Source organism: Chlorocebus sabaeus, chromosome 11 (assembly GCF_047675955.1).
Source record: "Chlorocebus sabaeus isolate Y175 chromosome 11, mChlSab1.0.hap1, whole genome shotgun sequence".
Taxonomy (NCBI): domain Eukaryota; kingdom Metazoa; phylum Chordata; class Mammalia; order Primates; family Cercopithecidae; genus Chlorocebus; species Chlorocebus sabaeus.
Window position 1 is genome coordinate 55,251,617 of NC_132914.1, and position 280,684 is coordinate 55,532,300.

Genomic DNA, 280,684 nt, shown 5'->3' on the forward strand with positions numbered 1-280,684 from the left:
ACTGCTGAATCTACCTTTCCTGGGTCACGCCCCATGCTGGGTGGTCACAGACTAAGGCCCTACAGAGCTGCAGCCTCCATGTGAACTGCATTCAGGTCTGGTGCCGTGTCCTCAGTTCAGTGGCACACTTGCACCTGAACATCTTGGGGCTGGTGGGCACCAAAGGTCAGAAGCAATTCTACCCAAAGATGCTGGTGCTACCAACTAACTCCTCAAAGTAGATAACAACATATGGCTATGCCCAACCTGCACTGGCTGCTGACCCAACCCTACCCTGTCCAGCCCCTCTACCTGAGTAAACACTTTCAGCTGCCCTCGAGAAATGTAGGATTGGCTATGTGCTGAGCCTAGCGGCACTGCAGCTCACGAGGCAGCACCGGCTTCAGGCCACTGTGGCCTTGGTGGTCCCTTTGATGGCACGGAGGTGGATAAATGCCTGCATCAGCTGACACTGAGTTTGTGGACACCAGGGACCTCTGCAGCCAGCTGGGAAATCTTTCCGAGGTCTCCCACCCCTTCCCTCTGGAGCACCCCCTGATGGGGCCAGGGGAGAAACCCCTACTCTATGTTCTACTCTGGTACCTAGTGCTCACGGTGAGCAGGCTGGCCCGGGGCAGCCCTCCTCAGAGCTGGAGCACCTTTCAGGTGCCCTCTGAACAGATATTGTTCAGAATACAGATAAACAGATGCCACCAAGGTCATCTAGCTGTGAAGCGGAGGGGCAGGTTTCAAAATCAGATCTGTCTCCAAAGTTCCTGCTCTTAACCAAAGCTGTCCCATCTTCTCACCCCTCTCCATGGCCTCTAAGTACCATATCCCAACTCTCCCAGGACTGGCATCATCTTAAGAGTCAGTGCCTTCTCTGCTCCCAGGGTCCCCACTGACTCCAACCTGCCATGTCCTCCACTACATGAACCCGGATCTGTTGTACATAATGGAACTACCTCCATGCCCATAGGTACTGTCCTGCCACCAGCCCCAGTGGGAGGCACCTCTGCCTGTCCCTGTCCCACCCCAGTACCCCACCTTGACCAAGGCCATGCCCTGACCTGCCTCCAAGAACAGACCAGCAGCTCACCCCCTAGACAAAATCACTTCCTCTTTAATTGCTGTTGAAGAAGATTCACACCACTGCCTCCAAGGAGATGGGGGGGGCATTCCCCCCTTGCCCCCACTTCTCTCCCCTTCCCGATTACCTGGTCCTTTGCAAACTATTTTAGCCAGAAAAAAAAAAAAAAAAAAAAAAAAGACCGGAAACCACTGACACAGACAGCCCAAGGGCTGGGTTGGCTGAGGGAGGCAGGGCTGGGCCAGGCAAGTCCGCCCTACCACCCACTTTGTGGGGATGGGGCAGGGGGCCTGGAAACCCTCCCAGCCACCTCGAATCCTCTCAGCCCTGGCTGGGAGAGGTCACGGGGGTGAGGAATGGCTCTGGAGCTGCTCCAGTGGGAGGGAGGGGCTGGACAGAAAGAATAATGGGGGAGGGGTCCCACTGTAGGGGTGCCCCCTACCCCAGATCACCACGGGCGCTGCACAGTCACAGGTACGCAGTCACGGTCACAGACACTCACAACCCGAGAGCACCCCCACCCCACCCCACCCCCTGCCCACCCCGGGCTTCCCCTACCCCAAAACGCCCTCCCCACGCCCCTGCCCGCCCCCACCCCCATGTTGGGGAACAAAGCAATAAATTACAAGGCCCCCTTAGCCCGCTCCTGCTACATCCCTTCTCCCTCCCAAGATAGTAGTGGGAGGGACCCAGACTCTTGGCTTCCCCCGGACTCTTTAGCTTCCACCCATGGGTATGTGTAAGGGGACGTCCTGGTTTCCACTACTCACGGTCCCTTTCACGGAAAGGGTTGGGAACCCCCCACCCCCATGAGCAGCAGGGGTCCTGCCCCTCGCTGCCCTTGCCCCCTTCACTGGGCAGTGAGATGAGTATGGAAGGGGTAGGGTCTCCATATTGGCCCCAAGTCCCAGGGCTAGCCCTCCCACGTACTAAACCCTCCCTCTGGCGTGGCGTCGCCCCAGGAGCCAGCCTGGGTATGGGCTCCCGCCCTGGGATTGTTGAGTTCGGGCAGGACAGGGTCTTCTTCCCTCCCCTAGGGGGCACAAGCGGGCATGTCCAAGCGCCTAGGAGCCCGTACCGCGGGAAACGTCCCCTTCCGCGAAACCCGAGCGGGTAGACCCAGAGCAATCCGAGTGTGGAAACAGTGGAGAGGGGGCGTGTTGAGCTGGGGTCTCCATGCCTCGTTGGGGAGAGGGAGGTGAGTTTGTGTCTTCTGGGAGGCGTGGGGGCTGTGCCCTCGTGGGGGTAGGAAGTGCTCCCGTGGGGCTGGGTGCGGATCGGAGAGGTGAGTGGGTGCGTCTGTCCAGCGGTCCGCCCGGTGTGGTCGTGCCCGGCCCGCGTGGTGGTGGGGGTGTCTCTCCCACTGGGCAACTTATACCAGCGCAACCGGGGCGTCGGCGCGGCCCACGCTAGCGGCGCTGCTCCGGCGGCGGGGGCTCGGCGTGGCTGTGATGCTGGGCGTGGTGGCCGCGCTGGGCGTGGTGGCCGCGCTGCCGCCCTCACCCGGGCAACCGTGCTGGAGAAGGATGTCGGCGCACAGCTGGCTTCCAGCCTGGCGGGCGTAGAACAGCGCCGTGCGGCCCTGGGCGTCACGGGCCGCCACGTCCGCGCCGTACTGGAGGGCGGAAACGGCCGCGTGACCGCGCGTCCCCAGGGCGCCCACACCCGGCACCGCCTCCCCCACACGGCCAAGCCTACTTCCGGGGTCCCTCTGGGAAGATTGGGCTTTCCCGCGCCAGGCGTTTTCCGAGATGAGGCCTCAAAGACTCCCTTTCCTCCCCCCAGCTGACGTACCCACAGCAGCAGTTGCGTGATGACGACGTGGGCGAGCTCGGCAGCCAGGTGGAGTGGGGAGCGGAGTTGTGGGTCCTCTACGCTGGTGTCGAGCGGCCCGTGTCGCGCATGGGCCAAAAGCAGAAGAACGGTAGCCACGTCCTGGGCCTGCACGGCGGCCCACAGCTGGCGGCCCAGCGGCTCCTCCGTGGTGCTCAGCGGCGCCAGGAACAGCAGCTGCTCGTACTTGGCGCGAATCCACGACTCGCGCTCCTCCCTGCAAGACCAGGGATCAACTGAAAAGGCTCTAGGGACCCCCAGCCAGGACCTCTGCCCCTACCCAAGGGACCGTCTCAGGCTCGCACACCCTCAGCAACCCTCCCCCCGCTCTGTTCCCTCACCCTTACCGCGAAGAATCCCGCGTGGGCTTGACACGGCCTCGCGTGTCGCTTTCCCACACGCGGTTGGCCGTGTCGTTGCCAATAGCCGTCAGCACCAGGGTCAGCTCCCGTGGCCAGTCGTCCAAGTCCAGCGAGCGGACGCGGGACAGGTGAGTGCCCAGGTTGCGGTGGATGCCAGAACACTCGATGCAAATGAGGGCGCCCAGGTTCAAGCTGGCCCATGTGGGGTCTGCGGACAGAGCGCAGAGGTCGGCTTCCAGCGGGGCAGCACAGTCACCCCGGCATTCACCGCCTCCAGTGAACCACACTCCCTAGCCCCTCTGCTGCCTCCTGGCACTCACTGGGGGCCCCGCAGTCCACGCAGATTGAATTCCCCTTGGCGTTCCGGATCGCCTGGATGGCCACGGCCTCGCTTTGGCTGTCTGTGCGCAGCTGCAGAGAGGGTTTGGGTTGGTACTGATTCTGCCTCCAAGCCCCACCCCCTTCTCCTCAGACACCTCTGCTCTCCTCCCACACGACTTCGGCAGTGTAGTTGCCAATGGCCGTCAGCACCAGGGTTAGCTCCTGCGGTCAGTCCTCCACCCCACCTCAAACTCTTACCTTGACCTTGCTGCTCTCACAGCATTGTAGACTGGCTAGGATCTGACTCTCGATGGCCTGGACCCAGGCATCCCGCTCCTCAAAACTGGCTGCCTCAAAGTGCCACGTCTGACCCGTGCTGGACACGATCAGGAACTCAAAGTTTTCCTCTGAGTGGGGGATGGGATGGGGTCATTAAGGGACAGAGTTCAAGCAGGGGCTGCCTTCCCCAAGCCCGTCCTCCCTGACGCCCATCCCGAACCCCTGGGAGTGGGGCAGTGGGGGTAGGGGAAGCAGAGGGTGTGGGGCAGCAGGAAGCCCAAGCACATGCAGGGGAAGGCGGGGGCACCCCCACCCTTCTGCACCCCAGCTGAGCGCCCCTCCCGGCTCCCCACTTGTTACCTGCTTTATAAATATTTCTTAAACTACCAAAGGATTTTAGTTTCCACATTTTGCGCTTGGCTGGTTTCCCGAAGCGAAGGAGATAGAGATAGAATGGAGAGCAGAACAGAGAAAGAGAGACCAAGAAAGAAGGAAAAAAGAGAGGTAGATGGAGAGATGGAGAGAGAGAGTGACAGAGTGCCAGAGACAAAGCAGGACAGACAGATGGGGAGAGAAAGCAGAACTAAAGTCAGTGGCCCCGGAGCAGAGTGGAGCAGAAGCCAAGAGCCATGAGAGTAGGCAGATCTGGAACCTGGGTCTGAGCACCCGGCAGAGAGCAGGGGCAGCAGGGATGGGTTATCAAGACCAGCCAGGAGCTGGGCCTCTGGGAGGAGAAGGGAGGGTCAGGATCTGAGTGAACACGGGGGAAGGGGGCAGAAGCTGGGGCACAGGGCTGAGATGAGAGGGCCCTGGGGCTGCTGGCGGTGGGGGTGCGGTGAATCACTGAGGGACAAGAATGGGCATCACTATGGTCGAGGGCTGTTGGGGAGCACTTGGCAATAGAAAGTTATCCAGAGAAGACTGTGTGTGGTGGCTCACGCCTGTAATCCCCACCACCTGTAATCCCAGGACTTTGGGAGGCCGAGGCGGGCGGATCACGAGGTCAGGAGATCAAGACCATCCTGGCTAACACAGTGAAACCCCATTTCTACTAAAAAATACAAAAAATTAGCCAGGCGTGGTGGTGAGCACCTGTAGTCCCAGCTACTTGGAAGGCTGAGGCAGGGGAATGGCGTGAACCCCGGAGACGGAGCTTGCAGTGAGCCGAGATCACGCCACTGTACTCCAGCCTGGGTGACAGAGCGAGACTCCGTCTCAAAAAAAAAAAAAAAAAAAAAAAAAAAAAAAAAAAAGAAAAGAAAAAAGAAAAAATAAAGAAAGAAAGTAAGTTATCGGGAGAAGGGACTGGGTGGTCACAGAATCCAGGATTTGGGAAATCAGTGGGAGACGCAGAGATCAGGGGCTGTGTCACTGGGGATGGGTGGGGGGCATCTGGGTGCAGGGGCTGGGGTGGTAAGTGGAGTTGAGGGAAGGAAAAGGAACTAGAACATCCTTAGGAGAGGGAGCAGGAGCTATAGACATGGACGTCATTGAGAATAGGGGCTGGGGAAAGGAATTGGCTGGGGAACAAGGAAAGAAGGACGGGGCTGGGGGATGTCCACACACTCTTTCACTAAGTTGTGTGCAGTGGTAATGGTCGTCAAGCACTCAGCTCAGGCACTTCCTCCTGTTGCAGGAGTTAGCCCGGGGAGCTGATGTTGGGGATGAGGGTTCTTGGTGGGAGTGGAAGTGCCTGCCAGAGCCTCACCTTCAGCCTGCCCAGTCGAACCTTCAGTCTTGGATGGTGTTGTCAATTTTTTCCTCCTCTGTTTCTTCACCATGGGAGAAGGAGGGGGTTCTCGACTCAGGGGGCTCAGGTCTCCAGATGGGGTACAGTCTTAGGGAGGAAGACACAGCTGCCTCAATAGCCTCCTCCACATATTTCCTGATTTCTTGATAGCCTGTCTCATTCCCTGAACTACTTTGGCATTTTAGGGCACCCCTCCTCAACTGTCCCTCTCCAAGAGTACCCCCTTGATCATTCCTGGGGAGGCAGGCAGATGAGAGGTTTAAAGTCAGACCTGCACTCAGATCCTGGTTCTACCACTTACTTACTGGCCTTAAGACCTTGAGCAAGGCACTTAATCTTCTGAGCCTCAGTTTCTTTATCTCTGAAATAAGAATAATAATCTTGACCTGACAAAACTGTTGTGAGGATCATCTGTTTACAATGTGTCATTTGCATACTATATATGTATTTTTTTCAAACATGTCAAACATGGCTGACTATGTACTAGACCATATTCTCAGTTTGTTTAAACCTCAAAGAAACCCTCTGAGGTAGAAACTATTATTTCCACATTACAGATGAGGAAACTGAGGCATGGAGAGGTCAAGTAACTTGCCCATGTGGCAAGCCAGGATTCAAGCTCAGGCAGTTGACGTTAGAGTCCACTTGTCTTAACCATTATGATAGACATGGTATGACTGAGCTTGGTGTTCATGTGTGGGGCTCCATGTGTTCACTCATGCATTTATTCCAACCTCCAAGCCTTCACCCCAAATTCATTTCCCACACCTACCCTATTTGGGTGTGGAAGACAGTGGATGGAATTTCATCCCCACTGACCTGTGCTGAGGGCTCGGGCCAAATTCCGGTCTGGCTTCAGCAGGTGCTTGGATGTCTGATCTGGTGGTGGCTGCAGGGAACTAGGGCTGGGGCTGGGGCTTGGCATGGGAGTAGTGACTTCTGTCGGAAAAAGAAGATGAAACCTCAGTGAGCCTCTCTTTCTTCTGGCCCCACTCCTTACATGGTTCCTCTTTATCACCCACCTTCCTACTTGCCCAGTGCCAGCCCCCACTTCCCTCTTACTCCTCCTTTTCCCCAGCCCTGGCCCCTCTCCTGCTCCTATGTCATAAGCCCTACTCACCGGGGCCTTCGCCCATCTGGACAGCGCTCATGTCCTTGACGAGTCCGTTGATGCTGGCTGAGGGGCCAAACGCAGAGATGGCCCTTGGGGGCCGCTTGCCCGGGACTTTGACTGTTGTTCGCAGCAAGTCCATCTCCTTGCCGTGAGTACTGTGGATGTAATCCTGGAGGGGTACGGGGCCGAGAGCGTAGGGAAGGTTGGGGTCCTTGGTATGCTGGGAAGCGGTTAATATGTTACAGAATAAAGAGGGATTGGAGAGGGGGCCTTGGGGGCCAAATGGGTTGTGATGAGCATCTAGGGGATGGGCCCATCAGACTTGATCCAGCATTGTCTCCACCAGGAAGCATTCCCTTCCTGGGTGCTCTCCCACTAGACTGCAAGTTCCTGGGGCAATGCATTTACCTTTACATTCCTGGCATGGGCACATGGCAGGCTCTTAACACATGCCTGCTAAACTTAAGTGAACAGGACTAGCACTTCCTAGAAATGACATTAGTGCTTTGTCAGAGGCACAGACAGGTAGAGCTTGAGGGAAATCCAAAGTGGCCAGTGTGGCCCAGTTTCTGCCACTCACGTTAATGCTGGGGTGGTAGAGTAGAAAGCCATTACTGGACAGGGTTACATATTTCTTCTTCCATTCTTTGTTCAAGGAATTGCCACTTCGTTTTAGTAGGAAGCTCTGGAGAAAGTGAAAAGACACATGGGAGAAAAAAGCCAACTAAGACCAGCTGCCCCTAGCCTTCCCCAGCCCCTGGACCACTCACCTGTTTGATGGGGATGGCTCGTCCACTCCCTGTTGTCTCTCCCCGACTATCCAAGCTCCGTTTCTCAGAGTCACTACCCCGACGATTCTGGAATGGTTATTGGAATCAGTTTAAGGAGGGATAGAGGGATACACTGATGTGAGGATAGGGAAGACAGATGAAGAAGGGCCCAACAGAGGAGTCTAGGAACTAGGGAAGATGGGCAGGTCATGGGGGACAGGAGGATGGGGGTCAGCATGTCCATGTCCAATACCGCAAAAAGGCTGGTCCTACGCTTGGCTGCCCGGTGCAGGGACCCTGGGGTGCTCAATCCAGCCACTGCAGCTGCCTCGGCTCGGAGCTCCCGGTGACCAACATTTGGTGAGGATGGGAGGGAAGAAGAGTAGTCGCTAGTGTGGCCCCCGTTACTAGCCTGGGAGCATATGGAAGAGTCAGCAGAGCTGAGATGCCCCCTACCCCACCAAGCTACACTCATATCTAGTTACGGGGAATTTGAGACATTCCTTGATCACCTCACCATTTATTTATATTGTCATTAATAATTTTTAAAATCCTCACTAACATTGTGACAGTGCTTTTTATAAATGTTGCAAAGGTTGAATCACAAGTATTATGTCATACAATCTTCCTGATAGCCTTGGGAGGTTAGGTGAGTTGCTTAAGGACACTGCAAATGATGTCTCAAATCACTGGAAGTCTGGTTGACTTCCAGTCCAATGCACTTTCTCCAATAGTTTCACTGCCATTTCCATCTGTTTCCCCACTCCCTGAACCTCCTTGGGTACTCTGTACCTGTTCTAGGATCCCCAGCCCTTCTGCATCTTACCAGCCCCTCTGCAGACTCTGAAACCCCAACTCACCTGGCCAGCTACCGGAGTGGATGCAGCTGAGTGGCTTGGGGAGCTGGGCAGGGACTTGCAGGCAGCCAGAAGCTGTTGCTGCTTGCGCAAGGTCACCACCTTCTGGGCCACTGAGGGGAGTTGAGGGAAGGAGGTGTGAGCAGGCCAGATACCCAAGACCACCCCTCCATGCCCAGCTTTGATAAATCCCCAGTAGACAACACAGGACCCAACTTCCTTGTCACTGTGGCCTCTATGCCACCTGTGACCTTGCCAGTTCCTCCAACCCAGAAAGACCTTGTGACTATTAAGCAAACCTCTGGCCTCCCCGATCTCTCCTCCTTCCCACAAAGGCCAATTTCCTGTCACTCACAGAGAGAGGCCTGGATGCCAGGTCCCTTGCTCTGGCTTCCCACATATACTGGAGATCACCACACTCACCCTCCTGGAAGACCCGATCCACATTAAGCCCATAGGTTGCACAGGTCTCATAGTAGCTGCAGCGTTTCATGTCTGCGCACAGAGCTCTGGCACGAGCATCTCCCACCACCCGAGGGGAGGAAGCACTGATCCTGTCTGATGAGATAGGAAAGGGGCAGGATTGAAGAAGGAGCCTCGCCTTGTTCGATTTTTCACGATTCCCTTATCCCTGTGCTGGGCCCTCAGGCTGGGCCCACTGGGGGTGGGGTGTGAGAGATCATCTTTTCTGTGACCAGGTGGAATGAGAGTACATAAGCCCTTTCTGAGTACTGGGCCCAGTTCACACAACTAGCTGTGTATGAATAGGATGGGTGAGCTGTGTGTGTGTGTATGTGTGTGTGTGTATGTGTGTGTGTGTGTGTGTCCTCAAAGAATACTGAGTGGTGCTTCCTGACAAGGGCTACATAGCTGAGACCCAGGTGCGAGCAATAATCACCCTGCCCTGCAAATCCATCGAAACCTGAACTGGTGCGAGGACACCAGCTTGTGAACTAGGAAAAGGTTGGGTACCCATGGGTCATGGCTGGACTGCCCACTCTGCAGCAAGAAACCAGGAGGCAAGCAACAGGTGGAGGCAGGCACCAGCAGAACAGGCATCCAGACCAAGTCCCACCAGTTCGACACAAGGGAGTGCTGGAAAAGCATTTCCTGGCCCTGGCAGAGTCTGGGAGCCTCTGAGTCACTTCTTTGAGAACTAAAAGGTTTTCTGCTCTCTTCTTTTCATCATTTCCTTTGTGTTTTCGCTTTGTTTTTGGATAAGTTCCTTTAAAAGGTGTCAGTCTGACCCAGCTGTTGCAAAAAGGAAGACGGAAAAGGTTTCCTATCCACACTAGGACTTGAGATTTTCTGTGTCCTGTGATGGTGGCACCGGGAAATGGCAATGTGAGAACACAAGGTAGGTGACATTTCAGGAGAGGCAAGGAGATGGCTACTATAGCTGTCCTTTCCTCCCTGGAGATCCCCTTTTCTCTGCTCAGACCTTGGGAAGTTATTGTTTGGTTTCATGACTCCCTTATTTGGAGACCAGGCTCCCTCCAGAAGGGTACTGTAATCCAAGTGGCCGTTTCCACACCTTACCAAGTTCTCACCCATGTTGGGCAATATCCCAGTAGCCTCCTCAGGGCCTCCCTTGAAAGCAGTGCTTTCCTAACCCCTCCTTACCTTGTGTCCCCACTAGTGCCAAGGCCAGGCCTCCTCTTCCCTCCCCACGAAGGGAACTCAGCTGCCCATGGAGACAGCTCACAGCCTGGAAACTGTTCTCATCCTCCAGGCTGAAGACGAAGATCACAGCATCTGCCCAGCCTGAGAACTTGCGGGGAGTGAGGGAGCAAATGGAAAGTCAGACAGGTCTACTCCTCTGGACCCAATCCAGATGGAGACCTGGGAAACCAGAGCCCTCTCCCTTGGCCAGTGCTGACCCCAGCCAGCCTGTCCCCCACCACCTCCACCCTCACCTTGGCATCAGGTGCCCCAGCTTCCTCTCGGATTAGCACCAGATGTGTCTGCCCATCCACCAACATCTCTTTCTTGTACTGCTCACCTGTCCAGAAGAGTTGGAAAGGGTAATAGGTCAGAGGTGACAGGTCACCAAACCTCCCCATGCTCCCAGTGCTTTTGCTATTATGGCCTCATCCTTCCCCTCCTGGTGTCCATACCTGCCTAATCATTGATCTCACTCCTGGATCCCTAACCCCAATCGTTAGTTTACTATGGCTCTTGAGAACTCACTCTCTGTCTTCTCCAGCACCTGGTATGAACCGGTCAGGAATCGGTGGATGAGTGATGACTTCCCACTCCTGGCGTCGCCCAGCACACCCTGAGGGCAAGGATGTGGAGCAGAAATTGTGGGATGTAAGAGAAGGCAGGATGTGTGGGTCTGGACACTCCAGAAAACCCAGAGAGATAAATCATCCAAGCAGGCCCTACAGCGCCTGGATGACAGTCATTCCAGAAAGAGCAGCTGGGAGGATCAGAGCAGCTGGGGGGGATCGGAGCAGCTGGGAGGATCAGAGCAGCTGGAGGGATCGGAGCATTTGGGAGGATCAGAGCAGCTGGGGGGATCGGAGCAGTTGGGAGGATCAGGGCATGAGTGTGGTAAGAAATGATCCCAAGCTCAAAGTGGAGCACAAGCTGAAGAATGTCAGCAATTCAGTAGTTTTTTCATGTGTGTTGGGTTGTTTAGAAAACAAACTAGACGTGTGTGTGTGTCTGTGTGTGTGTGTTTGTAGCATGTCACAGCTCTAGGCACTAGTTGGAAAACTTTACCCAATTCTAGGCAACACAACATGAAGGCCAAAGGGTAGATGCCAGAAGTGAGAAGCCTGGAGGAGGACCATGAACGAACAGGAAAAAGGGGATGGCTGCATAAAGACTAGAGAGGAAAAACTTGTGAGGAAGATGTAGCAAATTCCCAGGTTGGTGCTATGAAGGTAGACTCTCAGAAGAACTGGAAAACGATTCCCTATTCTCAGAGAGAGAGAGACAGAGAGAAAAGGAGAGGTGAAAGGAGAGAGCTGAGAGTGCAGTGGGTGGGAGGTCAGCCTTCCCTATAGGCTAGGGGACTGGGATACCTACCAGGCGCAGTTCAGGAATGGAGCGGCTCAAAGTCCATTCCTGGCTATTGATCACAGCCTCTGTAATGGGAGAAGGGCAGTAAAAGGGGAGGCTCCTGGCTCAGGAGGACCCCCAACACTGAGCCACCCCTCCTCCCTCTGCAGCTTTCCAAACCCCCTGAACCCTGCCTGCACTGGAGAGGTGTGTGGTACAGACAGGTTTGAGGGTGGTCCCCAGACCTCCCATCCCAGCCGCTCTCCCCCAGCTGTTGCTGCCGCTCAGTGGTTGCTTAGCAACGGAGCTAGCAAGACAAAAATACTTCAGTTGGCATCTCCCTTAAAGCACATCCCCAAACGCGGGTCCTGGCCCCAGACAGGGAGACCAGGGCTCTGACACTGGCAGGTTCTTCCCTCTGGAAAAAGAATAGAAGAGGAGCTCCTCCCTAACCCACTGGTTCCGAGGGCAGACCCTGAGAGGAGGTGCTGAAACATAGAAGAGAGTGTGTCTTCCCCAACCTCCATTCCACAGGACAGAAACTGAGTTGAGGGGTTTCCCTCCCTTTCTTCAAGGTCAACGGCACCGTGGCCCTGTACCCCTCCCCACAACCCAAGGGAAAGAGCTAGGATTTTCCTATGCCTCCATCTCCCACACCCTCCCCACAAACGTCCTCCAAAAGAACTGTGGTGAAGGGCTCCATCGCCTGGCCAAGAGAAGCCACAGGCCTGGGGGAAAGGATGCTCCTTCCGCCCGCCGGGTCCAGCCCCCGCGCCTGACACCGGCCGGACGTTCCCGGGGCGCCGCAGCTGCGGCGGGAACTCTGGGATCCGGAGCCATCTGCTCCCACCCGCTCTGGAGCCAAACCCCGGGGGCCGCCTCCGCTCCCGGACCCGCCTCCTCTCCCGGGAGTGTGAGCCGAACCAAGAGTCTCCTGCTTACCTCCTCCAGTAAGAAAATAGTAATAATAATAGACACCCTGCCCCCGTAAAAAACACTACCTTCCCCGTACCGCCTCCCAAGTCTCCCAGGGTACGGATTGCCTTTGCAGCAGTTCCGCTCCCACTGACTCACTCCGGGGTCAGCCCCGGGTGGGTTTCAGTGCGGCTCTTGGGAGGGGGCTGGCAATGGGGGAAGTGAGGCTTCCTATCCGCCCCCCTCACTTCACATTTAAATATTCTGCACGTTCCAGCCCCCGCACACTCGCGTACTGCCCAATCCGCCTTCACCGCACGGAAAACATCACTAGCCTGCTCTCAGCCCAGGGGACGACTGGTCCCTGGCGAGAAGCTGCCTGCAAGGTCACTGTCATGCCACCTGCCCTAAGTGCTCAGGGGAAACTGAGGCTTCCTCATTCTCTTCACCTTCAACGTCCCTCTAAATACGGCAAATCCCCGTTTCCATGCTTCCAGAGTTCAGCTGAGGCTGGAAGTGGGGTCCTGGGCTTCTCTGGGAGCAATTTTCTAGTCACTCTGACCAAGGGCATTATTTTCCCAGAAAGCTCTGAGGCTCTCTTAGTCCCTCTGAAATCAAGTCATTTCTCATGTCGCACAATGTAGCTACTCACCCCGCTTCAGGACTCCTATTCTTTGCCCCAATCCTTGGCAGAGGAGTGAGCTTGGTTCATCCGCCCACCCCAGAGAAAAGCTTCCCTAGTCTCCTGCACCTCGCTCCTCCACCCCAAGCTGAGCATTCCAGGTACCCTTCCCTTCGTGTTCTCAAGCCCTGATTCAACTCACTAGGGGAAGCGCGGAGCTCGGCGCCCAGCAGCTCCCTGGACCCGCTGCCAGAAGACAGGCTGGGGGGTCCGGGAAGGGGCCCGGAGCCAGGAGGCCCTCCTGTGCTCTTGGTGAAGATGCCGCTGATAAACTTGAGCATCTTGCGATCACGAGTGGACGCTCGGCCCCCCTCCCGGCCCCGTTTCAGCCCTGGAGCTGGAGGCTCCAGAGTGATTGGAGGTGCAGGCCCAGGGGGCTGCGCGGAAGCGGCGGTGACAGCAGCGCCTGGAGTCGGAGTTGGTGGGAGGGTTAGCGGAGGAGGAGAACCGGCAGGCTGTCCCGGATGCAAGTCACTGTTGTCCAAGGTCTTACTCTTGCCTTTCCGAGGAGACAACTTCCCTCGGGCTCCGGCCCCAGCCCCGACCCCACCAGAGGTCGCAGCTGTAGCGCCCCCTCCCTCGGCGGCGGCGGCGGTGACTGCTGCAGAGGCAGAAACTCCAGTCCCGGCGCTGCTCTTTGACCCCTTGACCCTGGGCTTGCCCTCGCTTTCGGGCCATGACAGGCGGCTACCCGCGCCCTTGCCCCCGCCGGCTTTGGCTCCACTCGTGGTCACGGTTTTGCAAGGCTTGGGAGCCGGCGGAGGAGGCGCCACCTTGAGCCTCCGGCTGCCGGTGCCAGGATGCGGAGAGGATGAGCCAGGGACGCCACCGCCCGCCCGGCCTTCGGGCTCCGGGCCGCCCCAGCTCGGGCTGCTGAGTAGGGGGCGCCGGGAGGAGGTGGGGGCGCCCCCAGGCTTGGGGTCGGGGCTCAGCCCCCCGGAGAGCGGGGGTCCCGGAGGGGCGGCCCAGAGGGAGAGGCGGCGGCCGGGAGCGGGGGAGACTGGGCGGGCCGGACTGGCCGGAGCCGGGGACAGGGCTGGGGGCTCCGCGCCCCCGGTGCCCGCGCTGCTGGTGCTGATCCACAGCGCATCCTGCCGGTGGAAGAGACGTTCGTGCCGCTTCTTGCCTGGCTCCTCCGCGCCTCGGGGGCTACCAGGATCCCCAGTCTCGGAGCCTCTGGCACCGGCGGCGCCGACCGCGGCCGCAGACGGAGAAGGCGGCGGCGGAGGCACCGACTCGAGCTTAACCAGGGTCAGCGAGATGAGGTAGGTCGTTGTCCGGCGCTGAAGCGCGCCCGCGCCCCGGCTCATGGGGCCCGGAGACCCCCGAGCTGGGGAGGGGAGGGGACTCCCCCGGACTGCCTCAGGGGGGCCCGGCCATGGGGCCGCCCTGCTCGCTGCCCCCAGCCCCTGGACCCCTCTGAGCCCCCGGCCCGGCTCCGCTGTCGCCGCCGCCTCCGCCGCCTCCGCTTGCGCCCCCCTCCCATCACATGGGGCGCCCCCTCCCCATGCTCCCCGCCCTGCGCCCCCACCCTCTTGGAGCCCCGGGACCTTGGTGCTGCTCCAGGGAGGCGCGCCGGACCGTCCACCCCGGCCTGGGTGGGGGCGCTGAGATGGGTGGGGGAGGGCGGGGAGGACAGTAGTGGGGGCAAATGGGGGAGAGAGAGGAAAAGGGGGCAGAAAAGGGGACCGGAGGCTAGGGGAAAAGAACCAGTGCGGGGGAGGCAGGGGCGGGGAATTGGGGCTCAAGGGACAGGGTCGCGGATGCGGTCGGAGAGAGGGTCTTGAGGAGGGTGGGGAGCTAATGGGGCTGGCCGTGCGGGGGATTCGCAGGGGCGCGGGGAGGATGCTGGGGATGGAGATACAGGAGACGGCGGGGGAGGAAAGAGGGAACGGGAGGTGGGTGGGAACCCACGGGTCTGGGGTCTGGGAGGGGAGGGCCGTGAGATCCGGGCGAAGAGTCCGGGGGCCTCGCCCGGGCTCGGCTCGGTCCGGATGCGCGCTGTGTCCGGGCGCTCCCCTCACATTGAGGAGGAGGCGGCCCCCAGGCCCCCCCACCCTATCTCCCCCCCACCTTTTCTCCACCAGCACCGATGTCTGCGAGGGCGGTGCAAAATCCAGGACTGGATTTCTCTCCCAAATCCTGGGCTGGATTTCCTGGGACTTGGACTCACCTCCTCCAACAACCTAGCCCCCTCCTATCGCACACCAAGGTTAGGAAGCTCGCGACTGCGAGGTATGGCTTTTAGAGATAAGGGTGAAAATCGATCTATTGGGTGAACAGGCCGCGGTGAACAGAGCAAATCCAGGGTCACTGTCAATTCTGGGGAAGCTGAAGTGGGAAAGCGGGGGCCCTGAAATCCCTTCCCCCAGGATCTCGTCTCCCCCAGGTGGTACCTGGACGCCTTCCCTTTCTCATGACCCAACTCCCTTTCCCACTCACACCCCCACACTTAATACTTTGATGGGGCCAAGACTTGAGCTCGACTGTCCCAAAGTGAACTTGGAAAATGTTCCCCAGGGATGGGGACAAACTTAGCAGGGTAGGAGAGAGGGGAGAGATCTGAGTGCTGGAGAAGCCCAGGCCACAGGGTAAGTCAAAGGCTCCAGCTCTAGGAGGAGGGAGAAGGATGTGTCTTAGACTGATACCCCCCCCCATGCCAAAATGCATCCAGTCTCCATAGCAACCGTAGCTCCAAGAGTGCCTCAGAAACAGCGGGCAGAAGCAGAGAGGGATCCGTGTGTATGGTGGGTGGGAGACCAACCGGGGGATGATGAATTAGTGGAGGCACTGCCCGCAAACCTGGTTACTCAAAGGTGGGGGATTTCACTCCCCAAGTATAAGGACCCTTCAGTTGAGGCAGTGAGAGCCAGCCTCTTCAGAGTTCCCTTTCAGTCTCCTGAGGTTTGCTGAGTGGGATTCTTAGGGAAGGTTAAAGAGGAGGCAGATGAGTGAATGCAAACCGTCTGCTCCTTGTCCCCCACACCTCTAGGGGTCTTGGAGTTCAAGCTATCCTCCAGCCAGGTGAGAATCCTGAAGTGGTTAAGCCAAAGTGGAAAAGAGGTTGAGACCCCTTGGGGGTGGGGTAAGATGGGCGAAGGAAGTTCTCTCTGCAGCCTTGGAGACCCCTTCCCAGGACTTGGGGAGTCACAGCGGTCCCCTGATTTGGCATCCCACCCTCCTGACGCAGCTGAGACTATAATAAGTGCTGCCGTGGGCGGCTCTTGGAGGCAGGAGCCCGCAGCGTGCTCGGCCTGGTGGGGGGCTGAGGGTGCGGGGGGTGGGGGGCGCTGAGCCAGGATGCCACGAGCCCTTTGTTCTCCTAGAGGCCTGTACCCAATCCCTCCAGTGTTCTGTCCTGGGGCTCAGCAGCTTCTCCCTCCCTCCCTACAGAACCAGGATGACACCATCCCCAGGACAGGAGACCCTTCAGTAATGTTTTTTGATGGAGATGGTGAAGGAGAATTGTTGGCTCTAGTTTAAACTTCCCTCCTTTGATGGCCTCAGTTTTCCTTTATGTTCAATGGGAACAGAATACTAATTCTTAGAGAAGGAGTAAAACAAATCACTTATGAGGAGTGGAGCCTTCTCAGGGATTTCAGCCTCCACCCCTCCTCACCCCCCTCCCTCTCCAGAGGGAGCACAGCTTTTCTCCCTGGCCTAAACCACTCTTCTCCTTTATTATTATTATCATTATTATTTTTGACAGGGGTGGGGCATAGAGTTCCTCCCTAGGAGGCCCCATGGGCCACTCCCCCCTGGTCTGCCTTTCCAAACACTAAGGCTGTCAGGGGAGTTCCTGGCAAAGGGTGTGGGACAGGAGGTGAGAAGGGCACTAGCCTCCGAAGAGCAATAGGAAGGGGATCATCAGCTGGTCCCACTAGGGATCCAAAGCAAACCGTTCCTTCCCCAAGTTATACTCTGGTGTACCAGCAGAGAGGTCTGGCAGGAAGTGTCCTTGAGGGAAAGAATTATCTGTTGATCCCCCCCAGGTAGGCAGGTAACAATGGAGAGGGCTGAAATGGCTGGAAGAGATCAGGATATTATGGAGGAAGTGCTTCCACCAGATAACTTTCATGAGCAAAGAAGGCTGCTTTTGTTAGCTCTTTGCCACATCAGAGGTGAATGAAATGAGAGCGAGCTGGAAACAACCTCCAGTTCCACCAGTTCGTCAGTGGTAGGGCCTTGTGGATGGAGAGAAGCTGTTCCTGCCAGGGCTCCACCACAGGATTGAAGACTGGGGTGGGCAGGAGGATGTGGCGGATGGTGTTGCCATGGCAGCACTTCCTCCCTGTGTTGTCATCACTTGCTCTAATGGCACTAAGGAGGTAGAGCGGAAGGTGTGTGGGGGGAAGACAGGAACAGGAGCAAGGGGAGGAGAGGGGACCAAGAAGAGTTCGGGGGACCTATCTGCACTCTGGCTCTGCAGAGCATGGTGTGTTAGAGTTAGTATGTGCTTGGGAGCCTAAGATTCTCTGCATGGTGTACTTCAATGTGCATGCGTGTGTGTGTGTACGTGTGTGCATGTGTCTCTCTACAGCTGGAGAACAAGAGGTCACTGATCCTTAATGGGTCCTGGGAATGAAATCATTATCCCATCCCAGAACCTGCTGCTCCAGACTGCTTCCTGTTCTGGACTCCCCAGGCAGGGACCAAGTCTACCATGAGTCTGTCACAGCCTATCTTCCTCATGCTCACACATTTCTTCATTGCCAAGAAGGTCAGCTCAACAGGGACCTGTATTTTGATCTCCTGGGAGAAGGATCAGAGCAGGGAAAGAGACAGAATGATACCTTCCGTGTCTTTTTCCATCCTCCCTAAATATATTCTTCCCCAGAGTCCCAGCTCCATCTTGGGGACTAGGAAGTAACTGACTGGGAAGTGATATATGATACAGCTAACCCTTCTATGCACTTGCTAGTCCCCGATACACCCAAGTTGAGGGCTGACCTTTCTCTTACCTTGAATGCTGTCTAATGAGGCCTGGATGCTGTCCTGAAGTTCAGGGTCGTCCACTCTCTCTGCCAGCTTCCTGAGGCGTTTTAGAGCCTGCTTGGCCACCTCATGTCGTTTGACTTCTGCTCTCACTGCAGCTACAACGAACTGCCTCTGGGCATGCATGTTGCCCAGACCTGTCTTTCCAGGCTAACAACTACCTCTGGTCCTGAGGCCCATGGCCCTACAGCCCCCAAACCTCAGAAGGCCCCTTCTGCTGTGCCCAGAACTCCCCGCCCCTGCCCGCCCTTCCGTCTATAGACCTCACTTCCTGACTGGTGAGTTTCAAACCCACAGCCTGGGACAGCACTACCTCCTGCACCTCCCACCCCCTCTAGTGTTGGCTCATCAGCCCTGCCAGCCAGCCCCTGCTACGATTTCCCAGCCAGGTGGATGGAGAGATCTTAACGGTGTCCCAGGGCCTCCTGTGGGAGGTGGTTAATTAAAATGGGTGTTGGTTCTGGGAGAATATGGCAAGCTAGGTCCCAGGTGCAATCCTAAACTCTTGATGACTTGCAGATTTCGAACTCTCACAGGAATTCATGCACACTTGGTCTGTTACCTTCAGAGCCCTGCATTCTAGTGTACACTTGTACCCATCGCCCTCTCTACATATCTCAATGAGCTCTGTATCCTTACGTCTTACAACGTAACCCTTTTTCAGTCAGCTACCCACTGAGGCCACCTCCTGTTTAAAAGGGCCAAGTGAGGCCAGGCGTGGTGGCTCATGCCTGTTATTCCAGCACCTTGGGAGGCTGAGGCAGGAGAATCACTTGAACCCAGGAGGTGGAGGTTGCAGTGCATTGCACTGCAGCCTGGGTGACTTAGTGAGACTCCATGTCAAAAATAAATAAATAAATAAATAAATAAATAAATAGGCCAAGTGATTACGGGGAAAATGAGTTATGAAGGAGAAAAGTAACCTATAAAAAGACAAAAACTACCATGTTCCATGTTCAATCAGTTTCATAATAATTAACATGTCTGTAACACTTAATAGTTTACAACCTACTTTCATATATATTATCCTCATGACAGCCCTGAGGGGTAAGATTATTTATACCTATTCTGAATAAAAGGAAACTAAGGCTCAGAGAAGCCATTAAGAGGTGAAACAAAGACATGGATTTAGGTCTTCTGATTTTATTTTTACTTTTTTATTTTTATTTTTTACCAAGCACATAAAGCCCAGATTGATTATAATTTTGATACCCCTTTCACTACACCACACAACCAAAATGTTTGTCAGCCAGTTCCCCTTCTAATACCATTGTCTTGCCCTTGATTTAGGACCTGAAAGAAAAGAAGGTAGATGAGGAATTGAAGGAGACAATGAAGATGGGAGTTGGGGTAGGAAGGGGATGTAGGTGGGGAGTGAGGGGGTGGGAGGTGGGAGGTAGTGGGTAGTTTGACTTAATTACTTTGTTTACACTGGACGCCTGTAATCCTAGCACTTTGGGAGGCCCAGGCAGGCAGATCACCTACGGTCAGGAGTTTGCCACCATCCTGGCCAACATGGCAAAGCCCTGTCTCTACTAAAAATACAAAAAAATAGCTGGGTGTGGTGGTGGGCAGCTGTAATTCCAGGTACTCGGGAGGCTGAGCCAGGCAGAATTGTGTGAACCCGGGAGGTGGAGGTTGCAGTGAACTGAGATCGCGCCACTGCACTCCATCCTGGACTACAAAGGAAGACTCTGTCTCAAAATAATAATAATAATAATAATACATTACCTTGTTTCAAGACCCAAACACCTCTCTGGCCCTGTCAAATATCTCTTCTGCATACCTTTTTTATATTAATTTCTGAAAGTTAATATCAATACCGTGTAGTTACAGATAAGGGAATTAAGGTTGGAATTGCCCACAGGAACCTGTAAAATGACCTGAAAAGTAATAATTAATATTGAGTGTTTACTATGTGCCAGGTACTCTTCTAAGTATTCTACATATATTAACTCATTTAATTCTCACAACCCAAGAGGTAGGTGTGTTGTTATTTATCCCCATTTTACAGATGAGGAAACAGGCACAGTTTCTAAGTGCCTGGCCAAAGGTTACACAGCTAGAAGTGGCAATCCAAGTAGCAATCTGACTGTGGCAGTAGACTATAGAATCTAAGTACACACAAACATAAATCATTCTGTTCAGTTGATTAGAGGGTTTTCTTTTTTGTTCCTACTGTTTCTTTCTCCTGGGGAGAGAAGGATTATGCCTTTCCCCACCCCCGTGAAAAGGACGGTTTGTCGAAGCACTTACTAGATAATAAAGTTACTGATCAGTCCACCGGTAAGTGAAAAGGTGGAGACTCCTTCCCCTTATATTTATTTATATCCAAGACTCTTCCTCTTGCCTGTCATTTTTTGCAAGCCCTGGATCAGGCGTGTACTCTGAAAATGCTGAGCACACCCGTGTGTGCACCTGTGGCAATGCCACACACAGGAATGCGCTGGCCTGAGGCCGCTATTTCCACACTGAATTTCTGGTATATTCACACCCCTTTTAGGAGGGTATATGGTACAGGACATGGGTACTGGCAGACACACAAACGTATGATGATTTGCTGGGTGTTGCTGTGTCCAACCCGCGGACTCTGTGGCCGGGCTAAATAAGCTCAATACGTGGCTCCTTTGGGTGTTCCCGAGCGTGACGCATTAACAAAACAATGGCGTCATCATGAAGTCACTACAGCACAGGGGGAAGGGAGGGCGGAAGGGCCCTCCTTCTACCGGTGAAGCCCTTTCTGTCCAGCTCTCGGAGCGGCCCCCACCTGCCCCTCCCGCCGTGTCCCCTTCACCTAAATTCCTCCAGAGCCGTCTCCCTCAAATTAGCCCTCTCCTAACTCCGACCACAGAAAGCTCAGCTTTCAACTCAAGCTTTTGGAGTTTAGACTGTTGTCCCTGAGAGGATCTCTAGAAGCCCTGCCCCTAGTTTTCAGTTTTGCCCAATGAAAAAAACAAGAGGAGGAGGACAGAAGGCGGGTCAGTGACGTAATGCGGGCTGATTGGCATGCAGGCCTTGGACGTCCAGGATTAGCCACGCATTTCGCCAATCCAGAGGCAGGGGAGGGACGGTGCAGGCGCAGAGAATTGGGTTTGGCTGGCCTCGATTTAAAGAGACAGAAGCTGTCGGGGTCCTGGAAGACGGTCCCCAATACCCTCCCCCCAAGTCCTTGGGACCACTTGGGTCCCCAGAGCTGGGGAGATGGTTTGCGGCGGCTTTGCCTGCTCCAAGAATGCGCTTTGCGCTCTCAACGTGGTCTACATGGTGAGGTTTTGGAGGTGGGGGAAGCTTTAGGGCGGAAAGGCCCCGTGGGGAGAATCTCCAGGGTACTTTCGGTGGGGAGAGGGGTGTATAGGGGTTCCGGGAAGATTCCCAGGAACTTCCGGCGAAGAGGGAATTCCTGGGGACTTCCGTGGGAGAGGGAAGACTACCGGTTGATGAAGGGGTTTGTCTGGGGGTGGGGGAATGAACTTAAGGCCGTGGGCATAAGTTCCATCCCTCCCTCGAACCTCAGTTTCTCCCAAAGTAGAAGTGATAGGATGATCCTGAGGGTTCAGCTTTTGTATTCATAGCACTATCCCTGCCACCCCCTATACCCCATCCCAGCCATTCTAACCTTTGGGAATGCCTAGGGATGCTCCTGGTGGCGATAGCACCACCCCCGCCCCGCCCACCCCCCTCCCTCCCATTCACACACCATTCCATTATTCCTTCCCCACCCCCGCCCCCAAGTCCTCTTGTAATGGCCTTGGGCCGTGCTCATCCTAGAATTTTTGAGATGTATCCTGCTTTCTTTGTAGCTGGTGAGCTTGTTGCTCATTGGAGTGGCTGCTTGGGGCAAGGGCCTGGGTCTGGTGTCCAGCATCCACATCATTGGCGGAGTCATTGCTGTGGGAGTCTTCCTTCTCCTTATCGCAGTGGCTGGACTGGTGGGTGCTGTCAACCACCACCAAGTCCTGCTGTTCTTTGTATCCTGACCTGAAGTGATGGGGGCAACTGGGCTCTTGGGAGGGCTGTCATCTATGGAAGATGTTAAAAGGGTAGGGGACCTCAGGGATCTTGGACATGTCTCCTTGCCCTCCCCTGTCCCATAATCTACGAAACAAGAGCTGATTTTATTGCTTTCAATTTGACATGGTGGTATAAGTTCTATGAACAGATGAGACCAGTTATAGATGGAACATAAAGGAATCTAGGACTTTTTTCCATAACCTTTCCTCTCAGTACATGATCATCCTTGGTTTGGTCTTCATCTTCCAATTTGTAATCTCTTGCTCATGTCTGGCTATTAACCGAAGCAAACAGGTAAGACAGTACCCTTTCAAGTACTTACTTGCTTTTTAAAATTTTCCTCTTAACCTCAAACTCCTTCCTTAGTCTGGCCCCAGCTACCCAAAGATCATCCTTAGGTGCACTGCTTCTGGCCCCTTGGGCTATTTGCTTCCTCTGGAATGTCTGGTTAATTTTTCATGAGGATGATCTAGAGAACCTGAAAAGGTAGATATTTATCGTGTCTATAATTGTGGCACACCGTTAAGCTTCTGGTTGACTTCCTTTGCTGGACTAGGGAAATTGAGGCACTTGAACTGATACTGGGATGTAGGGAGACTTAATTTCTCTCTGCCCATATCCTCCAGACAGATGTCATCAATGCTTCTTGGTGGGTCATGAGCAACAAGACTCGGGATGAACTCGAAAGAAGTTTTGATTGTTGTGGCTTATTCAACCTCACAACCCTGTATCAACAAGATTATGATTTCTGCACTGCAGTGAGTGTGTTGGGGGTGGTGCAGCAGCCAGGGGAGGTAGGAAACTGGGTAAGGACAATGCCCAAGTTGGCAAATTTAGTTCGAATGTCATTGTTTCTCTCTCTAGAAGCCCTCTTGTATTGGGGCTGTGTATTAGTGGGGGGTGGGGGTGGATAAAGAGGCTGGGGAATTAGCCAAGTCAGATTTTAGTTTGTAGGACGCTGGTCAGATAACAGTAAAGTTTCTAGAGACGTTCAGCATAGGTATTGGTGACTAGCAACTTTACATTAGCAACTTTGCATTCTTCACACACACGTTTTATCCTCAGATCTGCAAGAGCCAGAGCCCCACATGCCAGATGTGTGGAGAAAAGTTTCTTAAGCATTCAGATGAAGCCCTGAAAATCCTAGGGGGTGTTGGACTCTTCTTTAGCTTTACAGAGGTACATTCTCCAGTTTCCTCACGCACATCCTTTTCAACTTGAGACTGAGAACTGATTGATGCTTCTCTCTCCCTTTGTTCCTACAGATCCTTGGTGTTTGGCTAGCAATGAGATTTCGGAATCAGAAGGATCCTAGAGCCAACCCCAGTGCCTTTCTATGAGATTTTGGATCCTTCTGACTTCTCTTCTGCTTTAAGCTTTCTCTTCCTCCCTTAGGGAATATCTAGGGTCTGTAACCATTTTGGTTTGAGAAAAAGGAAAGGCCCCTTGTCAAATCCTCTAAAATTGATGGAATAGCAAGATTTTATGCCTTGACATATTTTAGTGGGAGCCAGACTATAAGGAATAAAAGGAAAAACTTTCTCCCTCTCTCTCCAAGAGGATATGGGAAGCTTCTGAGGGTACATAGGATGGGCTGGAGTCACTCTTAGCTGTTTCCCCTCCTCCGTCCATATGCTGGATCACCTCAACATACCCTGGGGTGTGGCTCTAAGGGTAAATCAGGGACAGAGCCAAGGAGAAAACCACCAAGAGCTCTTTCCTGTAATAAGCAGGACCCAGTCTGAGAAAGTTCAGTGAATATAAAAAAGCCATTTAAAAATCTCTATATATAGATAGATTTTTTTTGACATTGAGTCTTGCTCTGTCGCCCAGGCTGGAGTGCAATGGCATGATCTCAGCTCACTGCAACCTCTGCCTCCCGGGTTCAAGCGATTCTCCTCCCTCAATCTCCCAAGTAGCTGGGATTACAGGTGTGCGCCACCACGCCCAGCTAATTTTGTATTTTTAGTAGAGACAGGGTTTCACCATGTTAGGCTGGTCTCGAACTCCTGACCTCAGGTGATCCACCCACGTTGGCATCCCAAAGTGCTGAGATTATAGGTGTGAGCCACCGTGCCCCGCCCTAAAATCCATATTCAAAGAAGCAATTTCAGTTCCTTTCTAAGCTTTGTCAGTCAAGGGGCTCCACAGACTTGCTAGGCCCTGTAACTTAACCAGTCTTTAAGGTTTTGCAGGAAAGTCCCTTCTTCCAAGTGGTTATTCCAAATCGCACAATGGCAAAGCCAAACAGAGGAAGAAACATTAAAAAAAAAAAAAAGACCATTATTTCTTTGTTTTGTTTTTCCTGTATAAAAAAGGACCCCAAATATAAAGGTAGGGAGAGGGACAAGTGGGAACATACCCCTTAGTGTAGAGAAATAGTGGGGCAGGAGAAGGAGACGCCTCAAAAGGAGAGGTAGGAGGGAAATGTTAAGGCAGCAAAGTAATCTCTGTAGAAAGATGGAGGAGGAGCCTCCACAGCCTCAGAGATAAAGGCAAAGATTGCCCTCTCAGTGTCCAGAAGGGAAATGGCAGCTTTTCTTCCTTCCATGGCAGCCACTCCATTGCTCACTCCGGATTACCTTCATCCTTATGTAGATAAGAGTGCTGCAGAGCTCGAAAGGCAGAGATTCGCTTGTGTGGGTTAAAAGTCAGCATTTCCTGAGGGGAGAGGTAAAGGTCAGAAAACCATGAAGAAAACTGAGAGAGACTTCTACCCACCCATGACAATACCTGGGATGAGCTCTCTTCTTTTCTTTTTTTTTTTTTTTTTTTTTGAGACGGAGTCTCGCTCTGTTGCCCAGGCTGGAGTGCAATGGTATGATCTCAGCTCACTGCAACCTCTGCCTCCTGAGTTCAAGTGATTCTCCTGCCTCAGCCTCCCAAGTAGCTGGGATTACAGGTGTGCACCACCACGCCCGGCTTATTTTTGTATTTTTAGTAGAGACAAGGTTTCAACACGTTGGCCAGGCTGGTCTCCAACTTCTGACTTCAGGTGATCTGCCCACCTTGGCCTCCCAAAGTGCTGGGATTGCAGGCGTGAGCCACCACGCCCAGCCAGGATGGGTTCTCTTCCACATCCCTCTCTGTGGGTGGCCATCTGCAGCTGTAATAAAAACTACAGCCCATCTACCAACCAAGTTTAATTAACCACAGTGGCCAGGGCCCTGCACACTGCTCTATTTCTTTCCCCAGTCTCTCCTTATGCCCACAGCCATCTCCAGTACCAGCAGCAGCTGTGCTCCCGACTCCTCCATCTCAGGTACCACCGACTGCACTGGGCGGGGCCCTCTGGGGGGAAAGGCTCCACGGGGCAGGGATACATCTCGAGGCCAGTCATCCTCTGGAGGCAGCCCAATCAGGCTGTGGGGGACAGGAGAACTCTGGTCAGGAGGGTCCTCCAGGTCCCATCCCCATGGGCAGAGCCAGCTGCCATCCTGGGCTTAGCAGAAAGAGGACTCAGAATAGAAAATCTTTTTCTCCCACGTTGGTCACTTACTCAAAGATTTTGCCCAACTGGTCAGCTTCAGAGTTTCCACAGAAGAGAGGCCTAAGGTGAGAAGGGACATAAGGTAGCAGTCATTTTCAAAGATATCTTAGTTGAATGGTTACTGCTTAGTGGCCCAAAATAGAAAGTACAGGGAATAAAGGTCAATAATTCCAGCACTTTGGGATGCTGAGGTGAGAGGACTGCTTGAGCCCAGGAGTTCCAGATCAGCCTGGGCAAGCAAGACCTTGTCTCTTAAAAAAAAAAAAAAAAAAGAAAAAAAAAATTGCTGGGCACAGTGGCTTACGCCTGTAATCCCAGCACGTTGGGAGGCTGAGGCAGGCGGATCATGAGGTCAAAAGATCGAGACCATCCTGGCCAACATGGTGAAACCCCGTCTCTACTAAAAATACAAAAATTAGCTGGACGTGGTGGCACGCACCTGTAGTCCCAGCTACTTGGGAGGCTGAGTCAGAAGAATCACTTGAACCTGGGAGGCGGAGGTTGCAGTGAGCTAAGATCGCACCACTGCACTCCAGCCTGGCGACAAGGCGAGACTCCGTCCCAAAAAAAAAAAAAAAAAAAAAAAGCCAGTCATGGTGGCGTGCACCTATAGTTTCTGCTACTCAGGAGGCTGAGACAGGAGAATTGCTTGAGCCCAGGAGATAGAGGCTACAGTGAGCTGCAATTGGGCCATTGCACTCCAGCCTGGGTGACAGAGTGAAACCTTATTGCAAAAATAAATAAATAAATAAAAGAGAATAAAGGGATATGAAGTTCCTAATTCTAGAACATTTCAGGGCCGGGCGCGGTGGCTCAAGCCTGTAATCCCAGCACTTTGGGAGGCCGAGGCGGGTGGATCACGAGGTCAGGAGATCGAGACCATCCTGGCTAACACCGTGAAACCCCGTCTCTACTAAAAATACAAAAAACTAGCCGGGCGTGGTGGCGGGCGCCTGTAGTCCCAGCTACTCGGAGGCTGAGGCAGGAGAATGGCGTAAACCCGGGAGGCGGAGCTTGCAGTGAGCCGAGATCGCGCCACTGCACTCCTGCCTGGGCGACACAGCGAGACTCCGTCTCAAAAAAAAAAAAAAAAAAAAAGAACATTTCAGAGCTTTCTGCTATGGGCAAAGTAGTCAGTAGTATGCACGTAAAAGAATGGGGCCAGGTCCAGTAGTTCACGCTTGTAATCCCAGCACTTTGGGAGGTAGCGGTGGGAGGACTGCTTGAGTACAAGAGTTCAAGACCAGCCTGGGCAATATACTAGACCCCCTCTCTACAGAAATATTAAAAAACTAGCTGGGCATGGAGTGTCAGCTACTTGGGAGGCTGAGATGGGAGGATCACTTGAGCCCAGGAGGTTGAAGCTGCAGTGAGCTGTGATCATGCCATTGCAATCCAGCCTGAGCAACAAAGCAAGCCCTGGTCTCAAAAAAAAAAAAAAAAAAGAAAAGAAAAAGAAAAAGAAAGAATGGGCAGGGTGTGGACGTGGTTTATGAACAAGCAATTTGGGGAGTTCAAGGTGGTCCAGGGTATGTGGGTCCCATACTTTCGACGAAACATCTCTGCAAAGATACAGCCAACACTCCACATGTCCACAGGTGTTGCATATGTGGACTGCAGAAGAACTTCGGGAGCTCGGTACCAGAGAGTAACAACCTAAAGAGAATAGGAAGAATGGATGGGGACTCCATGGGTTACCACAAAACACAACTTGCTTGACTGAACACATGAAGCACATGACTTCTCAATTGCTACAGGCAATCACTCTCCTACTCCCAACCAGAACCCATTTTGGTACCATCTTTCTACTGACCACGGGTGTAAGTGCCATCTGGTAGCTGTAGATTCTGGCCAGGCCAAAGTCAGCCAGCTTGACTGTTCCACCACTCGTCACCAGAATGTTCTCTGGCTTCAGATCTCGGTGAACGATGCAATTTGCATGAAGGAAATCTAGGCCTCTTAGAAACTGGCGCATCAAATCCTAGTTTAGAAGGGGGAGGTACAGATGCACTGGAAACTAGGCACCATACCTGAAATCCCAGGAGGAGGTTCTACTACAAAGGTCCCAATCCACCTCTCAATGCCTACCAACCCCACTCACCTTGATGGTCTCAGCTGGCAAGCCTGGTGGGGGTGCCTTGTCCAGATACGTCCTTAGGTCTTGGTCTACATGCTCAAACACCAGGGTTACCTTGATCTCCCGGTCAGTTCGGGATGTGGCACAGACGTCCATCAGCCTGGCCAGAGTAAATGCTCACTTTTCAATCCCCTTTAACCCAACATGGCCTCTCATTATTTCCTCAGAGTCCCCACTTCTCTACAGATCACCACACCCCACCTATAGGCTGTCTTTTCCCTTTACTCCCCACTCCCCACTTCACCACCTTCTCACCGGACTACATTGGGATGTTCAAAAGCCTCCAGTCGCCTCAGTAAGGCCACCTCCCGAACTGTGCTGATGGGAAGGCCTCCTCCAGCTCCTCCTCCATTGGGGACTCTCACACTCTTGAGGGCCACAAAGTGGCCACTGTGGGGATCACGGGCCTTGTATACTGTCCCATAGGCACCGACACCAATTTCAGCCACTGGCTCATATCGAGAGGTAGCCATTCTCAGATCAAGGGCGACCCTACAATCACAGATTCCTATTACCAAAAGTCCCTTACAGAATTAGGATGGTATGAGCCTGCAGCAACAAAAGGACTCCCAAAAAAAAGCACAAAGAGCAACACTAGCATCCCATCCCCCGCTCGCAGTCTTCCTTGGGGCCGGCCTTAGAGATAACACAATGACTCAATACCAACCCCTCCAGCCACGTGAGGCCCTGCAATAAAAAACGCATTTTCCTTTGGGACAATCGCGCCCTGCACAAAGATCACACATGACACATGCCTTGCATCGAAGATCCTACACCTCAGTCCCTAAAATTATACTTTCCCATGACCACAAAGGCCTCACTTCCCGCCCTTGAGCGACCCCTCCATAACCAGCTCGAGAAACGAACGCGTGGAAAACTGTGAGGGGGGCGGGCACTGGTTCTCATTCCTGGGAAGGGACTGCACTTACCTCACGCCAGGCCGGGGTGCTGCGGGGGCGGCCCGTTATCGGGGCCCCGGAGCTGGTTCCTACGGCCCCATACACCCGAGCTCGGTCCGGGGCAGCTGGACGCAGAGGGCCCGACCATAGACACAGGCCGCAAGCTAGAGAGGCCCCCTCACCCCCACCCTCACCATGTGACCAGCTGCCAAAGAGGCGCGCGGAAACTGGGAGGGCGGGGCGAACGCCGGACGTTCTGGGCACGTGACCGCCACCCATGCGCGGAGGGGTGGCCAGGAACCGCTTTGACGGGGAGGAGGGCGAAGAGTGTAAGGGGGCGGAGGGGCGATGGTAGCCACGTGATCTGTTGCTATCACACGTGACCGCTTGACATTGCTCTAAGGAGCAGAGGTGTGGTTACGCGGCGGGCACGTGACTGGCTGCCACAACCCCCGCCGCGGGGGGGCGCGGTAGGGGGACAAGAGAGGGTGGAGCCCGAGGCGGTGCCATGGCAACCCAGGCCACCCAGAGCCCAACTCCTGGCTGAAGGATTGTCCCACTACCGGTCTGAAGGCTGAACTCCAGTCTCACTACCGGTCTTTCAGCCTGTCTACATTGGGGAGGGAATGGGAGTTGGGGTACCAGAGGTGATGCTGTCACCTTTTCGCTCCACCATGATAAAACATACTCTCATTTGTGTCATTCATTCATTCATTAATTCTACATTTTACTGAGTGCTTGCTTCCAGTGTGTATGTGGGTTTTTATTTTGTTTTGTTTCTGGTGTCTGTCACTGGCCCTTTAAAGTAGTGGTACGACTATCTAGAAAGATGTAGCCAACAATGGGATCTTCTAAAATAGGGAGTAAACAACGCCCATTTGAGGGCAAAACTATATTAAAGGACGGAAAGAAGGCAGATTAATACAGTAATCCAACAGGTTCAGTGACAAGGTAATGCCTCCTCTTTTCTCAACTTCCAAATCTCCCTGGGAGTGTTAATGCAAAGACCTGAGGCCATCTGGCAGAGAAGTTATTGATGAGCAGGAGACAGGAATACTTGACCTTTAAGTTTTTTTTTTCCCAGTAGGACGGTTCTATGATTATGTGATATTTATATATGTGTGTATATACTTCTATGTATATATGTATGTATATATTATTCATTACATGTAATATATAAGATGGATACAGGAGTGTACATGTGCAAGAAAGTTACCACCACACCCCCTGCACCCTCCAGACCACCACAATGAATGAAAATGACATGTCTCCTTCTGTAAACCTTGTGACTGCTCATTTGGAGTCATTGTGCTTCCCTCTTTTTCCCTAGTGCCTCTTTCTTAGCACTTAGCGGTGTCCAGAACACACTTTTTCCCAAATGGCCTCTGCCCACAGACACCGAGGTAGAGGTAGGTAGATTTCTCCTACTTTCTTTGTTTTATTGGCTCCAAGGTCTTCATGTCCCAGCCCTTTGAGGGTATGGGAGTAAAGGAGGAAAGTGGTTAGTGTCTCATTTGTGAGAATTTGTGTAAAATCTAAAGCCATTTTATTACCCTATTTGCCACTCCTTCCACTCTAACTTGTTTTCCTTAACCATCTGGCTGAGAATATAAGAGTTCAAACTAGAAGATGAATATAAACCATGATTTAGAGCAAAATGGAATACATGTTAATACAGATGCCTCCTCTTTCCATCCTGATACTTGTAGCCCTGGGCCCCTCCTGGCAAGGACAGCTGGAACACTAGTAAGAAAAATCTCAAGGACTGAACTGACTAAGGGGCTCAAGAGGTGAATGTTTTATTGGCTACCTTGCTGGGGGTGGGTGCTTTGTAAGCTTTCTGGAGGTGAAGATAAGTGTCTAAGTTTTTCAAACTCCCTTCCCACACCAGCATTCCCCACTTCAGCCTCACCTTCCACATAAGCCCTTCGAAGCTTACTCTCTTTACAACAGAAGCCGTCTTCTCTGTCTGCTTGGGTCCCAGCCCCTTCTTCTGATTCATTCATTAGTCCATCCAAAACATTTGAATACTTCATGGGAACATTACTGTCTCTCCATCACTTTCTACTGAGGAACCTTAATTTGGCAGTCTGTCCCAGGCTCTGTCCCCTCCCTTCTTCTGTTAATTACTCTTTCACTAATTAATTTTTTTCCCAGTGCGTTTGACCCAATGAGCTCCCCTGGAATCCCTTTTCCCTCAGCTTTGCAAAGGGAAGGAGAGGGAGAATGTAAGTGTAAGGCAGAAAAAAATGTGATGGGGGTAGAGCTTTTTCTCAGAGTGAAGCCTCCATAAGAGCAAAGGGCTAAGTGTGTGCGTTGTTCACTTCAATGTAGTGGAGGTGAGGGCAGGAGAGTACCAGGAAAGACACTCCCATCCCTTTAGCACTTCTACCTCCCCTGCTCACTCACCTCCTTCATACATTACAATCACAGGCTTCTGTTTCTCAGACAACGCGACTCCATTCCTTACACACCGCTCTTTCCCAGTCCCCATCGAGCACACTTTTCAGCCCTTTGGGTAAAGTGTATATTGCTTGAGTCCCACCCTTGCCCATGTACCTCCTTCACACCTCCGACGCTTTAACAGCTCTTTCTTTGCACATTCCCATTTTGCACAAGCATCTCCCTCCCCGGTACACCTGCGTCCTTTGACCACTCACCTTCCATGGTCACCCGTTCATCTCCCACTCCGACACACACCTAGTCTATTCGTGTGCACACTCCCCTTCCTTGGCCACTCCCCTTCCTCCACCCTCTTCGGGATCCCACACTTGCCCCCGCCCCTGGGGACACCTGCTCGTGCGGGGCAGGGCGGGGATGCGCAGCCGCGGCCCCTTCTCCTCTCCCCCTCCCCGCCCCGCCCCTCCCTCCATCCTTCACCCGCTCCCCGGCGCCCGCCCCGCCCGCCCCGCCCGCCCGCCGCTCCGGGGGGGTCTCCGCCGCCGCCGCCGCCGGAAGGAGCCGCCATTTGCCACCGCCGAGCGCACGGGCCGAGCCAAGCCTGATCCCGGAGCCGGAGGGGGACTGGGACCGGGAGGACGGCGATGGGGGGCGGCCCCGCCGCAGGAGGACCCGGGCGCGTAACCCCGGGGGCCCGGCCCGCTCCGGACCCAGACCCGCGGGGTGCGGCACCCTGAGCCCCCCTCCCCGCCTCCTGCCCTGGCCATGGCCGCCCACCCCGCCGCCCCCGGGCCGCCAGCCCGCTCGGCCCCGTAAGCACCGGAGCCCCGGCTGTGGCAGCAGTGAACGGCGGTCGCAGGCCCGGAAGACCCCAGCCCGGCTCGGCTCGCCAGCGCGCGCCCCCTTCCCGGCCTTGTCCTCTCCCCTCCCCCCGCCGCCAGCGAGCCCCCCTTGCACGCCGCCCCCCGCCCCAGCGCCCGGACGATGCTCAAGTCTCGGCTCCGCATGTTTCTGAACGAGCTGAAGCTGCTGGTTCTGACAGGCGGGGGGCGGCCCCGGGCCGAGCCGCAGCCCCGGGGGGGCGGGGGAGGCGGCTGCGGCTGGGCGCCCTTCGCTGGCTGCTCCACCCGGGACGGCGACGGCGACGAGGAGGAGTACTACGGGTCGGAGCCGCGGACTCGGGGCCTGGCCGGCGACAAGGAGCCGCGGGCCGGACCCCTGCCGCCGCCCGCGCCGCCGCTGCCGCCCCCGGGCGCACTGGACGCCCTGTCGCTCAGCAGCAGCCTGGACAGCGGACTCCGAACCCCTCAGTGCCGGATCTGCTTCCAGGGCCCGGAGCAGGTCAGGCCTGGGCACCTGGTCGGGCGCGGAGGGGTGGGGGCGCGCACCTGGGGTGTCAGCGGAGACTGCGAGCAGAGGCGGTGCCTAAGGAGGCTGGGCGGGCCCCAGGACCCGGAGTGGGAATGGGGTGAGGCGGAGTGGGAATGGGGCGAGGCCGAGGGGCTGGCAGGGGACTCCTGGAGCGCTTGTTTGTGTTGGAGGGTCAAGGGTCCCCAGGAGGGGGTGGGGCTTTCTCCCCGGAGAGCACAAAATCCATCTCACCCATTAACAGGGACTGCTGTTCTTTCCTATTTGCCTCGCCCCAGGGTCTCCGTAAGCTGAGGGGACCTGTTCTCTTGCAGGTGGGCAGAAAAGAGTGCTTCTGTGCCCACCTAGAAGGGAGGGGCCCAGCCAGCGCCCTTGCTTAGCTCAGTATTTCTCCCTATGGGGTACTTTTATTCACTTCCCATCCTGCAACTTTCTATCTCATTCTAAAGAGTATTCTTTGTTAAAATTTTATGGGCAAAGTTGTCCCAGAATAGTGCTAGGAAGGTGTCTCTGTAGTGAGAATTGATTCCTTGATTAAAGGGAAACACCCTTCACTCCCACCTCCGGGATTTCTCCCTTTTAATACGTAGAAACCGAGGACCGTAACCCATCCCAGTTTGCACCAGATCTGTGAAGTAACTTTACAGTGATGGGGTGGGGGAAGGAAAACATGGCTCAGAAGCTCTAACCCTCTCCTCCCTCCAGATCCTAAGAAGAAGCCTTTCCTTTGAGAAGTCTTAAAGACCACCCATCCCAAATTCTAGGAAAAGAGAAGATCCAGTCCTTCTCCCCTCTAATCCCCCCATCCCTTTCCATCCCTCATCTCTTTGGTATGGGAAATTTCCCTTGATCTCCAAGGGAAACTTATTTTCTGTTGCAGCCTTACTTAGCCTCTTGCCCTGTCTTGGGTGAAAGGCCTGAGTTTTTTAACGTGGGCAAGTGACCTGAAGAGGTTTCCCTGTCTGGGAGCGCGGCCGAGTGGGGTCGGGGTGGTGATGGCTGACAGGGTCCCTCCTCACTCTTCCTCCAGGGGGAGCTCTTGAGCCCCTGCCGCTGCGACGGCTCAGTGCGCTGCACGCACCAGCCCTGCCTCATCCGCTGGATCAGCGAGAGGGGCTCCTGGAGCTGTGAGCTCTGCTACTTCAAGTACCAGGTCCTGGCGATCAGCACCAAGAACCCACTGCAGGTGAGGTGCAAGGAGAGGACTCAGAGACTGGGCGGGGACTTTTTAGCTATTGGAATCAGGAACCTTCCAGGAGGCCTATTTCATTTACTCTTTTCCCAAAGCCACCCTTCCCCACCAATTACTGCAGTCGCCGGTGTGTCTGTATATCCTTCCTCCCTTAATTTATTCACAAAAACATTTACAGGGTGCCACTTATATTCCAGGCACTGTTCTAGGCACTGGAATAACCACCACTCCCCACCCGACACACACACACAGACACAGAAAAGAAAAAGGAAACAGAAAAAATGCCGGGCGCGATGGCTCACGCCTGTAATCCCAGCACTTTGGGAGGCCGAGGCGGGCGGATCACAAGGTCAAGAGTTTGAGACAAGCCTGGCCAACATGGTGAAACCCTGTCTCTACTAAGAATACAAAAATTAGCCGGGTGTGGTGGCGCTTGCCTGTAATCCCAGCTGCTCGTGAGGCTGAGGCAGGAGAATCCTTGAGCTCGGGAGGCAGAGGTTGCAGTGAGCCGAGATGACAGCCACTGCACTCCAGCCTGGGCAACAGAGCAAGACTCCATCTCGAAGGAAAAAAAAAAAGAAAAAGAAAAGAAAAAATGATGTTGATGATGATAGCAAACGTGTAGTGTTTTCTGTGTCAAGTTTTGGTGTGTATTAACTCTTTTAATCTTCACAATGATCTTATTAGTTAGATACTCTTATTATCCCCTTTTACAAATGAGGATACTGATGCACAAGGATTTGAAAACTTACCCAAGGTTACTTAGCCAGTAAGTGATGGAGTCAAGATTTGGGATTCAAATCTAGATGTTTTGGTTTCAGAGCACTTGCCTAATCCTGCCTTTTTAAAATAAGACAGACAAATGGTGTCAGACAAGTGCCACGTTCTAGATTTAATGAAGGCACAGAGAAGACAGATGTTGATCCTGCCTGAAGGTTTTAGGGAAGGTTACTGGAGCTTTTCAGGGCCACCCATCACCTGGCCCTCCATCCCTTTCTGGGACTCTTTGGAGCCCTTTCTCCCACACAGTGGCAGGCCATCTCCCTGACGGTCATCGAGAAGGTCCAGATTGCTGCCATAGTCCTGGGCTCGCTCTTCCTGGTTGCCAGCATCTCCTGGCTCATCTGGTCCTCACTCAGCCCTTCAGCCAAGTGGCAACGACAGGATCTGCTCTTTCAGATCTGCTACGGCATGTATGGCTTCATGGATGTCGTCTGCATAGGTGAGGGCACCTCTCTCCTTTACCTGCTCTGTATCTTCCTCTTACACACCTGACTCCCCTGCCCATCCCCTCAGTTTCATGGCCTTATTTTCTGCCACTGGGGGCCTTTAGGGCTATCCTGGTGCCCCCTCAACCCACTTTCCTGCTTCTCCAGGGCCCTTTGCAACTGTATCTTCTCACTCTGAAGAAATGCTTGCTTAAGTACCTCTGGCCTAGATCTAGGCCACAGTTAACCCTGGATTTCTTATCCCTATTACTCAGGCCTCATCATCCATGAAGGCTCCTCTGTCTACCGCATCTTCAAGCGCTGGCAGGCAGTGAACCAGCAGTGGAAGGTCCTAAATTATGACAAGACCAAGGACATAGGAGGAGATGCAGGGGGAGGGACGGCAGGGAAGCCGGGCCCCAGGACCTCACGGACGGGCCCCACCTCTGGGGCCACCAGCCGCCCCCCAGCTGCCCAGCGCATGCGGACGCTCTTGCCTCAGCGCTGTGGTTATACAATCTTGCACCTCCTTGGGCAGCTGCGGCCACCAGATACCCGTTCCAGCTCCCATTCTGGCCGAGAGGTTGTCATGAGGGTCACTACAGTCTGAACTGGACTCCAGGAGCAGGGATCTTGAGTCAACGCATCAGTCAGAGAAGAGCTCTCATGACTGCTGGAGGTACCAGCTCGACAAGGTGTTTGGGGCATGCTGCCCCCGTCACCTAGGATCTCTGTGGGCAGCCTCAAGCTGGAGACATTGTCTGGCCTCACTGCCCACTGGGTAGAGACACCTGGATGACATTTCAGTACCCACTGGCAGCTCCTCACACTCATCCAGAGATGGCCGGTGGGCAGGCGGGGAGAGCAGCTTTCCTTCCCTGGAGAGAACCGTCTTTACCTCAGCTCCTAGGGCCTCCAGCCCCCCAGCTCCACCATGGCGACTTGGTGAAGGGGGACCAATGCCAGAAGAAAGGGGCTGTAGACCCCTATTCCCCACCCCATGGCCACAGGGCATCTGGCAATAAGACTAGTATACATTGACCTCCCGTTCCCTGCATGAGGGCGGGGGACTTCCCCCTGCTCCATCCCCCATTGCATGGGGGAAGGGCATAAAGAATCATTTATATGCACGTGGAGACTCCTTTCTCATCTGGGGCTTTTCTGGAGGGTTGGGAGGTGTGGGGAGGTTTCTCTGCACAGGTTGCAAATCCCAAATGCAGCAGTGGGTTCCGAGTTGTAGGTGTGACTCCCACTTGCTGGTGAATAATTCATGTTGGCTGCTAGGTGGCAGTGCTCAGAGGTATCTAAGGGGTAGACCTGAACCTGCCACCTATGGGTTGTATGATTTAGAAAAAAATCTCTTAGCTATGGTTTTCCTGTCTACCTCATGGGGTTGGAATAAGGATAAATGAGGGACAGGTTGGATGTCGTTGCAAAGAAAATCAGCAATGACATAAAGAGATTTCTAGAATAGTTGATGGTTCATTTATTTCAAATAGTAGCTGGTATAACAAATTCTAAAATGTGTTTTTCATCTGAAGTTGCACAGAATCTTGGAATTTTATGTTGAGTGACATAATAGGTATGGAAATATGAGGGAAAATAGACATTGCAAATGTGAAGCATGGTGATTATTTGTAAGAATGAGAACTCCTCTGACTAAATATTTGGGCCTATGGGCTGGGGAAGGCTGGAGCCATCCGCCTTGTTCTGGAGATCATCTGGGTTCTTTTAGCCCTTCTTAAGTACTGTGCTCACCCAGAAAAGCAGTGTAGAGTGAATTTGGACTCATTTGGAGTGAGATGGAGGGAACCCCCCCTCAGTTATGAGTCTCCAACTCCAGTTTAAGCTATTTCTATGGCAGTTTAGGGTCACAGGTTTGATCCCGGTGTGCCCAGCTAGTGGTATTAATGGATGGCATTATGTTTGGAGGCAGCAGCATAGAGGACTGTTGTTTATAGAGAAAAGATTTGGGAAAGACTGGTTAAAATGTGGGTCAGCCTGAAGGCTGGGCACTTTCTTCTGTGACTTTGAGGTTGTGTATTATATGAATGATGCTGTTTTTTTAAGTAAACCATTCATCAGCAATTAAATAATTCCTTCATTCACAGCTAAAGTTAGATCTGGAGGCCTTTCTTATTATTGATCCTTCTCTCAGGGAAGGTTCTGCTCTGCCTCCTTCCTCCCTGGGGATGTTTTGGAGAAAATGATTCTCTTGTAAAGGCCCACACATATACTTGCCCAGGAAACCTTGATCCCCTCGCCTCTCCCAAAAGGGGTCTTTGTCGCTGTCCATGGTGCTGGCATCCAGACTAACCTAGGGAAGTAGGAACTAAAGCTGGACTGGGGTTCAAGTAATTTCAAAGTGTGGAAGTATATAGCTTCCAATTTCTGAAGGAGTAGAGTGGATAGGGAGCTGAGACTAAGTCCTCCATCTGCTCAGTAGAAAACTGTTTCCCCAGAGAGAGAACCCTCTATACCCCCCAAGTTGAGAGACAGAAAGGCCAGACTTTCCTGAGTTGCCATTCACAGAAGAGCTGGTGGGGACCAAATGGGGAATTGCAAATCAGTGACTACTATTATCTATACTGGCAGGTAGGGCTCAGGCATATAGGACACATGTGGAGCTTCCTGTGCCAAGCCTGAGCTGTCCTCTGTGATGGATCTGCAGGGGTTAGACATACCAAAGAAAATAGACATACTCACACACAAACACACTGTATCCATTTACACTCTGGGTCCTAAAATGAGGCGAAGTGGGACACTTTCCCCTCTCCTTCAGCACTAATGGAAGTATTGGTATGGGGGTTGGGGCCAGCAATCAGCATGGTCTCTTCTTCCCTTTTTCCAACTTAAAAAGATCATTGTCCAGGAAAGGGGTCATGGGAACTACTGCCCTCCTCAAGTGGGCATTCCTACTTGCCCACTGGAAAATAGAGAGTACGAGCGGGCAGAATTCTCATCACTGATTCCAGCCCACAAGCTGGGCTTTATCTCCCTCAAAGCTCAAATCTGTTAAAAATTTGGTCATTTACGTTCAAATTGAGTTCAGTGATAGAGGGATGGGGTGGAGACTGAGTATACAGTAGGGAAGGAGTTGAGAAGGTCAGAAAATTGCACAGAAACCTTGATCTTTGTACGAGCCTTTGGGTCCTCCCTGCCCCTCTGTAGATCTTGCATAATTAGATGCCCCCGCAGAAGGCCTGGTGGCTAAATGGAGTTTCTGTGGTCAGGGAGCCATGTCTAGGCCAGGAGACCAAGGTGTGGAGGAGGAAGAAGTGTGAAGTGAAATCTCCATTTACACCCAGCTAATTGGAATAGGGTGAGGGGTAGGGGAAGTGGGGCAAGTCTTGACATGGGAGGGTAATCTGGGATGCAGAAGGAACTGTGCAGTGTGCTGAGAGATTTATTTGGATGGAAGATGAGTTAATCTGTATACATCACAAGAGGAGAGCTGTGCCCAGCCTCTGGGGGGCCAGAGAATGCTGACTCAGGGAAACAGGCTCCCTCTGCCCACTGCCCTTATCCTGCTTCAGTGCCCCAGGGCTTCTGGCCACCCCCACACTCAGCTTTCATTCTGTCGGTCTGATTCCACTTCTCTGCTTGTATCCCTTCCTCTGAAGGAAATTATCTTGGAAGAACTATTCCAGAGAGGGCAGTGACCAATCTAGGACTTCCTTCAATCCTGGCAGTCCAAAAGCACTTTGCTTACCAAAGTCAGTAATCTCTGCAAATCCCTAGCTCCTGGCCGATTTTACAGCTTAGCCCCTGCAGTTACTTTTTACCCCCCACCCCTTAATCTCTTACAGGAAGCCAGACTAGACTTGGCCGTTCCCACTACAGACAGAAACATGTCTGGGTTTGTGTTACAAACCAGTCTTCTAGGCATCCAGACCTCCCATTGTTATGGGGGTCACCCCCAGGACCTGAGAAACCAAGGTGGGAGATGGGAGGGTTAGGGTCTTGCCTCCAGGTCTTGTAGGAAGTGATAATATGAGAGAAATATGTCAAAGTCAAGAATGGAATATTTGATTTTTTATTTATTTACTTATTTATTTTGAGACGGAGTCTCGCTGTATCACCCAGGCTGGAGTGCAGTGGCTGGATCTCAGCTCACTGCAAGCTCTGCCTCCCGGGTTTATGCCATTCTCCTGCCTCAGCCTCTGGAGTAGCTGGGACTATAGGCGCCTGCTACCTCGCCCAGCTAGTTTTTTGTATTTTTTAGTAGAGATGGGGTTTCACCGTGTTAGCCAGGATGGTCTTGATCTCCTGACCTTGTGATCCGCCCACCTCGGCCTCCCAAAGTGCTGGGATTATAGGCTTGAGCCACGGCGCCCGGCCTTGACTTTTTATTCTAAAATTTATGAATATTTAAAACTTTTCAATGTAAAAAAGAAGCCAGAGGCCTGGGCAGGGACAAACCGAAAGATGTCTCTGCCTGAGAACTAAGTGATGGGGCAAACCCACTTAATAGTGGCCAGACAAAGGAGAGTTGTAAGAAATTGTAAACCAGGCTAGGACAGATTCACCTTCCTATGGGCAAGACAAAGAAGGAAGTGGGTAGACAGAGCCTACTAAGCTGCTTATCCCTTCCACCACATGGTTCAGATTCAATCTAAGAATGTGTATGGTGTCACCCAGTCAGAGATGGGCCCTGGCAGGGGACATAAAAAACAAATAAGGCTTCATCCTTCCTCTCAAAGAGCTTACATGCAAAGAGGAAGGACCAACCAGGTACAGAGCAGATGCACAGTTACTGAGCTTATGCTTTGATAAATGCTTAGCCAGCAGCATCAATGAACACTATGAAAGCCCAAAAACAGCGGCAGGTGAATCTTTCCTCAGGCCATCCAGCATTATTAGTTAAAATCTGATTTCATCCTTGGGGGATGCATACATGATCAGAAGGGCCGAGCACGGAGAGAGACAATGGTTTTCTCACTTGGCCTACTGAGTCAGGCCAAGTGCATACTTCACACATTGGTCAGGGCTGCCTCACACTTCACTATGGTCATTCTATCCAGTTTGGTCAGATAGGCCTTAGAGGCAGATGTATCTCTTGGTCTTGTGCCTACAAAAAATATTATCCCTACGATGAATGAAAGGGTGATGATGACAGCCTCTTTCCACAGGACTATCTGTCCAAAAACTGTAGGTTGATGCTCCTCTCAGGTACCAGGACAGTCCGGGTCATGGGTCTGATTGGGGCTGCACCTGGCTCAGGCTGCACCTCAAAATGTATCAGGATCTGGAAAGGGAAGAAGGTGAGCACTACTGTGAAAGATATCTATAGTGGGGGGATTGATTGGTAAAGGGCATGCACTATTAGTGTTAGAATGGTAATGATTGGGTGGCACCTGTGGCCAGTAGGGGACTTCTTGGTTAATAAGGGTGAGGGATTGTGGAAGAGAAAAAACAGTTTGAATACCCTCACTTATACTCCAGGCCTATAATGGGCTTATCATATTTTAGAAGATTCATTCTACCAGGTCTTACATGATTTCCTATGCTTGTCAGGGGAAAGATCTCACAACTTTAGAGGGTTAGGGTCTCTCCAGCCTGGGGAAGGTATAAAATCTAGAGCACTTACCTGGGCCAAAGCCATTTGCAATTCAAGCTCTGCCAGGCGTCTCCCCATGCAGCTGCGCTTGCCAAAGCCAAAGGGAAGAGATGCAAACGGGTGGGGGGTGGGACCCTCCCCCAGCCAGCGAGCTGGACGAAAAGAATTTGGCTCTGGGAACTGGGCAGGGTCCCTTGAAGTGGCATAGTGACACAGAGTGACCAGCGTCTGGTGGGAAGAAAAACAAACTTGTCAGTTTGTGCTCAGAATGGGGGCAGGCATGAATAGGATATTCAGACAGGGACAAAGGCAGGTCCTGGTAGGTGATGGGGAAGTTTTCTGGGGCTACTTTTGGAAGGATCTCTCCACTATCCCATTATATCCCAGAAAGGCATATCCTAGAGAGGGGTCAAGGGGAGTGTTTGAAGGGCTTTTAGGAGAGTGCTTGAGAACAGGGCTGGGGCCTAAGATAGTGAGGAATGGCTCAGTGGAAAGGGTGCATAGGCTCTACTCACATTTTTGGGGATAATATAATCACCCACATGAATGTCTTTGTCTGGGACACGAGAATTTCCAGGTACCACAGGGTACAGTCTAGGTTGCAAAGCACAAAATGGAGACAGCAAGGTGAGGCTAGGGGCTGCAGCCTTCTTCTCATTGTTTCCAACTTCCAAACCCTTTTTGACCAGTAGTAGAGTGCCATTTTTCTCTGCTGTCTCCCTGCTTCCATCCACTATTTGCTTCCGCAGCCTTCCTTGGCATTTCCTCTTGTTCCTCCTCTCCTTTCCCCTCACCTTAGCACTTCCTTGACCACTGCCTTCAGCAGGGGCAGCTGGGACAGAACAGTGGCTGGGGGGTGGGCACTGGAGCCAGGGCCCAGGGCAGCTGTGATCTCGGAGTGGAGTGCTGTCTGGACTTCAGGGTGCCGGGAGAGCTCATACAGAGCCCAGGAGAGCGTGTTGGACACCTGAGAAACGTGAAAGCAAGAGAGGTGTTGGGTGTGGGAACCCAGCAGAGGGTGCAGATTATGGAACAGTCTGGAGCTACGGGGTGTTAAGCCAAGCTGGTCTACATGGCCATAATGGATCCCCTGCAACAGAAAAATGGTCCCGGAGTCTGGGGAGGCTAAGCCCTGGAACAGGTTCACAGCACGGAGGGAGAACCTAACTGTGTCCACTCCCGCCAGTAGCAACTCTGTCACATTCCCCAGGATGGACTGGGCAGGCAACTCTTCCTGGAACAGAAAGTGGGTCAGGTGCGCCCCAGATTCCAGGTCCTCATCGGGCTGTCCTCGGTTCCTCATGGCTGCCTCGGCCTCTCGCCGCTCCACGTGCCTCTGAGCTGCGTAGGTAGAAGGCACGTGAATACCTCGCTACCAGCTTTACATTCCCCCATTCCCACCTCATCCTGTGCCTTACCAAATGCAAACATCTGGTCCCAGTCTCGGCAGAGGCGGCCCCAGGGCCCAGGCACGAGGCGGCGCAGCCAGTGGGGCATTGCCATGGTCAACAGCGTGGACACAAACACCGAGCCCACCGCGCGGATGAAGGTCTCCGTGTCAGGCGGCACTTGAGCCTCCAGGCAGCCCAAGCGTGAGCCAAGCAGAACCGCGGCGATGCCTTGTCGGGAGGGGGCGCCGTCAGGGCTCAGGGAGGCTCCGGTAGGGCGCCCCCGACGCCTGCCCAGCTCTGTCCTGGGACTCACCTTCCAGTCCGAACTTGTAAAATTCCCCCGCTACGTCCCGAACCAGGGCAGGCGGCCCCGTGCCACGTCCGCGCTGGCACCTCAGACGCCGCACAAGGTCGCGGACTACGTTGTCCAGAGTTCCGGCGTAGCGGGCGGCCGCTTGAGGCCGGAGGAGGAGTGGGGCCAGGAGACTGCGGAGCCTTTGCCATTCTTCGCCTTCCCTGCAGGGTTGAGGAGAGAGTGCGCATTGGGGAGGTGGGGACGGTTCGACGGGACTGGTTGTAGTGAAGAAGCGCATTCGGCTGCGGTGGCCAGGAAAGGGATTGTGTCTGCCCCCTTGGGGTACAGAAACCTACACCGGCCCGCGCCTGTCTTCCAACCCCCTTCCTCTTTACTCATTTCCTGCCCGCAGGGGCTGGGGTTCCCGGGTAACTTGAATCACAGAACCTTACATTCATTCCATCCAGATCCTGGTACCCTAACCCAATTCCTCTGGCTCCCCCAGTTCCCAGGATTCTGGTCTCAAATGATAAGGAGGTAGGCGGGGAGTGAGGTTGGGGCTCAACCCGAGTGTGGGTGAAGTAGACTGGGATGGGAACCCCAAGATGACCAAAGATAGAGTAGGACAGCCAACCTCCCACCATGCCCCTAAATCCGATAGTTTTGGGATCCGCAGCAGGAGAGGGCTGCTGCAGGGTGTTTGGCTTTCTAGGGGCAGAGAAGACTCACGCGGTGAGAAGTCCGCAAGCCCGCTGGCGGCGGCGGCGGTGCTCAGTCCAGGGCGAGAAGCTGCAGCGCTCGGGCCGGGGTCCCTCCTGTCGCAGTAGCTCCTCGACGAGTGCAGGAGCAGCCACGTACACGGTGCGCACTGTCCCGAAGCTGGCTAGCCACACCGGCCCGAAGCGCGCGGCGCCCTGCACCTGGGGGAGGGGGTGCAGCGGACACTTGGATACCTGGGCGGGGACTTTCAGCTTGACCTGTGCCCACGCCAAGGGTGTTGACTGGGCTTGGGAAGAGGGAGCTTCTGCTCCTTCAAAGGTGCCCAGCTATTGCATGCCTTTGATACTGCAAACTCCTCCTCTCTCACTTCCCATCCCTAGAAAGTTTGAGTGCGATGGGCAAAACAGGAACTTTGCGCAAGGCAGACATTCAGGACCTCTCTGATCACCTTGGTCGAGGAAAAATCTCTAAAAGTTCCATGTCTAGATTGTCCATCTCAGGACGAGTTCTCAGTAAATGAAAACGAGCCCATGTAGCTTTAAGCCCCACGCAGGCGGAGGGTACCGCGTGCTCCCGCCTCCCGCGCACTTGCACTGTATCTGCAGGATCTGCACACCTCAGGACAGCGAGAAAGTGCTTTCCCAGCGCCCTCTGCTAAGAGTCGGGACGGACTCTATGCGGGTCGAGCCACACCGTCCCCAGCCTCAACTCGCCTTTTCCTTAATTCATGGGTATCCGTTCTCTCTGGCTCTCCCACATTTGCTCTGCACTAGTCAGTCCTTTTTGACGCTGTCAAAGCCAGTTTCCCCAGCACTCAGTCTCGGGAAAGGCGTCCCTTCCTACCTGCAGCTCGTGTAGCCTCGACAGCCCCCCCTTGCAGAAAAGTTCAGCCAGAAAGCTGGGCGTAGAGGGGCCTGGGATGTCTGCCAAGCTCCTGCGTGCTGAGTCGTACTCTCGGTAGCCTAGGGAGGCGCCCAACTCGGGAGCCCAGCGGACGCGATGGAACACCCTGGAGGCATACTTGAGGGTCTGGGTCATGGTCTGGTTCCAGGTGCCCGCGATAGAAAGCGCTTCTCCTGAGCACCTAGTCTGAACCCCTATTTAACCTTTGGGTGAGGTGATGACGCCCCCTCTCCAAGCTCCTCAGCCAATCCCTCCTCCTGAGTGGTCTGTGCTGGGGATTAGCACCCAGGAATAGTAGGCGGGGCTGGGGCTGACTTCACGACTCCCGTGGGTCTCGTGTTGCAATGACCCTCATGGGAGGGAGGGCCTAAGATTTTCCTCCTAGGGGAGTGCCCTAGTCTAGGAGCCTAAAAGTCTCATCCTAGGAAAGGTTATAAGGATTTTTAGTACAGACTAAGTGACCAAGTTACACTAGTCAGTCTCTGATATTCCCACCACTTCCACCAGGGAGCCCAGCCCCTTTAGGCCCATCCTCAGGAATTCCCCATCTTTCAGCTCCTCCGGGAAGGGAAGCAGGGGAGGCACAGCTGCAACTGTCCCCACATTCTTGGCTCAGTGGGTTGTCTCTTCTCTGCATTATTTTCCTGCACTAGCCACATCTCCCCCTCCTCCTGTACCTAACATACTAGGCAGATGGCAGGTGGGTTAATGGGCTAAAATGGCTCCTAGAACCTCCATTTTTCTTTCTTGAAGATAAGGGGGCCTCTTGGGTGTACAAGCCCACTCCTGCCAGACATGGAAATCTGGGGCTTGAGAAGCAGAAATGAAGAAACTTTTTGTACATTAATTAAGTTCTAAGATTGTCTCTGGGCTGTTAGAGGAGCTACATGGATGTGGATGTTCTAATTCCCCAGCTGACTCGGTCTCCTCTGGGGGGCTTTCTGGTTAGCAGCCCCTTTCCACTTTCAGCATCAGAATCCTCCACAGAGCCAGGCATGGTGGCTTATGCCTATAATCCCAGCACTTTGGGAGGCTGAGGCGGGAGGATGGCATGAGGCCAGGAGGTTGAGACAAGCTTGAGCAACACAGCAAGACTCTGTCTCTACAAAAGAAGTTTAAAAATTAGGCTGGGCACGGCAGTTCATCACTATAATTCCAACACTTTGGGAGGCTAAGGTGGGCAGACTGCTTGAGCTCAGGAGTCTGAGACCAGCCTGGGCAACATAGTGAAACTCTGTCTCTACAAAAAATACAAAAATTAGCCAGGCATGGTGGTGCGTGCCTATAGTCCCAGCTACTTGAGAGGCTGAGGTGGATTACAGGAGCCCGGGAGGTCAAGGCTGCAGTGATTTATGACTGTGCTACTGCACTCCAGCCTAGTCAACAGATAGAGGGCCTGTCTCTAAAAAAAATTAAAATAAAAGAATCCCTTACAGTTACCTCTCTGCTCCTTACTCCCTCATTCCCTACTCCAACCCTGTCAGGCTCTGAGCCAGTCAGTCAGATCTGAAGTTCTGAATTGAAGGTCAACACGAAAAAGGAGAGGGTCTCCACCCCCACACCTTCCCAAGGACTCTCCAGAGACAACATTTAGGGAATAGATTCCCCAGCTCGAGTCTTACGCAGGGAGAGGACAGGAGGATGGTAGAAGGCATATGATACATACTCCACCATTTCCTGAGAAATAGCAGAATGGGCATGTATACACATATACATGTTATCCCAGGATCCACAAAGCAAACAGAAGTGGTAATTGAGCCTAGCAAGCAGTTTAGATAGACTACATTCCTCATTCTAGCTGAGGAGAGATCTCACAAGGAGAAGGGAGAGCAAGACCCCATAGCCTTCCAAAGATTCCCTATGGTCCAAAGTCCTTTGACCATCTCAGTCAGCTGCTTTGTTTTCTGTTGGCAGTGGAGGGACAAGGTGAGAAGAGCCAGGGGTAGTCATGAACACCAGTGGGTTCTGCCCTGGGCAGCTCCCCACCTTCTTTGAGAGAGTACTGTGTCTCAGCTCCAGCAGTCTCAACTGGGAAGACCCAGGACTCCTGCTCTTTTCTCTAGTCCCTGGGAGACGAGGTCCAGCTAAGGTAGAGTAAGCAGTCAGTGACCAGGCAGGCTGGTTTGGGGGGTCACTGCCTGGAGGACGGGATCTTGTATTCTTCGGAAGATGGCTGGGAAATTCTTCCCTCCATTACGTAGAACTTTCTTCCCCTCCTCAGTTGAGGTGCCTAGATGTCCCACAATGGGGTCTTCACTCTGGGAGAAGGAAGGGTCCAATAAGTGCCCACTGTTCAGACTGCCCCTGGCCCTTAGACACCCATCCCATCCTCCTGGCACTGAGCTAAGTTCAAATATAGAACCACTCTGGAAAGGGCCTCCATATCCTGTAGATTCCCTACTCACCAGGTCCTCCAGAGGCACACGCTCAAACAGCGGGTGCTCTTCGAAATGAGTGCACATCCAGTCGTGTAGCTCCAGCACATCGGTTATGGTATATACCAGCCCCTGCATAGGCAAAATCACCCTAGACAGGAGGCTGCATGCAACATCATTAGCAGCCAGATGATGGGAGTGGTGGTGTGAGTCCCTGAATTCAGCACCACCACTGAATTCTTAGTGAAGGGCCCCTGAATAGGCTACTCATCCCATCCTCCCTCCCATCCCAACTCACCCCAATTCTCAGCACGTAGGCATATTCTGCTAGCAGGGTGGGACTGATGATTCGCCACTTGTGCTTTGTCCGCTTGAAATGTGGGTCGGGGAAGAGGAAGAACATCTTTGTCAGCTGTGAGACAGACACGCACCAACAGGGTTGTGAGAGCCTGGCCTCCATGCCCCCACCTGCCTACCAGCCTAACCCACCAGGGCCCCTCCCCACCTGGCCCTTGTAGAAGAAGTTAGGAAGGTGCTTCATGGCATTGCTGCGGAGACAGGCGATGTTCTGGAAGCCACCTCCGGGAGCTGCGCGTAGGGCCCGAATCCGGTCTTGTACATAGTCTGAGACCTTCACCCGGATCTCTAGACCCAGAATCAGTGTATCTGGGAACAGCGGTGACAGTTCCACTGGACACAGAAATAGCAATGGAATCATCAACCATATACTTGTAGGAAGTGCAAAGGGGTCAACACAGGAAAGGAAGCCTCAATCTGCAACTACCAAAGTCCAGAATGGCAAGAGAGGACAGAGATACATATATGGATAGTATTATGCTGAAGAGGCTGGGGGAGAAATGAAAATTGTCATCAGGACCAGAATGGGAGGGCTGAGAATACATGTATATTTGCCATTGCTATAGAGTTTCCACAGTGTTTTCACACATTGTATTATTTCATCCTTATAACACTCTGTGGTAAATTGTGAAGATGAGGAAACTGAGAACTGGAACTTATTTATTTGAGATAGAGTCTTGCTCTGTCACCCAGGCTGGAGTGCAGTGGCACAATCTCAGCTCACTGCAATCCCTGCCTCTCAAGTTCATGCAATTCTTGTGTCTCAGCCTCCTGAGTAGCTGGTCTTTAACTCCTGGCCTCAAGTGGTTCACCTGCCTCAGCCTCCCGAAGTGTTGGGATTACAGGTGTGAGCCACTGTGCCCAGGCAGAACTGGACCTTAAACCAAGGTTTTCTGCCTCTATGTACCATGCTCTTCCTCTCTATCAGAATGTTATCTGTTTGGGAAGATCTAAAAATAGGGAGTGGCTTGGCATGCATGGGTGCGACAATATAGACAATACAAGAGGAACCCAAAAAAACAGGAGTGTGGGGCAGAAGGAATGAGATCTGGCGAGGGAGGGGCAAAGGGGAGGGGAGATGGTAGAATCCCTGAGAAAGACAGTTCAGGATCACTGGCCACAATGGCTAATCTCTGATGCTTGTGCTGACCAGCTCACTGACCCGGTACCTGGCAGGTGAAATGGCTCATGTAGGGATTGACACCATAAAGGACAACCCGGGTTTTAAGAAGCATTTGAGGCAGCCCCCTCCACTCTCCAGGGCAAAGGTCACAGACCCAGAGTAGAGGGAAGGTGGAGCCTCTCCATGCTGATGTCACCAGTGTCTGGACGAAAGGGGAAAGGCCGATTATGACCCCCCACAAAAGCCGCTGAGGCAGCAGAAACTACTAGGCCTCTTCTCACCCCAGAGAGAGGGCCTAAGTGTTACCTAACAGGCCACCATAGCCACAGCCTATGTCTGCAAACTCCACTTGGGCCTGAGCTCTCTTTTCTTTCTTATCCTTTGGGTCTTCGTGGCTCTGATTTTGAGTGAGTGGAGCGAAGAACTCTGGGTATAGCTCAGACCAGTCCATCTCCTCTGGCTTCACAGGGCTATTGGAAAGAAGACATAAGAAGCATGAGGTGGTTGGTCACACTATTGCAGAAGTGGTACTGTGAAAGTGTGTGGGTGGGTGAGGGTGGGAGGTAAATGGGAGGAGGGTTTCTCAAAAATTCTGTAACACTGGGCCCTGTGGCCTCTAAGAGGGACAATGGAAACCACCCTTAACTCCCAGTGTGAATCATAGGCCCATCATGAGGCCCATAAACGCTGACCTGCTCAACTCCACTTCTGGCGGTTTATGTGACCCTGGCCGGGTAGCTGCCCTTTCTGGGGCACAAGTTCCCCTTATCCTGAGACTGGCTGCCTAATGCACTGGGATCCTACTTTGTGTTTGTGCTCTGCGGGGAGGGAAGGGAAGGTGCGGGCAGGATTGTGTATATGTTTGCCTTTTTATTAAATCCAACAAACAAAAGCAAAAGATGGAAACGACATTCTGCCTCTATCACTTCAGTCTCAGTAACAATTTATTCCTCTTCCCAAACTTAGCACTGCTACCCAGTCTTAGGCCCGAACGCCACGCCCACTCCCAACCCGCCAACTCCACTCTGGGTCGAATCTCCCGGTCCCACCCCTAAAACTGACGTCACCCATCTGATCCTCCCGGGTCTATCCCAAATCCTCCCAGCAGTCGCAGCACAACTGCTCTCCCGGCTGCTTTGAGAATCCCTCCCTCCTATCTGTCCCTCTGCCCACTCCTCACTAGCGCAGCGTGTGGTCCGCCATGGGGTTGGAGTGAGCACGTTGCCGGTAGTAGCGCTTCTGGGGCGGCGGGGCCTCTGCTCCGGCCACGTTCCAAGTCTCGGCTGCCATGATCCCAGTCCGGGGTTTCTCTACCAAATCCACGTGGAGGCACAGGCCAGAGGCGCAGGTTAATGACGCAGCCATGCGCGTTAGGGGCAGTTCCCGCCCCTTAAAGACCCAAGAGCAAATTCGGCTGGGCTGGGCAGGGCTGGGTCGCGAGGGCTGTAAGGAGCGAGTGCTGGAGGGAACCTCCGCACCGTTAGCCTCCAACTGGGAGGGTGAGGCCAGGCCCAGGGACCCAACATTTTCTCTTAGCTTGCTTCTGCCTCGTCTGGGTTACCATCCTGGTTGCAGGCACCTGTGTACCCCACAGGTGAAAGGGGTCTAGACACCTCACCTCCTACAGTAGCATCAGTCCTCGCTCCTCCCCCCTCACTCCTGGTCTCCGACCAGTCCGCCGGGTCTGTCTCGTGTGGTCCTGTGTGGGTTTCGTCGCGTGTGCGCTCGGGGCCGGGGCGGGAGGGGCAGCTCCTCATTCCACCTCCAGGAAGTCGAACTGGAGGAAGGAGGGCAAACACAGGGAGGCGGGGCTCGTGCCACAGGGGCACCAAGACGGCTCGCGGCCCCCAACCTCTACCCCGCTCCGGAGCCGGGATCTGAGCGCTGGCCGTGGTGCCCGGGCACTCCCTTGGCGGGCCGGATGGCGGACCCCGGCCCAGATCCCGAATCTGAGTCGGAATCGGTGTTCCCACGGGAGGTCGGGCTCTTTGCGGACTCTTACTCGGAGAAGAGCCAGTTCTGTTTCTGTGGGCATGTGCTGACCATCACGCAGAACTTTGGGTCCCGTCTCGGGGTGGCGGCGCGCGTGTGGGACGCGGTGAGGAGTGGGCTGCGCCGGGTGAGGGTCCGTGGGAGGTCCAGATCCCGGACTCCGCCTCTCCCATATGGAGCCATCCTCACAACTGTCTTTTTCTCTCTCTTTTCTCCCGTAGGCCCTGAGCCTGTGCAATTATTTCGAGAGTCAAAATGTGGATTTCCGAGGCAAGAAGGTGATCGAACTGGGTGCGGGGACAGGCATCGTGGGGATCTTGGCAGCGCTGCAGGGTGCGTGAGCTGGCTTTGTGGCGGGAAAGAGTGGGGACCCAGGGGCGCGGAGAAATGGTCACTTCGTGGATCACTGGGGGAGAGGGGAGTACTTTGGGCCCAGTCCAACCCCTTCTTTTTAACAAACTTTTTTTTATTTGTTTTTGTTTTGGCGCCTACTTCTGTATGCCAGACAGCGGGAATTGCCTGTTAAAGCACCTAGGGTGGGTGATTGGGGAGGGCAGGAAATAAAACTCAGGCAGGCCTATAAGAAGGAGTTGTTTCTATCGTGTGGCTCTTTTTTTTTTTTGGTTTTTATTTTTTTGAGACGGAGTCTCACTCTGTCGCCCAGGCTGGACTGCAGTGGCGCTATCCCCACTCGCTGCAACCGCCGCCTCCCGGGTTCAAGCAATTCTCATGCCTCAGCCTCCCAAGTAGTTGGGATTACAGGCTTGTGCTACCATACCCGGCTAAGTTTTGTATTTTTAGTAGAAGACAGAGTTTCACCATGTTGGCCAGGCTGGTCTCGAGCTCCTGACCTCAGGTGATCCAACTGCCTTGAGAAGCACCTGGGATTACAGGCGTGAGCCAAGACACCCAGCCTTGTGTTGCTCTTTGTGATTTTATGGAGAATGCTATCACTTAAAAGCGCCTTGGTTTTGAAGATGGTTTTCTGTCAAGATGCACATGTGGGGGTACTCTGTAGGGAGACTTGCAGACATTAAACTTCGTGAGTGCTTTATAACTTTACTATGAATATGTTTCAGATTCCTTAGTTTTTTATTGCTAAGAGAAACAAGCTTATGAGTTTCCAAGGGTTAGGATGTGTTTTGTAGGAAGTGGGGTTAGAATTAGACACTGCAGACTTGGAAAAGGAAAAGGTAAGGAAAAATTTGCTTCTCTTTTGTCAAGAACCAAAAACTACAGAGGAAACAGTTTCACAAATTATAATCTAATCGGCAGACAAAACCTCAAACTGAAAGCACTCATTTAAAAATTCTTACAATGTCATCTCTCTAGGAATGTAAATTAACATGTATTTGTTCATAGGGACAGAACTAGGTCATATTAAGGGAAGTCTAGCTGGGCGCAGTGGCTCATGCCTATAATCCCAGCACTTTGGGAGGCCAAGGTGGGTGGATCACCTGAGGTCAGGAGTTTGAGACCAGCCTGACCAACATGGTGAAACCCCGTCTCTACTAAAAACACAAAATTAGCCGGGTGTGATGGCATATGCCTGTAATCCCAGCTACTTGGGCGGCTGACGCAGGAGAATCGCTTGAACCCGGGAGGTGTAGGTTGCAGTGAGCTGAGATCACACCATTGTACTCTAGCCTGGGCAACAAGAGCGAAACTCTGTCTCAAAAATAAAAAAAGGGAAATCTTTCCAGAGGCAGGCATTCATTCTTCTATTAATTCAACCAAAATGTATTTCAAGTCCCCTATGTACCAAGAATCATGCTAGGTATTGGGGATTCAACAATGAGTAAGATAGATTTTCTCTCCCCAAGGAGCTTATGGTCTAGTGAGGGAGACAGAGGACGATGTCATGTAACAAGAACTCTGGTGAGGTATGCGTGGAGCCTGTGGACATGCTCTATCCATGTCTACCATGACTCCCTGGGAATCCATCAAGGAAAGCTCTGTCAGGTGAGGAGGAGGTGAACAGTGTGAACACAGCAGGCTCAGAAACAGTGGAGGGTGCCAACAGCAGTTTTTGCATGAAGCATGGGTGGATGCAGGCAGCTATGCTAAAAGGGGGAGAAAAGTCATGCAGTATGGATGGGAACACCTAGCTTCACTTGCTCCCAGATTGGCTTCTCCTTCTTTGCCTCCTATTTAGCTGTCAAATCAGAAAGCTGGATGTCATCTTGTGCCTCACTTTCTCTCCTCACATTCCAGCAATCATCCAGTCCTATGAGTTAAATGTTCTCTTTCTTTCTTTTTTTTTTCTTTTTGAAGCAGAGTCTCACTCTGCCACCCAAGCTGCAATGCAGTGGCATGATCTCGGCTCACCACAACATCCGCCTCCTGGTTCAAGCGATTCTCCTGCCTCAGCCTCCCGAGTAGCTGGGATTATAGTCATGTGCCACCATTCCTCACTAATTTTTGTATTTTTAGTAGAGACGGAGTTTCGCCATGTTGGCCAGGCTGGTCATGAACTCCTGGCCTCAAGTGATCTGGCCACCTCAGCATCCCAAAGTGTTGGGATTACAGGTGTGAGCCACTGCACTGAGCCAAGTTATATGCTTTTAATACTTCCCCAGTTGTCTGCTCCTCTTTTCATCATCTCTAGTTCAGGCCACTGGCATCTCTTGCCTGAATTTTCACAAGAGTCTTCAAGCTTCTTCTGGGAAAGTGTGACATACCCAACTAGATCTTGTGACCTTCCCCCACCAAACCCATTTCTCCCTCAGACTTCCCTATGTCAGTGAATCAAACCACCGTGCCCCCAGTGGGAAACCTAGAAATCACGTTTGACACAACCCTCTTTCTCACCTACATGTCCATTTTTCAATTTATCTCCTAAAAATCTCTTAAATCTTCTCATGTTTTTCCATCTCCACTGACAGCTCCCCAGTCCAAACCACCACGATCACTTGCCTGGACTACTACAACAGCCACACTGGTCTTCCTGCTTTGACTCCTTGTCCTCACCTAGACCTCTGTTCTTCCACCCAGTGGTCAGAGTGATATTTTCAAAATAAAACTGTAATCGTGTATTCCCGCCCCAAACTTTCAGTGGCTTCATGTTGCTTTCAGGATAGAACCAACACCTATGGCATGGCCTCCAAGGTACTGCCTCCTTCTTTCTGTGCCTCTTTCTCTCTTGTTTTTCTTGGGCTGCCTGTTGCCCGTCCATCAGTTCCTCAAACCTACTCTGATGTTCCCTTCTTTGGGGACTTCACCCAGGCTTACTTTCTGTCTGAAACTTTTCACCATTTGCTTAATGCATATGCATCCCTCCTTCCTTAGCTCAAACATCACTTCGAAGGGAAGGCGTCCTTGGCACTCCCACTCCTAGGCTAATTCAGACCCTCCTAGTACATACACAACTGTGCTAACTGGGCTAATTTTAACTTTGTTACCATTGACCTTAGTTGGGTCCTAAGTGCTTCCCAGCTAGCCTGGTACATTCTCTTGTTCACTTTTTCTGCCACTCTCCTGAACAACTGTTTCTTACCTTCTTATTCCTCAAACCTCCAAATGCCTCCTCTGCCATCTTCACCCACACCTGATGACTTTGCTTCCTATCCTTTTATTTTATTTTATTTTTTGAGATGGAGTCTCACTCTGTTGCCCAGGCTAGAGTGCAGTAGTGCAGTCTTGATTCACTGCAACCTCTGCCTCCCAGGTTCAAGCTCTTTTCCTGTCTAAGCCTCCCAAGTAGCTGGGATTACAGGCACACACCACCATGCCTGGCTAATTTTTGTATTTTTAGTAGAGATGGGGTTTCACCATGTTGGCCAGGCTGGTCACGAACTCCTAACCTCAGGTGATCCACCTGCCTTGGCCTCCCAAAGTGCTGGGATTACAAATGTGAGCCACTGTGCCTAGGTGTTTCCTATCTCTAATGATTGCTTCTGTTTTCTCTGAAAATGTCCACATATTCCTATCACAACATCTACTTATGTAACTGCATCTGCATCTGTGTGCAGTGCCTTCTCTCCTGTTACCATGGATGAACATACTATGCTAGCTAAGGTCAAGACCCCCACTTGTCACAAGACCCCAAACCTTTCTGCCTACTCAAAGACGTTGTTCCAGTAACACCCACTCCCATTTCTCCTGCATTCTCAGTTTTTCCTTTTCTTTGGATCATTCGATATGTAGCAATATGTGGAATACAAAATGCATATAAATATGATATGATTTCTCCTATTTCAGAAAAAAACTCGATCCTACATCTCTCTCCAGCTATCACTCCATTTCTATGCTCCGTTTTAAAAAAAACTCCTCAAAAAAGTTAATATTTAGTGTCTAGTTCCTCTCCTCCTATTCTTTCCTTAAACCATTATGATCAGATTTTCACTCCACTGTGCCCCCTTCAATCCAGTTGTTCTAGTTAAAGTCATGAGCTTCATTTCCAACTCCAGGTTGTTAAACGCAGGAGTCAGTTATCAGCCTACCTTTGTTGACTTTGTATTTGATGCTGACACTCCCTCCTCCTTGGAACAATTCCTTTGGTTTCCAGGGGACCACACTTCTGGTTTCTGCTTACCTGGCAGGCACTCCCTTTCCATGCTCTCTTGTTGGTTCTTTTTCATCTTCACAACTGAAAATGTGAGTGCCCCAGGGCTCAGGGGCAGTCCTTTGATCCCCTCATTTTCTTGTTTACCTCGCTCCTGAGCAGCCCATCACCTCATGCCTTTAAATGTCCTGTTGAAGCCGGGCACGATGGCTCACGCCTGTAATCCCAGCACTTTGGGAGGCTAAGGTGGGTGGATCACCTGAGGTCAGGAGTTCGAGACTAGCCTGACCAACATGGTGAAACCCTATCTCTACTAAAAATACAAAATTAACTGGGCGTGGTGGCAGGCACCTGTAATCCCAGCTACTTGCGTGACTGAGGTCGGAGAATCGCTTAAACCTGGGAGGCGGAGACGGCAGTGAGCCGAGATCGTTCCACTGCACTCCAGCCTGGGCAACAAGAGTGAGACTCCGTCTCGGGGAAAAAAAAAAAAAATGCCCTGTTGGTGATCATGACTCTAAGACTATCCCATTTCTATCTCCAGACTTGCTTGCATAACCTAGTGCCTACTCAGTATCTTCATGTGGTTGTCTGATGTGATATAGATGTCTATGTCAAACTTAATGTGCTCAGAAAATGAACTCATGATCTTCCTGTCCAAATTGCTCCTCCTGCAACCTTCCTCATCTAAATGAGTGGCAATTTGGTCTTCTAGTTGGTCAGGCCAAACACCCAGAAACCATCCTGAGCTTTTTTTTTTTTTTGAAACAGGGTCTCGCTCTGTTGCCCAGGCTGGAGTGAAAGTGGTGCAATCATGGCTCACTAAAGCCCTGACATTTCAACCTCCCAAGGCTCAAGCGATCCTCCCACCTCAGCCTCCCAAGTAGCAGGGACTATAGGCACGTGCCACCACACCCAGCTAATTTTTGTATTTTTTGTAGAGACGAGGTTTTGCCCTGTTGCCCAGGCTGGTCTCAAACTCCTGGACTCAAGCAATCATCCCGTATTGGCCTCCCAAAGTGTAATCCAAAGGGATTACAGGTGTGAGCCACCGTGCCTGGCCCATCCCAAGCTTCTCTCTCTCTCTGATATTTCATATCCAATCTGTTGGCAAATCCTGTTGACTCTACCTTCAAAATATATTCAGGATCTGACCATTTCTTAGCCATTGCTGCTGCCCTGGTTTAAACCATCATCATCTCTCACCTGGGTCGTTGCCGTCACCTCCTAACTGGTCTCCTAGCTTCTGACCTTGCCCTCCTTTACTCTTCTCATCACAGCAGCCAGTGTGCTCCTCCTAAAGCATGCCAGCCAGCACGTGCCATTCTTTTTTTTTTTTTTTTTTGAGATAGAGTCTCGCTGTTATCGCCCAGGCTGGAGTGCAATGGCGTGATCCCTGCTCACTGCAACCTCTGCCTCCCGGGTTCAAGCGATTCTCCTGCCAGCCTCCCGAGTAGCTGGGATTACAGGCGCCCGCCACCACACCTGGCTAATTTTTTGTATTTTCAGTAGAGACGAGGTTTTGCCATTTTGGTCAGGCTGGTCTGACCACTCAATTTAAAATTACATTCAGGTTGCTAAGACTTTGTCCTCTATGCCCTGAGGTCTCTGGACCTTCCAGGTAGGAGCTGAGAACGCTTGGTTGGTCCACTCTAACTTGCATTTCTCCCCATCCCTCAAGCAATTCTTATCCCCCTTCCCTGCTTGGGACTTCACCATGGCATATATGATCATCTGATGTACAGTGTATTTTATTTTATTTATTTTGGTTGTTGTTATCTGTTTCTTGCCACTGGACCATAAGCTCTGTGAGGGGGTATTCTTATCTTCTTGGTTCATCATTATGTTCTCAGCACTTGGCATATAGGCACATAATAAATATGAATACATGAATGAATGAATGGATGGATTCCTAGTACTTCTTGCTTCTCTTTCTATCATAGTCATCATGATTATGATGCAGTACCTAGCGTGTCTTTACCTCTAGAATGAAACAAAGAAAGCTGCGTTATTGTCTTGCTCACCTTATACACCCAGCACTTAGTAGGTGCTCCAAATTATATGTACTGCATGAATGAAGGTTTCTGAGATGCTAATCTGACCATCTTCACCCCTGTTTCTGCCCTTAAAGCCTATTGCCCTCAGTACCAAACCTGAATCTCCTTAGCATATCATAATCACTTTCCCCTTATCTCATGTCTTGACACTTTTCTCCCCCTTCCATATCCTCTAAGATCCAGCCTTTCTTGAATATGCCATGCTCTCTCACTCCCAGGCCTTCGTACTCACTGTTCTCTTCTTGGAAAGCTCCACCTGACTAACTCCTACTTGTCCTTTAGGACTCAGCTGAGGTCACATTTTCTGGGAAGTTTTCCAGACCCTTAAGGCAAGCTTGTGTCAGTGGGGGTGGGTGCAGAACCCATCTCCAGCTTAGTCCTGCCCAGGCTTCTGCTGACATCTGATTGTTGTGTGTTGGCCAGAGAGGTTGAAGATTAGCTCAGAGAGAATGTTGATGTTGTAGAATGTAGGGTAATGAGAATAGCAGTGGGTGAAATGGAGGTTGAAGCAACTAAAAGCCAGAGTGGGCTCCGGGCTGTCAAGACATTGTCCTCTATGTTCTGAGGTCTCTGGACCTTCCAGGCAGGAGCCAAGAACCCTTGGTTGGTCCCTCTGACTTGCATTTTTCCTCCTTCCTCTCTCTCAGGGGGGGATGTTACCATCACTGACCTACCCCTGGCCCTAGAACAGATCCAGGGCAACGTCCAGGCCAATGTGCCAGCTGGAGGCCAGGCCCAGGTGCGTGCCTTGTCCTGGGGGATTGACCATCATGTCTTCCCTGGAGACTATGACCTGGTGCTGGGGGCTGATATCGTGTACCTGGAACCCACCTTCCCTCTGCTGCTGGGGACCCTCCAACACCTGTGCAGGCCCCATGGCACCATCTATCTGGCCTCCAAGATGAGAGAGGAGCACGGGACAGAGAGCTTCTTTCAGCACCTCCTGCCCCAGCATTTCCAACTGGAGCTGGCTCAGCGGGATGAGGATGAAAATGTCAACATCTATAGGGCCAAGCACAGGGAACCAAGACCTGCTTGACATCACCCCTGCTGTTCTTCTCAGTCTCTTGCCCTAATGAAGGAACTGGGTATCTCAAAAATCATGTTTCCAGAGCCACAAACATGAAGACCAAAAAGGATGGATTTCCCTGGCCTCTCTCACTTTCTTCCTTCCCTCTTTGTTACCCCAGATACTCTTGGGCAGGTGCAGTGAGGGGCCTGCTTACCAGGAATCCCAGAGCTCTGGCAGCACTAGTGTTAGAACACCAAGGAGGTTCCTGGCTCCTGTTCTCAGAGGAGGAGGATGGTAAGGTATCTAAGATTTTTAGGGGCTAAGGCAGGTATATGGGATATGAGAGCAGTGGTTGTAGAGAGACTGTCACTGATCACTTCCATTCAGTGCTGTTTATACACCATGGACTTAAAAGAAAATTCTATGGGATATTTTTTTTCTTTTGTTTGAGACAGGGTCTCACTCTGTCACCCAGGCTGGAGTGCAGATGCATGATCACAGCTCATTACAGCCTCAACCTCTCAAGGCCCAGATGATCTTCCTGCGTCAGCTCCCCAAGTAGCTGGGACTAGAAGCATGAGCCATCACACCCAGCTAATTTTTGTGTTTTCAGTAGAGAAGGGTTTTGCCATGTTGCCCAGGGTGGTGTCAAACTCCTGGGCTCAAGTGATCCACCTGCCTTGCCTCCCAAAGTGCTGGGATTACAGGTATGGGCCACTGCGCTAGCCCAGGATTTTTTTTGTTTTTGTTTTTTATTTTTTAAGAAAGAATTAAGCCTTAAAAATCTGTTGTGCAAGAACTCAGCTTTTGCTCAGGAGCTGAGAAGGAAGAAGCCTCAAACCACCTGTTTCCTGCTTTTTAGAGATAGAATCTGGTGGAACCATGGCTCTAACTAAGTCAAGTCCTCCCAGCTCCGAAGCTGAGGCTGCAGAGCTGTCCTTTGGACTGTAGTTTCTTCGTGCTTTCCGGAGTTAGAGCCTTGATCACAGAACATCATGCTGTGCAGAACACTGGACTCAGTACTAAGTTTTCATCTTTGATTTTTCTTTAGCTTCATCAGTCCTTCCTTCCTAATCTGTAATCCCCTGAAGCCTAACACAGTTCCTAATGTGTTTTGCCTTCACCTCTTTTCTCTTCCCACATTGGTACTTCTGGTTGGGGCTCTCTTTACTTACTGCTTAGGCACATAGTCACTTTCTTTGGACTCCCTGCCTCCATGCTTTCTCCTTCAGTCCATTCTGCAAACTCTTGGGATCTTCCAAAATTAGCTCTGATTAGCTTTCACTGCCTATAGAAGCAAGAACAAGCTCCTCTGCTTGGTACTTAGTCTGTGTCCATGTTATCCCAAATTACCTTCCTATTGCATTTCCTACTCCTTTGCTACATGTATTGGACCTCTGGCCAAATTACAAAAAATGTACTCTTTGTTCTCTAAAACCACACTAAAGTTTCCTGACTTCTTTCTCACTCTTTATGATAATCCTCTGCCTGAAAGGCTCTTGCCACCTGTCAAAATCTTCATTATTCTTTGCCTCTTTCCTGAGCCCCTTGCTTGAATGTGATTTCTTTCTCCCTGAGACCCTTTAACTGTTTGTTCTTCTTATGGGACCTTAATTTGTCTTGCATGGACATTTTTGATTTTCATTTTCTCACCATTAAATTACCGTGGAGGGTAGGGCTGTGATTTACTCATGTCTAGTCCCCAGAAGCCTAACACAGTTCCTGGCACACACAGATATTGTGCTCATTCAATAAATATTTATTCGCTTTGTTCAATGGATTCCACCCCTGCCTTTCTAGGTGACCTTGGACAAATTCCAGAACCCATTCACCAACTACACAAGTTTGTTGTGAGTCATAAATGGATAATGAATATAAACACACATTGAAAATAAACATAAAATGTTACCCACATTTCTTGTGTTGTTGTTTTGTGACAACTTTATTTCTTGGTTTCTGTTATTTTACCTGGGGTGGGAGGTAGGGGGTAATTCCCGTATGAAATGTGTAGTCTCAGGCTGCGCGCGGTGGCTCACGCCTGTAATCCCAGCGTGAGCTGGGATTTGGGAGGCCGAGGTGGGCGGAGCATGAGGTCAGGAGATCAAGACCATCCTGGCTAACACGGTGAAACCCCGTCTCTACTAAAAATACAAAAAGTTAGCTGGGTGTGGTGGCGGGCGCCTGTAGTGCCAGCTACTCGGGAGGCTGAGGCAGGAGAATGGCGTGAACCCGGGAGGCGGAGCTTGCAGTGAGCCAAGATCGGGCCACGGCATTCCAGCCTGGGCGACAGAGGGAGACTCAAAAAAAAAAAAAAACCGAAAAACAAATGTGTAGTCTCAAGAAATCAAGTAGAGGAGAGGACTGTGTTCCTCCGGCCAGCAGGTGGCACCATCCTCGTTTGGTGCGTTCCGCTGGAGAATTCTGGCCCTTCCGCCGCGCCGTAGGTTTGTCGCCTCACCTTTGCGCCCGCGGGAGGGAGTTTACTGCGCCGGCGGGAGGGAGTTTACTGCGGCTAGGGAGATGTTGCTGCTACGGTCACTGCGTGTGTTCCTGGTTGCGCGGACCGGGAGCCACCCGGTGAGAAGTCCTGGTCCTGGTACCGACCTGCTTTCCCTGCAGCTCTCCTGTGCGCCTGTACCTTTCCCTTCCTCCCAACCCCGTTTGACTCCATCCCACCTTCCCGGACAGCATTTCCTCTGCCCAGTCCAGTCCCGGTGCACCCCCGTTGGCACACCGTCCACTCCCTGCCAGTGTACCTTCCACCCTCTGGAGTTTGCTGCTTCCTGCCTCTCATCCCTTTCTTACCCCATCCAGGCTGGGTCTCTTCTGCGTCAGTCGCCCCAGCCACGGCACACACTTCATGCTGGGCCCCGTCTGTCTGCCTCGGCCTCCAGCAAGGAGCTCCTCATGAAACTGCGGCGGAATACAGGCTACTCTTTTGTAAATTGCAAGAAAGCTCTGGAGACTTGTGGCGGGGACCTCAAACAGGTGTGTGTGGAGGGGTGCAGGGCGGAGTACTAGAGCTCGACCTCAGACTCTTGGAGCGGTCACGCTGGGGAGCGTGAAGTTAGACCTGCTCTCCAGTGACCATAATGGCACAGCCCTAAGTGGAAATCTGGCTTAAATGACAACCTTGGCCTTCACTTTGTCTTATTTGGAAGCAATTGAGTATCCCAGGATTAACAAACCAGACTGTTATGGTGTTTCTTGTTGCCTGGAGCTGGAAGGGTTTGTGCGAGCTTTACAGTCAGATCGATCAGGAGTCACGTTGTGGTGCCCCACCAGTCTGACTTTAGGTATATATATATATGTTTTTTTTTTTTTTTTTTTTTTTTTTTTTGAGACGGAGTCTTGCCTTTGTGGCCCAGGCTGGAGCGCAATGGCGCGATTTCGGCTCACTATAACCTCCGCCTCCCGGGTTCAAGCGATTCTCCTGCCCCAGCCTCCCTAGTAGTTGGGATTACAGGCGTGTGTCACCAGACCCGGCAATTTTTTGTTGTTGTTGTTGTATTTTTAGTAGAGATGAGGTTTCGCCGTGTTGGTCAGGCTGGTCTCGAACTGCTGGCCGCAGGTGGTCTGCCCGCCTCGGCCTCCCGGAGTGATGGGATTACAGGAGTGAGCCACCGCGCCTGGCTGACTTTAGACATCTTAATTTTTCAGGGTTGTGTAATTTTTGTCTGTGCAGCCATGCATCTCTTAACCAGGAAGATGCATTCTGAGAAATGGCGTCGTTAGGAGATTTTGGCTTACGCACGTCATAGAGTACTTACACAAACCTAGATAGTGTATTGTACTACAGCCTGGGTTATATGGAATAGCCAGCTGCTCCTAGGCTGCAAACCTTTACAGAATGTTACTGGATTGAATACTGTAGGCAATCGTAACACAGTGATAAGTATTGTGTATCTAAACATGGAAAAAGTACAGTAAATAGGCATAAAACATAAAAAACGATACATCTCTATAGGGAACTTATGTATGGAGCTTACAGGACTGGAAGTTGCTCTGGGTAAGTCAGTGAGTGGTTAGTGAATAAGAAGGCCTGCCTTAGGACACTATGGTACACTACAGTGAACATTAAAACAGTACACGTATGCTACGTTAAATTTGTAAGAAATTTTTTCTTCGATAATAAGTTAACCTTAGTTTAAGGTAACATTTTTATTTTATAAACTTTTAACATGTTTTAAACTTTTGGACTCTTTTGTAATAACAGTGTAAAACACATATTGTACAGCTGTGCCAAAATATTTTTCTTTATGTGCTTATTCTGTGAGCTTTTTTCTGTTTTTAAAATTTTGAACTTTTTTTGACTGGGCGTGGTGGCTCATGCCTGTAATCTCAGCACTTTGAGAGGCCAAGGCGAGCAGATCACCTGAGGTTGGGAGTTCGAGACTAGCCTGATCAACATGGAGAAACCCCGTCTCTACTAAAAAAGTATAAAATTAGCCGGGTGTGGTGGCGAGGGCCTATAATCCCAGCTACTCGGGAGGCTGAGGCAGGAGAATTACTTGAACCTGGGAAGTGGAGGTTGTGGTGAGCTGAGATCACGCCATTGCACTCTAGCCTGGGCAGCAAGAATGAAACTCTGTCTCAAAAAAAAAATTCAAACTTTTTTTTATTGAAAAAAAATTTTTTTTTTCTTTTTTTTTTTTTTTTTTTTTTTGAGACAGAGTCTCGCTCTGTCGCCCGGGCTAGAGTGCAGTGGCCGGATCTCAGCTCACTGCAAGCTCCGCCTCCCGGGTTTACGCCATTCTCCTGCCTCAGCCTCCCGAATTAGCTGGGACTACAGGCGCCCGCCACCTCGCCCGGCTAGTTTTTTGTATTTTTTAGTAGAGACGGGGTTTCACCGTGTTCGCCAGGATGGTCTCGATCTCCTGACCTCGTGATCCGCCCGCCTCGGCCTCCCAGAGTGCTGGGATTACAGGCTTGAGCCACCGCGCCCGACCTTTTTTTTTTTTTCTTTTTTTTGAGACGAGTCTTACTCTCTCCCCCAGGCTGGAGTGCAGTGGCACGATCTCGGCTTACTGCAAGCTCTGCCTCCCAGGTTCACATCATTCTCCTGCCTCAGCCTCCCGAGTAGCTGGGACTACAGATGCCTGCCACCATTCCTGGCTATTATTTTGTATTTTTAGTAGAGACGGGGTTTCACCATGTTAGCCAGGATGGTCTCTATCTCCTGACCTCGTGATCTGCCCACCTCGGCCTCCCAAGGTTCTGGGATTACAGGCATGAACCACCGCGCCTGGCCAAAATTTTTTTTACCTTAAAAAATTGTTTTGTTACGGGCGCCTGTAGTCCCAGCTACTTGGGAAGCTGAGGCAGGAGAATGGCGTGAACCCGAGAGGCGGAGCTTGCAGTGAGCTGAGATCTGGCCACTGCACTCCAGCCTGGGCGACAGAGCGAGACTCCGTCTCAAAAAAAAAAAAAAAAAAATTGTTTTGTTAAAAACTGAGACACAAACACATACATTAGCCTAGGCCTACACAGGAGTGGGATCATCATTAACACTGTGTTCCACTTCCACATCTTGTCTTGCTGGAAGGTCTTCAGGGGCAGTAACGGGCATGGACCTGTTGTCTCCTATGATAACAATGTTTTTTTCTGGAATACCTCTTAAAGGACCTGCCTGAAGCTGTTTTACTGTTAAATTTTTTCAATTTTTATTTTTTTGAGACGGAGTCTCACTTTGTCACCCAGGTTGGAGTGCAGTGGCGTGATTGATCTTGGTTCACTGCAACCTCTGACTCCTGGGTTCAAGAGATTGAACCTCCTGAGTAGTTTAATCAGTTGGAGTACACTCTAAAATAACAATAAAGTATATATATTATAGGAAATACATAAACCGGTAACATAGTTGTTCATCATTGTTTCAGGTATCATGTACTGTGTATAATTGTACCTGCTATATTTTAATACGACTGGCAGCACAGAAGTTTTCTTTACACTAGCATTGCCACAAACATGTAGGTAATATGTTGCCCTACAATGTTAGGAGGGCTACAGTGTCACTAGACAATAGAAATTTTTGAGCTCCATTATAATCTTAGGGACCATCATCGTATGTGGAGTCCGTCATTGTTCGAAATATTGTTATGTGCTGCATAACTGTATAAAGAAAATACAACTGTGTGCCCCATAGGGTTGTTGTGAAGATTAAATTCATCCAAGGCACCAGTTGTAATAATACCTGGTGCTTGGCATTTAGTGGTAGACTGCCAGTAAATGATAGATTACTTCAGTTTCTGTTAGAGAATTTAGAGAATCAGGAAACCAGAGCGTATCTTAGAATTACATTTAGTTCTAAATTCTGTGACTTTGTTGTCTGCTCTTTTTCTTCTCAATTTATAGGCAGAGATCTGGCTCCACAAGCAGGCCCAGAAGGAGGGCTGGAGCAAAGCTGCCAAGCTCCAAGGGAGAAAGACCAAAGAAGGCCTGATTGGGCTGTTGCAGGAAGGAAACACAACTGTATTAGTAGAGGTGAGTTGTTGGAAATTCCAGATACCAAGAATAGCTGTCCCTTGGGTATAAAGCTTGTAGTAGGCCCTTTATCTTCTTGAGGAAGAGATCTGTTTAAGAAACATAAAGGGTAGTTGAAGTTAAACTCATGAAACCTTGGGTATTAGTTATGAATTCATTTAAGTATAGAAATGTACTGGTGTGTTGATGAGAAATGGCCTAGCAGTCTAGAATATTACTCCTGAATGTGAGTCTGGTGCAGCCTTACCCCTTGTCACTGATTGTTTCCTGGAACAGTTAGATTACAAAGTTAATTATATTAATTGTTGTTGAATAGAATGTAGCTATTTTAGAGGAGGTTTGGGGGCCATAATTGGTGAAGAATCAGGTGTGGATTAGTTTAGAATGAGAGGTGGGAATAAACAAGATAATAGCATAAGTGGTTTGGAGTTGGGATGGCTGGAGAATGAGGTGATGATGGTTTGCAGACACAGGTAAGTGGTGAACTTGTGGTAAGTCCTTCAGGACATTATTGAACCGTCGTCTGAATATACAGGCTATTGCTAACTCACTGGCCCAACGTGAATCACTTCATTCTGTTTCGGGCTAGGAGAGGAACTGTAGCTTTAAAATTTTGGAGTCATTTTTTTTCTGTTGAGTCTGTAGCTTGTTCTGTCAGTATCTTGATTTACTCTCCAGCCTTAAGGCACTTTTGGAAATTATTAAACAGCTTATACAGCTATATCAATTTGTTCCCACAGGTAAACTGTGAGACAGATTTTGTTTCTAGAAATTTAAAATTTCAACAGTTGGTCCAGCAGGTAGCCCTTGGAACCATGATGCATTGTCAGAGCCTAAAGGATCAACTCTCTACATACAGTAAAGTAAGTTTGGGGTTTGTCTTCAGTGTGCTGAATTTGCTCTCCTCATTGGGTCTTTGCTATTCCTGTTTTAGACATTCTCATGTCTCATTCCCTTACTTCACATCTCTGCTTAAATGCTATCTCTTTGCATAGGATTACCCTTCCCGCATTACTATATCCCCATGTCGTGCTTCATTTAACATTTTTTATTGTGGTGTTTATATATTACATTTTAATTTAGCTGTATGTTGTCTGTCTCCCCCAATAGAATGTAAGCTTTATGAGGCAGGGAATTTGTCTTTTCACTGTTGTATCTCTGGTGAAAGAGAATTGGGCCCACTACTTAGTTGGAGTTCAATAAATCTTTGTCAGATGAATGAATGAATGAATGCATGCATGCCAGTGAAATGGAGTTAGCCAGATCAAGTGAAGCCATTTTAGGCTTTGTGTTCAGAAATTTGGAATGGTCTTAGGAAAGAATTTCTAAATAAAGAGATTGGAGCCGGATGTGGTGGCTCAGGCCTGTAATCCCAGCACTTTGGGAGGCCGAGGCAGGCGGATCACCTGAGGTCAGGAGTTCAAGACCAGCCTGACCAACATGGAGAAACCCGTCTCTACTAAAAATACAAAATTAGCTGAGCGTGGTGGCGCATGCCTGTAATCCCAGCTACTCGGGCAGTTGAAGCAGGAGAATCGCTTGAACCTGGGAGGTGGAGGTTTCAGTGAGCCGTTGAGCTTCATCCTGGGCAACAAGAGCAAAACTCCGTCTCAGAAAAAAAAAAAAAAAAAAGAGATTGGAAAAGACACAGTTTAGGAAAATAAGCATATTCTTATCCATAGAGGGATCAGGGAAAGGAATTATGTCATTCTGCCTTTGACTTAGCTTTATTGCCAAGGCAAAAATGAACCAACCACTCAAACAGTAATTTTTTGGAATTTATTACTAACTTTTTTATCTTCTTTATCCTTCTCTTGAGATATCTTGGTAAATGTTAATTATTACTGGCATTACATAGTCATATTATATGGAAAACAATGTTGACATTATTTTTTTAAATTGTATTGAGTAGATAAGTCACTTGAACCAGAAATTTTAGCTCTGATTTTGCCAGTAAACACCAGTGTACTCTTTTTTTTTGTTTGTTTTCGTTTTTGTTTTTTGAGATGAAGTCTTGCTCTGTCGCTCAGGCTGCAGTGCAGTGGCTCAATCTTGGCTCACTGCAACCTCCACCTCCTGGGTTCAAGCAATTCTCCTGCCTCAGACTCCCGAGTAGCTGGGACTACAGGCACGTGCCACCACACACGCCTAGTATTTGTATATTTTATAGAGACAGAGTTTCACCATGTTGGCCAGGCTGGTCTTGAACTCCTAACCTCAAGTGATCTGCCTGCCTCCGCCTCCCAAAGTGCTGTGATTACGGGCGTGAGCCACCATGCCTGGCCTCAGTGTACTCTTTATCCAGATTCATCATTTGTTAACATTTTACTGTATTTGCTTTATCACTTCTTTTTTTCTTTTGAATAGAGACAGATCTGGCTTTCTTGCCTAGCCTGGAGTGCAGTGGCACAATCATTGTTCACTGATGGCTCAAATTCCTGGGCTCAAGTGGTCTTCCCACCTCAGACTCCTGAGTAGCTGGGACTATGTGTGCACATCACCATGCTAGGCTCTTTTTTAAGTTTTTTGTAGAGACAGTCTTGCCATCTTGCCCAGGCTGGTCTCGAACCTCTGGGCTCAAGAAATCCACCTGCTTTGGCCTCCCAAAGTGTTGGGATTACAGGCTTGGGTCACTACAGCTGGCCCTGTCACTTTTTATGTACATGTTATCATCGCTTTTTTTTTTTTTTTTTCTTTGAGATGGAGTCTCTCTGTCACCCAGGCTGGAGTGCAATGGTGCCATCTCACTCACTGCAGCCTTTCCCTTCCGGTTCAAGGGACTCTTCCACTTCAGCCTTCCAAGTAGCTGGGATTACAGGTGCCTGCCACCACACCCGGCTAATTTTTTTGTATTTTTAGTAGAGACGGGGGTTTCACCATATTGGCCAGGCTGGTCTTGAACTCCTGACCTCAGGTGATCCGCCCACCTGGGCCTCCCAAAGTGCTAGGTTTACAGGCATGAGCCACCGCGCCCAGCCCTTTTTTTGTTTATTCTTATCTTTTGGGTTTATGTCATACTTTCCTTTCCTCAACTATGGAATGGGCCACTTCTTCAAGGAATCCTGGTCCTTTTTAGCTGGGGAATGGTTTTTAGAAACCAAGATTTGAGTATTAGGTGTGATGATTTCTTTTTTTGTTTTGAGATAGTGTCTTTCTGTAGCCCAGGCTGGTGTGCAGTGGCGCGGTCTTGGCTCACTGCTACCTCTGCCTCCCGGGTCCCGGTTCAAGCAATTCTCCTGCCTCAGCCTCCCGAGTAACTGGGATTACAGGCACGTGCCACCATACCCATCTAATTTTTGTATTTTCGGTAGAGATGGGGTTTCACCATGTTGGCCAGGCTGGTCTTGAACTCGTGACCTCGTGATCCACCCACCTCAGCCTCCCAAAGTGCTGGGATCACAGGCATGAGCCGCTGCGCCCAGCCAAGTGTGCTGATTTCTACTGAGATGTCATTTGTTCTTTCAGCAGACAGTGCAGGTGTATGTGCTGTGTGTATGTGGTTCCTTTTTCATAGCAACTTCAATATGTTTACTGTTTTTACCTATGTACTCATATGTACTCAGTGTTACAACATATATACAAAATTGTTTCAGAATTGCTACCCCTGACCACTGCAAATAACAAAACTACTAAGGAGTTCAAGATTTATTTGTAGTTCGTTTTGTCTTTACATTGAAGTTAGGTGGTCACGTGACTCTGTTATTTGGATTTTTTTTTTCCCTCTGTGAGGTTACGTTACTCGTTTGAAATATAGTTTATATTTCTTAGTAGTCAATATTTATTTTCACCCCAAATATGTGATTTAATTTTATTTTTTAAATGTGTGGGGTTTTTTTGTTTGTTTGTTTGTTTTGGCTGGGTGCCGTGGCTCATGCCTGTAATCCCAGCACTTTGGGGTTTTTTTGTTTGTTTCTTTTTTAAATATTTTTTATAGTTATAGAGATGAGGTTTCACCATGTTGGCCAGGTTGGTCTCAAACTCCTGGCTTCAAGTGATCTGCCTGACTTGGCCTCCCCAGAGTGCTGGGATTATGGGCATGAGCCACGGCACTGGGCCAGATTTTTTTTTTTTTTTTTAAGATGGAGTTTCACGCTCACTAGCCAGCCTGGAGTGCAGTGGTTTGATCTCAGCTTACCACAGCCACCACCTCCTGGGTTCAAGTGATTCTCCTGCCTCAGCCTCCTGAGTAGCTGAGATTACAGGCACCCCCCACCACACCTGGCTAATTTTTGTATTTTTAGTAGAGATGGGGTTTCACCATGTTGGCCAGGCTGGTCTCAAACTCCTAACCTTAGGTGATCCACCCACCTCAGCCTCCCAAAGTGTTGAGATTACAGGCGTGGGCCACCGTGCCTGGCTGGCCAGATTTAGTTTTATTTTTGAATATATAAAATACATTAACAAAGTCCTCAAAGTTGAAACTGTCAAAAAAAAAAAAAAAAAAAGGCTATACTTGGAGAGGTGTTACTGCTTCTGTCCCTTCTACCCGGTTCCCATCCATCCATTTACTTAGATAACCAGTGTCATTGGATTGTGGTTAATCCATTTTCAGTATTTCTTTTTGCAAAAATAAGCATATTTATACAAATAGTTCTTTGTTGCACAGATAGTAGTATAATATGCATATACACTTATAATTTGCTTTTTTCACTTAATAATATATCCTGGAAATACTCCATAACAATTCATGAAGGTCATCCTTTTTATTTTTTCCAACTACATAGTATTCTGTTGTATGGATGTGCTATAGTTTAATCTCCTATGTTTGGGCATTTAGGCTGTTTTTACAATTTTATGATTAGAAATAATTGTTCAATGAATAAACTTGTGCAGTGTTATTGTAAGTATATCATCAAGGTGAATTCCTAGAAATAGGATTTCAGGGTCAAAGGATAAATACATATGTAGTTTTATTAGATACTACAATTTCACATCATTGGATTTGTACCATTTTGCATTCCCATCAACAATGTGCAAGTCTAGCTCTAACATTTTATGATTTTATGAAAATATTGTTCTTGGCCAGGTGTGGTGGCTCATGTCTGTAATCCTAGCACTTTGGAAGGCTGAAGCAGGTGGATCACTTGAGGTCAGGAGTTCAAGACCAGCCTGGCCAACATGGTGAAACCCTGTCTCCACTAAAAAATATATAAAAATTTGCCAGGCATAGTGACGCATGCCTGTAGTCCCATCTACTCGGGAGGCTGAGGCAGGAGGATGACTTGAATCTGGGAGGCGGAGGTTGCAGTAAGCTGAAATCATGCCACTGCCCTCCAGCCTGGGCGGCAGAGTGAGACTCCATCTCAAAAAAAAAAAAAAAATACTGTTCTTGGCTGGGTGTAGTGGCTTACGCCTGTAATCCCAGCACTTTGGGAGGCTGAAGCAGGAGGATCTCTTAAGCTAGGAGTTCAGGACCAGCCTGAGCAACACAGGGAGACCCCATCTCTATATTTAAAATAAAAAGAAAATAATTGTTCTTGATTTCTAGGAAATTACATTCTAAGAAGTTAGACTGGAGGATGAGAGTGGAATGTTATTGGGGGTGGTGCAGTGATAGAATAAAATATTTATAAAGATGGAACTGTTACCAATTTTTAACATCCTTGGCTTAATGAAAATATTATCTACACTTAGTTGTCTTAAATAATTTTTATTTTTATTTTTGAAATGGAGTTTCAACTCTGTTTCCCAGGCTGGAGTGCATTGGCACAATCTCAGCTCACTGCAACCTCCGCCTCCCAGGTTCAAGCGATTCTCGTGTCTCAGGCTCCCCAGTAGCTGGGATTATAGGCGTGTGCCACCATGCCCAGCTAATTTTTGTATTTTAGTAGAGATGGGGTTTCACCATTTTTGCTAGGCTGGTCTCAAACTGCCGAACTCAGGTGATCCACCCTCCTCGGCCTCCCAAAGTGTTGGGATTACAGGTGTGAGCCACCATACCTGGCCAATAATTTTCTTAGAAGTAGACTATTTTTGCCTATTCTTTTGATAATTTGAATATTACAGAATCAGTTCATGTTTGTTTTCTTTGTGTACTTAGGGCTTCTTAAATTCCTCTGAGCTTTCTGGACTTCCAGCTGGGCCTGACAGAGAAGGCTCACTCAAGGATCAGTTGGCTTTAGCAATTGGTGAGTATTTGTAAAGGTTCTGGAAACTGGAAATTAGGGACTGGATCTCTTGTGATCTTGTTCCTCCAAATCTAGGTCAAGAATCATGTGCCTACAAGGGTCAGATGATACGAATGTGAGAGGTGGTTTGTGTGTTAGATGTTAGGGAACATTAGGCATCTTAAAGAGCTCATACGCTGCTGGAGGAAGTGTCATTACCAAGCTCTAACCAATTGTTATATCTAGGGAAATGGAGTCCCAGGGTCATCAGAATTTCTAAATTCCTTAAAAGGATTTACATTTATGTCCAAAATCTCACGGGTTTTGGCTGTTTGCAACTAATTAAAATTATTTTCATTACTGTGCCAACAAAACAAAACATGTCTTTAGGCAGAGATGGCCTTTTGACTTCCAGCTAAGTACTTTAGCATACACTATAGGGAAAATAGTACATTAAAGATTATTTCCTCTTCTTTATAAAAGGTTGCAGGACAATTGAGGAGCATTGTTTTTAGGAATTTGATCTTTCTTTTCAAAAAATCTGGTTGTGAATTTGTAAAGATACATTCTTTAGAGCCTGTTGACTATAGCAACCACATCTGGATCATTGTGGTGGGACTAGCGGGGATCTTGCTTTCTTCCTAAGTGCTTGATGTAGGGAGGGTGGTAGGGAAGGGTTGGAGCTTGCTGGGAATTTACTGCTCGTCTGAAGTTTCCAGTCAAAGCATGAATTCCGTTTTTATCAGGTCATCTTGTATTATCTATGATGTTTCAATGAGTCATGGGTTAGAAACCAGGCAGACAGCTGTGTATGCAGCTTATTAAGAAATTCTGGAAGAGCTGGGTGTTTCAGCCTTGTCGATTTCTGGGAATTAACTATTGGGTATATGCTTTGAGCTATTTTAAAATTCGTTTTGGTTTCTGTATTCTCCTTTTCCGTGACTTTTAGATATTACTATGGCTCATCCAGGCATACTTTCTGTTTATGGTTCTCATAAATAACTTTGACAATATTATTTTTTCTATTTTTGGTGAGGGCTTTGAGCTGTGGACTTTCTCCTGATACAAGGGATGATCAGGACTTGTCTGTGTCAGTTATGGAGCATTCAGGATGGTGGGAAAAAGTACTTAATTGCTTTGGAGTCAGATCTGAGTTTTAATTTTAACTCTGCCTTGTGTTACTGGGTGGGTTACCTAAGTTCTCTAAGCCTAAGCTTATTGTAATAATAGCTAGCTTTTGAGTGCTCACTCTGTGCCAGATACTATAGTTAATGCTCTCTCTCTCTTTCTATATATATATATATTTTTTGAGACGGAGTTTCGCTCTTGTTGCCCAGGCTGGAGTGCAATGGCATGATCTCGCTCAATGCAGCCTCTGCCGCCAGGGTTCAAGAGATTCCCCTGCCTCAGCCTCCCAAGTAGCTGGGATTACAGGCATGTGCCACCATGCCTGGCTAATTTTTGTATTTTTAGTAGAGATGGGGTTTCTCCATGTTGGTCAGGCTGGTCTTGAACTCGCAACCTCAGGTGATCTGCCCGCCTTGGCCTCTCAACGTGCTGGGATTACAGGTGTGAGCCACCGTGCCTGGCTGCTTTTACATATATAATTTATTTCTCCCCTAAACCCTGAAAGGTAGGTGGTCTCACCTCTATTTTAAAGGTGAGGAAACAAAGGCTTGATAAATTTAGTAAATGAGATTATGTCATTGAGTCACTTGCCCAAGGTCATATAGTCAGTAAAGAGGCAGAAGTGAGACCTGAGTCACACATACTTGTGTCACCACAACCTATGTTTGTTTGTTTGTTTTTTGGAGAGAGTCGTGTTCTGTTGCCCAGGCTGGAGTGCAGTGGTACGATCTCAGCTTACTGCAACCTCTGCCTCATGGGTTCAAGTGATTCTCCTGCCTCAGCCTCCTGATTAGCTAGGATTACAGGTGCACACCACCATGGCCAGCTGAGTTTTGTATTTTTAGTAGAGATGGGGTTTCATCCACGTTGGCCAGGCTGGTTTTGAACTCCTGACCTTAGGTGATCCACCCACCTCAGCCTCCCAAAGTGCTGGGATTACAGACATGAGCCACCACGCCCAGCCTCACAACCTGTTTTTAAGTACCAGAGTGCCTGGTACATAGTTGATGCTTCATAAAGGTATTCTTCACTTCCCCCACTCCCACTGCGCCGCCCCATGCCCCTTTTCCTCTTTATACAAAAACTGAAAATGATGTCTTTTCATCTTACTGCATATCCTGTGTAAATGCAAAGGGACTGTCTTCCAAACTGGGCCTCTTCTGTTCTTATTTTGGTACCATCACAGACATCACAATTTGTTGGTGTGTTTGGTTTTTTGTTTTTGCTTTTTTTAATAGGAAAACTGGGAGAAAACATGACTCTTAAACGAGCTGCATGGGTGAAGGTGCCATCTGGGTTCTACGTTGGCTCTTATGTCCACGGAGCAATGCAGAGTCCCTCACTTCACAACCTGGTGCTGGGGAAGTATGGGGCCCTGGTCATCTGTGAGACGTCTGAACAGAAAACAAACCTTGAAGACATTGGCCGCCGCCTTGGGCAGCATGTGGTGGGCATGGCCCCCCTCTCTGTTGGCTCCCTGGATGATGAGCCTGGGGGAGAGGCAGAGACTAAGATGTTGTCCCAGCCATACTTGCTGGATCCCTCCATTACCTTGGGGCAGTATGTGCAGCCTCAGGGGGTGTCGGTAGTAGACTTTGTGCGGTTTGAATGTGGAGAAGGTGAAGAGGCAGCAGAAACTGAATAGGTTCTAGAGACTTTCGGCCCAGGAGGAATATTTATTTTTAGCTCCGGACATCATTACAAAAAGGAGTATTTCCCAAGCCTCTTCAGACCGAGAATGTATTTTTCATTTGAGTTATAACAAGATTGTAGACTTCATGGGTAAAATTATTAAATAGTTATATAATAAAAATAATTTTTTCCTTGTTTGCATAATACTGGGTTTAGCTTTTCTGTGCCTTTCAAAAATAACGGGCGGGCCTTATTGACGTGATTGACAGTGTCTTGGAGAACAGGCATCAACAATACTGCTGCTCCCTTCAACATAGATTTATTATGGTGTTTCTGAAATTTCTAACTTACATGTTCTGTCTTCCACCTTTTATGACATAGAATTCTTTTCTGTTTTTGCTTTGCCATACTGTGGACCATGCTTCTGCCTCGGAACCTCCCTAGTTATATTACTTCTGCCACATGGAATTCTTCGGGATTACTGATTCGAACCTAGAGTTGTCTGGAAACTGTGGGTTCTCTTCTTTGTGATTGTCTGTAGCATGCTTTGAAGGTGCTCTGCAGTGGTAGGCACACTGGTTCTGGCTTCATTTAATTAAATTAATAACACATGCCTCTGTTTCTCTTTTGGATGTGTGGGTGGGTGAGTACTGAGGTTTCCTGGCCAACTGTAAGGCAGATTTTGACATTCTTGTGCCAGAAACAGAAATTAGAGTAGTCCGGTTATCCAGAGAGGTCACTTAACATTGCCTCTTTACTTCCCCAGTACTGAAACATTTCTTCCAATATAACATAAAATTACCATAACAAGCAAACCCAGAATACTGAAAATAACCGCATTTGTTCATTAGAGGTATCTTTATTTGAAAAGTTAAAAATGCTTTGAAATGATTTACAGGTTAAATAGATTTTAGAAATAATGATCTTAAAATTGAAAACAAAGTTAGGTCCTGGTATAATGCTAAACAAAGTTATTAAACATTTTGAGCATTGTTTTTTGGTTCTCTTTCTTTTGATTTCTCCAGATTTATGCAGTTTTAGTGCTTTCTTGCTGAGGCTTTAGCTAGAGGGCCACAAAATCCAAAAACTATGTGGTTAACATTTTAGGTATATAACAAAGAAGGAATGCAAGGATGAGAAAAAATGGAGAACAGTGATTTTCAGACTCTATTATATCTAAATTAAGTAGCTGAATGTCAGGCAGAAATTGGTGGATAAATTATTTCCTGATATTGGCACTATCTGCTCTCTTCTGTGGCCTTGCAGTAGATATAGGCCTTCTTGCTTTAGAAAAGCCCCTTTTCTTTCTTCATTTGCAGCTGTTTCCAGCCAGGCAGAGCTGCAAATTGCCCTCTTGTGATGCCAAACACAGACACAAAGTCCTGTTCAGAGAGGTAATTCTGAGAGAAAACAAAGTTTCCAGTTAGAAGGAAGACATGACATCAGTGCCAACAGAAGTTGGGAAAGTCAGAGCGAGAGGGAGTTCTAGGTGGATCCTTGAAGAGGGAAGTAGGATGACTTTCTCAGAAAGGCTGTTAGAGATTTAAATTATTCATTGGAGAGGTGTTCTTCAGTTCAGGGAGTCCCATTTTGGCCTGTGACAGAAGCTTACTGGATTCACTGCTCTCACAGTGCCAGCAAGCACCAGTTTCTTGCCAGAAGGCAATAAATGGGTTATGTATTAAGGATGAATTACAGACATCAAATTTTGGCAGAATGAAGAACTAAATTGAGCCATGGTTTTCCTTGTTTTCTGCCTGTAACTACCATTTTTACCCAGAAATTTTCAAATGCATGATCTTATTGAGCATAAAATTCTTCTAAACATTTACTTAATGATTTATTGAATATTTATATACAAGTAAAGATTATTAAGTAAAGATTATTAATATATGGGCTCTGCTTTCAAGAAAATTGTAGTCCAGATACTTGAGTTGGTTAGATAAGACGTTGTGGGAAATCCAGAGTCCAGAGTCCATTCCCAAATCAACTTCTTCAAGGGGAAAATAAATTTATTCTTTTTTTTTTGAGACAGAGTCTTGCTTTGTCGCCCAGGCTGGAGTGCAGTGGAACGATCTCGGCTCACTGCAACCTCTGCCTCCCGGGTTCAAGCAGTTCTCCTGCCTCAGCCTCCAAGTAGCTGGGACTACAGGCACCTGCCACCTGCTAATTTTTGTATTTTTAGTAGAGACGGGGTTTCACCATATTGGCCAGGCTGGTCTTGAACTCCTGACCTTGTGATCCGCCCGCCTCAGCCTCCTAAAGTGCTGGGATTACAGGTGTGAGCCACCGCGCCCGGCCAAGAAATTTATTCTTTTAACTCAAATATGTTAATTCATTCAAGCGAAACTTAAGAATGCTTGCTATCTGCTAGGCACTGTTGTAGGTGCTGAGAAGCTGAGAATATGATGGTGAACAAGACAGACAAAGGTCCTTCCTTTTAAGGATATTACTAGAGGGGGAAATAGGCAATGAACAAGTATAAAGGGACTGGAGCAGGTATGGGAAGCAGTATTAGGGTGGTCAGGAAATGCCTCCTCGGGGAGGTGACACTGGGGCTGAGACCTATACCATGAGAAGGTGCTGGCACTGTGGTGATTTGGGAGAGGGATGTTTTCTCAGGCACGAGCACTAGCAAGTGTAAAGGCTCAAAGGCTGGAATAAGCATGTTTAAGGAACAGCAAAGCAGCGGCTGTACTGGCTGTAGGGTGGTGAGTGATGAGGGTATTGGTATATGAAATGAAATCAGAGAGCTAGGCAGGGGCCAGATTGTATAGGCCTTCACGTTCTTTTTTAAAATGTAGTGGGAAGCTATTCGAGGTGTTTTAAACAGGGCAGTGCCATATGTTTTAAAGATCCCTTTGGCTATTGCGTGGGGAACGGATTGTAGGAACAGGTGGAAACCAGTTGGATTGTAGTATGTAGTCCAAGATGGCTGCACTAGACTAGTAGCAGAGAGATGGAGAGCAGTGGACAGAAGCTAGCTGATAGATTGATGTAGGTGAAGAGAAAAGAATCAAGAAAGAACCCTGTTTCTTTTGGTTTGAGCTCCTGAGTAGCTCAGATGTCCATTGAGCGGCTACAGCGTGCCATGCCAGAACTGTCCTAGGCCATTTACTCATGGAGAGCTCCACTTCCAACAGACACAGTTTCTTCAGTCACTCACCTCCTTTTTGGCAGGGTTTACATCCTCAGGTAGCTCCTGATTCTGGTTTTTCAACAGAACTGCTATAGGGTAATATTTTGACTCACTGTCAATAGAATTCACGGAGAGGGTTGCATTCTTCATGTCCTAGGTAAGATAAGAATGTAGGCACAGGGGAAAAGACTCCTTAGTGTCTGTATGGTTACAGTTCTAAATGTGTAATATTTAACATTTTGACTTGTGCCACTTCACCCTCTATAATCATCTTTCAGAGCAATGGTCCCCAAACCTGGCTGCATGTCAGAATCATCTGGGAATAGAAAATATTCAGATTTCGGGGTTGTTTTTGGGAAAAGTGATTCAGTAAGTTCAAGGCAAGTCCTGTATAGCCAGTTTGGCATACATGGTGTGCCGGAATCTCATTTGAATATTGGGATCACATACCTTCTCTTGGTACTTTTATTTAGCCCTGCATTTCCAGCCTTTAAATGACTTCAGGTTGTAGTTCTACTTAAATATAATTTAAAGATACTATATCAACATTAGCTTTAGAATCTGAGTTTGTAGAGCACAAAGGACAGAATTGCAGGTTTGAACTCCTGGTGCCATGCACTCCTTCTGAGGTTAAAGAACTGCTGGATTCCTGGCCAGAGGCTCTACTTCTTTTAACCATTAAAATAGGGGTAAATGGTCTAAGTTTCTGTGGACTTCACTGTCAGAAACGAATAAAAATGTCATTTGGGTTAGAAGCTTATTTCTGAAAAATACTGCCAATGACTTTAATCTCTCCTAAATGGCAGAGTTGAATAATAAAACAAGTTTTCATTTTTTTTTGTTGTTTTTTTGAGATGGAGTCTCCCTCTGTTGTCCAGGCTGGAGTGCAGTGGTGCCATCTCAGCTGACAGCAACCTCTGCCTCCTAGGTTCAAGCAATTCACCTGTCTCAGCCTCCCGAGTAGCTGGGACTACAGGCGCCCATCACCACGCCCAGCTGATTTTCATATAGTAGAGATGGGGTTTCACCATATTAGTCAGGCTGGTCTCAAACTCTTGACCTTAGGTGATCCACCTGCCTTGGCCTCCCAAAGTGCTGGGATTACAGGCATGAACCACTGCGCCCAGCCCCATTTTTGTTTTTAAGCAGCAAGTCTGTTTGAAAATCTGGAAGTCAGGAAAATAAGGAACTTGGCTCTCAGACCTGCTTTTCTATTGATTACAAAAAATTTTTACATCAAAACAGACAACTATAGTAATACTCCTTAGTAATACTAAGGAGGACATGAGTTTTGCCCATGAGCATCTGTAGCATTTGTGGGTTCTCTTTGGCTCTAGTTGCCTGTGTGGCTGGCTTCTCCCAAGGGCGAACCTGACTCACAGCAGTGATTTGCATGATAGCAGCAGCATCTCCCAGCTCTTCTTTTAATTGTTCGTATGATTTTCCTGCCTGAGAAGGAGAGAAAACACAAGATGAGGTCTTTCTTATAGGGGAGGGACATCTTAGGTCTGGTCTGTGTCTTCAGGAAAAGCAAAAGAGCCAGGGAGTCAGAAGACATTTCAAGTATAAGTAAAAATGAAAATCCCCCCTTTTGGGTCCATGAAGGCTTGAAAGGTGCTTAAACATAATGCACATTCTTTGATGGTAACCCCTCAGTCCTCCCTATAAGATTTAAGAAAGAGCAGTTGAAGGCCAGGCGCGGTGGCTCATGCCTGTAATCCCAGCACTTTGGGAGGCCGAGGCAGGTGGATCACCTGAGGTCAGGAGTTCAAGACCAGCCTGACTAACACAGTGAAACCCCATCTCTACTAAAAATAGAAAAATTAGTTGGGCGTGGTGATGCATGCCTATAATCCCAGCTACTTGGGAGGCTGAGGCAGGAGAATCACTTGAACCCAGGAGGTGGAGGTTGCAGCGAGTCAAGATTGTGCCATTACACTCCAGCCTGGGTGACAAGAGCAAAATTCTGTCTTGGAAAAAAAAAAAAAAGTTGATTAGGAGTCAGGAAACCTGGCTTTCTGTTGATTAACTGTGACTTTGGACAAATAGCTCATTCTCTTAGCTTCCTTATCAATAAAATAGGGAACAGTACTTCTACTGGCTATCAGGATCATTGTACAGATCAAAAAGATGATGTGTATGGATACACTTTATAAACTGTTTATACTTCACACTGCTTATTGCTGAGACCTGCTGTGAATTGTCTACCTGGACTTCCTGCTGTGGCAGGTGAAAAAGAGGAGAAAAGAAAAAGGCAGGGAGCAGGACAGGAGTAGGGAAATGAAGTCCTGCTTTCACTGAGCCGTGAAGCAGTACCCCACCTTCCTGCCCACTGAGCTGTTCTGAGCTCAGTGAGCTGTTCCTGGCAGGAAGTAAGAGCTTCCCCACTCTCTTTTCTTACACTCCAAATGTTAGGGTCCCAGGCTAGGAACCAGCCTGTGAAGATGGGAGGCTCAAACCCCTGCTTAATGATCAGGATTGGTGTGTCGGGATCTCGGCCGCTGGGGTGAGTGAGCAGGTACTGCTGTGCTGTGGCAAGGGCACTCTTCTTCTCCGTGGCATTGGCCTCAGCTCCAATCCACAAGAACACCTGTTATGGTGGAGATTTAATATATGTTACTATGTTCATACTAAGTACTAGATCATACACACTACCCTATCTTTCCCCTTTCTTTCGTGAGCAATTCACAGCCTCAGAAAACTTTCTCAGCCTAATTTGTTCAGCAGAGAAAGGATTTCCCAGAATCAGCTTGATGTTTATCATTTTAACTGCTATGTGTATCTTCCAGATCTGCCTTTCCAAATCGGAGCTGTCTCTGAACTTCAGCTTCCCGAATCCAACTTCTTGCAGAACACCTCCTCTTGACTGCTCTAAGCACCTTAAAAATAACACCCTCGGCCGGGTGCGGTGGCTCAAGCCTGTAATCCCAGCACTTTGGGAGGCTGAGACGGGTGGATCACGAGGTCAGAAGATCGAGACCATCCTGGCTAACACGGTGAAACCCCGTCTCTACTAAAACTACAAAAAAACTAGCCGGGCGAGGTGGCGGGCGCCTGTAGTCCCAGCTACTCGGGAGGCTGAGGCAGGAGAATGGCATGAACCCGGGAGGCGGAGCTTGCAGTGAGCTGAGATCCGGCCACTGCACTCCAGCCCCGGCGACAGAGCGAGACTGTCTCAAAAAAAAAAAAAAAAAAAAAAATAACACCCTCAAGATGTAGCTCTTCTTTACTAAACTTGTATCTGAGTCTCCACTTCTGATAGGTGGTATCCATCTAGTCACCTAAGGCAGAAACCTGGGAGTTTCCTAGAAACCCCCATATCCAATGAGTTACCAGGCTGACCAACTTTACCTCCTAAGCATCTGTCAAATCTGTCACCATCCCTCCATCCCTACTCCACTGCCCTTATGTGGACCCACAGTAGCTCTTACTTGACTATGACAATAGGCTACTGACTGCTGTTGTTCCCCCAAACGCCCATATCCTCTGCATGTGGAGTCCGTTGCTATTGATCCTAAGATTAAAAAGTGCATGATGATAGGATGACTTGATTTTTCCAAAGCAAGGTGGGAAAATGCCCAGGATGGTGAATTTCAAACATCATTCTCAAACATCACCCCTTGCAAAAAAACGGAGGCTTTCTTTTGGTTACTGCTGACAGAGGTTTGATTGAGCTGGGGATGGTCCAGGGCTACCCTGGGTTTATCTAGGGTGGGGATACTACACAAAAACAACCCTTACTATGGGAGTCTTTGTCATGTTCTGAGTTCCGCAGCTGTGTCTTACCTGGTCCCAGGTATCTAGGAGCATCACGTCACCGGGGTTCAGGTCATCCTGGGTGAAGTCTGTGATCTCAGTGACAATGAATTGGCCAGTCTTATTGGAACATTCAAAGAGACGGGACTGGACATCTAGAATTTCCTGCTGAAGTCTGCAATACAGTCCATTTAAGGGCACCAAGCTGCTTAGAAATGTTTTTAAAACTGAGGTTTTAGCCTTTGTGCAATTCATAAGCCTGGCAGGCAGGGGGAGCCCAGAAGAGGAGGAGGCTGTGTTCCCATACCTTTTATCACTGGCATAGGGAGTTTTGCCTCCCAGTAGGTCCCAGAACTCGGCGGACTCCTGGCCCTCGGCCACAGTGTTCTCGCTGCCATCACAGAGAAGGCTGGCCAGCTCCTTAGCCATTGCCCGCTCATCCCCACTAGACCCCTGAGTGTGGGGCGAGGAGAGCACAAGTGTTAGTTGCACAGGGGCACTTTGACGTGGAAAGAAAAGCATCTGAGACTAGTAACTCAGTGTGCCAGGATCAGCTACCAAGCCACAGTCCCTCAGCCTGGGAAGACAGACAAGTTTGTTCTAGTGCTGGGGAGTGGGGAGGAAAACAGTGTGGGGCAAAAGGCAGGACTAGGCTTTGAAACCCACAGTGGGTGTTGGCAAAAGTCACCTTCGTTTCAGCTTCAGTTGGAATTTAAGTACCTACTTTTGTTTTTTTTTTTTTAGAGAAAAAAATTAAATTTATTTTTAAAAGTACATACAGTAAAATATACTCTTTTGACATACAATTCTAAGAATTTTGACAAACAGAATCACGTTATTGTCACTACAATAAAGGCACAGAACAGTTTCTTCCTCAGGCCCTCCCAAAATTATCTGGGGCCGTGACCCCTTTGGAGTCAAAGCCTCTGTGAATCCTTAACCTCTGGTAACCATGAATCTGTTCTCCATCACTATGGTTTTGCCTTTTCCAGAATGCTATAAGTGGAGTCATACGATATTTAGCCTTTGAGTCTGGCTTCTTTCTCTTAGCAGAATGCATTTGAGATCTCTGTTGTGTTTACCAGCGGCTCATCCCTTTTTATTGCTGAGTAGTATTCCATCATGTGGATGTACTACTGTTTGTTTATCCATTTTCCAGTTGGGTTTTTTCTGCTAATGAATAAAGGTGCTATAAACATTTGTGCACAGGTTTTTGTGTGAAGATAGTTTTTTATTTTACTTGAGTAAATACCCAGGAATAGGATTGCTAGATCATATGGTAAGTGTATGTTTAACTTTGTAAGAAACTGTCAGCTGGGCGTGGTGACTCCCCACTGTAATCCCAGCACTTTGGGAGGCTGAAGCAGGTGGATCACCTGAGGTCAGGAGTTCGAGACCAGCCTGGGCAACATGGCAAAACCTTGTCTCTACTGAAAATACAACAGTTAGCTTAGTGTGTGGCACACACCTGTAATTCCAGCTACTTGGGAGGCTGAGGTAGGAGAATCACTTGAACCCAAGAGGCAGAGGTTGCAGTGAGCTAAGATTGCATCACTGCACTCCAGCCTGGCTGACAGAACGAGACTCTTTAAAAAAAAAAAAATTGAAACTGGCGAAATGTTTTCCAAAAGCTGTACCATTTTGCAGTCCTGCCAGCAATGCATGAAAATTCCTGTTGCTCTGCATCCTTGCTCACATTTTATGTTGTCATTTTTTTTTAGCCATTCTAATAGATGTGTAGTGGTTATCTCATTGTGATTTTGATTTGCATCTCCCTAGCGACTAATGATGTTAAGCATCTTTTCCTATTCAATTCTTTTTTGTAAAACAATTTTAGTGCATTTTATTTTATTTTGAGAGGGAGTCTTGCTCTGTTGGCCAGGCTGGAGTACAGTGGCGCGATCTTGGCTCACTGCAACCTCCACCTGCTGGGTTCGAGCAATTCTCCTGCCTCAGCCTCCGGAGTAGCTGGGACTACAGGCACACACCACCACGCCCAGCTAATGTTTTGTATTTTTAATAAAGGCGGGGTTTCACCATGCAGGCCAGGCTGGTCTCAAACTCCTGACCTCAGGTGATCTGCCTGCCTCAGCCTCCCAAAGTGCTGGGATTACAGGTGTGAGCCACCGTGCCCGGCCTTAGTGCATTTTAATCCACTGTTGCAATATGAATTGATGTAATATTTTGTGTTTTTGTTCTGTATTAGTGCCTGTCTGTTAGAGTCCACCAAACTCATATGGGAAGATTGACTTATCCAGCCTCCATCTGCGTAGAAGTTTATGAGATTTCTGCTAGGTGTAAGCAGGGTTTTCAGTGAGTTTCTTTTTTTTTTCTTTTTCTTTTCTTTTTTTTTTTTTTTTTGAGATGGAGTTTCACTCTTGTTGCCCAGGCTGGAGTGCAGTGGCGCAATGTCGGCTCACCGCAGCCTGGGTTCAAGCAATTCTCCTTCCTCAGCCTCCTGAGTAGCTGGGATTACAGGCATGTGCCACCACCCCGGCTAATTTTGTATTTTTAGTAGAGACGGGTTTTTCCATGTTGGTCAGGCTAGTCTTGAACTCCCGACCTCAGGTGATCAGCCCACCTCGGCCTCCCAAAGTGCTAGGTTTATAGGCATGAGCCACCGTGCCCAGCCTTCAGTGAGTTTCTAATTGGAGTCTGATTGTGGAGAATGTTGGTGATCCCTTTGAAGATTCCTTAGGAAAAAGGCTTCTCTTTTTGAGGACTGCTCCAGCCTACCCTTTTTTTTTTTTTTGAGGTGGAGTCTCACTCTGTTGCCCAGGCTGGAGTGTAGTGGTACAATCTTGGCTCACTGCAACCTCCGCCCCCAACCAGTTCACGATTCTTCTGCCTCAGCCTCCCGGGCAGCTGGGACTATAGGTGCGTACCACCATACCCGGCTAATTTTTGTATTTTTAGTAGAGATGGGGTTTCACCATGCTGGCCAGGCTGGTCTCGAACTCCTGACCTCATGGTCTGCCTGCCTCAGCCTCCCAAAGTGCTGGGATTACAGGAATGAGCCACTGCACCCCGCTTTTTTTTTTTCCCCCTCAATATGGAACGCTTCACGAATTTGCATGCCATCCTGGCACAGGGACCATGCTAATCTTCTCTGTATCGTTCCAATTTCAGTTATGTGCTGCCGAAGCTAGCACTCCAACCTACTCTAGGTCCTTTGACCTTGCTGACAGGAGGAGGGGACTGCAGGTCTGGGCTCCCAGGGGCTGGTCTGACCCCTGGGCCCATCCTACCTTGCCATACCACAGGTAGTGTTCTGCCTGAGTTCGCAGCAGAAAGACATCATTGGAGTTTAGGGAGGAGGCAAAGGCTGGAACCTCCACTGCTTTGGTGTTAGATTTGTCATTTCCATGAATTTGGAAGAGTCTTACCGGAGGGTCGGGCTCAGCATTTCCCTTCCTGGAAGTCCCACCCTAGAGAGAAGAAAAGCAGAGTCCAGATCTGAGGAGCACCATGTGAGCAGAGCACTAGAGGAGCTGTTGTGGGAAACGTGAATGTTGTAATACTATGTTTGCCCTTGAGGAGCTTCTAGGCTCACTGGAAAGGGTCAGGGTGAGCTGGAGTTATGGTACCAATAACAACAGCTTTCATTCTGAGAACTTTATCATATGCCGGGCTCTGTGACTGGTGCCTTACCTACATCATTTCATTGATCCTTATAACTCTATGAAGTAGATGTTATTATTCCACAGTATAGATGAGGAAACTGAGACTTGGAAACCTGACTAGTAAATACAAGGTTAAGACTTGATCCCAAACTTGTGTGATATCAAGCATGTGACATTATGCATTGCTTGGTAGTGCTTCAGCCAGGGCTTCATGGAAGAAGTGGGACTTGAATTTGAAAGGGCACATCTGCAGCAGGAGGGGTATGGTGTGGCACATGTGAGGTCTAATGAGGAGACCCACTCGACTGGAGTGGAGGCTGCAGGTTAGGGAGCTGAGGGTGGTGCACCTGCATAGGTAATATGGGTCAGGTTATGAAAGACCTTGAACATAATTTAGATAGTGGTTCAGACTTGAAGCCCTAGGCGGTTGGGATTCACTTGACTGTCTTAGAGGGATTAACCCCCTTCTTCCTCTGTCTAATCCAAGCCTGACTCCCTACCCGACCCCTCCTCTGCTCGCCAATAGTCCCATGCTGGTTTGTTAGTTTGGAACGTTCCAGCTCATGGTGTAATTTTATCAGAGCATCCTCACCTCAAAGATAACTAGCTTCCCTTTGAAGATGGCCATGAAGTGGCGTGGCTCCGTCCCCATCCTGACTCGAACCTGCACAGCGGCCCCGTCAAACTGCCGATCCACCTCCACTGCCTGGTATGCTGAGGCTGCCAGCTCGTCCTGTGAGGCGTGGCGGCCCTGCAGTGGTGAGAGACCATGAAGGACCCATGCTCCCCGCCGCAGCCCAGTGGCCAGAGGACGCATCAGGATCCAAAGCTGAAGCCTGTGCCAGGCCTACCTGCCAGATGTATAAGATGTGATGTGGCTTCCCGTTCACCTCGTATGTGTAGAGGACCAGATAACAATCTCCCCCATAAAAGAAGCCATACCATTGATATTCCACAGGGACCAGCTCCAGGTTCTCAATTCTCCAGACCTGGGCATGGAAGGAGACACCGTTTTCCAGAGATAGGGGGCTGGGAAGGGCTAGGCTACGCTAAAGGGAGAATCCAAGTGGGGAAGGTGCTGACATTTACTCCATGTTCTCTTTCTCCCTCTGGTTCTGTCCCAGTGCTGAGGACTCATCACATTTGCATGATTTGAATCCTGAGATGAACTGGGCCATCCTAGTCAGGAGCATCCCATCATGGCTCGGTCTTTGTAAGGCCGAGCGATGATTTGAATAGATCTTCCAGGTGAGATATTGATAGCACATTTGAGGATGTGTGTCTCTTTCCCCTGAAAACTCTACAGACCCACAAGACTCTTAGAGAAGACTCCTGAGGTGCTGGAGGGGAAAGGGAAAGCAAAGCAGACTCTGAATCACCTGCACCCCTGCCCCTAGCAGGACAGCCAGGAAGGCCAGTGCTGCCTGCCCTGATATTTGAATGATTGGGCTTACCTCAGCTTTTCCGCTGCCATCATCAACCATTCTTTCCTGGGCAGCTACCTCTAGCTTGGTGTGTAGCAGAGTCACATCAAATTTATCCTGGAAAACTTTAGCTGTGGAGAAAGGGTTGGGAAAAGCCGAGTGAGTAAGAAGCATCTGTGCCTGCCATTCTAGGGACCCAGCAGTGAGAGGATGATCTGAGGGCAATCTCACCAATTTTACCAATGCTGAACGTTTTCCCCAGGCCCATGGTCTGGTCCTTTACTGACCACTTCTGGAACAGCTGCTTGAACATGGCCGACTCAGCACCATCGTTGACAGTCTCCACATTGGTGCTGCTGGGGTAGCCCTTCATCTTGATGAAGCCCTGCAGAGCCACCCATTCCCAAAGGCATGTCAGTTGTGGATTACACTGAGTTCTTTGCTTGTCTGGTAATTCACCTCTTTGAAGCCACATGATAAGAGTCTCCCCTCTGGGAGTCAGTCAAATTCGAACTCACTTCTATCTAAGGACCAAGGTACCTGCCTAAAGAAAATGAGTGGAACATTTTTGGATCTCTTTATTGACTTGCAGTGATTATGATTGTTAATTTTTTGGAAGATTATGCTGTGTTCTTTCAGTACTTTTGTACTTACTGACTTTGCATCACATCCGTTTGCTCATTTATTGCTTTGTAAGTGCATCTTGCTTGGTTCATCTGCATGAATCTGCACAAATATAAGCTCCTTGAGGACAGGGCTATTAACCTTGATATGTGATATCTCCTTCAATAATAACAGCCACCTTTTATTCAGCAGGTGCTGTGTGCCAAGAACTGTTCTGAGTGCTTTTTTTTTTTTTGAGACAGGGTCTCACTTTCACCTAGGCTGGAATGCAGTGGCATGATCTCAGCTCACTGCAACCTCTGCCTCCCGGGTTCAAGTGATTCTCCTGTCTCAGCCCCGCCAGGTAGCCCGGACTACTGGCATGCGCCACCATGCCTGGATAATTTTGTTTTGTACCTTTAGTAGAGACAGGTTTCTCCATGTTGGTCAGGCTGGTCTTGAACTCCCGAACTCAGGGGATCCGCCTGCCTCGGCCTCCCAAAGTGCTGGGATTACAGGCGTGAGCCATCACGCCCAGCCTTGAGTGCTTTACAAATGATATTTAATCCTCACAATAACCCTAGGAGATGGGTATGATTCCATGTTAGATATGGGGAAACTGAGGCCCAGAGGTGTTAAGTAGTCTTCCCCAGAGCACTCAGCTGGAAAAGGCAAAACCTGGATTTGAATCCCAGTTTGTCTGCCTGACTTTGCAGTCCATGTATGTAAGCACAATGTTATATGCTCACATACCTAGCATGACTCTGTAAAGTGACACACCTGAAGTGCTCTTAGCAGAATTATTTGAACAGTATTGCACATCTGTAGCTCCTACCAGCGCTTTAGACATGGCTGCCTGTTTTTCAGCCTTTGTGGCTCCTTTTCCTTTCCACACGTAGATTTTGGTTCCACTTTGGTCCAGGATGTAGCAGTCCTAAAGCAGCCAGAGATAGGTATGGTTGCTTAAGACCAGAAGGAAGATTTTGCTTAGAGTCTGCTTCTGAAGCAGGTCTGGCTACCCCAAGCTAAGGCCACCCAAACTCTACTTACATCATGGTTCAGTAAGTCCTGGACCAGAGGCCTCTTTGCTACCTCTGTGACTGCCAGCTGCCCAGGTGAATCTGAGACACTGGAGAAGGGGAGAGATTAGCCTGTGCCTTTTCCTCTGTAAAGCATCTTATAGTCAACTAGATGTTGTTCTGGTTTGGTTTTAGTTTGGAGTTTCTGGGTAGAGTGTGACTTCCTAATAAGACAGTCATGGGAGGACAGGAATGTGCAGACTCTTTTCTTTGGTGGAGACTTTTGTTCATCTCTGTCCTAAACATTATTCCTTCCACATCCCTGGGCGTGTGTAGGCCAGAGTAAAGGAAAGGTCTCCTCAAGAGATAGGAGAGTTGCTAACAAGAACAACTGCCTCCTTAAGCGGGGGATCTCCAAGCTTTCTAGGAGCTGCATTTGAAAAGGACTAAGAAGAAAACCAGATGACTACACCCAAAACAAGGAGCCAAGCGGAGGTGGCTGATGTTCTAGGGGACACCTTCCCCCCGACCGCAGCTTCCAGCTAAAGCCAGGTTTGGTTACTCACTGATACAACATGATATTTGATTTCTGCTGCTGATCTATGATCTCATCAGGGACTGCAGGCTTGATAATGGAGCGTCGGCCAAGGGTGTCCTGAAGGACCTTCATCAGCTCTGAGCTGGCTGCCTCCTTGTCTCCCTCGATCACTCCTATTTCAGCACGGCCTCCTCTCTCCCTGTCTCGAATATCCTTTGCCAGAAGCATAGCCTGTCAGAGAAGCCCAAGGGAGTCCTCAGCTCCTCTGGGACCCCTTTCTGCCTGATGTCTTTGGGGAGAACAGCCTAGATCTCAGACACAGGAGTTACTCGGATGTTGAGGAGTCCAGGGTGAGTCACAAACTCACACACTTGGCCTCTCTCCAAGACAGATTCTACTCAAAGGCAAGGCTCCACCTTGATTCTTGGGAAAGAGCCAGCATGGAGGGAAGAAGAAAGAGGAACTTGAGAGAGTGCTAAGGCTAGGAAGCCATACCTTCAGGCGCTCCCCACTGTTGCTCTCTGGGCCATTCCATTGGATGATGACTTTCCCAAGGTCCAGCAAGAAGACATCACCTCGGTTGAAACTGTCCCAGCTCATTTCCACCTGTCGATGAGAGGTAAACATTGTCCAGGAGGAATTCTTAGGTGCCAGGTAGAGAAATCTTGGGCCCGGGGCAGACAGTGTGCAGGACTAACCTCGGTGGCCCTGATGTTTCTTTTCCCCTTCACATGTAGCAGCCGCTTCACGTTGTAGGTGTTGGTCTCCACGTGCTTCATCCCAGAGGCGACACCCCCCTTCTTGTAGCTAAGGGAACATCCATTCAGTTATTTGAGTGCCTGCTATGTGCTAGGTTCTGGGGAGACAGTGGTGAATTACACAGATGCAGCCTCACTCGTGTGATGATGACAGTACATCAAGCAAGGTGAATACAGATGGTGACAGCTGCTGCCCCACAAGTAGGCTGGGTGAGTGACTTTCTGGTAGTGAGTCGGGACAGTCTTCTCTGAAGAAGTGACATTTGAGCTGAGATACTACAAGGAAAATGAACCAATACCCAGAGGAATAGTGCTCCAGGCAGAGGAGACATCAGTGACGAAGACCCCCTGCACAGAGGGCTTGTTTTGTTCCAGGAACTGTCTGAATGCCAGTGTGTCACTGGGAGAGGGGTACAAGTTGGGCCGCAGCAGAAGCATTAATGACTCCACAGCCTTAAGACCACCTACCCTAGGAATCAGCTCGCCCGCCCTGGCACTCAGTCCAGCCCAACCTCCGAGCCAGGTGTCCTGCACTTGAAAGGAATGCAGAAGGTAGCCCTGGAGCAGAGGGGCTTTGTCCTTGGGTTCCCCACTGGCTCAGTGTGGTCCTCTGTGCCCAGAAGGGCCTCAGTGAGTAGAGACTGCTGACCTGCAAGAAGCTGATCTTGGCCCGGCCTCACAATTCTCAAGCTCATTGGAATTCCTCTTTTTGTTTTAATATCAGGGGCAGGGAGGCTGAGGCAGGAGAATGGCGTGAACCCGGGAGGCGGAGCTTGCAGTGAGCCGAGATTGCGCCACTGCACTCCAGCCTGGGTGACAAAGCGAGACTCCGTCTCAAAAAAAAAAAAAAAAAAAAAAAAAAAAAAAAAAAAAATATCAGGGGCAAAGTTTTGAGTTAAACTTCTCAGTTGATGGAACATTATCGTCGGCCTTCACTCCCTCTCTTGTGTGTTAGGTGTCTGTGCATTCCCTTTACCTGCTTGCCCTACTCCCATTCCTTTCCCCATACGCTTCCATTCTAACTGTTGGCCTTTTTATTTTCATTCTAGTAAACTGTGCCTTGCCCCCCCCCCCCTTTTTTTTTTAAAGACAGGGTCTCACTCTGTCACCCGGGCTAGAGTTCAGTAGTGCAATCATGGCTCATTGCAGCCTTGACCTCCCGGGCTTAAGTGATCCTCATCAGGGACTGCAGGCTCGATAACTGAGGGCTCGATACCCTCAGCCCATGGAGTAGCTAGGACTATAGGAGTGCACCACCATGCCTGGCTAGCTGTTTTACAAAGTATTTTTTTGTAGAGATGGGGAATCTCACTATGTTACCTAGGCTGGTCTTGAACTCTTGGGCTTAAGCGATCCTCCTGCCTCAGCCTCACAAAGTGCTGGGATTACAGGCGTGAGCCACCATGCCCAACCTGTCATGTTGTTTTGTGTGCATGGTTTTGTTTTGTTTTGTTTGAGATGGTGTCTTGCTCTGTCACGGGACTGGAGGGCAGTGGCGTGATCTCAGCTCACTGCAACCTCCACTTCCTGGGTTCAAGTGATTCTCCTGCCTCAGCCTCTCGAGTATCTGGCGTTACAGGTATGCGCCACCACACCCGGCTAATTTTTGTATTTTTAGTAGAGACAGGGTTTCACCATGTTGACCAGGCTGGTCTTGAATTCCTGACCTTGTGATCTGCCTGCCTTGGCCTCCCAAAGTGCTGGGATTACAGGCATGAGCCACCACGCCCGTCCATGCATGTGCTTTTTAAAACAGAAATTGGCATTCTGTTATATGTCTTAGTCTGTTTCTTACTTTGTGTGCTAAGCACCATGTTTGTGAGCTCTGTCCTTGTGTTCGGCATGTATCTAATCTGTTGCTTCTGGCTACTGCATAATACTCCATGGTGTCCTGTCTCCCGGTTATGGACACCTATGTTGCCTGCAGCTTCCTAACATCATTAATGAGGCTGCTGTGAACAGTGTGGTCCATGTGCCCTTATGGACATGGATACGTGAGGATTTCTGTGAGTTACACACGCAGAAGTGCAATTTGCAAGTGGCACTGACTACTCTCCAGGATGCTGCACTAGTCTATACTTCCATCAGCAGGGCACAAGGGCTCCTATTTCCCCATAGCCTTGCCAACACTTGTCACCTCCCAGCTGTTTAATTTGCTACTCTAGTGGGTGGAAGTGACAGCTTTGTTTTGATTTGCATTTCTCTGATTACTTTCTTGATATGCATGTTGGCCTTTTGGGTTTCCTCCTCTGTAAACTGCTGTTTCTGTCCTTACTCTGTGCACCCCTACTCACATGATGCCCTGCTTGAAGTAGCCACGGAAGGTGTCTGACTCATGGTACTGGACCTCTCGGTGCTGCACAGGGCTGCCTCCCAGGTAGTCGTCCAGCTGTGTGGTGTAGATGGCTGCACAGCTCTGCTCATCCTGGGAGGAGTTCTTCCCGATCCAGAAGTGGATGTCCTGGGATAGCAGACTGGCCACTCTCCGGGTCTGGGATGTAGTCAGAGAGATCAGGTCAGGGGCCAGCTCACCTCCCCCTTTGCTGGTGGCCCCTCTGTCATGGGGAGAATGCAGCACATGTGCCTGCCCTTGGCAGACTGAGGGCCCTCTCTCCTGCGGTGGATGCAGGAGCTGCCCTGGCCCCCGAGCAGACCTGCGATCATGGCATAAGCTTTGGCAGTCCAAATTCCTCCCCACATCTGGGTAAAGTTGACAGCTTGTTGTTCCCCAAATAAATAGAGACCAACGGGGATCTTTTCCCAGCCAGGTTGCAGGCTTACCTCACAGGTCCCGTTGGTCCCTTACACTCACACAGCTGGCACAGTGCTGATCTGTACACCTGCACGGCCCTGTCAGCACCATTCATGTGAGTCTCCTCCATGAGAATCAGCACTTTGAGGCTAGAGACAGGCCTTGCATTTATCTGGCTTGCTTCCACACCACTTTAATGTGGGACCTAGGCCTGGGAGAAGTGCTGCTTGTGGGTGGCTCACTGAGGTTCAGACTGAGGTTCATACCCCCATCCTCTGATGCAGAATTAGAAACCCAGGCCTAATGATGGCCTTTGATAGACTGGAGATCTGCTGCATAGCACTGAGGAACCATTGAGACCGATACCAGGGACTATCTTCCCTCACCAGCACATCTCCTAGTAGAGCCCAAGAACTGGCCCCAGGGGAGAAGCTCACAGGAGTGGGGAGGAGGAGGAGGGTGCTCACCGAGAGGATGACATAGCAGTCCCCCTCATAGAAGTTGCCATGGGCTCTCACAGGCACCAGCGCCAGCTCCATTTTCTGGAAGGACAAGGGGTGGGTATAGGCTACATCCCCTCCCACCTCCCTTCCCCACGAGCCTCCCTCTCCTCTCTGTCATTTGGTGCAGGTGGTGGGGAGAAGGAAGGGAGATGTTCCCAATGAACTTATAGGACGTGAGGCAGCCAGCCACAGGGTTAATGTAGCCACTCCTCTGGCTTCTGTGAGCTCTGCTTGCATCACCCTGGATCTGAATCTGGTCCCTATCCTGCTTTCCCTCGCCCTATTCTCTCCACTTCCCACCCGATCTCATCTCACACTATTGTGGGAAGCCTGTGAGCCACCTCCAGCCCTTTGCTGGATATAAACGACCAAGTACAAACCCTTCTCTGAGCTGTTGTGCCAGAACCTCCAATGCTCTTCCCAATGCTGACCACAGGGTGCTGGACCAGGCCCATGTAGGAAAGAACACTTGGATTCTGAGGGGCCGTGGGAGGTGGAGGATAACATTTGGAGAGTGCCAGCGGTCAGCAGGGCTATGTGCCAAGTGTCTTATATTTGGAGTCTGGGTCAGGGCCCTGATTTGTCACTGCATGTATGGCTTGGCCCTGGAGGACTGTTCACACAGCCTTCATGTAGATTTTCATCACACTCTCCAAGTGAGGGAAACTTGCAGCCATACTTGTGTGTGTTCTATGTGAAATGTGTTAAATGTTAAATATACTGCAATTCTGGTAACCGTGTTTTAGTACCTGTTATTTTTGTTTGTTTGTTTTGAGATGGAGTCTCTCTTTGTCGCCCAGGCTGGAGTGCAGTGGCGCTATCTCGACTCACTGCAAGCTCCACCTCCTGAGTTCATGCCATTCTCCTGCCTCAGCCTCCCAAGTAGCTGGGACTACCACGCCCAGCTAAGTTTTTGTATTTGTAGTAGAGGCGGGGTTTCACAGTGTTAGCCAGAATGGTCTCGATCTCCTGAACTTGTGATCTGCCCGCCTCGGCCTCCCAAAGTGCTGGGATTACAGGCGTAAACCACTGCATCCGGCCAGTACCTGTTAGTTTTTAAGGAAACTGGAAGCCTTAAAACAATGGAAGTGACCTGGGCCTCACAATCTCTGCGAGGCTTGCTGGAGAGCTGACTCCCCCTCCTGGTTGAGAATAGTGAAGTGAGGCATTACCTCTGGGTTTTATGCAGCAGCAACTGACTGGGCTCGGGGCGGGGGTTAGGGGGAATCTTCATATCTGGCAGGTGGAGCTACCCAGGCCAGGGTAGTTCCCAGCTATGGATTGCTGGAGGTCACAGCAACACAGAGTGGCCCAAGCCCAAGAGGAGATGGGCTGAACAGTGCCTCATCTCTGCAGTGCCCCCTCACCTCTCCCCATATTTTGTAGGAGCCAGGGTGCCCTGTGGAAGACATGTTCCATTTCTCTGATGGAAGCTGCCAGGAATCTGCTGAGTAGGTCCCACCTGTCTTTCCAGGGTATTTCCTGCGAGTGCAGACTCACTGAGCAGGTGGCTGGCTAAAGGACAAGCTTGTTTTTGCCTGGAGCCCTGCTCTTCGGGTCTGAACATTTCCTCCACCTGCCAGCCACCTGCTTTGAGCACCCACGAGAGGTAAAGGATGGGAAATAGGTACTTTGATGCTGCCTCTCATTCTCCTCAAACCATAGGCTAAGGGGTGCTGGCGGGCTGTTGCCTAGCAGCCCCAGGCAGCCAGACTCTGCTTCCAGACTCCAGTAGTCACAAGTAAGGTGCCTCCAGCCCACCTCACCTCTATTCTCCAGACGATGATCCCAGGGTCATTGTCCACAGCCCTGAAGGCACTGGTCAGAGACATGGTGCTTGTCTTTCCAAGACTGAAACATCACAGAACACAGGGAGGTGATGCCTCTCGCCATAATGGGCATCAATCCAGTTTTTCTGCTGAGTTGCTTCCCAGTCTGTTGTCAGCCATCTTGCCACACCCTCGTGGTGCATCCCTGCACCATTTCACAATGATGGGGTCAAGGACTTGTCCGTCCAGGTGCACATGGTCAGCCTGGCTGGCCCAGGGATTACCACCCATGAGTTCTGCTTCTCACCTGCCACTGCCCTTAACAACTCTGGTAATTGTCGTGATTATTTACCAAAGGGGTGATAAATATGTTAAGCCCTGTATTGATTCACTTTGCGTATGTTATCTCTAATTTTCAGAAGGTGATTTTCTTCATCTTACGTTGTGTGAATTTGAGGTTTAGAAAGGCTGAATAACTTGTACAAGATCACACTCTAGAATGAAATCCTTATCTGATCCCCAAACCTATGCTTCTAGCCACTTTGATGTACTACAACCCTTTCTAAACCAATCTAAGTTCAGTGGCATTTGGAAAGAAAAGCTAGTCAGAAAAAATACTTCGAAACTCAGTTGCCTTCTCTCACTCATTCCCTCTAATTCTTCCCAAGTTCCCTGCTTGCAAGGCCTTCTCCACAGTCAACTTTGACCTTCTCTTTGGCTTTTATGTTTTTTTTTTTTTTTTGAGTAAACTATTCTAAAACTCAAACAACCCTTCCTTCTTTTGTCATATGACTACTATATTTCCTGTGCTTTCCAGATACAAAGGAAAGTAAAATGACAGGGCTGGGCCTGGGACAAAGGGTTCTGGGTGCCAGCAGGGTGTGGCCTGGTCTGGCCTGTGGACAGATGGCTTCCTTTCTCCCTCCCACACAGACCCAAGCTTCTCTGTGGAAGTGTGAACCTCAGACACTTAGACGTCTCCAGTTCCTTCAGGATTGGGCAAGTCAGGGTGGGGAGAGGGAGGAAGTGGTAAAGATCTAAGTCTGTGTGGGTCGTGTACCGTCTGTATTCAAGGAGCATCTTGAGTAATTAAGCACCTACCCATGTCCAAGGTCACGTAGAGGCTTTATAGAATTAAAATACCTGCTCTCAAGGAGCTTGAAATCTGATAACGTGCATAATTAATGTAAAGCTAGATGAATTTCTCCTGACAGGCAAAGGAAAAAGGATGGGGTTGATGGATTTACATAAGATTTAAAAATTCACCCAGAAAGGACTGTATGGATTTTTGCTATTTGGGGACATACTGTGCTTGTTAAGAGGAACATGTCTGACCATTGTTTTCTTGAACCTTGATGGACAAAGCCAAGTTGGAGAACATGCGCCATCTAGTATGGACATTGGCAAAAAACCATAAAGCACAAAGCAAACTCCCTTTGTCTACTGCTATAACAGGACTAAAGCAAGGCAATGGTGCAGAGCAGCCAGTGTTTGAGAATTTAATTTGATAACTTGTGCTGCCCCACCCTGTGCTTCTCAGAATTGCCAGGAAATATGGTGTTTGGGTTTTCTTCAGACCCTATGTAGCAGTCATTAAAGGCAAAAGCCATGAGCCAATTGGGGGAAGGGGACAAAGGCCAGTGAATTTATTCCTTGGAGACAGAACTGTCACCCTGGTAAAAGCCAAACCAGCCGGCAGCAGTTAGGACTGTGAGCCTCAGAGGCTGAAACCTGTCCCGTTTCCCAGCAGGAATTTAGGAATCAAGGAGCTCACTGGGCTGGGCACCCGGAATGCGAGAGGATAAACTCCAGGAAGGGACTTCCTGCCACACTGGAACACACAGAAAACACAGTTCTAACATCAAAGTCTCCCAAAGCTGCGTCTCTCCTTTTCTCCTCCCTAAATCCTAATTCAGTGTTCTTTGAGGGGACTACAGAAACCCCTTGGGTGGGGGGCACAGTTTTGAGGTTAAAAGCCAGTGGCCTTTAATTCTCAGAGATGCCCTTATGGATGGACCCTGAGCAGAGGAAGCTGCTTTTGTTGTTTTTGAGACAGGGTCTTGCTCTGTCACCCAGGCTGGAGTGCAGTGGTACGATCACAGCTCACTGCAACCTCCACCTCCTGGGCTTAAGTGATCCTTCTGCCTCAGCCTCCTGAGAAGGTGAGACCACAGGTGTGCACCACCATGCCTGGCTATTTTATTATTTTTTGTAGAGACGGGGTCTCACTATGTTGCCCAGGATGGTCACAAGTTACAAATTCCTGGGCTCAAACAATCCTCATGCCCTGGCTTCCCAAAGTGTTGGGATTACAGGTATGAGCCACTTCTCTGGGCCAGGAAGCTGGTTTTAACTCCTCCTGCCTTGCTCCATACCATTTTTCTCTGAGGATAGGTGAAAGGGGTCTGTCTTTCCCAGCTTTTGAAAATGTGCCCTATATGTTCAGCTGCCTCTAAGGGCTTCTACTTCTCAACAAGAAGTTTGCAAAACTGGCGAGACTCTTGGTTCATTTTAAGTCTCATCTCAGAGGACAAAGCCAAGGGAATCTCAAGCTCCTGTTCCTTTCATTTATTCCTCATTCAGGAGGATTAACTGGCATGCCCCCATAAATCAGAGACCTTACCTTGCCTTCTCGCTCACCAGCTTTCCCAGTTGTTTCCTGGCGAGTAAGCAGCAACAGCAGTATTGAAGAACCACTCCAAAGCAGGAGGCTCCGGGTCCGCTGCCTTAGCTTAGTAATGGCCGCAGAGACACTGGGTTATATTTGCTTGTGTTTGCATCTTAACTGCGTTTTCCTAGTCCTGGCCAATCAGAGCCAACCTAGCACTGAGCTTGACTTATTCAAACCAGAGGGAAAGCTTTATCCGTGCCTATTCAAAACAGCAAAACAAGAAGAGCAGACTTTTAAAGGCTTCTTTTAACTCCAGCTCCACGCCCTGATCTAATTGATTTTTTAAAAAGTGCACACAGCCCATCAATAATGCAGGAAAGAGGTTGGAAGGATATGAAATTTGCCATATTGTAGATATGGATGCATTATGGTGATGACAGGAGGCAGAGGCTGGAGCTGCCCCATGTGTGCCTGTGATGTCTAGGCTGGCAAGAGCCTCCCGAAGAAGCTTCTGGCATTTCTCAAAGGGAGGGGAAGTCTGGGAGACGAGCCAGGAGAATTTTATTAGTTTTGCTTGTTGGGGTCTCTATTAGTCATACAGTAAACCAATCAATATTTGAGTGCCTACTGTTTGCCAGGAACCATGCTGGACTCTCAGCTTCAGAGTTCCCAGTTTAGAAGAATCAGGGGCAGAGAAGAATCAAGACTCCGTTCCCAGGCTTGGCGCGGTGGCTCACGCCTGTAATTCCAGTACTTTCCGGGGCCGAGGCAGGCGATCACGAGGTCAGGAGATGGAGACCATCCTGGCTCACATGGTGAAACCCTGTCTCTACTAAAAGTACAAAAAATTAGCTGGGTGTGGTGGCGGGTGCGTGTAGTCCCAGCTACTTGGGAGGCTGAGGCAGGAGAATTGTGTGAGCTCGGGAGGTGGAGCTTGTGGTGAGTCAAGATTGTGCCACTGCACTCCAGCCTGGGGACAGAGCGAGACTCCGTCTCAAAAAAAAAAAAAAAAAAACAACTCCATTCCCAGGGCCGGGTGCGGTGGTGGCTCACACCTGTAATCCCAGCACTTTAGGAGGCTGAGGTGGGTGGATCACGAGGTCAGGAGTTCAAGAACAGCCTGGCCAAGATGGTGAAACCCCATCTCTACTAAAAATACAAAAATTAACCGCACATGGTGGTGGGCGCCTGTAATCCCAGATACTCAGGAGGCTGAGGCAGGATAATCTCTTGAACCCGGGAAGTGGAGGTTGTAGTGAGCCGAGATCACGCCACTGCACTCTAGCCTGGGCAACAGGGCAAGACTGTATCTCAAAAAAACAAAACAAAAGACTCCATTCCCTTAGGGCTTCTGGTTGATGCCCAGAAGTCAACAGGACATCAAGCATATATGCTTGCTAAGCACCTGACTGCAATGGGGTTGATCACAGCAGAACTTGTGTAACCTTGAGTGGAAGCCCTATGTGGCATCTACAGCTGGTCTCCCGGTGGGTACAACATCCCACTCAGCCTGGGGTGCAGCTGCTTCACGGTGGAAGGGGTTGCGAGAAGAAAGGCGGTGATTGCTAAGGACTCAGTGAACACCTAAGGGCCAATGAAGGTCAGTGGCAGCTCACATTCCTGGATAGGTTTTTAAAACCACTTTTATTAATTAATTGTAAGTAATACAAATATTCCAAAAATATAAACAGACACTTAATGGCGTCCTGCATTTCAAGTTTTTGAATACAACAAATTTATCAAACCATGAATCTGTAAGCAAGGTAGTCAGCATCCCATAGCCCAGTTACAGTGGGAAGCAGATCCCCTACCCTTCAAGTGGCGTCTTGAAGGGGGAAAGCGGCAAGAGATGGAACATGATAAGCAAAAAAGCTCACGAGGCCCAAAGAGGAGGGTCCACTCCAGGGGCAGGCCCTACAACGTTAAAAGAATGGGGGCAGCTGGCCTGACCTCTGGCCTCCTCTTTCCTGGCTGAATGTAGATATTTACCGGCATTTAGAAAAAAGGAGAAAAAGACAGAACTAAACCCCTGTTTAGGAAAAAGGGACCGAGGGACAGCAGTGGTTAAGTAATCCACTGAGGACCTGAAGGGGAAAATGAACTTACCTTTCTCATATACTTGACCTGGCTAGGACACTAAGTGCCAGACAGCCTTCTGAGGGGACTTTCTTTCTAAATGAGGCCTCAGGAACAGGTAGGGGCAGCAGAATAGAGTAACATCCATTTCCCAGGGAAAGACTGCCTTTACACTTCCCATGCTTTTAGCACAAAGCAGCGTCTGGGCCACTGTTACCAGAGGTGAGTTTATACATTTACAAAATGCTTAAAATCTTTGGGAGGCAGAAGGAAGCTAAACAGAAGGTCCCAGGTTAACTGAAGGCAAATTCATTCAACCTTTCTAGTAAGGGACCCATGGGCCTACAGAGTGTCCCCTCTACAATGTGCAGAGTGGAAACCCTTACCTGACCCTTTTCCAAACTGGTCCTGTGTCCAAAGCTCCCCCTATGAGAGGGACACGAACATCAGGCTTTTGATTTAGAAGCCCAATCAGAGAGAGACACTGTGTCCCTGAAGAGGCACCTTAAAAGAACTGAACCTGGCAGGTAGGCAGATTCCTGGCATGGCTTGAATTGGTGCTGACCAAGCATGGTGGCCTATTACCTCCCAAAGACCAGTCTCAAGTGGGAGGGGCTGATGGTGGGAAGCCCTAGAACAGAGTCCGAGATGAAGCAGCTTCCTCCCTGTCTTGCCCTCCAAAATTGAGACTGGCCTGATTCCTCTGAGGAGCAAATTTTACAATCATCCCTCACCCTAACACACGGTGAAACTGGAAACCCGACAGCAAATGACGACTAGGCTGGCTCTGGTTCACATGAATGGACCCTGGCTAGGTTTGGCTGAGTAGCTTCTCTGGGGCAAGTGGGAATGGCATTGCTGTGGGGGAGTTGCAGGTGGGCAGGCAGGGTTCTGATGGGAGCGAGGCCTAGAAAGCAGGGGCTTCATGCAGATGCAGCAGGGACACTCCCACCAAGCCATCCTGGGCTTTGGTCATGGGCCCCACACCAAGCACTTGGACAAGCCTGTTAGGAAAGGGGGTGGCACACGCTCTTCTTTCATCTGGAAAAACATGGAGATCCAAGGGAGGGCGGAAAGGGTCCTAGAAACTCAAGTCAGCTTAGGGCCTCTTATTGCTTATTTAGTCAGAAGAGCCTGGCTGGGCCCATACAGAAAAAGATTTGGCCAAGGGCTAACCCTTAGGGTGGGGCTTGGAAGAGAGGCCCCTCCTGCAATATTAGGATAGCAGCCTAGGCCAGGTCTTGGGTCCAAAGCCACAGTTGGCTCTAAGGATCTGAGCTCCCGTTTTCCTTCAAGAGATGGTATTCCTGGCTAGCATATGGGGCCCTTTTCCCTTTAGGTACACTGGGACCCCACAGGCACCAGGGGAATGATGCTGGCAGAAATGACCACATGAGTTCTGGGGACTCTGTTCCACTTTGATTCCAGAGAGAAAGACAAGGCCCTATAACCTTGTAACAGGAGGGAAGGTGGCACCACAACGCTAGAGAAAGATGCCAGCCAGCCAGCTACCGCTGAGAGCACCAAGCTGCTGCTCTACCCTCTGCTTTTCTCGGAACTTGTTAGTTCCTGAGGCTGGACCTAGGGTGTGGCAATGGAAGGGATAATGGGGAAGAGTCCTGAGTGGGTGGTGTCCCTGCACCTGAAGCAATTCACAAATGCTTTGTGATACCTGCCTCCAGGGAACACAGAGATGGGAATAGGAGCTCCCTCCCACCCCAGGAGGGAGGGAGGGAGGAGAGAACCCCACCCACCCAGGGAGGCCACAATTAAGGCAGTGATGCTGAGGTGGGGCTCCTTTTGGGGAGGCCCCTTGTGCTCCCAATTACAGCAGCACTTCCTCATTTTCCACCCTGGGAAAACTTCCATTTCATGATGACTTTAATTCTAAAGCATTCACTATTAAGAACCTTTGAAAGCAGGAGACACCCAGAGTGCAGGTCTGAGGGGCTCACTCACTCCTGTTACCAGAGGCAGAAAGCATGTGCATTAGGCTGGCAAATGGCAAGAACACTCATTCCCCCTCAGCCCAGGAACAGCAGAAGTTCTGAGGCCCTCAGGAGGAAAAGCAACAGCCAGGAAGGATGAAGGCTGGAACAGACAGAGCTCAGTAGAGGATAGGCCCTGGGGGAAGACACAACAGGAAAGAGCCCTGCCCAAGAAATGGGAGGGGCTGGGGCAGCTTAGTTCTTCCCAGCCCTTGGAACAAAAGTCCTTGCACCAGCACCAGCAGAGAATCCCTGAAGAGCAGACTTATGGAAATGATCCCGAGCTCAGCTGATCCACAAGTCACGGGGACACACACGTCCACGCTTTGAGGATTTATCTTTTCCCTGCAACCCCAGCGCTGCCGACATTCATCACAGGCCCAGGATCGTAACTTTGTCAGAAACAAACCAGGCCCGACACTCCGTGTTTAGAAAGAGAATTTTAAAACAGAGTCAAAAGAACGGAAATCAGTTATCTGTCCTCTTCCCGGGCAGGGAGAAAACCTCCTTCCCCACGTTTGAGACTATGGCTAGGTGGTGAGGAAGGCAGGCTCAGCACCCCAGCCTTGGGGAAACATAGAAAGGGCCTGTCCCAGGCACTCAGCTGGACGCAAGCACAGCCTTTGGGCCACAACACCTGATGGCCACTGGGTGCTGGTCTGGAAATAAGTCCTCATCTTCCCAGAAATGTGATCTTTTGTCTGCAGCAGCTGGCTGGAGAAGGATTTCAGAAAGGTGTGTGCCTGGAGTACCCAAAGGCATACCCTTCCTTTATCCTTGGCATAGGCCTTACAACACTGAGGAAAGGCCATGGTTTGGCAATGGAGCCTTCAATAGTCTTCATCCCTATAGAACTCAGTGGCTCTTAGGGTGACAGAGGAGACAAGCTAACTTGGGAAGAGTCTTGGTCTTTCAGCTTCTCCCCCACTGAAACACTATATGCTGGGGCCACAGTTCATGGCAAAACACACACACAAACACACAATCTCTCAAACACACATCTCAACAAGGTGGTGGCAGGTAGCTCTGGGTATCGTTGCTCTGGCATTCACCCACTCGGCATCTAAGCTGTCCTAAAGCTCTTTCCAATTACTTCTCACTCTTTACAGGCTGTGTGGTGAGGCACTCCAGCTTCTACTCTGTCACGCTGATCAAAAAGGCACAGTGTGGGAAAGTCCCCTACTGGGATGGCCGTCGCTTGGAAGCAGGGCAGGCTAAGGGGCCCGCAGCTGCCCAAGGCTGGTGTAGACGTCCTCTGCTCCGCTCAGCTCCTCAAAGATTGGGATCAGGTTCAGCAACTCAGTGTCTGCCATGTCATCAAACCAGGACTGCACAGGCACCTGGTGGGGGGAAGATGTGGTGTCAATCTCCCAGCTGCCGCTTCCTCCTCCCTCACCCCAGAGCCCTAGAGGGTGGCTGGGTCTTCCTGGAGGGGTGTACTTCTCTGGTGGAGCCCACAGTTCCAGTCTGCTTCCTCTCCCAATCCCTACCGTGGAGACGTGTCAGGAGCACTCACTGCATTCTCAGGGTGGAAGATGTAAGAAGCAGGCGAGTTGTCCAGGATGAGAGTCTTCCTCAGGTCCCTACCCAGGCGGCTGAGGTCCTTGACATAGCAGCCCTGGTGGAACACGCAGGACTCACGGAATAGGCGGGCCCGGAACACCCCACACCGGTCCAGCAGGTCTGTCACAGGGTCGGCATACTAGGAGGAGAGAAGATGCCTTAGTATGGATGCAGTTCTGGTCCTCCTGTGGCACCCTAGGGACCAAAAGGGAGCTGCTGGACCACCCCTGTGGCCACCACACCCACTCCTGGTTCTTCCCTCTCACCCCTAGGTACCTTGGCCAGGCTGGCAGTGAAGAGAACACATTCAAAGAGTTCCCCCATACGTCTCAGGAACTCATCCACATAAGGCCTCTTGAGCACATACACCTGAGGAAGAGCAGAGCAGCCTGTTGGAAGCCTCCCTGTGATGAAGCTTTGCAGTACCAGGTACCTTCACCAGTTACAGAGAGCAGCAAGGAGCTCTCAACCCCTGCAGCCCAGCCTCTTGGACTACCTGGCTGGAAGCCTGTGGCCCCCTGAGGGTCCACAGACCCTGAGAACTGGCTGTATCCCCTCACCAGGCTTCCAATGGATCAGTGGTCCCAACCTCAACCTGGTGCAGGAAGAAGTGCATACACCTTGTCCCAGGAGCCATCTCTGTTTCCCGCGGCAGACCATCAGCTGCCTCCAGAAACAAGTAATCAAGAATAGGCCTCACAGATGGAAACAGCCTATCCTGGATTACTTGAATCCAGCCACAGCCTCTATGGGAGCTTTCTGTCCTTGGCTCCAACAGGACAGTCTGTCCAGGTCACGATCAGGTAATGAATTGCACCAGGGAGCAGTGACTTTTTCCCCTCAATGGCCCCATTCTAGATAGATACCCTGCCGACTCTTGCTCTGCACCAGATTTTGTGCTTGCTTCTGCCAGCCACCCCTAACACTTGCGTCCACCTTTACGATCTTGCACATTCTGGCAAGTCCTTTGGCTACCTGACCCCCCATCGGTCTGCACTCTATTGCTTCCATGACTCTAGCCTACACAGGTGCTACCAGAAACCATTTCCACAAAGGTCCTTTTTCTTTTCTTATTTTTTAGAGATGGGGTCTTGCTGTGTGAGGCCAGGCTGGTTGTAACTTGTGGGCTCAAGCGTTCCTCCTGCCTCAGCCTCCCAGAGTGCTGGGATGACAGGTGTAAGCCACGGCGCCTGACTCCCAAAGCTCCTTTACCCACATAACTCCCGAGCTCAACGAGAGTCAGCCTCCCGTGACTCTCCCTCCTAGAGTGGGCCTGAACTGGCCACCAACTCACCAGACCCCTCAAGAGCTCTGCAGGTTCCTCTGTTCTAGGCAGCCACAACTTAGCTTCTGTTAGCCTGCCATTCCTTTGACCTCCAACAAGCCCCTTCCTCATCCCAGCTATTCATCAAGTCTGGCATCCTTTCACCCACTTTGGGCAGGTAGTGCTCCCTTATTTTAACCTCATCCTTTTAAAAATTATTCATACCCTTCCTTGTTAGCCAGGAGTTCACAGTATGTATCTGTTTGAAAATACGCCTTCACCTGTTCTACAAGGGTTTAGCACATCCCTATACCCTCAGCTAGACTGTAAAAGGGCTGCTGGACCAAGCCTGGTCCTGACCGGGGCCTGGCACAGGACCTGGCAGGTCTTCTGGGCAGGCAAGCTGAGTAAATGGTCTTTCACTAGCGGTGTCACATGATCCTTAAGCCGGGACTGCCTGGGCTGCAGGCTGGAGCCTGGTCCGTTTAGATTTGAGTGCTCTTTACATTGACAGACATACATTGAGGACTTCCTCAGGCAGAATCCAATGGAGGGCCCCAGGGAAGGCAGTCAGAGAAGGCTTCACAGAGGAGGAGATGTCTGGGCTGGGGAGGAAGAAAGTCACTAGCTATTCACAGTGGGGGTGTGGGGGTGGAGCATGCGCAAGAGGGCATTCCAGGCAGAGAAAATGGTTACTACTGGTTTCCTTGCCTGTTACAGGAAAAGAGATACCTGGTTAAGGTATCTTTACAGGTATAGATACCTTTCTTAAGGAACAGAGAAATGTAATAAATTATGTTAACAGTGCTGGCCATGTGAGAGGATGGTGGTTAACAAATGATAGCTATTATTATTAAATAAAATGTAAACTATTTTTTTAAACAGCTTGGTTGCAAAGAGAAAACAAGGGTGACAGCTGGGGGGGATATGGGCTGAAACTTTTTTTAAGATGAGAAAGCCTTGAGTGTGAAAGATACCAATAAAAAGGGGAGGCTGGAGTTATAGAAAAGGGATTAGCTGACAGAACGCAAGCCCTAAGACGGGTGGAGGACCCCAGTACACGTGGGACAGAAGGCAGACCCCCCATCCTCTGGGCTGGGTGTGGTCGGGCTGGCAGCTCACCTGGTGAGTGGTCCCCTCAATCTCTATAGGCACTATGAAGTCAGCATTGTTGATTGGCTGGAAGGCAGAAAAGTTAATGCTGTCAGCATGGTGGCAAAGAAACATGAGGCCCCCACCATAACCCTAGGTGGGTGGGGAGAAACAGGTCTTAGAGACTCCTGGAAGTGCCTCTGGCTGCCCCATTAAGGGGTTCTCACCCTTGTTCAAAATGTGATATCCCATTCTGGTTTTCCCTACTCCTTAGCACCTCCACTCTGACAAATTCTACCTGAGCTGAGAGTTTTGGGGCCTGAGTTTCCTGATGAGACAAGCAGGGGCAAGGGCCAAAGGTGATTCAACCACTCTTTTAGGCCTGCCCTGTACAGAGCCCTGGTGGCTGTCTGTGCTATGTGGCTCAGGGGCAGATGCAGCCTGTTGGGAGTGATTGGAGATAGCAGCCCTGGTGGAACACACAGGGTTCCTACTCAACAGTCTTTAGTGGGGCCTCTAGATACCTGTGACACCAGGGTGGCCAAAATGCCAGAGGCCTGGCCTTTTCCCTTCTAATCTCTCCTCTTTCCTCACCTTTAGGCTTCCTTACACAATTGTCGTCAGATTCACAAAAGGGCCCAAGATAAAGGTAGGAAGCGTTCCCCAGACGTTGAGTTACCTTAAATGAGCTATGCACAAGGGTTTCATCGAGGTCAATGACCACACAGATCCTTCCTTGATCTTCCTCTGTCACCTCTGGGAGCAGGCAGGTCCCTGGGATCTAAAACCAAGCCAGGTTGCTGAGATCTGCCCACCAAGAAGGCCCAGTTGTACCCCTTGGCATAACTATGGGAAGAGCTGGGCTGTTTGTGGAGACAATCACCAACCCAGGATAGGCACCACTTAAAGGCCGGGAAGAGAGAAGGTGGAGTTGTTTCATTGCTTTCAGCCTCCCAATGGGACTATTAAGTGATCTGGACATTGGAGGTGGTGGCCAGGGCTGGTGTGGGATGGACAGCAGCTGTGGGAAGAGGGCATGGAGCACCAGCTGTCCCCTAAAATCTAATGCCTTGCACACAGCAGGCCCTCAACAAATATGGGGAATAAATGGCTTCGCAGGTCAGGGAGGTGGCTGGCCAGGCACCAAGGACTATGCACGTCACCCTGCCCATGGAGCTGGCAGGGATCACAGGGTCCTGGCTTCTGAGTACTTACCAGGCCAGAGTCACGTACCTGGTAGAATTGGTACTGGAGACACTGGAGCAGATCCGACTGAGGAAGAGAAGGAGGCGGTCAGCGCCATCTCACCGCCCTTCCCACCCCATTCAAACCCTCTACTTCTGTCTTAAGCCTGAAGGGCAACTTTCTCCTGCAGACCCAGCCACCTGGAAGCTCCTACCATGTGAAAACTTACTTTTCCTAGGAGTGGGGCAGGAAAAGGGAAAGGCTAGAGCTTCCTTTCCACATTAGGCCTGGTGAAGGATGAAGAAGACAAGTGTCCCTGTTCTCAGTTGACACTGCTTCTCAATTGGACAAAGTGAGGAACAGGGAACTCAAGTAACTGATTCAGGGACACAGAGTCGAGGCAGAACCAAAGTCTGAATTCCTCACAGTGGCAAACTCTCGCTAAGTCCTTAAACTCAGCTTCTCTTTGAGAATATGTTGTTTTCTGTGCACTCCTTAGGGGTTATATGGGGGAACAAGCCCTACAAAACATCAAGCAAGCCATACTGTGGGTACCCAAAATGTGAGGGGAGGGAGTGCAGAGAGATCAGCAAGCCCCCCCACCCCAATTTTTGCTAATATAAATAATATGACCGCTGGGCGCAGGGGCTCACGCCTATAATCCTAGCACTTTGGGAGGCCAAGGCGGGTGGATCACCTGAGGTCAAGAGTTCGAGACCAGCCTGATCAACATGGAGAAACCTTTTCCATCTCTACTAAAAATACAAAATTAGCCGGGCGTGGTGGCACATGCCTGTAATCCCAGCTACTCGGGAGGCTGAGGCAGGAGAATCGCTTGAACCCGGGAGGCGGAGGTTGCAGCGAGCCAAGATCACGCCATTGCACTCCAGCCTGGGCAACGAGAGCAAAACTCCGTCTCCAAAAAAAAAAAGAAAGGTTATGGTTTTAAGTGTTCTTAATGAAAACTCTGAAGAAAAATTAAAATCCTAGCACTTAGATAAACAATGTGGCATTCAGTGTACTGCCTTCAAATCTGTGTCAGCAGACTTTTTTCAGAATGCTATATAATTACACACTCTGCCTTTTTACTTAATGTTGCAAGTCAGTACTTCTCCATGTTATTGAGAACTCTGTAAAAGCTAATCACTCAGTAATACTGTCATGTTGTATTTTATTTAACCATTTCCCCTACTGCAAAATGCAGTGATTTTTCACTGATGTATGTCTTCAGCCTGGTCTTGAGAAAAAGGAAGGACAACCAGACCTCAGTGTTTCAGAGAAGTACCACTGGCTTTTGGGGCAGAATAATTTTTGTTGGTTGGGGCTGGCCCCACCTGTGAAGTACTAGACATATAAAAAATACCCACAAAATCCCAAATGCCTTGTGTGAGTACAGGAGAGAATTACTGACAGGAGTTATTAACAGCATGGTAGTTTCAATTCCTTGGTTCCCTGTAAGTCAGGTAACTTGGAAGTTAGCTTTGCATAGTTGAGAACAACAACACAGGCTTTAGAGCCAGAGAGATCTAAGTTCAAATCCTGACACTACTATTTATTAACCATGAACTATTCAGGTGCCACATAAACCCTCTCCATAAACCCGTATATGCAAAGTGTAAATCCTGTGATCTCCTTACTGGGCTGCTGGCTAGATCACGAGACAATATATGCAAAGCACCTTGCCTAGTTCCTGGAACCTGGAAGGATCAGGATCACAGGGGCCGTCAGAAACCACAGGGACATCTGAATGGCCCATACCGCAAAGGGGAAGGAACAGAAAGGAAATGAACTACTTATGGAAGGATAGAAGAAGGGCCCCTCTCAGCCAGAAATCTTTGCAACCTCAGGCAAGGCTTCCTGGTCTGGTTGCCATCATTGGCAGGGATCTCCCACTAACAGTCCCTTCCTTGCTGGCATCTTACCACCCCGACCCACCTACCTTAGCAATGGTGTTTGCTTCCTCCTTATACGCGGCGAGCTCAGTGGAGGAACTTGACTGGCCAACATGCTGGGCGCGAAAACAGCAGAAAAGGGCCTTGAAGATGTTACGTCCACGAGGCTTCTTAGGAGAGGACTTGGAGACCAGGCCTAGGGTGGAGAGAATGAGAAGCCTTAGCTCTAGGGACATCAGTTTCTGTCCACAGATACTACCATGCCCATAGCTCTTCCAGTTTGTAAGCTCTACTAGGGCACACAGTATACGGCTGGTGAACAACCACATACAGTTAACAGTAAAACATACATGTTTATTCCAGCCTTTTTTCTTTAAAGCAGGAACGTCAGGAATCTCCATTCTTTAGCTTGGGAGACCTGAGTTACAGAGCATTTATTCTTCATTCCATGGGGGAAGATGAGGCCAGGCACAGAATCAAGGTGTTCTGCTGCTCCAGCTGCAGCCCACTCAAAATTAATTCACGAAGACAAAAATCCTCCCTAACATCAATTCCCAGGAAGGCCATCAGTTCCAGACAACGGAGTAACCTGGTCCCCTTCGAGTTAGTGGAGCTGTAGTTCTGTTCAGCATCAGCTTCCCTAGATACTGGGTCAGGGGAGGCAGAACTGAGCCCAATTTGCCTAAAAACCTCAGGCTAGAGGCCGGGGGCGGTGGCTCACACCTGTAATCCCAGCACTTTGGGAGGCCGAGGCAGGTGGATCACGAGGTCAGGAGATCGAGACCATGCTGGCTAACACGGTGAAACCCTGTCTCTACTAAAAATACAAAAAATTAGCCAGGCGAGGTGGCAGGCACCTGTAGTCCCAGCTACTCGGGAGGCTGAGGCAGGAGAATGGTGGGAACCCGGGAGGCGGAGCTTGCAGTGAGCCCATAGCACGCCACTGCACTCCAGCCTGGGCGACAGAGTGAGACTCCCTCTCAAAAAAACCCCCCAAAAAAACAAAAAAAAAAACCCTTCAGGCTAGAAACAAGAGACTAGGAACTATAGAGCAGCCCCAGCCCCAAGGAAGAAGCTACACTTTTTGTTCACAGTCTTGTCTTCCTCCTCCACTCCAGCAGCTCTCTTTAAGGCCCCCCCACCCCCACCCCAGGATGGGGAGCCTAATTGGTAAAACACAAGATACCATGGATTAGCCCCATGGAACACACATTTGTGGCCTCAGGTTCTAGGGTGATAGCCTTGCTTCTGGACTGAAGCTGCTTAGTCCTACCTTGATAATTTGGGTGGTGGAAACAGTCATTTTAATAGGAGACTTGGCAAGACATCCCCAGAAAGGCCAAGCAGATACGGAAAAAAACTATGAGCATTACAGGATCAACTAGAAACGGACTTAAGGATAGCTTTTGTGCTGGGTGTGGTGGCTCACGCCTGTAATCCCAGCACTTTGGGAGGCCAAGGTGGGCGGATCACTAGAGGTCAGAAGTTCGAAACCAGCCTGGCCCACATGGTGAAACCCCAGCTCTACTAAAAATACAAAACAGCTGTGCGTGATGGCACGTGCTTGTAATCTCAGCTACTTGGGAGGCTGAGGCAGGAGAACTGTTTGAACCCAGGAGGTGGAGGTTGCAGTGAGCCGAGATCATGCCACTGCACTCCAGCCTGGCTGACACAGCAAGACTCTGTCTCAAAAAAAAAAAAAAAAAAAAAAGATTATCTTTTGCAAGTTCCTTCTGCTATAGATGAACTTTTCTGATGACTGTTGAGCAAGAATGGAAAGCTACAATGTGCACTGTGGCCAGGAGGTGGCGCTGCACGACCACTCACAGAATGGTCCTTGGTCCCAGATCTCTTCTCCAGAGGGTCTTGAGTTTCCCAGAGCCTGAGCAGATGGGCCTAGTGATTAAACCCAAGCCATTCCAGTTTAAAGCACAGGGCAAACTACTGTGCAGAAAAATGGATGCCGGAAATGCCTGTCTTTGGGGGGGAAAAACGAAAGCAGAATGTACCATGAAGTACAGACAAACTGCCCTGTGTTATTACTTGGGACAAAGATGAAGGGAAGAGGAAGACAATGTGGTAGGGGCTACCCAGGAACAACACACCCAGAAAATGCACCAAGGTGACCCTTGCAGAAGTGGATGATGGGAGGGCCATATAACATCCAGTTACTGGGCTGCCAGTGCCCCCTGGAGAGGAGCAGGGGAAGATCAAATTATTCCCCAGGACCAAGGGTGGGAAAATGGCCTTTACACAGCAGTTGGACAAGTACAGTCAGCATCACCCCCTAGGATAAGGGACTCAGCTCTGCCTCGATAGAAAGGCAGAGGACTTCCTGCAGGTGCAGGCTCACCCTCCCCTGCTGGCCGGTCCAGAGCTTGCTCTCTCTCTCTCTCTCTCCCTCCTCCCTGGGTTAGGCCAGATTCCTTAACATTGGTGTGGCCATTGGAAACCTTTTAGAAAATGACTGGGCCTTTCCAGCAATTAGCCTAAAAGCCTAGACATCACTTTCAAGCTCCTGGCTCTGGAAGAGGAACCAAGATTTCCAGGGACAGGGATTTTGTCATGAAGTTGTGCTGGGGACATCCCCCAGAGCCCTTTATCAAGGAGAAAAAATTCAGAGCAGAGCCCAGCGCTCAAAGAGACCAGGATAAGCTGGGCATGGTGGCTCATATAGGAGGAGTGCTCAAGCTCAGAAGTTCAAGACCAGCCTGGGCAAAATAGTAAGACCTCATCTCAAATTTAAAAAGACAGGCCGGTCGTGGTGGCTCACACCTGTAATCCCAGCACTTTGGGAGGCCGAAGTGGGCAGATTGCCTGAGGTCAGGGGTTTGAGACCAGCCTGGCCAACATCGTGAAACCCCATCTCTACTAAAAATACAAAAATTAGCTGGGCACAGTGGCGCACACCTGTAGTCCCAGTTACCTGGGATGCTGAGGCAGAAAAATCGCTTGAACCCAGGAGGCAGAGGTTGTAGTGAGCTGAGATCGGGCCACTGCACTCTAGCCTGGGCAACAGAGCGAGACTCCAGCTCAAAAAAAAAAAAAAAAGGGAAAAGAAAAAGAAAAGTCATCAAGACAGAGGTTCCTTGGACTTTCCCTATTTCTGTGCTGAAATTGGAGGGAAAGGACAGCTTCCCCACCTGCCTGTATGGCTCACATTAAATTCTAAGCCCAGGGACTCAGGGCAGATGCTGACACAAAGCTCCAAGACGAAAGCTGAACCATTGCTTTCCCTTTGGTTTATGGTTTCTTCATGCAGAACCACAATCAGAGGCTTAACCCGGGCACAGAGCCTTTTTTAAAAGGCCACACAGCCTGGGCTTTTCCTGAAGAGAGGCTGTCAGGAATGCACTCAGCATCTTAGTGACAGACGCTGTGAAGGCTGAGTAATCCTGAGAGGTTGGGGGGGCGGTGAAAGGGGCAGCTGGCTGGGGGCATGGAAAGGCCTGGCTTGTGCCCGCTGCAGGGAGCCCAACAGGCAGAAACGCCTCAGTCCTAAACAGGGAGGGAGCTTGGACTCTGCAGGAGATGAGGGTCTTCTCAAAAACACAGTGTGGCCGGCAGCCCCTGGGCCTCTGAGCCCACAAATGCCTTGAACTTGGGGGCAGGAGCTTGAAGCAGAGTACCTCAGACCCACAACAGCAAGGTCAACACCTCAGGCATCCGTCATTCCCCACTCCCCTGATGGGGTCCTGCTTCCCTCCAGTCCTTTTCCAGGCTGGCTGTCCTCCTTACCTTTCTAAATACTACTCCAGAGAATTCATCAGAATGCATCAGCCTCTCCCAGCATGGCTGCCTCCCTGCAAGGCCCACAATGGCCGCAACTCAGTGCATTCATCAGCCTCTGTGACCCTCTGCGTACCAGGCACTCAGTAACTTTGGCTGAGTAAATGACTCCAGGGTCCTCCAGGGCCTGTCACGACTACAGAGCCAGGACCTGGGGAAGCCCCCACTAGTTTGCAACAGCCCGGAAGAGTTAGATAGAGAAGCCTCCTTTATGTGAGGAGAGGAAGGTGAACACTGAGGGAGCTGGGGCCCTGAGGCAAGCCACTGAGTCTTTCTAGGCCACCGCCATGTTTACTGAGCATCACGGATGTGCCAGGCCTGCATTAGACACTTGACATCATTAGCCTCATTTAATCCTCACTATTAACACTTTGGTAGGCACTAGTTCTCCACTTTACAGAAGGGAAACTAAAGCACAGAGAGGTTAAGTAATCTGGCTCACGGTCATGCAGGTAGTATGATAGCAGAGCCAGGATTCGAACCCAGATCTGCCTGAACCCAGAGCCCAGGCTCTTAACCATTACCCTGTATAGGGTCTCGTACACATTTACTCATGCAACAAATGGGAGGTGTAGGGGCACTCTCAAGGTCTCTTCTGGATAACTTTTTTTTTTTCTTTCTGAGACAAGAGTCTCATTCTGTTGCCTAGGCTGAAGTACAGTGGTATAATCATGGCTCACTGCAGCCTCGATGTCCCAGGCTCAAGCAATCCTCCTACCTCAGCCTCTCAAGTAGCTAGGACTACAGTCTTCTTGGGAACTTTTGCTCTCTGCCTCTCTAGGATGAGCTGGTAAAGGACCAGTCTGGGGTCTAGCCCCTGCCCCTTGCCCCAGGTTTTCTTGGGCAGGCTGTCAAAGTTGGAAGGGGTAAAACAGCGCAAGGTTCTGGGATTCCACTCCAGGGAATCCACCCCCACCCCTGCCTGGACCTGCTGTGACCAGCAGATACCTCTGGGAGATCAAGATAACAATGGGGGGAGAGGAAGAAGGAGGGGCTGGAGCCAGGAGCTTTGGTCCAAGACCTGCATTGTTCCTTGGGTTTAAGGGTGAGGGAACTACAGAGTTCAGAGAGGGATCTGAAACTTGTGTCAAAGAGCCTTTCACATGGCTCCTTTCAGCCAGCACTCAGCATTGTGTCCTTGACAGCCAGGTGCAGGCCAGCCCCTACCCATCTGTGTGTGATGGGGAGGGGCACAGTCTGCCCTTCCAGGAGAGGAACACTGGGTACAAGAGGATTTACAGGCCCACAGGGATTTCCTTCTTTTAAAAAAAAAACAACAGAGGCTGGGCGTGGTGGCTCATGCCTGTAATCCCAGCACTTTGGGAGGCCGAGGCAGGCAGATCACCTGAGGTTGGGAGTTCGAGACCAGCCTGACCAACATGGAGAAACCCTGTCTTAGCCTGGAGTGGTGGCTCACGCCTGTAATCCCAGCACGTTGGGAGGCCAAGGCAGGCAGATCACCTGGGATTAGGAGTTCCAGACCACCCTGACCAACATGGAGACACTCGGTCTCTACTAAAAATACAAAATTAGCTGGGCATGGTGGCGCATGCCTGTAATCCCAGCTACTTGGGAGGCTGAGGCAGGAGAATCGCTTGAACCCGGGAGGTGGAAGGTGCAGTGAGCCGGAGATCGCACCATTGCACTCCAGCCTGAGCAACAAGAGCAAAACTCCGTCTCAAAAAAAAAAAAAAAAAAAAAAAAAAAGAAAAAAGAAAGAAAAAGAAAAAAAAAGAAATCCCGTTTCTACTAAAAATACAAAATTAGCCAGGCGTGGTGGTGCATAACTGTAATCCTAGCTACTAGGGAGGCTGAGGCAGGAGAATTGCTTGAACCCAGGAGGTGGAGGTTGTGGTGAGCCAAGATCACGCCATTGCACTCCAGCCTGGGCAACATGAGCGAAACTCCATCTACGAAAAAAAAAAAAAAGGGATGGGGCCTTGAACTCCCGGGCTCAAGCGATCCTCCTGCCTCATCCTCCCAAAGTGCTAGGATTACAGGTGTGAGCCATTATGCCTGGTCCGCACAGGAAATTCATTGCACATGGTTTCCCCAACCAGGAAGGGCAGGACTCCAGCGGATGCCATGTAGCCCCAGGACAATCTGCTTTCCCTCCTTCATTCCCTGCTACCCTCTGTGGACATCCAGCCCTCCTTTCCTGCCCAGATGCAGATGTGCTTCTGTCTTCCATGCCCCAAACATTTGGTTTGGGGCTAGATGTCTGAGAGGACCAGCACAGACCCAATGAGGGAAGCAGCTCTGGCTTAAGAAGAAAGTGAGCTGGTGGCTGAAGACAGGGAAGCCAGGCCAGCCCTCCAGCTCACTGCTGCGAGGCTTCCTACTGAGGCGGGGTGTGAGGAGAAGAGGGGATGTGAGGAGTATGCCCCCACTGGGGAACATCAGGGCTGGGGTCCGGGCTCTGCCAGTTACTGACTCAGCCACACAGCCTTCTGGAGCCTTAGTTTCCTCATCCATAAACTGGGATAACAGCAAGCCCTCACTCAGGACTGAAAGGATAAATGAAGTTAGAGTAAGGCACTGTGCGAACTCTAGAGCTAAATGCTGTGCTTGTTTTAATTAATTATCCAAGGGGAGCGGACCACTAATTGGCAACATCATGGGCCTCATTCCAGGAGGCCAGCAACAGCTCAGGAGCCCTCCCACCATCATCACGTGGATGAAGCCCAAGAAGACGAGGGAAAGGTGCCTGAAAGCTCTACTATGAGCAGGTTTCAGAAAGTCAAAACAGCCCCTATACCTTCTCCCCAGTCCACAACAAAATTTGTTTTCCAGCTCACAAACTCCCTGACTAGGTATTCTGTGAAAAACAAAAGCAAGTAAGACTGTTTCACTTGAGACAAAAATCACCATCTCCCCTGGTATTCACGCCCACCACCCTCAAGAAGTACCAGGTGAGGACACTATTTGCCTCTGCCTCTTAAGAAGCATATGCATGGGCCGGGGGAGGTGGCTCAAGCCTGTAATCTCAGCACTTCAGGAGGCCGAGCCTGGTGGATCACTAGAGCCCAGGAGTTCAAGACCAGCCTGAGCAACATGGCAAAATCCTGTTCTACAAAAAAAAAAATTAGCCAGGTGCACCTGTAGTCCCAGTTTGGCAGGCTGAAGTGGGAGAATCACCTGATCACCTGAGCCCAGGAGTTTGAGGCTGTAGTGAGCTGTGACTGCACCACTGCACACCAGCCTGGGTGACAGAGTGAGACCTTGTCTCAAAAAAAAAAAAAAAAAAAAAAAAAGCGTGTGCATGTACTAACACGTGAACACATGCACACATACACACAAATGAAGACCAGAGTGACCAGGGCAACAGTATTTTTAATCTTCTCCTGAAGGTCAGGTCCAGATACCACTTTTGTCAACAACACAGCTTTGTGTCCCAGCAAAGGAACTTCTCACACATCTGCCTGGCATTTGGCAGAAGGTAACCTCTGAGGCAATCAGATTTTAACAAGCCCATTCACGTAGAAAGTTGCTTTCTTTTTTGGTTCATCCCCAGAAGTACTTCCTTCCCCACCACCTCCCATCCCCCACAGCAAAGGACTTAGCCTTAGCCTGGCTATCACTATAAAATGGCCCCTCTGAGGGGCCTCCTTCCTCTCAGCTATTGGAGGAAGGAGAGTATTTGGAGCATTTCCGGCACTTCTTGGCCGGCTGCCTGAACCCTGCAGCCAAGACACATTTGACTGGGACTCCCCCATGGAGAGAAGTCCTCCCAGGTCCTCTGCAAGGGGCATCTGTGCCTTGGCTATGGACATACCCTAAAGTGCCAGGTGGATGGAAGAGCTCCTGGGACCAGCAGGTGAGTCGGCAGGGAACAAAAGAGGGTGGGATGCCTAGACAGCCCCGAAAAGACTGCAAACAATGGGGAGGGTGTACTGCTTTCACACCCAGCCACTGACACTGTTCTCTACCGCTAACAAGTAAGGCAGGGCCAGACCCAGCTTAGCACTGGCTCCCAAAGCTCCAAAAAGTAACTGTGAACTAACTGCATGGACATTTTTTGAAAAAAGCAGTTTTACACTTTGGGAGGCAAAGGCGGTGGGGATCACTTGAGATCAGGAGTTCGAGACCAGCATGGCCAATATGGTGAAACCCCATCTCTACTAAAAATGCAAAAACTAGCCGGGTGTGGTAGCGAGGTGCTGTAATCCTGGCTACTCTAGAGGCTGAGGCTCGAGAATCACTTGAATCCAAGAGGTGGAGGTTGCAGTGAGCCGAGATCATACCATTGTACTCCAGCCTGGGAGACATAGTGAAACTCTGTCTCAAAAAATAAAATAAAATAAAATTAAATTAAAAAAAGCAGTTTTAGCCACGCTGTTTGGTTCATACCAGCATGTTGTATGCTGGTGCAGGGAGGGCACCAGCAACTGGGGCAGTCCTACCTAAGCCAGTGTCTCCATTAGTTCCCTTTCCCTGGGCAGGAGAGCTCCCTACATGGCTGTCTCTTCTTTCAGACCTGAGTCCTTAATGCCACCTGTGGGGCGAGGGTCACAGGTCACACACTTTCTTGTCTCTCCCCCTTCAGCAGTCTGTTCTCTGACCTCAGCTAGAGAGGTCAGAGGACTCGGTTTTGGGAGCAGGGGACTTCTGGCAACTTCTAAAGGATGCTGATTTCATAATCAGCCTCTAAAGGAGTTATTCCCAAAACACCCTCCTGGGCAGCTCTAACATACTTTAAAAACGTGCTGGGTTGGGGTGGGCCTCCAGAAGAAGTAGGTCCTGGACCAGAGACAGAGGAGGCTCAGCCCTGCAAGCCCCACTCCAGAGGGCTCTTGGGGGATGTCAGGAAGTGATATAATAGCCCACAGGGGAGCAGGGACAAGCCTGAGATGCCATCCAAGAAAACTCAAAGGGCTGGATCCTGCCCCTGCCTCAGCAGGAGACCCTGCCCTATGTAGCACCAGCCAGAGCAAAGATTGTAAGGGACTGGAAACCACACTTGCCCACCTGGAGTTCAACCCCTCCTTCCCCTTAAGGAGGTGTAGAACAAGCCCCTGTGGGAGGGGCTACACACAGACACCCTCTCAGTGAGTGTTTCAAGTTCCTGCCTTGGTGCTGTGCCCTTGACTCCTGGAATGCTTGGATACAGTTGAAGCCTAGGAAGAATCCAGTGCTTCTTTCCCTTCCAGGTATGTAGGCCTGCTTTAGGTTGATACAAACGTGAGCTGGAGAAAGTAGTGAGGACACAGGACAAAGCAAGGGTATCTGTTCTGACCAGGGAACAATACATAAGGCACCTAGACTTGAGTTCGAATCCAGGCTCTGCCATGCGTAAGGTATGCAGCCATGGGCCTCAGTTTCTTCATCTGCAAAACGGGAAGACTACCTATTTCTCAGTGTCAGAATTACGGGGAGCTCAGGGAGAGTCCTGGTCCTAACAAAAGCTTGGTAAGTGTCAACTGCTATGCTCATGGCTACTCATTAAGCGTAGAGCACTTTCATACTCCCACCTCAGTCCCCGTTTCAAAATGTTCACATTAAAGGGACCATAGAGATTTCTTCTAACTCATTTCAGAGGTTACCTCATTTCAGAGGTAGTAACGGCCAAACCGGAAATGATGTTTTCCGGGACTCCACGAAAACCAATCACTTGCACACACACATACACACTCATTGAGGCTGGCCAACCAGTTCCTCCTTCATGTGGCTGGCCTCTGCAGAAGGACTGGAAGGAGTCTGCCAGGGAGGCACCCATCTTCAGGGACATTCGCCTTCTCCCCCTACACCCCTCAGCTTCACCTAGGACCAGCCAAGTCGTATAGGTGAGTCCACTTGAGAAAGCACTGATCTAGACATCAGGAAACCCAGCTCTTACTCCAGTTCAGCTTCTCAACAGTTCTGTGGCCTTGCTAGGGCACAATTCTCTGGGGTTCAGTTTCCTCATAAGTCAATCTGGAAAGGTTTCCCCTGCATGGTCCCTTAAAAGGTGGCTCTACCTGAAGCATGCACCTGAAGCATGAACTCAAAGGCACTCAAAAAAGTGAAATGCCAGACAATGCAAATGTCTGGCTGACACTAGCCATGTACCCTTGGGCAAAGTCCTTCCCCTCTCTCTGTGAAAGTTTTCCTTATCTGCAGGGTGGGCGCGGTGGCTCCGCCTGTAATCCCGGCACTTTGGGAGGCCGAGGCGGGCGGATCACGAGGTCAGGAGATCGAGACCATCCTGGCTAACACAGTGAAACCCCATCGCTACTAAAAATAAAAAAAAAATTAGCCAAACGTGGTGGCGGGCACCTGTAGTGTAGTGCCAGCTACTCCGGAGGTTGAGGCAGGAGAATAGCGTGAACCTGGGAGGTGGAGCTTGCCGTGAGCCGAGATTGCGCCACTGCACCCCAACCTGGGCGACAGAGCGAGACTCCTTGTCAAAAAAAAAGAGAAAGTTTTCTTTATCTGTTAAGTGAGGTTAATTCCTCTTATTGGAAAGGAAAAGTTGTCAGGAGAACTAAGTGAGATACTAGATACAAAATGCTAGAAATAGTACCTCGCCTATGGCAAGTACGCTATAATACTGGCTATAACTTTTACTGGGTAAACAAGGATGGATCATTACTCTGTTCATTTACTCTGAGAACTTTACGACTCCTCTTGAAGAGCCACAGATCTTTAACAAACAGTAAAACTGGACCACCAAGAGGAATTTTCCTGCTCGGGGCAAAACAAGCAGTTGGGGCCACTGCTGTGCCTACCTGGCTCTTCTCCAGGGGCACCTGTCAGAGCCACAAGGAGCATTTGGAACACATGCATGCCTGACCCACCTGCCCGTGAGCTGATTCAGTAGATCCCAGGTGGGGGGTCTGTATTTTTAGCAAGTGTCACAGAAGACTCTGATGTGTGTCCCTGGCTGAGAACCAACAACTAAAGGTTGCCAGGGTCTCTGACTAACCCAGGGCTAGAAGGCAATTCAGCCAAAGTCCCCTTGGCCCCTCTCCCCACCATACCTGACTGGCTCAGTGTTTCTGTAAGCCTTGGAGGACTCATGCCCAGGATCCGGTTTTCTTCTCTAGGGATAGTTCTATGTGATGTGAGACAGAAAACCTGGGTCTGCTGTCTCTACCTGCAGGCCCCTGTTCCTGTGAAAGAGAGGTCCTAGCTCTATTCTGCTGTGGGAACAGAACAGCTGGGATCTACTATCCAGGAAGCCTTCTACAGGCAATTTGAGCCTTTCCATGAGTCTGCTTGGCTCTCACTGGGACTGGGGCCATATTTCTTCCCTGGGAAAAGTACAGGTGGGAAAGTGCAAATTCAACAGGATGGAAAAAGCTATGGCAAGAAATAAAAGAAAGTATAGAATAAAAACAGAGTAAGAGCAAAGTCTGATTTGGGGGGATGGGGGTTGGGGAAGGACTAGAGCACCTAGGAGGGAAATGGAAAGGTCAGATCCACTCAGAGATCAGGTTCAAGGCTAACTCCTAGAATAGCTAACATAAAACTGGGCATACACACTTTTGCCTAGAGGGAGGCTGTGGCGCTCACTGGAGTACCCTGTGATAACAGATCCTGGTGCAGGCATATTCAGACCTGAAGGGCTGGGCATTTTGCCAAACAAAGAAACTCCATTCTATTTGGTCTCTGGTCCAGAGATGCTTCCAGTTTTAAGAAGTCAACTTATCCACTTTAATTTCTAGTAGTTTCTTCGTAAGATTTGCATGTTAATGTGCTCATCTGCATCCCAGTTCAGAACTACTCCTCCATTTCAGAAGAGAGAGGGAAATATGTCAGGGCCACACCCAATCCCACGTCCCCAAGACAAGCGAGTTAATTCCATGCTTCTCAGAGCTGGCTAGACTAAGACAAGATGAAAAGCAGATCAGTGCTGCTTTTGTACTTTCTCAATGTTGGACCCCAAAACCACAGCAAAAAATAAATAGCTTAAGAACATCTATTTCTCTTCAAACCCCATTTTCTTTTTCCCCTCTTACTAAAATTACCTAAAAGAAACCTCAATTTCTCTGAATTCATTAACTCTCAAAGCAAACAGTGAGAGAATGTAGCATACAGTTGTCTTGAATATTCGTTATATCCATATTTGAGAACCTCTAAGGAGGTTTAGACTTTAGAGACTCAGAGGGGGCACATGCCTGGCCTTCTCCCACCCCCAGATGCCCAGGCATCAGACACAATGGCAAAAGTCCCAAAGCCCAGGCAGATAAAATCACATCCCAAGTCACATGACACAAAGAAGGGGTCTGTGCAGCAAGGCTCTTTGTAAGCCTCAGAGGTTGATCCTTCCAGAAGGCCCAAGCCCCCACAGTCAGTGTCCCCTCTGACCCCTGGCCACCTGTCTTGAAAACTAAAACCCACAAGACTACGTGCTGTTTACACTGTGTCCTTGGGAGAATGGAGGAAGGCGAACAGAGTAGTCTCACTATGTAAAAAAGGAGGACGTTAATATTTATCAAGCACCTACTAGGTATAATAGAAGAGTAGATATCCTTATTACTATTTTATAGATAAGTTACTAAAGTGATTTATCAAGTCTCACTGTGAATAGGAAAAGAAGGGATTTGAACCCAGGTCTGAAGCAATTTTGCTTCAGAAACAATGCTTTGAAGTAACAATGAAAACTTTAACCCCGACCCTGGTCCTACTTCATCCAATCTAAGAACCAAACTGACGATGAAGGGAATAAAAGACAATACCCCAAATTACCCAAAAACTACCAGGAAAAAAAAAATGGAGGAGGAAGAGGAAGGGAAGCTATGTATTGATATGTACACACATACACACATAATCCCATATATATTTACATATTGCTTTTCTTTCCCATACTTATTTATAAACACTTTAATTCTCCACAGGTTGGGAGCATCAATTCACGTTGGCTAGAAATGTGACTTCTTTAGTATTTACCATTTTAACAAAATCCATGATAAGTGATTTGGAAGGTCCCACGGAGAGGATGAAATGACACCTTTCTGTTACCCAGTTTCTTTAGGACCTCTATGGTTGAGAAGAGAGGACAAAGGAACATCCCCACCTCTGCCATCCTCCGAGGGATTTTTCACAGCAATTCCAGTGCTGCTCAGGGGAAAGCTCCGCAAGTCAACTGCAAACCCCCAGCCCCAGACGTTAGACGTTTACAAACTTTGTTGCTGATTTATCAGCACTCCTCTGCGATTTTGGGGGCAGGAGCAAACACAAGCTAAGTCACCACACAGGCTCCAACCCTTACCCCAAGATGGGGGGAAAAACTCCAAAGGAGATGCAGGAGGGAGCCTCAGCAGTCACTGTGAGAGCACAAAGAGGCCAAGACCCAGGGTAGGCAAAGGAAGGTGAGAGGCACCAGCAGGGCAGAAGGAGGAGTCAGCTATAAACATGGAGGCTTCCCGCCCCCCACACAGCAAGCTATGGAAGGAAGCTTCCAGCAAGATTCATGTCTAAGCTTTTCAAGTTAAAGTCTTGGCTACATCTACAATGAAGGGTGCCTGAACAACTTCTTGAGGGAATAAGGCAGAATTTCCCCCTTATGCGGATAACAAAAGAGCTAGCCACCCGGAAAACTTGCCACATCCCAATTTTCAGAGATGGTCAGTCTCTCAGAAGAATCCTTGTGATTAGCTATCAGAACCTGTCCAGTTCCGCATGTGAGAAGGTAATCCAAGGCATCATCGAGAGGAAGGGGCATCAGGATTCATGGACAACAAAAAAATCTCTGATTCCTCCAAAAGGCGTGTGGGTCAGAGAGCTTCCGAAGAGGCTGCCTCCACCAGTTCTCATTTCACGTTGGGAGGTTACAGGGTGGGTCTTGTTTTCTTGGCTATTCCCCATCTAATCTGAAAGCCAAGGTCACAACCTCTTAGCAATGGGGTGACAATCTCATATAGAGCTGCAGTAAACAGCCATTCTTGCCAAGCTGATATTAACATTTCTTTTTTCTTTTTGATGTTACACACAATCCTGTCCTTGCTGTACCAGAAAGCCATTTCACCCATCTGTCTGGGAAGATGATCCAATTTTGGTGCTTTTATCATCAATGCTTTCAGCAACTTTGTTCTACTTCCCCTACTGTAATTACTTTTGAATCATCAACACACCCAGACAGCCTTAAACCTCAGAGAACAGAATGCTAAAAAAGAAAAAAAAAAAAACTGCAATGGCAAGTAACTTCACTAAATAGCCACCCAAGCTAGGAGCAATTTGTTTCTTTCCAGAAATTTACTTATTAATAATAAGTACCTCACACTCCTTCTTCCCCTTTTCCCAAAGGCAGGCAAGGCATGGAGATGGGATGTTATAGACAGGAGGGAGTGGGGAGAAGCAGGAACTCCAAAAGGAGCTAATTAAAACGTCTGCTTCCCCAGTCTTTTGTTTTGTTTTGAAGATGTAGGTTTTGTTTGTAAATGATGGGGGACTGAGAAAGTTGGTTGAGTGGTTGATGGGTGCCTAAGTAGCCCAGGAAGAAAGTATGCCTTCTCTGGAATGCAATCAAATTACATGGGGAGGGGCTGGGGAGGGGCCGGGCGCGGTGGCTCAGGCCTGTAATCCCAGCACTTTGGGAGGCTGAAGCGGGCTGATCACCTCAGGAGTGAAGACCAGCCTGGGCAATTGGCGAAACCCGTCTGTACTAAAAATACAAAAAAATTAGACAGGCATGATGGCGCGCGCCTGTAATCCCAGCTACTCGGGAGGCTGAGGCAGGAGAATTGCTTGAATCTGGGAGGTGGAGGCTGCAGTGAGCTGAGATCACGCCACTGCACTCTAGCTTGGGCAACAGAGTGAGACTCCATCTCAATTAAAAAATAAAAATAAAAAATTACATGGGGAGGGACAGACTCAGTGGCTGCTGGCTTAAACCACGCACACACAAAAAGGGAAACATTAACTCCAAGAAAATCCAACACCAGCAACTTAACACTGCCAAGCCAGTTGCTTTGCTTTCTGCTGTTATCTATTCTGTGGCCTGCCATTCACCCTGGTGGATGAAACTTCCAGCTCTGATTTCTACGACGCCCCGGCGCAGTCCACCTATCCCTTACTCCTCGCGTGGTCTCACGATGCCCAAGGCACACTCCAGAGCACAGGGCTCCTCCCCCTATTCATCACCACTGCCCCCTCTTGAATCCCCCCACATCTGGATTTCTTCCCCTCTGGCTAGCTCTTAGGGTCTTTTCCTGGGATGAGTTTGGGAAGGGAGTGGGAAGAGTCAGGAGTGAGCTATGAACACACGCAGCCTCCCTCCCTTTTTCAGCCGTCAGCACAGTTGAGCAGCCAGCAGAGGCGGTGAAGTTGCCGCCTGGGTCACAGTCTGGTTAGTGATGCAGCCAGGAGAGCAGGAATCATGGCAACACCGAGGTCAGGGAGGCCGGAGCCTTCTGGGGGGTTGGGATCTGAGTAGGCCAGGCTCATCCCTCCTCAGGGCAGGCTTATTTAAAGTCCGGCCAGTGATGCAAGAGGAACACACTGCCCCCTCCCCCCACCCCTAACCCCCTCCCAGCTCCTCTGGTTCCACTGGGAAATTTGGGAGAGGCTGACACCACCAACTCAGCGTCTTTGCTCCTAGGGAAGTTGGGGGAGCTCCTTGGAACGTGAACCCCAGGAATTAGTGACCTGCTGACTAATGTTGCCAAACGGGTAGACGTGGGGCACACAAGGCCCCGAAGCTGGCCGCCCACCAGGCTCTAGGCCTCAGTGTGTTCAACTGCAGCACCGGCCCCTCGCGCTCTGTGGAGGAGGGGCGGGAGCGCTCCGGATTCCGCCCCAGGAGCCAGCTCCCGCCCCAGCCTCCGGGGCCAGGTGGCCCGGGTCCGGCGGCTCTCCAGAGAAACGCCACACTCGTCCTTACACCCCGCGGAAATTCTGCCGCTATTTTGGACACATTCCTCAAGGCCAGAAGAACGTGGCGGAGGGGGAAAGAGTTTCGAGTCCCCCACTGTGACCAAACTAAGAGGTTCCACCCTCGCTCCCCAGCTTTCTCCCGCCCCGGGAGAGGCCTCGGCCGCCGCCTCACCCCGGCGAGGGCCTGCGGGCCCCCTCGCGCCTCCACCTGACACTCTGGAAGGCGGGGGCCGCCAGCCCCTGCCCACAGAGAACTCGCACTTTTTCGCTGCGCGATTCAGAACCACGCCGGGTCTGATGCCATCCGGCGAATTATGTAACCAGGGACACCGCTCCCGAGCTAAACAAACGCGGCTCTGTGTGTGCAGCGGCGGCCCCGGGGGAGCGCACCGGGCAGGGAGGGGCTCTGGCCGGGCCTCGGAGTCGGGCTTGTTTGCTCAGCGAAACTGGCCAGAGGCAGCCGGGAGGGAGCCCGGCGCCGCCAATGTCCCGGGGCCCGCGCTGAGCCGGGGACCCGCCACGTCTGGTCTGCCAGGGCCCGGGCCCGGGCCCCTCCCCCACCGCGACCGCCCCCGCCTCCAAGAGGTGAACTTGGTCCCAAGTCCCGCCGGACGCCGTCACCGCCAGCTAGCTGCTGGAGCGACCTCGGGCTTGGGGGGCCTGGAAGTACTGGATTCCAGTCCCGGCTGCGTTCCATCTGGGGGTCCCTCCGTCACCTTCCTAACCCCTCCCCGCGATCCCAGGGCAGCCGCGCGCGGCTGTGAGGGAAAGTGACGACCCTATCCCCCAACTCTGAGGGGACGGACGCGGAGTGGCCCAGTGCTTCGAGAGCGATCCCTCCGTCTCTCAATCCCGAGGGGAGGGGTTGCGGGAAAGGGTGACAGCTGCGCCGAAGACGCCCCTTCCCCTAGGGCGCCGGGATCCCGGGTCCCGTGCAGCCCCCACGGAGGTCTGAGTGCCAGCCGGGATGCGGGGGCGGATGGACCGAAGGGGTCCAGTCGGGATCACTGGCTCTGAGCCCGGGAGGTCAAGGGCCGAGACCTGGGGTGCGGGGCTATGCTAGCCCCCTCCTCGCCCGGGGGCGACGCAAAGTTTTGGGAAGTTGCTGCCCCTACCTTGCTTGGTGAGCACCAGGGCGTCTTCCCTCCGCGCCTGGGTGATGATGGAGCCGTGTTCCATCTAACAATCCCGCGGGCCCGGGCTGGCTGGGCGGGAGGACTGGCGGGCGCGCGGGCTGGGCTGGGCTGGGGGGCCTGGGCGGGGGCCCGCTCCAGCTCCCGAGATTCCGACTTCCACAGCTGTTCACATCCCCCCTCTCGTTTCCTCCCCGGGCCGGGAAGGTAGGCGGCCTGTACAGAGGGCGGGCGGCCCGGGCAACGGCTCCCCCGGGTGCCCCCGGCCCCGATCCCCCGGCGGCAGCTCCGGGCTCCTCAGTTTGGGTCCAACATGGAGAATCCGGAGCGAAAACAAGAGGAGGAAATGGGACACGGGGCGGTTTCCAGGCTCCCCCCTCCCCTCCGTACTCCAGATAAACAACCCGCGGCTGCAGCGCCCACCCCCGCGCGCCTCCCGGATCTCGACTCGGCCTCTTCACGGCCCACTGGAGCTTCCCGCTCCGGGGCTGCGTCCTAGGCCCCGGGACCCTCCACCTGTGAGCGACCGGGGCTTCGGACAGTCCGGAGCTTCGCTATTTTGTTAAGGAAAAAGCGAATCCTCAAGGGGGGTGGGGTGGCGGGCGGGCGGGCTGGCGGGGGAGACTTGAAACCGCTCCGGTGCTCCGATTGGCTCTCTTGGAGAAAAGGGGCGTGGCCCCTCCTTACTATGCGGTGAGAGGACCTAACAACATTCCAGGCGCCACGGCCACGCCCCCGGGCCACTCCTCCATCGCCAGACTGCGGCCTCCCAGTCTCCTCGGCCACACCCCCTTCCCAACTATTTAAAAGGCCACTCCAAAGCTCACGTTTCTGTCCTCAGTGCTGGGGTGTTCTTGTCTCGGTGGCTGCAGTCGGGGAAGGTGCAATGGTTCTGCCCTTCAGGGGTGACCAGGACAAGCCGCTGAGCCTAACCGGACTCCGGCAGGGGATGGGGCGGATCGGAAGTTACCTTACCCCTTGCTTAGCCCTCGAATCAAGGACCTACCAAGTCACATAAAAGTACAACCGTCGAGGCCGGGCGCGGTGGCTTACGCCTGTAATCCCAGCATTTTGGAAGGCCGAGGTGGGTGGATCACGAGATCAGGAGTTCAAGACCAGTCTGGTCAAGATGGTGAAACCCTGTCTCTACTAAAAATACTAAAAAAAAAAAAAAAAAAAAAAAAAAAAAAAAAAAAAAAAGTACAACCTTCGAGTCCCGAAAGGGGTGTATGCGCGTGGGCGGACCTAGGACTCCAGAGTATAAGAGCTGCAACTGACCTCGGGACTGTGTCACCCCCAACACTGAAAATGAGACCTGAAGTGCTGGGCTTTCCTCACAGCCAACGACTTACTCCAATTTAGGCAGCCCCGACTCCTCCCCTCCACCCTACCTTCCTCATCCTACCCCTCTCTCTGCCCCCACCGTCCCAGCTTCCTTTAGATGAATGGAGGTCTCTCAGGGAGGAGCTTCAGCTTTGTGGACTCAGACTGCCCTCCCCACTTGCTCTTTAGGCCTCAGGGCATGCTCGGCTGGCTATGGCTCCTGGAGTCTCTGCTCAAGGTTGTAGGTGCTTTTGCTCCCCAGAGGCAGTAGCTCCAGAAAGGTTGGTTTCAGGTCAAAATCAGGTCTTTTCCAGTGATCTACATCTGTCCACAGGTGACACGGGCTGCCTTGGGACAAAAAAGGCCAGCAAGAGTGGTGTAGAGTGAGATTGCACTGGGTGACTTCTGAGCTAAATCCAACCCTAATATTCTGTGATTCAATGGCACTCACCCTGCCAAGGAAGGGGCTTCCTTCCTGCTGCAGTTCCCATTGCCCAACATGCATCAGGTCTTACCGATGGTTAGAGGACAACTAGGTCACAGCTAAACTTGCCAGGTACTATCAGACACCTGCTCCCTATGGTCCCTTCCTCATGAGGACAGGTGAGGTCATGATCTGCATATGCCTGTGTGCCATACAGTGATCATGTGTGCCTGTTTCTTTCTGCTGTTCCTACGCACGTATACAAAACCTTTTTATATAACACCATTTTAATGGAAATGCTGTTTTTCCAAAATGAAAGTGGCTGTTACAGATCTGAATGATGCTTATGTAACTTTAAACACTGAATTTGGGTAGATCTTAATTCATTAACAGAAAGGGAAACGGAGGAGTTCTGACATACCCACCTCCCATCATTAAAACAATAGGATCTTTAAGGTAAATCTTCAACAGTCAGGTTGCTAGGGGGGGGCCTTTTAGACCCTGCCCCTGCTGTCTTTTAATGTAGAATAGTTACAGTGGGAGCAATGCAAGCAGGAGCTGAGGACTGAGGATTGAGGGGGGCCTGCTACCCATAGCACTGTAGGGCAGGACACTTCATTATGCTTCCATTTCCTCATCCATAGAGACAATACCTCCCCTTTTGTAATTTACAAAGTGCTTTCACATACATTATCTGTCTCATTTGATCTGTCACTTCTTTGAGGTTGATAGAGCAGATACTGTGCCCATTTTTATGGATGCCTGTTTTGTAAATGAGGGATCAGGGTCTGGGAAGGTTAATTGACTCACCTGAGACCTCATGGCTTGTTAAGGAGACAGGATGTCTTTGGACTTTAAGACTAGAACCCTTGACATTTTAACATAGTTCCCTTCTTATCCATAGGATGGAGGAGACACTAGAACCTATCGCTCTCTTTTCTTGCTGAGAGCTCCAACTGCATCACCTCTCCTGGAAGCCCTCCCAGATGCCCGCCCTCATGTCAGGGTTTCATAGCCTCGTACATACTCTCTCAGACCACTTGGCATCGTATCTTGCAACTGTGTGCTTATTGGCTTCCCAACCAGAAGGTGGATTGAGACTAGGGGATGTCTTTACTGGGTTTCTTGTGCCTAGCAGAGTGCCTATCGCAGAACAGGTGACCTGTACATGTTGAGATGAAGTCTCACTCTGTTGCCTAGGCTGGAGTGAAGTGGTGTGATCTTGGCTCACTGCAACCTCTGCCCCCTGGCTTCAAGCGATTCTCCTGCCTCAGCCTCTTGAGTAGCTGGGATTATAGGCACCCGCCACCACGCCCAGCTAATTTTTGTATTTTTAGTAGAGACGGGGTTTCACCATGTTGGCCAGGCTGGTCTCGAACTCTTGACCTCAGGTGATCCACCTGCCTTGGCCTCCCAAAGTGCTAGGATTACTGGTGTAAGCCACCATGCCTGGCCTTGACTTTATGTCTTAACCAGTGTTCTTTTGTCCAGGAATTCGTTCAGTGACCTACAGCAAGAAACACATTTTATGTTGTGGGATAAATGATACAAAAATTTCATGGACAATACTTACCCTGGCTGTGTGTGCACACTCATATTTTCTATTGCACGTATTGTATTCTATTTGATGGTTTTAAGGCGCCAGCCATGACCTTCTAAATTGAATTCACAAACCACCACTGGATTGTGACCCAGTGTTAAAACAATGCTACTTTCACTCCTGAATACAGTGGATGCCTTCATGTGTAGGGCTCTGGCTGTCCCTGAAAAATGCAGAGGAGATGGTCCTCAAGCATTTCTTGCTCTGAGGTCAAAGAAAAGTTTGTGTATAACAGATAGAACCCCTTCCAAGGCCAGAGGCACAGGGATGCAAATAGAACCCAGCAAGGAGGGGTAAATGAGGGAGGAGGGACAGTTCCCAAGAGGCCTGGTGAGGACCCCGTGTTTCCAGAGACTACAAAAGCAGTGGAGGCTCTACTGGAGCCTGGAACCCCAAACATAGGTGGGGCTTGCTCTCTTGATGCCACAGGTTTCTCACTGCTCTGCCCACAGATGACTAAGAAAAGGTCTGCATTCTGGAAAGCTCTAGGGTCATGGTGGGCCTCTTTCCTGTAAAGTGGTGAGGGTGGTGGGAGGCAAGTGGACCTTCTAACTTCTGCCTAAAACAGCCTTAAAAATAACATCTTGCCTACAGGGCCTGGGCCAGTTGCTGGTTGTGTAACTTTAGGTGGTTCATTTTAGGTGGTTCAAGGGAGATAGCTGAAGCCAGGTCTAACAACTCTCCCAGGAGAATGTCCACTGACTCTCACTTGGTTCCCTACCTGCTCTATCCCCTTTCCTCTGTCCTCTCTGACTGCATGGTTGGAAAGAGGCAATTTGGAAACAACAGCGGTGTCCCCATTACCCCCAAATGCTGGAACAGGGGACTAGGTGGGGCAAACACGGAGTAGCTGTCCTTGTCTGTCTCCTGCTGTGGCTACTGAAGTCGGACTGGGTGTCCTGAGCCAAGGCCGGCGAAAGGGAAACAGCTGGAGGAGCTTCCTCCATGGAAGATACCTAATTGCCCTTTTCCCCACAGAAAATAAGTACAAGGTTGGGCTACTGACCTTTCATGATTATCTCTGATGTCACTGAGATGCTACTTTTTTTCTTAAAACCTTTAAAAAAAAAAAAAAAAAAAAAGGAAAAGAACACACTTCTTTTCTTGGTTTTTCTGATTGTCCCTGCAGTCTCAGTTCTGCTTTGTATTGTTCATGGGTAGGTGGATGTCAGTGCCAAGATTCCAGAGCTTGGTGCCCTCCTGTCACAAGGCTTGTGTGGTATGGTCCTGTCCTGGCTTCCCAAGGTAGAGTCTCGGGGCTGAGGTGGGGTGGGGTGAGGGAGAGAGACCCAGCGACTAATGACTGAACTGCTGTGGGGGTGCCAGATGCTGAGGGCTGGAGAGGGAGGGAGGAGCTAGTGATAGCGGGGATAGCTCCTCTGTGCAACAGCCTGGGAAACCTCACTGCCTGCAAGGTGCACACATGCTCATCACTCCAACACCACCACTTAGTTACTTAACCTCTTGACTCAGTTTCCCCTTAAGATGGAGACAACAATAGTACCTACTTTGTAAGTTATTGTGAGGATTAAATGAGATGATATATGAAGTGTTTATGCCTGAAACTGAGTGCTTAATAGATACTATGCTCATCATCATCATTCTCCTTTCCTCCAAAGTTGTTCCTTCTGCATCCATCATCTGCCCAGTTCCCCAAGCCAGAAACCTGAGATCATCCAATTCTCTTCCACCTAACTCATGCCTACCCCCAATCAGTCCTGAAAACCAATGGCTCCTCCACTCCCAAAGATTTGTCAGGCCTTTTCCTTCTTTCGATTCCAATGCATGGCTGGCTGCTGTCTCAAGGGAGGTTGGCAACAGGCTTCTCATCAACCTTTTTCATTCTCTACATCCCAAATTCAAATCCATTCCCAGCTCTCCTAGAAAATGCAAATCTGACTCTGTCTTGTCCTGATCCTGTCTGTATGGAATGATTCAGCAGTTCCCTGAGACTTCCAGAAGGAAGCTCAGATGCCTAGCTGGGCACCCATGGTCCCCAAGATCTGGCTCCTGTCAGCCTGCCCACCCCATCTCCAGCACTTTCCCCCACAGCCCCCTGTGCTCCTGTCAGGAGGAACTAAGTGTCTGGGATCCTGTTACTCATCTCCTATGCCTCCTTACCTTTGCACAGGCAGTTTTCTCTGCCTGGATGCCCTTTCCCCCTCCTTTGTGTGCTAAACCTCATCCTTGAAGATACAATTCAAGTGCCACCTCTTCCTCAAATCCTCCCAGGCCCCCGTCTGACTTAGAAGCTTCTCGGAGCTCCTGTATTTTCATTCTGGTTTACTTGCCTGTTCCCCCACTGCAGTGTAAGCTCCTTCAGGGCAGGCGCTGTCTCTTTTTCTGCACACCCCTAATGCCTCTCACAGAGCCTGGCACACTGTTGGAAACCAGTCCCAGCGGGCAGCTTCCTTTCTGGGCACTGCTGAGCTCCCTGGGGCACTGAGCCAGCGAGGCTGGGAGGCGGGATGCCAGCCTCCTAGGCACTTTCTCCACAAGCCAGTCAGTGATGGAGTTTCAACTCAGGGCAGAGCCTGCCAGCACCCTGCCCATCACCCCAGGCAGCAGCGAGCCGCCCAGGAGTCAGATCTACACCTGTCTTCTGAAACAAGACCGAGGCCAACTGAGGCTTGGAGAAAACCACAGACACACCTTTCCTTAGCATTCACAAAGCGCCTGGGGCGGATGAATCCGGAGCAGCGCAGCCCCCCGACCTTCCCAGCCCCACAGTCAGTGTTGGGGGAGTGTGCCGTAAGGACAAAAATAATTACTGGGGGCCAGAGCTGGCGAGGTTTGCCGGGATTCCTGCCTCCCCTCTACCCACATCGGGAGCACCCCCTTAGTCTCCCCCCAACCCTCTGGTCCTGGGCGACCACGTGACCTGCGCCCCAAGCAGTCACTGAGAGCCTGGCTCCAGCCCTTCTCCTAAATTGGGAAGCGACGAGACCCGATCGAGTTTCTCGGCCGGTATTTACATGTTCCCTATTTACAGACCAAACCTCCCACTTCCCACGCTCCTCCCTACTCCGGTGGTGGGCAAAGGAAAGAAGGGGCCTCTCCTGCGCCCCACCCCCACCTCTCCAATCCTCCAAGCCCGGGTGCTCTCCGCCCTTCCCTCCCTCCCTTCCCCGCCGCCTGCTGGGCCCTCTGGGGGCACAGCTTAGGTCGCTGTATTCCAAAGCCCGGGTGGCTCTTTGAGGTCAAGTGGCGTGGTGGGGGTGGGGAGGGGACCGCCCTGACCCGGGCGGGCGTACTTGAGGCCTTTCAGTTATCAACAGATTGGGGGCCCTTCTCCCGAGACCTCCCAGGGGCCAGCTTCGTTCTGGCCTCAAGAACTCAGTGGGGAATTGCGCAAGGCAGGTTTTCACTCTCCAGCGTCTGCGGTGCTAAGCGGTCCTCCAGTCCTCCCTGTACCTCCAGCCCAGGCTGCATAGCTATCCTACTCGAAGATACTGGCCGGGAGTCACCGGGGCAGGTGAACTTAAAGGACTAGAATCTCAACTCTTGGCCTGCAAAATGGATGGGAAAGTGAGAAGGCTGGGAAGGGCCAGCCACTTAGTTTAGGCCAAGATCTATCCTTGTCAGGCAGGCCAAAGTCCAGAACTACCTGGGTACCCCTGTCAAGCTTGGGTCCTAGACCTCTGAGAGCTGTGCTTTGGGCCTAGGGAAAGGGAAACTGAGAGAGGATTGATTTCCATCAGAGCTGGGTAGACAGATATCCCCTAAGCAGCTCATTCCAGTATAGTACAAACTCAGACAGCTAGCAAAGCCCTGGGAAAGCCAGCCGCCATAGCTGAGGCAGGAGGATTGCTGGAACCCAGGAATTCGAGGCTGCAGTGAGCTATGATCAGGCAACTGCACTCCAGCCCATGGGACAGAGCAAGACCCATCTCTAAAAAAATAAATGCCCTGTACTGGAGCTGACCCTGGTCACATGAAGGGGGCCCTGGCTTCTTTATGGGGTTGAGGTAGGTGTAAATGAATTGGACGTGGAGCACTGGCGACAGCCAACTTGTTTGAGAGGGTGTGACCTTGTAGGAAAGAGGGAGAGTAGATGGTAGAACGGAGATGGCAGAGAGAGGCAGACTTTAAATATTGAGGGGAGCCTGCATTTTTTGTGACTCATTAATTCGCTCAAATCCTTTTTGAGCTCTTACTAAAAGTGAGTCATGCATTCATCTATTTGCATAATTACTGACTCCTTAACAGTGCACCAGGCCCCGTCCTGAGGCTACAGTGATCAAGATAGAGTTTCTGGCCTCAAGGAGCTTACAGTCTAACAGTGAGGGGCGGTTACAGTACAATGTGCTAAAGGCTTCAGCAGGGAAAGCAGAGGAGGAGGGGGCAGGGAGGAGGAGAGGGAAGGAGCAGAAAGGGAGGAAGGAGGAAGAAGGGGAGGAGTGCGAGGAGGGAGGGGGGAGGGCTAAGTGGGGATAGCTCAGATAAGTGGGGAGAGCAACAGCTATGGAGGAAATAAGTTATCTGAAGTATAAACTAGAGTTCAGCATTTGGATGGGAGCAGAGGAGGGAAGACCAGTCTTCCAGTAAGGGGCACAGTGAGTACCTGTAAAGCCTTAAAAGCATGTTATAGACATTTACTTTTAATTAATTAATTAATTAATTTTTGAGATAGAATCTTGCTCCATTGCCCAGGCTGGAGTGCAGTGGTGTGATCACAGCTCTCTGCTGCCTCAGCCTCCTAGGCTCAATCAATTCTCCTACCTCACTCTCCTAAATAGCTGGGACCACAGGTGAGCACCAACACACCTGGCTAATTTTTAAATGTTTTTGTAGAGACGGGGCTTCTCTGCATTGCCCAGGCTGATCTTGAACTCCTGAGCTCAAGCAATCCTCCCACCTTGGCCTCCCAAAGTGCTGGGATTACAGGTGTGAGCCACTGTGCCTGACCTCTAGAAACTTATAGTTCAGTACAGCCACCCAGTTGATGGCTGCCACAGGAACAGGAGGAGATGGAGAAATTGCCTTAGTGAGTGGAAGAGGGTTAAGCTGATGGATAATACCTGTTCAGACGGGGCGAGCGTGGAGAAATCCCTGCTCCTTTGGGTCCACACAGTCCTGCAGGTGTGCTGTAGTGGAGATTGTGGCACCAGAATTATAGTTGCTTTAGAAAATCAGTATTTATTTTATCAAGATAATACATACACCTAGCTGAAAAATCAAATTGTGCTAAAAGGCTTGTAACGCAAACAGAAGTCCCCCTGGCTTTTCTCCCAGCTCTTATCCTAGTCCCCAGGGTCAACTGCTTTCAATTCTCAGCTGTTTTTTTCCTGGTACTTCCCTCCTTATTTCTGCTTTTTTTTTTTTTTTCTTTTTTTTTTGGAGACAGAGCTTTGCTCTGTCACCCAGGCTGGAGTGCAGTGGCACGATCTCGGCTCACTGCAACCTCTGCCTCCCAGGTTCAAGTCATTCTCCCTACCTCAGCCTCCCAAGCAGCTGGGATTACAGGCGCACACTACCAGGCCCGGCTAATTTTTGTAATTTTAGTAGAAACGGGGTTTCCCCATGTTGGCCAGGCTGGTCTCGAACTCAGGACCTCTGGTGATCCACCCGCCTTAGCCTCCAAATGTGCTGGGATTACAGGCATAAACCACCATGCTTGGCCCCTTGTTTCTAAATAGTATATGTACTGCCATTCTGGATTCATCTAATTTGTTGACTTCTTTTTTTTCTTTTTTTTTTTTTTTTTTTTTTTTTTGAGACGGAGTCTTGCTCTGTTGCCCGGGCTGGAGTGCAGTGGCCGGATCTCAGCTGACTGCAAGCTCCGCCTCCCGGGTTTACGCCATTCTCCTGCCTCAGCCTCCCGAGTAGCGGGACTACAGGCGCCCACCACCTCGCCCGGCTAGTTTTTTGTGTTTTTAGTAGAGACGGGTTTCACTGTGTTAGCCAGGATGGTCTCGATCTCCTGACCTCGTGATCCGCCCGTCTCGGCCTCCCAAAGTGCTGGGATTACAGGCTTGAGCCACCGCGCCCGGCCTTGTTGACTTCTTGTCTTGGTAGTGGAGGATTTTGATTCTCTACTCGCTTCTTCCCCTCCCCCACTCACATTATGTTTATATCATAATCTATAGTTAAATCCATATTCAGTGGTTTCATTATTGAATTTGTAAATATTGTTTATTCTCAAGGCAAGTATTCTGGTTACATTTCCTTTTCTAAATAACTTTGTCATATACTCTGTTTATATTTCCTTTCTTGTACAACCTTTTTGTTTTTTCTGGAGTTAATTGCCTCATTTTTAATTTGCTTGGTTTTTTCTTTGAATCTCTGGCTCTGTCTTCCCACACCCTTCAACAGTTCTGTAAAACGCCCTCTCAGTACAATTTTGCATATGGCCAAACCTGTCATATAATCTTACTGGTTCTCTTTTTCCCTTGGAGATTTTTGTCCTAGGGTGCTCCATCCTTGCACGTAACTCTGAATGTGTTGCCCTCTGGGCCGTGGTACACCTGTCATCCTGGGTTTCTCATCACCTTTGCCCTTTTCGTCTCTCCTGGACTCCGTGTTTTCTTCTTTCTTGGTTTACTCCCTTGTTTTGATGAAGCACATCCTCCAGTAGCTTCCTGAGAAAGAGTGCCTGGGAGGTAACATTTTAGACTTTTGCATTACTTAAAATGGCTTTATTCCATCCTCGCACTTGATTGATAGTTTTGGCTGGGTATGGAATTTTAAGTTGAAAATCATTTTCCTTCATAATTTTGAAGACATTGTTCCTTTATTTTTCAGCTTCTAGTTTTGTGGTTCAGAAGTTCTTGCCATTTTGATTTCTGAGACTTCGAATTCACCTCTCCCCTTTCCCCCAACCCCTAGTTTTAGGATTGTTTTCTTTTATCTCGGCTGTTTTGAAATGTCACGGTATATTGCTGTGGGTCACTTTTTATTCATTTTTCTGTGTACTTGTCAGGTTCTTTAAATCTAGTACATCGGTTCTTAAAGTATAGTCCCCAGTCCAGCAGCATCAGTATCACCTGTGGGAACATGTCAGCAATGCAAACTTGGGGCCCCACCTCACACCTACTGAATCAGTAACTCTGGTGATAGGGCCCAGCGGTCTGTGCTTTAACAAGCCTACCAGGTATTCTGATGCATGCTAAAGCTTAAGAACCTCTGTACCAAAACGATTTATGTACTTTAGTTCTGGGAATTGCTTTATAATTTCTTTGAAATTTCTTCCTCCATTTTCCCTGTTCATTCCTTCTGTATTTCTGATTACTTGGATGCTAGGCTCCTTGGATTGATCCTCTAATTTTTTTATTATTTCTCTCTTATTAACTATCTCTTTGTTCTGTTTTCTGGTAGGTATTCGCTATGTTATATTCTAATCTATTTGCTAAGTATATCGTTATTACTCTTTTTCTTTTTTCTTTATATAATTTTCAACAGTGCTTTCATGTTCTCTATTTTTTCTTTCATTTAAGATAAAATTTTTTTTAAAGAGAAAGAGTCTCACTGCGTTGCCCAGGCTAGAGTGCTGTGGCTATTCACAGGTATGATCACACTGTTGGTCAGCATAGGAGGTTTTTTTTTTTTTCCTGAGACAGTCTTGCTCTGTTGCCCAGGCTGGAGTGCAGTGGCGTGATCTCGGCTCACTGCAATCCTGGGTTCAAGCAATTCTCCTGCTGAGGCAGGAGACTACAGGTGTGTGCCACCACACCTGGCTAAATTTTGTATTTTTAGTAGAGATGAGGTTTCACTGTGTTGCCCAGGCTGGTCTCAAACTCTTGACCTCAAGCGATTTGCCCGCCTCGGCCTCCCAAAGTGCTGGGATTATAGGCATGAGCCACCGCACCCAGCCAGCATGGGAGTTTTGACCTGCTCTATTTTTGACCTGAACCGGTTCCCTCTTCCCTCTTAGGCAAGCTGGTGATTCCCTAATCCTAGCATAGCACATTACAGCCCAGAACTGGGCTCAAGTGACGTTTTCACATCAGCCTCTGAAGTTGCTGTACCACCATGCCCAGCATTTCTTTTTCTTTTCTTCTTTATATATATTTTTTTGAGATGCAGTCTTACTCTGTCGTCCAGACTGTAGTGCAATGGTGCGATCTCAGTTCACAGCAACCTTCGCTCCCCAGGTTCAAGCGATTGTCCTGCTTCAGCCTCCTGAGTAGCTGGGATTACAGGTGCCTGACACCGTGCCCGGCTAATTTTTGTATTTTTAGTAGACATGGTTTCACCATGTTGGCCAGGCTGGTCTTGAGCTGCCTGCCCACATGATTCATTTGTCTCCCACTGGGTCCTTCCCACAACACGTGGGAATTATGGGAACTACAATTGAAGATGAGATTTGGGTGGGGACTTCAGGTGATTTGCCCACCTCAGCCTCCCAAAATGCTGCAATTGTAGGTGTGAGCCACGGCGCCTGGCCTCTTTTCTTTTCTTTTTTTTTTTTTTTGGGACGGAGTCTTGCTGTGTCACCCAGGCTGGAGTGCAGTGGTGTGATCTCGGCTCACTGCAACCTCCACCTCCCAGGTTCAAGCGATTCTCCCGCTTCAGCCTCCCAAGTAGCTGGGGTTACAGGTACCTGCCACCACGCCCGGCTTTTTTTTTTTTTTTTTTTTTTTTTGGTATTTTTAGTAGAGATGGAGTTTCACCATGATGACCAGGCTGGTCTTGAACTCCTGACCTCAAGGGATCCTCCTGCCTTGGCCTCCCAAAGTGCTGGGGTTACAGGTGTGAGCCACCGCGCCCGGCCTCTTTCTTTCTTCCTTTTTTTAAAGAAATCGTTTCACTTCCTTTGGACACATGAAGTATCTTATCTCTCTGAGGATATTAACTTGAATTTTTCTTCCCCCTATGTTATGATTTGCATCATGCTGGAGGCTTTCCTCAGAGGTTTGGTGTTCCTTGGCTGTCCACTCCTGTTGAGAGGGAGGCTCTAGAGATCCAGTTGGAAGCTCTCCCTGTGGGCTCCCAGTAGGGCAATCAAGTGGCTGGCTGGACTCCTTCATTGGAGGGTATCAATTGTCAGTGTCAATAGGCTTTTTCTCTGGCACATTTTGTTTTTTTCCAGAAAAGAATGATCTAGTTTCATCTCCTGCTTGAAGGTTACAAGCCCCTCATCCAGAGTTCTAGAGTCAGCTCTAGTGTGGGAGTTAGAGAGAAGTGTGGGGCAGGGAGACCGGGTGTTATCATTCAGATGCCAACTGTATTAGTCTGTTCTCACGCTGCTAATAAAGACATACCCAAGTCTGGACAATTTATAAAGGAAAGAGGTTTAATGGACTCATAGTTCCACATGGCTGGGAAGACCTCACAATCATGGCAGAAGAGGAAGGAATAGCAAAGGGACTTCTTACCTGGTGGTCGGCAAGAGAGAGAATGAGAATCAAGCGAAAGGGGAAACCCCTTATCAAACCATCCCATCTCGTGAGACTTATTCACTACCATGAGAACAGTATGGGGGAAACTGCCCCCATGATTCATTTATCTCCCACTGGGTCCTTCCCACAACACATGGGAATTATGGGAGCTACAACTGAAGATGAGATTTGGGTGGGGACACAGCGAAACCATATCACTGACTTTCTTTCAGTTTTTGATCCCACTCCTTTTCCTGCATCTCCCCAACCCCTAAGTCCAGAATCTTTCTGCTTCAATATCTCTAGAATCCATCTTCCTGTCTCCTGCAGGAATGGGGAGGGGACACATTAAGCTACCTGATTGTGCTGGAGATGGCTAGGGTGCCTGACAGTCTAATTGCTCTTTAAAGAGATCTTCAAGCAATCTCTGGAGTTTCAGACCTTGCCTCAGTTTTAGACCCCTGCCCATCCTTCTGACTTACTTGCTACTTCCAATTCCTGAGCTTTCCTGGGTTTCCGAGGGAAGAATCAGCTTGCTTCTCATGGGTCTGTGCCTCCAAATGTTTTTGGTCTGCCCTTCTTGGACTCTGTGGGGTTGCTTGCCATTCTTCTATCCATTTTCTGTTTTCGTATGATGGGGGGCCAGGATTCTAAATCCTTGTTTCGTTGAAGATGGACTTTGGGTTCCTGTTTCTTATTTTCCTTATCATCTTGGGGGTGATTTTTGAGAGGAGAAGGGGGCTTTACTCCACTATCTGGTGACCTGAAGGCAGAGATGTCTTCTATTTTTTTTTTTTTTTTTTGAGACGGAGTCTCGCTCTGTCACCCTGGCTGGAGTGCAGTGGCCCGATCTCAGCTCACTGCAAGCTCCGCCTCCCGGGTTCACGCCATTCTCCTGCCTCAGCCTCCCGAGTAGCTGGGACTACAGGCGCCCGCCACCGCGTCCGGCTAGTTTTTTGTAATTTTTTAGTAGAGACGGGGTTTCACCATGTTAGCCAGGATGGTCTCGATCTCCTGACCTCGTGATCCGCCCGTCTCGGCCTCCCAAAGTGCTAGGATTACAGGCTTGAGCCACCGCGCCCGGCCTTTTTTTTTTTTTTTTGAGACGGAGTCTTGCTATCTTTCAGGCTGGAGTGCAGTGGCGTGATCTTGGCTCACTGCAAGCTCCGCCTCCCGGGTTCACACCATTCTCCTGCCTCAGCCTCCTGAGTAGCTGGGACTACAGGTGCCCGCCACCACGCCCGGCTCATTTTTTGTATTTTTAGTAGAGACGGGGTTTCACCGTGTTGGTCAGGATGGTCTCGATCTCCTGACCTCATGGTCTGCCCGCCTTGGCCTCTCAAAGTGCTGGGATTACAGGCGTGAGCCACCGCGCCCGGCCAGAGATGTCTTCTTGAGGTGGAAGTGGTGGTGCTTGTGCCAGACACTCTTGCTGACAAAGTGACTGAAAGTGGGCCATCTGTTAGGAGGAAGGTGAGGAGGGGAGGAGAGAAGCTTCCAGAGCTTAGACAAGCTGCTGTGGGAACTTGATTTGGAACCCCTGACCCCCGCCCTCCTAAGAGGGCCCAAGAGGAAAAAGATTACTGGGCCCCAGTGAGGCCTGGTTGAGGTGAGACCGTGAGAATCGGTGGTGAGTTCAGCAGGGAACAGGGATGGAGACAGAGAGCAGTGAGCAACAGCTTCTAGCTCAGAGGAGGATGTGAGGGGATGGGGCATTCTAGAGCCAGAAGGAGGGCAGTGAAGTGCTTGGGGGCAGGCCATTGGCCAGGGAGCGGAAGAGGACAAGACAGTATTGACAGCCACTGATTAGATGTTGGTGATGTGCCAGGGACTGGGCCAGGTTCTTCAAAGCAGGCTCAGTGGGAGTGGGCAGCCAGGAGGAGAAAGGAAAGGCGGTGTAGGTCAGTGAAGGAAGGGCTGAGTTCCGGAGGTGGGAGTGGGGCAGGTCTGAGTGATGATGGAGCCTCCTGCTCCAGAGGTGAGAGACTGCTCACGTGCAGACCCATGAAGCAGGGTGTCCCTGAGGAGGGCAAGAGGTGAGGTGGGAAGAAGCAGTGGTATAATGGTTAAGTCTTCAGAAAGAATGGCAGCAGGTGGGAGAGGCCAGTTGTTTAGATGGGTGGCCTCTCAGGAACCAAGGAAAGATACTATTTTATTTTATTTAGTTTTTAGAGATGAGGTCTCACTATGTTGCCTAGGCTGGAGTGCAGTGGCTATTCACAGGCACGATCATAGGGCACTGCAGCCTTGAACCTCAGGGCTCAAGTGATCCTTCTTTTTTTTTTTTTTTTTTTTGAGACAGGGTCTGGCCCTGTTGCCCAGGCTGGAGTGTAGTGGTGCAGTCTCACTGTAGCCTCTGCCTCCTGGATTCAAGCCATCCTCCCACCTCAGCCTCCTGAATAGGGGACTACAGGCACATGCCATCATACCCAGCTAATTTTTTTGTATTTTTAGTACAGATGGGGTCTTGCTGTGTTGCCCAGACTGGTCTCAAACTCCTGGACTCACTTCACCCACCATGGCCTCCCAAAGGGTTTGGATTACAGGTGTGAGGCACTGCACTCGGCCTTCAAATGATCTTTCTGCCTCAGCCTTCCGAGTAGTGGGAACAAGAGGTTCCAACTACCACGCCTGGCTTAAAATTTTAAAAAGGAAGGGTGATCACTTCAGTTCACTTTATTTTTTTTATTTATATTTTGAGACAGGGTCTTGCTGTGTCACCCAGGCTGGAGTGCAGTGGCACGATCACGGCTCACTGCAGCCTTGACTTCCTGGGCTCCAGGGATCCTCCCACCTCAGCCACCTGAGTAGCTGGGACCACCGGTGCACACTACCAAGCTCGGCTAATTTTTGTATTTTTGGTAGAGGCAGGGTTTTTCCCTTTGTTGCCCAGGCTAGTCTCAAACTCCTGAGCTCAACTGATCTGCCCACCTCGGCCTCCCAAAGTGCTGGGATTACAGACGTGAGCCACCGAAAGGGACCTTCAGTTCACCTTAATACTTACTGAACATTTATGTAATGCACCTGCCCCAGGTTACATAGCTTGGGGTACAGTCACAATGAGACACCTAAAATACATAGCCTCTGACTCTAAGCTGTAACAACTCAGCTCTCATGCATGACTCCACAGTCTTTTCCTGACGTCCTTGGACTATTTTCCATGTGCTTCTATATGGTCATTCTATGCCGCCTCACAGATGTGTGCTGATAGCACTCCTCCTGGCCGAGAAGGCTGCTCCTGTCATCTCATCAGGCAGCCCCTGAGTGTAGCTCAGCCAGGCTTCTGTGGTTACAGGCCACAGAAACCAACTTCGGCTAACTTAAGCAGAAAAACAATTTATTGGAAGGTTATTGGGCAGCTCATAGATTCAAAAATTGGGCAGCTCATAGATTCAACAGCTACTCTCTACCCTTTTTCTGTGCTGGTAAAGGCTTGATTTTGTCCTGAAATTTACCTGCCTGTACCCAAGAAAGGAGACCCCCTCCTCAGCCACACGGGATGAATGTTGATGAGTCTCAGCCAACCAGGGCACTTCCTGCCTCTGTGCCAGTGATTGGTTTAGGTTTAGGCATGTGATGCAGCCCTGGCCAAGGACACACAAGGGGAAGCCCACTAGGCCAGGGCTTTCGGAAAGAAACACAGAGAAGCTGACTTTATTAAAGGTAGACTTAATGCTCTCTGCCTCTGAAAAATAATATACTTGCCCATTGTTTAAGGTGCTTTTAGTTGGTCTTCTGTGCTTTCAGTTGAAAGGTTCTGACACATGAAGGCTAGCTATTTTTCCTGGGTAGTAGGTGGGGCGAAAGATGGGAAAATAAGCTGATGGCTAAAGGGTGAAATGAAAAGAGTTTGCAAAATAAAGGAGCTGATATATTTTTTGAAGGCAGAAGAATTACCTAATAGAAAAGAACTGACTGAAAATGCTAGAGAGAAGGGGACTAACTCAGGGAGAAGGAGGCCACCACTCATCAAGCAGACACTTGCCATATGCCAGGCACTGTGAAAGGGGGTGGGATACAGTGATAGATAGAAATATAAGGTCCCTGCTCTTAGAGAAACTTTCAGTCTGGGTGGGGCAGAGAGACAATGAACTTGTAAGTAACAAAATAAACAGGATAAGATAATGGGAAGTAATTTGGGGGTGGCAGTTAATTTTGATAGAGGATGGTCCAGAAATTCTCTCTGAAGAAGATGAGATCCGCCCACCTCGGCCTCCCAAAGTGCTGGGATTACAGGCGTGAGCCACCGAGGGGGGCCTTCAGTTCACTTTAATATTTACTGAACATTCATGTAATGCACCTGCCCCAGGTTACATAGCCTGGGGGTACAGGGATGGGCCAGCCACATGAAGAAACTTAGGAGGACTCCAGAAGACATCTCAGGGCAACAGTGGGCTCTGTCCTGACTACAGCAATGAAGTCCAATGTCCATTCAGAAAAGGGAAAGAAATGGTAGCAAAGTTTGCCTTGGAGGTTCCTGCAGGCCAAGAGTGACCGAGCAGCTGGAGAGAGATATTTTCCCAGGGCTGGCGTGGATATCACCTCCCCTGTGGCAGGACAGACTGGGAACCCTGGTGTTGCTGACTTTCTGGAAGCTGGAGAGGTCTGAGTGGAATATTTGGAGTGCATTACATACCATAGGTGGCTTGTGCTGGCCACCCATGGTCTATAACTCTGTTGGATGTTCTTGATTTTCTACTGATAAATAGATTTGCTACTTGATTTTCTACTGTGGGTTGGAGGGAAGATACTTGGGGCCAGCAGATGACTCACACCTCTGATCCCTACATGCCCAGCTGCCTCTGTCTCCCCTTGCCTATGCAGTCTGGAATTCCAATCTGCTCCCCTGTTTAACATCTTATCCAATCAATATGTGCCTCTGAAGTCTTTACTTTGTGAGTAGCGACTTTGACATGTTTGTGTCGGGTGGATACCATGACAGAAAGACAAGACTTGGCCTCAAGGAGTTTGCTGGTCAAATTCGAGAACACTGCATCTGAAATAATTAGAAAATAATTTATCAGTAGAAAATAAAGGACATCCAACAGAGGTGTAGACCATGTGTGGCCATCACAAGCCACCTATGGTATACAGTGCACTGGTTTATATACCATCTACTGCATTAGTCCCAGCCTCCCAAACTGGCACCAATAGTCCTCTTCTCCTTGTCCACTACTCCCTTCTTCCCTCCAAGATCCCTTTGGAGGTGATCCATCAAGTTGGAGCCTGACATATCATTTCTGCTCATCGTGTGTGGCCTTCCTCCAGTTTCCTGGGGATGTGAAGGAGGAGGAGAGAGGGACCAGTCAGCTGGATGGAGACTTCCACCTTTGCCCAAAGGTGATAGTACCACAGTGGGGCTCTTCACAGGCAGTCATTTTGAGACCTATCCAGCACAAGGTTCTAGTTTTGGGGGTCTTGACACTTAAATGAGAAAATATTGAGTGCTTACCTTGTGCCAGTGTCTGTTTAAAGAGGCAGACCAATGACACTTTTCTTGTATTATTTCATTCAATCCACACAACAATTGCCTTTGGTGGGAATTTTAATTATTCCATTTTATAGTTGGGGAAACTAAGGTACAGAAAGATAAAGTCACTTACCGTTATCAAACAACTAGTAAGTAGTGGAGCCACGATTTGAACCCAAGCAGACTGCCTGCAGCATCCCTGGTTGGCACCCCTGTGCACACTGCCAAATTGTCTTATTCTAGGAATTTCCCTTCCCTGCGCCATGACATATTAAAAACTCAGCTAGAGGTCATTTTGAGCAAGGAACCCTTCTCCACTCTGCCTTTCCATGAGTGGGAGTTGGGATCCCAGAGAAGAGGAATTCCAGAAGAGGCACTGACACTTTGGCTATTTTTCCTGAATGTTCCCCAGGCAGGGAGTGCCAGCTTTTGATTCGGCCAGGTGTCTCTCTGTTCTTCTAATTAACACCAGACTCAGCCTTTAGCCAGAGCCCTGCCTATAGCTGGAATCCATCACCTTGCGGCTCAGGGGCCAGCTTGCTGTGACTGCCACAGAGGACAAAGCAAGTGCTAACTCGGGGTGGAGCCTCCTGTAATGATGCTCCCTTTGCCTCATCCATAAAAAGCTCCACTCAGATCTACCTCGTTTATGGTGGAGGCCAGGGTGGCAGAGTGTGCAGGAGGAGGCAGAATCAGGCTGAAACAGCTCCTCTTTTCCTCCCTGGATTCTTTTCCAAAATGCTGTCAGCACTGCCAGTTGGAAAATATTTTTCTCCCTCCCTTTGTCTTCTTTCTTATTAAGAAAAAAAAAAAAAAAAAGCCATCTGGTGTCAAATTCACTCCTGGCACATCATAAAGGGTAGCACTAAAAATGTCCCCGAAAAACTAAAAGCAAAACCACAGCAGTACACATGGGATTTAATCTCAACATCCTAGAATTTCAGAGTTGATAAGGCCCTCCGAGATCAAACCCTTCCTGTACACAGGAGGAAACTGAGGCCGGGAGGGATTATGTTATTCTTTCAAAAATGTTTACTGAGCGCCTACTATGTTCAAGGCACTCTTCAGGCGCCGCAGATGAATCACGAACACAACAGTGAGGCAGAAATCCCCTCCTCCTTGGAGCTTTCCGTGGGAGGGTCTTGCCTCGGCCCTCGGGCCTGCGTCTGCCGCCGTTTTTAAACGGCCCCGAAGTTGGGAGCTCTGGCTGGGCCACCCTTGGGCTGCGGGCCGGGCCTGGGGCCGCAGCGTCCAGAGGGGCGAAGTTTGTGGCCGCCGCCGGCCGTGCTGTCTCCCGCGCTTCCCCCGCTGGAGCGCCGGCCCCGCATTCCTCCGGGTTGAGCAACAGCTTTTCCTCCGAGGGCGGCGGGCCAGGCAAGGCGGGGCCGCGAGCGCTGGGGCCCTCGCGGGGCGCGGCCCTAGTGTCCGGGGCCTCTGGCAGCGCCCCGGGTTTAAGTGGAGCGCGGCTGCCAGGCCCTCCCCGGGGAGCCGAGCCCGGAGACCGGGGCCGCAGAGCCCGGGTCCCAGCCTACCCTTTCCTGCAGCGCTGGCGGGATTGCCCAAAGACCAAGCGGGTGCCGGGCCTCACCCGACCTTGATGTTGGCGTTGGTCCGGATTGACCGCCCACTCTGACGCCCTGTACTGAGTGAGAGCGCCTTTGCTTCCATTTTTACTCCAATCCTGGAGATTCTTTGTCGATGAAAAGAGGACAGTTTATAGTTAACTCCAGAAGTGGGGTCCTAACTCAGTTCTTTGAATTTAAATACTTAACAATCATCTATGTGTGCGTATATATATACACACACACACACACACATACACACATACACATACACATATATACATACACACATACATATATACATACATATTTGAGACAAAGTCTTGCTCTGTCCCCCAGCCTGGAGTGCAGTGGCACAATCTCAGCTCACTGCAACATCTGCCTCCCGGGTTCAAGCGATTCTCCCACCTTAGTCTTTGAGTAGATAGGACTGCAGATGCGTGCCATGCCAGGCTAATTTTTGTATTTTTAGTAGAGACAGGGTTTCACCATGTTGGCCAGGCTGGTACTGAACCCCTGGACTCAAGTGATCTGCCTGCCTCGGCCTCCCAAAGTGCTGGGATTACAGGCATGAACCACCATGCCCCACCCTTCGTCTTTTTCTTTTTCTTTTTTTTTTTTTTTTGAGACGGAGTCTCGCTGTGTCACCCAGGCTGGAGTGCAGTGGCGCGATCTCGGCTCACTGCAAGCTCCGCCTCCCGGGTTCACGCCATTCTCCTGCCTCAGCCTCCAAGTAGCTGGGACTACAGGCGCCCGCCACCACGCCCGGCTAGTTTTTTGTATTTTTAGTAGAGACGGGGTTTCACCATGTTAGCCAGGATGGTCTCGATCTCCTGACCTCGTGATCCACCCGCCTCGGCCTCCCAAAGTGCTAGGATTACAGGCTTGAGCCACCGCGCCCGGCCGTACCCTTCGTCTTTTTCTTTTCCTGCCTCTTAAATCTTGAGCTTAGGTCTTGAATTTTTTTAGCTTTATTTTATTTTAGTATACTTTTTGTTTTGGAAAATTTTTAGATGTACGTAAAAGTTACAACAATAGTGTAGAGAATTCCCATGTACTCTTCACCCCGCTTCCCCCAAAATTAATATCTTACGTAACTATGGTACGTTTGTCAAAATGAAGAATTAACATTGGAACAATGGTATTAACAAAACTACAGACTTTATTTGGATTTCACATGTTTCCACTCATGTCCTTTTTCTGTTTCAGAATTCAGTCTGGGACATCACCTTGCATTTAGGAGTTTGAAGCCTTTTAGTATGTAATCCAGATTTCATTGTGTAGAGTCTCTCCCCTTGACAATGAGGCAGGAAGCAGAGTCCCTGGCACTGGATTGACTTCCCTGTCCTTGTCCTGATGGCCCAGGAAACACCTCGAGCCCTGGATATCCTGAGAATGCTATTAAGGGATTCCTGCTAGGTCTGCCTGCTGGTTCCGGTAGCACCTGGTATAAATCCGGATCCCAAGGCCTGCACCTGGTCCTACTGGATAGCAACAAGTCCATGGGGTTCTTTAGAGAACACTCAGAGCTAAGGAGGTAAGCAGGTGCATGAGCTCCCTGTCCTTTTTTTACTTTTTATTTTTAAATTGAGATAGGGTCTCACCCTGTCACCCAGGCTGGAGTGCAGTGGTATAATCATGGCTCACTGCAGCCTCAACCTCCTGAGCTCAAGTGATCCTCCTACCTCAGCCTCCTGAGAAGCTAGGACTACAGGCATGTGCCACCAAGCCTGGCTAATTTTCTTTTCTTTTCTTTTTGTTTGGTAGGGACAGGGTCTCCCTGTTTTGCCCAGGCTGGTCTTGAACTCCTGAGCTCAAGTGATCCTCCCATCTTGGCCTCCCAAAGTGCTGAGATTATAGGTGTGAGCCACCATGCCTGGCCGACTCCTACTGTCTTTAGGCATTTTGAGACTTGCTATAATTTTGGAAGTGACTGGAGTTTGACCTGAAGGCACTCTCCTCTGTTTGGTTGTGGGAGGGGTCCAGATACCTGGGAACGCCTGTATGGCCAACTCAAGTAGCTGGAAAAAGCCTATGGCAGATTTCTAGTAACTACCCCTGCAGAAACCCTGATTCTTAGCTGAACACTGCCAGGAACTGTAAAGGGTCTGAGATTTTGTCCTACTTACAAGCTAACAAATTAGCCCACCAGTGTCATAGCTTGTGATAGAAGCCTAGACTCCTGGGTCAGAGATGAAGGACAGTTTATTATTCACAGCAATAGCAGTAACAAGAGTATCAGTCCTAATTCCCACAGGATTTTGCAGAAAGGGCCTGGTGATGCCTGCACACCTAGTGGATTGCATTTCAAGACAGGAACCGTGAACTTAGGGAACCCAGATCTTTTAGAATGTTCCATGAATATTTTATAAGGGGCAGCATGCCTGCCCCTTTGGGAGGGAGACATTGTAGATCTTCCAAGGCTGTCCACTATATCCTGAAAATGATAATCTGGAACAAGGGACAGTCAATGCCTCACTTGCAAGATGTGTAGAAATGGAATAGAACCATGGAGCATTGTCTCCCAACGAACAAACGGCCATATAAGACAAGCATACATTTCCCAACCTCTCCTGCAGCTAAGTGTAGCCATGTAACTAAATTGTTATCTGTTGCGTGTGTGGCGGCTTCTGGGAAATTTCAATGACTAGCATGCACCCTGGGCAGCTTCTTCCCGTCTTCTTTTCCTGATGGCTGGAATGTGGACATGATGTTGGAGCTTGAGCAGTCATGTGGGACCAGGACTAGCATGTTGAGGACTGAGGATGGCAGGCAGTGAGGGGAAAGGGGCCTAGGTCTCTGATGGTGGTGGAGCTCACAAACTAGGTCTGTACTTTAGATTTGTTTATATGAGAGAAAAAGACACTCCCATCTAGTTTTAACTTGTTGTTGTTGTTGTTTGGTATATGCGCCTGAACTTTATTCTCACTGATGCAGGGTTAGAGCAGAGGAGGACCAATGGAGGGTTAAGCCCGTGAGCAAAGAGAAGGGTCAGGGGCCCTGCTCCCCTTTCCCTCCATCTCAGCTTCAGCAACGACAGGGGAGGGGAGCAGGAGTCATCTCGGGCTTGTTCACCACCCACTGGTGATGCTCCATTCACAAGGGGGCCTGGTCGGCCACGCGACCCAGCAGCATCCATTTGAAGGCCGCGAGCAACAAGCTGGCTCCATTCACAAACCCTGTCCTCCTTTGAAAACCAATCACCATGCGAAGCGTGACTGGGTGGTGGCTGGTGTCGGCCCATCTGTCACGCCCTTTCAGGGAGCCTGGTGGCGGCAGCCAGCCTGGGCCGAGCCAGCCCCTCTCCCTTTGTACCCCAGGGACACGCACTGTAACGAGATCACAGTGCCTACTGAATTATTCAGAGCTGCCCTGAGTGTCAGTTTTATTATAAACATGCAGATTGCTCCAGGCTCCAAACTTCCAAACCTCCAGCAACCGTCTCCCTCCAGGATTTTGCAGTGACTGCTTTGTGCCTGTGATTTCCCCAGGCCTTGATGGCCTAATTTCCCTTTGACCAGTTCCTACCTGCTGCTGGACTTGAAAGCCTCGGCCCTTTACCCATTGCTTCCACAAGCCCTATTCCGTGCTTAAAAACTGTCCTCTCCACCGCCCCAGCAGTCCTGCCGCTGCCTCTCCCATCTCCTACTGGCTTCACTGCCCAAGTGGGTGACATCAGACTTGGAGAGTGCAGCTCGCCTTCCTCTGCTGGGGACCTGGATCCTCCTCTACTGTGGGCTTCAGTGTGATCTTTAAGCCCACTAGGTCTTCCCGCCCATCTGGGTGTTCTAGACCCAACTCTGTCCTCTGCCCTTCCGCATATGTCCCAGATCCCTGGTGCTCTCCGGAGTTGATCCGGAGAATACCCCCCAGCTGGTAATGAAGCGGAGATGGTAATGCACATTTAAGAGTAATGAAATGCAGTGATATTTCAGGCCTGACAGACCTATTTCTGGCAGCCTTAGAATTAAAGTGTGAGGCTTTGTACTGCAGCTGCTACTAGGAGCCTTCAGAGTTTTTCTAAAGATGTGAATAAAGCTTCCAGGGTTTCAGCTCAGATCACTGTGGCTATTTATCCTGCTGCTGCTTTCATTGTACCTTTTTATTTGAAATTTTAGAGCTTTCAGATGAAGGGAACGCAGCAGTAAGTGCAAAGCATACAAAATATCCTGGTGGGGGAGAATGTCCCGGTTTTTCTCTCCAATTGTCCATGACAGCTCTGGGGAGGAAGAGCTGCTCGCAGGGAGCACTGCCTCTGTCTCCCCTTTGAGTGGGCTCCTCCTGAATTCTTGCCCTGCTGCAGTAGGAAATGGGGTCTCCTGAGAAAGCCCTAGGAAGGAGTCCATGCCACCAAGATTGACGGGACTAGGTGTGGGCTGGCCCTCCCCCAGTGTCTCAGTGCTGTGAGCTTGGTTTAGACTGTCCTTGGTTGGGGAATGTGATGGAAAGGAGTCGATCTACACTAGGCCGACAGTGAGAGCTCTTGCTCCAGTCCTCCAGTTAGGAAAGTTGGGCTGCTCTTTCCATCTCTGCACCCGGCTCCATCCATTGCATCCAGGAGGTTGGAGCCATTCGTGAGGAGAGGTCATGTAGGACAGTGGTGGAAACATGGGCTCCACTGGCAGACAAACCTGGCAGCAAAACCTGGTGAGACCAGCTGCACTGCCCAGGGCAAGCCACTTGCCCTTTCTGGACTTCACTGTCTTAGTTTCCTCACCTGTAAAATGGGGATAATAAAGCATCCATTGTCCAGATCCTCGTGATGCATGTAAGGTACTTGGCACATATGAAGTCACAATGTGTATTATTAACACTGAACAGTATGAATAATAGTCCCAGGACTCAGGCTAGCTAGACCACCTTCCTGCACCATCGCTCATGTGTCAAGCCTCTTTTCACTCCGGGGCTATGTAGTGCAGTGAGAAGGGGCTCTGGAGTCACACACAGCCAGGTTCCAACCCTGGTTCTGTCATTTTCCAGTTTTGTCAGATCAATTTGTGAGACTCAGATTTTCTGAGTCCCAGTTTCCTCATCCATAAGAATAGTGATAATAAATATTCACCTCAAATCGTATCAGTGAAGATTAAATGAGATCATGTTTATATAAGAACCCACACAGTGCCTGGCACACAGTAGGTGCTGATAAATAATGGTTCCCTTCCCCCTTTCCTTTTCCCTCTGCTTCTGTTAAAAAGGAGAAGAGTTTTGTAATCAGCCACCAGTTTACAGGAAATGCAGGAGGAAGATAAGCATGGTAAATGCTGGTGGTGGCGGGGGGCGGATTTCATCAGCAAAATCTAGAATTTGGGAAATTCTATAGGACAAATAACCTAGAATCCTCAATGAACAAATGAAAAGAGAGAGGGCCAAGTGAAATGTGAAGGCCAGTCGGGCACAGAGGCTAACACCTGTAATCCCAGCATTTTGGAAGGCCGAGGTGGGAGGATTGCTTGAGACCAGGAGTTCAGGACCAGCCTGGGCAACATGGCGAGACCCCAGTCTCTACAAAAAAGTTAAAAATTAGCTGAGTGTGATGGCTTGCACCTGTGGTCCCAGCTCGTTGAGAGGCTGAGGCAGGAGGATTGCTTGTGCTCAGGAGGTCGATCACGCCACCGCCCTCTGGTCTGGGTAACAGAGTGAGACTGTGAGAGAGAGAGAGAGAGAGAGAGAGAGAGAGAGAGAGAGAGAAAGAGAGAGAGAGAGAAAGAAAAGAAAAGAAAAGAAAAGAAAAGTAAAGAAAAGTGAGGACCTTGTTCGGATCCCAATCCAAACAAACCAACTGGGAAAAAATAAAAGAGGACATGAGGGGCATTTTGATATTGACTAGTTATTTGATAACATTAAGTAGTCATTGTTAATTTTTAGAGTGATAATGGTATGGTAGTCATGTTCCAAAGAAGTTTTTATCTTTTGGAACACATAATGAAGAAATTAAAGATTAAATGATATGATATGGGGATTTGCTTGACAATAATTTAGTGGGGTGAAGTGAGGGGTGGAAGTGAAGCAAAATCAGCCATGTGTGGGTAACAAAGCTGGGTGATGGTATGTGGGGGTTCATTAAACGATTCTCTCTACTCTTGTACATGTTTGAATATTTCCATACAAGTTAAAAAAAAAGAAGCAGTGGTCCTTTTATATTAGAATTGTCTCTCTCATCTACCTCCTCCTTCATATTCTCCCAGCCCCTTCCTCACTTCAGTTTCTTCTTACTACCTACCTGGACTGTACTGCAACAGCCTCTTAGAGTCTCCCAGCTTTTGATCTCTCTCCCATCCAGTCTTCTTCCCATTCTGCTGCCAAAGATCTTCCTAAAACACAAATCATATCGTGGTGCTTTCCTGCTTAAAAATTCTTTGGTAGCTCTCTATTGCCAATAATTTAGTAGAGTACAAAATCCTTATTATGTGATTCAAAGCCCTTCACAGTTAGGCTCTGCCTTCCTCCTTCCTTCCTTCCCCATCCCCTGGGATGGGGATCCCAGGCCAATCCCTATCCCTTTATTCAACCTGGCTTTTGGTCATATCTGCCAGGCCATTTCATGCCTCCGTGACTTGTCTTATGTAATTACCTGGCAGGTCCTCCTCCCTGGCCCTTAACTTCATCTATTGAAGACGAAAATATTTTTTAAAGCTCGGTTCAAATGTCGTTCTTCCTTGGTGGTTTCTGAATGTCTTTCCAATGCTCACTAAATATCTGTGCCTCTCTGCCTTCTGGCATATGGTAGGATCTCTCTTCCTGGCTCCCTGTAGTTTGATGGGGCCATGTGACCAGCTTTAGCCAATGGGTTGTGAGTGGAAGTCATACATTTCGCTTCTGGGCCAAGAATTCCAGAATTCAATTGCTAATTCAAAACCCTCTGAACTGTCTTTACCTCTGGCTCAGTGATGGGTGACATCCAGATAAAAGCTGTTCTCAGGCCGAGTGTGGTGGCTCACACTTGTAATCCTAGCACTTTGGGAGGCTTTGGTGGGTGGATCACCTGAGGTCAGGAGTTCGAGACCAGCCTGGCCAACATGGTGAAACCCCATCTCTACTAAAAATACAAAAGTTAGCCAGGTGTGGTGGCACATGCCTGTAATCCCAGCTACTCAGGAGACTAAGGCAGAAGAATTACTTGAACTCCAGTGCGGCAGAAGTTGCAGTGAGCCAAGATAATGCCACTTCGTTCTAGCCTGGGCGTAAGAGTGAAACTCTGTCTGAAAAAAAAAAAAAAAAAAAGCTGTTCTCAGGCTGGAGGTTCTGGAGTGTGTGTGGTACCATGGAGTAGAATCTCCTGTCCACCTGTGGGTGCTATGTAGTATGAGACACATATATCTGAGGGGGCCTTTTGTTTCTTCAGCACAACTGAGTCTACCCTAAGCCTTCCCTCTCTGCATTGCAATCCACTGTGCTGTCCTCTGTGTTTTCACATTATATCGTATGTATGTAATGTGTCTAGATGACAACCCCGGCAGGTCAGAAATCCTATGTTACGATCTTAGCATTCTGGCCCACAGCCCTCAGCATAGTGCCCTACAGAGGGGAGGGATGAATGTGCAGCAGTTCTTCGCTGTGGTGGATGCAGTTGGGCATAGGTGCAGAGGTTGGGAGGTGTCATCCTTTCCAGGGGCCCCGGTACTCATTAGTCTTCGGGATTTTTTTTTTTTTTTTTTTTTAAGACAGAATCTCGCTCTGCTGCCCAGGCTGGAGTGCAGTGGTGCCATCTCAGCTTCGCCTCCCAGGTTCACGCCATTCTCCTGCCTCAGCCTCCCAAGTAGCTGGGACTACAGGTGCCCACCACCACACCCGGCTGGTTTTTTGCATTTTTAGTAGGGATGGGGTTTCACCGTAGCCAGGATGGTCTTGATCTCCTGGCCTTGTGATCCACCTGCCTTGGCCTCCCAAAGTGCTGGGATTACAGACATAAGCCACTGCACCCGGCCAGTCTTGGGAATCTTGATGGTTTGGAGATGGAACCAGGACTAGGCTTGATATCGACGCCCAGCATGCCCAGCTCCAGGGAATGAAGCATGGTTGGTCTAGGCGAATCCTAATAATCCCTTTCCCTGGTGGCTGTAATTAGTTTAGACATGGGTACACAAACCAGTTTTGGATGATGAAATGTAAAGAGAAAGTCTCGTTCCCTCCTAGGAAAACAGGAACAGGTGAGAAATGCAGCTAGTCTGTTCTAGTTTGGATTTCCTGGATTGCAAAGCCTGAGACAGGATTAAAATGCTAATTGTTTACGTGGTAAGGGATTCTAGGGAGCAGGGAAAAGGGAGGAGGGAGACGGGAGTGGGGAGAATGAAACAGGAAAGGAAGAGAAGCCAACAAAGGGCGTACTTTTGAGCTTATTGTTATAATTGTCCCTCCAAATGGCAGGAGGCTGGGGCATTTATCCAGAGACTTTCATTGGCTGCCAGTTGCTCCTCATTTTACTAAAACTGGATGTTTCCTGTGACTTCCTAGTGACAAGAATCCACTGAGTGCGTTTCATCTTGGCCTGCTCTGTCCACCACTTCCTCTTTTTGAACTCTCTCTATCCTGGTTTCTATGGCAGTTCTCCCTCCAGCCTTGTCCGGCCTCTCTGGCTGCTTCTTGGTTTCCTTCCCAGGCTCCTTTTCCTTTTTCCACTCTGTGGCTGATCTCCTGGATTCTATTCTGGTCTTCCTCACTTCTACCCACTCTTACTGGGCAAACCGTTTTGCGAAATGGTTTCCACTGTTACTGTTGTGATGACGCCAGCTCCTATGTCTATGCCCCCAGCTCTCCCTCCTGAGTCCTGTAGGCATATAGCTCTTTATCCACACAGCACATATTTATGAAGCTGTTTGAATATGCCCAGAGTTGCGATAGGGCAGTAAATAGGAACTCACCTTCTAGGAGTGCTAGCCAATATGGAGCTAGTGGCCAAAATCCAAGTAAACAAGTAAGTAAGCCAGATATTTTTAGATAGTGACAGGTTTTATGCAGACAATAAAACAGGTCAGTGTGATAGAGGGTGTATGCATGTGTGTGCTTGCACACTATTTTAGAATGACTGCTTTGAGGAGGTAACATTTGAGCAGATATCATGTAGTGGTATCTGTCATTTGTGGTTATGCAAGTGCAAAGGTCATAGAGGCCTGGAGGACTTATCAGTGTGTTTGGGGAAGAGGAGGAAGGCCAGTGTGGCTGCAGCAACGTAGGCACAAGGGAGTGGTGGGAGATAAAGTCAGAAAAATAGCAGGGGCCCATTCAGGCATTCAAGTAGGGCAAGGTGAGCCTGCATTGAACAAGATCCCCAGGTGACACTTATGTAAGCTTCTGCACACATTTGAAAACCATTAGGGTAGATGAAGAAGAGATGAGAAGAGAAACCCCATTTAAAAGTTACTCTTTTTTTTTTTTTTTTTGAGACAAGAGTCTCACTCTGTTGCCCAGGCTGGAGTGCAGTGGCACAATCTTGGCTCACTGAAACCTCTGCCTCCCGGGTTCAAGCGATTCTGCCTCAGCCTCCCAAGTAGCTGGGGTTACAGGCATGCACCACCACGCCTGGGTAATTTTTGTATTTTTAGTAGAGACGGGGTTTCACCATGTTGGCCAGGCTGGTCTGGAACTCCTGACCTCAGGTGATCCACCCTCCTCAGCTTCCCAATGTGCTGGGATTACAGGCGTGAGCCACCACTCCTGGCCTAAAAGTTATTCCTTAAAAGCATGTTGGAGGCTGGCTGTGGTGGCTCACGCTTGTAATCCCAGCACTTTGGGAGGCTGAGACGGGTGGATCACGAGGTCAGGAGATCGAAACCATCCTGGCTAACACGGTGAAACCCCGTCTCTACTAAAAAATACAAAAAACTAACCGGGCGAGGTGGCAGGCGCCTGTAGTCCCAGCTACTCGGGAGGCTGAGGCAGGAGAATGGCATGAACCCGGGAGGCAGAGCTTGCAGTGAGCTGAGATCCGGCCACTGCACTCCAGCCTGGGCGACAGAGCGAGACTCCGTCTCAAAAAAAAAAAAAAAAAAAAAAAAAACACAAAAAAATTAGCCAGGCATGGTGGTGAGTGCCTGTAAATCCCAGCTACTTGGGAGGCTGAGGCAGGAGAATAGCTTGAACCCAGGAGGCAGAGGTTGCAGTGAGGGAGATTGCGCCACTACACTCCAGCCTGGGCAACAAGAGTGAGACTCTGTCTCAAAAAAAACAAAAAACACCAACAAAAACACACACACACACAACAAAAAGTATTTTGGAAAGAGTAAGACACACAAAAGTGTAACATTCTGTCACAACCTCCTATGTACCCAGCCTCAACACTAGCAACTTTATTTTACAAAGGAAACTGAAAGTAGTAGCCAGGAATGTAGGAGGAAGACCAGGTAAGGACTGTGTCAGTGAAGCACGTCAAAGAGAGAGATCAACAGTGACAAATAAAGGGTAGATGTTCTGTAGGTTGAGCAGAGGTCAAATCCCCGCTGACATCATGGTCCTATGTTGTCCCATGGGCTTCTCACACAATACATGTGACTGTTAAGGTGCCAGCTGCCCCTCAACCTGCTTCTCCTCTTATTTTCTCTATCAAAGAGTCTTCAAGAGTTTCTGTTTGGGATGAAAGCAGGGACTGAGACTTGGACTTGAGCTCAGGGAGTTTATTTGGGAGATGATCCTGGGAAGCAGGGTGCGAGAGCAAAAAGAGTGAGGCAGGGAAGAAGGAAAAGCCACAAAGAGTATGTTATTGAGCTGGTTACCACTGTGAGCAAATGAAGCTCGATCTGGCTGGGCCCGTGAGGAACTGGGTAGAATGCATCTCAGATTGGCCCTCAGCAGCATAGGAAGCCAGGGCACTTCAATGGTCTCTCGTGCCCCGTTTCTTGAGCGCTGTACTGGGGATATTAGCCTCCTTGCATTTCTGGGCTGCTCAAGGCAGAAAGCCAGCCATGTGGTGGCCGTTAAGGAGGGAAGCTGTGAGTGCCTGGAGGGACTGTCTGCCACAGCTGCACCCGAATCTGAGCAGGGAGAGAGGGTATAGAGTACAGGACACCTAAAGTTGTCTGCTGCAGCTCCATCACCGGCTTGATAGGATCTAACCTCCTTCTCATGACACTGGTGTTCTCCTATTAACCAGGCCAGAAACATGGGAGTTATTCTAAATGCTTCCCTCATTACCTTCTCTCCCTTGTTTGTCTCTGCAGCCATGCTTTTAGTTCAGGTGGTCATTTCTTGAGTACCATGGTAATGATCTCCTTATCTTTTATTAAATGCCAATGACACTAAAAAATGATTTTGGAGGTCGGGCACAGTAGCTCACGCCTGTAATCCCAACACTTTGGGAGGCTGAGGCAGGTGGATCACCTGAGGTCAGGAGTTCGAGACCAGGCTGGCCAACATGGCAAATCCTGTCTGTACTAAAAATACAAAAAAAAAAAAAAAAAATTATCTGAGTGTGGTGGCATGCGTCTATAATCCCAGCTACTTGGGAGGCTGAGGCAGGAGAATTGCTTGAACCCGGGAGGCAGAGGTTGCAGTGAGCCGAGATCACGTCATTGCACTCCAGCCTGGGCGATGGAGTGAGACTCTGTCAAAAAAAAAAAAAAAAAAAATTAGAGATGATGTGGAGTCCATGGAGGGGTACATGACTCAGTACTAGGGACACGGAGAAAGCTTCCAGGAAGAAGTGACTTCTGAGTTGAAATCTGAGGACTGAGTAGGAATAAGAAAAAGAAGTATGATGAAAGTTCAGTTATAGGGAAGACCATGTGTGAAAGCTCAAAAATGGCATGGCAAATTTAAGACACTAAACTGACCCTTGTCAGTTTATCTGAAGTGTGATGGAGGAAGAGAAGAGAGATTGGCCAGATCATACAGGATTCTGCTAACCTTATGAACAAATATTGACTTTATTCAAAAGGCAATGGGAAGCCTGAAGATTTAAGACAGGAGGGTGATGGGATTGAATCTGAGTTTTAGTAAGATCACTTTGACCAAAGTATGGGAAAAAATTAGTAGATCACACTCATTTTTGGCTATTTGGCTACAAACCCTTTGTTGGGTGCCTGGCCAGTGTCTCTTCCCCACCTGCTGCCATAGTCATGGTTTTCCTTTAGAGGATTTCACATCTTCAACCATTTGATTGGGGTGTGATGAGCTCTTCTTCCCAACCATTGCTAAGTTAATTAGCGCACTGACCACAGTGGCTGGTTCAGGGATGGGAACTTGATCCATTTTAAGTGAGTGAGAGAATATGAGTCTCAGGACTTGTATAGCAGTTACTAGTATGAAGATGTGAGGTGTGAATTGCTGTAGCCAGGCCATGACTATTATGGGAGAATCTGGAGCTGTTGGAAAACCACTGTATGAAACATGATGATGCCATGAAAGGCAGAGAGAGAAGGGGGGAACTGATTTCATGGTAACATTGTATCAACTTTTGGATCAAGCCTTATTTACTTTTTACTGTTTTTTTTTTTTTTAGATAGAGTCTTGCTCTGTTGCCCAGGCTGGACTGCGGTGGTGTGATTACAGTCACTGCAGCCTTGACCTCATAGGTTCAAGTGATCCTCCCACCTCAGCCTCCTGAGTAGCTGGGGCCATAGATGCATGTCACTATGCCCAGCTAATTAAATTTTTTTTTTTTTTTTTTTTGTAGAGACGGGGTATCTTTATGTTGCTCAGACTGGTCTCAAACTCCTGGGCTCAAGCAATTCGCCTACCTTGGCCTCCCAAATTGCTGGGATTATTGGCATGACCACCACGCCTGGCCTCAAGCCTTATTTAAAGCCACCTCTTCCTCTGGACTTTACAGTAAAGTGAGCTAATACATTCTCTGTATTGTTTAAACCAGTTGAACTGGAGATTGGTTTACTGTAACCTAAAGATTCCTAACTGATACAGAAATGAGTTCCATAAGGTGTTTCAAGCAACAGGCCCTAAAAATGGGATTGTCCAACCAAAGAGGTAAGATGAAGGATAAAGAACCCCTACATTTTCGGCTGAGAAACTGGTCATCTAATTAGCTCTACAGTTTCCTGTTGTGACGGTCCTGATGTGCAGATCACGTGCCTACTGCGGCTGTAGCGGTACACTACTTAGTAAAAAAATGTAGTGTTGGATTGCGTTGGCTTCTTCTTGTTACTATTAGTAAAGTACTATAAAACGATAAGCTGCTAGCTGGGTGCAGTGGCTCACGCCTGAATCCAGCACGTTGGGAGGCCAAGGCAGATGGATCATGAGGTCAGGAGTTCGAGGTTGGCCTGGGTAACATGGTGAAACGCTGTCTCCATTAAGAATACAAAAATTAGCTGGTCGTGGTGGCATACGCCTGTAATCCCAGCTACTCAGGAGGCTGAGGCAGGAGAACCTCTTGAACCCAGGAGGCAGAGGTTGCAGTGAGCTGAGATCGCGCCACTACCCTCTAGCCTGGGTGACAGAGTGAGATTCCGTCTCAAAAAAAAAAAAAAAAAAAAAAGGTAAGCTTATGCTCAAACTAGCCTACCGCAAAACAAAGAAGGAAGAAAATACAGCTTTGATAAGAGAAGCCCTTTGTGCCTATGGTAAAAAAAAAAAAAAAAAAAAAAAAGACTGAGAAGTACTGGAAAACTCCAAAAACTTTGTCTCAATGTAAGTTAGTATTAGGTTAGTGCAAAAGTAATTGCGTTTTTTGCCATCGAAAAGAATTGCAAAACTGTAATTACTTTTGCACTAACCTAATATGAACAGAAGCAGGGATGGGGAGTGCATTGTATGGGGTATGGGATATGAGATATGGGATATGGGATATAGAACATGGGACATGAGACATGGGATATGGATATGGTCTATGGGATATGGATATGGGTTATGGGCTATGGGATATGGATATAGGATATGGGCTATGAGATATGGATATGGGCTATGGGCTATGGGATATGGATATAGGATATGGGTTATGAGATATGGATATGGGCTATAGGATATGGATGTGGGATATGGATATGGGCTACGGGATATGGATGTGGGATATGGGATATGGGATATGGATGTGGGATATGGATATGGGCTATGGGCTATGGGATATGGATGTGGGAAATGGATGTGGAATATGGGACATGGGATATGGGCCATGGGGTATGAGATATGGGCTATGGATGTGGGATATGGGCTATGGGATATGGATGTGGGATATGCGATATGTAATATGGGATATAGGATATGGGATATGGTTGAAGGCTTATCCCTAGCTCCTTCCCAAGCACCTCCTGGTTTTTACTTCTTCTAAAACAAAGGTGGCCATAACCTCCATGACAGATGTAAGTAGGACACAGCTTATAGGCAATGACCAGATTTAGAGTGCCTCCCAGCCAGTTTCTTCAAGTTGTTCAAAGGTACAGTTCGAGACTAAATGTAAGGCTTGGGAAGAAAACTAAGACCTATTTGCTTAGATAAAGAAATATCCAGGCCAGACTGCAGACTGCAGACTCAAAAACTAGTCTCACAAAGAGCTCTGGTTTCAGCTGGGTGCGGTGGCTCATGCCTGCAGTCTCAGCGCACTTTGGGAGGCCGAGGTGGGCAAATCGCCTGAGGTTGGGAGTTCGAGACCAGCCTGACCAACATGGAGAAACCCCCATCTCTACTAAAAATACAAAAATTAGCTGAGCTTGGTGCCGCCTGCCTGTAATCCGAGCTACTGGAGAGGCTGAGGCAGGAGAATTGCTTTAACCTGGGAGGTGGAAGTTGCAGGGAGCCGAGATCACGCCATTGCATTCCAGGGCAACAGGAATGAAACTGCCTCAAGGGAAAAAAAGAAAAAAAAAAAGCTCTGGTTTCATATACTAGCTGATAGAATCAACCAGAAGCAAATAAACTTGAAGCCCACAAAGAAGCTTCAAGCCCAGATGACAATGGCTGGAGACTTTTCAACTCCTAACATAATTCTCAGGTCCCAAAGCACAATGAATCTGTCTTCACAGAACCACTGCTTTAATGTCTTCTGTGAACATTAAAACAGTGGTTCTCACACTTTTGTGTACATAAGATGTTTATTAAAAATATAGATTATTGGGCTTCATCCCCAAAGAATCTGATTCCTTCCATCTGGGATTGGGCTTAGGGATCTGCATTATTAACAAATATCCTTGATGAATCACATGTGGGGGGCTAGGGAGCCCTGCTTTGGGAAACATTGAATTTAAGGAAATTATTACCTTTTCTTTTTTTTTTTTTTTTTTTTGAGACAGAGTCTCTCTGTGTCACCCAGGCTGGAATGCAGTGGCATGATCTCAGCTCACTGCAAGCTCCGCCTCCCAGGTTCATGCCATTCTCCTGCCTCAGCCTCCTGAGTAGCTAGGACTACAGGTGCCCGCCACCACACCCAGCTCATTTTTTGTATTTTTAGTAGAGACGGAGTTTCACCGTGTTAGCCAGGATGGTCTCGATCTCCTGACCTCGTGATCCGCCTGCCTCCGCCTCCCAAAGTGCTGGGATTACAGACATGAGCCACTGCGCCCAGCCTTTTTTTTTTTTTGAGACGGAGTCTCGCTCTGTTGCCCAAGCTGGAGTGCAGTGGCATGAGCTCGGCTCACTGCAACCTCTGCCTCCTGGGTTCAAGTGATTCTCCTGCCTTAGCCTCCCCAGTAGCTGGGATTACAGGTCCGTGCCACCATACTTGGCTTATATATATATATATATTTTTTTTCTTTTTTCTTTATTTAAATTTTTGTAGTTTTAGTAGAGATGGGGTTTCACCATGTTGGTTGGTCAGGCTGGTCTCGAACTCCTGACCTTGTGATCTGCCAGCCTAGGCCTCCCAAAGTGCTGGGATTACAGGCGTGAGTCACAGCGCCTGGCCTAGTATTAAATTCTTTAGGGATGATCAGCAGGACTCATTTTGTCCTGATAGTATCTGTGCACTGTGTAGCGCCCAGAGTGAGAGCTCAGCACAGCCTTGTCTATTAGACCTGAAAAGCATGGGTTTCTAGAGCCAAGGTGGGTTTGGGAAGTTTGCAGAATATGATTTCAGGAATTGATTTGCCCTGAGTCCCTGCTCCCTTACTCCTTGATTATGTTTGATTCTGCCTTGGCTCTATTAGGATTGCTTTGTCCAGACACTGACCTGGCAGTGAGTGTGCCTGGGATCCTCTGTCAGTGTCCCTTGTATAGTCAGAGAGTTCTGGACACGTCTGTGGGAGGTAGAGAATGTGACAAACTCTGGGGAGAGTGTTTACTAGGCTTTTCCATGTTTATTTTCTTTCCTTCACCTCACCTTAGGACAGGGAGTATTCTGAAAGCCTTAGTGAAGCAGTTACACTTTTCTGGCACCTTGAATGACTCATATGTCTCAGTGCCACACACACCCTCCATTGAAGTCCTTGGGATTGTCAAGGTCAGGATATTTAAAGCCACATTCTTGGGAGTGCTCTGGACATTGCCAGGTCAGCTCAGGATGAGGGAGGTGCCCAGAGACAGCTGTCAGTGTCAGTGCCCATAGTTTATGGTGAGTCTAATCGTAAATGCCATTTATAGGTATGGTCTTATCATTGTTTAGTTATAGCTGGTGATGGCCAAGTGACTATGGGTTTCTCTTCTTTCATTCTCCTAAACTTTTTTTGTTTTTTAAAGAAAGTGTCTTGCTCTGTTGCTGAGGCTGGAGTACAGTGGCATGGTGACAGCTCACTGCAGCCTTGAACTCCTGGCTCAAGTGATCCTCCTGCTTCAGCCTCCTGAGTAGCTGGGACTGCTGGCACATGCCACCATGCTCAGTTAATTTTTTCATTTTTTTTTTTTTTTTTTTTTTTTTGTAGAGACAAGGTCTTTCTCGTTGCCTAGGCTGACCTCAAACTCCTGGCCTCAAGTGATCCTCCTGCCTTGGCCTTCCAAAGTGTTGGGATCACAGGCATGAGCCACTGCACCTGGCCTCATTCTCCTAAACATTTATTTCTTTTCTATTTTTCTTTCTTGTTTGCTTTTTCTTTTTATTTCTTTTTTTAACTGAATCTTATGTTTACTGAGATATCCTAAACATTTAATTCAGCACCTACTATATTCAAGACGCCAGAGAGAATACAAAGATGTGTAGACATAACTGTACTCCAGATTAACTCACAGACTAGAAAGCAACTTGGTGGCCCTGCAGGGAGACTCATGAGCGATAGTCATACTCACAGGTAAGGTATTATAAGCTCACTGAAAAAGAGCTTCCAACCTGCACTGGTGGAGATAATGGTGGGGCATAGGGAAATCTTCTGAAAGCAAGGTCCTGAGCTGAATATACAAATTTAAGCAGAAGTTATCCAGAACAACTTCTGTTTCTGGTCAAGGTGCAATAACAGGGATGGACTTTACCCTCCTTCCTGAAGCAATTAAAATGTTGTATAAAATATATGAAGCAATGGTTTTGCATATCAGACAGCACAGGACAGTGATCCCTGAGAGAGGGAAAACAAGTGAGCTGAGCTGTACATTTGCTCCATCCTACTGCCTTGAGAGAGTTTCCAGGCTGCTCTGCAAAGAGGAGCAACCCAGGCAGAGTCCAATAGTCTTTCTGAGCTGAGGAGATGGAACAGGGAATTCAGGGAGGCCAAGGCAGCTATAGTTTTAAGGGCAGTGTGCCAGACAGGAGAGAGCTACAGAGAGATGAAGGAGGAGAATAAGGGTGGAGGGCAGGAGATGCAGGGAGAGAGAGAGCGTGAGAGAGAGGCAGAAATCTGCAGAGGTCCCATTGAGTCGTCAGCTGTGTACTGATCAGAGCATGTATGTGAGGAAAGTATCTGAGTCTAGGGAAACAACCACACAAAAGGAGCAGAGGAAATAATTAATCCCTGGAGTGTATGTTCTCACCAGCCAGTTGAAAAACCTCATAAATCACAAGACATCAGAGTACTCAGAAGGGTATTATCTCAGTAGTGGGGCAAAGTTAGCACTAAACTAGTGGATATTATGGTCCTAACTAACAAAGTTTAAACACAATCAAACTTCAAAAGATCTGTTTCCAAATAACTGTGTCTCAGAACAAAGTTCAAGAGTATTTACATAAATATAAAAATATGCAACACCCAACAAGGTAAAATTCACAATGTATACTATCCAGTCAAAAATTATTGGATACAGGCATACAAATAATGAGGAAAATATGACCAATAACAAGGAAAATAAACCAATCAATAGAAACAGACCCAGAAATGACATAGATGTTAGAAAAAGAACATTAGTAGACAAGGACATTAAAATAGTTACTACATGTTTAAGAAAATAAAAGAAAGATTAAGTGTGTTAAATAAAGGCATGGAAGATATTTAAAAGATCCAAATTAAACCTCTAGCAATGAAAAATATAATGTGAAATGAAAAATATACTGAAATGGCTGGGCACGGTGGCTCAAGCCTGTAATCCCAGCACTTTGGGAGGCCGAGACGGGCGGATCACGAGGTCAGGAGATCGAGACCATCCTGGCTAACACGGTGAAACCCCGTCTCTACTAAAAAATACAAAAAAAACTAGCCGGGTGAGATGGCGGGCGCCTGTAGTCCCAGCTACTTGGGAGGCTGAGGCAGGAGAATGGCGTAAACCCGGGAGGCGGAGCTTGCAGTGAGCTGAGATCCGGCCACTGCACTCCAGCCTGGGCGACAGAGCAAGACTCCGTCTCAAAAAAAAAAAAAAAAAGAAAAATATACTGAAATAAAAAACATACTGGATGAAATCAATAGCAGAGTAAACACTGCAGAGATAAAGACAAATGAACCTGAAGCTATAGTCACAGAGACTATCCAAAAGAAACACAGAGAAGAAAGATTGAGGAAAACAAAAAAGAGCAGAGCACCAGTGATCTGTAAGAAAACTTCAAGTGGCCTAATATTTGTGTAATTAGGGTCCCAGGAAAAGGGAGATGGTAAAAAAAATTTGAAGAAATAATGGCCAAATATATTTCAAATTTGATGAAAACTGTAAGTCTACAAATCCAAGAAGCTTAATGAACCCTTAACACAAAAAGCTAGAGAACTACACAAAGACACATCATAACCAAACTGTTTAAAACCATTGTGAAGCAGAATGTCTTACAAGCAGCTAGAGGAAAACAGGATACACTATGTACAAGGGTACAACATTAAAAATGACAGCAGGCCAGGCACGGTGGCTCACGCCTGTAATCCCAGCACTTTCGGAGGCCAAGGCAGGCTGATCATGAGGTCACGAGATTGAGATCATCCTGGTTAACACAGTGAGACCCTGTCTCTACTAAAAATACAAAAAGGTAGCCAGGCGTGGTGGCGGGCGCCTGTAGTCCCAGCTACTCTGGAGGCTGAGGCAGGAGAATGGTGTGAACCTGGTAGGTGGAGCTTGCAGTGAGCCGAGATCGCACCACTGCACTCCAGCATGGGCAACAGAGTGAAACTCTGTTTCAAAAAAAAAAAAAAAAGAAAAACAAAAACAAAAAGAAGTCTGCTGTTTTTTGTTTTTGTATTTTTTTTTTTTTTTTTTTTTGAGATGGAGTCTCACTCTGTGGCCTAGACTGGAATGCAGTGGCATGATCTTGGCTCACTGCATTCTCTGCCTCCCGGGTTCAGGCAATTTTCCTGCTTCAGCCTCCTGAGTAGCTGGGATTACAGGCGTGGGTCACCACACCCAGCTACTTTTTGTATTTGTAGTAGAGACAGGGTTTCGGCATGTTGGCCAGGCTGGTTTTGAACTTCCGACCTCAGGTTATCTGCCCTTCTTGGCCTTCTAAAGTGCTGGGATTACAGGCGTGAGCCACTGCACCTGGCCACAGACTTCTTTTTGCAAACAGTGAAAGCCAGAAGACAGTGGAGTAACATCTTTTGAATACTGAAGGAAAAAAATTGTCATCCTAGAATTCTATACCCAACAAGAGTAGCTTTCAAAAATGAAGGGGAAATAAAAACTTTTTTGGCATTTAAAATGTCAAGGATCACCAGAAGACTTGAATTATAAAAAACAGTGACAGAAGTCCTTCAAACAGAAGGAAAATTACACTAGATAGAAATCTGAATCTATACAAAGCAATTTAAGAGCCCTGGACATGGGGAATTCTATCTAATAAATGAATAAGTAATAACAGAATAGAGTAACAAAATTTTGTATGCTCTAATGAATTAATGAGTGTAGGCAATGATCAACAATGACTGACAATGTGACAAAAAGAGAGGCAACCAGGTATTGTATACCACCCATGTGAAGTAACATTGTCAAAAAATAAGAACAAAAAGAGATAATAATAATCAAACCTGACCCTGCCCACTGGATCTAACTATCAATTTACTGTCTTTACGAGAGACAGAGAAACATGTTAAATGATATCACTGTGTTTTGATTTTTTTTTTTTTAAATCCAGATTTGGGAAATTCTGTAAGATAAACAATCAAATTTTTTTTTTCATCAAAAAAAGTGCAAGGGGAGAGAGATTTACAAAGAGAGAGAATTATAAACAAGAGACTCTGGAGACATATCAATTAATCACAATATATGGATCTTGTTTAGATTCCTACTTCAAACAAACATACTAAAAAAGGAAAAAGAATTCAAAATCATTCAGGGGAATGTGAACACTGGCAGTATTTTATAACATTAAAGAATTATTGAAGAGAAAATGGTTACCTATGCCAATAGAGGAGGAAGCTCGCCTCAGGGGTGGGGACAGCATAGGCAAAGACATCCTCTTTAGTGAGGGGTGACAGTTTAGTAGTTACAGGAGAAAGGACACCTGCTGCAAAAACATCCTCTTACTTTGTCTCTGGGCTAGAGCTGACTATGGTGCTCTGGTTTCTGAGAAAGGAAAATGCAGCGTATTGACATGGAGACTATTTCTGTCCACCACTTCTGGCTTCCCTGGGTGTAGCAGGCACCTAAGGGCAGGGGAGAAGTGTTACTGAGGGTTTTCAAGGTCACTCTTAGCAACAAGAGAAAAGGACCTGGTGGTTTGGGTGGAACAGAGGCTTTGAGTACATTGATCTCATCCCACTCTCCCAGCTCTGCCCTGGGATTAGAAGACAAGGAAGGAGGAGAGGTATAGCACGAAGAACAGGAAAGTATGGAGGGAAGTGAAGAGAAGAAAGGAGGAGGAGAAGAGGCAAGAGAAGGAGGGGCTGAAGTTAGAGCTCAGGATGTGTTCAGTTGTTTTAAAGTAGCAACTGACTTAGGGCCCCTAAACAGTAGGTAGAAGACGGGCATAGTGGCTTGTTGCACTTGTAATCCCCGTGACTCAGGAGGCTGAGGTAGGAGGATCGCTTGAGGCCAGGAGTTTGAGACCAGCCTGGGCAGCATAGTAAGACCCTATCTCCAAAAAAATTTTAAAATTCGCTGAGTGTGGTGGTGCGGCCTGTAGTCTCAGCTACTTGAGCCCAAGAGTTAGAGGCTGCTGTGAGCTATGATCACACCACTGTACTCCAGCCTAGGTGATAGAGTGAGACCCTGTCTCTAAAAGACAAAACCAAAACCAAACCCCAGTAGGTAGAATGCTACCCTGTCTCCTCTCCCTACTTGCAGTTCAGTTCAGAGGCAAAGTAGGGGTGTAAGGAGGGATAAAGGGGATCCTCTGGCTGCAGAGATTGAAGAGTTTGCTCAGTGTTGACAGGACAAGCCAGAGGACCTGACCCCGTGTATCCACAGCCACCCATGGTGAACGATGTATGCCATGGTACCTTTGTCCTGTGGTTTTCTGTTGTACAGAGATGCCCAGTGAGAAATAATAATACTTATTAGTCAACATTATTAAGTACTGACTATGCCAAGCCCTATTCCAAGTGTTTCCATATTAACTCATTTCATCTTGTCAAGAATCCTTTCAGGAAGGTACAGTTATTATTAAACCCATCTAATAAGTGAGGTAACTGCGCCCAGAGAGATCAAGTAACTTTCTTAAGGTCACAAAGATATTAAGTGGCCCAGATGTAATTGAACCTAAGAAAAGTCTAGTTCCACAGCACGTGCTCTTCACAACTACCCAGAATGGTGGTGGTGACCTGGGCCAACCCTAATGTGACCTCAGCCCCCTCCCCCAGACAGAGCTTTAGAAAGCCTCCACCTTCTTCCCCCAGAGCAGTTGGGGCCCAGGGCTGGAACTGTCTTCCCAGTGTTCTAGAAGAGACCTTGAAACACCACTAGAAAAGCCACCCTGAGCATGAAAGGCTGGTAGGACCTCAAGGCTGGGCCAGAATTTGCCAAAAACAACAGCGGGCCTGCCCTAAACTGTTCTGAGGCTGCACAGCCTGGACGTCAGGTTGTCTTGTCCATGATTCTTATCAGCTCTCCACAGAGTGAGCACTAGAGTCTGCGGCATTTCCATCCCGGCATATTCCGAGGGCCAGGAGAAGGCGCTGTCCCAGGCAGCACTCTCGGTGGGAGGCGGGGAGCTCGGGAAGGCCCGTATGTGAATCCCAGCCCGGCTCTTGGTGGGCAGCTGGGTCCCCTCCCCAGGTTCTGGCAGAACACCCTTGAACAATTTAGCCTGAAATAGCATAAGAACTTCTTTCCTATTTTTTTCCAGGCTTTTGGATGAAATTATATTTTACAAATGACTCATTATTATATTTATAGCTTCTCTCCAAATGATTCAAATTGTGGTTTGTCGCCTCCCTGTCTCTCAGCTCCCCCCAGCTCGACAGGAAAAAGTGCTGTTTACTGTATGGCCAGGTGTGGCTGCAAGAGCGGCTTTGCCTCTCCCTATAATTACGTTTGCCTAAGCCCTGACAAGCACCCCGGCACATTTAGTCATGAGCAGCCTTTGTTCCAGCATGTTGTCGGGAGACAGCATCCGACATTAACTGGGCTTGGAATCTGCTCCTGTAGGAAGTGCATGTGTGTGGTGCGGGGTGCGGGGAGTGGGGAGTGTGGGGGAGGCTGTGACAGAGGGTGCCTTTGTGAGGGCAGAGGCTGGAGAGGCTGGGCTGCAGCTTCTCCCTCAAAGCACCCTGTGAAAAGGCTGGGGTGGGCTACGCCCCCGGAGGGCCTCAGAAGAAACGTTATTCCTTTCCACCCCCAGCCTCCATGGAGGAGCTGAGAGGGCCGCTGGTGGAGAAGCTGGTGGCTCATACATTCCAGGCTGTGCTAGTGGTCTGGCCAGTGACACTCCATGGTTTCTTGTGAGGAACCACTCTGGCTCTTTCAAGAATGGGGAGTTCTTGAATTCTCTCCCCCTTTCCAGGGAGCTCTCAGCCACAGTGATTGCTCAGAACCCCTCCCCCTCCCCTCCACCCAGCTCTCAGGAAGGTGTGGTAAGGTTAGAGCAGCTTGCTCTTAAACAGGCCACCTTTGAGAGGAGGGGTGGAGAGGAGGTTGGGATGAGGTCCCATTTGTAGGAACAGTTTATTCCATTGGTCGTCCGTGGGATCAAGGTCCTCTGGGTCTGTGCTGGCTGGGTACTAAGTAAAGTTAAAATCCCATAAATTTTACAACTCACGGTGACATTCTCAGAGCCCACAACAACCCTGTGCCCCTCTGGGTCCTCGGACCTGGGGTGTGGTGATACGCAGACGCCCCTGACTGGCTTGGATTGAAGGCTTGGGGCCGCAGCAAGGACAGTCCACCCTGAGTGTCCCAAGGCCCACAGGCAAGCAGGGAAACAGGCTACCCTATGAGAGAACGGCTTTGCAAGAAATCTCTCTGTTCCCCTCCCTTGGCTTTAAGTGAAAAGCGAGCTCCTGTAGGTTGCAGATTCTGCCGCTGTGGTGTGGCAGTGGCTTGGGAGGTTGGGCTGGATGAGGTCGGAACCTGAAGTTGTCCGTGGTCCAAGCCCTGGGCCCTGGTCGTGTCCCCAGACACAACCCCAGCCCGGGTTCCTTTGAGTCTGCTTCCATTTTCACTTCTTGGCACTGCCTGAGTGAGTGGGAAGGGGACTCGGAAGGAGGTGATGTGGGAATGGGTGTGGACAAGCATAACGTCATTGTTGGTGAAATCAGTCTGAAGCCCTAACCAGATGACTTCCATCTGGGCTAAGCCGGGTCACTGTGAGGTGTGTGAGACGGGCCTGAGTGTGGCTGGGGCCAGAGACATGGAGTACAGGGACCTCTGCCTCTGGGTGTTCCCTGGAGGTAGGAGGGGACAGCTGAGAGAAGGACAGAGAGGGTCTTGGTGAGGCAGGGGAGGGCAGAGGGAGGAAGAGTGTGGACTTTACCTGGGCTGTGGGGACCTGAACTTCTTCCTAAGGCCTGAGGGAAAGAGAGACTTCCTGACAAGAAGTGCTACCTCTTACATCCTAATGGACCAGAGCCAGGGCAGCGGGACCAGCTGGCAGCCAGACTGAGGGGCAGCCAATGCCACTGTCTGAAGCCACTATCAGGCCACCGTCTTTTATGAGAACTTTAGTCTTGTATCCACCCTACTCGTGCTGTCACCTTTTCATTTGTCTTTTGAGAGTCAACATGCCCGAGTGCTGTGAACGTTATGAGAGGGGGCTGTTGGGAACACATGCTCCTGGGAATCAGCCCTTCCCTCTGTCCTGTTCCCACTCCTCCCTGATGATGCTCCTGCTCAGAACCCACTCCTCACCTCAGTGAAGCAATGCAGTGGGCACCCTGTGGACAAAGCTGGATATTGGTTCTGAATAAAAGCAAATCATGGGGAAAATCAGTGTCTCAGTAAAATGGAGTTTTCTTAGTAGAGACCAGACTGTGAAGGACCTTGCTTCATTCCATCTTTGAGGAGGACGATGATTTAGGGACATTGGCCCAAGATCAAAGTGGTATTTTTAGACTGTATTTACTGAGCTATTTGCCGGCTACCTCCTTATTTCCAGGTAGCAACTTCTTTCTAATGTCTGAGGTGTTTAAGAGATGATGAAGCTTGCACATACTTCTCAAAGTGTGTTCACATCCATTATTTCACTGGGGACCGGCTATTATCTTCTCCATTTTCTTTATAAGGACATTGAAAGAGATTAAATAACTTACCCAAGGCCGCATAGCTAGTTAACGACTGAACTAGGCTTAAAACCAACTCTGAAGGCTCCTATTCCAGTGTCAGCTGCTGCGTGCTTCTTCTGTTTTCCATCAGTTTGGAAGGGGAGCCTAAAGTCTACAGCCACGTGGGTGGGGTCAGCAGAAAGATGATTGAACACCAAGCCTGAGGCAGGTGAGGCTGATCTCCTGAGCACAGACTGTCTGCCCAGGAGTTCACAGAAGTGATATGATCCAAAGTTGCTGAGGGAAAAGACCCTATTTGTGGAATTAACTGCAGGTCTCTCTTGAGGTCAGAATGAATGTTATTGACATTATTTTTTGTATTGTGGTAAGGTATACATAATGGAAAATGTACCATTTTGGCTGGGCATGGTGGCTTACGCCTGTAATCCCAGCACTTTGGGAGACCGAGGTGGGCGCATCACCTGAGGTCAGGAGTTTGAGAACAGCCTGCCAACATGGTGAAACCTCATCTCTGCTAAAAATACAAAAATTAGCTGGGCGTGGTGGTGGGCGCCTGTAGTCCCAGCTACTCGGGAGACTGAGGCAGGCGAATCACTTGAACCCAGGAGGCAGAGGTTGCAGTGAGCTGAGATGGCGCCTCTGCACTCCAGGCTGGATGACAGAGTGAGACTCCGTCTCAATAAATAAACAAAATAAAATAAAATAAAATAAAATATACCATTTTAACAATTTTTAAGTGTACAGTTTAGTGACACGAAGTATTTTTATCTTCCCAAACTGAAACTCCACACCCACTAAACAATAACTCCCCCTTCTACCCTCTCCCCAGCTCCTGGTAACCACTATTCTACTTTCTGTCTCTGGGAATTTGGCTACTCTAGGTACCTTATGTAAGGGGAATCATACAATATTTTGTGCTTTTGTATCTGTTTCATGCTGACTTATTTTTAATTAGATCACCATTTCAACTGCAGCAGGAATGCGGATCAGTGATGTGCCATGCCTATAGAGGAGTAAAGAAAGAAAAAAAGAAGGAGCAAAAAGGAAAAAGAAAACAGGAACATTTTGGGGTGGATTTCTTGACTGTCAGGGGTACCAGATGTAAGGGGGCGGTGGTGGGGGGTGGATAGGAAGAAAGTGTTACATAGAAAACAAAATGCTGTGCTTTATCATTCCAGGGGCGGGCTGGCATCTATCCTGGAGGTAGATGCCTCTGTTTTGAGGATTAAGCTATGGTGAACCCCGATAGGGAAGTGCTCTGGTGAGAACAATGAGACTTTCTGTGCATGCAGAAGGCAAGACAAATTGTTTTTGCAAGACAAATTGTTTTGAATCCCCAGGAACTTGGAGTTTGGGTAGAAGGGTCTAGAAGAGAAGAGGAAGGCTGGAGAGAAGATGGTTTAAAACAGTTGGGACTTAGGGGACAGTGAGAAGTTTTCTGAGGTGGGAGATGGTTGGTGAACGTTCAGGGTAATATCTATTCGTAGATTCTCATTTGCTTACTGCCATTTCCTCTCTATGACCCCTAACCTTGAGTAAAAGTTTGCTGCTGTGTGAGTTGTGGGTGGCTGGGGGAATGCAGGGATGGGGCTAAGCAGAGGGTGATAAAGAGGGGGTGGGAGAGGAGAGCAGCTGCGGGAGGAGAGGTGCAGTTAGAGGGTGAGAGGTGGGAAGCAGGGAAGCCCAGCCAGAGGTCACCAGAGGAAGCACAAACCTGAGAATCTTGGCACTCAGAAGGTGGGGGGTTGTGGCAAGATTTGAGAGGCACTGCAAGGCTGGGGGGACACAATGATGGAGTCCCTGCACGTAGGGGAATGGGGCTGGAGTCACTGCTTGGATATTACAGGGCAGGCATGCCAGTTAGACAGCCTGAAGGAAGGAGTGGATGGATTTCTCTTCTTGGAGACCTTCGGCAACATTTGGACAAGGCACAGCCTGGGTAATGAGGAAGTCCCTGCAACACAGCTCACTGCCTTCAAGATTTCCAGATGCACAGAGAAGAGGACTGTGTTTCTCAAAACAGAGATGGAGGTAGAACCAAAGCCAAACCCTGAACATGTCTCGAGCTTTCAAAACAACATTCTCTTTAAAATCATCTGAAAGCAGAGATATATGGCAGTTGACTATCTCTGATGGAGACATATGCCTTATTTATTTATTTATTTATTTATTTATTTATTTATTTATATTTTTAAGACAGGGTCTCGCTCTGTTGCCCAGGCTGGAGTGCAGTGGCGTGATCTCAGCTCACTGCAACCTCCGCCTCCCTGGTTCAAGTGATTCTCCTGCCTCAGCCTCCCGAGTAGCTGGGACTATAGGATGTGCCACCACACCTGGCTAATTTTTGTATTTTTAGTAGAGACAGGGTTTCACCGTGTTGGCCAGGCTGGTCTTGAACTCCTGTCCTCAATCGATCTGCCTGCCCCGGCTTCCCAAAGTGCTGGCATTACAGACATGAGCCACTGTGCCTGGCCAACATATGCTTTTTGTACCCCCTAGACATAGGAACCCAGTGAGAAGGCCGGGCTGCTCCCACCCAGAGATCCTGGAGGAGCCTGACATGGAAAATGGGCTGTGTGTCGTGTTGTTGGGAATTCTTGGTGATTCTTTGGCCAGGTCCTGGGCTGAATGTGGGCCGGGGATGGAGCCCTGCCTGGAATCAGTGATGCATCCTGAAATCTCTGGACCAGCCTGCATGGTGACGGAGCCCACAGTGAGGCTGGCCGAGGACATTTCCCTCTTGTCCTCTCCAGCCTTGGCCCCGAGAACCAAGGCTCTAGGCTCATCTGGCTGGATGGATCCTGTTTTTGGCCCAGCCCAGTATCCCTTTGTTACTTGGGACCTGGGGAAAAAGGCCTGGCTTGGCTCACACTTGAGGAGGTTTGCCAAATGTGTTAGTTACCACTAAAAAGCTTGTAAACCTGGGGTGCAGGATGCTGTGGGGGCCTGGGCTGGCTCGAGGATGTGCTGTTTAGAAGTTCCAGAAGTTCCCTGCCGGCTGGGAGAGAAGAATGTCCCTGCAGAGTCAGAGGCGAGCCTGCCCTGGGCCTGGGCCAGCTTTCCCTCTCGCGGGCCCCTCTGCTCTGGGGGAGCTGTGTTCCCTTCTACTCAGGCAGCTTGGGAAAGACCAGAGGCCCTTTCAGGGAAGGGAGAACAAGGGAAACAGGCCTGAAATGACTGTCGTGAAAGCCCACTTCTGAGCTTCAGCCCAGAGCACAAATGCATTTTCTTCTCAGTTAAGAGAATGTGGAGAGTTCCAAGAGGTTGTTCAGGGGAAATAGAGAGCCTCAGAGCCCTGGTACTAGGAGGACCTTAAAGACCAGTTAGGACAGCCCCCTCATTTTACTGGAAGGCTAATTTGAAACAGAATGGAATTTGGCAGGGGCTAGGATGCCTTTTTTCTTCTGAGGCTTCATTTCCTGAAAGAGACAGTGTCCGTGATGAGCTGATTTCACTAATTCACTCTGCATTTTTTTAAAACCTCAGCGGTCCAGATATGACTTCTTTTGAAGGTAACAGAGTTTGTGGCTTCCAGTAGGTTTTCAGTTTGGGGCCATAATTCCTTTTTTTTATTAGAAATATTTGTTCACCACAGGCTTCTTGCCAGTTCTTCCTATGCACAGCATCAGGCTGTGCTTGTGCATGGCTGAGGGAAGCTGGAAATAGGCAAAATCAGGAAAATACTGGAATAAGGCAGGGGCTGGTGTGGTCTAGGAGAGTTAGAAGGTGGAGGCTGGCAGACTTGTGATTAAGGATGGTGTTTGGGCACCCTCAATGGGGAGAGACCAAGAGACCCTGGGTAGACATCTGTGCAGGGCCTAGGGACTCAGGACCCCCTGTGGATGCAGCTGAGCTGCACCTGGGAGGGCTCGCAGGTGGACAGGTCCCTGGCACAGGAAGCTTCAGAAAGAGGAGACTTGCACTGGGGCATCCAGGCATATCAGAAAAAGAACTAAAAAAATAATAATAATAAAAAAGAGAGAGAGAGACAGAAAGCGGGTGCGACAGAGTGAAGTGGGGCCTGAAATAATTATAAATGGTGGTGGTTATATCCTTTTTCGGGAGGGGCCCAGGAGGCTGCCAACTTTGATCTCATTTTCTGGACAGGCCTTTAGGTTACCTCTTCTATCCACCACCCAATCACCAGAGAGTTAGTGCTTTCTGACAGAAGCAGCTCTTGGCAGAACACACGAGACATAAGCAGCTGGGGCTGGGGGCAACACCTGCTAGGGGTGGGCTGGGAAGGAGACAGACATATGCTGGTGCAGGAGAGAAAAGTCTATCATAGCCTCCTGTCCTGGGAGGCAGAGTGAAGGACTGCGCAGCAGAGTTCAGGGAGGGACCATCTCTGTCTTATTTATGTGGTAGCCCTGGTGCCTAACTCAGTGCCAGGCACACCCTAAATAACAAAAGCACTAAATAACGGAATGAGTGAAGTTAGCATATGCCTGAACACACAGAGTGCCATCCTCTTGAATCCTTATGTTAACCTATATTTTTCTTCTCCAGGATTTATGGAATAATCAGGAATCTGCCTTCCATGAGCTTTCGCCTTTAGAAAGGTCTTCTCATTGCTGGTGTGACAGAGCGTACTGAGGCTCTGTTCCTTCAGTGATCTCAGCATAAAGACCCTCCATCTGACAGGGAAAGGGCGGGTGGGAGGAGGGCCAGGAGGAGCCCCCCAGGGCCCAGCTGGCTGTGCAGGATGCAGAGGGTGGGCTGGGACAGAGGCTGAGGGCAGAGTTCAGGGTGAGAGGAGGCATTAGCAGCTTTGTTAATTGCATCATGTCTTTCCTCCAGGTGACAACCCTAGGCCTATGCCTCATCCCCAGCAGGTGACCAATGGAGGAAAATAAAACAGAACTTCAACATGCTCTCCGATGAGCTTGAACCCCTGGTACTGGTTGCTCTGAGAAGCCACAGGTTTCCTTCCTTGGACAATTTCAGAGCCCATCAATATGGTTTACGGAAAGGAAGTGGCAATGAGAGAGACCCTTGCTTCTCCTGGCAGCTCTTCTCCCTTGAGAAAGTGCCTCAACTTCTCCTGAGCTTGGTTTCAGAAGTGATTGTTCATCCTCTCCCATTGGGAGTTCTTCTGGGATGGGCTCTGTATATTCCTCCAGCAGCAGGGAGATGGATGAGATGACCTTTTCAGGTCACTCAGGAGATCCTCCAGTTTCTCAGGATGATCTAAGCATCTCCCTTTCCTTTAGAAGCTGTCAGAGCTAACTAAGCGTGGGTGTGGGCTCCTCAGCAGCGACACCACCTCCCCTCCAATATTTAAAAGATCTTTCCTGGTTCTTAGGGTCTCCTAATCACAGCTCTTTTTTTCTGAGCTCTGCCTGAAAGGCCACATCCGTTTTTTTCCTGAAAGCTGGCTAGGTCCTCTGGGCTAAACACGACCGCCCCTCAGCTCTAGAAATGGCTGATTTTCATTATGCCCTTTGCCAACCAGATTATTTCTTAAATTGCTCTCCCCCCTGCTGGGTGTTCTGGGACACAGACGCCAGTGTGTGGGGTCCCCAGCTTTCCTTTCTCCCTGAGCAGCTGAAGGAGAGCCTCAGTTTCTCCACCGCACACCCTGGCTTGAGGGCAACAGCCCACCCAGTCGGGGGAGTGGGCCTCGTGCGCCCTCGGAGGCCCAGGTCCGCGGGGCCCCATCGAGGACCCCCTGAACCGCATCCCGCCGCGAGGCAACGTGGGGACCAAACTGCCGCGCCCCAGAGCCCGCTGCCGCCTGTCCCCGAGTCCGAGGTCCACAAGGAAGAGCTGCGGGAGTGCAGGCCCGGGGAGGAGGCTTTGTGAACCGAGGCTCGGCGCGCCCCCCGCCCGCGCCCCTCATGGGCAGCCGGGCCCAGCCCGCCGCCCGGGCCCCACTGGGAAGGGCTTGGAGGCGACGCGGGGAGGGGGTCGGGGGAGGAGGGAGTGTTCCTGCAAATCACATGATTTTCCCGCTTATATAAATCACAGCTTGTTTTTCTCAACCGGCTGCAGACTTAAAGGTGCAGTGTCTTCTTTCTCTCCCAAGGGCAGAGGTTCCCCAGAGTGCTTTTGACGACCCCTGAGCTGGGCTGGAGTGGTTTCACCAAGGAGGGGTCAGGGTTCAGGGTTCAGGAATCCCCCCACCCATCCCCCATCCCCGGGATGTTTCCTTTTAGCTGGGGACCAGGGAGGGGCATGGAAATCCGATCGCCAAATCAGCAGGCAGAGCCGAGCTGGGGCGGCCTCCAGCGCCTCGCCTCGGTCAGCGATCACTCTAGAGACCAGCGATGCCCGTGGGGGACCCTGAGCTGAGGGGTTACAGTGAAATTGGTCTGTGGCAGATTTGCGGTGGCCAAGAGCAGACTTCTAACGGTGATGCTTGCTGTTCTGACCAGCCCTGGTTATTTGTTTGAGACCAAGTTATGTGGGCAGAAAGACGAGCTCAACATATATATCCAGCACCTATCATCTACCTATTAGGCACTGTAGGGAGAAACCAAGACCTTTAAGACAGTCGTCACCTTCAAGTGGTTTATAGGATTTAGGTGATGAGATATGTAGATACAGACATAGAGGCAGACCTGAGATACAGAGATTAAATAGCACTAGTCAGTTTCAATACCTGTTCCAGGCTAAACAGAAGAGCCTTACAAGGCTGTGCATAATTACTTGCTTGATCAACAGTACAGATAATGAGTCCTGCAGGCCTTGGGAGGAGGGCTGTGGAGGCCCTGACTGAGAGGTGGGCCAGAGGCAGGAGGAGGACAGGGAGCTGGGGGAGGAGGGACGGCCTGTGTCAGGAGCGGAGAAAGGAGCATGATGTTGGAGTAATCCCTTTGCTAAACTGAGGAACTGGAGAGAGGGGGAGTAGGGGATGAGGGTGGGAAGCTGTGGGGCGGGGGGCAGGTGCAGTTGGCCTTGAGTGCAGGGCTGAGTGTGGACTTGGTCTGGTGAAGGCAGTGGACCAGCCTGCAGAGGTGGGAGGGCAGATGAACGGTATGATGAAGGGGGTGTTTTCAAGGACCACAAGTCTGGCAGCACTGTGCAGGATAAACTCAAAGCATTGACGGAGACCCGTTGGAGGCTTCTGCAAGGAACCAGGCTGACATAAGGTCACAGTGCTGGGGTGTTAAGAGAAAAGGTGAAAATGAACGGTGAGAAATAAGAGATTTTGAAGAAAGAATGGAGATAATTGAGTGATTGTGTATACAGAAAAGGGGAGAAATCACCAGAAGTGATGTTGATTTTGAGCATGGGTGGCATGGAGAAGAGGGCAGCCCTTGTGGTGGGGCTGCGAGTGGCCAGGGGAGGAGCTCCTTTTGGAGATGGTGTTTGTGAAGACAGTGGGCTCTTAACTGGGAAATGTCCAGTGGGCTGGAAGTCAGAGGAAATAACTCAAGGGATGAAAGAGATCTTGCAGATCTTACAGGGAGATCACAGAAAGGGAGAAAGAGAAGTAGGGCCAGGGGACACCCATGTTTAGGAGAAGGAGCCGCTGGCAAGGCTGTGGAAGGAATGTTCATACCCCAGGGACAGACCAACCTGGGCGCGAAGTGTCTCTGCCTGACCTTGGCCAAGTTGTTTATTCTATCTGCACCTCAGTTTTCTCATCTATAAAATGGCACTAACAGCACTTGCCTTACTTTCTGTGATGATGACGTGAAATGTCTGAAGCATCTCACACACTGCACAGTGTCTGGCGCAGGGCAAGCACCAGCTGTTCTTCCTTTCCGCACTTCCCTTCCTGCCACACCCTCTATGTCCTTTCATGGCAGGCACCTGAACACAGTTTCTCTCCTTTCAAATTGTTGTTTCTCTTCTTACTCCTCCTCTGCTTCATCTCCTTCTTCTTTTTCTAGAAGAAACACACAGTCTTGTTTGCATGACTAATTATTTGAACTGGAAATACCCTCCATTACGAAGGAAGGAAATAATAAATTTTTTTCCTAAGGGCCTCTTAGCTGAAGCTGGCTATTACCTCACTGGATCCTTCCAGCAGCCCTGTAGGGTTTGGGAAGGCAGGTATTATCAGGCCTTTTTTCCCCCCTACAGCTGAAGAAATGGAAGAATGGTTGTAAAAAGTTTTATTATTCTGTTGAGAACCACATGTCTAATCAGTACTCTCTAGTTCAGAGCTTTCTAAACTTCTATTTGTAGCCCTTTATTTTTGGAAATAATTTTACTCAGTAGTCAAATAAAATAGATATAGGCAACCCAGTTCTGGTTTCAGTGCAGTGGGGAGGTTCTGAGTCACGACTGCTTGGCTATGCTCCCACTCCCAGCCCCAGGCCAGGCTGAGAAGTGGGGCTTTCCTTGTGGGGTTACCCAGCACCCAGAGCCTCTCCCTCTACACTAAGCTTCATTCTTTTCCTTTTTAGCCACAAACTTCCTGACGGTGAAAGCCAGGCCCCAGCCCAAGAAGGCTTCACAGACCCCTAGGTGTGCCCTCTGTGTGAGCCAAGTGTTGACTCTGGCGATGATGCCAACAGCCTGGCTCTGCCCAGCTTTCAGCTGCACGAGCGTGAACCAGCTGAGCTTGGGGCAAGGCAGAAGGCCAGGTGCACTGTCTCTGGTCAGGCAGGATGAACAGCAGCACCTGAAGTCATGGCGGCCGGGGAACCACCGTGGCTGGGGCATGCTAACCCACCCTGCTAATATACTTTGGGTCCTAATTTCCTTTTTGAATGAGTTTCTTAAAAAAAAAAAAAACTTGTTAGGTGAAAAGACAGTTTGTGGTTTTTAGAATGGTGATTTGAGTAAGGCAAGTATTGGTAAAATGCTCTGCGGATAGTTATCGCATACACTAATGCTTACATAAGATAAACTCCTGGCAATGGAATTGGATGAAAGTATATATACATTAAATTTTAAAATATACACTATTTAAGGCATATGAATAGACATAAAAAAAAAAGCAGCTTAAAAAATGACACCGTCAACACAAGCAGAATGCTGCTTTATACAACCCTGATCTTGCCATCGCATCCCTTCTACCTAGAGGACACCAGGATCTAGAATTTGGCGTTTATCATTCTTGTGCAATGCTTTGAATGTTTTTACATTTTACATAAATTATATTTTACTGTATGTATTCTTCCGAAACTTGCATCTTTCATTGTTGTGATTCAGGGTGTTGTTCTGTTGCCCATGCTGGGTAGTGGTGTGAACATGGCTCATTATAACCTCTAACTCCTGGGCTCAAACTGCTACAGCAGCCTCCCGAGTAGGTAGGACTACAGGCTTGCGCCACCATGCCTGGCTGATGAAAACAAGTTTTTTTTTTTTTTGGATACAGAGGCTCGCTCTGTTGCCCAGGCTGGAGTGCAGTGGCATGATCTCGGCTCACTACAACTTTTGCTGCCCAGGTTCAAGTGATTCTCCTGCCTCAGCCTCCTAAGTAGCTGGGATTACAGGCGCCTGCCACTGCACCTGGCTAATTTTTTGGTAGTTTTTAGTAGAGACGGGGTTTCATCATCTTGACCAAGCTGGTCTTGAACTCCTGACCTCGTGATCCACCCGCCTTGGCCTCCTAAAGTGCTGGGATTACAGGCGTGAGCCACTATGCCTGGCGAAAACAAATTTTTTGTGGCGACTGAGTCTCATTATGTGGCGCAGGCTCTTCTTGAACTGTGGGCCTCAAGCAATCCTGCCTCAGCCTCCCGGGTAGCTGGGATTACATAGGCATGCACCGCTGTTCCTGGCTGAAACTCGCATTGTCTTTTCCTTAGTATTATATTTCTGAGATTCTTCCATGTTGCTACCTTTTTAAAGCAAATTTATTTTCACTGTATAACTTCAAATTGTATGAATATACTACAATTATGTATCCATTTTCTGGTTAATGAACATTAAAGTTGTACCAGTTTTTTTTTTCTGTTACAAACAGTGCTTCTATGAACATTCTTGTATACATCATCTCTTGCTTGTATATGTGTGGGGGTTTCTCTAGGATATTTGCTTAGGAGTGGAATTACTGACTGGTTCATAGATTATGGGAATCTTCAATGATATTGGAAGTATTCTCCAGGCCGGGCACGGTGGCTCACGCCTGTAATTCCAGCACTTTGGGAGGCTGAGGTGGGTGGATCACATGAGGTCAGAAGTTCGAGACCAGCCTACCCAACATGGTGAAACCCTGTCTCTACTAAAAAAATAATAAAAATTGGCAGGGCGCGGTGGCTTGCGCCTGTAATCCCAGCGCTTTGGGAGGCCGAGGCGGATGGCTCATGAGGTCAGGAGATCAAGACCATCCTGGCTAACACAGTGAAACCCTGTCTCTACTAAAAATACAAAAAATTAGCTGGGCGTGGTGGTGGGCGCCTGTAGTCCCAGCTACTCAGGAGGCTGAGGCAGGAGAATGGCGTGAACCCGGGAGGCGGAGCTCGCAGTGAGCCGAGATCACGCCACTGCACTCCAGCTTGGGCGACAGAGCGAGACTCCGTCTCAAAAAAAAAAAAAAAAAAAAAAAAAACAAGAAAAAAAAAACCCAAAAATTAACTGGCTGTGGTGGCACGAGCCTGTAATCCCAGCTACTTGGAGGCTGAAGCAGGAGAATTGCTTGAACCCAGGAGACAGAGGTGCAGTGAGCCGACACTGCACCATTGCACTCCAGCCTGGGTGACAGAGTGAGATTCTGTCTCAAAAAAAAAAAAAAGAAGTCTTTTCCAAAGTGGTTATTGTAATTTACAGTCTTATTCACAGCCAGTTACTCCACCTCCTTACCATCACTTACTGTTGTCAAACTTTCAATTTTTGTGAATTGGATTGGTATGAAATGTTTTCTTGTTGTGGTTTACATTTCTCTGATTACTAGTGAAGTTAGGCATCTCTTCACATATTTTTTTTTTTGGTATACGTATCTCCTCTTATGATGATTACCTTTGCCCATTTTCTTCTTTTGGAGTGCTTGTCCTTTCCATATTGATTATAGAATTCCAGTAAATATTATGCTTACTAGTCTATTATCAGTTAAATGTTTTGCAAATATATTTCCCATCTGTTGATTATCTTTTCACTTTTTTTTTCTTGAGACAGGGTCTCAGTCTGCTGCCCAGGCTGTAGCGCAATGGTGCGATCACAGCTCAGTGTAGCCTCGAACTCTTGGGCTCAGGTGATCCTCCTGCCTTGAGCTGGGAATACAGGTGTGCACCACCATGCTTGGCTATTTTTTCACTTTTAAAATGAGTGGACTTTTGATGAACGGCAGTTGATGTAATATAGTTGAGTTTTGTATTGAAATTTTTGATATTGTTAATTGCTGAGCTTGTACTTCTGCCAATAGTGTATAAGAGTGCCTGGTTTTCCACACTCCTGCCAACACTGGGCCTGAATGATTTTAATTTTTTAAATCTGATAGGTGAAAATGGTGTCTCACTATTTTGATCTGTCTTAATTATGGGTAAGCTTGAGCATATTTTCACAGGCTACTGGCCTTTTACATTTCTTTTTCTGTTTTCTTCATTTTTCTATTGAGTAGTTTGCTTTTTCCTAATTGATTTGTGAAGGCTTTCTGAATACTAAAGAAATATACCCTGTTTCTGCCGTGTATGTGGCTACGTGCTGAACGTGTACCTCCTCACTGCAGGCCATTGAGGATGAAACTAGAAAAACCTGAGCCTCTGTACCACATTTGCCTGCTTTGGCCCTTGAACACTAGCTGTGTTGCACAAGAATGTGAAAAGCTGCAATTGGAGTCTTTGTGGAGGCGGCAGGAGGAGCAATGTAGTTCTGTGTAAGTAGGAGCAGCTAGGGTAGTGAGCATGCACGCTGTGGATGCCCATCTTCTATTAAAGGGTAAGACAAACAGAGATGGGAGAGAAAGTTTGAGTTGGAGCAATAGGAATGTGGCCTGCATTCTCATTTCTTAAGTGAAACGTTACTAATGCCCTGGTGAGGAATTCTGAAGTGCCTTGTGTAGCTTGGCTGCCCTTGGCTGGTGGTAAGAGTGGTGGAATGGAATAGTTCTGAGGGTCTGGCCTGTACCAGGCATGCAGCCCTGATGGAGGCTCAAGAAAGCTGATTTGCTCCAGGTCACAGGGCTGTCAGTGGCTAAGCTTGGATTCAACTCTGGGACTAGCTCACTCCTTAGCCCCGTTCTTTGCAGCATACTAATGGTTCTACCATGATTAGTCTCAATTAGGGGAAGACTTGGCTTCTATAAGGAGATCAGGAGAGCCTCATAACAAAAGAGTCAAATTAGAACATATTTTAAATAGATTGCCATCTCAACAGTGAAATTTCATATTTCTATGTTTTAATGTCAATAATTGACTTAAGTAGTCCCTCTTGGAGAACACAGGTAAATTAACAGTAATTATAATTGGGCTCTGTTGAAAAACAGCAATAGATTTAATAGTCCTGTTCATGCCTGAAAGAATGTTCAACGGAGAAACCAGCCAAGATTCCATTTTTCCCTGTCTTGCATTCAGTACAATTTGGATGACATTAAGCTTTCTCTTCACTCATTTACTCATCCATCAACTGCTTACCACATTCACATTCTGTGCCACTTTTTTAAGAGCTGAAAGAGTGGTGAACAGACCTAGGGCCTGCCCTCACGGAGCCTACAGTCTAGTGAGAGGGATAATCAATAAACAAGTAAACAAATAAAATACTTAACAGCTGTCGTAAGTGCTGTGAGGTACATACACACGTACTGTACCTCAGAATATTATGAGAATATTATGGGATTGACTTTAGTGGGCGGGTCAGGGAAGGTCACACACATTCTGCGGGTGTTTGGGTACTAACATTTATTTTGGAATTAAAAATACCTCCTACAGGTCTTTTGCTGCAACCATGCCAGCAGGAGCATCAGGAGCCTGGGCTCAGAGCAGGATGCCTCGGATTGTTTTAAAAAAATGGCAGATGAACTGGGCATGGAGGAAATCGCCAGCTTTCATAAGGTCAAGCTGAGGAAAATGGGGATGCAGAACACCCTGCCCACCAACCCAAGAGACTGCTGAGCAGGAGAAGCGGTGAGAGACTTCCTAAGAGCCTGGAGGATTCCCTACTCCATCATCTTCCAGACTTCATCTGCCATGTGGAGGAAGCTGATTATACGAGGGTTTTTTCTTTTTTTTTTTTTGCCATGCCATGAAGTGTGTTTTATTTTCAATAATCATACAAATAATTTTCTATAATGAAAAATCATACAAATAATTTTCTATAATGAAAATCATACAAATAATTTTCTGTAATGAAAATTAATACAAATAATTTTGTATTAATCATACAAATGATTTTCATTAAAGAACATTATTTGTACGATTACTGAAAATAAAAAACACCTCATGACATGGCAAAAAGAACCCAAAAACCCTCCTATAATCAGCTTTTATATAAACAGTTTTCTTTTAACTGAGGAGAAACAGCACCAGTATACAAAGAAGAAAAGCAGGGTATGCACTTTTTTCTTCTGGGGTCTACAAAATGAAAATAGCCATGAGCCTCCCTGGATAGCTTTTCTTGCTGAATGCAAACACCAGATACCCCAAGTGCAGTCTTTCCTTTCAATCTGGATGTGCGTCTTGGTTTTTCACAGAAATTTCTTCCTTGAGGTAAAAGATGACCACCCATATTTAATGGGAGGACCCAAAAGCATTGAAAGAGAATCTAAATTCCAGAGGTCTATCCAGAACTAACATGAAAAGCCCCTTTCTTGAATTCACTGCCCTTCAAGGCAAAACATCTCCCTTGAAGCAGGTTTGAAGGATTTGCTTCCTCATCTCGCCTCCTCTCTTTGCACCTGCCAGTCCGCAAGGGCTTGGGTGACAGTACTTGGCCTACACACTTTTCTAGGCACAGCAAAACTGTCCCCTACACGGTTTTTATTTTGTTCACCAACACCTCTCCTCTCATTTTGGTTGTTTGAGCCATGGTGAGAATGCTAGGCTTACAGGAATATAATTTGATGATCAAGGGATTCACCCTCTGCCCAGGACTTTTTGTTTTTTTTGAGTTGAAGTCTTGCTTTGTTGTTCAGGCTGGAGTGCAGTGGCACGATCTTGGCTCACTGCAAAGTCCGCTTCCCTGGTTCAAGCGATTCTCTGGCCTCAGCCTCCTGAGTAGCTGGGATTACAGGCGCCCACCACCACGCCCAACTAATTTTTTTTTGTATTTTTAGTAAAGATGGGGTTTCACCATGTTGACCAGGCTGGTTTCGAACTCCTGACCTCAAGTGATCTACCCGCCTTGGACTTCCAGGGTAGGGGTTACAGGCGTAAGCCACCGCGCCTGGCCTGTCCAGGACTTTTTGAAGGGCTTTTGTTTGTTTTGCTTTTAGGTATATATATTTGTTATTTTCTTAATAAAAACACCACTAGCGGCCAGGCGCGGTGGGTAACGCCTGCACTGCAGCCTGGGTGACAGAGACCCTGTCACAAAACAAACAAACAAACAAAAAAAAAGAGAGCCTCTCTTTCTAGCCAATGTTTAAAAAGCTTTCAGTGTTGCTCCTCTCTCTTCCTACATTTCCTCTTGCTAAGCAAAGTAACATGACAATTCTAGACAATTGGCAGGTATTTGTGTGTTCACCGGTGGGAGAGATTTCACTTTTCCGGGAGCGGGAATAAAGGAAAACGATTGTCGAGTGCACCTGATTTAAATTAAGTCCTGGCCTCCATTAAAGTGGTGTTGGGAACCATCTGGTGGCCAGAAAGATTTTAACACAGGCCAGGGCTCCCTGCTGTCCTCTCGTGGCAAGAGGTGGTATGACGCCCTAGGTAGGAATCCTTTGCCCTGCCTTGTTCAGGATTACAGAAAAGATACAGATCCGGAAGGAAGGCAGTTAACAACGTTTACTTAATGCCCTAAAGCAGATGGGGCTCCGGGAGGAGCCAGGACAGCACCGACGCTGGCGCAGTATCTGCTGCCTGCTGCCCACAGGAGATTTACAAAAACCCCAAATATGACAATCCCAATTCATAATTTTGGGTGGAGTGGGGTGGTGTTTTATGACATATTCTCAATTAAAAAAATATTTATCCTGTTTTTGAATCATAGAATTTTAGAGCTGGAAAGGATCTTAGAAATGAGTCAATACAATTTTATTGAGTTTTTACTGTGTGCCTCTGTACTACGTGCTGTTAGGGACTTAAGGCTGAATTAGATATGAATAAGCCCTGTCCTCAAAGAGTTAAAAGTGTAGCGGAAAAGTCAGACAATAAAGCAAGGAAATGCCCTGTAATGTGATAGGTGCAATAACAATGGAAGGGCATACCATACTGTGAGGACAGAAGTCAGAATGGGCCCCTCTACCTGAGGTCAGTGAAGGCTTAAAAGAGAGGAGTTAGCACCTGACTTGTGTCTCAGAGAATAAGGAGTTTTCCAGATAGGTGGGTGAAGGTGGGGATCGGAGAGGGAGGCCCAGGCAGTTGGGAAGCACACGCAGACAGGTGGGACATTGCATTGGGCTGTAGCATATGGTGTGAGGTAGGTAGCAGATGCTGCATAAATCCTTGCTGAATGAATGCATCTATGAATGATGATGGTGGGAATGGTGAGAGAGGAGGATGAAGAGGTTATAGGGGGCGGGGTGCAGGTCATAACACTAAGGAATTTGAACGTCATGCTAGAAGAGGTGAGAGAGGGTGTGGGTGGAGTGCCTTTGAAGGGTTTAAGCAGAGGAGTGACAATGATCATATTTATGTTTTAAAAACAATTTTGGCATCAGTGAGAAGGAGGCAGAGAATTAATTAGTAGCCTACTGAAATAACCCAGTGAGCTATGACGAAGTCCTAAGTCAGTGAAATGGGAACATTGAGGAAAGAATGGATTTGAGTATTGTTGGGAATACAGAAATCAGTAGAGGCAATATAAGAGAGAGAAGGGTCTAGGATGGATGCCACCCAGAGTTTTGGCGTGGGGTCTGCCTGGAGCAGATTTTGAAGGGAAGGCAAAGAACATAGTGGTGGTGTTTGTGGCACCTCCAGGTCGATGTCAAGAGGGCATCTGAATACATGGGTCTGGGTTTAGGATCACAAAACTGAATGAAAGAAACCCGAGGAGTGTGTGGAGTGTGTGACCAGTGGGGAGAGCAGAGGATGAACCCTGGTGACCAAAGAATGGGTGGGGAGGGGCAGAAGAGGAGCTAGGAGAGGAGGAGAACCAAAGGGGAAACTGGCTGAGGCAGGTGTCCTTAAAGGGCTAGGAAACTCTGGGTTAGAGTCTGCCTAACAGGATCAGAAGCCTGGTCCAGACAGAATTGCTCTTGTGTTTTCTGCACCATGCGTTTGCTTATTTATTTGTTCAATGCTTGTCTTCACATTTTGTAAAAGGTTTTTCTTGTAAGAGCACCCCTCTCTGCCCTAAGGTTCTGCTTCATAGACAGGAGCTGGCCACAGTTAGAGTTGGAGTGGGCTCCCTCCCCCTGGGCCTCTCCCTTGCAACCTCTCTCCCGCTGTGATCTCACCAGCTTGGCTCACGAGTAGTTCTGATCACTTTTCCCCATCACAATCGTTCATTCTCCCTTTCTTAGTCTCCTTCTCCCAGGGACCCCCACTGCCTACAGAGTAGCTCTCAAACCTGGCATTCAGCCCCTAAAATCTGATCCCAACTTCTCCTTCCAGCTTTAGCTCAGAATTCCTCCACTCTCTTCCACCCAGCCAGAACCTCAGGCACACTGGAGCTCACTTCCCCTACCTCTGTGTCATCACCCAAATTCTTTCCATCCTTTAAGGTCAAGATCAAATAGTCCTTTCAACCTTCCCTGATTCTTTTAGCCCAAACCATTGAAAAAAATCACTTTTCTGAACTTCTACCGCACTTAACATATTCCCTATACTTTCGTAGTAATTTAGAATCCATTTTATTTCCTCTAACCCTCTTCAGGTAAAAGGGTCTTGTATTATGTTCCTTGTTTTCTCTCAAGAGCCTAACAAAATGTCCAGCACATACACAGGTACTCAATGAATATTAAACAACAATTGGGTCAGGTACAGTGGCTCATGCCTGTAATCTCAGCAGTTTGGGAGGCCAAGTGGGAGAATCCTTGAGGCCAGGAGTTTGAGACCAGCCTGGACAATATAGGGAGACCTGGTCTCCACAAAAAGTTTAAAAAATTAGCTAAATATGATGGCACGTGCCTGTAGTCCCAGCTACTCTGGAGGCTGAGGTGAGAGGATTACTTGAGCCCAGGAGGTTGACATTGCTGTGAACTATAATTATTTCTCTGGACTCTAGCCTGGGTAACAGAGCAAGACCCTGTCTCAAAAAATAAAAAAAAATTTTGATTACTGAGAAATCCTTAGGAAATAATATAAATGGGGGAAGCAGCAATTAATGTTTTTCTAAACTAGAAATAAAGGGTTGAAGCAGAAACATAATATGAAGAGGCACTGGGAGGAATCGGGAAGTAGGAGGCAGAGTCTGAGGCAGAATTTGGGTACCTGCAGAACTGCAGAAAAGGACTAAGAGGTAGATTCTGCAGCTACCAAAGGGTGAGACACCCAGGATTGGGTCTGAAGATGGTTAATACGTGGGTCAAACCTAAAGCAACCCTCAGTTAAGAGCATGATGATATATAAGTTGTGGTAAGCAAATGTTAAGTACTTAACTGTTTATGGAATTTACCTGGTTTGAGTGTAGTCTGTGTTCCCCATCTCCACACACCCTAGTAATTGAAAGCCTTAGGTTATATAAATTTAACACCTACATGTCAAGCGTGATGATGGATACTTCTCATCCATTCTTTCTGAACCTTAATCTTTCAAGATGGGTACTGTTATTATTCAGTTTCTACAGGTGGGAATATGAAGTTCAGTGAACTTCGATATCTCACCCAGGGCCACAGAGCTAATAAGTGATAAAGGACTTCTCCCCCTTGTGGCTCCCACAGCTGAGGCAGGCTGGATGAGGATGGGGCTAGGAATGAAGTATGAGTGGGTTGACACCTGCGGATGCTGTGGGGAACTGTAATGAGGTGAGCAGGGGCTGATCCGGGCTTCATGGGGCTGAAGCGTTTACAACTTGACGGGAGGGTGCTTTAATAAAAAACATGCTAAATTTGGTACAAAAGTACCTATTTAGGTACTTATTTAGGATGAGACAATAAATCACAGAAAAATTATTGATGCTTTGGGGAACCAGAATCCTTTTCCTAATAGCCTTTCAGGCAATTTACCAAAATTGCTCATGCAGAAATGCTTTGTGATTGCAGCATGGCTTCCCCTCTCCACCTAGACCCCTTCACAACTCCCTTCACAACTCCCAGCAACTCTCAACACTTGTAGGGGCCTTGAAAGTGAGGGGCCCTGAAGCTGAAGTTTCATTAGCTTCACTGTGAGTCCACCCTTGGAGGTGACTGAGGAATGGGGCAGAGATCAGAGATGGGAGAGAAGGGTTGAGAGGAGGACGTGCATTGCACACACCACCTGATGATGAACAATGAAAGGGCTGTGGAGAGAGAGGGAGAAAAGAAGCGATGTCGGTTTTCAGACCTTATTAAAAAATGGCGCCACATCAAAACAGCCACGTGACAATGTGATGTTCCCCTTTCCACGGTGGCAAGCACCAGTAGGTGAGCAAGTATGGTGCTGAAGAGGCCTGCCATTTGTCTGTGGTGTCGTGTCAGGGAGGCGCTGGCTTCATGTTAGGCACACCTGAAACTTTGAGTTTTAAAAATGAAACAGTCTATCGGCAACACATTTTTTTATTTATTGTGACCACGCATAGCAGAAATAGTTGCATGTGTGTGCATGTGTGTGTGTGTGTGTGTGTGTGTGTGTGAGGGAGAGAGAGATCATCTCTACTGGTGAATATAAGTATTCTCAATATCTTTTTACATTTGACTATTTTTGTAAAAAATTAGGATACTTTAAGGAATTAGCTAGGAAGTCTATAAAAATTTCCTTTATAAAGAAGACAGTTAAAGAATGTCTAGGCCAAGAAGCCTAGGCCGTCTTCCTGTAATGCAACCTCCTTCCTTGGTTGTCTGTGAGCTTCATCACAGGCAGCCCTGCAATGCTCTCCTGGAGACCTGTGTGTGGAACCAGGGGCTGTGGGTCTAGCATAGAAGGTGAGTCTCCTAGGAGCAAAAGGGATGAACGATAGTCCCCAGGATAAAAGAAGTAAGTGGGGTCAATTGCTGCTGCTAAGAAGAAAAAAAGAGGAGGATGGAGGTAAGTAGAAGTATTTAATTAGCATTGGACACAGTTTAATTGCAATTCACAGAAATTTAGTAACACATTTCTTTTGCACTTTAATACATTTTGCAATTTTCTTTTTTGCACTAAGATTATTATGGAAGGGTTACTGCTTAACAGTTACAAGCAATTTAGAGTAAATTGTTCTTTAGATCCCTACCACGCAGTCACTGAGGAACTTTATTTTTAACTAGGAGGAAGGGTGGAGAGATGGTGCTCACAGCCTGGCCTGAGGGGCAGGAGGAGTGGGTGTGACTGGGGCCCAAGTGCATTGAATCTTTAGGTGAGAGGCTTGGATGATAGTTCAATAATGAGTAATTAAAAGAAGACTTAGGAAGCTTTTGAGGACAAACATTGCCTCTCGATGTTTGCTGAGGGATTCCCTGCATGGGGGCTAGTGATCGGCCTCACCCACCCTGTGCTTGGAAGAGAGCAAATGGCACAAACATGGGTAGAAAGATGTGATAGGCAGAAGAGTGGCCCCTTCCAAAGACGTCCAGCCCTAATCCCTGGAATCTGTGAATATGTTAAATCACATGGTAAAGGAGACTTTGCGGGCCGGGCATAGTGGCTCACGCCTGTAATCCCAGCACTTTGGAAGGCTGAGATCACTTGAGGTCAAATGTTTGAGATAAGCCTGGCCAACATGGTGAAACCCTGTCTCTACAAAAAATACAAAAATTAGCCGGGCGTGATGGTGCACATCTCTAATCCCAGCTACTCAGGAAGTTGAAGCAGGAGAATCGCTTGAACCCGGGAGGCAGAGGTTGCAGTGAACTGAGATCATGTCACTGCACTCTAGCTTGGGTGACAGAGAGAGACTCTGTCTCAAAAAAAAAAAAAAAAAAAGAGACTTTGCAGAGGGATTTAAGATCATGAACTGAAAATAGGGAGATTATCTTAGATTATCCAGATGGTCGTAATGTGAATCGTAAGAGCCTTTAAAATGGAGAGAAAGGCAGAAGAATGAGTTAGGGAGGTGAGACAGAAGACGAGGCAGGAGAGACTCGAAGTGTGAGAAGTACTTACAGTCTGGCTTTGAAGATGGAGGAAGGGGCCAGGGGCCAGCAATGTGGCAGCCTCGAGAAGCTAGGGACAGCCGACTACAGTGAGCAAGGACATGGGACCTCAGTCTGACAACCATGAGGAGGTGAATTCTGCCCGAAACCAGAAGGAGCAGGGAAACGGATTCTCCCTTAGAACCTCAGGAAGGAAAAGCCGCCCTGCTGACACCTTAAATTTAGCCTAATGAGACCATGAGACCACGTCAGACTTCTGACCTATAGAACTGTAAGATAATACATTTGTTTCAAGTTGCTAAATTTGTGGTACTTTGTGCAGCAATAGAAAACTAATACAAAAGGTAGAGCACTACTTAATTCCTTACATCCATGGTCCTTCACTCTTTGAGTGTCATAGGCCCCTTTGAGAACCTGGTGAAAGCCGGGGATCTTCTATCTAGAAAAATTCACATGCACACAAAACTTTGAATACAGCTTTGAGAGGTTCATGAATTCACCAGAGCACACCTCATGGACCCGGGGTAAAAATGTTTGCAGATGATAAAAAGGCAAAAGGTATGTTCAGAAGAGACAAGCGGGTGAAATGAGGCTTCCTAGGTTTAGCATTGTTCTCTCCCACCAAAGACTCTCATAGTACCCAGGAGAACACTTAGCTGGCTTGCAATGAACAGATTCAATTTTAATAAAATGAATTTCTAGACACTGAAGCTGAAAAGCAACCATCTCAGCCTGATCTTTTCCTGATGGACTCCTTGGAATGAGACCACACTGTTGAGTAGAACAGCCAGTCTTTATGAGATAGCTACTGATATCTACTGATTTGAGAATCACTCTGAAAAATTAAAATGTAAAAATTACTAAGAAGGGTATTGATTTTATTCCCCTGAAGAGTATGTAGAGAAAAAGAAATCATACATAGTATTCTTTAGTAAATTAAATTTACTATAAGTTTGTGACAAGAACTGTTTTGGGGATTATTGATGTTATATAGATTTCCTATTTGTTTAGAGCAGTGCTGTCCAGTAGAAATATAAAGTGAACCCCTTAGGTAATTCTAGTAACCACGTTAAGAAAAGTAAAAATAAGCAAGAGAAATTTGTTTATTTTTTTGAGATGGAGTCTCACTCTTGTCACCCAGGCTGGAGTGCAGTGGCGCGATCTTGGCTCACTGCAACCTCCGCCTCCTGGGTTCAAGTGATTCTTGTGCCTCAGCCTCCCCAGTAGCTGGGATTACAGGCGTGCGCCACCATGCCCAGCTAATTTTTGTATTTTAGTAGAGATGGAGTTTTATCATGTTGGCCAGGCTGGTCAGTGAAGTAGATTCCATTTTTTCAAAGTAAATATTTGGTATCTAGTGCGTAATCTGCACTTACAGCACATCTCAGTTATGATTATTCATACTTTATGAGCTTAGTAGATTTTTGTTTTTTTTCTTTCTTCACACACTATTGCCACTAGTGTCACTGTGTATGTGATCAAAGGGAGCAGCAAATGACAAGCATTCCTCTACATAAGTACTTTGGCCCCGAGGCTATTTTCATATATATATGTATATATGTGAGTGTGTATTATGTACACATATGTATGTGTATATAATATATACATATATATGAAAATAGCCTCAGAGTGGTAACTTAGTGATGAGTTCTGAGATTGTACTGAGACTAGTGGCAATGGTGTGTGAAGAAAGAAAAAAACAAAAATCTAAAGATTATTTTTTAGCAGATTTTAACTTAAGCAGGTTGACCTAAAGCAATTTATTTGAATTTCTCTGTACATAATAGGCCTTTAATATGGATGTTTATTTTTTGACATTAAAAACAGAATTCTAGTATCGGAAAGGCTTTACAAATCATTTATTTTTTTAAGTGAGGAAGTACAGATTAGAAGATGAAAAAAAAAAGAAAGTATAAAGTTACCTTTCAGCCTTCCTTGTGTGGTGTTTTTTTGCATAGCAACCTGAAGTTCCTTCTCTCCTTCCATGACCGCTACCACTACCAGTTACTGCTTACTGAGCTAATGATATCGACAGGAGACAGGGAAATACTGGGTAGAAGAGGGCAGTTCCCTGGCCAAGGTCCCACCCTCAAGCCCAGATACCCGTCACCCTAAATGAGAACAGGCATTCCTGTTTTTGCACCCAAAAATTTGCCTTTTGGCCTGCCATCCTCCTATCCTGGGGTAGACCTGGAGCCCCAAACTCCAGGCTCCAGAAGCTGACAAGGAGATAAGCAGATGAATGATGGAGAAGGAGAGAAGAGAAGGAGCATCTGAACGCCAAGAGGAGTTCGGCTGAGGACGAATGGAGAGGAGACTGACTGCTGGATGGCCAAACTCCGGGGGAAGATCATCTTCCCAGTCCATCCCCCTTTCAGTTCCCCATCCATCCCTCTGAGTGCCATCTCCACCATTCAATAAAACCCCTGCATTCATCCTTCAAGTCCATATGTGATCTGATACTTCCGGGATACTGGATAAGAGCTCAGGATACAGAAAGCAGCCACACTGGCCCTCTGCCCTTGCAAAAAGGCAGAGAGTCCACTGAGCTGGTTAACACTAGCAAGGCTAAAAGTGCACACTGAAACACATGCCCGTTGGGCTCCAAGAGTCAGAGGCTCCCAACCCTGGATGCTGCCATGGGGTCTGAGCCCAGCACCCCGGCTCCTTCACCTGTCCATCTATGTGCTTCCCATCCTGTAAGGGGTTTGAGCAGCGTCAGCGTCCGAACAGATGAGCCACATCCCTGTCACATGTCCTGCAAGGTGGGTCAGGGAACTGTCCTGTTTCACTACTAATATGTCAGACACTAAAACCATCTTTATTAATCCTGCAACAACTCTGCAAGGAAGATCTTTTAAATTTTTTAAATTTTTATTTCAATTGTTTTTGGGGTACAGATGGTTTTCGGTTATATGGGTAAGTTCTTTAGTGGTGATCTCTGAGATTTTAGTGTACCCATCACTTGAGCAGTGTACACCATACCCAATGTATAGTCTTTTATCTCTCACCCCTCCCAATCTCCCATAAGTCCCCAAAGTCTTCCCAGGAATTTTCTTTTTTTCTTTTTTTTTTTTTTTGAGACGGAGTCTCGCTGTGTCACCCAGGCTGGAATGCAGTGGCATGATCTCAGCTCACTGCAAGCTCCGTCTCCCAGGTTCATGCCATTCTCCTGCCTCAGCCTCCCGAGTAGCTGGGACTACAGGCACCCGCCACCTTGCCCAACTAATTTTTTTGTGTTTTTAGTAGAGACGGGGTTTCACTGTGTTAGCCAAGATGGTCTCGATCTCCTGACCTTGTGATCCGCCCACCTCAGCTTCCCAAAGTGCTGGGATTACAAGCGTGCGCCACCGCACCCAGTCACCCACGAATTTTCTTATGCCTTTGCATCTTCACAGCCTAGCTCCCGCTTATGAGAACCTATGATATTAGGATGTCCATTCCTGAGTTACTTCACTTAGAATAATGACCTCCATTCAAGTTGTGCGAAATACATTATTTCATTCCTGCAAGGTAAATCTTATTACCCCTATTTAACAGATGAAGACACAGACTTAGAGGGGCTGTATAACATGACCAAGCTCATAAAACTCATCAAAGAAAACTCATCAAAGCAGAGCCAAAAGTCAAACTTACTGTTTTTATCCAAAGCCTGTGCTATTTCCAGTATACTATGCAGCCTCCATCAGGCTGGGGAAGGAGAGGACCCAGACGGGCTTATTGAAGTACTAACGGGGTAATTGGTGAAGTGACCAAGAGTAGGAGAAGTGCAGGGTAAGAATGAAAGAGCAAGGAAAGGAAGTCGAGGTGAGGCATAAGCAGGGAAACCTGTTGGGTGCAGGGTTGTAGTTAGTGGGGGTGGTTTCCTCCACCCTCCACAGGTTGATGGCTTGAAGGCCAGTTAGGCAGGCCGACTTTGAGGAAGAAGACATGAGTGAGGTGCTTGACTCCCTTAAAGAGGAGTTGTGGCTCCAAGTTGATTCTACAATATTGCACATTGACAGATGGGGCTTTTCCTGTGTGGGATTCTGAGGATGGTAAGAACAAAATGAGGGTTAAAGGCATGTGCCCACTCCAGCCACTCAAGAGCTTTGAGCTTCTTGAGATTTGCAATGTGCATTCAGTCAGATCCAAGCAACCTTTGATGTTAGCTGTCTTCTCCTGGCACATAGTTCTTGATAATGTTTAGTTTCACATCCATAATGTTTAGTTTCACATCCATTTTTCTCTGTTCCTTGGTGCCAGAGTTTCAAAACAGTGAAATTTTTTTTTTACATGATGAAAATATGTGAATAAAACAGACACATTTTGCAAGAAAGACAAACACAACGCAATACCAGTCTCAAGACACTGACAAGCATAAGGGGTTTGTGGGTATCTATTTGGGTGGTTATCCCCAGGGCATAATATTTTCACTATAGCCTGCTACTGGGGTGGCAGCCAGACTGGCTACATGATAGGGGCTGGGTGCTTGCCTTCTTCTAGGTCCCATACTGTTTCAAAGTATAGCTGGAAAAAAAAAAAAGAAGGAAAAAAATCCAAATAGAGAATCAACATGGTTCTAAATCCACGTAATGTAGACTCATGGATGCAAGCTGCTCATGATTCCACAGACTTTTACCTAGAATTCTTTTGGAAAATGCATCAATTTTAGGATACATAGATAGACATGATGATTCCAGTTGTATTTTTTTTTTTTTTTAAATGAGTGTTACCAGTAGTTTAAAAAACACTGTGACCAGGCACAGTGGCCATGCCTGTAATCCCAGCAATTTGGGAAGCCGACGCGGGCAGATCACAAGAGGTTAGGAGTTTGAGACCAGCCTGGGTAATATGGCAAAACCCCGTCTCTAGTAAAAATACAAAAATTAGCTGGGTGTGGTGGCCGGTGCCCGTAACCCCAGCTACTCTGGAGGCTGAAGCAAGAGAATCGCTTGAACCCGGGAGGCGGAGGTTGCAGTGAGCTGAGATTGTGCCACTGCACTCCAGCCTGGGTGACACAGCGAGACTCTGTCTCAAAAAAGAAACAAACAAACAAAGAAACAACAAAAAAACTCACTGTGGGCCGGGTGCAGTGTCTCACGCTTTGGGAGGCTGAGGCACACGGATTGCTTGAGCCCAGCAGTTTGAGACCAGCCAGCAACATAGTAAGACACTGTATCTACAAATTTCTTTTTTTTTAAAAAATCATTCAGGTGTGGTAGCTTATACCTGTAGTCCCACCTACTTAGGGGTGCTGAGATGGGAGGATCGCTTGACACATGGAGGTTGACATTGCAGCAAGCTATAATTGCACCATTGCACTCCAGCTTGGGCAACAGAGCAAGACCCTGTCTCAAAACAAACAAACAAATCAAAAGCACAACACTGTGACCTTTGTCAGGTAGGCTGTGGAAAAGCAGGCATTCTCATAGATTGCTGGTATTGAATGCAAAATGACATAATCCCCATAGTTTGGCAACATCTATGAAAACTACATGTAAGTTTACCATTTGATCCAGTCATCTTCTTGTTTTATTGTTGCTTTTTGAGATGGAGTCTTACTCTGTTGCCCAGGCTGGAGTGCAGTGGTGTGATCTCAGCTCACTGCAACCTCTGCCTCCAGGGTTCAAGCCATTCTCCTGCCTCAGCCTCCTGAGTAGCTGGGATTACAGTCATGCGCCACCATGCCTGGTTAATTTTTGTATTTTCAGTAGGACCAAGTTTCATCATGTTGGCCAGGCTGGTCTCGAACTCCTGAACTCAAGTGATCTGCTTGCCTCAGCCTCCCAACGTGCTGGGAATTCAGGTATGAGCCACTGTGCTCAGCCTTAATTATCTCACTTCTAAGAATTTAACCTGAGGAAACATCTTCAACAATATAAAATGACAGATGTGTAAGATTTTATATGCAGTATTATTTGTAATTGCGAAATGGAAATAACCTAAATGTGTATACACAAGGATACAGAATGAATAAATTATATTACATTACATACACATAATAGCATATTAGGCAGCTTTTAAGGAGTGATTTTCAGGCTTTGCTGCTAAGTGAAAAAAGCAAAGAGCAAAAGAGAATAATAGTATGCCACTACCATAGAAAAGGAATAAGGGGAGAGAATACACATGTATCTGCTTCCTTTTAACAAAAAGACATATTAGAAGGACAAAGCAGAAAGAACTGAAATTTGTTACTTGCAGGGGGAGAGTGGGAACAGAATGGGAGGAATATATAGAGAGAATGACACATCTCCATATCCACTAGTGTATTATTTTGACTTTTGGAATCATGTTAATGCTTTACATGTTTATAAAATAATCAACAATTTTGGGGAAGAAGTCCTAAAATTGGATACAAATAGAAACAAAGAAACTGAATGTACATAAAAATGGAGAATCACACAGAAGGAAAAAGAAACCCAACCTACTCAAGTAACATTTGGACAAAGTATCTTGACTATGTATCCTGAGTTTAAAAACAAAAGAGCTGTGAGAACTTTTGAGCTCTACTTGACAGCTTTATTGTTGGTGGTGGCACAGGTATAGCAATTCTGAAACTATTTTTTGTATATTACAGTATTGAGCAAATAATTGCATTGATAATTGTTGGGAGCCAGAGTTCTCCCTTTGAGGAGGGAGATTCAATATGGAATGGGGAAAGGTAAGGAAGAACCTTGTGGTGGTGCTGGATTGGCATACACTCATGTTTTTTTTTTTCTTTTCCTCTTTTTAAAACAAACAAAACAACATCCTAGCTATGTTTGCTGAAAGAGCAAGTTTCAATGAAGAGATTTGGTTTCCAAATCTTGTTTTCAAAAAATCACTGTCTGCTACAAGGAACCAGGGCTTCTTGAAGATAGGACTGTTTTCATGGCTAGAGGAGGGAAAATGTAACATGGGCCTGAAAAATTTGCTAGGCCAGAAAGTAAAGAAGTGCTAAAAATGCATGAAATTATGTCAAAATGACACAGAAGCCAGCTGATGGGCTTTCCCTGGCCAAACCTGGGATAATTTGAGCATAAAAATAAGTAGTGACATTAATGGATTACATCCCACTGAATAAAATAGAATCCATGAATTCATACTGACAGTAAAAAACAAGCAAGCAAGCAAATGCGGATAGGGAAGGGAGAAGGAGGGCTCTTTACAGTAGGGTGTCAACTAATGTAGAAGTAATGATGAGTTAGAAAGTCACCATTTATGCAATTACTGTGGAGTACCGATAAGTAGCAAAAGGAAGGAAGGTGCCCCAGGTGGGGAAGAACAGTGAACAATTGTTCTGAGAGATGGCTAATCAAACAACCCAAGGGCACAACGACCTTGTGGCACAATGACCTGTTCAGCAAGTAGCCCCCTCCAGCACAGCCCTATAAAACTTCCTTCCAGCCCTTGCCTCTTTGCAGGAGCTTTGCACAAGAGCTCCTTCTCTGCTGTGCTGCCTGTTGCATCCTTGCAATGCATTGTCATGTCTTAATCTGACCTTCTTTACCTACAACTGTCTTGGTAAATTCCTTTACGGCTTGCCCCACTAGCCCTAGAAAGTCACACCTGCAACAATTACCATAGCAATAATTTATTCAGGCAAGAATTGTCAGTGGATGCTGGAAGTTGGTAGAAAATTTATTGGAGAAGAGGATATTTACACACTACCAAAGTATATTCCTACAGATTATTTATTAAATACAAGGAGAAAAAAGGAGGACAAATCTAGTGGAAACCACTTTAATCAAATAATCAAGGTCAACGACATCCTCCCAAATAATACAAACTGACTGTAGGTGTGTCCTGATGTGATGAACATAAATTGCTTATGTAGTGTCTCTGCCAAAAATGTATAATTTTAATTGAATCACAGGGAAACAATGGGGATAAAACAATGGGCCTGTATTCTTCAAAAACATCACTGTCATTAAAGACAAAGCAAGGCCAAGAACTGTTCCAGATTAAAAGAGACTGAAGAGGCCGGGCGCGGTAACTCACGCCTATAATCCCGGCACTTTGTGAGGTCGAGGTGGGTGGATCATGAGGTCAGGCGATCAAGACCATCCTGGTTAACATGGTGAAACCCTGTCTCTACTAAAAAAAAATACAAAAAATTAGCCGGGCGTGGTGGTGGGCGCCTGTAGTCCCAGCTACTCGGGAGGCTGAGGCAGGAGAATGGCGTGAACCTGGGAGGCAAAGCTTGCAGTGAGCCAAGATCTCACCACTGCACTCCAGCCTGAGCGACAGAGTGAGACTCCGTCTCAAAAAAAAAAAAAAAAGAGACTGAAGAGACATGACAACTACATGAAATATGTGATTCTAGATTGTAAAAAAAGGTTTCTATAAAGGATAATATTGGTATTTTATTATCAATATTTCAATATTGATAATATTGAAATTTGAAGATGGAATGTATATTAAACAACTTCCAAAGTTGTTTAAGCATTTATTATCATATGTAACAATAATCTAGAGATAAGGCATATCCTCAGTGACCTCATTACCTGGGGGCCCAGGTGTCTCCCATCTTTCTTCTGTGCCATCCTCAGCAGGTTGGCTTTTCCACTAAGGCTGGTTTCTCATATTCTCCTAAGTACACACATTCTGATGTGCTTAGGAGAGAAGGGTCATAATCTCTGCAATAAGCCTCAAAAGGTTCAGCAAAAACAAACTAAAATAAATACCTATAATTCACATATGTACTAAAATATTTTCCTGAAAAGTATATAAAACATAGTATATAAAATATACTATAAAATTTTCTGTGAAGTTTTTAGGCCAGATTCCATATTTGCCCGTCAAATGAACTGTCTTTAGTTCCTTAATTTGTGATAGGGGTAGCTAAAAAAGTAAAATGCAGCGTAATGCATCTATTATACCTTGTAGGCTAAAGGTGACAAGCTTCATCTCTCTTTTAAAGAAATCAGGTTATTTCCCGAGGTACTAACTTTTCCAGATTGCTCTAATCAAACTCATTTGGTTATAAGCCACTCAAGCTAGTTCAAACAAAAGGTGATAATTGCACTAAGGGGGACCAATTTTCCTGGCATTGGACAAATAGGAGCCATACTGGGATTAGGCATCAACAGACTAGAGCTGGAGAGTGGCTCTGGATTTAAGCAGAAATGTGTGGGCCTCAACTCCATGCTTTGGCATTAATGTGAATGATGGCACCTTGCATATTTCTGTGTCCAACTGGCAGGCCTAGGGATTGGCTGCCCTTGAGTTAGGTATCTGATTTGATCAGTTGTGATGCTCTTGGCTAAAAGTAACAAAAAGCCCAATCCAAAGTTGTTTAAGCATTTATTATCATCTATAACAACAATCTAGAGATAGGGCATGTCCTCAGTGACCTCATTACCTGGGGGCCCAGGTGTCTCCCATCTTTCTGCTCTGCCATCCTCAACAGGTTGGCTTTTCCACGGAGGCTGGTTTCTTTCGTGATTCCAAGTTGGCTGTTATAGCTTCAGGCATTACAGGGGTTGACAACACTGGGAGACAGAAAATGAACTGTCCTTCTCGTGTGTTCCATTTTTTAAAAAGTTTCTCAAAAAAACAAAAACAAAAACAAAAACAAAAAACGGGACACATGGGCAGAATGTGCAAGTTTGTTACATAGGTATACATATGTGTGCCATGGTGGTTTGCTGCACCTATTGACCCATTTTCTAAGTTCCCTCCCCTCACCCCTCACCCCACAACAGGCCCTGGTGTGTGTTGTTCCCCTCTCTGTGTCCATGTGTTCTCAATGTTCAACTCCCACTTATGAGTGAGAACATACGGTGTTTGGTTTTCTGTTCCTATGTGTTCCATTTTTAGGGCAGGGAAAAATGTTCCCAGAAGGCTTCCAACAAACTTCCCCTTAAATCACTTTGGCAGATTAAGCAAGGTAAATGACAACTATTGTGGTTGACTTGGATTAATCAAGGTTCATCCTCTTAGGCTGAGTAGGTGCTCAGCCTGTCATAATACATTTGGCTAAGATAAAGGAATTTTTCTATTAGGATGGAAAAGGAAAATGAGAGAATGGTATTGAATGCAGTGTTGCACTCCCTGGCCTGATCAGTTATGGTGATGCTAAGTGGTTATTTGGTTTAATAAATTATCTTTTTTTTTTTTTGAGATAGGGTCTGCTCTGTTGCCCAGGCTGGGGTGCAGTGGCATGATCTCAGCTCACTGTAACCTCTGCTTCCTGGGCTCAAGCGATTCTTCGCCTCAGCCTCCTGCATATTTGGGACTAAAGACATGAACCACCATGCCCTGCTGTTTTTTGTAGTATTTGTAGAGATGGGGTTTCACCAGTTGCCCAGGCTAGTTTCGAACTCCTGAGCAGCTCAAAGCGATTCGCCTGTCAAAGTGCTGGAATTACAGGTCTGAGCCACCACATTTGTCTAAATTATCCTTTAGGGAAAGAAAATCTGTGCACAAAACAAGTTCTTTTAGAAGATGTGGGCAGGCAGGCAATTATTGGCACCTCAAATATACTAATATTTGCCACATCATAAAATGTAATGAAAGCAATTATCTGATAGGCATATTATTTTATCTATTTCAAAATATATAATAGCTTCTTGTTAAATTACACAAATATACAATCCTTTTGAAAAACTTAAGCTATAAACAAAGAAAATAACTGCAGTTGTAAAGAGAAGTGAGAAGTATATTTACTACTATGGTATGATCTTTAGGTCTAGAAAAACGAAGGAGATCAAGATAATGAGAAGACAAGTCACATACTGGAAGAAAATATTTGCAAAAGACATATCTGAAAATGGACTATTATCCAAAGTAAACACAAAACTCTTAAAATTCAATAATAATAAAAAAATTTGATTAAAAAATTTTTCTGAACAGACACTTGAACCTGAACAGACACCTCACTAAAGAAGATATACAGATGGCAAATAAATGGGTATAAAGATGGCCAACATCATATGTCATCAGGGAATTGCTAATTAAAACAATGAGATATCACCACACACTACACCAGCAGGATAGAGACAGCAAGGAAGTGCCACACTTATTAGAATGGGCAAAATCTAAAACATTGAAAATACCAAATATGGGTGAGGATGTGGAGCAAGAAAAACTCTCATTTATTGCTGGTGGGAATGCAAAATGGTGTAGTCACTTTGGAAGACAGTTGGGCAGTTTCTTACAAAACTAAACATATTCTTACTAACAATCCAGCAATCATGCTCCTTGGTATTTACCCAAATGAGCTGAAAACTTACATCTACACACAAATCTGGACATGGATATTTATAGCAGCATTATTTATAATTGCCAAAACTTGGAAGCAACCAAGATGCCCTTCAGTAGGTGAATGAATAATTAAACTGTGGTAGATCCAGACAGTGGAATGTATTCAGTGCTAAAAAGAAATGAGCTATCAAGATGTGAAAAGACACAGAATAGGCTGGGTTCAGTGGCTCACGCCTATAATCCCAGGACTTTGGGAGGCTGAGATGGTAGAATTGCTTGAGCCTAGGAGTTCGAGACCAGCCTGGGCAACACAGTGAGATCCATGTCCACAAAAAAGAAAAAAAAAAAAAAAAAAGAAAAGACATGGAGTAAACTTAAATGTGGCTGAGCATGGTGGCTTATGCCAGTAATCCCAGCACTTTGGGAGGCCAAGGTGAGAGGATGGCTTCAGTCCAGGATGTTGAGACCAGCTGGGCAACATAATGAGACCTTGTCTCTACAAGAAAATAAAGTTAGCCATGGTGGTGGGTGCCTGTAGTCCCAGCTTCTCGGGAGGCCAAGGTGGGAGGATCCCTTGAGCCTAGCAGTTTGAGGCAGCAGTGAGCTACGATAGCGCTACTGCACTCCGGCCTGGGTGACAGAGTGAAGCCCTGTCCCAAACAAAAAAACAAATCAACCAACCAACTAACAACAACAACAGAAACTTGAATGCACATTACTAGGTAGAGGAAGTTAGCTGAAAAGGATGTATGCTGTGTAATTCCAACTATATGACATTCTGGTAAAGGAAAAACCATGACTATGAAATGAGCAGTGTTTGCCAGTAGTTATTGGGGAGGGAGGGATGAATAGGCAGCACAGAGGATTTTTATGACAGTGAAACTATCCTTTTTATTTATTTGTTTTGAGACAGAGTCTTGCTCTATCGTCCAGGCTGAAGTGCATTGGTGTGATCTCAGCTCACTGCAAATTCCACCTCCCGGATTTAAGTGATTCTCATGCCTCGGCCTTCCTAGTAGCTGGGACTATAGGTGCGTGCCACCATGCCTGGCTAATGTTTTTGTATTTTTAGTAGAGACGGGGTTTTGCCATGTTGATCAGGCTGGTCTTGGACTCTTGGCCTCAAGTGATCCATCCACCTTGGCCTCCCAAAGTGCTAGGATTACAGGTATGAGCCACCAAGCCTGGCCTAGGACAATGAAACTATTCTGTGTGATACTGTAATGATGGGCATGCTATTATACATTTGTCAAAACCCAAAGGATGTGCAACACCAAGAGTGAACCCTAACGCAAATGATGGATAATGATATGTAGGTTCATCAATTGTAAAAAATGTACTTACCACTCTGGTGAGGGATGTTGATAGTGGAGGAGGCTATGCATGTGTGGGGACAGGAGGCAGATGGGAATTCTCTTTACTTTTCTGCTCAGTTTTGCTGTGAACCTAAAACTGCTCTAAAAAATAAAACCTATTAAAAAACAGAACAAGAAACAAAAACAAAACAAGACAAAAAATGAAGGAGAAATCTGAAAATGGCTTGAAGAAAACAATTCCATTTATATTAGCAGCACAAAAAGAAATAGGAATAAATTTAACAAAAGTAGTACAAAACTTGTACTCTGAAAACTAAAAAAGGAATTAAAAGATTATTGTTAAAAGAAATTAATGAAGACATAAATAAATGGCAAGACATCTAACGTTCATGGATTGGAATGTTTAATGTTGCAAACATGGCAATACTTCCCAAATGGACTCACAGATTAAACACAATCTCTATAAAAACTATTATATTTGTTTTTATATTATATTAAACTATTATATTTGTGGCTAATTGTTTTTTTAAATAATGGTGCCAACCCAATTAAATCAGAGAAAAAAGGAAATAGTCTTTTCAACAAATGGTGCTAGGACAACTGAATATCACAAAAGAATAAAGTTAGATCCCTACCTCATGCCATAGACAAAAATTAACTCATAATGATGGATCATAGACTTAAATGTAGAAATAGTACTATGAAAATCTTAGAATAAAATGTGGGAGTAAATCTTTGTGATGTTGGGTTAGGCAAAGCCTTCTTAGACATGATGCCAGCACCACAAGTGACAAATGAACAAGCAGATAAATTGGACTTGATCAAAATTAAAACAAACTAACTAAAAACCTTTTGTGCTTCAAAGGACACCATCAAGAAAAGATGATAGGGGCTGGGCGCGGTGGCTCACGCCTGTAATCCTAGCACTTTGGGAGGCTGAGGCGGGTGGATCAGGAGGTCAGGAGATCGAGACCATCCTGGCTAACACAGCAAAAACCTGTCTCTACTAAAAATACAAAAAAAAAAAAATTAGCCAGGAGTGGTCGTGGGCACCTATAGTCCCAGCTACTTGGGAGGCTGAGGCAGGAGAATGGCGTGAACCCGGGAGGCAGAGATTGCAGTGAGCTGAGATTGTGCCACTGCACTCCAGCCTGGACAACAGAGTGAGATTCCATCTCATGAAAAAAAAAAAAAAAAAGAAGAAGAAAAGACAATAGAATGGAAGAAAATATTTGCAAATTAAATATTGATGAGACTTACGTCCAAAAAAAATAAATAACTCTTAAAACAACAAAAAGATAAATAACTCAATTGATAAATGGGTGAAGGATCTGAATGAACAAACATTTTTTCAAAGAGAAGATATACAAATGGCCAAAACGCACATGAAAGATGCTCCATATTTGTACTAGTCCGTTTTCACAGTACTACAAGGAAACTACCTGAGACTGGGTAGTTTATAAAGAAAAAGGTTTAATTGACTCACAGTTTTGCATGGCTGGGGAGGCCTCAGGAAACTCACAATCATGGTAGAAGGTGAATGGAGAAGCAAGCACCTGCTTCATATGGCAGCAGGAGAGAGACAGCAAGGAAGTGCCACACTTTAAAACCATCAGCTCTTGTGACAACTCACTCACTCTCAAGAGAAGAGCATTGGGGAAACCACCCCCATGATCCAAACACCTCCCACCAGGTTCCTCCCTTGACATGTGGGGATTACAATTTGAGATGAGATTTGGGTGGGGACACAGAGCCAAACCATATCAATATTATAGGCCATTAGGGAAATGCAAACCAAACCACAATGAGATCCCACTTCATTTCCACTAAGATGGCTATAATAAAGAAAATGGACAGTAATAAATGGTGGCAAGGATTCAGAGAAATTGGAAACCACCCAGCTGGTGGGAATATCTTTTTGGGGTAATGAAAATGTTTGAAAATTGATTGTTGCAGTGGTTGCATAGCTTAGTGAATATACTAAAAACCATTGAATTGTATAATTTAAATGAGTGAATTGAGTGCAGTCTGTTGCCATTTTAAAATTAATTAATTATTTAATTAATTTATTTTTGGGATGGAGTCTAGCACTGTCAGCCGGGCTGGAGTGCAATGGCACAATTTCAGCTCACTGCAACCTCCGCTTCCCGGGTTCAAGTGATTCTCCTGCCTCAGCCTCCTCAGTAACTGGAATTACAGGTGCCCACCACCAAGTCCAACTAATTTTTTGTATTTTTAGTAGAGACGGGGTTTCACTATTTTGGCCAGGCTGGTCTCGAACTCCTGACCTCGTGATCTGCCTGCCTTGGCCTCCCAAAGTGTTGGGATTACAGGCATGAGCTACCGCACCCGGTGCCATTTATATTTAAAGAGAGGATGGACATATATACATATATCTGAAATATTGCTTATACTTTAAAAAATGGAAGGACAAGCCATAAAAATAAATGGCCATTTATATAATAAAGAATGAGGGAGCATTTATGGAATGAAGTGGAAGCTAGATTTTTCTCAAATAGACCTTGTTTTATAGACTTTAGAACCACACAAATAATTTATATAATTATAAAACAAAATTAAAACTAAAAATGCAACTCCTAAAAATTGAAATAAAAATTAAGCACATCAGCCTGTGTACTGAGCTAGTGGCATAACCACACATGAGAAACTTTTCCAAGTAACATTATTATAATTATTAATTTTTTTTTTTTTTTTTTTTTTTTTTGAGATGGAGTTTCGCTCTGTCACCCAGCCTGGAGTGCAGTGGTGCAGTCTTGGCTCACTGAAACCTCTGCCTCCTGGATTCAAGCAATTCTCTTGCTTCAGCCTCCCCAGTAGCTGGGATTACAGGTGTGTGCCACCATGCCTGGCTAAGTTTTGTATTTTTAGTAGAGATGGGGTTTCAGCATGTTGAACAGGCTGGTCTTGAACTCCTGACATCAACTGATCCGCCCAGTTTGGCCTCCCAAAGTGCGGGGATTATAGGTGTGAGCCACTGCAACCGGCCTCCAAGTGACTTTAAAACATAGTAATTGACTATACATCTCTACTGGAATATACCCTAATCAGAAAAAGAATTGCAAAAAAGTCCCCCCAAAACAACAACAAAAAACCCAAACTATGTTCAGTGATCATATTGTGGTGGTGCTGTGGACTGTTATTCTGAGACTATTCATGATGGGAAAAAGTAAATAGGTAATTACGGTGGGATTTTAGGCACAGGGGAAAAGGAGGTACAGATATGAGGTTGATGAAGATAGTACTGGTTTTGAATTGGATACAGCAATAAAACTCATGATGTTTTATATCTTTAAAACAACAACATTTCCTAGTTCCACCCACTGCAAAGGTCTAGAAACAATGAACCGGTCAAGAATGACCCCGTAGGAATAAGCACCCATTCTAGATAGTGGCCTCTAAAATACCATTTCCCACTGAGAAGAATTAGGGCTCCTTGGAGACGTGCTGATTCCACATCTGAGGCAGGAAATGTTGAAGATGAGTCTGGAACATCTTGTTATTTAGAAGGTAAGGAAGCTATCAAAGGCTTTTATAGTCATGTCAAAGAACTCAGAAGTTACTTTGAGAAGATTCCCATTGGCTAAAGGTGGGACAATTTCAACATCAATGAGAATGAGAATTGAAATGAATTAAACACATCAAATATACAGGCTGAGTATCCCTTATCCAAAATGCTTGGGACTAGAAATGTTTCGGATTTTGTATTTTTTTTGGATTTTGGAATATTTGCATATATATAATGAGATATCTTAGGGATAGGACCCAAATCTAAACACAAAAATCATGTATGTTTCATATACAGCTATATACACAGTCTGAAGGTAATTTTACACAATATTTTAAGTAATTTTGTGCATGAAACAAAGGTTGTGTAGACTGAACTATCAGAAAGCAAAGGTGTCACTATCTCAGTCACCCATCTGGACAATCTGTGGTTGTTTGACATCACCATTATTCCTGACTCTGAATTTATATGCTACTGATAAGCAAACATTTTCTTACACTGGTTCACACATAAGTGCCTAACAATAAAAAATGTGACCCACCATTATTAATCCAGTGAAAAACTAATGTGTTCAGGGTAACTAAATGGCACAGTAGCATCACCAGAACACCTGTGTCAGCTGGTAAACAACAGTGACAGCCAACATGGCTGCTTTCAGTCTCCACTGTGTCCTGTCACATGTGGTCAGGTGTTGAATTTTCCACTTGTGGAATCATGTTGGTGCTCAAAAAGTTTCAGATTTTGGAATCTGGGTTTTTGGATTAGGAATGCTCGACCACTATTGAAAATATTTGTTTTTGAGACAGGGTTTCACTCCACTGAATGCAGTGGCACAGTCTTGACCTCCTGGGCTCAAACAATCCCCACACCTCAGACTCCAGAGTATCTGAGACTACAGGCGTGCATCACCATGCCTGGCTAATTTTGATATTTTTTTGTGGAAATGGGTTTTCGCTATGTTGTTCAGGCTGGCCTTGAACTCCTGAGCTCAAGCAATCTGCCTGCCTTGGCCTCTCAAAGTGCAGGGACTATAGGCGTAAGCTACCATGCCTGGCCTGTATTTAAATTCTTAAATTCTTTAAAACCCTCACAACTCTCACTCGTAATTTTTGATGGATATGAGGGAACCAACTCATTATTTTGAAAATTGTTAAATAAAGGGAAAGAATTAAGCATGAATCCTGCCTTTCCCATATAAACTGTATTTTAGGGAAACCAAATATATGTTGAAGGGAAGTTTCTTTTTATAAAAGCATTTCAGCAAATATATGGATGACAGAATTAGAATATCACCATTTTGTAAACTTTAATATATGTAAGTAATGATAATCAATAACTGCTAACAGCACATACACCACTTGCACATACACATATACACACACACACAACCACCCCAAATGAAAAAGACCACCAACACTAAATTTTGATGGAATGTGGAGCACCTAGGACTTTCATACATTGCTGTTGGAAATGAAAAATGATACAACCACTTTGAACTGTTTGACAGTCTCTTTTGAAGTTAAATAATAATTTTCATTCCCAAGTACTTACTGAGAAGAAATTAAAATGCCCACAAAAGGGTGTGCATAAGAATGTTCAGGGCTGGGCATAGTGGCTCACACCTATAATACCAGTGCTTTGGGAGGCCAAGGTGGGAGGATCACTTGAAGAGAAGTTTGAGACCAGCTTGGACAATATAGAGAGAACCCTTCTCTACAAAAGTACTAAAAAATTCCAGCCTGGGCAACATAGTGAGACTCTGTCTGTACAAAAAAATTAAAAAATTTAGCCATGTGGGGCGTTTTGCACCTGTAGTCCCAGTTACTCTGGAGGCTGAGGTGGGAGAATCACTTGAGCCCAGGATGTCGAGGCTCAGTGAGTCAGGATGGCACCACTGCACTCTAACCTGGGCAACACAGTGAGACCTTGTCTCTAAAACAGAAAAACGAAAAGTTCACAGCAGCTTTATTCCCAAACTATTATTCTCAAACAGTTCCAAACTGGAAACACCCCAAATGTCTATGAAAAGGAGAATGGATAAACAAATTATGGTATATTCACATAATGGAATATTACTTAGCAATAAAAAAGGATGAACTAGTGCATTCATATATGCAACAACATGGAGATACATTTAAAAAACATTTTGTTAAGAAACTGGACATAAAATACTACATACTGTATTATTTCATTCATAGGAAGTCCAAGAATAGGCAAAACTATCTGCTATGGGATTTTTTTTTTTTTTTTTGAGTCAGAGTCTTACTCTGTTGCCCAGGCTGGAGTGCAGGGGGGGTGCAATCTCAGCTCACTGCAACCTCCGCCTCCTGGGTTCAAGTGATTCCTGTGCCTCAGCCTCCTGAGTAGCTGGGACTAATGGTGTGTGCCACCATGCCTGGCTAATTTTTGTGTTTTTATAGAGGCGGGGTTTCCTCATGTTGGCCAGGCTGGTCTTGAACTCCTGACCTCAAGTGATCCACTCTCTTTGGCCTCCCAGAGTGCTGGAATTACAGGCATGAGCCACCGTGCCTGGCCTGCTATGGTTTAAATGCCTATGTCTCTCCAAAATTTGTGTTGAAATTTAATCTCCACTGTGGTGTTATTAAGAGGTGGGGCCATTTGGTAAGTGGGTAAGTGTTCTGCCCTTATGAATGGGATGAGTGCCCTTATAAAAGAGGCTTCAGGGAGCTGCCTGGTCCTTCTGTCTCTTCTGCCATATGGGAACACAGTGCCTCTTCCACTATGTGAGGCTGCAGCAACAAAGCACTACTCTTGGAAGCAGAGACAAGCCCTTAGCAGATACTGAATCTGCTGGTGCTTTGATCTTGGACTTCCCAGCCTTTGGAACTGTGAAAAATATGTTTCTATTATTTATAAATTACCCAGTCTAGGGTATTTTGTGATAGTGGCATAAAATAACTAAGACACTATCTATGGTGATGGAAATGAGAAAATAGTTGGCTCTGGGGCTGGACAGGAACTGACTATAAAGACCCATAAGAGAACTTTCCAGAATGAAGGAAATATTCTGTGTCTTGTTTTTGGAGGAAGCTACATGGGTGCACGCAATTGTGAAAACAAATTGAGCTGTTACTATCTGTATATTTTAATTATAACTCAATTAAAAAGTGATAGATTTTATGTGCCTCTTGATGAGTGCACACAGTCACTTATGAAATACTACCAACATTTTTGAATCTGAATCTGATCAAGCTCCTAGATCTAAACATCAATTTACAGGAAATAGAGGGAATAAAAAAAAACCTTATTTAATGACACCTTGGGGATGCGATCTGCAAAACTCAGACTGTGGGAATTATATTGTAGTACTTACACCAAGGTAGGGGCCCCTGTTCTGACCCTCCTCTGGCTGGACCCCTCTACTTAATATAGAATTAAACATTAATTTTAACCCCAAAGAAAAACACCATCAATACTTTTTTGTTTGTATCAACATATATTAATCATTAAAAAAGGAATCCTATTATGCATATTATTTTACAACTTATTTTTTAAAAACAGTGCATCTTGGGGCATCCTCTTTTGTCAACATAGAAGTCTACCTCATTCTTTTTAACATGGTATCAAATTGTATACGACAGTTTTTCTCAGCCTTTTAGACTTTTTTTCTTTTTTCTTTTTTGAGATGGAGTCTCACTTTGTCGCTCAGGCTGGAGTACAATGGCATGATCTTGGCTCACTGCAACCTCTACCTCCCAGGTTCAAGCGATTCTCCTGCCTTAGCCTCTTGAGAAGCTGGGATTACAGGTGCCTGCCAGCATGCCCGGCTAATTTTTGTATTGTTAGTACAGATGGGGTTTCACCATCTTGGCCAGGCTGGTCTTGAACTCATGACCTCATGATCCACCCACCTCAGCCTTTCAAAGTGTTGGGATTACAGGTGTGAGCCACTGCACCCAGCATAGACATTTTTTCTTAATTATTACTGTCCCATGAAGTTTTAATACCACATATATACTATATATCTGTTTATATGCTTTACACATATCTATGATTTAGAAAAAAAAATTTCCCTCAAAAATCAATTTTCACCTCCTGGTTGCAATATTGCCCCTCTGTGAATGCATGATATAGGTATTCATATCCTATTTCATAAGTGTAGTACTTTTGATATTCCAATACTGCATTACCCATATTTATGCATATATTTTGTTTCTGTAGGATATATTTCTAGAATTGAAAGGTTATATTGAAAGTTATTAATATTTAATTGATATTGCTAAAGATTGTGCCAATTATATGCCAATCAACATATATTGAGAATCTGGCTTCAGTTTTTACACTTAAGTCACAAATCCATGTGAAATTTATTCTGGAAATAAGGTAAAGATCTAATTATCTTTCTCCTCTAAATCTAGTTCAATGTACTTATATACTTCACTGGATTCATCTTTTTTTGATTTACCACATATTAAATTTGGTAAGTGCTCTTAGATATATTCAGGCTTTGAATTCTGTTCCACGACTGTTTGTTTATTCCATTACCATGCTATGTTTATTATTCTTGTTTTACACTTTATTATAATACAATTCCCCTTTATGAATTCTATTTTCTTGTTTTTTTTTTTCATGTTTTCTCTCAATGAATTTTGGAGTAATTCTGTTTAGTCCCAAACAAGCAAACAAACAACAAAAACAGGCTCTTAAAATACTTTTGGGATTAATATTGGAATTTTACCAAATTTGTGGATTAACTTAGTGAGGCTGTAGAATGCTTTTAGAGTACATTACAGAGTTACATTTAAAATAAGACAGAGAAAAAAAGAAATAATGTTGATTTAATGATGTATACTTCTATATTAGAATACTTTGAGCTGTAAATGACAAAAATCAAGGTAAAACCCAAGGTTAAGTATAAAAGAGAGTTTATTGGCTCATTTAACAGATAAGTCCAGTGGTAAAACTAGTTTTCAGGCATGTCCGGATCTCTGGGTTCAAATAATGTCATCAGGATTTGGTCTCTCTGTCTTCCAGCTCAGCTTCTTTAGCCTCAATATTAGACAAACCTCCGTGTGGTAGCAAAGGTGGCCTGTCTGCTCTGTGTCTGTACGGTCTTTAGCACCTGCAGTATAACATCAGAGGGAGAGAAGCTTTTTTTTTTTTTTTTTTTTTGAGACGGAGTCTCGCTCTGTCGCCCAGGCTGGAGTGCAGTGGTGCAATCTCGGCTCACTGCAAGCTCCGCCTCCCGGGTTCACGCCATTCTCCTACCTCAGCCTCCCGAGTAGCTGGGACTACAGGCGCCCGCCACTGCGCCCGGCTAATTTTTTTCTATTTTTTAGTAGAGACGGGGTTTCACCGTGGTCTCGATCTCCTGACCTTGTGATCCGCCCGCCTCGGCCTCCCAAAGTGCTGGGATTACAGGCGTGAGCCACCGCGCCCGGCTTTTTTTTTTTTTTAAATAGTGTCAGCGGGCCGGGTGCGGTGGCTCACGCCTGTAATCCCAGCACTTTGGGAGGCTGAGGTGGGTGGATCACCTGAGGTCGGGAGTTGCAGACCAGCCTGACCAACATGGATTAACCCCGTCTTTACTAAAAATAAAAAATTAGCTGGGTGTGGTGGCACATGCCTATAATCTCAGCTACTTGGGAGGCTGAGGCAGGAGAATCACTTGAACCTGGGAGGCGGAGGTTGCGGTGACCTGAGATTGCGGTGAGCCGAGATTGCGCCATTGCACTCCAGCCTCGGCAACAAAAGTGAAACTCCGTCTCAAACAAAACAAAACAAAACAAAACAAAACAAAAATTAAATAAATAGTGCCAGCAAAAGTACCAATGATGGTTCTCATTGGTCAGGTCTGAATCAAGTGTAGGAATGGGGGCAGGGTGGGTAGTTGGGAATCAGTCCCACTTGAACCAGCTAAGGCTGGTGAGTGGTGGTTTCCTGAAAGGGTGGTTTCCTGAAAGGGATGTGGAGCAACCAAAAAATCAGGAATTATACACCATAATACCTCTTTATTTATTTATTATACATCATAATACCTATTTATTTATTTATTAGATGGAGTCTCGCTCTGTCGCCCAGGCTGGAGTACAGAGGTGTGATCTTGGCTTACTGCAACCTCTGCCTCCTGGGTTCAAGCAATTCTCCTGCCTCAGCCTCCCGAGTAGCTGAGATTACAGGCGCCCATCATCACACTCAGCTAATTTTTGTATTTTTAGTAGAGACAGGGTTTTAGCATGTTGGCCAGGCTGGTCTTGAACTCCTGACCTAAGCTGATTTGCCTGCCTTGGCCTCCCAAAGTGCTGGGATTACAGGTGTGAGCCACCACGCCCTGCTGATAATACCTGTTTAGAAAAAGAGGATTTAAAAGCAACATTAGGGAATATTACTAAGTTGAAGTTCTAATACTATTTTTTAGATTATGAATTTATTTTAGGGCTAAAGTGAAAAGAAACAAGGCCACTGGGCAGGAAAACATGATGATAGACATTAAAAAGTTACTTGTAATTGAACAATATTTGTTAGAATTATAATGCTTATTCTTAATGTTACTCTTCCTTCATTTCTTGATCTCATTACTACTTAGATTCTCCAAAACCTTGCTTCATAAATTTGTCCTGTTTTGCAGCTTAATCTTGCCTTCTATTTTTTTCCCCTGCTCCTAAGGAACCCCATTCCATACCTCCCTAAACAAATCAACAAGCCTCTCAATTCTACTGCTTTTTAAAGCTCCTCTTCTTATATTCATTGGCCAGTTGTTTAAAGTCATCAATGATTTCCTTAATCATCAAATCCAATGGCCTTTACCCTCCTTGATGGCTTGCTGTCTCTGTAGGATTTGACAATATTGACTGAACTTTCCTTCTTGAAACCTGGAATCTTAGTTCCTGTGAAACCCACTCTCCTGATGTTTCTCTTAGCTTTCTGATGACTTTTTCTCTGTTTACTTTGTTGGTTTTTCTTCCTCACCTTCTTTGTATGTGGGTGATTCTCAAGGTTCTGGCTTCAAACTGTTTCACTATTCACTCTTTTTTTTTGGCAGTTTCAAATACTTACTTTCAAAAGAAGGGTATACATCTTCTTCTTCTTCTTCTTTTTTTTTTTTTTTAGATAGAGTCTTACTCTGCCCCCCAGGCTGGAGGGCAGTGGCTGCTTCCCCTGCTCAAGTGATTCTCTTGCCTCAGCCTCCCATGTAGCTGGGATTACAGGTATGCACCACCACACCCGGCTAATTTTTGTATTTTTGGTACAGACAGGGTTTTGTCATGTTGGCCAGGCTGGTCTCGAATTCCCGACCTCAAGCGATCCATGTACCTCAGCCTCTCAAAGTGCTGGGATTACAGGTGTGAGCCACCGCACCCAGCCTACATCTTCTATTTAACTGCTTCTGATCAGTTCCTCTCCTAACACCTGTGTGATCTAATCCTAACTGCCCACTATCTAGAAAGATGGAGCTTAACTTCTTAACTTCCTCTAAAAAGATCTTTCTCTTCTGAATCCCATGGTACTTTTTTGTTTTTAAATAGCACTACTTTAAAACTTGCATTAGCTGCTTACGTGTAAGACTTGTCTTACTTTCTGACCTATAAACTTGCTTTTTCTTTTTTTTTTTTTTTAAGGAGGTGGGACCCCTGCTCTATAAACTTCTTTAAGAAGATTTTCTTCTTTTTAAACTTTTATTTTAGGTTTGGGGGTACGCATGAAGGTTTGTTGTAAAGATTATTTCATCACCCACGTATTAAGCCTAGTACCCCATATTTTTTCTGCTCCTCTCCATGCTCCCACCCTCCACCCTCAAGTAGACCCCAGTGTTTCTTGTTCCCTTAAGATTTTCTAATTCAACTCTGCATCTCCTATACTGTAAAGCACTGTGTTTTGTATTTTTTCATTTGTTTATTCAACATACATAAGCACTGACTCTGTATTGTGCTAGGAGCTGGGTAAGTGGTTAAAAAAAACCGTGGTTTCTGCCCTCAGACAGTTTAGAGTCTCATGAAAATACATATTGTGATATATAATTAATAAAACTTTATTGAAAGAATGAATCTTACATCTTAAACTCCTTTTTCATCTTCTTTCCCCAAACTCCTGACCTACATTCCTGCACCCTTTTCCCTGATAAATCCCACAGATTTCTCAAACCCAACAGCTGAACTGGATTCATGTGCTATGGATACATATGAATAAGTTTGCCCCATGTTCAAGAAACTCGCAATCACCTTCTCTCCCCAAACCTTCTGCTGATTTTAGTATCAATGTTACTACCTCCTCCTTATTACCAAGGGGAAATCTTGGTATTCTTTTTGACTTCTTTCTTCATACTTAATTCTTTAATTCAAACAATTATCCCTCTTGTTGAGGTCCTTTCACCTATAGCAGAGGTTGAAAATTAGTGACTCATGAATTGTATCTAGTCAGTAGAGGTGTTTTGTTTTGTATAATATTATTGCAAATATGATTTTTCTGTTTCTCCTGAAAAATCAGAATATCTGGCAACACTGAATCCTTATTCTTGCAAGAACTGGCTGGAGTTTTAGATGGGACAGCTCAATCAAGTCTACCATTCTAATCTCTATCACTCCTTGCTTTTGTCACATTCAGTCCATTTCCTCACTTATGAAACTTTCTTAGTCCCTAATTTAGGCATTTGAGTTTGCCATCTCTGGCCTGTGTGATCATAGACTGTCAGTGGCGGAAGAGATATTAAAAGATCAACTCGTCTAATGGTCTTCTTCTTCCTCTCCCCACTCTTTAAGAGATGGAGAAAAGAGGTCTAAAGAGCTTACATTACCCAATCAATTTCATACAGCTAATGTGTAACAGGATTCTATAATATGCCATTAGACACCCCCCATATGGATCATGTGAAAGTTATAACTATATTTTCCCTTTGGTTTAGTTGCTAGGAACCTCAGAGCCCAATCTGTGGCACCCCTCTAGTAATTACATAGACCTTTTGGTATGAAGTTTTGGGGTATTAACAAACTCCTGGCTTTATTTTGTTTTCCATTTACCTTTGCCTCAGTTTCTCTTCCAATCGTTTTCTCCTATGATAGTGTGTAGTTTTTCCTCAAGCATACTCAATCTTTTGTGAACAAGGTGGGACATCAATACAGGTGTAAACTGTTCGGCTGTATTGTCTGGCTCCCAATTTCTTTCTTTCGCCTGTCATTCTCCTTCGGCTACTCACATTCTCTATTTTCCTTGACAGCCAAACTTCTTGAAAGAATTGTCTTCACATGCTGTGTCCACTTCATCCTGTCTTCTCAATTCGCTGTAAACAGATTTAAAGTCTTCAATGCCTTCTTTGTTGCTATGATATTGATACCAAAATTATATTGTATTCGCCCATATATGCAGGACACAAAATGGTTTCCCTAAATTATCTCAACTATGAAAAAATATGCAGAAAAAAATTAATAGGTAATGCATGAAAATTTTGTTACTTCTGATGACTGATGAGATTTATTTTCTTTTAAAAAGTTTTCCACAATTTTAAAAACAAGCGCATTAGAACATATCCCGATGTAAATTAGAAATTCTCAACTTACATTTTCTAAAAGGAGGCAGAAAACTAGAGAAGCGACAATGAGGAGCCACTGGGCCACACTTCATTTCACCTTAAGACAGACTCAGAGAAAAACAAGAGGGTGCGACTCAGATCCCCGGGGCCAGCGGCTGGGCCAAGGGGCACGACTGGATAACCGATTGTGAGGAAAATCTTAAGAGAGCCCTCACGACCCTTTAGCACATCCTAAAAGACCTCTGAACTTCTCTGCCTCTCCCGCTAACGGCTGCAAACCGCAGATAACGGTCAATCGCCTCCGGTTGTCCTGGTAACAGCCAGCAACGACAATCCCGCCTCCCTAACTCCTCCCAGAATACTGTGCGTCTTCTGCTTTACTTCCAGGTTCGGAGGACCGACTTCTTCCGGAAGTATCTGCCTGCCAGTCACCTGGCGTGTTCTGGCTGGGTGGCTTTGGTATACAGAGTGTGGCGTATTGTTGGGCAGGGTCCTGGGGACCCTTTTGTTCTTTTCCCCGTTTAACGGGACTGGAAAGCTAAGCAAAGGCTTTACTCTCAGGGAATTTTTTGTTGGTCGTTGATAGATGAATTGGACGTTAGTTTTTAAAATGTTTTGGTGGGGTTGGCAAATTTTGATTGCTGAGTGACAGTGGTGGGTAAAATTCATCTTAGAACTGTAGCAGGCTGTCTTAGTAGCCTTTAGATTAAATTGGTTTTAAGTGTTAGCAGGCAGTTTCAGCAGCCAGGCCTGTAGAGAATTATATTTTTCAAGTGATATTTGTGACCTGAATGTTTTCTCCCTCTGGCCTCTCCACTTTTTAATAGGTATGACAAAAATGGCCCGATTTATATGATCAACTTTCACAGCTGAAAGGTGGTAAACTCTTTACAATTATATGTAATTTATTTTTTACTGTGATAGATTTATAAAATTTTAAATAATTTAGTTCCCATAAAAAAGCAATTATTTTTGCTTTAGAAAATGAAGGCTGAAAAAACCCCCAAAACACAAAACCTCCAAATCCTACCCATTTAAAGACAACCAGTGTGAATACTTTGTAGGAATCTTCCAGACCCTTTCTATGAATTATAGTAAGTACAAATTCAAAATGGAATCATACTGTATATGCTACTTTGGAACTTAAAAAACTTTTTTTTTTTTTTTCCAGACAAAGTTTCACTGTGTTGCCCAGGCTGGAGTGTAGTGGCCTGATCTTGGCTTACAGCAGCCTCTCCGCCTCCTGGGCTCAAGCAATTCTCCTGCCTCAGTCTCCTGAGTAGCTGAGATTATAGGCGGTGCCACCACACTCAGCTAATTTTTCTATTTTTAGTAGAGATGAGGTTTCACCATGTTGGTCAGGCTAGTCTCAAACTCCTGATCCCAAGTGATCTGCCCGCCTCAGTCTCCCAAAGTGCTGGGATTACAAGCATGAGCCACCTGTGCCCGGCCTGAAAGTTTTTTTTTTTTTTTTTCCCCCGAGCTGCTGTCTCGCTCTGTCGCCCAGGCTGGAGTGCAGTGGCACAATCCCAGCTCGCTGAGGCAGGAGAATCACTTGAACCTGGAAGGCGGAGGTTGCAGTGAGCCGGGATGGCGCCACTGCACTCCAGCCTGGGCAACAGAGCAAGACTCCGGCTCCAAAAAACCCAAAAAATTTTAATGAACATATTTTGTTTAAAAGAGACACTTAACATGGTTATGGTTATATATGTTCCATTATACCTCTTGTTGGATATTTAAACAATTGATGTCTTCCCCCACTCCTTTTTTTTTTTTTTTTTTTTTTTTTTGAGGAGGAGGAGGTGTCTTGCTGTATCACACAGGCTGGTCTTGAACTTCTGGGCTCAGGCAGTCCTCCTGCCTCAGCCTCCCAAATAGCTATGATTACATGCCACTGGCCTGGCCATTTTTGCTCTCAATTAGTGCTACAATGGAGAAATGAAAATTCTTATAGCTAAATCTTTGCCCTTGCTCTAATTTCTTTGTGGTAATTCTTTTTCTTTTTAAAACTCATTTGTATTTGCACTTCATTATCTCTTCCTTAATGCCTTTTTATTCCATACTGTATACAGATGAAGTTACACATGACATCCAAAGCCCACTTTATTTTTTAAAGTTGATTTTTTTGATTATAAAGGTAATATATGCTTATTGAGGAACATTAGAAAATTTCAGAAGAATGTAACAAGAAAATTCCAATACCTAGACCGCCATTGATACTGTGATATGATTTTTTCCCTCTGTTTCTTCAACAATCAGTATTGAAAGAGTGTTAGCTGATTTAGTAAGGAAATGTTGCAGCTTTTGGTTTGTACTTTTTTACTTATTCCTGTAGCTGAAGGGTGTTGCAAATAGTATCCAGAAATAAAGCCACATACCTACAACCAACTGATCTTAGACAATGACAACAAAAATAAATAATGAGAAAAAGACACTCTGTTTAATAAACGGTGCTAGACAAAGTGGATAGACATGCAGAGGAAGAAATTGGACCGCTTTCTTTCACCATATACCAAACTTAACTCAAAATGGATTAGAGTTAAATTTAAGACCTGAAACAATAAAAACCCTAGAAGAAAACCTAGGAAAAAGTCTTGTGGACACTGACCTAGGCAAAGAATTTATGAGCAAGTCTTCAAAAGCAAATGCAACAAAAACAAAAACAGACAAATGAGTTTCATTGTGCTAAAAAGCTTCTGCATAGTAAGATAAATAAATAGTCAAATAACCTACAGAATGGAAGAACATATTTACAAACTATGCATTCAACAAAGGACTAATATCCAGAATCTACAAGGAACTCAACCAGAAAAAACCAAATAATCCTATTCAAAAGTAGGCAAAGGACAGGAATAGACATTTCTCAAAAGAAGACATACAAGTGGCTAATAAACATGATAAAATTCTCAGCATCACTAATCATCAGAGAAATGCAGATTAAAACCACGGTGAGATACCATCTCACACCAGTCGGAATGACTATTATTAAAAAGTCAAAAAAACCTGATATTGATGAGAATTCAGAAAAAAGGGATTGCTTATACACTGTTGGTGGGAATGTAAATTAGTACAACCTCTGTGGAAACTCGTATGGAGATTTCTCAACTAAAAATAGAACTACCATTTGACCCAGCAATCTCACTACTGACTACCCAAAGGAAAACAAATTGTCACTGGGTGTGGTGGCTCGTGCTTGTAATCCTAGAGCTTTGGGAGGCTGAGGCAGGAGGATCACGTGATGACAGGAGTTTGAGACCAGCCTGAGCAATATAGCAAAAAACCTCCATCTCTGCAAAAAATTAAAAAGTTAACCAGACATGATGGTGCATGCCAGTGGTTCTAGCTACTCGAGAGACTGAGGTGGTAGGATTGCTTGACCCCAAGAGTTCAAGGCTGTGGTGAGCTATGATTACACCACTGCACACCAGCCTGGGTGACAGAGCAAGAACCTGTCTCTGAAAAAGAAAAAAAAAAAAAAAAAAAAGAAATTGTATGACAAAAAGACAAAGACATAGAACCAACCATCAACCTAAGTGTCCACCAACAGATGGTTAAATAAAATGTGGTATGCATACACCGTGGAATACTATGCAGCCATAAAAATAATGAAATGTATTTTGCAGCAACATGGATGGAGCTGGGGGCCATTATCCTAAGTGAAATAACTCAGAAGCAGAAAATCAAATACCACATGTTCTCACTTATAAGTGGAAGCTAAAGATTGGGTGCATGTGGACATACAGAGGGGAATAATAGACACTGGGGATTCCAAAAGTGGGGAGAGTGGGAGGGAAAGGGTGAGGGTTGAAAAATTAACTATTGGTTACAATGTTGACTGTTTGGGTGATGGGTACACTGAAGCCCAGACCTCACCACTACATAATATATCTGAATAATAAACCTACACATAAACCACCTGAATCTATGTATGAAAAAAGAAACCATGAAAAAAAATCTAAATAGTATTTCAAATGTGTGTAGGCTATGGTCCATTTCTAGGCATATCTAGCCTTCCTTCAGTATTCCACACTAATCACACTGAATTGTAATGGCTTAGTTTTCCATATGTGTATGTTTTAGTTCTATAACTGGATTGAAAGCTAGTTGTGTGGTGCTAGATAAATTATTGAATTTTGCTGAGCCCACTTTCTTTATCTGCAAATTAGAGATAATACTTTGCAGGGTTGTAGTGAGGATTAGAAATAATGTATCCAAGGTGAGTTTAATTAAAAAGTAGTTACTTTGTTTTTCACTTCTGGCTTTAGCAGTCTATGTACATAGGAGGTGTTTGTATTTTTATAATATTCCAAATGAATGACTATACTAGCATCCCACCCAGTTTAGATATTTATTGAGCATATATGACACATAAACCACTGTTCATAACCGTAAAGGCCTGGTGAGCCTATATTATTCAGATATGTTTCTTACAGAAACCGCATGCTGCTTTTCATCTTTAGCAATTTTCTTAGTCATCTGTTTCCTCAGTCTCTTAACACCTTGCCTGACCCATTAGTAGGTGCTGAATAAATGTGTGAGCTGAGTGGAATAATTTAGTAGGAAAAGAGAAACACAAATTGGATAAAACCTGGCAGGCCACGATGAAAATGATTAACAGGTATAAAGTACTTTGTACATTGGGAGATCAGGAGACATTAATTTTGATTAAGGTATCTGGGAATGCCCTGTGGAGTAGGTAGATTTGACCTGGGCCCCAATAATAGGGGCTGAGGCAAGGAGCTTAAAGATGGAAATAACAATGTGAGTTAAGGCTGAGAGGTAGAAGTAAACACGGTGCGCTTTGTTATCAGGGAGTTATTGGTCGGGAGGAGTGCAGAAGAGTAGGGTAAGTGAATGGGTACAGAAGGGAAGAAAAAATGTCGTTGATCCTACATTTTGAGGATTTTGATGTGACTCGTCACTCTTTATAGTTTAAAAATGTTTCTGAAAAATACTGCTTTCAATATGGCCTGAGGCATCCTTGGGCTGAGTGGATCTGAGGGATGGTAGGGGTCGGGAAAGTGGCGGGCCAGCGATGACAACTAGCCTGTCCCTGAAGAAGGCCGGGAGTGGCAGGATGGCCAAGATCTTCGGCGGCACAAGAGCACTTAGTGGCCAATATTTGCCCCGAGGTGAGGAAGGAGTGTCTGCGAGGAGGCGGGACACCCTTAGCAGCTCAGCAGGCAGCAGGAAGCGGCAGAACAACGCTTGTAAAGGCCTGTCACCCACACTGGGTGGGCAGCAGCGAAGTCCTCGGCAGCCTGGGTGTTGCCTTTGAGGGAAGTCGCAAGACCCAGCTCCGCCCAACAGCATCTGGTCCCGCGCCCCTCTCCCCGCCCCTCTCCCCACCGCTCTCCCCGCCCCGAGCCCCTCGCCCCGCCCCTCGCCCCTCTCCCCGCCCCTCTCCCCGCCCCTCGCCCCTCTCCCCGCCCCTCTCCCCACCCCTCTCCCCGCCCCGAGTCCCCCGCCCCGCCCCTCGCCCCCTCTCCCCCTCTCCCCGCCCTTCTCCCCTCTCCCCGCCCCTCTCCCCTCTCCTCGCCCCTCGCCCCTCGCCCCTCTCCCCGCCTCTCGCCCCTCTCCCCGCCCCTCGCCCCTCGCCCTGTGCCCCGTGCTCCCGGTCTGGTTCAAAGCTCCCTCCCGCCTAACGTGTTCAGCCCAGCCTGGCTGCCCTTCTTCCCTGCGGAGGGAGGGCCTGGGCGGTCGGGTTGGCGGGAGGGAGGTTACCTTTCCCGGTCTCGCTCCGGCCGCCCGAGCCGGAGAGAAGCAGCGGCGAGGTCTGCGGGCAGCATGGCGGGAGCTCCGTACGAGCGCGGGAGGGGCCCCGCGGCAGGGGAGCAGCTGCAGCAGCAACACGTCTCTTGCCAGGTCTTCCCCGAGCGTGTGGCCCAGGGGAATCCCCAGCAAGGGTTCTTCTCCAGCTTCTTCACCAGCAACCAGAAGTGCCAGCTTAGGCTCCTGAAGACGCTGGAGACAAGTAGGAGCCATGACCTGGAGGCTGGGGTTCGGCCGAATGGGTCTGAGACCGGGTGGGCGAGGAAGGGCCTGGGCAACACCTGGCCGGCAGCTGCAGTTTCAGCCTCGGGGCTGAGTGAACCAGTTTCAGCACAGAGTCTAGGCAGATAGGGCATCATGGGGGCTGGGTTGGGCGCCTGGGGCTCAGTTTTCCCAACAGAGGAGGCGCTGAGACCCTTTTCGTCGCTGTTTTTGGCTTGGGGAATGAGTTTGTCTGCCCTTTTTTGTCACTCACTGTTGTGACACATCTTCCGATTTCTTACATAAGTTATGCAGCCACATTGTGACTTCAGGGTAAGGGTGAGGCCGAGTTTTAAAGAGCCAGCGAGGTTAATTAAGGCATACAAAGTCTGTAAAAATGTAATTAAAGCATACAGAGGCTGTAAAAATGTAAAAACAGTTTTGCAAACCTGTCCTTCCTTGGAAGGGGTTCTTAGCCTTCATGCATGTAATGGGCTTCAGAGCGTAGAAATCCCTGAAATGGTCTGTGAAATCGTGCGTGTGTGTGTGTGTGTGTGTGTGTGTGTGTGTGTGTGTGTGTATGTGCCTAAGTGCATTTCTTTTTCTTTTTTTTGAGACGGAGGCTTGCTCTGTCGCCCAGGCTGGAGTGCAGTGGCGCGATCTCGGCTCAAGGCAAGCTCCGCCTCCCAGGTTCACGCCATTCTCCTGCCTCAGCCTCCTGAGTAGGTGGGACTACAGGAGCTCGCCACCACGCCCTGCTAATTTTTTGTATTTTTAGTAGAGCCGGGGTTTCACCGTGTTAGTCAAGATGATCTCGATCTTCTGACCTTGTGATCCATCCGCCTTGGCCTTCCAAAGTGCGGGATTATAGGCGTGAGTCACTGCGCCCGGCCCTAAGTACATTTTTTTTTGTGGGAGAGAGAGTTAATAGCTTCATTATATTCTCAAAGAGGCCAACGACGCCACAAAGGTTAAGAACTGCTGTGGGTTAAACAGGAACACAACTGCCCACTGACAAATTTCTCTCCAGTAGCAGAGACATTGCACTAGAGAAGATTTCTTAATTCCTTTACATTGACATAGACTTAGTGTACTTTCAGATACATTTGGAAAATTAGTCTTAAACGTACTTGTCCCAAAGCAAGGTTACTGTTTTATAGTTGGTCAGTCACAGTTCAAAAGTCAACCACGGAAAGATTTTCCAACCTTCTTGGGATTACCTGCTTGTAGAGACTCAGGGAGGTAGGAGGGGGAAGGGGAGGCGAGGGTAAAAGGGGAGAGAATGATGATATTGTATTTACTATACAAATATGTATTGAGTGCCTCCCAGGTTTTGGTGGGGGAAGTAGAAAGATAGCACCCTGCCTGGAAGGTGCTTCAAAGTGGAATAGAGTGGAAAGAGTGTGGGTTGCAGAGTTAGATGTGGGTTCAAATGCGGATCCCTTTCCTCAGGTGTGGAAGAGTGACTTAACTTCTCTGATCCTCACTATTCTTATTATAAAAAAAGAGAAGGGGAAAAATACCTCTTTTAGGGTTGTTGTGAAAAATAGATTTTATGGGGCTGGGTACGGTGGCTCATGCCTGTAATCTCAGTACTTTGGGGAGCCAAGGCAGGGGGATCGCTTGAACTCAGATGTTTAAGACCAGCCTGGGCAATATAGGGAGACCCTGTCTCTACAACAAATAAAAAAATTAGCTGATGTGGTGGCTCGTGCCCGTAGTCCCAGCTATTTAGGAGGCTGAGGCAGGAGATTTGCTTGAACCCAGGAGGCTGAGGCTGCAGTGAGCTATGATTGCATCACTGCACTCCAGCCTGGGCAACAGAGCAAGACCCTGTCTAAAAAAAAAAGTATTGATTTTATGAATGTAAAGTACCAGCATATCAGGAGCTGAGCTGAATAAATGGCAGCTGTTTTTACAGTGGAAGGGCCACACAGTGGAGGAAGAGTAGAAATAGATAGGATGTGAGGAAGGTGGGGTGCTGAACATGAGCCCCAGTAGGAATCAATGGACCTCAATCTTCCAAGGGCAGGGTGGCTGGGAGGGCCTGTTGGTGGTATTAAAGTGTCAACCTGCAGCTTTAAAATCCTATCCCTGCGTGGGGCATGGTGGCGGAAACCAGGCCTCATGGGAGACTTTTTTTTTTTCCACCAAAGCAATTTTATTCTAAATATTGCTGCAGGTCCTTTTTGAAGTACTAAACCAAGGTGCTGCCTGCATTTGTTTTTTTTTTTTTTTTTTTTTTTTTTTTTTTTTTTAAGTATGAGGACTACAGACTTTTGAAACTGTTTTAACTTTGTAAAATTCTGCTAGTTGCATGAATAATAATGTGCTTAATACGGTACCTGCTACCTGGTATTCACTCAATTAATAATACTTATTGTTAACAATAATTATTCTACTGTGAACACTCTTGCAAGGGGCAGGTTGGTAAAGCAGTAACCTATACCTGACTTTCTCATCTCACATTTCTTTCGCCTATTTTTGTCTTCAACCTTTTTTTTAAACCTTAGTTTCTTTTTCACTTTTTTTTGGGTTACGTCATATAATTGGCTGTGCATTTATACTCTCAGACAAGATGCCTATGGGAAAAGTTAATATCAGAGGCATTTGGGTTCCTTGTACTTTTCTGTAGTAGTCATGGGCCCATAGAGTCTTAGATGTGGAAGGGCCCTGAGGAATCGTCTAGGCCTCCCTGTCCCCTTACAAGGAAACCTCTGTGCCATTGCTGGCCAGATACTCCACAGACCTCTAGTGGAACACAGTTACCTGTTCCCTGAGGCTCTTTCAATCTACTGTCTATTGTTTCACCAGCTTTAATTGTTGAAGAAAAATCCTTTCTCTTAATGAGCTGAAATCTTGCTGCATGTAACTTCCATACTTTGGTCCTTGTTCTGCCCTTTGAAGAAATATTAACTGAATCTAGTCCCACATGGCACCCCTTCAATACTTGAAGCTACTGTGGTCCTAGTTAAGTCTTCTGTCTCCTTTCCAACCCCCTAAATCCTTTCTTGCTTCTTACTGGAAGTAGTCCTGTAGTACCCTAGTCACTATCCCCTGTGGAAGAGCTTCAGTGGCAGGTCCCGTTTAGAACGTGGTAGTACTCAGCATGGGACATGGTGTTGCCAGTATGGTCTGACCAGGGCAGAACAGTGTGGCTACTGGCTTGCCCAAATCTAGGTACTGTGCTGTTGTTCACTTTTTTTTTTTTTTTTTGAGACGGAGTCTTGCTCTGTCGCCCAGGCTGGAGTGCAGTGGTGTGATCTGGGCTCACCGCAAGCTCCGTCTCCTCCCGGGTTCACACCATTCTTCTGCCTCAGCCTCCTGAGTAGCTGGGACTACAGGCGCCCGCCACCACACCCGGCTAATTTTTTGTATTTTGGTAGAGACGGGGTTTCACTGTGTTAGCCAGGATGGTCTCAATCTCCTGACCTCGTGATCCGCCTGCCTGGGCCTTGCAAAGTGCTGGGATTACAGGCGTGAGCCACAGCGCCCAGCACTGTTGTTCACTTCTAAGGAATGTGGCCGTAGATTCCCTCAGTCTTTTGGTGTATACCATAATACAACGTGTTTGATCATTTAACTAAACATGAACTTTAAAAGCATAGTTGATATTGTCTAAGATGCTTAATAGTACCATCTTTGTATTTGTGTTAGTTTTTTTTTTTCAGTACAAACTTGCTTTGATGTTAATTTAAACTTGGCCTCTCATGTCAGTTTTTACCAATTTTAAGATAACATTACTTTTTTTTGAGACAGAGTCACTCTGTCTTCCAGGCTGGAGTGCAGTGGTGTGATCTCAGCTCACTGTAACGTCTGTTTCCCTGGTTCAAGCGATTCTCATGCCTCAGCTTCCCAAGTAGCTGGGACTACAGGCATGTGCCACCATGCCCAGCTAATTTTTGTATTTTTAGTAGAGATGGGGTTTTGCCATGTTGGTCAGGCTGGGCTTGAACTCCTGGCCTCAGATGATCCACCCGCCTCAACCTCCTAAAGTGCTGGGATTACAGGCATGAGCCACTGCATCTGGCCTGTGAGTTACTTTTTGATAATATCTTACACTGCTATTTGGGTAGTTTAATTGGTGGTACTTTCCCAATTAGCTTACTTAATTAAATCAATATCTTTTTTAGATCCGTATGTCAAACTTCTGCTTGATGCTATGAAACACTCAGGTTGGTAAGTAACTCTTTTTGAAGTGCTGCTCTGAGATCTGGCCGCTGAAAACAAAAACCAAGTTCTCTTCTTAAGAGAACTGGTTAGGATTTCTCTGAGGTCACGAAGTCTTTTCCATAGGGTAAATAGAGGTAATTGGCTGCATTGTTTCTAGGCAGGCCTTGTTCTCTTTGGACATCTTCTGCCCTAACTAATGTTCTTTTTTTTTTTTGAGACAGAGTCTCGCTCTTATTGTCCAGGCGGGAGTGGGCAGTGGCGCTGTCTTGGCTCAGTGCAACCTTCCTCTCCCAGGTTCAAGCAATTCTTCTGCCTCAGCCTCCCGAGTAGCTGGGTTTACAGGCGCACATCACTATGCCCGGCTAATTTTTGTATTTTTAGTAGAAGTGGGGTCTCACCACATTGACCAGACTGGTCTCGAACTCCTGTCCGCAAGTGATCCACCCACCTTGGCTTCCCAAACTGCTGGGATTACAGGCGTGAGCCACTGCTCCAGCCCAGCTCGTTTTCTAGCTCTTACCATTCACCTTGGGTGATTAGTAAAGACAGTACTCAAATTTTTCTTGTAAGTAATTACCAATCCTGGCCTTTCTGCTACACCAGCCTGAGCATTGTTTTTAATGGAAAAGAACTCTCAGCTTGTTATGTAGGAACCTTGCAGATGTTGTATAACTTTGAGGGGTTTAAAGGAAGTGACTTCTGACATATAGTTCTTAACATTCTGGCCCAAGGGCAGGAACTCCAACATACTTGCAATATGGCCATAATCAGTTGAACAAATGTTTTATGGAATCATATCTATAGAATTTGAACTAGGATGCATTTTGCGTACAACCTCCTTATTTTACAGGTGAGATAACTGAGTCCTGAAGATGTTAAGTTTCTTTCCCAAGGTTTCCTATGTGTTAGTAGTAGAGGGGATTTACTGTATGGTGGAGGGTCTCCTGAGTCCTGGCCCAGAGCTGTTTGCCACATACACACTGTTTCTGGACATTGTCTCTTTAATCTATTCTTGCCTTTTAGTGCTGTTAACAAAGATAGACACTTTTCTTGCGAAGACTGTAATGGAAATGTCAGTGGAGGTTTTGATGCTTCAACATCTCAGGTAGGCATTGTTGCCAAATTGTTTCCTTCCCTTTAATCCTCTCTCTTGATATTTTTTGAGCATCTTCCACATGCTTGGCATTCTGTTTGGTAGACTTTGTGTAGGACTAAAAAAGTGAATTAGTTATCCTTACTCTAAGGAGTTTACTCTTAAAATCTCTTAAGGAGTTTATAACCTTATAGGAAAGACATGAACACAGATAATTATAAAATGAGGCAGGCTAAACCATTTTAGATGGGCTTGGTTACCACAGTGGGACAGTGATGTGATTGCTTGAAAGATGCCAACAGATTCAACTAGAGGATATAAAGCCTCCTTAGGGGCAGAGCAGGGGCAGCATGAGCAAAAGTGCATGCTAGGAAACTGCATGGCATGTGTAGGGAATGGCATATTGTCTAGTTTATCTCGAGGGGAGGAACACGTGGGGAATAAGGGAAAATAGGATTGGAAATAAATGTAAGCCATATGTTGGGAGACCTTGAATGCTAAACGAAAGGGTTTTACCTTTACATGGTGAGAAGTGATACTGCCTGTGAAAATCTTTCATTAGGGGAGTTTTCTTATCTGTACAATATGGACAATGATTTTTATGAAATGATTATTTTATGGAATGATTATGAGAATTAAATGAGATATTTCTTATAGAGTTGCTTATCTTAATGCCTGGCCCATAGTAAGCATGCAATAAATTTTATTATTAGTTTTAAGTCATCAGAGGGTTTCGACAGAGTCTTGGAGGTGGTAGATAATGTCATGTGATGAGGGTAAATGATGGTGTTATAAGTAACTGTTTCCCACCTGAATGTATAATTCATATTTAACTACACTTAACTGTTTCCTGCTGGATAATTTTATATGTATTTAGGTTATTTATAGCATTTTTACAGTAATCATGGGAAATGGCAATATAGAACAAGGGTAAGAAGTTTAGATTTTGGAGTCAGACTTGAGTTCAAATCTTAGTTTCCCTGCTTCTTATCTGTGGGGCTTGGGCAAGTATTTTTCTTCTTCTCAGTTTCCTCATTTGTAAACTGGTAGTCACAATACCTATAGCTCTCAAAATGGCTCTGGATAAGTTCACCCCCTTCCCGGTCTCCACAGGGTTAAATAGAGTGCACATATTGAACTTTCATCCTAATTCTCAGCAGTGTTGAACACAGTTGGGCACCCTCTCCTTTTATTTTATTATTATTATTTTTAATTTTATTATTTTTGAGACAGAGTTTCACTTTGTTGCCCAGGCTGGAATGCAGTGGCGCAATATGGGCTCACTGCAACCTCTGCCTCCTGGGTTCAAGTGATTCTCCTGCCTCAGCCTCCTGAGTAGCTGGGATTGCAGGCATGTGCCACCACGCCCAGCTAATTTTTGTATTTTTAGTAGAGACAGGGTTTTACCATATTGGCCAGGCTGGTCTTGAACCCCTAACGTCAGGTGATCCCCCCACCTTGGCCTCCCAAACTGCTAGGATTATAGGTGTGAGCCACCATGCCTGGCCTATTTTTTTAAGTGAAAATTTTATTATGAAGTATCTCATTCATACAGATGAGTAAAAAACCTATATGTCCGCTTTCAGTGATAATAAAGTGCACACCTATGTAACCGCCACCCAGACTAGAGAAAAAGAACATTACTAGGACTTCAGAAACCTGTGTGGTCCTCTTGAATCAGGTCCTTTTCCCTTCCTTGACCTGATTTTTGTGGTAACCATTCCCTGCTTTTCTGAATGACTTTACCATCTACATATACAGTCCAACAGTGTGTTATTTAGTTGACTGCTTTTGAGCTTCATACATGATATACTTTGAGTTTTATGTAGTATTTTGTAGTATTATGAAATTGTGTAGTAGATAGTCTCCAGCTTACTTCCCACGTTCAACATTTGTGAGATTCTTTCTTGTCATTGTGTGTACCTCTCTGGTTTATTCAGTTTCCCTGTTATATAGTATTTATTCCGTTGTGTGTTTATACTACAGTTTACTTTACTATTGATTGTTTCCAACTTTATTATTATGAACAATGCTGCTATAAATATTCTTGACCTTCACTAGTGGTACACATTGCAAGAGTTTCTCTAAGTATATGCTCAAGAGCAGAATTACTGGGTCATATAGTTTGTGTACACTTGACTTCAGCTGTTAATGCCAAACACTTTCTTTGGTTTCTAGTATGCAGCATTCTTCTGGTTGCTCCTTTGCTAGCTTACTTTCCTCTACCAGCATTTAACTGTCGAAGTCCCTCAATCCTTGGTCATAGAGCCCCTTCTTTTCTTACTCTGTATTCTGCCAAGCAGGTCTCATCAATTTTCTGGGGTCAAAGCTCATTTTTAAGAGCTCCACATTCCATATATCCAAGTGCCCATTTAACATCTCTACTTGAGCATCTTTTTATTTATTTATTTTTATTTTTAGTGAAAATAAATTTTTTTGAGGACAGGGTCTTGCTCTGTTGCCTAGGCTGGAGTGCAGTGGTGCAATCATGGCTTACTACAGCCTTGAACTCCTGGGCTCAAGCGATCCTCCCATCTCAGCCTCCTGAGTAGTTGGGACTACAGGTGTGCATCACTGGATCCAGCTAACTTTTAAAGTTTTTTGTAGAGATGAGGCCTCATTATGTTGCCCAGGCTGGTCTTAAACTCCTGGCCTCAAATGATCCTTCCACCTCAGCCTCCCAAAATGCTGGGATTACAAGTGAGAGCCATGGTTCCCCGCCTACTTAAGTGTCTTGAAGACACTTTAGACTTGAAATGTGTAAGTCCAAATTCATGATTCCCCAGTGAGGATGGTGCATGAATACATGTCCTTAATCTAAGTACTGCTATAGTCCAGAGAGAGGAGAAGGGAGAAGTTAGTCACTGGGCGAGGCAATTGGAGCATGTACACTTAGGACTGGGACTTGTCCCATGGGTAAATGTGCGGCCAGTGGAGAAGAGTGGGTAGAGATATTCCAGGCAGTTGAGCTTGTCGGGGAGAGGTGAGGTCATGTGGGAGAGAAGATCAAGTCTATGAAAGGAGATTTTAGAAATCACTGAACTTTTATTTTGGTGTCTCCTAGATAGTTTTGTGCCAGAATAATATCCATAATCAGGCCCATATGAACAGAGTTGTCACCCACGAGCTCATTCATGCATTTGATCATTGTCGTGCCCATGTCGACTGGTTCACCAACATCAGACATTTGGCGTGCTCAGAGGTGAGTTTTATTGTATTTTTTCTCCAGAACACTCTATGCTTGAATATTTTATTCAAGCGTAATTTATTTAAATGTATTCCTTTTCCTACTGTCATAGCTCTACCTTAGTCTTGAATTTGTTTTTAACTAACATTGAATGCCATTTTTGATATACAGCTAGAGAAATTTAAACTATATTTTTAGAAGTCTCTTAACTACATCCTGTAAGTCCTAATAATAGTGATGACTGACTTTAATAAGCTATTAATTTTTTCCTGTGGGATACATTTTATAATGTGAAAAAATAATAACTAACATTTACTGAGGGCTATATTCCAAACACTGTTCTGTTTGCACAGATTCTTATTTAATCTTCACAATAACCCACTGAGGTAGATATTATACTATTATTGTCCCTGTTTTATGTATGTGGAAAGTGAGACAGTTGTTCAGATTCCAAAGTTAGTAAGTGGCAGAGGCAGGATTACAACCAGTATTTTTAACTAGCTTGCCCAGCTGCCTTCCATAGAGTTCCTTGCTTGCCCTAGAGTAAAACATGCTCGTTTCAAAAATACAACATGAAAAGATATTTATTACTAAGCACGTTGGATTGCTCGGAATATGCTCCTAGAGAGAGCGTATTCTGCATATGCATGTACTTGGATGTCATTAATTGAAGAGTTAATTAAAATAATCTAAATCTCAAGCCTATACTTCATAACTTAGATTATTTTCCCTTTCTCTTGAAATTAATATGTAGGCCCCCTGCATCTAATTATAATTCCAATTATTTGGAGAATAGACTGAAACCTGAGTTTTTAAATAGGTCTCTCTCTTGGGTGCTGTGAGAGTTAATGCCTTGTAGCTAAAGTGTGTTAAGTACTTTGAGCTCCTCAGAGGAATGAGGCCATAATATTGTAGAAGGAACAAGAAGTGGACCATTCTGTTAGCAATGAATTAGCAAAAATGTGGTCAGGCTACCTGTAGAATCTATGTGGGTTGTTCTAAGACTTTTTCATTCATTAAAGTATGGTACATCCGAAAATATGTCCTAATTTCAGGCTGTCATGCTCATAGCATGACCGGTTTGGAATGTTCTTGATTCTTTGTGTTTTGTATTGCTTCATTTTTCATAGGACAATCAAGTCCCTAGAGGAAGGTCCTGAACTTATACAGGTTTGAGGGAAGCTGCAAGAGAGATTCGGGCTAGGGTTGGGAGGGTCATATCCTCAAAGTGTCTCAGATATTAATGCATTCCGTTTTAAGCTCACTTTGAAACTCAGTTTATTTCAAGAATGCTTTCTTGAAGTACTTTTTAGTAATTTCTACAAGTATTTGTATCTTGTAGAGTGTGTAATTTAACTCTGAGGTCTAGCTCTCTGACTTTTGGTTCCAAAAAGAAATTATTTCTGTCAGTAAAGCTACAGCATAAAGTTTAGAAAATTTCCTTTGGTAGGCGACTGAACTTTTCCCCATCTCTCCAGTGTATTTGGCATTGTCTAGCATAGCTCATAGATATTTGCTTTTGTCGTCAATAGAGTTTAAAAAGTCCTTTAAGAAGAAGTAGTACAAATACTCTTTTCTCAGACAAAGATGCTAATTTTATATTCTTTTCTAATTTTAAAAAATTGGTTGATATCATAAAGATATATAGAGCATGAGCGTTCATTTTCTTTTTGTCTGTCTTCTGTGTGATAGGTTCGAGCTGCTAACCTTAGTGGAGACTGCTCACTTTTCAATGAAATATTCAGGTTACATTTTGGATTGAAACAACACCACCAGGTAAAAGCTAACATGCAGTCACTTCCCCTCCAGAGTGTTATGAGTGGAAATAATGAATAAAGAAATGAAAAGTACATTCAGTATTTGAAATTTGAAAGAACTTCCTATGTGAAAAGAATACAAAGTATGTACCATTTAAACAAAGTAGATGGAATTTAGTTCTACTTTATAATTATGGGCAAGCTATGAGACTCAATGAGTGTGTGAGATATTTTAATAATGAAAGGAGGCCTGGCACAGTGGCTTGTGCCTCCCAGCACTTTGGGAGGCTGAGGCGGGCGGATCACAGGTCAGGAGATCGAGACCAGAGTGGCCAATATGGTGAAACCCTGTGTCTACTAAACATACAAAAAAATTAGCTGGGCGTGGTGGCGCATGCCTATAGTCCCAGCTACTCTGGAGGCTGAGGCAGGAGAATCGCTTGAACCTGGGAGATGGAAGTTGCAGTGAGCCGAGGTCGTGCCACTGCACTCCAGCCTGGGCCACAGAGTGAGACTCCTTCTGAAAAAAAGAAAGAAAGGAGCTAAGATCTTGCACCTGGGATACTTTTCGATGGGGGTGGATAAGGAATAGAAGTGAAATCACAGCATGTCTTACTGTTATTCTAACAATTCCTGATTTCTGTTTTGAATCTACCATAGCATTCTGGAAACAAAAAATGTAATCCCTTTCAGAACAGAGAGTGTGTTGCTCCACAAGTTATGGCTATGTCTCAGTGTACCTGTAAAGGCTGTATAATGTGATAGAAAACCTTTGGCTTAGCACGGACTTGAGTATGATGAGCTTAGCTGAGAGGGATTTGTGTTAACAAAACAAAAACAAAAAACAAAAGAGATAGCTATAAGGCAAGATTATCCTGCTGGAAAGGCTTTGAGATCTGTATTAGATGTATGTGGGGAAAGGAAGTATAGAACTCATGGACTGATAATGAATGTGAGCAGTTCTGCTCACAGCCACCCTGGGCCTCTGTCCACATTTAGGAGAAAGGGTGGTCAGTCATTTTCTACAGTAAGAGCCTGCTGAGCCAGTTTGTGAAGTATGTGAGCATCAGGATATCAGTTCCAACTAGATGAAAAAAGATACGCTAAGGACAACAGGAAGGCCCTTGGTTTTCTGGAGAAGAGAGTAACTCAACTCTGGGGTGGAGGGTGGAGTCACAGTGAGCTACTCAGAGAAACTGTGAACTGAGTGAATCGGAGCGAGAAGAAAAGCCTGCTGCCTGGAAAGGGTGATTACTCTGGACAGTGAGGTGTTCAGCCTGTGCCAGGTCAGCTTATTGATATGCCACTGACTTGTCTTGTGCTGCATGTTTTCTGTGCCCTTGAGTCCCTGCTTCTCTGGTGAATTCTGTGTCTTCTGACTGTCAGTGGAGTGGAAGCAGGGTACACATCAGCACACCGCTAGAGAAGAGGATAATGTGGTTAAAGCATGTGCTGGCATAGCTCATGGATATCTGCTCTTGTCAATGGAGTTTGAAAAATTCCTTAAAAAAAAACTGTTACATATACTCTGTTTTTAGAAAAATATGCTAATTTTATATTCTTTTCCAATTAAAAAAATAAGTTGATATAATAAAGGAATAGAGCGTGATTTTTTTTTAATTCACCTTCTATCTTTGTCATAAGTTTGTGATGCACGCAGTCTTTGAAAGAGAAGTTTTCCTCTTTTTACCACTGAGTAGCAGCAGCAGAAAACAAATAGAAATAGCAATAGGACAGAAAATATGTGGAGGCAGTAGGAATGTGGCTGAGGGAGAAGAGTCTTAGAGAATGGAGTTCCTGCTTTTGTACAGCATGTGCCCAGGGAATAGAAACAGCAAGTACAGTTACTGATTGTAAAATTGCATAGTCATACCTTTATTTTAACAGAAATTTATTATGTCTAAAAAGAAGTAAATCTGTGGTCTACACTTGTGTCTCCTAACCCTGTGGCTTCAGGAGACAAATTTTTGTACCTTTTTTTCCCCGCAGGGGAGAAATTTCCTCTCTTTTTAGCAATTGTTGTTTTGGCTTCACATGGTTCTTTTCTTCTTCCTTTATGCCTGGGGTTTATTTTTTAAAATCAGTGTTTGGTAAAATTCAGGTTGAGAAACACTAGATTCCAATGTGAGTATCTCCAGCTTGAGCACACTGACCAGGCCAATGAAAAACTGGGAACATGCAGAGAAAACAGATGGTTGTCAGGATGCACAGCCATCCAAACCAGTGTTTGATTATTTTAAGGAAAAGGTCAAGTGCCATTCTTTTGAGTTTTAATTTGGGCTTGGGGAGAAATAAATGGATTAAAAGCTCTCCAAGAATTGGAGTGGCAGGGCCTTATATTTCTTAAATATTTAAATTAGAGTATTGAGAAATTCTAGCCTATTACTATGAAACATTAGGTAAATTATTATCTTAGAACTTTAATAGCTGTGTAAAGAACAATCAGGAAAAAAAGTTGTTTAATTTCCACCCCCCTTAAAAAATTAAGGTACTGTCCAAGTTTGGGTGGATATGTGTATGGTTTTCTGTTGCCTCCAGGGAGGACTTACCCTTCTCAAAGGAAAAGTTATCTAGCATTGGTCAACTGAAAAGAAAGAGAGGTACAGAAGTAAAGTGTATTTTAAATTTAATTAAATTTTATAAAAAAGTCAATCAAGACCTTATAGACTTTTTTTTTTTTTTGGCGATTTTGCAAATTGGTAGATACTGTTTGGTAGACACCGCGTAGAATTTCTGAGAATGACATCTGCTTATATTAGTGGGAAAGATGAGGAAATAGAGGTCTTACTTATGCCTAAATAATTTTAGGTTGAGCTAAAAATACTCCTTAAGTGTTATGTATATTTGTTCATTTCATTTTCTTCTTTGGAATGATAGAAATTAGTAAAATAATATGAGGAAATTAATTTTAATTAATTCAGACATTAGATAAAATGTATTATTTCATGATTAAATGTTTATATAAAATTAGAGCCTCATACTTTTCCTTCTTTTTAGACTTGTGTGCGAGACAGAGCCACTCTTTCTATCCTGGCTGTTAGGAATATCAGCAAAGAAGTAGCTAAAAAGGCTGTTGATGAAGTTTTTGAATCTTGTTTCAATGACCATGAACCTTTTGGAAGGATCCCACATAACAAGACTTATGCAAGATATGCTCATAGAGACTTTCAAAACCGTGATCGGTATTATTCAAATATATGAGCACAATGACATTTTATATTACAGAGCTTCCATCATCATGCAGAAAAAAAATTTGGTTCTCAAGTGAACAAACATATAAAATGTAAACAATCCATTCAATCCAGATAAAACAGAAGATTGTGATTCTAGCATATTATCAGAAAAAGTAACTATGGCAAAAAATGAAACTGCTTTAAACTCCAAGGCAAAAATTGTATCTTTATAGCTAACCATTTAGTAAATAAATAAATTACATTTTTGTAATTCAGTGATTTGTTTTTATTACATGTGATTATTTTAAAATTTGATTAAGAAACCTGTGACGTGTGCCCTTCCATGATGTTGATAGGTGACCACTATTGGTATTTACGTTAAATGTAAAGAAATGTATACTGATCTCATTGTAGGACTCTTACCGAGCTGTTGTTATGATGAAAATTGGAAATAATTCATTCAGTGGTCGATGCTATCCTCTCCCTATTCTTCTTTTATCATATATGTAGGACCCATATGGCCTAATTTTCTGGGGACAGTCCTGGTTAGATCTTTTTCTTTTTAATAAAGGCAGTGGTCAAATTTTAGCTCCAGATCGACTGCAAGAACAAACCAGCAATACCAAGAGGACCCACAGACCCTCTGAAGGAAGCAACAGCTCCTGCAGTACCCAGGAGACACCTCAAATACTGTGAGTGCCCCAACTGCAGAAGTGGGAAAGGGAGACCCTCCTCTCCCAAGCACACCCCCCCCAGTGGAGAAACTGAAGGTCTGTTTGTGGGAGAAGTTTCCAACCTTACCTGGAGCTGAGTTAATTTAGAGAGCCGAGTGAAATACAGGGGGTAGAGGAAGCAGCAGAAGGGCCCAGGGAGCTCGCTGGTTCCCCAAGCAGCCCATTCCTGCCTGTCACCACAGGAATCCATTGTGGGGGCAGCCAGAGGAGCAGAGGGTAAAACTCCACACAGAGAAGGAAATCTCTAGCTGGACTTTGTAACAATTTCAATGGGGCGAGAAGCCTCCTGGCCAGAACTTGGGAGAGGGCGCACATCCCGTGTGCAGAATCCACAGAGGGTAAGAACCAAGCTCGTTTCTTTCACAGCTGGGAAGCAGGTAGCTTGGGGCAAGTTTTCAAGCCTGTCTCACCCACCACCTGGAAATAGACTTGGGGCTGTGGTGGGGGGCATGGTGGGAGTGAGACTGGCCCTTCGGTTTGTGTGGGAGCTGGGTGATACTTGTGACTGCCAGCTTTCCCTCACTTCCCTGACAACCTGCATGACTCAGCAGAGGCAGCCATAATCCTCCTAGGTACACAACTCCAGTGACCTGGGAATCTCACTCCCATCCCCCACGACAGTCACAGCAAGACCTGCCCAAGAAGAGTCTGAGCTCAGACATATCTGTCCCTGCCCCGACCTGATGTTCCTTCCCTACCCACCCTGGTATCTGAACAAAAACGGGATATAATCTTGGGAGTTCTAGGGCCCCCCTCACCACAAGTTCTTTTCCATACTACCACAACTGATGCTCTCTGGAAAGCACCACCTCCTGGCAGGAGGCCAACCAGCAAAAAAATAGAGCATTAAAGCACCAAAGCTAAGAAGCCTCACAGAGTCCTTTGCACCCCCCTCCCACCTCCACTGCAACAGGTGCTGGTATCCACAGCCGAGAGACCCATAGACGGTTCACATCACAGGATTCTGTGCAGACAACCCCCAGTACCAGATTGGAGCTGGGTAGACTCACTGGGTGGCTAGACCCAGAAGAGAGAAAACACTCACAGCAGTTTGGCTCACAGGAAGCCACATCCATAGGAAAAGGGGGAGGGTACTACCTCAAGGGAACACCCTGTGGGACAAAAGAATCTGAACAACGGCCTTCAGCCCTAGACCTTCCCTTTGACAGAGCCTACCCAAATGAGAAGGAACCAGAAAACTAACCCTAGTAATATGACAAAACAAAAGCTCTTTGACACCCACAAAAAAATCACACTAGTTCACCAGCAATGGATTCAAACCAAGAAGAAATCCCTGATTTACCTGAAAAAGAATTCAGGAGGTTAGTTATTAAGCTAATCAGGCAGGCACCAGGGAAAGGCAAAGCCCAATGCAAGGAAATCCAAAAAATGATACAAAAAGTGAAGGGAGAAATACTCGAGGAAATGGAGAGCTTAAAGAAAAAAGAAAAAAAAAATCAAGAAATTTTGGACATACTTTAAGAAATACAAAATGCTCTGGAAAGTCTCAGCAATAGAATTGAACAAATAGAAGGAAGAAATTCAGAGCTTGAAGACAAGGTCTTCAAATTAACCCAATCTAATAAAGACAAAGAAAAAAGAATAAGAAAATATGAACAAAGCTTCCAAGAAGTCTGGGATTATGTTGTGACCAAACCTAAGAATAATCAGTGTTCCTGAGGAAGAAGAGAGTTCAAAAAGCTTGGAAGACATATTTGGGGAAATAATCATGGGAAACTTCTCTGGCCTTGCGAGAGACCTAGACATCCAAATACAAGAAGCACAAAGAACACCTGGGAAATTCATCACAAAAAGATCATTGTTTAGGTACATTGTCATTAGGTTATCCAAAGTTAAGATGAAGGAAAGAATCTTAAGAGCTGTGAGACAGAAGCACCGGGTAACCTATAAAGGAAAACCTATCAGATTAACAGCAGATTTCTCAGCAGAAACCCTACAAGCCAGAAGGGATTGGGGCCCTATCTTCAGCCTCCTCAAACAAAACAATTATCAGCCAAGGATTTCATATCCAGCAAAACTAAGCATCATATATGAAGGAAAGAGACAGTCTTTTTTCAGACAAACAAGTGCTGGGAGAATTCACCATTACCAAGCCACCGCTACAAGAATGCTAAAAGGAGCTCTAAATCTTGAAACAAATCCTGGAAACACAACACATCAAAACAGAACCTCTTTAAAGCATAAATCACACAGGATCTATAAAACGAAAATACAAGTTAAAAAGCAAAAACAAAAAACAAAAAACCAAAATACACAGGCAACAAAGAGCATGATGAATGCAACGATACCTCACATTTCAATTATAATGTTGAATGTAAATGGCCTAATTGCTCCACCTAAAAGATATACAACCACAGAATTGATAAGAACTCACCAACCATCTGCTGCCTTCAGGAGACTCACCTAACACGTAAAGACTCACATAAACTTAAAGTAAAGGGGTGGAAAAAAGCATTTCATGCAAATGGACACCAAAAGTGAGCAGGATGGCTATTCTTACAACAGACAAAACAAACTTTAAAACAACAGCAGTTAAAAGAGACAAAGAGAGACATTTTATAATGGTAAAAGGCCTTGTCCAACAGGAAAATATTACTATCCTAAATATATATGCACCTAACACTGGAGCTTCCAAATTTCTAAAACAATTACTAATAGACCTAAGAAATGACAGACAGCAACATAGTAAGAGTGGGGGACTTCAGTACTCCACTGACAGCACTAGACAGGTCATCAAGACAGAAAGTCAACAAAGAAACAATGGATATAAACTACAACTTGGAACAAATGGACTTAACAGATATGTACAGAACATTTCATGCAACAAACACAGAATACACATTCTATTCAACAGTTCATGGAACTTTCTCCAAGGTAGACCTTAGGATAGGCCATAAAATGAGCCTCAATAAATTTAAGAAAATCAAAATTATATCAAGCACTCTCTCAGACCACAGTGGAATAAAAATGGAAATAAACTCCTGAAGGAACCATCGAAACCATGCAAATATCTGGAAATTAAATAACTTGCTCCAATGAGCATTGGGTCAAAAACAAAATCAAGATGGAAATTAAAAAATTCTATGAACTGAATGATAATAATGACACAACTTACCAAAACCTCTGGGATAAAGCAAAGGTGGTGCTAGGAGGAAGGTTCATAGCCCTAAATGCTGACATCAAAAAGACTAAAAGAGCACACACTGACATTCTAAGGTCACACCTCAAGGAACTAGAGAAACAAGAACAAACCAAACCCAAATCCAGCAGAAGAAAGAAGTAACTAAGATCAGAGCAGAACCAAAGGAAATTGAAACAATAACAACAACAAAAATACAAAAGATAAATGAAACAAAAAGCTGGTTCTTTGATAAGGTAAGTAAAATTGATGGACCATTAGCAAGATTAACTGAGAAAATAAGAAAATCCAAATAATTTCACTAATAAAACAGGAGATATTACAACTGACCACTGAAATACAAAAGATCATTCAAAGCTACTATGAACACCTTTATGCACATAAACTGGAAAACCTAGAAGAGATGGATACATTCTTGACAAAACACAACCCTTGTAGCTTAAACCAGGAAGAATTAGATACCCTGAACAGTCCAATAACAAGCAGCGAGATTGAAATGGTAATTAAAAAATTACCAACAAAAAAAAGTCCAGGACCAGATGGATTCACAGCAGAATTCTACCAGACATTCAAAGAAGAATAGATACCAATCCTCTTGACACTATCCCACAAGATAGAGAAGGAAGGAACCCTCCCTAATTCATTCTATGAAGCCAGCATCACCCTAATACCAAAATCAGGGAAGGATATAACCATAAATGAAAACTACAGACCAATATCCTTGATGAACATAGATGCTAAAATCATTAATAAAATACTAGCTAACTGAATCCAACAACATATCAAAAAGATAATCCACCATGATTAAGTGGGTTTCACACCAAGGATGCAGGGATGGTTTAACATACACAATTCAATAAATGTGATACACCACACAAACAGAATTAAAAACAAAAATCACGTGATCATCTCAATAGATGCAGAAAAAGCATTCAGCAATATCCAGCATTGCTTTATGATTAAAACTCTCAGCAAAATGGGCAGACAAGGGACATACTTCAATGTAATAAAATCCATCTCTGACAGACCCACAGCTAACATAATACTGAGTGGGGAAAAGTTGAAAACATTCCCTCTGAGAACTGGAACAAGACAAGGATGCCCATTCTCACCACTCCTCTTCAACATAGTACTGAAAGTCCTAGCCGGAGCAATCAGACAAGAGAAAGAAAGAAAGGGCATCCAAATTGGTAAAGAGAAAGTCAAACTGTCACTGTTTGCTGATGATATGATTGTTTACCTTGAAAACCCTAAAAACTCCTTCAGAAAGCTCTTAGAACTGATAAAAGAATTCAGCAAAGTTTCTGGATACAAGATTAATGTACACAAATCGGTAGCTCTTGTATATACCAATAGCAACCAAGCAGAGAATGAAATAAAGAACTCACCCCCTTTTACAATAGCTGAAAAAAGAAAAAAAAAAAAAGAATTATACCTAAGCAAGGAGTCAAAATACCTCTACAGCAAAACTACAAAACACTGCTGAGAGAAATCGTAGATGACACAAACAAATGGAAACATCCCATGCTCACGAATGGGTAGAATCAATATTGTGAACATGACTGTACTGCCAAAAGCAATCTACAAATTCAATGCAGTCCCCATCAAAATACCACCATCATTCTTCACAGAATTAGAAAAAGCAATTGTAAAATTCATATGGAACCAAAAAAGAGCCCTCATAGCCAAAGCAAGACTATGCAAAAAGAACAAATCTGGAAGCATCACACTACCTGATTTCAAACTATACTATAAGGCCATAGTCACCAAAACAGCATGGTACTGGTATAAAAATAGGCACATAGATCAATAGAATGGAATAGAGAACCTAGAAATAAACCCAAATACTTACAGCCAACTGATCTTTGACAAAGCAAACAACATAAAGTGGGGAAAGGACACCCTTTTCAACAAATGGTGCTGGGAGAATTGGATAGCCACATGTAGGAGAATGAAGCTGGATCCTCATCTCTCACCTTATACAAAAATCAAGTCAAGATGGATTAAGGACTTAAACCTAAGATCTGAAGCTTTTAAAATTCTAGAAGATAACATTGGAAAAATTCTAGACATTGGCTTAGGCAAGGATTTCATGACCAAGAACCCAAAAACAAATATGACAAAAACAAAGATAAATAGCTGGGACCTAATTAAACTAAAGAGCTTTTGCATGGCAAAAGGAACAGTTAGCAGACTAAACACAACCCACAGAGTAGGAGAAAATATTCACAATTTATACATCTGACAAAGTACTAATATCCATAATCTACAATGAACTCAAACAAATCAGTAAGAAAAAAACAATCGCATCAAAAAGTGGATTAAGGACATGAATAGAAAATTATCAAAAGAAGATATACAAATGGCCAACAAACACATGAAAAAATGCTTAATACCATTAATGATCAGGGAAATGCAAATCAAAACCACAATGCAGTACCACCATAGTCCTGCAAGAATGGCCATGATAAAAAAGTCAAATAACAGTAGATGTTGGCATGGATGCGGTGATCAGGGAACACTTCTACACTGCTGGTGGGAATGTAAAGTAGTATAGCCACTGTGGAAAACTGTGTGGATATTCCTTAAAGAACTAAAAGTAGAACTTCCATTTCATCCAGCAATCCCACTACTGGATATCTACCCAGAGGAAAAGAAGTCATTATTCAAAAAAGACACTTGCACACACATGTTTATAGGAGCACAATTCACAATTGCAAAATTGTGGAACCAACCCAAATGCCCATCAATCAACGAGTTGATAAAGAAACTGATACACACACACACACACACACACACACACACACACACACACACACACATATATGATGGAATACTTCTCAGCCATAAAAAGGAATGAATTAACAGCATTTGCAGTGACCTGGATGAGACTGGAGACTATTATTATTCTAAGCAAAGTAACTCGGGAATGGAAAACCAAACATCATATGTTCTCACTGATATGTGGGAGCTAAGCTATGAGGACACAAAGGCATAAGAATGATTCAGTGGATTTTGGGGACTTAGGAGGAAGAAGAGGAGTGGGGCTGAGGAATAAAAGACTAAAAATATGGTGCAGTGTATACTGCTCAGGTGATGGGTGCACCAAAATCTCACAAATCACCACTAAAAAACTCACTTATGTAACCAGATACCACCTGTACCCCAGTAACTTATGGAAAAAAATAAAATAAAATTAAGCAAACTGAAACCATAACAAAAAAGTAAAGGCAGTGCATTAAATTCATAACACAATCCTATTTAATTTTTATATATTTATAATATTTTTCATATAATCATTCTCAAATATTTTTTTAGGCACCATATCTGAATTTTGGATCCAGAAAGCATGGTCATTGTATCTATACCCCTTAACACAGGCTTTATCTGCATCTTCCACCTGCTACCTGCTCCTAGCAGCTGCATCTTTAACCTGCTCCTAGCAAACATCATTTGGCCTATGTCTAGATTGACAGGTGATGATGCCTATGTGTAGATGTGGCTGATTAGAGGTTTAAACTGAAGCTAGCAGGATTCATTCTTTTGAGTTAAAATTTTATTAAATATAAATTATAAAGTAAAACCTGAAGCCTTATCAAACATTTAAAACAAAATTTGAGGATTCTGGGAAGATAATGGAGAAGAAAACACCAGAAATCTGTCTCTCCACTTAGGTAAAACTTATAGTAGTATAATCTCTCTGATGTAACTATTTTGGAACTCTGAGTCTATTGAAGGCTTGCAACAGCCAGGGAAAAGCTTGGATAGTAAATTGTGGTTCATTTTGGTCAATTTTAGCTCTTAGTACAGTAGCAGCTACCCATCCCCCATCCCCTATCCCTCTGGCAGGTGGGTGTGCACATGTTCCTGGAGCAGCTTGCATGCAGGTTGTGGGAGCCAGGGTGAATAAAAAAAGACTGTGTCCTCCAAATAGTGGAGATCTGTGCTTTGATTGCTAATTGCTGCTTCTGATTACAGAGGTTCAGAGGTAGGTGGACATTGTGGTTGCACCTCCCTCCATTGTTGCAAGCCCCCCTCCCCCCGGCTGAAGTGACTTCCTGGTTATTTAAAAGGCTGGTGCCTTTTTGTTTTTTTTGTGCCCTTCATTTTTCTCTTTTCCCCACTTTGGGAGCCAGACACTGAAGACTATGACGTTCAAAAGTAACCTCATATACAAGAGAAATTAGAAAGTTACAGTGCATGTGCAGGGGAAGGTACAAGCTCTGAAAATACCCTACTTTTATACCTCAGGACTGATCCTCAGCACAGGGACAGCTTACAACAAAAATAAAAACACAAAACAACAAAGCCTGGAGAGAGACTATCTGACTTTTAGACTTACCAGATTATTAGATTAAAATGTCCAGTTTTCAACAAAAATCACAAGAGATAGAAAGAAACAGGAAATTATGGCCCATTCTATGGAAAAAAGCAAACAAACAGAAACTGTCCCTGAAAAAGACCTGTTGGCAGATGTACTAGACAAAAACTTTAACATAACTGTCTTAAAGATGCTCAAAGACCACGTGATCCAGCAATCCCACTCCCAAGTATATACCCAAAAGAAAGGAAATTAGTATATGAAAGTGATATCTGCACTCTCACGTTTACAATAGCCAAGATTTGGAAGCAACCTACACAATGGAGTACATTCAGCCATATAAAAGAATGAGATCCTGTCATTTGCAACAACATGGGTGAAACTGGAGGTCATTATGTTAAGTGAAATAAGCCAAACTTTGCATGTTCTCACCCATGGGAGCTAAACATTAAAACAACTAAACTCATGGAGATAGCAGAATGATAGTTACCAGAGGCTGGGAAGGGTAGTGGGGTGGGGGTGGGGGCATGGGGGTAAGGGAGGGGAAATTGGGTATGGCTAATGGGTACAAAAAAATAGAATGAACAAGACAGTATTTGCTAGCACGACAGGGTGACAGTAGTAAAAAGCAATTGTACATGTAAAAATAACAAAGTGTATAATTGGGTTGTTCATATCACAAAGTGAGGGACTAAGTGGCTAAGTTGGCTGGACTTCCTGGGTCAATAGGGACATCCCTAAGGGGACTTTCCCCTAAGCCAAAATGAGTCACAGTTGCAAGCTAAGCGATTGGAACTTCAACCAATCATATAGGGAGTTTAAGCTCTAGCTGCAGCCTGATGTTTTTAACCAATCAGACCCACCAACCCACAAGCGGATTGAAAAATAAGCTAATTCTATAGGAATTAGGAAAAAGGAAAAGAGGATGGGGTTATAAGAGGATATAAGCATAAGACACGCAAACCCAAAACGGCAACCCTTCCGGGTCCCCTTCCACTGTGTGGAAGCTTTACTTTTGCTTTCACTTTACTTTCACTTTCGCTTTAATAAATCTTGTGGTGGCTCATGGTGTAATCCCAGCACTTTGGGAGGCCGAAGGTGGGCGGATCACTTGAGGATCAGGTGGGTGGATCACCTGAGGTCAGGAGTTCGAGACCAGTCTGACCAACATGGTGAAACCCCATCTCTACTAAAAATACAAAAATTAGCCAGGCATGGTGGCACATGCCTATAATCCCAGCTACTTGGGAAGCTGAGACAGGAGAATCACTTGAGCCCGAGAGGCGGAGGTTGCAGTGAGTCAAGATTGCACCACTGCACTCCAGCTTGGGTGACAGATTGAGACTCTGTCTCAAAAAAAAAAAAAAAAAAAAAAAAAAAAAAAGATCTTGCTGCTGCACACTCTTTGGGTCTGTGCGTTTCTCTAATCGAGCTGTAACACTTGCTGCTGTGGTCCACGACTTCATTCCTTGAAGCCCGTGAGACCATGAATGCTTCAATCGAGAAAAACCTATATCGGAAGAAGACTTCTTGTCTCAAAAGGATAAATGCTTGAGGTGGGTGATACCCCATTTGTGATTACTACAGATGTGATTACTATGCATACCCCAGATGTGATTACTATGCATTGCAGGGCTGTATCAAAATATCTCATGTATCCCATAAATACACCTAATGTGTTCCCACAAAAATTAAAAATAAAAATTTAATTAAAAAAGAACTGGCTAAAGATGCTCAAAGAACTAAAGGAAGACATAGAGACAGTTAAGAAGACTATGTATAACAAAATAGGAATATTAAGAGAAAACCCAGGAAGGAAAAATAAATTCTGAAGCTGAAAAGTTCAGTAATTGAAATAAGAAATTTACTAGAGGGATTCAAAGGCAGATTTGAGCAAGCAGAAGAAAATCAGCAAACTCAAAGATAGGACAATGGAAATTAGCAAGTCTGAGGAACAGAAAGGAAAAAGATTGAAGAAAAGTAAGCACAGCCTAGGAGTCCCACGGGACAATATCAAGCAGGCCAATATATACATTGTAGGAGTTCTAGCGGAAGAGAGAGAGAAAGGGGCAGAGAGAATATTTGGAAGAAATAATGGCTGAAAACTTTCCAAGTTTGATAAAATACATGAATATAAACATCCAAGAAGCTCAACAAACTCCAAGTATGATGAACTCAAAGATAGCCACATTGAGACATGTTATAATCAAACTGTCAAAAGACAAACACAGGCGTTTGTCTCTCACTGCAGCCAGAGCTCCCAGTCTTGTGTTCACTTCTCTGTTTCTTCTGCTTCTAGAGGCCCAGCCTCTGTTGCCCTGTGACCTGCAGGTATTGGGAGATCCACTGCTAAGACACCAGGACCCCCTGGAAACCTAGAAATGAGATCATTGACATTTAGGGATGTGGCCATAGAATTATCTCTGGAGGAGTGGCAATGCCTGGACACTGCACAGCAGAATTTATGTAGGAATGTGATGTTAGGGAACTGCAGAAGCCTGGTCTTCCTGGGTATATTGCTGTCTCTAAGCCAGACCTGATCACCTGTCTGGAGGAAAAAAAAAAAAAAAAAAAAAACAAAAAGAAAAAAAACCCTGGAATATGAAGAGACATGAGATGGTAGCCAAACCCCCGGTTATATGTTTTTATTTTGTCCAAGACCTTTGGCTAGAGTAGGACATGGAAGCTTTTTCCAAAAAGTTTTACTGAGAAGATATGGAAAATGTGAACATTAGAATTTACAGTTAAGAAAAGCTATAAAAGTTGGATGAGTGTGAGGTGCACAAAAAAGGTCATAATGAACTTAACCAGTGTTTGACAACTAACCAGAGCAAAATATTTAAATGTGATAAATGTGTGAAAGTTTTTTTTAATAAATTTTCAAATTCAAATAGACATACTAGAAAGGAATTTTTCACATGTAAAGAGTGTATCAAACATTTTGCCTGCTTTCACACCTAATTCAGCATAAAATAATTTATACTAAAGACAATTCCTGCAAATGTAAAGAATGTGGCAAAGCCTTTAACTGGTCCTCAGGCCTTACTAAACATAAGATAATTCATACTGGAGAGAAAACCTACAAATGTGAAGAACGTGGCAAAGCTTTTTAACCAATCTTTGCACCTTACTATTCATAAGATAATTCATACTGGAGAGAAAACCTACAAATGTGAAGAATGTGGCCAATTTTTTAACTGGTCCTCACACCTTACTACACATGAGCAATTCGTATGGGAGAGAAACCCTACAAATGTGAAGAATATGACAAAGCTCTTAACCAATTCTCAAACCTTACTAAACATAAGAAAATTTATACTAAAGAGAAACCCTCCAAGTGTGAAGAATGTGGCAAATCCTTCAGCAAATCCTTAATTCACAAGAGACACAAGATAATTCATACTGGAGAGAAATTCTGCAAACCTGAAAGATGTGACAATGCTTTTGGCAACACTTCAAACTTTTCTAAACATAAAATAAATCATACTGATGAGAAATCCTAGAAATGTGAAGAACGTGACAAGCCTTTAAATGGTTGTCACACTTGATTGTAGGTCGGATAATTCGTAGTGGAGAAAACTATTACAAATGTGAAGAATGTGGCAAAACTTTTAACCAATCTTTACACCTTTTTGCACAGAAAAGCATTTATACTTGAGAAAAATTTACAAACAAAAAGAATGTAAAAAAACCATTAATATCTGTTTACATCTTAATATCAGAGAGTTCATACTTAGTGAAAGCATATAAGTGCAATTACTGTAAAAAAATTTTTCAGAAAATATAAGCTTTTAAAGTGAAGAAAAGTATGTATTTTGAAGGCGAACATTATAGATATAAAGAAGGTTGTAGCACCTTTACTTGTATCACAGATCTTATTGTACATATTTTTACTACAGGAAAAGCCTGAAGCAGTTGCTTAAACTTTGTTCAACATCAAATAATTTATATTGAAGAAAAACCCCACAAATGTAATAAATTTGGAAAAACATTTTTTCAGTAACTACATCTAAAAAAAACCAGAGAGTTTACATTAAAATATAATTTTGCAGATGCCGTAAACTATGTAAATATCAGAGAATTCACAGTAGAAATAACTAAGGCACCGACAGTTCAGACATTACACTAAATCAGAGTACTGAGTAGAGAAAATAATCCAAAACTAAAGTTGGTAGACAAATTATTTGTATATAACTTAAAAAGGAGTAGAATATTTTTTGAAGAGTTATGATTACATTTAAAGTATACTTTTTTGAAAAATCTATTTTTTAAAAAAATTGAATAATATAATTCAACTCTAAAATTACTTCATGCTGTTTCTTCATTTCTATTGTGTTTACATGTGAAAGCATGTGATAAATTGTTTCTGCATTAAAGATATGACAGATTCTTTTTTATTAGGTGGGCATTATTTATGACCTTTTCTATGGGGGAGTAATGACATTAAAATGTAAAATGCATGATGAATATCTTAAAAAGGCTCTTTGTGGGTATTTAGTGATACATTAGGTAAGTTTTCAGAGTAATATTCTTCTACATTATCATGAGAGAAAAACATTCTTAATTCTAGTTAAAATTATGTTAAAATTAATTAAATTAGTATATTATTTTACTAATTGTACTTTTATGTAATAAAATGCAGTACACACACAAATACAAAGAGAATTCTGAAAGCAGAAAGAGAAAGTTGACTTGTTGCATAAAAAGGCTAATCTTCAATAAGATTACTAGCATATTTCTCATCAGAAACTTTTGAGAACAGAACAGAATGGACTGATATATTTAAAGTGCTAAAAGGATAAAACTGGCAACCAAGAATCCTATATCTGGTAAAACTGCCCTTCAAAAGTGAGTAAGAAATTAAGACACTCCCAGATAAACAAAAGCAGAGGCAGTTCACTACCATTAGATCTGTCCTGCAAGAAATGCTAAAAGAGTCCTGCAGGTCGAAATCAGACGACTAGATAGTAACATGAAGCCATATGAAGTAATAAAGATTTCAGTTAAGGTAAATACATGGGCAATTATAAAAGCCACTATTATTGTAACAATGATGTGTAATTTTACTTTTTGCTTTCTACATGTTTTAAGAGACTAATACATTAAAAAAACAATGATTACTCTAAAAGTATTATTGTAATTTGGTTTGTAACTCCACATTTTGTTTCCTACATAATTTAAGAGATTTATTCATTAAAAATTTTTAATTTATGTTTTTGGGCCCACACTAATAAAGATGTAATTTTGCAACATCAACAATGGAAAGGGGGCTGGGTGCGGTGGCTCAAGCCTGTAATCCCAGCACTTTGGGAGGCCGAGACGGGCGGATCACGAGGTCAGGAGATCAAGACCATCCTGGCTAACACGGTGAAACCCTGTCTCTACTAAAAAATGCAAAAAACTAGCCGGGCGAGGTGGTGGGCGCCTGTAGTCCCAGCTACTCGGGAGGCTGAGGCCGGAGAATGGCGTGAACCCAGGAGGCAGAGCTTGCAGTGAGCTGAGATCCAGCCACTGCACTCCAGCCTGGGCGACAGAGCGAGACTCCGTCTCAAAAAAACACAAAAAAACAAAAAAACAATGGAAAGGGATGGGGATAGAGCTGTTACAGAAGTAGAGTTTCTGTATGTTATTAAAGTTAATCTATTATAAATTCAAATTAGAGTGTTATAACTTTATGACGTTAAATGTGATTTGCATGGTAACCACAGAAAAAATAGCTAAAGAATATACACAAAAGGAAATGAGAAAGGAATTTAAAGATTTCACTACAAAAATGAACTGAACAGAAAAGAAGATAGTAATGCATGAAATGCATAAAAAAGCTATAAGGCATATAGAAAGCAAATAGCAAATTGACAGAAGTCCCTCCTTATGAGCAATTACTTCAAATGTAAATGAATTAAACTCTTCAAGCCATAAGGATTTAACTCTATACTGCTTACAAGAGACTCACCTTGGATCCAAAGACACAAAAAGATTGAAAGCAAAAGGACAGAAAAGGTTATTCCATGCAAATAGTAATTAAAAGAGAGCAGGGGTGGCTATACTAATATCAGACAAAATAGACTAAATAAAAAATGTTACTCGAGACAAGGACAGTGTATATCAATAAAAAGGTTCAATACAGCAAGAAGATATAACAATGATAAGCATTTATACAACTAGTGACAAAGTATAAGAAGCAAAAATTGACAGACTCAAAGCGAGAAATAGTTCTACAATAATGGTTGGAAACGTCAATATTCCCCCTCTGAATAATGGATAGACCAGCCAGCCAAATGATAAGAGTGAGATAGATATACATATATATGGCACTGTACCTCAAAACAGGAGCATAAGCATTCTTCTCAAGGGACACTGGAAGGATAGACCATATGTTAGGCCACAAGTGAAGTCTCAGTAGGTTTACAAAGATAGATGTCATACAAAGTGTCTTCTCTACCCATGATAGGGTGAAGCTAGAAAGCAACAACAGATGGAAAACTAGAAAATTTACAAATCTGTGGAAATTAAACAACCAATGGATCAAAGAAAAAATCACAAGGAAATTTGAAAATGCTCAGGGATGAATGAAAAAACACTATATACCGAAATCTTTGGGACACAGTAAAAACAGTGCTAAGGAGGAAAATTATAGTTATAAATGCTTACAATAAAAAGCAAGGTAGGCCAGGTGTGGTGATTTATGCCTGTAATACAAAAATACTTTGGGAAGCTGAGGCAGGAGCGTTGCTTGAGGCCAGGAGTTTGAGACCAGCCTGGACAACATAGCAAGAACCTATCTGTACAAAAACAAAAACAAAACCATAAACCCAAAACCAAAAATTAGCCAGGTGTGGTCATCAATGCCAGTAGTTCTAGCTATCAGGAGGCTGAGATGGGAGAATCACTTGAGCCCAAGAGTTTGAGGCTGCAGTGAGCTTTGATCATGCCACTGCACTCCAGCCTAGGTGACAGACCCTGACTCAAAACAAAACAAACAAAACAAAACAAACAAAAGAAAGCAAGGTAATCCTAAGTCAACAACCTAACTTTACCATTTAAGGAACTAGGAAAAGAAAAACCAATTAAACCCAAAGTCAGTTGAAGGAAGGAAATAATAAAGATTAGAGCAGAGAAAAATGAAACAGAATAGAAAAATAATAGAAAAATTAATAAATTCAGGCTGGACATGGTGGCTCATGTCTGTAATTCCAGCACATTGGGAGGCCGAGGCAGGTGGATCATTTGGACCCAGGAGTTCAAGACCAGCCTGGTCAACATGGTGAAACCCCATCTCTACAAAGAATAAAAAAATTAGTCAGGCATGGTGTTGTGTGCCTTTAGTCCCAGCTACTGAGGGGGCTGAGGTGGGAGGATGGCTTGAGCCTGGGATGTGATGGTTGCAATGAGCCAAGATCATGCCACTGCACTCCAGCTTGGTTGACAAAGACAGACTCTGTATCAAAAAACATATATATATACACACACACACACACACGCACACATATATAATGAAATTAAAATCTGTTTCTTTGAAAAGATCAACAAAATTGATGAAACTTTACCTAGATGGACTAAGAAAAAAAGGAGTCAGATGACTAAAATCAGAAATGAAAGTGGGACATTACTACTGTTTCTACAGAAATAAAAATGATTATAAGAGAGTACTATGAACAATTGTATGCTAACAGATTTGATAACCTAGATGAAATGGATAAATTCCTAGAAACACCAAAACCTACCAAGACTAAACCACAAAAATACAGGAAATCTGAATATACCTGAAACTAATAGATTGGTATGTAATTATCAGCCCCTCAACCAAGAAAAGGCCTGGACCTATGGCTTCCCCTGAAAATTTTACCAAAAATTTTAAAGAAAAACTAGCACCAATCCTTCTCAAACCCTTTCAGAAAATTGAAGAGAAAGGAACACTTCCTTACTTATTCAGTGAGGTCAGCATTATCCTGATACAAAAGTCAAAGACTCCACAGGAAAAGAAACTATAGACCAATGTTCCTTATGAACATCGATGCAAAAAACCTCAACAAAATACTAGCAAACTAAACCCAGCAGCATAATAAATGGATTATACCATGACCAAGGGGGATACATTCTTGGAATGCAAGGATGCCTTAACAGATGAAAATTCACCACTGTAATACATAACATTAACAGAATGAAGGAAAAGAAACACATGATCATTTCAATTATTGCAGAAAAGGCATATGACAAAATTCAACACACTTTCATGATAAAAACACTCAACATGCTAGGAATAGAGAGAAACTACCTTAACATAATAGAAGCCGTATGAAAGCTCATACAGAACATCATAATCAATAGTTATGTTTCCTCTAAGATCAAAAAGAAGGTATGGACGCCCACTTTTACTACTTCTATTCAACATAGTGCTGGAAGTTTTAGCAAGAGCAATTAGGTAAGACAAAGGCATCTAACGAAAGGCATCCTAATTAGAAAGGAATAATTAAAATTGTTTATGCTCACAAATGATATTTATCTTCTATTATATTTCTGCTCACAGATAATATGAAAAACTTAAAGACTCTACAAGGAAACTATTAGAACAAATAAATAAATTAAGCAAAATAGTAGGATACAAAATTAATAAAAAGCAGCTGCACTTCTACACGTTAATAATAAACTGTCTGGGCTGGGCACTGTGGATCACACCTGTAATCCCAGCACTTTGGGAGGCTGAGGTGGGTGGATCACTTAATCTCAGGAGTTCAAGACCAACCTCGACAACATGGTGAAACCCTGTCTGTACAGAAAACTGCCAAAGTTAGCAGGGTGTTGTGGTGTGTGCCTGTAATCCCAACTACCCAGGAGGATGAGGTGGGAAGATTGGTTGGGCTGCAGTAAGCCGTGATCATGTCATTGCACTCCAGCCTGGAAAACAGAGTGGGACTCTGTCTCAAAGAACCCCCAAAACCAGTCTGAAAAGGAGATTAAGTAAATAATTCCATTTAAAATACTATCAACAAGAATAGATTATTTAGGAATTAACCAAGAAGGTAAAAGACTTGTGAAAAAACAATGAAAACTAGAAAATATTTCTGAGAGAAATTAGAGAAGATGTAAACAAATGAAAAGACACCATGCTCATGGGTTGGTAGACTTAATATCATTAAGATGTCAATACTGGCCCAAGTGTTCTATGTATTTAATGCAATCCCTGACAAAACTCCAATGAGTTTTTTTTTGCAGAAATAGAAAAACCCATTCTAAAATTAATATGGCATGGTGGCTCATACCTGTAATCTCTACACTTTGGGAGGCTGAGACAGAAAGATCACTTCAGCTCAGGAGGTCGAGGCTGCCGTGAGCCAAGATCGCATCACTGCACTCCAGCCTCGGCAACAGAGTCAGAGTTTGTCTTTAAAAAAAAAAAAAAAAATTAAAATAAAATGAACATGGAGTATCAAGGGACCAAAATCGCCAAAACAACCCTGTAAAAGAGCAAAACTGGAGGATTCACACCACAAAGCTACACTAATCAAAACAATGTAGTGACGGCATAAAGACATACATACAGACCAATGGGACAGACTAGGGAGTTCAGGAATATATCTTCACTTAAACGGTCAAATGATTTTCAACATTGGTGCTAAGACTCTTCAATTGAGGCAAAGACAGTCTTTTCAACAAGTGGTACTGGGAAAACTGGATGTCCACATCCAGAAGAATAAAGTTGGATCCTTAGCTAACACCATATACAAAATTAACTCCAAATTGGTCTGCTACCTAAATACAAGAGCTAAAATTATGAAACTCTTAAGAGGAAAACATATGGGAAACACTTCACAAAATTGGATTTGTCAATGATTGCTTGGATATGACACCAAAAGCATAAGGAAATGAGAAAAAACAGACAAATTGGACTTCATGAAAAAGACAACACACAGAATGGGAGAAAATATTTGCTAATCACGTATCTGATATGGGATTAATGACCAGAATATATAGGCAACTCTTAAGACTCAAGAATAAATGCCAAACAACCTGATTCAAAAATGGGCAAAGGACTTGAATAGACATTTCTCCAAAGAAGATATACAAATGGCCAATAAGCACATGAAAAGATGCTCAACATCATTAATCATTGGGGAAATGCAAGCAAATTAAAACTATGAGATATCACCTCATACTTACTAGAATGGCTACTACCAAAATAGTAGTACAAACAGAAAATAAGTGTTGAAAAGGACGTGGAGAAATTGGAGCCCTTGTGGATGGTTGGTGGGAATGTAAAATGATACAACTGCTATAGAAAACAGCATAGTGGTTTCCCAGAGTTAAAAATAGTTTTATCTGAAAGTCTTAATAAAGAAAAAAAGAGAAAGAAAAGTTAAAAGTAGAATTACCATATGATCCTGAAAATTCCACTTCTGGGTGTTATAAGAACAAGAACTGAAAGTGGGATCTCAAAGACATATTTGTGCACCATGTTCACAGCAGCACCATTCACAATAGCTAAACCACGGAGGCAACTCAAGTGTCCATTGATACATGCATGGATAAGCAAAATGTGGTATATCCACACAATGGAATATTATTTTTGTATAAAAAGGAAGGAAATTCTGACATACACTATGACATGGATGAACCTTAAAGACTTTATACTGAGTAAAATAATCCAGACAAAAAAGGACAAATATTGTATGATTCCATTTCTATGAGGTACTTATAGTAGTCAAAATATTAGAGACAGAAGGTGGTTCAGCACTTGGGAGAGAACAGAATGGGGAGTTATTGTTTAATGGGTACAAGGTTTTAATTTTAAAAGATGAAAATAGTTCTGGAGATGGAGGGTGCTGGTGATTACATAAGAGTATGAATGTACCTAATACCACTGAACTGTGCACTTAAAAATAGTTAAGATAGTAAGTTGACTTGCTATCTCCTCCTCATACTCCAGGTTTCAGTTTAAATGTTACTTTTTCTGGACATTTTTTCTTGGCCTCCAACCTGGGTCTCATCACAGGTAATATAACCTCAAATATATGCTGTATTACACACCCCAGATCATCCTGCACTTCCTCCTTGATGAAGCTGTTCCCTATGGTGACAAAGACTCAGCCCTTGTTGGTCCTTCTTGTATCCCTGGTGCCTACATCAGCACATGACAGATAGTGGGTGTTTAATAAATACTTATTGAATGAGTACAATGTCTATTTTTTTTCTTCGCATTGAGTCCCTTTTCATGCAGTGGTTGGGAGAATGAAGGTGTGTCTTGGTGGGTTCTTGGTCTCACTGACTTCAAGAATGAAGCTGTGGACCCTCACGGTGAGTGTTACCATTCTTAGAGACACTGTGTCCTGAGTTTGTTCCTTCAGATGTTCAGATGTGTCCGGAGTTTCCTCCTTCTGCTGGGTTCGTCGTCTTGGTGACTTCACAAATGAAGCTGCAGACTTTGGCGGTGAGTGTTACAGCTCTTAAAGGCGATGTGTCTGAAGTTGTTTGTTCCTTCTGGCGGGTTCACGGTCTTGCTGGCTTCAGGAGTGAAGCTGCAGACCTTCGCTGTGAGTGTTACAGTTCATAAAGGTGGCACGTCCGGAGTTGTTCCTCCCTCCCGGTGGGCTTGTGATCTCGCTGGCTTCAGGAGTGAAGCTGCAGACCTTTGCAGTGAGTGTAACAGCGCATAGAGGTGGCGCCCACCCAAAGAGTGAGCAGCAGTAAGATTTATTGCGAAGAGCGAAAGAACATGCTTCCACAACCTTCTCCAGCCGGGAAAGGCACCCCACTACTTTGCCGCTGCTAGCTGGGGCAGCCTACTTTTATTCCCTTATCTGACCCCGCCCACATCCTGCTGATTGGTTGATTTTACAGAGAGCTGATTGGTCCATTTTACAGAGCTGATGGTCTATTTTACAAGAGCTGACTGGTCCGTTTTGACAGTGTGCTGATTGGTGCATTTACAAACCTTTAGCTAGACACAGAGTGCTGATTGGTGCGTTTACAATCCTTTAGCTAGACAGAAAAAAAATTCTCCAAGTCCCCAGTAGATTAGCTAGACACAGAGCGCCACTGGTGTCTTTACAAAGCTTTAGCTAGACAGAGTCCTGATTGGTGCCTTTACACTCCTTTAGCTAGACACAAAAGTTCTCCAAGTCCCCACCTGTCCCAGAAGCGGAGCAAGCCTTACCTCTCAGGGGCACTCGCTGGGGTACTCTGTGGCACCCAGCCCGGGCACTTGGGCAGCCCTGGGGGAGCTCCTCCCCCGATCAAGCCCAGCAGGCGCCGGCTGGCCACGTCGGAATTCGGGGCCCCACACCCACCCGAACGGGCGCCGGCACACGAGCTCCGCCTGCAGCCCTTGCCCCTGCGGGCCCCTCTCCCTCCACACCTCCCCGCCAGCAGAGGGAGCCGGCTCCGGCCTCGGACAGCCCCAGAGAGGGGCCCCACAGCGCAGGGGCAGGCTGAAGGGCTCCTCAAGCGCCGCCAGAGCGGACGCCCAGGCTGGGAAAGCGCCGAGAGCCAGCGAGGGCTGCTGGCATGTTGTCACCTCTCAAAGGGGAGCTGTAGTTTCTTAGTGAGCTCTGAGTCCAGCCACCTTGACTCTTCTGAGGCTCCTCAGGTCTTCCTACTAATAGGTGGCCCCGTTAGTAGGCTGCTTGGTCTGGCTTTGACCCTACAGATCCAGATTTGGAGTGCGCATATCACTTTGACCTTTGCTCTGGGACTCTGAATCGTTATGTTAGGAGAGTTTTTTGGCTCACTGTAATTTTTCCCCCTCTCGTATTTGACCGCTTTGGTTGTGAGGTGGCATGAATGCGGTTGGCACTCAGAGAAGCTGCCACTTGCCACTTAGGGCATCACACAATTTTTGTTTTCCTTCTAACTTAACATTGGTACCTGTTGAATAAACAGTGTCGTTCAATAAAACTGCAGATATTCTACTTGGTAATTTCTGTGGAACCAAATTCAGCTCTTGGGGACTGTTAACGCTCGCATTGCAAAAGTTAGAAGTAGAAATCAGCAGGGAAGAGAAAGAAGAAAGAGAATAATGAAAGAAAAATGCAGGCTTATTAGCAGAATGCTTGACTCTTGCTTCTCGAATATTTTAAATTGAGAAAAAAGTTAAAAAATTCACGTGCAACATTATCATTAACGTAAATTAACATTTATTAATTATACACTTAGGGCATTGCTCTGAAGTGAGTTTAATGAACAAATAACTAGGTTTGGTAATATCTTGGCTGAATATCACTATCCTCTTGAGAAGGTGAATAGTTGAAATAGCATGGTCTGATTGCTGCAGACTAACTTTATTCTGTTTCATTCTTCACCCTACTCTTCCTTCTCCCAAGGGCATAAATGAACAAAACAATGGTTTCTTAATTGTTTAGCACTCAATTTTCTGCCTAGCAAAAACTGTGTGGTTATGCCAGTTCTCACAGTTTTAGTTAAAATAGAAGATTATTGCAATTAGAATTCAGTGCATATTAACCTTTAATTCATTTCTACCAGTTTAAACAAACTCTATTGTAGAAAATTTCAAACATTTACAAAGCAAACCAAATAATAAATATCCTTGCACCCATGACTCAGGTTTGACAATTATCAACATTCTGCCATTTTGTTTAATCTATACTTTCAGCCACTACCCACATCACACTCATTTTTAAAAGGTAACTTTCACCTCTAGTGAGATACCCAAATAATAACTATGCAATTTGGACAATATGTACATTTGTGTAACCCACATCATAAAATTTAGAACACCCCTATCACCTCAGAAAGTTCCTTCCTCTTTTTTCTCAGTTTCCCTCTTTCCCACCATCCAGCTAATCACTTTTCTAAACTTTTTCACCACGGATTGGTTTTGCCTGTTCTAGAATCTCATACACATGGAATCATTAAATATATTTTCTTTTGTATCAGGTTTCTTTTGCCCAGCATGTCTGTGAGTTTCATTGATGTTATTGCATTTATTAGTAATTCATTCTCTTTTTCTTGCAGAGACATGTCCCATGGTATGAATATATAACAATTTGCTTATTCATCCTTCTGTTCATAGATAATGGATTGTTTTTAGTTTTAGGTGTTGTAAATAAGGCTGTTAAGAACATTCTTGTACAAGTCTTTTTGTGGGTATGTTTTCCTTTCCCACAAATAAGTAAAATACCTAGGATAGAATAGCAGAGTCAAAGGATATATGTGTATTTAACTTTAAATGAAACAGAAACCTTTTCCTAAAGTGGTTGTGTTATTTGAGATTCCTACCAGTAGTGTATGTGAGTTCTATTTGCTTCACATTCTAACAAATATTGTCAGTTGTCTTTTTAATTTTAGTCATTCTAGTAGGTGTGTAGTGGTTTCTCATTGTAGTTTCAATTTCCACTTCTTTGATGACTAATGATATTAAACAATTTTCTTGTGTTTATCAGACAATTTTAAATTTTAAAATAAATTTCCTTTGTAAAAGTGTCTGTTCAAATATTTTGCCCATTTTTTCTTGGATTGTTTTTCTTTTTACTGTTGAGTTATAAAAAACCTTTCTATTTTCACTTAAAAGTTTTTTTGTATCAGATAAATGTTTCATGAATATTTTCTTCCAATCTGTGGCTTGCCTATTCATATTCTTAACATTTTCAATGAGCAGAGGTCTTTAATTTTTAAGTCTAATTTACCAATTAAAACCATTTTATTGTTATTGATTTCTGTGTCCTAACAAATTTTTGTCTACTCCTAGTTGTGAAAATAGTCGTTTACATTTTATTCTAAGAGCTTTATAGTTTTAGCTTTTATATTTAAGTTTATTATATATATATATGAAATTCATTTTTGTGTACGGTGTGAAGAGTTCAGGTTTACTCTTTCTCTTATAGCTGTCCAGCTGTTCTAGAACCATTTGTTGAAAATACTTTCCTCATTGAATTGCTTTGGTGTCTGTTGCAAATCAATGGACTATATATGTGTGGGTCTATATCCAGATTTTATATTTGGTTCTACTGATCTATTTATTTATGCTTAAGCCAGTAATACATTGTCTTGGTTACTTTATAGTAAGTCTTAAGGTCAGAATTGTAATTCCTTCAGCTTTATTTTTCTTTTACAAGGTTGTTTTGACCAGTCTAGGTCTTCTGCATTTCTATACACATTTTAGAATCAACTTGTCAATTTCTATGAAAAAGCCTGCTGGGATTTATGACTGGGATTGCACTGAAGCTATAGATCAATTAGGGGAAAATTCTTATCTTAACAACATCAAGTCTTCCAAATTATTAACATTCAAATTAATGAACAGAGAATATGTCTCCACTTATTTAAATCTTCCTTATTTTTTTTAGCAATTAAAAATTTTATTTTTCTTGTTTATTTATTTAAGACAGAGTCTTGCTCTGTTGCCCAGTTTGGAGTGTGGTGGTACAATCATAGCTCACTGTAACCGTGAACTCTGAGGCAAGAGGGCTCAAGTGGTCCTCTTGCCTCAGCCTCCTGAGTGGGTGGGATACAGCTGTATGCCACCACATCTGGCTAGTTAAAAATTTTGTTTTGAGAACTTGTTTGGAGGGTCTAGCAAGGGAGTGCAGCTACTCCTATACCCTTGACCAAAGATCAGTCCTCCTCTATCCGGGATGGTCGTTCTCTTTGACTGAGTGCACAGCTTTGGGAGGGACATACATGGAGCAGTGAGGGAGGAAGGGGACACCCGCCTAGCCAGTCAGATCAGCCGAACCAAGCCTGGTGATCAATGGGGTGACAGATGCCACAGCCAGATCAAGTCAGCTTCATCCCTTGGATGTAAGGTTGATTCAACATATGCAAATCAATAAATGTAACCCATCACATAAACAGAACCAATGACAAAAACCACATGATTATCTCAATAGATACAGAAAAGGCCTACCTTTGAAAACATTCAGCACCCCTTCATGCTAAAAACTTTCAATAAAATAGGTATTGATGGAATGTATCTCAAAATAATAAGAGCTATTTATGACAAACCCACAACCAATATCACATTGAATGGGCAAAAGCTGGAAGCTTTCCCTTTGAAAACCAGCACAAGACAAGGATGCTCTCTCTCACCACTCCTATTCAGCATAGAATTGGAAGTTCTGGCCAGAACAATCAGGCAAGAGAAAGAAATAAAGGGTATTCAAATAGGAAGAGATGAAGTCAAATTGTATCTGTTTGCAGATGACATGATTGTATATTTAGAAAACTCCATCGTCTCAGCCCTAAATCTCCTTAAGCTGATAAACAACTTCAGCAAAGTCTCAGGATACAAAATCAATGTGCAAAAATCACAAGCATTCCTATACATGAATAATAGACAAACAGAGAGCCAAATCATGAGTGAACTCCCATTCACAATTGCTACAAAGAGAATAAAATACCTAGGAATACAACTTACAAGGGATGTGAAAGACCTTTTCAAGGAGAACTACAAACCATTGCTCCAGTAAATAAGAGTGGACACAAACAAATGGAAAAACATTCCATGCTCATGGATAGGAAGAATCAGTATTATGGAAATGGCCATACTGCCCAAAGTAATTTATAGATTCAATGCTATCTCCATCAAGCTACTATTGACTTTCTTCACAGAATTGGAAAAAACTACTTTAAATTTCATATGGAATCAAAAAAGAGCCCGTATAGCCAAGACAATCCTAAGCAAAAAGAGCAAAGCTGGAGGCATCATGCTACATGACTTCAAACTATACTACAAGTCTACAGTAACCAACACAGCATGGTACTGGTACCAAAACAGATATATAGACCAATGGACCAGAACAGAGGCCTCAGAAATAACACCCCACATCAACAACCATCTGATCTTTGACAAACCTCACAAAAACAAGCAATAGGGAAAGATTCCCTATTTAATAAATGGTATTGGGAAAACTGGCTAGCCATATGCAGAAAACTGAAACTGGACCTCTTCCTTACACCTTATACAAAAATTAACTCAAGATGGATTAAAGACTTAATTATAAGACCTAAAACCATAAAAACCCTAGAAGAAAACCTACACAATACCATTCAGGACATAGACATGGGCAAAGACTTCATGACTAAAACACCAAAAGCAATAGCAACAAAAGCCAAAATTGACAAATGGAATCTAATTAAACTAAAGAGCTTCTGTACAGCAAAATAAACTATCATCAGAGTGAACAGTCGACCTACAAAATGGGAGAAAATTTTTCAATCTATCCATATGACAAAGGGCTAATATCCAGAATCTACAAGGAACTTGTTTAAATTTATAAGAAAAAAACAACCCCATCAAAAAGTTGGAGAAAGATATGAACAGACACTTCTCAAAAGAAGACATTTATATGGCTAACAAACATATGAAAAAAAGCTCATCATCCCTGGTCATTAGAGAAATGCACATTAAAACCACAATCAGATATTGTCTCATGCCAGTTAGAATTGTGATCATTAAAGTCAGGAAACAGCAGATGCTGGAGAGGATGTGGAGAAATAGGAACATTTTTACACTGTTGGGAATGTAAATTAGTTCAACCATTGTGGAAGACAGTGTGGCAATTCCTCAAGGATCTAGAAACAGAAATACCATTTGACCTAGCAATCCCATTACTGGGTATATACCCAAAGGATTATAAATCATTCTACTATAAAGACACATGCACACGTAAGTTTATTGCAGTACTATTCACAATAGCAAAGACTTGGAACCAATCCAAATGCCCATCAATGATAGGCTGGATAAAGAAAATGTGGCACATATACACCATGGAATACTATGCAGCCATAAAAAAGGATGAATTCATGTCCTTTGCAGGGACATGGATGAAGTTGGAAACCATCATTCTCAGCAGACTAACACAGGAACAGAAAACGAAACACTGCATGTTCTCACTCGTATGTGTGATTTAAACATGAGAACACATGGATACAGGGAGGGGAACATCACACACCGGGGCCTGTTGGGGGGTAGGGGGCTAGGGGAGGGATAGCATTAGGAGAAATACCTAATGTATATGATGGGTTGATGGGTGCAGCAAACCACCATGGCATGTGTATACCTATGTAACAAACCTACACGTTCTGTACATGTATCTCAGTCCTTAAATTTTTAATATATCCCACAAAAATTAGCTGGGTGTGGTGGCACATGCCTGTAGTCCCAGTTGCTTGGGGGGCTGAGGCAGGAGAATCACTTGAACCCAGGAGACAGAAGTTGCAGTAAGAAGAGATCACGTCACTGCACTCCAGCCTGGGTGACAAAGTGAGACTGTGTAAAAAAAAAAAAAAAAAAAAAAAAAAAAAGGCATTGGCTTTGAGGTGAAATTTGAGTGCTTAAAGCAGAATATTTCAATACTAATTTTTATTACTGATTCTGGAAAGATTTTGAAGACAATGTTATACGCACTGTTTTCTACAACGTGTTCCTATAAACCATTTTAGAAGGCATTGGAAGATTATGGTGGTTGTTTCCATATTAAAATGTTAATGTTTGAGTCAAGTTGGTGGTTTTTGAACCTGAAAGATCAAATAGTTCAATTTAATTGTATTAACCAAATTGATTTCAAACCAGAGGAATTATTTGCAGTGCTTAAAAAGTCATTATTTTCCATTCAAGCGAGATAAATGGGTCACCTTGGGATTTGCAGCTGGAGTTTTCCTTTGTGATAACATATTGGGAACCAAGTCATTTGTCCTAATGATACTCTCAGCAAAGGTTCACCAAACCTGCCTTGATTAATTTTTCAAAAGCACTTGAAAAAATTTACCAATTACACTTTCGGGGGTTGACTTGATCAGCTCCACATGGCTGCACAATCTGCATCTTGCTACTTTAAGCTCCAACAGACCAAAATGGTTAAAATAGGTCTGATGGAAATAAACTATGAACTTAATTCTAATGTGGTCTCAACTTGTATGCTTTAAATATTTGGGATGCTGCATATAAAATGATCTAATGCAAATTCTCAAATTCTGAAAAAGTAGTGAGGGAGCAAAGATTCCGTTTTGCCAGTGAGAGATACTGTAACAGAAAACGATAAAGGAACTGAAGATGGCACACTGAACACCACTGCAGGACTATTAAGATTTGTTTTCTTTCATCTCCGCTCCCATCCTTCATTTCTATGGCAGTTATCATTACATTCTGGCAGTAATGTGGTGATAAGTAATCTGCATTTTCAATTCACACGGACATTATGTAGTTCCATATTGAAACAAATTGTTTTTTCTTTTTTGGTCTCTCCTAAAATCGTTCTTCTCAAAGTATGGTACTTGGTTTAGCAGCAATGGCGTCAACTAGATGCTAATTAGAAATGCTCAGATTCTGCTAGATCAATTTGTTTCGTTCATGTGTATATTAAAATCAAGAGGCACTCTCTGGCCAGGCACAGTAGCTCACACCTGTAATACCAGCAACTCTGGAGGCTGAGGCAGAAGGATCTCTTGAGGCCAGGAGTTTGAGACCAGCCTGGACAACATAGTGAGACTCTGTTTCTAAAATAAAATAAATAAATAAATAAAATTAGCCAGGTATGGTGGTGTACCTAGTCCCAGCTACTTAGGAAGCTGATGTGGGAGGATTGCTTGAGACCAAGAGTTCGGGGCTGCAGTGAACTGTGGTTGTGCCACTGTACTCCAGTCTGGGTGACAGAGTGAGAATCTGTCTCAAAAACAAACACACAAAACCCCAAAAAACTTCCACAAGTTCAGCTGTGCAAGCTTGAGAATCATTGCTTTAGGATAATGTTGCATCTGGGTGCCTTTACTTTCAAACTTACCATTCTTAAAACAAAACAAAACTTTTTATATGCTTTTTATATAGTGTGTTTGTTGCTCCATAAAGGAAGTTGAGGAATTCAAGATTGTTCTTACTTAATCCATCCGTTAACTAAATAACTCTTCCTTTAAGAAATGCTTTTAATCTCATGACTAACGAACTCTGCTAATTCAGTTTTGTGCATTAAGCATTGATATGTGAAAACCTACTCAGTACTCAGTGTTTCACAAAATGTGAGGAAAGAAATAGAAAATAAAGAAAGATATGTTTGGTTTTAGTCATTATTATGGTAGGATAAACTCTGATTATCATAAAAGGAAAGAATTTCAATGATGAAATTCAGTGCTCACATGAGAATACATAAGGTCACTAGGTAAGATACAGGAAATCCAGTTAAATTTGAATTTCAGATCAACCATAAATACTTTTTTTAATCTAATGATTTAGCATCTTTTAGTATAAGTATTTAGTAGAAATAGGTTCCACACAGGTACCTGGGACATAGTTTTATTTGCTAAATCTGGCAACCCTAAGAAATAAGCCATGCAAAATGAGGGGTAAATTATATTTTATAATCAATAAAAATTGGAACCTATATGATATGCTATCAGGCTAGCTACATAAATTCCTTTTTATAGAATATTTTACAATTAAAGAGCAATAATGTATGCTGTGTTCCATGATTGCAGCTCAATATGAAATCGCTAAGTAATTTTGATCAAGAAATTTCTTTGCATTGATGTCAAAACACAAGCAATAATAATTTAAAATAATGCCATGCATCCTGATTACCATTCTACTAATTTTATTAATTAATGTATAAAATGTTGAACCAAAACAATACACTGTAATGTTCTTAAAAGAGAGAAAAGAAAAAAAAAGGAGAAAAAGAAAAACCATACTGAAATTCTGAGCTGTTGGAAAACTCAACTAGCAGCAGAGGGCACTAATGTATCACTGATGAATTGTGCATCACAAGAGGCTTCAACATTTTTTTTTTTTTTTGCTTCGCACTAATAAACTTTCATTTCACTCAAATTAGAGCAAAAATCTTCCATACATAAGTATTTTTCTTGCCCGATAATTCAAATAAAAAATCCAAAATGATTAATAAAGAAAAATATAAGAATTAACAGACCCTTTAAATTTGTTTTAAATATTTTTAAGGTTTAAAAAGGGTTTAAAGTTTGTAATTCCTAGTAGGAAAACATTATCTGAATGAATACCCTAATGGCGAACCACTGTAAAATTCTTCAGCTGCATTCGGGGGAGAGGGGTAGGGATTATATTCAAAGCACTCCAGCTGTCTTGATGAGAAGGTCAGAGGTACACTGGTTTGTATTACTGCAACATTCATAAGGTGATCTAGGTTGCCTTTCCTTAAGCAACGGCTTTATTTATCAGAAGGGCATTACGCTTGACCTCCAAATTTGGCTGACAATTTACTGATAAGATTCATAACCTTTGGGTTGCTGCGGTATTTTGACATATTTGCTGGGTTCTGAGCCACAGCCTGGGAGACCACCATAACTTCTGGATCCTGTATGGCTGCAGGAACCTCTGGCTCACTGAGAATTTTATTGGGTCGAGGCCTTCTGGCCATCCCAGGTATGCCCCCTCCATTCCAGGCATTCCTCTGGGAAAATTATCAGACATTTCCCCAGGAAAGCCACTTGGAAAAGAGCCAGACTGAGCTCCTGACTATTGACTGGCTTGTCTGGCTTCTTCCTCCCTCTGGGCTCTCTCATGCTCTTCCGAGCCTTCTTAACTCTTTCTATTCTTTCTTTGGTCTCTTGCTCTTCACATTTTCGTTCATACTTTCTCTGATGTTCTGCAATTTCCTGTGTCCTAGGTTGACTCAGGATTTACTTCAATGGCTCTGTCACAGTCTCAGATGGCAGCATTTGGCTTCTGTAATTTGACGAAGACAGTGGCCCTCTTGGCATATAAAATGGCCAAGTGAGGATTCAGCTTGATGGAATCTGTGAATAAGTCAATGGCTTTCTGCAGTTCACCGTTATTTAGGGCTTCAATAGCAGCCACTTTCTTATCATTTGCCTGATCCATCATCTCCTCTGTTATCTCTGCATTTCATCTCCCATTTCTGGAGGGGCATCAGTGTCTGGTTCAATCACACCTTTATTATCAATTCCTAGATAACTTTCCTCACTTGATGGTTCATCTGCCTTTAAGTTTTCCTCCACCTTCTTACTACCAGATTTTTCTTCCTTGGTATTTTCTTCTGATTTCACTTTCCGAGTAGCAGGTGATACTTTAACCCCCATGCTCTCCACCCTCTCCCTCAGGAAACACATTTCCTTGGTGTGCAGAATGCTTGGATCTTGTTTACACATTTTCACAAAGGCCCAAAGCACGTTCACTTTGTGGGGGTCTATGGTTGGAAGGCGGTGGGCGAAGCTACGGGGCTGTGGCTGGTTCTAGGCCCAGGTGCTGGCTGCGCATGACCTCGTAGAAGCAGGCAGCTGCTGGGAGACTGAACACACTAGGACCTTCCCGGCCAGTGGCTCTTCCCACCCAAAGGTCTCATGACCCCAGGTCCTCTGCCTGCTCATTCCTATTCCCTCTGCACTGCTCCTGCTCTCTCCCTAGAACCTTCTAGAAGCATGGCTGTTTGTGCTGTTGCCTGCCTTTCTGTGCACACATTCTCATATTCTTAACTAGGAACCAGCTCCCTGGATCGGGCAACCCCTGACATGGGTGCCTTCAAGGAGGCGGAGGATAGCAGCCCCTTAGGGAGCAATGTCCAAGAGCATATTCTGTGGCTGCATGCACTTGAGGCTTAAACATTTTTGTATTGCTTTGTTCAACTTAGATTTTATTTGAATATTTATTTTAATCAACTTTGCCACGCAGTGTTGTTAAAATAGATTAGAAACTAAAAGCAGTTCTAGTGTACTATTCAGCACTTGCATGACCCTAAATAACATATATATACACACACACATATATATACACACACATACACACACACACACACACATATATATATATGCTTAAGATCCTTCGCTAATAAAGTACTTAACCATTTTGGCAACCGGATGTACTACATTTCTGGTTTATGCTTGAATGCCTGGGTCTTTACAAGTGTGTTGACTGTGTGTGAGGAATCATAGGTCTAATTAAGGAAGGCAGTGGTGGATGGAGGTTTATGAAGTTAAGGAACTAAAATCCTAGTTGGGTGGGAGATGGCTTTGGCTGGACTGACTTAACTCCTGAACCAGATAATGGAGTGTCATATGATACAATTCCGTCCCCAGGCATACAAACCTATACAGAGGTGTGTACAAGTGCAACAAAATTCAGGACAATTTCAGTTTCCTCACAGTAATGCTTTATGGACAGAGGAGGAGAGTTCATTTTGGTCCTCTTTGTGCTAGACTTGGCATTGCATATATTTGATTTCATTCCAGTTTCATGACAACCCTGTGAGGTAGGTGTTATTATCATCTGTTTACAGATGAAAAAAATCCCCAGGGCTGAAAGAATGGGTATATTTCAATGACCACTATCCTTTTGTATAGTGGGCACTCACTTAACATTCATCTAATGTATCATTTCTTAAACTTTGGTCTGTAAGACACTAGTACCCTTCAAGGTTTCATAAGTTTTCCTTATCAAACAATTATGGGAAATGTTGCAAACTTTAGCTGTCTTTTAGAGTTTCACAACAATGCACAAAAATGTTTTAAAATTTCTTAAGAAATTATGTGGTAATGCAACTTATTTAACTTTATGCTTAGGTTTCTCAATCTTACTTAGCTAAAGAATTTTTCTTTTCCTCCCATTTTTAGTAGAACGGCCATCCATGTTGCAAGGCATACATCTTTTGTTAAACATGTTTTGAGAAACATGGGTCTAATTATGTATGGAATATATTTCCTGGTAGGAATTAGAGGAGTTAATTCATTATCATCATAATTCTTAGAAAATATGTATTTGGGTGGTGATTCCTCAAGGATCTAGAAACAGAAATACCATTTTACCCAGCAATCCCATTACTGGGTATATACCCAAAGGATTATAAATCATTCTACTATAAAGACACATGCACATTTATGTTTATTGCAGCACTGTTCACAATAGCAAAGACTTGGAACCAACCCGAATGCCCATCAATGATAGACTGGATAAAGAAAATGTGGCACATGTACACCATGGAATACTATGCAGCCATAAAAAAGAATGAGTTCATGTCCTTTGCAGGGACATGGATGAAACTGGAAACCATCATTCTCAGCAAGCTAACATAAGAATGGAAAACTAAACACTGCATGTTCTCACTCACAAGTGTGATTTGCACAATGAGAACACATGGACACAGGAAGGGGAACATCACACACTGGGGACTGTTTGGGCTTGGGGGCAAGAGGAGGGAGAGCATTAGGACAAGTACCTAATGCATGCCGGGCTTAAAACTTAGATGATGGGTTAATGGGTGCAGCAAACCACTATGGCACATGTATATCTATGTAACAAACCTGCACATTGTGCACATGTATCTGAGAACTTAACGTATAATAATAATAAAAAAGAAAATAGGTATTTGGTACCTTCAATTTGTAGGGCATTGGGATAGAATCCAGACATATGACATAAACCCTGTTAGAGAGAGAGAGGAGTTTACACTTTATATGAAGAGGCAAAAATGTCTTTGGTTTGAGTGGGAATGTAACTTTAACTCCAGTGCTCTTCTTTCTTTAATTTTTAGAGTAGGATGGTGATTATGGATAACAGGGTTTCCAATGATTTCTTAATGTGCCATTCTGTTTTGTTCCCTTAGTAAACAATTACCACTTTCTTCCATTAATTTAGTATGGCTTAGATGTTTGGAAGGAAGAAAAACTTAAACATTTGAATACAAGTAAATCCCAGATAGAAGTCATTAAGAACTGTACATCTTTGACACACCCTGGAAAATAGGTGTCTTCCTTTTCACACACATTCAAATGCACACACAGGTGTGTGCGCACACACAGGTGTGTACACATACATTCAATTTCATCTCATCAGAGCATCACATCTTTATGTCATTTGTTGGATAAACAAAAGCAAATGAAGGTTGTAGACATCTATATCAGGGGATTGGTCAAAGATTTGAAATTCATAGAATAAAAATTTCAGTTGTTTTTCAGTAATTTTGAAGGCTGGCAAGTTACCACTATGCCAGAGATCTCTAGCCTTTTTTTCTTTAGGGATGTGATGATATTTTGCACTATTCTGGCACCTTTTTTTCTGATAATCTTTTAAAACCTTATCAAGCAATGTAACATATTACCAACAAGGAAATGAAATTAATTTGTAGTTGTAACATTAACAGGGGAGTTGGAAATGAAATATTCAGCTGTGGTTAGATAGGCAGGTGAAAATGTGAAGATGATGAATAATAAACCAATAACACAACCTTGAAATATTTTTTTCTTGAGGTATTCAGATGCTTATAACAAGAAAAGGTTTTCCTCCCTGCATTACCTTATTTAAGGTAGCTCCAGCACTTCACTGTATGTGTCCCTTTGAAGTAGGACTGCTTAGAAAGGCTCTGGGTGTGCAGCCTTGCTTTTTTGAAAGGATCATGACTTGCACCTCCATCTCATATTCTTGAGGAGGACAGAAAAGAGGGTTTATCTTTGCTTCTACGTATCTTAGCAGCATTTTTATCCTATTAAGCCATAGGCCTTATTTATTCAGGTCACAAATAACTGAGAAGTGTAGAAATGATAGGCTACTGATGGCAAATTATATTTTTCCATATTATGACTGTAAATGTTACCTGAGACAATTTTTCAGAAGCCACTTTCACTATAGTGGTTTAAACCAAAACTCAGTGAAAGGAAGTCATTTTTTCCACATAATGCGGTAATGATAAAGAATGATTATTTTCTCTTTACATTGGTAACACCTAATCCTTAATCCTCCTTATGAGATTTGCTTTAATATCTAAAAATAATGAACATTTCTAAAAAATGTACCTCCAATGGAACTACAAACTCACCAGAAATTGCAGAGGATATCCATGTGGAGATGTTTCATATGAAACCGCAAGTGGCTTATGACATTACTTATGGATAGTTCCCCCGTGGGAACATGACACACATCTGACAATATCAATGAGATAATTTGTATCTTGGCCTAAAGCAGGCTTTCTGCTTTGGTGTCTCTTCATTTCAAATAATAACACTGGGGGCCTGGAAGAAAGAGGCAGAGTTATCATTTAAACTGGGTTTCCTACATTAAGAGATTGAAAATGCAAAACGAAGGAAGTTGAGCCCCAGAGTTATTGGTTGTTATCTCTTTCAGCACTACTAGTAACAGATCCATTGTAAACTTGTTGGGGCAACTTGGGCAACCGGGGACTCTCTAGTCACTTGTTTATAACAGAAATCAATGCTTTTTAAACATCTTTAACTCCAGTTGTGGCATATCAGTAGACTCTGTTAAGCAAAAACCTTTCTTTAATACTTATATTGAATTTCTTCAAAAATATTTATTAAGCACCTATTTTATGCCAGGCACTGTTCTAGGTACTGGGTCACTGGTGAACATGATGGGTGAAGTCCTAGCTATCTTAGAGTTTACTTTTCCTTGGGAATAAAGGCAATAAACAAGTTAACAAAGAGACTATGAAGAAAATAAAATAGGTTAATGTAATAGAGAGTGACAGGTGTGGAGTGGAAAAGGCCTCCCTGAGGGGGTATTATTTAAGAAAATAGAGTCAGCTAGAGAAGGGAAGGAAAAGAGCGCCCCAGGCATTGGAAACAAGTGCAAAGGCCTGAGGCAGGAGCAAACTTGGCATGTTCAAGGTACTGGAAGGAGCTCTTGTAGCCAGAGCCTGCTGAGCAAAGGAGGGGTAATGGAAGATAAGCACAGAGAGGCAGGCAGGCATTGGGCCATCTGGGATCTTGTAAGATCTCAATGAAGAGTTTAGATTTTGTTGTACGTGCAATTCTAGCTGCTGTGAGGAGAATGACTGTGCGGGCAAGAGTGGGTGTAGGAAGAGCACCAGGGCTATTTCAGATAAGCCAGGTAAGTCCAGGGTCTTGGTCTAAGGTGGAAATAGTAGAAATGGTGAGAAGTAGTTGATTCCAAACTATATTTTAGAGAGAGAAACAACACGATATACTGATGGATTAGATGTGGGGATTGAGGGAAAGAGGTCTTTGTCCTGAACAATTTCCTGAGATGGGAAAGAAGAGGTTTAGGGGGTGGAAATTAAGGGTTTGATTTGAACATGCTTAGTTTCAAATGCCTACTGGACATGAAAACATTGATATCAGATAAGTCAGAGCTGAAGATACACACTTGGGTGTCATTTGTATATAGGTGGCATTGGAAGATCAGGGCCATGACCAGCTGATGTTGGGAGAGAGTATAGATCCAAGAAAAGGTGGTGCAGAACTGTGTCTTCAAGTCACAACATTGTTGAAGTTGGGAAGAGGAGGAGGAGCAGCAAAAAAGATGGAGAAGGACCAGCCAGTGTAACAGGCAGGAAGATGGAGAGGTGTAGCTATGGAAATCAATAGAAAAAGTGTTTTAGCGAGGAAGTGTATAGTGCTGCAGAGAGGTAAAGTAAGATGAGAACAGAGAGATAGCAATTAGATTTGTCTCTCAAAGGTCATGGGTGACCTTGAGAAGAGTGAGGATAACAAAGAGGATGAAACTCAACTTTCTCTTCAGAGAACTGACAGTGTAGCCACAGAAACAAAAACCAGTCCAAAGTGGAACTTTATTTTGTGGCTCTACTTAACTTCTTAGGGTAACTGTAACTATAGAAACCCACTGTGATTTAAGAACCCCTAGAGGTTGGATCGTCCAAAGTTTCACCTTGGGCCTTCCAGGACAGGTTGACAGATGTTAAAAATTTGCACAAACATTTCCAGGAATGGAAGTTCATCTTATGATAGTTCACTTTGTGGCTGGATAGCTTTGTCTGTTAAAATAAAAGCCTTTGTCAATTTAAATTTAGCAGAATTTATCTGAGCAAAAAATAATTCATGCATTATCAGTACTTAGAACCAGCAAATGTTCAGAGAGCTCACTAAGCACAGTTGGAAGTAAGTATGTTTACATACTAAAGGAAAGTGCAGAAAGAGCTTGACTGGCTACAGCTTGATGTTTGCCCTATTTGAACATGATCTGAGCAGGCGGCAGCCTGTGATTGGCTGGAGCTCAGCTGCTGTGGTTGGCCAAGACTGACCATTTGTTATATTTCAAAGTTAGATTTTCAGTTTGTTTACTCACTAAAGTTGCAATTTGTTTGTAGGAACTCAAGGTATGGAGATGATCTCAGACCAATGGCCTGCTGCTTATTTAAGAGATTTCTTTCAGAGTATGGAGATTTCTCATGCCAGTGTGTTTATTTGTTATTATTAAATTAATTTTTATTATTACCATTTTGTTATTATCATTTTATTTAACCAATGGAGACTCACTGTATATTATTTTTAACTTGCTATTTTATTATTATTAATTACTGTTTTGTTTTTACAGGATTTTTTTTTTTTTTTTTTTTTGAGATGGAGTCTCACTCTGTTGTCCAGGCTGGAGTGTAGTGGCGTGATCTTGGCTCACTGCAAGCTCTGCCTCCCTGGTTCACGCCATTCTCCTGCCTCAGCCTCCCAAGTAGCTGGAACTACAGGCACCCACCACCACGCCCAGCTAATTTTTTGCATTTTTAGTAGAGATGAGGTTTCACTGTGTTAGCCAGGATGGTATTGACCTCCTGACCTTGTGATCTGCCTGCCTCAGCCTCCCAATGTGCTGGGTTACAGGTGTGAGCCACCACGCCCAGCCTTTTACAGGATGTTTTAATGTCTTTTTGCTATTTCTAACTTTTCTCCTCCTGCTCTGTATGTGTGTGTGCGCGTGTGTGTGCTTGTGTGTGTGTGTGCATGTGTGTAGTGGGGGGAGATGGGAGAGGAAAGAGCATGGGCTTCTAAGTTAGATAAAAGTTCGTTCTTGGCTCTGGCACTTAATACTTCTTCAGTTTTAGACAAGTTATTTTACTTTTGGGGTATTGGTCTCTTGATCAGTAAAATAGAGACAACACATAGTTCATAGGGCCTATTACGGTACTAGAAGGAGATGATCTGTGTTAACACTTACTGATATGGTTTGGTGTGTCCCCTCCCAAATCTCTTCTTGAATTGTAACTCTCATAATTACCAAATGTTGTGGGAGGGAGCCAGTGGGAGGTAATTGAATCATGGGGGCCGGTCTTTCCTGTGCTCTTCTCATGATAGTGAATAAGTCTCACGAGATCTGACGATTTTATAAAGGGGAGTTTCCCTGCACAAGCTTTCTTCTCTTTTCTGCTACCATGTGAGACGTGCCTTTCACCTTCTGCCATGATTGTGAGGTCTCCCCAGCCACGTGGACCTATGCATACATTAAACTTCTTTCTTTTGTAGATTGCTCAGTCTTGGGTACGTCTTTATTAGCAAAATGAAAACAGACTAATACACTCACCAAGCACCTGGTAAGTGGCAGGTGTGGAGTAGATGTTCATTACCCTCCCCTCCCTCAGCTCTTGTGAGAAGACCAGCTCTTGGCTTTGCTGGGTGCTTCCTCTTGGAAAGGTTCCTTGACACTCCTCACCCTTCCCACCCACACTCAATCAAACTTTCTTTTTTCTTTGTGTGTACCTTTATCACACCATCTATGATATGTGATTGGTTTCTACATTTCTCTCCAACTAGACTGTAAACTCTCAGAGTTTGGGAAGGGTTTTCACCCTTAGGGATGCAAAATAGCATAGTGATTAAAGGTGCAGCTTGAAGCCAAACAACCTGTTCCATCAGTATCAGCTGAGGTCTTGAGCAATTTACTTAACTGCTCTGTGCCTTGTTTCCTCATTTGAGGAGTGGGTCTGACAAAATTGGATGAGGATTAAATGGGATAGCTCTGATAAGTTCTTGAGACAGTACCTGCCACATAGCACTCCATAAATGTTTGCTGTTACAAGGATTGTCTTTGCAGCCTCTGCAGTGCCTGGTCTGGGGACTAGTGCGCCAAAGGAGCTAGTCTGTGGGATGACTGAACAAAGTGACCAAATGGAGAGCATAGATTATTACCTAGACGGGTAAGTATGTCCCAGATAATATTGTTATTTTAGATGACTCTTTAAAAAATAAAATTTCAGAAGTTTTACATAAAACATGCTCATTATAAAAAATTTAACTAATATAGAATTATATCAAGTAGAAAGAAAAACACCTTATTTTGTCCCCAGCTCTTCATCTTCCCATGTGTTAAGTTTGGTGTATAACCTTCGAACCTTTATTGTTAACACATTTACTGTTTTCTCTTTGTGGTTCAGGCATTGGTTCTCATGCCCATAGACTGAAAAACAAACTCTACTATCCATTTGCCAAAAATGTCAGAGACTAAGAATTTGAATTAATCAGATATTAATACATTAATTCTAAGTTGTTAGAAACTTATTACTAACAACTTATTTAAAAAAAATTGTTTTATACCTGAATATACCTTTCACTTCCTTCACGATGATTTGTGTGCAGAGTAGACACTGGCCTTGGAGTGTTTGGGGATAATGGGAAGAGGTGCTTTGTTCAAAAATTCTCTGCCACACTTTGTCATGTGCTTGGTATTTTCTTGTTAGAGCTGCATTTCTTTGAGTTCAGATATTGCCAAAAAGCCCCTGCAAATTTGCAAGTGAGCACAGTTGTTAGACAAAACAGCTTAAGGGAAGGGAAGGCCCTGAGAATGAACCTAGAAGCTTTGCCCCTGTCAGGGTTTGACTTTTAGCTCCTCCCGTTAAGAATCAGAATCTCAGCCTTGACTCAGGGGCTTTAACTCTTCTGGTTCCTATGCCTTGATTTTGTCATGCTCTGGTTCTTCAGTTAAAGTTGAGGAACTTTAGACTCATTTTACATTTTGGAGAAACAGTAGGAGGAGCTCTTTGGATGAGCTGAGGCTTTAGCCATTCTTTGATAATAAATTTTTATTTCTAAGGCACTAGGCATAGACCTAAAGGCATTTTACTGTGGTAGGTTTTTATCTCTTTTTATAATAAATAGAAAGGGACACATGAATTTTTATCAAATCATGGATCTAAAAACAAAGCCCATGGTAACAGAATTTTGCTCCGTATTTCCAAATAATGCTTTATTACTAACATTTTCTTATTATCCTAAAAACTAGCTACTTCTCTTCCAATTTTATGGTAATATAAAATTATTGGTTGAAACATTATTATAGCTATTTTATATTTGAAAATTTATTTTGGGACTGAAGTTATATCTTCAGGGAAAACATGATTGTATATTCATAGATGTTATGATTTCTTAACTCTTTTAATTTTTATAATATTTTAATACTTTTATTTGTCTAAATGTTCAAATAATCAGTATCCCAAGGTTTAACAGTGCTTACAGTGTAATTGCATTTAGAACAATAAATTTTATATTGACATTTCAGGGATCCCTATTTAGTTGAACATAATGAATTATGAAACCCCACTGATTGAAATCTGGTTAGATGCTGCTGTTAATGATTTTCTCTTTCCTCTGTTGTTAGTATTTTATGTTGAAGTTAGTAGCTTCTAAACTTCACCCCTATGAGCACTCCTATCCTTTCAAATGATTATAAAATGTTTCCCCATTTGAAAATTGTGATAAAATACATGAAACAAAAAATTTGTCATCCTGACTATTTTTAAGTACACAGTTCAGTATTTTTAAATGCATTCATAATGTTGTGCAATCATCACCATCATTCATCTCCACAACTCATTTCATCTTGTAAAACTGAAACTCTGTATTCATTAAACAATAATTCCCCATATTCCACTTTCCCCAGCTGCTGGCACCCACTATTCTACTGTCTGACTGTATAATTTTGAACTACTCTAAATACCTCATATAAGTGGAATCATACAGTACTTGTCTACTAGAGACTGGCTATTTCACTTCACATAATGTTCTCAAGATTCATCTGTGTTGTAGCCTACATCAGAATTTCCTTCCCTTTTAGGGTGGAATATATTTCATGTACAGATATACCACATTTTGCTTATCCATTCATCCACTGATGGACCATGGGTTGCTTTCATCGTTTAGATATCCTCAACAGTGCTGCTACCAACATGGGTATACAAATATCCTTTAAGGCCCTGCTTTCAGTGTTTTTGGGTACAGAAATAGAATTGCTGGCTCATAAGTTAATCCTATTTTTAACTTTTTGAGGAACTGTCATACTGTTTTCCACAGCGGCTGTAACATTTTACATTTTCACCAACAGTACACAAGGGTCCCAATTTCTCCACACCCTCTCCAACACTTCTGTTCTGTTCTGTTCTTTTGGCAGTAGCCCTCTTAATGGGTGTGAGGTGGTATCTCATTGTTTTGATTTGCATTTCCCCAATGATTAGTGATATTGAACATCTTTTCATGTGCTTATTGGCTATTTGTGTATTTTCCTTAAAGAAATGTCTGTTTAAATCTTTTGCCCATTAAAACTTTTTTTTTCAATATTGTGGGCAGTTTAGTATGGCCCATCTCATAGTTGGAGGGAGGCAGGGGCAAACCCAGTATGTTTCTGCCAGCTCTGAGGCCACCACAGGACTCAAAGAGAGTAGGCTCATGAATAGACAGGAACCAGAGGTCGCACTGGCCTGCCAGCCACTGCTTCCAATTCCTGTTTGTAGAAAAAAAAAAGACAGCCACCTTTTGGTCCATTGGCTTTGTAAGTGTAAAGGGGACGAGCAGATGGCAACTCCCAGGCATCCTGCAAAGTAGATGAGTCACCTTAAGACTTTTGCTCATTTTTGAATCAGGTTGTCTTCTTCTTGTTGAGTTTTAGAAGTTCTCTATGTATGCTGCATATTAATCCCTTATCAGATATGATATTTTCTTTCATTTTGTGGGTTGTGTTTTTACTTGGTTGATAGTGTCTTTTGATGTACAAAATTTAAAAATTTTTAGAAAGTCCAATTTGTCTATATTTTCTTTTGTTGTCTGTGCCTTTGATGTTGAATCTGAGAAATGATTGCCAAATCCAATGTTGTGAAGTTTTTGCCCTGTGTTTTCTTCTAAGTGTTTTATTGTTTTAAGTCTTACGTTTAGGCTTTTGATCCATTAAAACATTTTAAAAATTGTTTCATTTTTGTTTTTAAACTTATCGTAGAGATGAGGGTCTTGCTATATTGCCCAGGCTGTTCTCAAATTCTTGGCCTCAAGCAATCCTCTGCCTTGGCCTCCCAAAGTGCTGGGCCACTGTGCCTGGCCTCTGATCAATTTTGATTTAATGTTTGAATATGGATTAGATAAGGATCCAATTTTATTCTTTTGCATGTGAATATCCCATTTTCCCAGGATTCTTTGTTGAAAAGACTGTCTTTTCCCCACTGAATGGTCTTGGCATTCTTGTCAAAAATCATTTGACCATATATATCTATATCTATATCTATCTATGTATCTATGTATCTATGTATGTATGTATGTATGTATGTATGTATGTATCTATCTATCTATCTATCTATCTATCTATCTATCTATCTATGAGGGTTCATTTCTGGGCTCTGAATTCTATTCCATTGGTATATTTGTCTGTCTTTATGCCACTACCACAGTATTTTAATTATTATAGCTTTGTGGTAAGTTTTAAAATCAGGAAATGTGAGTCCTCCAGCTTTGTTCTTTTTTTCAGGTTATTTTGGCTATTTTGGGTCCTTGAGATTCTATGTGAATTTTAGGATGGGTTTTTCTATTTCTGCAAAAAATGCCATTTGGATTTTGGTAGGTTTTGCATTGAATCTGCAGATCACTTTGGGTAGTACTGACATCTTAACCATATTGTCTTCCAATCCATGAACATAGGATGCATTTCCATTTGTTTAAGTCTTCTTTAATTTCAGCAGTGATTCATAATTTTCATTGTAAAATATTTTGCTTCTTTGTTTAGGTTAGTTCCTAAGTGTTTTATTCTTTTTGATGCTATTGTAAACTGAATTTTCATATTTTCCCTTTTAGATTGTTTATTGTTAGTATGTAGAAATGCAACTGATTTTTATGTGCTAACTTTGTATCCTGCTACTTTGCTGAATTTGATTATTAGTTCTAATAGTTTCTTTTGTTAGAATCCTGAGGGTTTTCTATATATAAAATTATATCATCTGTAAACAGAGATAATTTTACTTCTTCCTTTCCAGTTTAGATGTCTTTTCATTGTCTTGCCTAATTGTTCTTCATAGAATGTCCAGTGTTATGTTGAATTCAAGTGGCAAAAGTGGGCATTCTTGCTCTATTCTTGACATGAGAAGAAAAGCTTTTTTTGTTTTACCATTGAATATGATGTTTGCTGTGGGTCTTTCATATATGGCTTTTATTATGTTAAGGTGGTTTCCTTCTATTCCTAGTTTGTTGAGTGTTTTCTATCATGAAATGGTATTGAATTTTGTCATATGCCTTTTCTGCACCAATTGAAAAGATCATGTGGTTTCCTCCCCTTCATTCTGTTAATGTTGTTTATTACAGTGGTGGATTCTAATACGTTGAACCATCCTTGCATTCCAGGAATAAATCCCACTTGGTGATTGTGTAAAATGCTTTTAATGTGCTGCAAGTTTTGGTTTGCTAGTACTTTGTTGAAGATTGTTGCATCAATGTTTGTAAGAGATGGTGGTCTTTTGTTCTCTTTTATTTCTTTCTCATTTTTTAATTTAATTAATTGTAAAGATACAGGGTCTTACTCTGTCACCCAGGCTGGAGTGCAGTGGTGTCATCCTTGCTCACTGTAGCCTTGAAGTCCTTGGCTTAGGCAATCCTCCCACCTCAGTCTCCTGAGTAGCTGGGTCTAAAGGCATGTACCACCTTGACTGGCTAATTAAAAAAAACCTTTTTTTTTTTTTTTTTTTTTTAGAGACAAGATCTTCATCCCAAGTTGTCAGATAATATACAGTTACAGGATCTTCAGGGTGTCATTTTTCTGGCTAGAAATCTCTGTGGCTAGGCTGTTTCACCAACTTACCCTGGCAGGCTGCGCTTGACCTACTGGACTGGGTCCCATGCCTGCCAAGGGTGATCAGATGTGGAATAGCCAGGGGTGTGTGAGTGAGCATGGGGTCTGGCCACTGCACAGTCAGACATGTTGGTTGCTGCAGTGTGGTGGGGAGCTGCAGGTGCTGGCACAGGTGCTGGCACTCTGCAAAGTTGCAGCTGGACCAGGCACACCACAAGTAGCTTCCAAGGCTGAAATGGGGGAACACAGTGATGCCTGGAGGCTTGGAGATGCCAGGAACTGCAGGGCCCCCAAAGAGGGAGTCACAGCCCTACCTTGGGGAGTTCCCAGATCTGGGCTACCCGAAGAGCCATATCTCTTTTTTCCTTCTCTTCACTCACAATGTGGTGAGCAAGAGGGTATGTCTCAGCCCTGTTTGTGTCACAGCTCTTTTGTCCTTGCCATTTGGGCTTGCGCCCAGGAAGAATGAAGTATGCAGACAAGTGGAGGGTGAGCAAGACAAAGAGGAGCTTTATTGAGTGATATAACAGATCAGAGGAAATCTTCAGGGGGCAGCTCCTTTCTGTAACCAGGGTGCCCGGATGAATGTTCTGTTCCTAGCAGAGAGGATACCCTGGAGTGGGAAGCTCCTCTCTCCAGGCAGGTCATGCCAATGTCTTCTCAGCTTTCAGCAGAGAGGAGGCCCTGGCGTGGGTAGCTCCTCTCTGCATCTGGTGGTCCCAACATCTCTGCAGCTCTCAGCAGACAGAAGACCCTGGAGTGGGTAGCTCCACTCTGAAGCTGGTCCTTCTGATGTCTGTTCTGGCTGAGCCTGGGGCTTCTTTGGGGCTCAGAGGGGAGGAAGTTGATTGGCAATTGGTCCATGGGTGGCCATGGACAGGTCTGCAAAAGGCACCACAAGTTCCATCTCTGGTCCCTGGGACTGGCAGCCCAGCCCCCAGCCTTTAGGTCCTCCCTTGCCTGAAAGCGGGGCTCACTGGGGATCTGTCCACTTCCACTCAGGAACTTGCCTGCTCCTGCTGCCATTCATGGCACCCAGGCTATAGGTGCTATGGGGTGCCTTCAGACCAGTGCTGAGCTGCCTTCAGCCTCCCCTTGTCTTCCCTCCTATGCTTGTCTGGAGGGGGCTGGCATGGCAGGGAGCTTGTGTGTCAGCACTGCCCTGAGTGTGTGCAAACTCAGCTGGGCTGTGACAGCACCTGGGCTTGGCCCTGACTTTGCTTTGAGATTTGAGCAGGCACCAACAGCAGGGGAAGCCAGGCAGTGGGAGCAGGCACTTCTGAGCCTGTGAGGGCAGGGGGGCTTTCCTGGGCTTCCAAGAGTGCAGGGTTGCCTGAATCTGCAGCTGCAGTTTGGGTGACTGCAGCTGTGCCTGGTTTGGGTGTGTGTGCAGAGCTCCTGCCTGCTCCATGGTTTGGGTGGCTGGAGCTGTGGGGTGAGGTGTGGGTCCCACCTGCTCCCAGGCTCCAAGAGCACACAGATGCCCAGGTCTTCAGCTGTGGCTTGGGTGCCTGCAGCAGCACCTGGGGAGCTCCCATCCCAACTCAGAAGGAGTGGGGTTCCCACTTGTCCTTGGCTCCTGCTGTCTCTGTGGAGCGTGCAACCCCAGCCGTGCCTTCCCACTGCAACTGGCGTGATGGCAGTGGCTGCTCCAGATGGGCCACTGCTGCTGTCAATACTTTGTATAGTATATATATTTTCAAACACATTGAGCCTTAATTTGTGGCCTAACATATGGTCTATCTTGGTGAAAATATTTCATGTACACTGGAGAGAAAAGCATTTGCTGTTATTGTTGGGTATAGTGTTCTGTATATGTCTGTTAAATCTAGTTGATATTTTGCGTTAAGTCCTCTATTTCCTTATTTTCTGTTTGGTTGTTCTATCCTTTATAGAGAAGGAGCTACTGAAATCACCAACTATTACTCTAGAATTATTTATCTCTTCAATTCTGTTTTTGCTTCATATATTTTTGATGGTCTGTCATGTTTATAAAAATGTTATGTCTTCTTGCTGGGTTGACTCTTTTATTAATACACAATGTCCTTCTTTGTCTTTTTTTAACCTTTTTTTGATTTAAAGTCTGTTTTATCTGATATTAGCATAGCTGTCCCTGCTCTCTTTTGGTTACGATTTACATGGAATGTCTTCTTTGACCCTTTGACTTTCAACCTGTGTGTGCCTGTGAGTCTAAATTGATTCTGTCTTATAGATAGTATCTAGTTAGATCATGTTTTTAAAATCTTTCTGCCAATCTCTGTCTTTTGATTAGAAAATTTAATCTACTTGCAATTAAAGTAATTACTGACAAGAAGGGACTTCTGTCATATTGCTCTTTGTTTCTTGAATGGTGTATAGCTTTTTTTGTCTTTCAGTTCCTGCATTGCTGTCTTAAAAAATTTTTTTTGGTAGTAAAATGTTTAAATTTCTTTCTTATTTCCTTTTGTATATATTCTATAGCTATTTTCTTTGTAGTTATCATGGAAATTACATTTAACATGTTAAGTTATAATACGCTGATAGGAATTTATACTATATTAATTTAAATAACGTAAGTCTGCTCCTTTAACAGCTCTGTCATCATCCCTTGTAGTTGTTCATGTCAAAAATTTATGTCTTTATACATTGTGCTCCAAAACATGCTATTTTAAGTTTAATATTAATATTTTATTAATAATTTAATTATTATATTAAATAAATTAGTCTTTCAAATTATGTAAAAAATAAAATGTGGAATTACACCAAAGTTACAATAATCCTAGCTTTGAGATTAATATGTTTTCTTAATATATTAGTCTCTTAAATCAGAAAATAAAAAAGTGGAGTTATACCATTGTAATAATACTAGCTCTTATAATGCCCATTAAATCTTTATTTATTTAGATTAGAGATGGGATTTTACTCTGTCACCCAGGCTGGAGTATAGTGGCACAATCACAGCTAACTGCAGCCTCAAACTTCTGGACTCAAGCATTCCTCCTGCCTCAGTCTCTCGAGTAGCTGGAACTACAGTCATGCACAACCACAGCTTGCTAATTTTTTTTTTTTTTTTTTTTGGAGATGGAGTCTCGCTCTGTCGCCCAGGCTGGAGTGCAGTGGCGCAATCTCGGCTCACTGCAAGCTCCGCCTCCCGGGTTCACGCCATTCTCCTGCCTCAGCCTCCCGAGTAGCTGGGACTACAGGCGCCCGCCACTGCGCCCGGCTAATTTTTTCTATTTTTAGTAGAGACAGGGTTTCACCATGGTCTCGATCTCCTGACCTTGTGATCCACCCGCCTCGGCCTCCCAAAGTGCTGGGATTACAGGCGTGAGCCACCGCGCCCGGCAACCTTGCTAATTTTTAAACATTTTATTGTACAGACAGGGTCTTGCTATCTTGCTTAGGATGGTCTTGAACTCCTGAGCTCAAGCAATCCTTCTGCCACGATGTCCCAAAGTGTTGGAATTACAGGTGGTATGGGCCACCACACTCTGCTAAAATCTTTATTTCTTTGTATTGCTTCAAGTTAATGTCTAGTATCCTTTTATTTAACTCTGCAGGACTTCCTTAAACATTTATTGCAGGGCAGGTATAGTGGTAAAAACCCCCCTCAGCTTTTGTTTATCTGGGAATGCCTTAATTTCTTCATCACTTTTGAAGGACAGTTTTGGCAGATATAGGATTCTTGGCTGACAGCTTTTTCTTTTAGCACTTTGAATATATTGAGCCACTCTTCTATTTTCAAAAGTTTCTGGTGAGAAATCTTCTGGTAATCTCATTAAGGACCCCTTGTATGTGACAAGTCACTTCTCTTCTGTCTTACTGCTTTAAAAATTCTCTCTTCATCTTTGAATTTTGACAGATTGGCTATGTGTCTTGGTGTGGCTGTCTTTGAGTTCATCTTACTTGGAGTTTGCTAAGCTTCTTAGATGTCTATATTTATGTTTTTCATCAAAATTGGGAAGTTTTCAGCCATTATTGAAATATTGTCTCTGTCCTTTTTTTTTTTATCTCTCTCTTCCTTCTGGAATTTTCACAATGCATAGTTTGTTCCACTTGATAGTGTCCCAAGGTCCCCTAGGCTCTCTTTTCACTTTTCTTTAACCTTTTTTCTTTCTCTTCCTTGGACTTGCTAATTTCCATCATCCTATCTTCAAGTTTGCTGATTATTTCTGTTGCTTGTTCATATGTGCTTTTTGGGGGGAACTCTAACTAAGACAGCTATGACTTCATATCTCACTGGCACTAGGTTAGTACCCAGTTTTGAATAAATATTTGTTCAAAGATGAATATTGAATGAATGAACATTTTTTCAATCAACTGAATTTTCATTTCAGTTATTATAATTTTCAGCTTCAGAATTTTGTTTCTTTTTGTATCTTCTATCTCTTTATTAATATTCCCATTTTGTTCATATGTAATTTTCTTAACTTTCTCCATGTCCTCATTTAGTTCTTCAAGCACATTTAAGACAGTTGTTTAAAGTTTTTCTCTAGTAGATCAGTCATCAGGTCTTTTTCAGAAATGGTTTTTATTGATTTATTATTTTTTTCTTTAAATGAGCCATACTTTTCTGTTTCTTTGTTTGCTTTGTGAGTTTTTTGAAATATTTGAATTTTGTAATATGGTAACTTTTGAAATTAGATTTTCCCTCTTCCCAGGGTTTGCTGTTTTCTCTTATTCTTTGTTATTTCGATTGTTGTGCCAAGGATCAGCCTGAGATATAAACTTAAGGCCTTTCAGCTCTTTTCTGAGCCTGTGACTTTCCCTGGTTTTGTGTGGTCACTTGCCAACTTTTCCCATATATGCAGTTTTTATTTTTATTTTATTTTTATTATACTTTAAGTTCTGGGATACATGTACAGAATGTGCAGGTTTGTTACCTAGGTATACACATGCCATGGTGGTTGCTGCACCCATCAACCCATCATCTACATTAGATATTTCTCCTAATGGTATCCCTCCTTTAGCCCCCCACCCCCCAAGAGGCCCCAGTGTGTGATGTTCCCCTCCCTGTGTCCATGTGTTCTCATTGTTCAACTCCCACCTATGAGTGAGAACATGCAGTGTTTGGTTTTCTGCTCCTGTGTTAGTTTGCTGAGAATTATGGTTTCCAGCTTCATCCATGTCCCTGCAAAGGACCTGAACTCATCCTTTTTTATGGCTGCATACACCATTCCATGCTGTATATGTGCCACGTTTTCTTTATCCAGCCTATCATTGATGGGCATTTGGGTTGGTTCCAAGTCTTTTATGCAGTTGTTTTGAATGTCGTAGTTTTCAGTGTCTCACTCCCAAAAGAAGAACAAGAGAAAAACAAATGAAGAATAAAAGGGCACTGGCCCTTTATATCCCCTCAAGTCACTTCAGCCAGAGGAGGAGGGGCTTGCAACAATGAGGGGAGGTGCAACGACAAGGTCCACTGGCCTCTTTTTCTATACCTCTGTGATCAGGATCCCTGCTGAGTGATCAGAGCACAGATCCCTAATATTTGGAGGGCAAGATCTTTTTTGCCCATTCTGACTCCCACAAGCTGTGTGCAAGATGCTCCAGGGACATGTGCACAGCTGCTTGCCATGGGTCTGGCTTGTAGAATGTGTATCTTCTACTCTGCTGAGGGCTGAAAATTAACTTAAATTAACCTCTGTTTTGCTCTAAGCCTTCTCCTGGAAGTCACAGGCCTTCAATAGACTCTAGA

At 46.1% G+C, this 280,684-nt stretch overlaps 12 protein-coding genes, 2 long non-coding RNA genes, 1 other non-coding gene and 1 pseudogene across 23 annotated transcripts; 6 read left to right on the forward strand and 10 right to left on the reverse strand.

Moving 5' to 3' along the window:
* Positions 1-1,082: 1,082 nt before the first annotated feature.
* AGAP2 (ArfGAP with GTPase domain, ankyrin repeat and PH domain 2) lies at positions 1,083-18,172 on the reverse strand. Of its 3 annotated transcripts, XM_008003834.3 has the most exons (19): positions 13,104-14,994; positions 11,392-11,450; positions 10,546-10,633; positions 10,272-10,357; positions 9,979-10,126; positions 8,779-8,913; positions 8,359-8,468; positions 7,752-7,910; positions 7,499-7,585; positions 7,309-7,413; positions 6,735-6,897; positions 6,434-6,553; positions 5,573-5,701; positions 4,225-4,284; positions 3,844-3,992; positions 3,585-3,675; positions 3,250-3,472; positions 2,864-3,119; positions 1,083-2,684 (listed from the first exon to the last, which is right to left on the reverse strand). In XM_008003834.3, the coding sequence occupies exons 1-19, from the start codon at positions 14,269-14,271 to the stop codon at positions 2,442-2,444; spliced, it is 3,579 nt and encodes a 1,192-aa protein (XP_008002025.1). In that variant the 5' UTR covers positions 14,272-14,994; the 3' UTR covers positions 1,083-2,441. The 3 variants fall into 3 exon arrangements, with proteins under 3 accessions (XP_008002025.1, XP_008002029.1, XP_008002026.1); XM_008003838.3 differs by lacking the exons at positions 4,225-4,284; positions 13,104-14,994 and adding an exon at positions 17,923-18,172; XM_008003835.3 differs by lacking the exon at positions 4,225-4,284 and having other exon boundaries at positions 1,662-2,684; positions 13,104-14,385.
* A 2,855-nt stretch (positions 18,173-21,027) lies between these two features.
* On the forward strand, positions 21,028-23,509 carry TSPAN31 (tetraspanin 31). The gene is made up of 6 exons (XM_008003833.3): positions 21,028-21,220; positions 21,757-21,924; positions 22,181-22,261; positions 22,594-22,725; positions 23,033-23,146; positions 23,233-23,509. Exons 1-6 carry the CDS (start codon positions 21,158-21,160, stop codon positions 23,305-23,307), a joined length of 633 nt encoding a protein of 210 aa, XP_008002024.1. The 5' UTR covers positions 21,028-21,157; the 3' UTR covers positions 23,308-23,509.
* Positions 23,510-24,253: 744 nt separating this feature from the next.
* On the reverse strand, positions 24,254-28,738 carry CDK4 (cyclin dependent kinase 4). Its single transcript, XM_008003839.3, has 8 exons — positions 28,524-28,738; positions 27,850-28,086; positions 27,559-27,694; positions 27,271-27,438; positions 27,004-27,113; positions 25,467-25,517; positions 25,195-25,330; positions 24,254-24,628 (listed from the first exon to the last, which is right to left on the reverse strand). Exons 2-8 carry the CDS (start codon positions 28,065-28,067, stop codon positions 24,536-24,538), a joined length of 912 nt encoding a protein of 303 aa, XP_008002030.1. The 5' UTR covers positions 28,068-28,086; positions 28,524-28,738; the 3' UTR covers positions 24,254-24,535.
* A 103-nt stretch (positions 28,739-28,841) lies between these two features.
* On the forward strand, positions 28,842-31,872 carry LOC140712818 (uncharacterized; the record flags this gene model as incomplete). The annotated part of the gene is made up of 3 exons (XM_073021304.1): positions 28,842-28,852; positions 29,824-29,902; positions 31,198-31,872. Coding segments are annotated over exons 1-3 (765 nt in total), but the record flags the coding sequence as incomplete, so codon positions are not given.
* MARCHF9 (membrane associated ring-CH-type finger 9) lies at positions 31,871-35,791 on the forward strand. The gene is made up of 4 exons (XM_008003840.3): positions 31,871-32,234; positions 33,292-33,447; positions 34,483-34,675; positions 34,937-35,791. The coding sequence occupies exons 1-4, from the start codon at positions 31,878-31,880 to the stop codon at positions 35,269-35,271; spliced, it is 1,041 nt and encodes a 346-aa protein (XP_008002031.1). The 5' UTR covers positions 31,871-31,877; the 3' UTR covers positions 35,272-35,791.
* Positions 35,792-38,683: 2,892 nt separating this feature from the next.
* Positions 38,684-45,082, reverse strand: CYP27B1 (cytochrome P450 family 27 subfamily B member 1). The gene is made up of 9 exons (XM_008003841.3): positions 43,471-45,082; positions 42,637-42,827; positions 41,926-42,128; positions 41,640-41,840; positions 41,390-41,562; positions 41,016-41,188; positions 40,737-40,815; positions 40,252-40,449; positions 38,684-39,909 (listed from the first exon to the last, which is right to left on the reverse strand). The coding sequence occupies exons 1-9, from the start codon at positions 43,663-43,665 to the stop codon at positions 39,796-39,798; spliced, it is 1,527 nt and encodes a 508-aa protein (XP_008002032.1). The 5' UTR covers positions 43,666-45,082; the 3' UTR covers positions 38,684-39,795.
* A 201-nt stretch (positions 45,083-45,283) lies between these two features.
* METTL1 (methyltransferase 1, tRNA methylguanosine) lies at positions 45,284-49,123 on the reverse strand. Of its 2 annotated transcripts, XM_008003848.3 has the most exons (7): positions 49,004-49,123; positions 48,566-48,695; positions 47,692-47,855; positions 46,411-46,595; positions 46,204-46,317; positions 45,936-46,037; positions 45,284-45,788 (listed from the first exon to the last, which is right to left on the reverse strand). In XM_008003848.3, exons 2-7 carry the CDS (start codon positions 48,673-48,675, stop codon positions 45,633-45,635), a joined length of 831 nt encoding a protein of 276 aa, XP_008002039.3. In that variant the 5' UTR covers positions 48,676-48,695; positions 49,004-49,123; the 3' UTR covers positions 45,284-45,632. The 2 variants fall into 2 exon arrangements, with proteins under 2 accessions (XP_008002039.3, XP_072877002.1); XM_073020901.1 differs by lacking the exon at positions 49,004-49,123 and having other exon boundaries at positions 48,566-48,873.
* A 2-nt stretch (positions 49,124-49,125) lies between these two features.
* On the forward strand, positions 49,126-58,864 carry EEF1AKMT3 (EEF1A lysine methyltransferase 3). Of its 2 annotated transcripts, none has more exons than XM_008003843.3 (3): positions 49,126-49,483; positions 49,599-49,710; positions 56,586-58,864. In XM_008003843.3, the coding sequence occupies exons 1-3, from the start codon at positions 49,307-49,309 to the stop codon at positions 56,975-56,977; spliced, it is 681 nt and encodes a 226-aa protein (XP_008002034.1). In that variant the 5' UTR covers positions 49,126-49,306; the 3' UTR covers positions 56,978-58,864. The 2 variants fall into 2 exon arrangements, with proteins under 2 accessions (XP_008002034.1, XP_008002038.1); XM_008003847.3 differs by having other exon boundaries at positions 49,126-49,363.
* A 523-nt stretch (positions 58,865-59,387) lies between these two features.
* TSFM (Ts translation elongation factor, mitochondrial) lies at positions 59,388-78,977 on the forward strand. 2 transcript variants are annotated; one of them, XM_008003853.3, is made up of 6 exons: positions 59,388-59,527; positions 59,765-59,938; positions 63,302-63,430; positions 64,171-64,293; positions 69,471-69,558; positions 71,904-72,501. In XM_008003853.3, the coding sequence occupies exons 1-6, from the start codon at positions 59,471-59,473 to the stop codon at positions 72,308-72,310; spliced, it is 978 nt and encodes a 325-aa protein (XP_008002044.1). In that variant the 5' UTR covers positions 59,388-59,470; the 3' UTR covers positions 72,311-72,501. The 2 variants fall into 2 exon arrangements, with proteins under 2 accessions (XP_008002044.1, XP_008002045.1); XM_008003854.3 differs by lacking the exon at positions 71,904-72,501 and adding an exon at positions 78,226-78,977 and having other exon boundaries at positions 59,399-59,527.
* On the reverse strand, positions 73,137-95,804 carry AVIL (advillin). Of its 2 annotated transcripts, XM_073020902.1 has the most exons (21): positions 95,421-95,804; positions 94,805-95,051; positions 92,179-92,263; positions 90,377-90,451; positions 89,452-89,648; positions 87,098-87,206; positions 86,895-87,005; positions 86,428-86,630; positions 85,893-85,971; positions 85,678-85,776; positions 84,471-84,624; positions 84,270-84,370; positions 83,667-83,804; positions 83,408-83,566; positions 82,441-82,620; positions 79,500-79,645; positions 79,223-79,367; positions 77,838-78,026; positions 76,817-76,885; positions 75,464-75,589; positions 73,137-73,697 (listed from the first exon to the last, which is right to left on the reverse strand). In XM_073020902.1, the coding sequence occupies exons 3-21, from the start codon at positions 92,242-92,244 to the stop codon at positions 73,584-73,586; spliced, it is 2,460 nt and encodes an 819-aa protein (XP_072877003.1). In that variant the 5' UTR covers positions 92,245-92,263; positions 94,805-95,051; positions 95,421-95,804; the 3' UTR covers positions 73,137-73,583. The 2 variants fall into 2 exon arrangements, with proteins under 2 accessions (XP_072877003.1, XP_072877004.1); XM_073020903.1 differs by lacking the exons at positions 73,137-73,697; positions 95,421-95,804 and having other exon boundaries at positions 75,480-75,589; positions 77,758-78,026; positions 94,805-94,897.
* On the reverse strand, positions 82,239-82,343 carry LOC119623939 (U6 spliceosomal RNA). Its single transcript, XR_005240040.1, has one exon. It is a non-coding gene; the product is annotated as a U6 spliceosomal RNA (small nuclear RNA).
* A 613-nt stretch (positions 95,805-96,417) lies between the features above and the next one.
* Positions 96,418-122,910, reverse strand: CTDSP2 (CTD small phosphatase 2). Of its 2 annotated transcripts, none has more exons than XM_008003857.3 (8): positions 122,553-122,910; positions 105,900-106,048; positions 104,009-104,047; positions 103,455-103,556; positions 102,806-102,862; positions 100,696-100,788; positions 100,373-100,558; positions 96,418-100,196 (listed from the first exon to the last, which is right to left on the reverse strand). In XM_008003857.3, the coding sequence occupies exons 1-8, from the start codon at positions 122,614-122,616 to the stop codon at positions 100,071-100,073; spliced, it is 816 nt and encodes a 271-aa protein (XP_008002048.1). In that variant the 5' UTR covers positions 122,617-122,910; the 3' UTR covers positions 96,418-100,070. The 2 variants fall into 2 exon arrangements, with proteins under 2 accessions (XP_008002048.1, XP_008002047.1); XM_008003856.3 differs by having other exon boundaries at positions 99,283-100,196; positions 103,991-104,047; positions 122,553-122,722.
* A 23,443-nt stretch (positions 122,911-146,353) lies between these two features.
* LOC140712859 (uncharacterized) lies at positions 146,354-172,878 on the reverse strand. Its single transcript, XR_012094663.1, has 4 exons — positions 169,975-172,878; positions 149,345-149,468; positions 148,490-148,580; positions 146,354-146,900 (listed from the first exon to the last, which is right to left on the reverse strand). It is a non-coding gene; the product is annotated as an uncharacterized lncRNA (long non-coding RNA).
* Positions 172,879-208,099: 35,221 nt separating this feature from the next.
* Positions 208,100-213,000, reverse strand: LOC103238599 (uncharacterized). Its single transcript, XR_499226.3, has 3 exons — positions 212,739-213,000; positions 212,202-212,461; positions 208,100-208,309 (listed from the first exon to the last, which is right to left on the reverse strand). It is a non-coding gene; the product is annotated as an uncharacterized lncRNA (long non-coding RNA).
* A 5,207-nt stretch (positions 213,001-218,207) lies between these two features.
* ATP23 (ATP23 metallopeptidase and ATP synthase assembly factor homolog) lies at positions 218,208-232,341 on the forward strand. Of its 2 annotated transcripts, XM_037996861.2 has the most exons (7): positions 218,312-218,484; positions 218,576-218,684; positions 222,817-222,862; positions 223,880-223,961; positions 227,014-227,151; positions 228,829-228,912; positions 231,891-232,341. In XM_037996861.2, the coding sequence occupies exons 3-7, from the start codon at positions 222,846-222,848 to the stop codon at positions 232,092-232,094; spliced, it is 525 nt and encodes a 174-aa protein (XP_037852789.1). In that variant the 5' UTR covers positions 218,312-218,484; positions 218,576-218,684; positions 222,817-222,845; the 3' UTR covers positions 232,095-232,341. The 2 variants fall into 2 exon arrangements, with proteins under 2 accessions (XP_008002049.1, XP_037852789.1); XM_008003858.3 differs by having other exon boundaries at positions 218,208-218,684.
* A 29,033-nt stretch (positions 232,342-261,374) lies between these two features.
* LOC103239502 (hsc70-interacting protein pseudogene) lies at positions 261,375-269,536 on the reverse strand (annotated as a pseudogene).
* Between the last annotated feature and the right edge of the window lie 11,148 nt (positions 269,537-280,684).

What these genes read in the sequence shown, in the direction of transcription:
- CDK4 (XM_008003839.3), bottom strand. Translation starts at nt 28,067, where the DNA reads ATGGCTACCTCTCGATATGAGCCAGTGGCTGAAATTGGTGTCGGTGCC. An exon ending in GAACATCCCAATGTAGTCCG is followed by an intron (nt 27,695 to 27,849) that starts GTGAGAAGGTGG and finishes TACTCTGGCCAG; the next exon opens with GCTGATGGACGTCTGTGCCA. An exon ending in TGCCAGCTGAGACCATCAAG is followed by an intron (nt 27,439 to 27,558) that starts GTGAGTGGGGTT and finishes CTTCTAAACTAG; the next exon opens with GATTTGATGCGCCAGTTTCT.
- METTL1 (XM_073020901.1), bottom strand. Translation starts at nt 48,750, where the DNA reads ATGGCTGCGTCATTAACCTGCGCCTCTGGCCTGTGCCTCCACGTGGAT. An exon ending in GCGGACCACACGCTGCGCTA is followed by an intron (nt 47,856 to 48,565) that starts GTGAGGAGTGGG and finishes TCTTTCCAATAG; the next exon opens with CCCTGTGAAGCCAGAGGAGA. An exon ending in TGGCTATGGTGGCCTGTTAG is followed by an intron (nt 46,596 to 47,691) that starts GTAACACTTAGG and finishes TTCTGTGTCCAG; the next exon opens with TGGAACTGTCACCGCTGTTC.
- AGAP2 (XM_008003834.3), bottom strand. Translation starts at nt 14,271, where the DNA reads ATGAGCCGGGGCGCGGGCGCGCTTCAGCGCCGGACAACGACCTACCTC. An exon ending in GTGAGAGCAGCAAGGTCAAG is followed by an intron (nt 3,676 to 3,843) that starts GTAAGAGTTTGA and finishes CCCTCTCTGCAG; the next exon opens with CTGCGCACAGACAGCCAAAG. An exon ending in CGTGGACTGCGGGGCCCCCA is followed by an intron (nt 3,473 to 3,584) that starts GTGAGTGCCAGG and finishes CTCTGTCCGCAG; the next exon opens with ACCCCACATGGGCCAGCTTG.
- AVIL (XM_073020902.1), bottom strand. Translation starts at nt 92,244, where the DNA reads ATGTCTCTGACCAGTGCCTTCAGGGCTGTGGACAATGACCCTGGGATC. An exon ending in ACAGTGGGGAGCGCCTGAAG is followed by an intron (nt 86,631 to 86,894) that starts GTATGGCTTCCT and finishes CTTCTCTGACAG; the next exon opens with GCTATGCTTCTGGCAAAGGA. An exon ending in TCAAATATCATGTTGTATCA is followed by an intron (nt 85,972 to 86,427) that starts GTGAGTAACCAA and finishes CCCCTTCTCCAG; the next exon opens with TGTCTCAGATTCACCTGGGC.
- TSPAN31 (XM_008003833.3), top strand. Translation starts at nt 21,158, where the DNA reads ATGGTTTGCGGCGGCTTTGCCTGCTCCAAGAATGCGCTTTGCGCTCTC. An exon ending in CTCTCAACGTGGTCTACATG is followed by an intron (nt 21,221 to 21,756) that starts GTGAGGTTTTGG and finishes CTTTCTTTGTAG; the next exon opens with CTGGTGAGCTTGTTGCTCAT. An exon ending in CTATTAACCGAAGCAAACAG is followed by an intron (nt 22,262 to 22,593) that starts GTAAGACAGTAC and finishes CATATCCTCCAG; the next exon opens with ACAGATGTCATCAATGCTTC.
- ATP23 (XM_008003858.3), top strand. Translation starts at nt 218,498, where the DNA reads ATGGCGGGAGCTCCGTACGAGCGCGGGAGGGGCCCCGCGGCAGGGGAG. An exon ending in GCTATGAAACACTCAGGTTG is followed by an intron (nt 222,863 to 223,879) that starts GTAAGTAACTCT and finishes CTTGCCTTTTAG; the next exon opens with TGCTGTTAACAAAGATAGAC. An exon ending in GATTGAAACAACACCACCAG is followed by an intron (nt 228,913 to 231,890) that starts GTAAAAGCTAAC and finishes CCTTCTTTTTAG; the next exon opens with ACTTGTGTGCGAGACAGAGC.
- TSFM (XM_008003853.3), top strand. Translation starts at nt 59,471, where the DNA reads ATGTTGCTGCTACGGTCACTGCGTGTGTTCCTGGTTGCGCGGACCGGG. An exon ending in CGCGGACCGGGAGCCACCCG is followed by an intron (nt 59,528 to 59,764) that starts GTGAGAAGTCCT and finishes TACCCCATCCAG; the next exon opens with GCTGGGTCTCTTCTGCGTCA. An exon ending in AACTCTCTACATACAGTAAA is followed by an intron (nt 64,294 to 69,470) that starts GTAAGTTTGGGG and finishes TTGTGTACTTAG; the next exon opens with GGCTTCTTAAATTCCTCTGA.
- CYP27B1 (XM_008003841.3), bottom strand. Translation starts at nt 43,665, where the DNA reads ATGACCCAGACCCTCAAGTATGCCTCCAGGGTGTTCCATCGCGTCCGC. An exon ending in CGAGGCTACACGAGCTGCAG is followed by an intron (nt 42,828 to 43,470) that starts GTAGGAAGGGAC and finishes CCCCTCCCCCAG; the next exon opens with GTGCAGGGCGCCGCGCGCTT. An exon ending in ATTATATTATCCCCAAAAAT is followed by an intron (nt 40,450 to 40,736) that starts GTGAGTAGAGCC and finishes TCTTCCCACCAG; the next exon opens with ACGCTGGTCACTCTGTGTCA.
- MARCHF9 (XM_008003840.3), top strand. Translation starts at nt 31,878, where the DNA reads ATGCTCAAGTCTCGGCTCCGCATGTTTCTGAACGAGCTGAAGCTGCTG. An exon ending in GCTTCCAGGGCCCGGAGCAG is followed by an intron (nt 32,235 to 33,291) that starts GTCAGGCCTGGG and finishes CTCTTCCTCCAG; the next exon opens with GGGGAGCTCTTGAGCCCCTG. An exon ending in CATGGATGTCGTCTGCATAG is followed by an intron (nt 34,676 to 34,936) that starts GTGAGGGCACCT and finishes CCTATTACTCAG; the next exon opens with GCCTCATCATCCATGAAGGC.
- CTDSP2 (XM_008003856.3), bottom strand. Translation starts at nt 122,616, where the DNA reads ATGGAACACGGCTCCATCATCACCCAGGCGCGGAGGGAAGACGCCCTG. An exon ending in AGGTACGTGACTCTGGCCTG is followed by an intron (nt 103,557 to 103,990) that starts GTAAGTACTCAG and finishes GCTTGGTTTTAG; the next exon opens with ATCCCAGGGACCTGCCTGCT. An exon ending in TCACTGCCAGCCTGGCCAAG is followed by an intron (nt 100,559 to 100,695) that starts GTACCTAGGGGT and finishes CTCTCCTCCTAG; the next exon opens with TATGCCGACCCTGTGACAGA.
- EEF1AKMT3 (XM_008003843.3), top strand. Translation starts at nt 49,307, where the DNA reads ATGGCGGACCCCGGCCCAGATCCCGAATCTGAGTCGGAATCGGTGTTC. An exon ending in CGGCGCGCGTGTGGGACGCG is followed by an intron (nt 49,484 to 49,598) that starts GTGAGGAGTGGG and finishes TTTCTCCCGTAG; the next exon opens with GCCCTGAGCCTGTGCAATTA. An exon ending in GATCTTGGCAGCGCTGCAGG is followed by an intron (nt 49,711 to 56,585) that starts GTGCGTGAGCTG and finishes CCTCTCTCTCAG; the next exon opens with GGGGGGATGTTACCATCACT.